This window comes from Elgaria multicarinata, chromosome 20 (assembly GCF_023053635.1).
Source record: "Elgaria multicarinata webbii isolate HBS135686 ecotype San Diego chromosome 20, rElgMul1.1.pri, whole genome shotgun sequence".
Classification (NCBI taxonomy): Eukaryota; Metazoa; Chordata; class Lepidosauria; order Squamata; family Anguidae; genus Elgaria; species Elgaria multicarinata.
Window position 1 is genome coordinate 19,312,100 of NC_086190.1, and position 241,225 is coordinate 19,553,324.

Genomic DNA, 241,225 nt, shown 5'->3' on the forward strand with positions numbered 1-241,225 from the left:
AGTCCCGTCATTCCCAGTCAACAAGATGGGAGTTGTGGTCCAACGCTTCTGCAGGATGCAAAAGACTGTCCTAAACACTCTCTCTCTCTCTCTCTCTCTCTGGCTTGTACGTGTTTGGTGAATTACCTCAACACCCTGAGAAATAAAAACTTGGGTTTTAACAAAACAAAACAAAATGTATCCAGAAGTTCAAAGGCTTTTTATTCAGGATTATATTTGCTGAATCACATTCTCCAAGGAGCAGTCTGTGTCTCTCTCCTCCTGTGGTGACGATAGTGAAGTGGGGGGTGGCGGGTGAAGACACTGGAAAGCTTTTAAAAGTTATCTGCACTGAGGCTCCCAAGGAGAGGAATTTTTCCTCCTCATTTTTGAGCTTTGGAATTGAGGTTGTTTTTGAATGGGCGCCTGTCTCCCAAGAGCAGAGGAGGGGTCATAGAATCATAGAATAGCGGAGTTGGAAGGGGCCTACAAGGCCATCAAGTCCAACCCCCTGCTCAGTGCAGGAATCCACCCTAAAGCATCCCTGACAGATGGTTGTCCAGCTGCCTCTGGAAGGCCTCTAGTGTGGGAGAGCCCACCACCTCCCTAGATAACTGGTTCCATTGTCGTACTGCTCTAACAGTCAGGACATTTTTCCTGATGTCCAGCCGGAATCTGGCTTCCTGTCACTTGAGCCCGTTCTTCCATGTCCTGCACTCTGGGAGGATCAAGAAGAGATCCTGGCCCTCCTCTGGCTAGGCTGGGGCAGGTCACTGAACTTGGCAGAAGCCTCATCTGAAACCACATTCTTGTGAGTCAAGTGAAGGTCCCAGGACTGCTGCTCCCATGTGACGGCTAACGATTTGGATGGCTTTAAAAGGGGGGTTGGATCAATTCCTGGAGGAGGAGGAGGAGAAGGCCATCACTGGCTACTAGCCCTGATGGCTGCGTGCTACCTCCGGTACTCCAGCAGTAAGCCTGGGTGCACCAGTTGCTGGGGAACATGGTTGTCCTGCTTGTGGGTTGACAGCGGGTTGTCCACTGTGGGAACCGAGTGTTGGACTAGAGGACCCTTGGCTTGATCCAGCCTCAGGGCTCTTCTCATGCGATCCGTGACCCTTCCTCGCCACGGCTCCGTTTCCCCCCCTTCCACCTCCTCTTCCTTTGGAGCAAGGGGACCTTGCTTGACTGTGGGTTTCCGTCCTTCTTGATTAAACTCTGGTGTTTACTCTGGGGCCGGAGGGGAAGATTGATGGTGCCGGGAGCCGTCCATTTCCTCGCCTTCCTTTGTGGGGCCTGAGTCAGTGTCGGAGAAGGAAGCACATTGTTGTCACTCGGGAACCTTGAGTGGTTGTCTGCGATGTTTGCTGGAAGTGGAGGGGAGGTCAAGCACCGAGGGGCAAGTCTGTCTCTCTCCTCTGAGAAGCAGGAAGCCGGCAAATGAGTTGACGGGACCCGGGAAGCACCGGGCAAAATGTGGAGCCAAACTGGAAACGCGGAAAGAACGTTCTTGTTCCGCCTGGGAACATCTCAGACACCTTGTGCTGCTTTATGGGTCCTTTATGAAGCCGGAATCGAAAGCTAAGGAGGGGTGGGGGGCAGGCAGGAAGAGAGTTTGAGTTATACGGGACCTCTGAGGCTCTCGTCCGTGTTTAGGAGGGATGCCTCTTTGCTGTGCGTTGCCAGTTCAGCCGCTTCCGCAGGACAATTTCAGGAAACGAGTCAAGGCCGCAAGGACCCGGGCCCTCCGGCCTTTAAATAGCCACGCTGCTTGCTGTGGGCTTTGCTGCCATTGTTCTGGTGGGAGGGCAGACTTTGGGGCAGGGGGGGTGGGGGTGGGAAACCCACTTTTCCAGGTGGCGATGGGATCCTTGCGGCAGGGCCTTGCAAAACTGTGTGGTGGGGAAGCTCACAGGCAGCTCAGTTCTGTGTCTCTAGTCGCGCCTTAGATCCTAGACAGCAAATGAATAAATCAAATGAGGGAAATACATTTATTTACTTAAGTATTTTTTTTTATCCCGCTCCACCGCCAAGAAAGGCCTGCAGAGCAACTGAACATGCGATCAGTAAAATAAGACTTACAATCTGAAAAGTCACGACACGCAAGGAAAGAAGAATAGGGAGGGAAGAGGAAGAAAATGTCTTCCAGCAGAGCTGTTGGAATGACCCTGCTTCCTCCTCTCATCTCCCTCTGAACAGCCCGCTGGAATAGCTGCTGGGTGGGGGGCAGCTGAAATGTTATCTGTGTGCAGTTTTTTTTTTTTAAATTTGCAAAACTTGAATCTCCATGGAAGAGATTTTGCTTGCGATGGCCACCAATTTGGATGGCTTTAAAAGGGGGTTGGATAAATTCCTGGAGGAGACGGCTATCCATGGCTACTAGCCCTGATGGTTGTGTGCTATCTCCGGTATTCGAGGCAGTAAGCTTGTGTGCACCAGTTGCTGGGGAACATGGGCAGGAGGGTGCTGTGGCACCATGTCCTGCCTTGTTCATCCCTGGCCGATGGCTGGTGGGCCACTGTGTGAACAGAGATCTGGACTAGATGGACCCTGGGTCTGACCCAGCATCAGGGCATTTCTGATGTTCTCATTATGTTTAACCCCATCTTCTTGGGCTGCCATCTCTTCTTTGTTACCAACCCACTGAATGCAATCCTATACACACTTACCTGGGAGTAAGTGAACTTAGTGAGGTGTATTTATATATTTATTTATTTATTACATTTCTATACTGTCCAATTGCTGATGTTCTCTGAGTCGACGTGAATACAGTTGCATTGCATAGCAATTAATCCGTCAGATGAATCCGTTTTGTTAAAAAAAACCTTTCGATCGAGAAGAAAGATGGCCGTTTTTTTAAAGAAAAGAATATGGGATGTCCGCTAAGAGGATGTCTTCGATCACATACTTTTGCATTGTGTTTCGTTTTTGGTTTTACTTGTCGTTTTATTTTTATTTGGGTTGGTTTATTAGGATTTGTATCGTGCCCTTAAAAACGTTTTCCCAGTGTGGGGCTGACAACATCATAAAAGGAGTAATGTTATTATTTTTAAAAAGAACACAGATGAAAAACAACCTGCAGAACCAAGGTTGGGATCATAACAGTCAGTGAAAACCCCTAAAATGCCATCAGAGATCAAAACCGCAATTTGAACTGCTTCGGAAACGAAAAACGAAAACTCTTCCCCTGGCACCGAAGGCTTTTTTTTGCTTGGGAAGAATTGTTTCCCTCTGCTTTTGATCGAATTTAATTGCTTTGATCAATCAGCCAGAATTCATACTGTTACCGAAATTTCAGTCGATTAATCCAGCGGCGGCAATGTTTGAGCGTAGGTGAAGTTTTTAGGGAGGCTGAGATGCCGCCCCAGTGCCAAGAACTGCAAAGATTTAAAACCGAGTGAACACTTCCTTTTAAACCAGCCACCTTCCCCAACCTGGGGCCCTCCAGATGTGTTGGCCGTGGACCACGCTGTCTGGGGGGGCGGATGGAGCTGTAGCCGAACACATCTGGAGAGCATCAAGTTGGAGAAGTCTGGTTTTCAACGATGCGCCCGCCTTCTCCGTTTTCGGGGGCCCAGGTGGCAAAGTTCTTGTTTGGAGGTACCGGTTCTTTTGCCGCCGCCGCTGCTGCTGCAGCTACCCAGATTCCTAAAAGGAGCTCCGGGTCAGCTTTCTGCAGTGAATCCTTTCCCCAGATGTGTTGCATGTTAAACACAGACCAGGATTCGGCAGTGAAGTAAATGTTTCCTGGCTGCAGGGAAGGAGCGAGTGGAGACGTTGCTTCCCAGAGGAAGAGAGAGAGAGAGAGAGAGAGAGAGAGAGAGAGAGAGAGAGAGAGAGAGAGAGAGAGAGAGAGAGGAGTGCATGTCTGTGCTCCTGCCCTTGACTTCCACCCTGTCTACTACGTGAGGAGCCGCCCCGTCGCCCATACCTAGGTCCCTCCACCCTGCCAGCCCCCATCTCCGCCACGGGCAGCTGCCGCCTTTGCCCGCTCCTTCCTTTGTAGCCAGTGCCAAGGAAGCCTTCCTGCGTTTCGGCATCCTTTTCTCCGTGCCGCAGGGCAGGGATTTCAACATTGACTCGGGGACTTACCTGCCTGCTTAGCCGGTCAGACTTGCACGTGGGTTTTCCCCACAGTCTCTCTCCGTCTCTTCCAGATTATTCACAGCTTGAACTTTGCATGTTACAGTGCACATTCACAGGTTAGGGTGGGGGAACCCGCCGCCATCCAAACGCTGTTGGACTCCGACTCCCAGCATCCACGACCATTGGCCGAATTCCATTTCGGAGACGCTCCCGGGGAGATGTGCGCGAAGGAGGCCCAAATTACGGGGGGGAAATCCTAGCATGCTGTCGCTTAAAGCATCCCCTGCCTGTAAAGGAGCCTTGCTGTTGAACCTTGTAATTTGGGGGGGGGGGGAGGACAAGGAAAGGCTTAGAAACCCCCCCAAGTGGCCAGGGGGGGGAATGTGTTGTGGCCGCCTATGGCCCCCCCAGGAAGGCTGGCTTTGGCCCTCTCGCCTTCAGCTGGAGCGGGATGGGTGTGTGTGGGTGTGTGCCCACGCGGGAGAAAGCCCACCTTGGGCTCACGGCACCAAGACTTGACGCCCCCTCCCTGGGTCCGCGGGAAAGCCTGCCGGTAAGGAAGGCCCCAGCTGCTGCCTCCGTGCCGCGAAGGGCTATTTTTTCCTGTCGTCGTTTGGCGGCATGAGCTCATGCTTTGTCTCAAATAGACCCCTGTTTCCCCCTCCATCCCTTTCTGGGGCGACAGGTGCAAAGGGTCTGGGCTAGGGGAAGGGGGGCACGGATCCTCTTTCCTTGCTTCCCACGGCCAGCTTGGGGGGGGGGGATCTGGTTTTTCAGAAGGAGGCCCCTGTAGGGTGTGCAGGACACAGAAGTCGGGATCTCGCTTCTTCCCCAAGATCCGAGAACCGGCAGCCATCCTGGGCTCCTCTCTCCTGCCCGGGCCTCCTCCGCTCGCAGGGACGGCTGCGTCACCCTCCCTGCCCTCTCTGTGTGCCGCCCAGGAAGTCAGCAATGGTTCTCATAACTAGTCCAGCAACTATGACATGAGAATGTGCAACAGCTGAAATTCTCACTTCAATACAGCTGTTTAAGCACAGAGGGGGCCGTGTCTGAGGCGGAATCGGGGTGGGGGGGGGGAGACCACAGCGCAGCCAAAGGTGATGAACTGGCAGAGAGGGAGTCAGGTGGGAGGGGCGCTTCCCCCCATGTGGCCCGGAAAAGTCGACGCTCTTGGCACAAGCCCTAATTTAATGTGGGCTGAGCAACCCCCCTACTTTGGATTAGCCAGTCTGCACTGAAGCCTTCGGCTACTTACTACACACGGGCTTATATCAAGTCAGACCCTTGGTCCAGCTAGCCCTGTATCGTGGACACGGACTGGCAGCAGCCGCTCTCCTGCGTTACCGGCAGGAGTTTTTCCAGCCCTACCTGGAGATGCCGGGGATCGAACCTGAGACCTTGTACATGCGAAGCAGGAGCTCCACCACTGAGCTACAGGCTCTCTCCCGCAAAAGCATAGCCAATCAGTTCAGGCATAACCTATCAGTGATCCTGCATGCAAATCCTTCTCCATGCAAAGCAGGGACTCTGTCCCTGAGCTACAGCCTCTTCCCCGAAAGCATAGCCAATCAGTGAAGGCATAACCTATCAGTGATCCTGCATCTTGCTACCTGGAGATGCTGAGCATCCTTTCGGCTGGCTACGATGAAGGTTCCTTTTCCCAGCTCCAGTCCTGTCCCTATCCACCATCCCTGCCCTTGGCCTTCCCCAACCCTTCTCAGTCGTCCCTCTGCCGGTGCAGTCTCGCTTGCACTTGCACCACAGCGGGTGGCACCTCTTGCGCCAGGAGCCCTCCAGCTGGTGCCGAGGCCGCTTGGAAGGAGCCTCTGGCCGGCACAGGCCACTGCAAGCCAGCGCAGGGGAACCGGTGCTCTCCGGCGTAGCCCTGGAGGCTGGCATGGTGCCCTGCTGGCATTTGCAGGCGGCATGGTTCGCTGGGCCTTGTTTCCCCTCTTCCTTTTCACGCCCTTTCAGGCGGTCCGGCACGATTAAACCCCCTTTTATCTCTCTGGCCCTCTCCTTTGTCCAGGGCCCGATCAGCCTTTAATAATGTAGCCAGAAGTGTTTGCACAGGAAAATGCTGCCGTGACGAATTCCTGCTGCGGTCTGTTGCCCCGGATAGCTCCACTGCCAAAGGCCCATGGGGGGGGGGGGGAGGCCAGTTTTTCCCACCTGAGCAGCGAGGGCACCGCTGGGGCTCAGGGCTGGCCAGAGGAGGCGGATGGAGAAGCCCATGGAGAACGGGGGGGGGCTAAGGGAGGAGGGGGCCGGTGCGCTGAGCGCTCTGCAGCGCTGAACTCGGATGACCTCCTGGGGCACAGAAACTGCTCCTAGGGGTGCAGCCATGCGGTTAGATGCGCATAGTCAAACTATGGAACTCTCTACCACAAGATGTGGTGATGGCCACTGACTTGGATGGCTTTTAAAAGGGGGGTGGACAAATACCTGGAGAAGGAGAAGGCGATCCAGGGCTACTAGCCCTGATGGCTGTGTGCTACCTCCAGTATTTGAGGCAGTGAGCCTGGGTGCACCAGTTGCTGGGGAACAGGGGTGGGAGGGTGCTGTTGCACCATGTCCTGCTTTGTGGTCCTTGGTTGACAGCTGGTTGGCCCCTGTGTGAACAGAGTGCGGGATTAGATGGACCCTGGGTCTGATCCGGCCTCTGGGCTCTTGTGATGTGCTTAACCACGGCCACCTCTCCCACCACCCAGGTGGACCTTAATTTGTTGGGCTCTGGGTCTCCCTAGAAATCTCTGCCTCTGGCTCGATTACTGCAACAACAGCCTTCGGCCTATGCTCAGAGGCACCCTCTCCACACTTCTTTTTTTTATCCACGTGTCCTGGCTCAAATGCATGTCCTCTGGAGCTTGGCAAGGCTGCCTCCCCTGGGCCTCCTTCCCTGGCCCGGGGAATTTAGCAGGATGAAGTCCCGACGAGGGGACCGGTGGTGGCGATCGGCTGCGAAACCCTGGCCCCAGAGGCCGGGACTGAGGCCGGCCGGCCTTGCTCCCTTCCTGGCCTGGAGGTTCGCAAGAGCCTTCCCGCCGCAGGGCGGCTTGGGACCTGGGCCGTGGGAGGCCAGTTGGAGAGATGAGCTCACTGTCTCCCCCTCCTCAGCGCTGGGGCGCGGAGATGACTCCGGCTCTCAGTAATGTCTGTGAGGGGCCTGCCAGGAGGCTGCTGCAGCTGCAAGGCAGGAGGAGGGGGCGGCCGGCCGGCCGGCCAGAGGTGAGGGCTCTCCTGTGTGCAGTGGACGGCCGCCAGTTGGCCACGTCGCCCGCCAGCAGAGGTGGCTGCGGGAACGCTCCTTGGCGTGCGTGCATGCGCTCGGCCTGAACTCGCTCACGTCCCTGAGCTGCTGTGCAGATGCGCAGCAAACCCTTGCGTAACCGCCAAGCACTCGCACACATGCACGCAGGCACAACCTCAGCGGGCTGGGAGCTTTGCCCTTTGGGCCCCGGAAACCAAACAGGGCCACTGCTGAGACGTGGAGCGAGGGCCTTACGTGGCCCTTCCGTCAGCGCCACCCTCAGCAAGAGAGTTGCTTTTTCGCAATGCCACACGTGCAAACGGCGCGTATTTCCATGGCATCAATTGGCATCCGTGGTCCTGCCTCCAGGAATCGACTCTGAGCTTGACAGAGCTACACCAGAGCCCCTCGGCCTCACTCTGGCTCTGCTTCTGGGGCGCCTGAGGTTTCACCAGTAAATGCTCAGATTCCCTTCAAAACGAGCACAGCCGTAAGAACTAGAGATTTCCCTTTGTTTTTAAAAAGGGAATCTCCGTTTGTGGGTTGTTGGCTTTTCCCTGTGGCGTCTTTCTACCTGATTCTGTCTAGTTCAGCTTACGGGGGGGAAATACACAACTTCCGGTTCCAAGAATGTACATTTGTAATCCCACGACGGGTGCCCTTCCAGGCTCCTTTTGCGTTCTGAAAATTTTGCCTGTGCTCGTGAGATGCTCCCCTCCTTAGAACAATCATCTTCTCTGCCCATCACAGCGGCTCACACCATTAAAGAACAGGTAACGACCGGAAGAATCTTGCAGCAACAGAAAGGCAAAGAGATTTGTTACGGCAGAAGTTTTGTGTGTGTGTGTGTGCATGCGTGATGGGCTATCCTCGGCCGGCCGAGATCTATCTATCTATAGAAAGAAAAATAAATGGTAAACAATGACCCGGAAGCCCAGGAAATGGAAAAAGGCTCAGCCTGTGACGCTTCCATACAAAGCTCAAATGTATACAAAATAAGTGCAGTAACCATGTACAACAGCCGTCATTGGCGATAACGTAATCTTCCTTGCTTTGTTGTGCCACATTTAGCACCTGTAGTGGGAGAGAGAAAGCCCTGGTCTTGGTTGAGCCCTAAGCAAGTAGAGTCAAACTGATAAATTCTAATTCTGCAATCTGACGCTGGAGTCTCTTTTTGACGCTGTTTTGCTGAGGCATGGTGATTTTATGGGGTGCAACAGAGTGTTCTGAGAGACTGAGGTGTTCTCTCTCTGGTTTCAGCATGTCACCATTTTTGATGTTAGGTTAGTGTCTGCTTAAGCTTTTGCACAGAGCGTTGGTCAGTGACCTCTTTGTCCTAGGCAGGCAGCAAAAGGTCACCGATGGCATGTTTTGTGACTGAATTAGGCCCTTTTTGCCCTTACAGAGATTCTTGTTAAGAGATGATCTTTTGCTGTCATGGTATCGTTGTCCAAAACGCCTACAAGGAGAGGGGAAATTATGTGTTGGGTTTCTTATCACGGCCTCCTAGCTGGCCCCAATTTCTTGTTACACATATGGGTATCTGTAGCCAGTGTGCTAACGTCTTAGGTCCTTGGGAATTGAGATGGTTAAATTTATGCTGTGTCTGAGGGGTGGGGAATGAGTGGCTCTTCTAGATGGACAGCTCCTACTCAAAGGCCTTGTGTAGCTCTTCCCTCCTCGCTGGGTATTTTCCAGGAACGGGAAAAGTCGGAGGAAGCACTGGGAAATCACGGGAGGTTCATGAGTTGGGGACGGGGACGCTTGTGGATCCCTGTAACATTCCATGAACGAGGCAGAGCGATGGCAGGAGAACAACCTTGCCTGGAAGCGTAAGAACGCAAGAAGTGCCCTACTGGATCAGACCGAGGGTCCATCTAGTCCAGCGCCCAGGCTAGTTGGGACAAGTGAGAAACGTCCCCTCTCTCGGTCCTGGGCTTTGTGGTTGTTAAACAGGAGGAGGGGGCAGAGGCCGGGCTCTCTGGAGGTCTCTGGAACGCTGCAGCGCTGCAGTTTCTCCATTGGGCCGTGGCTGAAGTGAACTTTCTGTGTTGCAGGAGACCCAACAGGCTAGCTGCAGGTCCGTTCCTTGGGGTGAACCCCTATTCCTCCTCCTCCTCCTCCTCCCCCCAACACTAAGCACAACCACTTTGTAGGTGTAATGTAGCTCAGTGGCAGAGCCCCTGTTTTGCAGGCAGAAAGTCCCAGGTTCGATCCCCGGCATCTCCAGGTTGTGAGATGCAGGATCCCTGATAGGCTATGCCTTCACTGATAGGCTATGCTTTGGGGGCAGAGGCTGTAGCTCAGTGGTGGAGCCCCTGCTTTGCAGGCAGAAAGTCCCAGGTTCGATCCCCGGCATCTCCAGGTTGTGAGATGCAGGATCCCTGATAGGCTATGCCTTCACTGATAGGCTATGCTTTGGGGGCAGAGGCTGTAGCTCAGTGGTGGAGCCCCTGCTTTGCATGGAGAAGGTCCCAGGTTCGATCCCCAGCATCTCCAGGTAGCGAGATGCAGGATCCCTGATAGTCTGTCCCTGAACTGATTGGCTATGCTTTTGGGGGAGAGGCTGTAGCTCAGCGGTAGAACTCCTGCTTTGAATGCAGAAGGTCCCAGGTTCGATCCCCGGCATCTCCACCTAGGGCTGGGAAAACTCCTGCCTGAGACCCTGGAGAGCCACAGCTGCCAGTCAGTGCATGCAATACTGGGCTAGATGGACCCAGACTCGGTCTAAGGCAGCTTCCGATGTTCCTACACTGTTCAGAACTGTGAGGTATCTTTAGGGCGATGGAGCATGTGCTTCGCTTGCAAACATCTCCATGTTTGATCACCAACTTCTCCTGTATAAGGCAGTTTCCTGTGTGCCTGTCACCGTCCTTTGTTCCTTTCCCCCCAGTGACTTGATCTTAAGCCCCTTATCGAAACCACTCGCAGCCAACTCAGCCTGCCAAGAGCCCTTCAGCTTGGCCACTTGACTTCGAGTGGTCCCTGTGCGGCAGGCTGGGTGGCTCGCTGAATCCCGGCTTCACGTGGCCGTTGCTGAACTTGCTCCTAGGCTGTGACCTCCCGGACCCAGGAGGCCTTTTTCTCAAGTGCCGCGGACGGTTTCCGACTCCCGCTCGTCTCCCTGTGGCCTGAGCTGGCGCTGGGGCGTCCTGCCCAGCAGCGGGGGTGGGGACGGGACTTTAAACGCCGCTCGTTCTTTCTCTGCACCTCTCCGGAGTAGGAGGAGGAACGTTCTGGGTGTCTTCGCACATCAGTGCTGGAGGAATTGGTGGAAGGGGGAAGAGAAGGAATGCAAAGGGGAGCTCCGTGCCCCAGGAGGAGAAGCAATATTGGCACGGGATGGTCCTGGGGGTGAGAAACGTGCCCGCCGGGAGATGGGAGCTGTCCTCCCCGCCAACCTCCGCTCCGCTTTCCGTCGCAGGTGACGCAGGCCTCCAAACAGCAGGATGGAGACACAGAAGACACGGAATCGGAGGCGGTGCGCCGGCGCTGGAGGAGCTACGTGGACCTTTCCGACGATGAGGATCTGCTAGCGGATGAGGCGTCCGGAGGTGAGGGGGTGGCGCTGGGGCCGGAGGGAAAGCTTCCTCCTGCAGAGGGTGGGCTTTCCCATGATGCATCGCTCCGCAGCTCCGTGGTGCTGGCAAAACAGCTCTTTGGGGAGCAGGGGAAAAACCCCTTGCGTTTGAGCCTCTGGGAGGGGGCTTCCAGGCCAGGGGGAGCGTCGGAGGGCTCCGTGCCTACTGCTGCGGAGGGTTCGCTTGCAGACCTTCCCTTCGGGGAGCTGCGGCCCCGGGCCTCCGCCTTCGCAGGCCGGAAGCCACCGCTGGCTCCTCGTCACTCTTTGGGTGGATGCTCACAGCGCCTCTTGCTTTTCCTCGCAGACGGCTACGGCAGCGGGGAGAATGGCAGCGGGACGACCTCTATGGTCAAACCTCCGATCGCTGGAACGCCCCTCCCTGCCACAGGTAAGAGGAAGGGATGTCACTCAGCCTGGCATGGACTCGATGGACCCTTGGTCTGACCCAGCATGGCCCTGCTGATGTGCTGATGTGCTGATGGCATGCAGAAGGCCTTTGGGGGGGAGGGTTTCCCAGCACACCCCCAGCTTGAACGCATCTTGGATAACAGGTCTTCGAAATAACTCTGCCCCCACCCCCTCCCAATCTATCTCCTGTCAGACGGGTCCCCGGCCTTTTGGGGTCGGCGAACATAGTTGCAATTCTGAGCCAGTGTCACGGGCACTCTCACAAAATGGCCGCCGTGGTGGGGCGGGGCTTGCCCATTCATGAAACGGCTGCCTTGGTGGGCACGGCCGGTCGTAAAAAAACCACACATCACTCCTTTCCCAGAAGGCAAAGCGGCGAGGCTAAAAGAAAAAGCTAACTTTCCCGAGAATCTCTGTCACAAAGACGTCGGGCGCCTGAGCTCTCAATGGCAAAACCCACCGCTCCTTGGAACCCAAGTCGAGATGGTGCTGGCCGGTGGCACATCCCTTTGCCAGCAAACCCAATTCATCATCTTCTACTGTTAAAAAATAAATTAAAGGCCGTGAGGGGTGGAGGGCCTCGTGGGTGGCGAGGGAGGTGTCCGCGGGCAGAGCTCTGCCCGTCGTCACGCAGCAGAGACTCCGCCAGGGTTCATTACTGGCTGGGTAGACCAGTGTGCAGAGAAACTGTTCCCCACCCGGAATGAGGCGGGGCCTGGATGGGTCCCTTGCGGCTCCAGTTAGAAGAGTTTAGAAAGACCCTCCCCGGCTCAGGGCCTGGAGAGCCGCCACTGCCCGGCAGGGTCCACGCTACTGAGCCAGATGGACCCAGGGTTTGACTCACTAACAGGCCGCTTCTCAGGTTCCTGTTTGAATGAGCCCTTTATAGAGAGCCATGAGGACTAGCAACTTAGGGAAAGGCTAAGGGAAAGGCTTTGCACGCAGGTTCCATTCCCGGCGTCTCTGGGGAAGCTCCTGCCAGAAGTCCTGGAGGACCGGGGCTGCCGGTCAGGACTGACCATCCTGGGCCAGAGGGACCCAGGGGAAGGCCGCGTCCTGCGTCTTCTTCCCATCAGGCCTTGCTCCGTCGGGGCATCTGGTTTGTGCTGGCAAGCGGCGGAGCATGTGTGCCGGATCGTGCCTCTGAGCTGCGGACAGCCAAGTCCTGGAGGAGCGTTCCGGAACCTCTGGCCAGATGTGTCTCCGCCAGCTCCGGCCAGACCCCGGGTAGGGTGTGGGGGCGTTTCTGGAACACACAGAGGCCTGTCTGCCTGGAGCACACCCACATCAGAGGGGGCCTGTGAGAAGGACGGTCCCACCACACTGGGGAGAGAAGCCAGGAGCGGATGTGTCTCTGGCTTATTCCAGGCCTAGCTGTCAGCTTCCGAGACGGGGAGAGAAGCAGCAGAGCCCCTATCCTGACCAGCTGCTTGGTCTTTGTAAAGCCAACTGAACAGGAGGAGCTTCATAGGGCCACCGTTCGCCTTCCGGCTTAGGTAAGGAGCAGGGCCTTCTGCCCTTGCACAGCGCAGCCCGTCCGCTCGGGAGCAAAACTGCCGAGGTGACGGCGATGATCCCTCCTGCCGAAAGGAGGCTGGGGTTTGCAGCCCCTTAGGGGATGAGCCGTGGGGCAGACGAAAAGCCCCAGTATCCGGCACCGCCTCTTTAAAAAGATAGGGTGACCCTATGGAAAGGAGGACAACGGCTCCTGTATCTTTATCAGTTGTGTAGAAAAGGGAATTTCAGCAGGTGTCGTTTGCATGCACGCAGCACCTACTGAAGTTCCCTCTTCATCATAACTGTTAAAGCTGCAGGAGCCCAGCCCTCTTTTGTATCTGGTCACTCTAGTACAGCTCCTGCAGCTTGAACTGTTGTGATGAAGAGGGAAATTCACCAGGTGCTGCAGGTGTACAAATGACACCTGCTGAAATTCCCTTTTCTAGGCAACTGTTAAAGATACAGGAGTCCTGTCCTCCTTTCCGTAGGGCCACCCTAAAGAAATCAGGTAGCAAAGGATGGGGAAGACACACCCACACCCACACGCACACACAGACACGCACACTTCTCATCCTGAGACCTAGGAGGTCCGCCAGGGCTGATGCCCCATCCTCTGAGAATCCCAGCCCCCTCGCAGGAAACAGCAGCGGCCATCAAAGAGAGCTGAAGCTGGCTTTAAAAGGAGCGCAGGCGGCCCTGATCCTGGGGACATCGGGAGACGGAAGCCCCCCACCCCCCCCATTGCAACCCTGCACGCTTCAGGGGCGACCCCTGCAATGGGAACGTGTCGCGGAAGGAGGCGGAGTAGGGCGGGGCTCCTGGTCTGCTTTCGGAAGCAACGGGAGAGCCGTAAAACGCCCCTCCCCACACATGCCCCTTCGCCCTCCTTGCACGCCCCCTGCTCTGTGGCTTGCACCCTTCCTCGCCCCGCGACCGCTACCCCATTCGTTGCCTCCTCCTCCTCCTCCTCCTCCTCCTCACGCTGTGCCTAAGCAGATCCATTCCTTTCCTTTCCTTTCCGCTCTTCCTCCCTGCTGCTCAGCCTAAAAAGGGCTCCTGGGGGCGGCTCACACGCAAACCCGCAAAGGCGAGGCGGCCCCTGCTCACGGGCTGGCAGCCCATAAAGACCCGACATGCAAGCAAAGCGAGAGGGGGGTGAGGGGGGGGGAACGCAGTGGCCTTTCAGCAGGGCTGGATGAATGGCCCGGGTTCCTCTTTCGTTTCCCTCCGCACAGCCACAAAAAGAGGAAAAGGTTAGGGGACGTTCTTCATTGCCCAGGACTTGGAAAGGCGCTGGCACGAGAGGCGGCCTCTTGGCTCACCTCCGCTGCGGCAGCCCGGCGCTAGGCAATGCGTCCCTCCACGCCCAGCGCCAGGGCCCCTTGGATTCGTGGGGCGTCTCTGTCCTCCAGGTTTGGGGAGGGGGGGTTGTGCAGGGGGAGGCAGGGAGGGAAGGAGCCCGAGTGCCGTGTTCACTGACAGCGGCCCACCCACCGACTCTCCCCGGACCGCTGGGGAACAGATGCCTGCGTTGTGCAGGCGCTTTATTTTAAGAAATCCCTTCATTTTGACATTTGGGTTGGGAAACCCCAGACCGGCTCCACTCCCACGAGGCATTCCAGGGAGAGGCGGGGGCTGCGCGGGAGAGGCTCCGGCTGGAGGCGCCTCCTGGCTTTCTCCTTATCTGTGGGGCAGGGAAGCTCCCCCAGCTGGGGGTGGAAATCGACGGGGGGACGGGACGGGGGGGACTCCAGTTCCCCTCCCTGTGGGACTTCCTCTGGACTACCTAACCCTTGACAGCAGTGTTCCCTTGGACGCACCATGGGCCTGGGTCCCCTCCCCACCGCTGCTGGACACCCCCCCGCACACATAGCCGGCCCGCCCGCCGGCCCCCAAATAAGCTGGGTTTTGAGTGGGGAAGGCCACGTTTATTCCTAGTGGGAAAGTATAGCTCAGTTTGCCTTTCCCGCTGGCCGGGGAGCTGCAGCTGTTTGTGGCAGGGCAGGAGGGTGGGTGGGTGTGTCTTTGTGGGGGGGACACCTTTTGCTCTGGTAAGCAAGGGGGGGGAACTTCAAGGGAAACCACGCCACAGTCGGAGCTGTGCTTAGCTCCCTCGGAGCTCCCAACGGAGCAGGAGAGGCACCACACGTGGGTGGGCGGGTGTGTTGGGGCTGGGAGACGCACTTCTAGGGCCCACGTGAGGGAGAGGAAGATCCCGGGGGCCCGGGGGGGGGGCGCCAGAGCAGTCAGCATGCCCAGAATCTCGGGGTGCTTCCGCACGGAGGGCTCCTAGCACCACCCATCAGAAGAGGGCGTGGGGGACGGTTCCGTCTTTTCCTCCTGAATGGGGTGTTCAGAAGATAGGCAGGAGGAAGCAGTGGGAAGAGCAGGGGAGGGTTCCGAGTGGGGGTCCTGGACATCCCCCCCTCCATGTAAAATTCTGTGGAATTCTTCATCTCCCTTTGCTCCGGCCCCACATCTGTGGTTGGGCACCGCACCTGCGCCAATAACGAAACCTTTCCTTCCTTCCTTCCTTCTTCGCTCTTCTCTCTCCTTTTTCTCTGCATCTTCTCTGTTTTCTCTTATTTGTTCTCTTTTCTCCTTATCTTTTCTCCCTTCTCTTCTCTTTTCTCTTCTTCTCTTTTCTCTTCTTCTCTTCTCTTTCTTGCCTTCTCTTCTCTGTCTTCTCTTTTCTCTTCTTCTCTTTCTTGCTTCTCTTTTCTCTTCTTCTCTTCTTTCTTGCCTTTTCTTTTCTCTCTCGCCTCCTCTTCTCTCTCTTCTCTTTCCTCTTTTCTTTCTTCTGCAGACCTTCCGCCTCCTCTTCCTCCTCCTCCTTCTCCTCCTCTGGGGGTCCCTGCCCCTGCAAGCATGACCGACTCCAAGACAGAGGATGACTCCCAGCTCAGTAAGTGACCAGCTGACCCCACCCCGTGTGTGAGTTCCCCACCTCACACGCACCCCCCAACCTCCACCGTCAAGAGCGAGTGTTGTGGGCAGAAGCGAGAGCCCTCCTTGAAAGCCGCCTTGGGAACGAATAAATAGATCTGTGTTCGAAAGGCTGCCGAAGCAATGGCGCCGGCCACCTATGAAATGGGCAGTGGGGCCATGACCTAATTGTGAACGCCGGGCTTGTTGGTCTTCCAGCAGTGAGGTGGTGGTGGGCTTCCTTTGGTGGCGAGGTGTGTGTGACTGCCCTTCCTTCACCTGCCTTGCTGCATTTGTCTGCCCACCGGCTGCCCCTTCTGCCGACCTCTTCGCCAAAGTCCCACCCCTCACGGTACCACTGGTCACGGAACAGGGGGCCTTCCAGACCGCCCACGAGCCTGGGCTGGCAGCGCTTCGGAAATGGGTCTCATCGAGGGCAACTTGTAGGCCCTACAACAGGGGTGTTGAAACTCAGGCCCGGGGGGCCAAATCCGGCCCGCGGGGGTTTCCCAAACGGCCACACGCCTTTCCACCAGCCATGGATAATTGGGGGCTTCCCAGCGTTTGCATGTTTTGCCCCCGATTCTGACAGCTTGGAAAGGGTTAGTTGCTGGCGTTAAGAGCTTTAGCTGCAATCCTACACACGTTTAGATGGGGGGCGGGGAGGCCTACAACTCCCAGAATTCCCCGGCTGAGGAATTCTGGGAGTTGTAGGCCTTCCCCCCTCCCACCTAAATACGCACAGGATGGCTCCCTTAAGCTAAAGTATGCTGGTATTTTGGCCCCACCTCTTTCCCCTTCAACCCCGCCCCTTTTGCTCTTGGCCACAGCCACCACTAGAACGTGGCCCTCCGAAGTGGAATTCGGCTGTTGGGATGAAGGAGCTCCGACTCGCCCTGGCCAAGAGCAAAGGAAGGCGCAGTAGGTTTATCAGTCACAGTCCCAAGCCGGCTATCTCCAGTATTCGAGGCAGTAAGCCTGTGTGCCCCAGTTGCTGGGGAACATGGGCGGGAGGGTGCTGTTGCACCATGTCTTGCTTGTTCATCCCTGGCTGACGGCTGCCTGGCCACTGTGCGAACAGAGTCCTGGACTAGATGGACCCTGGGTCTGATCCAGCATCAGGGCACTTCTGATGTTCTTGCCCCTCGGACGTGGCTAGCAGCTGCTCTTCTGCCGGCAACACAGTGTGGCCATTGCATGACTTGGCCGCCCCCCTCTGCTGGGTTTGGGGTGTTTGGGGCCTACGAGAGGGAGGCTAGGACGGCCTTGGCGTTTTTCACACACACCCCCCCCAGAGCATCCTTGGGTTGAAGCCCAGGGGTCGCTGGAGCAGAGCTGCCGTGGCTCGGCGTGAGCTGCGCCCCTTGAATCCTGCTTTCGGACGCACGTGCGCAACCACGCCGCTGCGCCCTTGGCTGCCCCTGGGTCCTGGGGGCCGGAGCGGCTGACTCAGCCAACACCGGAAGGGGAACGTGGGCCTTTTGCTCATTGTTCTTCACAGCTCAAAGCGATTTTCCAGCTCGCCCCTCCCGGGCCATGGCGAGCCAAAGACGGAGAGCGAGGGCTCCTTAAAAGGAGGCAAAGCCGGAGCGCTGGTTTTTAACGGCTGGAGCGATTGCTTCAGAGGCCGGGCCAGCGATCGGCAGAGGGACCCACGGGGAGGGGGGGAGGGGGGCGGCCTGGGGCCCGGCAGCCTCTCTCTGCAGGGCGCAGGCAAAGGAATCTCTTGCCCTGCCCGCCTCTTCCCTCGCTGCCGTGGCCTCCCTCCTCCGCGGCCTTGGAGGGGCTCGCCTCGCTCGATGCCTCTTGCTACCCCCTCGGGGCTCCCTGCGCTGCCGCCGGGCTCCGCGTTTTTGCAGTGTGGCGGCCTCCTTCCAGGCCTCGCGGCTGAGGCCGTCTCTCCTCCCGAGTCCACATCTGGTGCCCCAGATGCACGCCGGGGCCTCTCTCCTGGCACCAGGCGAGCCGAGCTGTGGCGAAATCAGGCTTGACAGAACCCAGGGAGGCGGCGAAGCGAGGGACCCCTGTCTGTCCATCCGTCTGCCTGCCCCCAATCTGCCTCCTCACCACTAGACCTGCCTGGAGGGGCTCAGCTCGCTCCCCCCCAACCCTGCAGAGACTCTCCCCAGCGTTCCAGCCACGTCTCAGCGGGGAGGGAATGGCGCTCTGTACGTGAACAGAGGAAACACTGTTTTGATGGTTAACACGCACGTTCCAGCGTTGAGCCTTCTGGCACTGAACACGACCAACTTCAGGGGCAAAATCAATCCCAGGGGGTCGGCACTAGGCACAGGAGGCCGCCCTGACGCCTCCCCAAATGCAAACGAACGGTGACACAGCCCGTCGCGAAGGTTCGCGTGTAGAGTTGGCCTTTTCCTTCCCTCCTTGCAGTAGACGTTCTGTGTAGGGGTGGGGCAGGAGACACAGGCTTTGGGACATAAGAGAGAGAGAGAGAGATTGAGATTCTCCATCGCCAACGCCTGCCCCCCAAGTGGCTCAGGCATTAGAAAGGACGGTTTGATCCCAAGGGCGCGGCACATTCTTTGGGGGTGACTGCGGGCGGGTGGGGCCCTAGGGCAGCTCTGCTGAGTTGCAGGACGCCATGGGGCCTCTGAATGGCTCCTTTGTGTGGGTCAGGACAACAACGGCCCCGTTTGAAACGCCTGCGTTGGAGAAGGAGAAGGCCGGGCTTCCTGGCAGCTCTTCCTTGGGTTGGCGTCCCAGAATGTAGGGAGCGGAGGGGGGGGGGAGAAGAGCCTGGAGAAGGATTCGCCCCTGTGAGGGGGTGTTGGAGGGCAAATATTCTGGCAGCGGAAGTGTTTGCACCCACGTCTCCAAGACCGTGGCTTGGCAGGGCGCCATGGATCTGGCCCAGACATCTCCCCTGGATCTGTGGGTCTGTTTGAGGGGCGCAGAGTGAGGCCAGGGCACTGGCATCTCAAGAGGTTGGCCCAGGTAGCCTTCATAGGTCCAAAGGCTTTGCTTGAGAGTCCCGGACCCAAACCCAGGTTTCCCTCTTTGCCAAAGACTTGGCTTTCTGACCTCGGTCAAGCCACCTGCGCTCACCTGCTCTCAGTTCTCCGCCCATAAAATGGGTGTATAACTGGCCTACCTCGCAGGGTTGCACAGGACGGGCAGGAGATCCTCTGAGTGAAGCAGGCGCCTCTTCCCCGGCACCTGGGAGAGCGCAGACATGGACACCCTCTCCCCTCGACGTGGTCTGCATGTTGACCAGCGTTGCAGCTGCGCCTGGAAGCTGCCGTTGGCCAGGAACCCTGGCACACGGCCCATGTGAAACCTGGGGGTGTGGAAGCGAAAAACACACACAATAACCCGGTGCCTTTTGCTTTGACTTCTGCCTGCTCCCACCCCCCATCCTGGGAGGAGACGGCCTCAGACCACGGCCTGGGAGCTGCGTTCCTCTCCAAGGGAAGGGGGGGTCGGTCCGGTCTCCTTGTGGGGGGCCCTCTCCCCATCTAGGAAGGGCTGGGTTTGTGAGTGCCTGTGTGGGGGGGACCGGGGGGAAAGAATGTCCCATTATTGCTCAGCACTGTCCGTTTCGGGGGACGGGTGAGCTGAGCGGCATATTTGGGTCCACGCACACAGACAGGCCAAGATCTCTTCATCCCACAGCCAGCTCCCGTGCCGGCGTTTTGCATTGCATGCGTGGGGGGACGAGCAAAGACGCTTGCACAAGCGAGCACTGGGTCTGCTGGAGCTCTGCCTCATTGGGGTGACCCCGTCCCACCCTCTCAATGCACCCTTAGGTGGGGGTTCTCACCTCCGTCTGTGGAAATAAAGAAGGCCCTTATTTATTTATTTATTTATTTATTTATTTATTTATTTAATATAGCGCTCCATAGCCAAAGCTCTCTGGACGGTTTACAAAAGTTAAAAAGTATACAAAATATAAAAACAACAATATAAAACAACAGTATCCATTTAAACAACAACAGTTCTGGGGTCCGTTAAAAACAAACTTAGCATATGTTGTTAAACGCTGTTAAATGCCTGGGAGAAGAGAAAAGTCTTGACCTGGCGCTGAAAAGATAACAATGTTGGTGTCAGGTGAGCCTCATCGGGGAGATCGTTCCATAACTGGGGGGCCACCACTGAAAAGGCCCTCTCCCTTGTTGCCATCCTCTGAGCTTCCTTTGGAGTAGGCACTCGGAGGAGGACCTTAGACATTGAGCGCAGTGTACAGGTAGTTTATCTGTACGCCGCCCTGAGATCTTATTGATATAGGGCAGGATATAAATGTTTTAAATAAATAGCAAATAAATAAATGTCGGGAGAGGCGTTCCATCAGGTATGGTGGGCCCAAGCCGTGTAAGGCTTTATAGGCGTAAGACTTTCAGCCGTGCAGGTGATCGATGCTAACGTCAAAGTGAAGACACCCCGCGTAAGTTATCGTAGCGCTTCCCCCACGTGTGGAAGATCACGGTTCATGGGGCATCCCACTGCTGCAAACACCAAAGAGGGGAACCCACCCCCACGCACCCATAAGCTGTTCCACCGTTCACATCCAATTCCACCATCAATCTATAGAGTTATTTAGTATCGCCGTTTTCCTATAGCAGCTGGTCATTAGGAGCAGGACAAACAGACCAGAGGTCTAAGTATATGAAATGTTGAATAGAATCATAGAATAGCATAGTTGGAAGGGTCCCCTAAGGCCATCGAGTCTAACCCCCTGCTCAATGCAGGAATCCACCCTAAAGCATCCCCGATAGATGCTTGTCCAGCTGCCTCTTGAAGGCCTCTAGTGTGGGAGAGCCCACAACCTCCCTAGGTCATGGGTTCTATTGTTGTACCACTCTAACAGTCAGGAAGTTTTTCCTGATTGTCCATCTGGCTTCCTTTAACTTGAGCCCGTTATTCCGTGTCCTGCACACATTGCGTGTGTGTGCTTACATGCACACCAGCTGCCTCAGCCCTCACCCTTCTTCATCGTCTTCTTTTCAGTCTATTTCCGGGCCCTGGTGAATTTCACAAAATCCATCGACTACAGCCCGCGCCTGGACGATGTCAACTCCGAGGAGTTCCGGGACGTCTCCGAAGCGGTGGTGGACACGGTGAGTCCTGTTTTGCTCAGGCAGCGACCAGGGACAGGATGCCTGTGGTTTCCCCCTTTGACTTTCCAAGCCCTACTGTGGTCTCTGGGCATCAAAGATTACAGGGAACACCTTCTCTCATCTGACTTCCTTCCCCCAGCATTTTAAAATCTGCCGCTCCAAGCTCCAACCCATGAGGAGGTGAGAACCTCCATTATTAGGAGCAGGGCCTTTTCTGTGGTGGTCCCAGAGTGATGTGCATGCGCTCCCCAGAAAAACCTGCCTCTGTTCTTCCCGGATCTCTCTTCATAGGTCAGCCTTCCTCAACCTGGGGCGCTCCAGATGTGTTGGACTACAACTCCCAGAATGCCCCAGCCAGCTGGCTGGGGCATTCTGGGAGATGCAGTCCAACACATCTGGAGCGCCCCAGGTTGAGGAAGGCTGTCATAGATGGTTTGAAAATGCATTGATCCTTTTGGTTGTTTGGGAAACACGTGGCGATTTCTCCCTGCTTTCTATAGTTTCAGATGTACTATTTGGGCACTGTTTTAAATGAATCTGTTTTAGAATTAAAGAAACGACCAATTAGTTTCATAAAGCGCCTTGTCTGTTTTTTTTAAAAAAAAATCTTTGCAGGAAGGTGATTTAGAGATATTGTAGATTGAGAATTAAATAGGGAAATAATGAACCGCGGCTGCTGTCCATCACAATGAGGTAATAGGAATCTCTCGCTTAGGAACTGCAAGAAAATCTCTCTTTGCTCCCAGGAAAGTCTGACTCTGGAATTAGGTGGACGTTGATAGCCAGGAAGCTGCTGGAGCGAGCCTTTTTTTTCCTAGCCCGGTGGCAACGGAGGGTTGCCAGAGGACTCGGTCTGATACGTTTTTCTCTCCCCAGCTGGAGTCTGAATACTACAAAATCCCTGGCGACCAGGTGGTCAGTGTGGTCTTCATCAAGTGAGTTTGGGTGTTGAGAGCTTTGGCTATTTGGCTATAAATAAATAATTTTTCCTATCAGGATTCTGGGGCTGGGAATTTGAACCCGTTCTTCTTTTAGGGACTTTTGTTGCAGACAGAAAGTCAGGCTGGGGGTGGGATGAGGGGAAGTTTGATATTCTTGGGGGCAAGCAGGGTACGTGGAGACAGGCAAGACCCCCCCTCCCCATCCAGTCCTTACAAGAGAGGTTCAGATCCTGAGACTCACAGGCCCAAACGGACTCTCTGGGCTTCCCCAGATCGCTAGCCCGTTTCCCCGGGCCCAGGGCCCTTTCCCGCGCCCACCGACGGTTCACTGGCTTCCCGGCTTCTGCGTCGTTTTCCTCCCATTCTAGGCAGTTGAAAGGTCTCTCCTAACATTTCGTCACCAGCAGGAATTGGTTTCAGCTAAAATATGCAGGTGATTTGACTCCGCCCCTTTTGCCATTGCCCAGGCCTTGAAGGCGGCCTTTGAGACCTCCCCAGAAATGGAATTCAGCCTCCGAGCTGAAAGAGTTCCCGCATCCTGGTTTAGAAGGACTGCATTTTCACATGGAGTCAATGAGGGCTAGAAACTTGCTTTATTTAAAAAAAAAAAAAGGAGGAGGGAAAAAGCTCAGGTTCTAGGATTCAGACAGTATCTGAGTATTCTTTCTCCATGCAGGGATTTTCTCTCCTTCGGTAGAGGAGATAAGTGAGGGGTTCTGTCTGAATGAGCTGTGTCATTCACCCCCATTTCTGCCCCCCCCCCTCCGCCACTTTGCAGGGAGATTGACGGCTACATCTTTGTGGAGCTGGACGTGGGCTCCGAGGGGAACGTGGACGAAGGGCAGATCCGCGAGGTGCTCTTCTCGGTCATCGAGAGCGGCTCCATCGCCTCCTACGTCACCTCCACGTGGGGCTTCCAGTTCCGGCGATTGGGAGCAGGTGAGCCAACGGAGCTGGACTGGAGCGAACCCGTGTGCTTTTGCGTGTGTGTGTTGGAGGGGCGGTTCGTTGTGGGGTGTAGGGTCTGCCCCCAGGTCGGCTGCTAACTCTCTATTTGCTTCCAGCCCAAAGCCCGCCACCCCCCATTTCAGTGGCTTCTCCAGGTGAGTACAGAGTCAGAGCAGTGCACAGGGACCTGGAGGCTGGCTGTGTGGACAGAGAGAGAGAGAACAGAACTCTTTCCAAACACCTCATCTTCCAGGCCAAAGAGAAAGGCCGTAGCTCAGCGTGAGAGGCCGTGCCTTGCACGCAGGCGGCCCCAGGTTCAATCCCCGGCATCTCCAGATAGCAAGATGCAGGATCACTGATAGGTTATGCCTTCACTGATTGGCTATGCTCTTAGGGGAGAGGCGGTAGCTCGGTAGAGCTCCTGCTTTGCATGCAGAAGGCCCCAGGTTCAATCCCCGGCATCTCCAGGTAGCAAGATGCAGGATCACTGATAGGTTATGCCTTCACTGATTGGCTATGCTCTTAGGGGAGAGGCTGTAGCTCAGTGGCAGCATGCACCTTTTACATGAAAAAGCTTTGATCCTGGGAAAGAGCTCTGGCTGAAACCTTTAATGCCACTCAGTGTAGGCCAGGGGTAGGCCCTGTTTTGGGCTGCAGTTCCCATCATCCCCAGCTAGTATGGCCAATGTTGAGGGATTTATGAGAGCTCTAGTCGAAATAATCTATTCTACGCTGAGCTAGAGGAGCCCACAGTGGTACTGTTGCTTTTTTTTAGAACCGTGAGAACTGGGATCTTACTATACTTTAAGGGAACGGCCCGTAACTCAGCGGCAGAAAACCCGCCTTGCATGCAGAACGTCCCGGGTTCAGTAGGGCTGGAAAGAATCCTGCCGGAGACCTCGGGGAGCGAGGTCCCGATCCGTGTGGCCAGTGGGCTAGATTGACCAGGGGTCTGTCTCAGCGCAAGGCCGCTTTTCGACACTGTGGTGAATCTTGACTGTCAGGGCATCCTCCCTCCCCGCTGCCGCCACACACACACACACACACACACACACATACAAGCACACACACACGCACGCATGCAACACCAGGTGCCTCTTTGGCTCCGTTCCCTGGGCAGCTCCCTGGAATCCAGGCCGGAAGAAACAAGAGTCCTAGCCGGGCTCATTCTTGCTCCAGGGCTCAGGTTTCACCATCTGCAGGCTCCGGACGGCCTGATGTTACAGATTTACAACAAGGAGGCTTCGGAGTGACCCTCCGCGGTTCAGGCAGGCCGCAGCGTTCCCCGCCCTCCCCTCGCCCAGTTCAGGACGTCAGGAGAGCCCACGGCGGGGTCCGTCTAGCCCAGCGGCAGCCTCCTTCCCCTGGTGGGCAGCCAGGTTCCTCTCGGACGAGGGGGAGGCTCTGCGGGGTCCCCCACCCGTCCCTCCAGCGTCCCCCAAATGCCCACTCCCCTGACCGCCAGTGGTTCATTGGTTCCCCGCCTTTTGCGCGGTGTTCCTCCCCTTCCGAAAGGTTGGAATCCTCCTTCTCTTCGGGCTTAGGGACTGGCGGGAGGTTAAAATGCGCGGCATTTTTGCACCTGCCCGCTTTGGCCTCTGGACTCACCCGCCGAGCGCTTCTCCAGAAAGAGATCCGGGGTCCAGAGGCAACGGGTCTCTCCTTCCCCGTTGCTGGACCCCGGCCTCTGACCTTCGCAGGTAGGGTGCCTTTCCACGGGGAGGCTTTATGCCTCGCCATCACGGCTAATAGGTGATTCAGAAGAGCAGCGCTGGAGCGGCTGTCACACAGTTAGCTAATCCAGCCTCCCTCTCCCCGCGTTCGCTAGATAGGAGGTCCACAAGCAGGACAGGCCTTCAATGGCCCTCTCCCTCTGTTCCTCCCAGCAACGGGTAAGTTATCAGAGCTACACTGCCCCTGGAGGTGGAAGTTCCATTGAGTGATTAGGGTTAGCAGCCGCTGGCAGGTCTCCTCCATTAGGAATCCGTAAAGCCATCTAAGCCCGTGGCTCTCTCTCCACATCCTGCAGCAGGGAGTTCCACAGATCAGCCCTGCTGTGCGTGAAGAACCACTTCCTTCCGCTTTGCCCGTATCTCCTGCCAAGCTGTTCTTGGTGGACGGCTCCTCCCGAGTCCCAGCCAGAGAGGGGGGGAAACCGTCTCCAGGCCCCCAGCCCCTTTCCACACTTACGCACGAGGCCGGTCCCAGGACCCCCGTCCTTCTGACGTGCACACAGCCCCTCCAGGTCTCCTTGCACCACTCTGCTTGTGCTGTGCGTGTGAGCCGTGTTCTCCGACGCATGCCGCTCCGGGTCGTCCTCTGAGGCTTTCGGCCAGGGTGCGCGTCTCTCGCCATAGCCGGGCACGCCGGAGCCCGCGGTTGCCGTGTGCCGCTGCCTCCGTGTGGAGTGTCGCACACTTTTCCCGCTCCCACAGACTGGGGGAGCTCGGGCTGAGCTGAGCGTCTTTCGGCCGGGCAGCTGGAGAACATTGGCAGGAGATTTCCTCTGTGGCCAAAGTCCAGGGTGTCCCCCGCACTGGCCTCTTTTGAACGGACGTGTGGGCTTGGCTCAGACCCAGCGGAGACAGCGTCCTGGGCCATCTGGACGCGGAGACGCTATGGGGAGAACTTTGCTGAGGGCAGGCAGGTCCAGGGGACGTCCCTGGCGTCCCCCCTCCTGCCCCTCGCCAGAGAGCTGGGGGGAAGGGGGTCCGCTTGGGGTCCTTCCCAACGCCTGGAGGGACCAGGAACTTTGCCTGCTGACCCCTTGCTTTCTCCAGGAAGCAAAGCCCCTCCCGTTCTGCACTTAGTTTGTTCGCTTAGACATTTAATTAATGCTGCCTTTCAGACCTAATAACGCCCATAAGGCGACTTCCAGTTAAAGACTTCCGACCGTTCAAAAGCCTTACAACCATTAAAAACAATTTCAAAAGCAATTCGAAAACTTTAAAAGCGATTTCGAAAACTTTAAAGGCAGCACCCGCGGCTGAAATTGAGAGCGCGGAGCTAAGAGCGTCAGGACTTTGGGCACAGAGCTAAGAGCTTCCAAATAAAACCGCCTGCCAAAACCCGGAGAAAGAAGGGGGAAGCCTAACTTCCTGTGGGAGAAGAGCTCCACAGCCAGGGTGCTGCCACAGTGAAGACCCTGCACTGTTTTCTCTGGGGACACATACTGTGGTTTTGCCCTGATCTCACCGTGCTGAGCCAGAGCTGAAAGAGAACCTGTTGCGTTTTGTTGCAAGGACTTGAGCATTAAAAAGAAACAGAAAGGGAGCCGCCTCTGGGGAGGTTAGGGGGTGGGGGTGGAGTGTGGGGCAGGATTTGCCTGCTGCTGTGCTTGGCTTGGGCTTGTAGCCCCTAACTGTGTGCTGTGGGGTTTTGGAGCGTGCCCGGCCCCTAACAAAGCCTACCAAACCTCTTTCCTGTCTGAGTGGCCTTCCGCCTAGCTCATGCCCTCCAAATGTCTTCAACGACAACTCCCAGACTCCCCCAGCCAGTGTGCCGTGGGTTTTCAGAACGTGTGGGTCCGTAACGGCTGGCTGGCTGTTTCTGACGCTCACCGCCCGACACATCCGGTTGCAGGACGCTGAGCTAAGAGTCTGGTTTGGTATAAAGTCAGGTCTGATGTTGTGAACTATTTGAAGGAAGAGACGGAACGGCAAACCCTGCTGGCCAGTAGGTCACCTGTAGGTTGCAAACCGTGGCCCGGCGCACTTTCTGAGCGTGCTTCCAGAAGGTTTGGGGTCGTCTGTCGCCCTCGATAGCGGGGAGCGTGTCCGGGTGCGGAGGGAGGCTGTCCCTGCGCGCATGCGCATCCAGGCTTGCACCGCAGCGTCCCTGATCCTGAGCTCTGCTTTTTAGTGCCCCCAGAGATACGCGCTTGCACGGCTGACGAGTTCTCTTGCACGAGCGGGGAGTGTGTGCCCAGGGAGTTTGTCTGCGACCGCCGGCCAGACTGCAGGGATATGTCGGATGAGCTGGAGTGCGGTGAGTGTTGGGGGGTGAACGGGGGGCGGGATGGTGCCGGCGGGGAGCAGAGGATTCCTGGCCAGTGAGCATCTTCCTTGAACACTCGCCCCCTCGCCCCACACTTTGGAGTTCAACCTCGTTTCTTTCCTACCCCGCTGAAGATCCGACCCCCCACCCTCACGAGTGTGCCGACAAAGAGTTTTCCTGCGACAGCGGGCAGTGCGTGCACCTGGTCTACCGCTGCGATGGGCACCCCGACTGCGAGGACGCCTCCGACGAGGACGGCTGCGGTGAGGAACTACGGGAGGAGGGCGGCCGGCGTAGTCAGGGTGGGGAACCTCTGTCAGTCTGAGGGACGCGTTCTGTTCCGGAGAAAGCTCTCGGGGGCCGCGTTCCGGGGTGGGCGGGGCAAAGGGAGTGGAGCCAAAGATGCCAACCTGTTTTCACTCGAAGTTCATTCTGCCAGGAACGCAGCCGTAGGAGAGGCGTTTCAAGACCTTTTAGGATAGGGTGGAGAATCACCCAAGACAGGAGCCAGTGTGGCGTAGTGGCTAAAGTGTCGGACTGGGAGTCGGGAGATCCGGGTTCGAGTCCCCACTTGGCACGGAAACCCACTGGGTGACTTTGGGCCAGTCACAGGCTCTCAGCCTAACCCACCTCACAGGGTTGTTGTTGTGAGGATGACATGGAGAGGAGGGTTATGTACACTGCCTTGGATCATTGGAGGAAAAAAGGCGGGATAGAAATGCAATAATAAATAAACATTCTGTGGTGGTATTGGGAATGCGTTGGGCCCAGAGGTCGGGGGCGCGGCCTTCTGGGGAAGCCAGAGGCATCCGGATTGGGACCCCAGACCTGAGGTTCTGTTCCTTTGCTAAATAGAAGCTGTTGCCGCCCCCTTTAACTTTTCCATCCCTCCTGGGTGCAAAGTACCTGATCACCCCTTTAAGCCTCACAACAGCCCTGTGAGGTAGGCTAGGCTGAGAGAAAAAGAGAGAGAGAGAGTGAGTGACTGGCCCAAGGTCACCGAGGGGGCTTTGTAATTGAGTGGGGCTCCGGACCCCCGTCTCCAGTGCTGACCTCTGTCCACATCACAGCCCTTTTTCTGGCCCTGAGCTGCCTCTCGCCTGGGCGCTCCGGCTGCAAACAAGGAACGGAAAGGGGGCGGAGAGAAGGGGCATCCGAAAAGGCGCTGGGGTCGAGATCCGAGGCAGCACTCTGGGAATGAGAGGAGAGGCGGGGCGGCAGGAGCAGCTCAGCGCTGGCCCGGCTCCGAACTGCTCAGGCTGCTGCGGGAACCCTGACGCTGGGCTTTAATAGTGACTGGTGGGCCAGGATGGGCCCTTGGGGGTCAGCTGGCGGGATGTTTGGGCTGACCAGGGCCACACCCCAGGTGGCGCCTTTTAGGGCCTCGGGACTCCACCTGCCTGGTGTCTGACCGCCCACCTGCCTCTAACCTCCTCTGCTCCTTCTTTGCTCTCAGAACCCACCGTGATCCCTCCGAGGGTGCCCGGCGCCCCCCACCGGCCCGTCACCACCCGGATCCCTGCCACCACGTCCCTGCTGACCACCCGCCGGACACCGGTCACTTCGGCTTCTCGGCTCGTCACCCCGAAGCCCTCGCTGTCGCCGGAGCTGCGCCCCTGCCGGAAGGACGAGGCCGTCTGCTCCAACAAGCAATGCATCCCCCGGGACTACCTGTGCGATGGCGAGAGGGACTGCCGGGACGGCAGCGACGAGCTGAATTGCGGTGAGTCTTCCGTGCGGCCGCAGCGCAGCTGCGCAGCAGCGCCGGCCGGGAAGACGGCCGGAAACTGGCCATGTTCCTCTTCTTGGCTGGAATTGCCCTTCCTTGAGCCCCTGAGGAAGGAGCCCGGGGGTGAACTCTCTTCCGCTCTCCCGGACAGGCACCCCTTTCCCCTGCGAACCCAACGAGTTCAAGTGCCGGAACGGGCACTGCGCCCTCAAGCTCTGGCGATGCGACGGGGACAACGATTGTACGGACGGCTCCGACGAGTTCAATTGCCGTAAGCGTTCGGAGCGCCGGAAGGGCAGGAGGAAGGGACGGCAGGCAGGAAGGCCGGGCAGCTGGCTTGTCAGCCCGCCTGCTTGCCTTGGCGTTCTTGGCCCCGCCCCTTTGGCCCCGCCCACCCCCTGGGATGCGGCCCCCGAGAGCTTCTCCGGAATGGAGCGCGGCCCTCGGGCTGGAAGGACTTTTGAGCCCGGTGACGAGGGAGAAATGGCAGAGGGGAGGACACCGCTCCGTAGGCCGAGTGAGGGGCGTCGGTTGCCTCAGGCCCTCTGTGGCTCATGGCCCTCCTCTCCCTGCAGCCACGAAAGGCCCCGGGGACACCTGTGGCCCGGACCAGTTCGTCTGCCTCTCCACCCGCACCTGCATCCCGGCCAGCTACCAGTGCGATGAGGAGACCGACTGCGCGGATCGCTCGGACGAGATCGGATGCCGTGAGTGAGGCGGGCGTGGGGGGTCTGTGGCCGTGGAAAGCCAGTGTGGGGAGCAGGGGGCAGAAGTCGAGGTGGGCGAGAGCCGTCTCTTCCCGCCTCGAGAAATCCCCAGTTCATCCGTCCTGTTTCCACATCCGTTTGCACCAGCCGGCACGAACGTTTAGACACGTTTTGGTACACGTTTCTCGCGGATGGACAAGTGTCCGTGGCTGGGTGGTGGAAGCCCCTGTTTTGCATGCAGAAGGTCCCCGGTTCGCCCCCCGGCAGCATCTCCAGGTAGGCCTGGGGGGGAAACAATCCTGCCTGAAACCCTGGAAAGCCGCTGCTGCCGGTCCGTGTTGACAATACTGGGCTAGATGGAGGAAGGCCAGTGTGACTCGGTAGGTGGTACCTTCCCACATTCCTAAAATCCATGCAAGGACGCAGCCACTCGCAGAAAAGTGTACAAAGGTTCTTAGACTCGTTTCATCTAACGTAAGCTGTTTTGTGCGCACTTTTTGAGCCGAGAACCAGATTTGGGGAAGTGTGAAAAAACCCGAAGGGTATTTGCGTTCCAGTTTGCATCTTAATTTGGGAAGTGCAATTTAGGTTGATTTGTATTCAGATGCAAAGCCCATGAACCCCCCCCCCCTTCACCTCTAGGACAGAACGAAGCCTCCCAAAAAACGCAGCTGCGCTGTGCGCTCTTGTCGAAGCACAGGCGGACGCGGCGTCACGCGGCAACAATTTCCCGTAGTCTTACGGTGCGCTGAGTGGGAAGGAGTTGTTCCCTCCAGCCTGCTGCAGTTCAGTTTTGCCTTCTGCACTTGGTCTGTGCGTCAGGCAGGGAGGAAGTGACCATCTGTGCCCCCCTTTCCCCCCTTCCCTCTGCCCCAGTCCCCCCCCAGGTGATCACCCCTCCGGAGGAGTCCATCCACGTCGCCCCCGGAACCACCGTGCGTTTCACCTGCGTGGCCGTCGGCGTTCCCACACCCATGATCACCTGGAGGCTCAATTGGGGGCACATACCCAGCAGCCCCAGGTAAGCCGCCGGTCCAGGTGGGCCATGCCTCTCCCCCCCAGCTGCCCTGGGGATTTGGGACGCTGACCCTCCCCCTCTGCCCCACAGGGTGTCCATCACCAGCGAGAAGGGCCGGGGGACGCTGATCATCAAGGACGTGAAGGAGGCTGACCAGGGGGCCTACACCTGCGAGGCCATCAATGCCCGGGGGATGGTTTTCGGCATCCCCGACGGTGTCTTGAGCCTCACACCTGGCCGAGGTGAGATGGAGGAAGGGGCGGGTCGTGCGTTTATGTTCAGGGACTCCGTGGCTCATCAGTCAGTCCCTCTGCTGGCATCCTGGGTGGGTTGGTCTGTATCCGCCTTCCCAAAGAGGGTCGCCTCCCCTTGACCTCCGACCCCCTCCCCTCTCCTCCGCGCAGGGCCCTGCTCCGAAGGACAGTTCCACCTGGAGGCCACCGCCCGGTGCCTGCCCTGCTTCTGCTTCGGCATCACCAAAACCTGCCGCGAAACCAGCCGCCACCGGCACCAGATCCGCCTGCGTTTCAACGCGCCCGACGACTTCAAAGGTAACGGGGCGGGATGGGGAGGGGGGAGGGTTCAGTGACCAAAGCCTGGGGCAAGTCAGAATTTGGGGCGGGAGGCAGCTCAGGGCAGCCACGGAGAGCTTTTGAGCCAAGAAACGTCTGTAGGTACACGGGGACACGTGGGGCTGAGTCCATCCCGTGGCCCCTCTCATCCAGAAAGGAGATTTCCCCCCCTGCCCGGCTGTTCTGGAGTCTGACTCCCAGCGTCCCTGAGCCCCAGCCCTGCTGGCAAGGACTTCTGGGAGCTGAAGTCCCAAAACCCCTGGGGATGGGCTTGCTGCCCATACCCTGACCCTTCCCCAACCTGGTGGGCCCTCCAGCTACGCTGCCTGGGGATGGTGGGAATTGCAGTCCAACGCATCGAGAGGGGACCAGGTTGGGGAAGGCTTGTCTGTGATGAGCAGCAGAAGCATCTTCGAGGTCTCCGGCAGAGAGTCGCCTCTCCTGGGCTGCCTGATCCCGGGATCCGGGCCCTCCACGCCATCGGAGGTCCAGGCTGGGGGGGGGGGGCAGCGTGAAGCGGCCAGAAGGAGCCTCTCGGCGTGGTCCAAGCACCTCCCTGGCTGATCCGTGGCAAACCTCCCCCCCCGGCCTGTATAATAATAGACACCATTATTATTGCTCCCCCTTCCCCCCGTTCCCCCTTCCCCCCGCTCCCCCTTCCCTGCACAGGTGTCAACGTGACGGCGCCCTCCCAGCCCGGGACGCCCCCGCTCTCCTCCACGCAGCTCCAGATCGAGCCCGGCCTGCAGGAGTTCCAGCTGGTGGACCTCTCCCGCCGCTTCCTGGCCCACGACTCGTTCTGGACGCTCCCTGCGCAGTTCCTGGGGAACAAGGTGAGGAGCGGCGTTGCCGGAACCGACAGGGAGCTGGGAACAGGATCGGGTCCTGGTCTCCCCCTGGGCCCTTTTCCCCCAGGCTGCCTTCCAAGAAGCGAAACAAGAGAGGAGCCCTCACAGAGAGACTGACAAGAAAGGGGGAAGACCCAGCTCCTGAAGTTGAAGACCCACGCTCCTGAAGTGGAGCGCCCAAAATAGACCACGAGCATAGACCACGAGCCTCAACGCAATTCATCCTAGCCAACAGTCCTATAATGGACGTTTAGCAAACGTCTAAGAAACGTATCGCAAAGTTACTGGTGATTAACATGGACAAAAACATGTCATAAACCTGAAAGAATACAAACATGTTTTTATATCTATCCGGCCCTTTGAAAATGGGGGACGGGGGAAGAGTACCATTCCCAGCCCGGCTTCAACCCGGATGACGAAGCGGACGCCTCCCTCCTCCCCGTTTGCCGACCTCCAAACGGCGCAAACCGTAGGTGAGCGGGCAGATCTGACCCGTGCTTTGCTTGCAGGTGGATTCCTACGGCGGCTACCTCCGCTTCAAGGTGCGCTACGGCCTGGGCCGGGGCCAGTCAGAGCCCGTGCAGAAGCCCAACGTCGTCCTTGTGGGCAACGGGCAGAAACTCCTCTACCGGGCCCAGGTGCCCACACAGCCGTCGGTGGTGAACCAGCGCCAGGTCCATTTCAGCGAGGTGAGTGCAGCCAGATGGCTGGAGAGGCAGGGTGTGTGTGTGTGTGTTTGCGTGTGCGTCTTCTTCCAGGGGCTGCTTATGCTGAAGCCTCTTCCATGGGGGTGGGGGACGGGAGCCCTGGAGAACCGGCTGTGTCATGCGGGCCTCAGGCAAACAGGCCTGTTCCTCTCTGCGACGGACCCTGAGTCTTAAGCAGGGATGCAGAATCTCAGACCCAGAGGCCAAATCCAGACCCCTGAGTTTGGCCTTCTGGGGAACTCCAGGTGAGCCCTTCCCCTGAGCACAATCATTGGATGGTTTCCCAGGTTTGGGGCCTGTCATTCTCCAACAGTTGAAATGCCTCCCCTAAGGCAGATTGAGCTTTAAGATGAAGTAGGCCTGGTATTTTTATTCCATCCTCTGTTGCCTTCGGTCCCACCCACCGGTGGAATGAAGCCCCCGATGGCTTTTCCCAAATTGAGTTGGGCTAGAAGAACTAGCCTCATCCGTGCTGCAGCCAATACACCATACAGGCTCTCAGAAGAGCTTACAGGCAACTCAGATGAGTGAGCCAAGCTGCGTATCACATAAGGAAGCCAAACATGCACACACACAAACACACACATCCATCTGGGATGATCAAGACAGACGGTCCTTTCTGATTTTCCGATAAGATGACCCGTTAGTACTTCGGAGGGGACGTGAGGCCCAGGCACTGACCTTCCCTAAGAAAAATGTAACTGGGGGCATGTATGGGGACGGTTCCCACCAAGCAGCTAGTCCCTGGTGGTTCAAATCGTATGGATAGGGGGGAAAGGTCCCTGGCCTGCTGTGGGCCACGGCTAAGGAACCGGGATAGGGCACAGCTCAGGGTGTCTGTCCACGCCTTGCTCTGGCGCTTCCTAGAGTCCGGGGGTGGGGGGTCTTTGGCGCCTCCCCCCCCCGGTGTGTCTATGCCCACTCTCCATCCATGCTGCGCCTGCAGGAGAACTGGGAGAAGGAGTCCGGGGCTCCCGTGAGCCGCGAGGAGTTGCTGTTTGCCCTGCAGAACCTGGAAGCTGTCATGATCCAGACGGTCTACGACAACCGGATGGCCAGCGTGGGGCTGAGCGACGTGGTCATGGACACCACCACCACGGAGGTCACCGAGCTGGGTCCGGCACGTGGCGTGGAAGAATGCAGGTGCCGGTGCAGGGGGGTCATGGTGGGGGGTGGATGTGCCAATCCCGGCGATCAGAGCCACACTTTCCTAAGCGGGTGTCCCCCAGGTGTATGAGATTGCAAGGCCCATCATTCCCAGCTTGGGGAAGATCGATCTAAGCCCATGCTCCTGCTGTCAGTCGGTCCAACGCCTTCTTCCCCCTTCTCACCTCCATCCGAGCCCCGAGCAGAAGAGAAACCTCCGAGAGACTCGGCCTGAGTTTGCCCGGCTGCGTCACGAACCGTTCGTCGGCCATTCTTGAAAACAAAACACTAGGCTTAATTGAGCAGCACTGAAGCGGAGTGAAGTGTGTGGGCGGCAGCAGTCCCTTCTTTAGCGCCTCCTGCCCGAACCCCCTCAGGGGCAGAGATAAGCAGCGTTATTCCGGGATCTCACTCCACCGGTCCCAGCCCTTTGCAGCTCCGCCCTGTCCCTCCTCCGCAGGTGCCCCGTCGGTTACTCCGGCCTGTCGTGCGAACGGTGCGACGCTCATTTCAAGCGCCTGCCCGGCGGCCCCTACCTGGGCTCGTGCTCCGGCTGCAACTGCAACGGACACTCCAGCTCCTGTGACCCGTTCTCCGGCCACTGCCTGGTAAGGCGTGCGAGCCAGGGTGGGCGGCGGAGGGGGGCTACCGTGTGGGGCCTGGGGACTTGGGGGTCCGGGGGTTCTGCCGCCTCTCCCTTGGAGGCTCTTTCGGGGAAACAACCAGCCCTCCCTCGCCCGTCCTTTGGGCACCTCTCCTTCCCCCTAGAACTGCCAGCACGACACGGAAGGGCCGCAGTGCGACAAATGCAAACCCGGGTTCTTCGGGGACGCCACCAAGGGCACCCCCACCGCCTGCCGCCCCTGCCCCTGCCCGTACACGGAAGCCCCCCGGAGGTGAGCGAGCAGCAGGGCTTCACGGGGGGGGCAGCTGGACATGCGCGTGGGGCATGGATCGAGCCACGTGGCCGCTTCGCGGGAGGGAGGGACGGCGCGTCACCCCACGGCCCTGCACACTAAGGCTGCAAGCCAGCAAGGGAGCCGAGTGAGGCTGGATTCGTCAAAGGGCGGCTCCCACGGCACCAGCGCCACTCCGCACGCTACTGGGGAGCTGCCACGCACCCACGTGCCACCTGGATTTCAGCCACATTGGGGGAAACCCAGGGCTTTGTGTGCCCTGCCCTGCCCTGCCTGCCGCGTTTTGCCGAGGACGGCGGAGTCACGGCCCTTCTCTCCCGCCTGCAGGTTCTCCTTTTCCTGCTTCCTGGACACGGACGGACACGCCACATGCGACGCCTGCGAACCGGGCTATACAGGACGCCGCTGCGAAAGGCGAGTGGGGCGCTGTTCGCTTCTTCGTTATTTTCGATTCGCTTCCCTTCCCTTTTTATTAACGGTGTTGTGAAGAGTTATTCAGCGCAGATGTCATTTGTGTGTGTGCGTTACGTTGTTCTTCGATGACGTTACTTATGTTCGATTCCCCCCCCTTATTTATTTATTTTGCCCCGGTTATAATTGCATGTATTTGCCCTGGTAGATTTGCAAATATCCCTCTAGGGAGGCTTCTTGGGGAAGGGAAATCTCAAGGCCAGATGTGGAAAGAGGATCAGATGGTTGGTCTCTCCAGCCCAGATCTCTGGGGTTTCCCGGCTGCCGGCTGATAGCTTTGACCATTTTTCTCCGTCCCAAACAGGTCCTGCCCACATAATTCCCATTGCCCGGACCAGACGGTAACGCTGGCAGGCCAGGAGGCTAGGAAACTGGTCCCCAAATATACGCCCCACCCCCCATAAATCCACCCATCACCAGGGGGCATATTCCTTAAAGGCTGGAGTTCCCACCCCAGGAGTTGTGTTAAAGGGGTCTTCATTGCTTTAACCGCCCCCTTGGCAGAGAGAAACCTCTTAACTGGGGATCTTGTCCAATGTGTCGTTCCAGATGTGCGGCAGGCTACGAAGGCAACCCCATCCAACCAGGCGGGAAGTGTGTAAAACTTACGGACGAAAAGCCTTCCGGTGAGTAAAGCCTTTGAACACTCCCCACCCACCCCAAAAAGGTGTATAAAACCTTCTGGTGAGTAAAACCTTCAACTGCCTCGGAAAACCCCGTGAGACCACATACTCCAGGGTCTCCCAGAACAGGGAGCTTACACAAACGACGACACGCCCTGTTGAGCGCAGAGGGACTTACTCCTGGGTAAACATGCATAGAACTACGGATAGGGAGAAAGAGACTGCTCTCAAAGAGAGGGGCAGGATCCTGTGCCTTGCACAGGTGTTCCTTGTGTGCCGTTACGCATGGTTGTGCTGTCCCTCGGCGTTGTAGTCATAGGGTTGAACAAGCCCCGTGCAAGATTTCTGTGCACGCGTTGTTTTGCGTGCTCGATGGAAGATGATGGGCCCCTGTCCTGCTCTTGGGCGTCTCGCGTGCGCAGCAGACGGACGGGAATGTTCCGGGACGTGCCGCCATCTTGGAGCAATCCTGTGCCCCCAGGGATCCCAGCCCCAACTTGCCTGAGGTTTCTCTTCCTGAGTCCCTGCCCACTTTTGCCCATCAAGCCCACCGAAGTGGCTAGGTCCGCCTTCCTCCAGACGTTTTGGACAATAACTCCCATGCTCCCCGACTATTATGATTGCTGGCCAGGTCAGATGGGAGTTGAAGTCCAAAACACCTGAAGTCTGGGCAGGGAACAATTGCCCTCCTCCGTAGCTTTGCCTCCATGCCCACCTTCCTCTTTCCTCCACGTCCAGCGCAAGGGATCGACTCCTGTGACCTTCGAGGGAGCCGCAGGGCCTCAGACGGCGCTTGCCAGTGCAAGGTGAGCCCCACGGAGGCACGGCGGGACGGTGGCCCGGACTCCTCTATCCGGCTAGGGGCAACCCTTCTCAGGCGGAGCAGAGAGCAATCTTCGACCCTCCGTCCAGCCCCTGGTGCTCAGCGGACGCCCCTGAGATGATGGCTTTACTGGCCTGTTTCCACTCCAGTAACTGAGCCTTAAGGGGAGGCCTTTTGGAACGGGGAAATTGCAGCAGGGCGGCATATTTTGAGGGGGAAAGAATTGAAGCCCCAGGCGGGGGCCGCCAGGAGGAACCACGGAAGCCTGGAGGAGGAGGACACCAAGAGGGCTGGATGGGACCCAGGGCCAGAGGTTTCGCTCCCCGGCTTTTGCCTCTTCGGCGTGCGCAGACCGGGGAGTTTTTGTGCAGCCTCCCCGAGAAATCAAGCGGAGGTTTTCTGTCTCCCCTCTTCCGCCGTGGATGACCCTGAGCCAAAGCTGCGTCCAGCTTTCTTCCTCAGCCCTGGCCGTCAGCGTGGGCCGCCCAAGTGGGGGGGGGGGGCGTGCCGTTTTGTGGCCTGGACTCTGTTTACCTGCTGCAGCTCTCTCTCTCTCTCTCTCTCTCTCTCTCTCTCTCTCTCTCTCTCCACCAGCCGAACGTCGACGGACGGCTCTGCAACGAATGCGCCACGGGCTCCTTCCACCTGAGCCACCGGAACCCGGACGGCTGCCTCCGCTGCTTCTGCATGGGGGTCTCCCGCCAGTGCACCAGCTCCTCCTGGAGCCGGGACCAGGTACTGCGCTCGGTGGCTGTGCGCCCACGCCCACGGGCCTCCTCCACGGGATCTCCGGCAAAGCCTCCACCCTCGGATCGCGCTGCGTTTGCCTGCCCGGCTTCCCTTTTAAAATTACTTATTTATTATCACATTTCTCTCCTGCCCTTTTTTCCCCACAACTTGCAAAGGGCCCAAAGCGGCCTACCTGAGCCTCCTCCTCCTCTTCTCCCCAATTATCCTCACAACAACCCTGTGGGGTAGGCTAGGCTGAGAGGCAGTGACTGGCCCAAAGTCCACCCAGTGAGCTTCGTGACTGAGTGGGGACTCGATCCCGGATCTCCGCACTCCCATCGCAGGACTCGAACCGCCACCCCCCGCCGGCTCTGCTTCCCCTGCTGACAGCCCCCGTTCTCTGGTTCCAGGTGCGGCTGGACGCCGAGAGGGAGCAATTCAGCCTCTCCAACGCCGCCAGCAGCCGGACCGTCGCCGAGGGGATCCGCCTCACGGAGGGCTCCGAGCTGACCTTCTCCTCCTTCCACACACTGCCCCGCGACGTCTACTATTGGGTGCTGCCGGAGCGCTTCAAAGGAGACAAGGTCTGTGTTTTTGTCCATAGCAACACTGCTTTAATCTCCTAAAGTGCAAGGACTGTTTTAACTTACGGCCGGGATCAACCTCTGCCTGCAAAGCCTGAGCTAATGGCCCTGCCCGCACGAATGTCTCTCTGTCTGTCTCCAGGTGACCTCGTACGGCGGAGACCTGCGCTACACCGTCACCCACCACACTTACCCTGGCTTCCCACTGCTGCGAGGCCAGCCCGACGTCCTGCTCCAGGGGAACGGCATTTTCTTGGAGCACGTGGCCGAAACGAGCCCCGCGCCCGGGGTGCCCACGACCTTCACGGTGCCCTTCCGGGAGGTAAGGCAATGCTTCAGGTCCAGCTAGCCCAGTAGTGTCGATACTGATTGGCAGCAACAGCTCTCCTGGGGCCGTCTGCGTGCACAGCAGGGGCTCTACCGCTGAGCTACAGCCTCTCCCCCAAAAGCATAGCCAATCAGTGAAGGCATAACCTATCAGGGATCCTGTGTCTTGTTACCTAGAGATACTGGGAATCGAACCCAGGGCCTTCTGCATTAAAAGCAGGAGCTACCGCTGAGCTACAGCCTCTCCCCCAAAAGCATAGCCAGTCAGTGAAGGCATAACCTATCAGGGATCCTGCGTCTTGTTACCTAGAGATGCTGGGAATCGAACCCAGGGCCTTCTGCATTCAAAGCAGGAGTTCTACCACTGAGCTACAGCCTCTCCCCCGAAAGCATAGCCAGTCAGTGAAGGCATAACCTATCAGGGATCCTGCGTCTTGTTACCTAGAGATGCTGGGAATCGAACCCAGGACCTTCTACATTCAAAGCAGGAGTTCTACCGCTGAGCTACGAATGAGCCTCTCCCCCAAAAGCGTAGCCAATCAGTTCAGGCACAACCTATCAGTGATCCTGCGTCTTGTTAGCTGGAGATGCTGAGGGATGAACCATGCAAAGCAGGGGTTCTACCACAAAGCATAGCCAAGCAGTTCAGGCATAACTGCATCTTGCTACCTGGAGATGCCAGGAATTGAACCTGGGGCCTTCTGCGTCCAGAGCAGGGTCTAGCGCTGAGCTAGGGCTGCCTTGAGAAATGCGACCTCTTGGCTCCAAAGTGACCCTGATGGGTCTTGGTGGAAGGTTGCTCCTTAGTACGCTGATGGCAGGACAGTTCTGGAAGCTTCTGCTGGCCTCCTTTCCTAGCCTATCAGGGGCGTCCCCTTTTCCCCCCGCGTTCCGCCACCTTCCTGTCTTGGGGGACTTAAATGATGAGCCGGGACGGGAGACTCACCCTCCCGCTCCGGTCCCTTTCCAGCAAGCGTGGCGTCGTGCCGACGGACAGAACGCCACCCGCGAGCACCTCTTGATGGCGCTGGCTGACATCGACGTTTTCATGATTCGGGCCTCCTACTCTGAGCAGCCGTCAGAGAGCAGGTAAAGTGCCGGAGGGTGGGAGTGGCCTCTGCCTGCAGGGCCAGCGAGGGCGGTACCGGGGGCTTCCTCGGAGGACTCCCTCTCGCTGCCAGTTGAACGGGGGCACACCTGGGCTGACAAGGCTCCAGCGAGGTGGCGTCCTTTCTCCGGGCAGAATAAGCTTGCTCACTGTGGCCTCTCCACCCCCCGCCCCTCCTCGCAGGATCTCTGGCATCCACATGGACGTGGCCGTGCCACATCCCACCGGCCTGGACCCAGCCTTGGAGGTTGAGGACTGCACCTGCCCGCAAGGATACCGCGGCCCTTCCTGCCAGGTGAGCAGAACCCACCAGAAACTCAAGGCTTGCCCCTTCCCACCATCAAAATGTCTTGTTAATGACAAGTCTCCAGAGTGAAATCGCGGCATGCGAGTAAATCAGGAAGTTTGATGGAATTGATTTTGGTCTCAATTGGGACCAGGGTTTTTCCTCTCTGTGCAAAAAAACCACAGCAGGTATTAAATTTGGGAGGTAGTTTATTGCCAGCTCTTATGCTGTGTATGTCCACTGTGTTTCTCTGGGATACGTTTGCACAGGAATATCGCAGAGTGGGCATCTCCTGCTTTTAGCTCCACTGAAGAGAATTCTTTGCTCTGACCTTTCTGAGTTTATCTCTATCTATCTGCCACCTTAGGCTAAAACACTACGCGTCCAGAGAAGGAGGTTCTTCTGCCCCCCAAAATCTCTGAATCCAGGGGTTGGCAACCTTCAGATCTTTTGGACTGCAACTCCCATCAGTACCAGCTAGTATGGCTAATGGTCAGGGATGATGGGTGTTGTAGTCATCCAAAGGGCACCCGGTTAGCTCCCCCTTCATTAGTCTTTAAGGTGCCCCAAGATATATATCTTTCTTATTACTGTCTTAGGGGTCTTTGCATTTTTTATTTATTTATTTAAAGTGTTTTTAATGAGTCGAAAGGCCTCCCGGACTGCCTGACATGCAATCAGAAAAACCAGACAGGCTCTGCCCGCAGGCTTATCAGCCAAAAAGAGACGGCACGGAAGGAAAGGGGGATGGGGAGGGAAGAGGAAAAAGACAAGCAGGTGGTCTTTTGGCCGGGCTGGCGGAACGGCTCACCTTCCCCCCTTGGGCAGCGCTGCGTTCACGGTGGTGGTGGTGGTGGGTTTGATCAGGAAGCCCCTTCACGGAAACGGGAGGGCAGCTGACCCCCCTCCCCCTCTAGTGGCTGAGCTCAGCAACGTCTCTCTTCCTCAGGACTGTGACGTCGGCTACACGCGCACCACCAGCGGCCTCTACCTGGGCACCTGCGAGCCCTGTGACTGCAGCGGGCACGCGGCCGAGTGCGACGCCGAGACGGGAGACTGCCAGGTGAGAGAGAGGCCCCCGGGGTGGAGGGAGAGAGGCGGGGGAGGCGGATCGCTACTGTGGGGCCGGCCCACCACGGGTGGGTCTCCTGGGATGACAGCGTGTGTGTGCGTGGGGAGGGGAGCCTCCCGGGGAAAGCCATCGCCTAGCCTTCCCAACCCAGGACTCTCCCGATGTGTTGGACTACAACTCCCAGCATCCCCTGTGCTGGGAGATAGAGTCCACCACACTGGGAGGGCCTTGCCTTGGGGGAGGCTGCAGCCCCTCCTGCTCCATGTGTGGGGTAGCGTGAACTTCGCGGGTGGGGGGGTTGGGGCCTTTTGAGTCTTTCAGCCCGGTGGCCGAGCAAGGCCCCTTCCGCCCTTCTCTCCTCCCCAGGACTGCCGGGACAACACGGAAGGCCCCCGGTGCGAGCGCTGCCAGCCGGGCTTCTTCGGCGATGCCAGGCACGGAGTCTGCCGCCCGTGCCCCTGCCGCGGACCGCCCTCGGCCAGCCAGTAGGTGCCCCCGGCCAACCCTCCCCGGTCCCCCCCCCCCCCGGGCCCTTGGAGAGGCGGCTCCGGCACGCCGCTCACCCGCACCTCTTCCCCTCTCCCAGGGCCGCCCAGACCTGCTTCGTGGACGCGGACGGGCAGCCCACCTGCGACTCCTGCGCCCCGGGCTACATCGGGCGCCAGTGCGAAAGGTAGGCCGGCTAAGGTGCGGAGCCGCCAGCAGGCCCTGGGCCTCACCCTTGGGTTTTGCGGCAAGACGGGTCTATCCAGCCTCTCCCCCTAAGGTTGGTCGATATCAGTCAGTGTGAGCAACCCGCGGGCCGCAGGCAGCCCTCGGGCGACTCCAACGGAGCCCGCAGGCCTCTTCCCCACTCCCCAGGGGGTCTCCTCAGCCGTTTCCAGCGCTGATCAGCTGGGCAATGATGGGCCTTCAGTCCGCGAGAGGGGGGTCCCCGTCTCCCCGTCCCACGGTGCTGACGGCCCGGACGGACTTTGCTTTAAATCTGTAGCTGGCAGCTGCAGCATTTTTTGTTTTCGTTTTTACTCTAGAGTAAATACGGAGATGAATTGGCCCCATAGTGTGTGGGGGGTGCGTGGGGGTGGGTGGGGTAGTATTAAACCTCCCCAAACCTCACATCTGATCATCCGATCTGATCATTTGTTGGTTTGGGTCCTGATAGATGTGTGTGAGAGTGCGTGAAAGAGGGAGGCTTGGTGCATAAACCCCCATCGTAAGAGAGTTTGGGTGAGGATGGGGAGACCTGGATTTCAATCTCACTCAGCTATCAAGTTCTCTTTGAAAGCCCTCGGCGCTCTCTTTCTCTCTCTCTCTGTCTAACCTCCTTCGCAGGGCTGTTGTGAGTATGAAATGGGGGAGGGGAGTCGCCCTGAGTTCCTCGGAGCAAAAGTTATTTATTTTATCGATTACATCTCCATAGTTGCCCAATAGTCAAAGCTCTCTGGGCGGTTCGTAGAATTTAAAACCCTGAAATACGACGATGATAAAAACCTTCTAAAAGTAGGGTCAAAATGGCGCCGGTTGGGCCAGCCGTCGCCCAGCATGGGCTGCCGTGCCCCCATCCCCTTGACTCAGCCCTCTTCTCCTGGGACAGGTGCGCTCCAGGCTACGTGGGCGATCCCAGCCGGGGACAACCCTGCACAGGTGAGCTCCGTTTTGGGACGGGGCAGGTAGAAGGGGGCCAACAGCCGGTGGGTGGGTGGGATTGGGACCATTTCTGGAGTCTAATGGGAAACCTCCTGGACGGATTTTGGGTGGCCGCGCTTGGAGGGTGAGGATAGAAAGCTACCTCTGAGCTCCACGTGCAGCAGGAGGCACCGCGCTTTAGCCCCAGGACTTATTTTGACAGCCGATGGAGTAATGTTGACAAAGAGTGCCCCTGAGCTTGTCCAGAGTGCCTTTCTCCCCCCCTCCCCCATCGTGGGACTAGGATGGTTCACAGAGACGGCTTTTGGCGCTGGGGAGGAGCAGGTGGGTGGGTAGCAAACGTGACCAGGGGGCCGAGGCAGAAATTCCACAGCCGGGAGCTGAGCGCCGCCCCCCCCTCAGCGCTCTTTCCCCCCCCCTCCCTCCAGATTCAGGCATCGGGTGCCACTGTGACCCCCACGGCAGCATCAGCAACCGGTGTGACAACGGTGGCCAGTGCCGGTGTAAGGTGAGAACGGCTGCAGAGGCGCGTTGGGGAAAGACGTGAGGAGGATGGCACCAATCCGCAGTGCTCTCTTGCTCTCCGAGCGCTCAGGCCAGGCCTCCTCCTCCACCACCACCACCACCACCGCCAACAACAACAACGGAGTTTCCTTCCTAACAATCCCCCCATACACACACACACACGCACGCTTTCACCACTCACAGCCGGAGAGGGCTTTCCCTTTCCCCGTGCCCAGATTAAGGATCAGGCCCAGCACCCTCCTCCCCCAGGGGCGAACCGGAGGCCCCAGCGGGGAGGCCGTGAGCGGCACGATTATAGGGGCACCCTGGAGGTCACTGAGTCCCTTTGGACTACTTGCCCCCAGTAGCCTCTTCCTCCAGGCATTTCTCTAATCCAGAGTTGGCCCGCCAAAGGGAGTTGGATTGCAAGTCCCATCAGCCTCGCCAAGGAGTGGCAATCCAACATCCCCTGGAAGACCACGCCCTAATCTCCTTTTAAAGCCGCCCACGTTGGCAGCCATCCTTGCGCCTTGCAGCAGCGAGTTCCGCAGTTCCTGTGCAGTATGAAGAGGCCCGTCCTTCTGTCCGTTCGGAGTACCCCACCGTTCATTTTCACGGGATGAACCTTTTGGGGGTTCTAGCGTCACGAGAGCGGGAGAAGAACGGCCTCTCCTCCGCCTGCTCCCCGCCGGGCGCCGGGCTTGCTGCGCCGCCCTCCTTTCGCTCCAGCCGGCCTGCACCCCAGCTCAGGACTAGCCTCCCTCCGGGGCCCCTCTTCTCTGTCCCCCGACAGGCCAACGCGGAGGGCCGGGCCTGCAGCGCCTGCCGCCCGCATCACTTCCACCTGAGCGCGGAGAACGCGGAAGGCTGCCTGGCCTGCTTCTGCATGGGCGTCACGCAGCAGTGCACCAGTTCCAGCTATCATCGGGACGTGGTAAGGGGTCGGCGGTCCCCCACCCCGGATTCCCCCTGCCTCGTTCCGGAAGCCCTTCCTGAGCCGCCCTTTGCTCTCCTCCTCCGTAGGTCACCAGCGCCTTCCTCCCCGGGAACTTCCAGGGCTTTGCTCTGGTCAACCGCCAGCGCAGCACTCGGATCCAGACCGGCTTCACGGTGGAGATGTCCCCCGAGGGGCCTCAGCTCTCCTACGGCCGTTTCGGCGAACTGGGGCAGCAAACCTACTACTGGCAGCTGCCGGAGACCTACCTGGGCGACAAGGTGCGTTGGGGCCGAAGGGGCGGCTGCCAGCTTTTGAGAACTCCAGATCTCTTCATCAGGCAAGGGGCTATCAAAAAGCAGGCAGGTCTCGGGATTGTAACTTAGGGACTTCTCTTTGTGTGTGTGTTTTGCTTCCTCTAGGCCACGGGTGCAGGAGCCTTCCCTTACAGAGAAGCTCTCACGGGGGGGGGGGCATCCCAGTAGTGGGCGGGTCTGAAGGCAAACAAGGTGCGCCCCAAATACCAGACATACCAGCGTATTTTTGCACAAAGCTCTTGCTCCCAGTAACTCAGACTTCCGTCCTCTTAAAAGGGGGGGGGTGAGGGCACTCCGCCAAGCAGCCTGTCTTTGGGGGGAAGGCATGGGCCCAGGGCAATGGGGCGCTGCTGTCTGAGGAACCCCAGGGGGTCGCTTTGGGAATCCAGGTGGGCCTGCGGTCCTGAGATGCGACACCCGTGCCCGGTAGGACGATTAACTTTTGCCCCCCGGAAGGCCGTTTGCAGCTGTAAGGGATTCTTGAGAACTGGAGGAAGTACAAGGAAAGATGGGTGGAAGGAGGAAAGACCTCTCCTCACTCCAGGATCCACAACCCCGCAATTCCCAGGAATTCTCTGGGGGAAACCAGGGCAGTTCAACTCCTTTCCCACCGCCTTAAATCACTCCGGCTGTTCCCAAACAGTCCATGTGCAAAGAAGCCAAGAGAAGGTGGCACATCTCCCGGGAGGCTGGGTTGGTCCTGGATGCCACCCAGGGAGTTTTCCGCCAGGCCCCAAGCGTCTCTCTGGCTCTGGGGAAAGGCCTGCCGGAGGGTGGCGAAGGTGCGGGGGGGGGGGGTGCTGGCAGGAAGGGCGGCTCTTTTGGAAGCCTTTCTCTGCTGTCTCGGAAGATGGTGAAGATGGCCAGGAAGGCAGAGCCCCCAAAGCAGAGAGAACTCAAGAGAGACGCCATTGCGGTGTTCAGATGTCTGAAAGTCCCTCGTGCAGAAGATGGGGCAGGCGTGTTCTCTGTTGCTGCAGACGGCAGGGCTAGATCCGACGGGGGGGAAGTTTCAGGGAAGCAGAGAAACCTAACGGCGACTATCGCAGAGAAACCTAACGGCGACTATCCTGCGGCAGGGAGTTCCGTTGGTTTGTGCGCTTGATCCATAAAGACATCTTTCTTTCACGACGGCCTGGAGAGGGCGGTTCTGTGGGCATTGGGAGGGTTTCGGGAAATGTCACGTTCGTTGCGGATTGCACAGGCGCCCCTGCATGTATTGGGGCCAGCTCTAAAATCACCCGAGAGCCTCTGCCCAGCTCCATTCAGAGGTGGCTGGAGCGTGGCGGGCAGGCAGGGCGGGGAAGGGACGGTGCTGTCAAGGGTGCTGAGGTGGACCAAGGATCTGACCTGGTCTGTTATTTATTTATTTATTTATTTAAACATTGGTGTCCCGGAGCCTTGCATCACTGGGATCTCAGGGCACCGTACAGGTAAAATCAGAACAACGTCCGCACAGACACAGCTAAAAAAAAGCATTAAATCGTTAACAAATTAAAACTACTAGTGTTGTTTTTTTTAAGAGCAATAAAAACGGTCCAAACTGTGTGTGACCGTGGGGAATGTAGCCCTCAAAGGCGGCTTGCCTGCGTTCCGAGGCATCGCAGAGCCTGCGTTGAGCAGGGGGTGGTTTAGATGACCCCCGGAGGTCCCTTGCAACTCCGTGCTTCTGTTCGGTGGGGCTGAATGCCTTTGTGGAAAGCGTGTGCCGGCCGCTCACCCCCTTTTTACCTTACTTCTCCCTTCTCTCTCTCTCTCTTTCTCTCTCGTTCTTTCGTCTCTTCTGCCTGGACCGTCGGGCAGGAAGAGACCTACTTTGCTCGGATGCGTCGCGCCCACAAGGTAGGCGGGCAGGTGCCCGTAATGGAGCACGGCATGAAGGGTTCACGTGCTGTTGTGGTGTGGCTCTAAACCCGGGCTCTGGGGAAGGAGGGTTGGTGCCATTCAGGGTGGGCCATCTCCCCCCCACAGCCCACCGGCCGGACTTCAGCGCCTCTGTTTGGACCCAGCCTTCCACCGCAGTTCTCCTCTGGCGTAGGGGGGGCGAGGCGCTGAGTTGGGGAGGGGGACGCTGAAGACGAGACCCCCGGGAGAGGGCAGCGGCCCATCGTCTGCACATTGCGGAGGAGCTGTGATGATTTGGCCAGTTGAGCAGCAGACGCCCCGGAGGACGCTCAGTGCCTGTGGCTCAAGGCAGGCTGACAGCGCTGCTTAGTGGTTAGCGTGGCATGAGTGCTGTTTGCTCCCTCCACCTGCAAATTGCCTCCTTCTCCCGTGGAATCCGTGGCCTGCTTCGTTTCCCCTTTGCGTCCCCTTCGTGGCACCTTGCAGTTTGCCTCCCTGAGTCGTGGCTTTTCCGTTCCGTGGCTTTTCTATCTCTGCCCCCTTCGCCACCTGGCTTGTGATGGGAGCAGGGGACCGTTTCCAGAGCAGACTGCTCCGGAAGGGAGGCAGAGGGAGGGGCTGGGAGGGGCTGGCCGGCTCTCATGCTTCACCCCCCTCCCTCCCCTCCCCTGTCCCATCCTAGCTGAACTCCACGTCCCTGACGGAGGAGCAGTTTCGGAAGGATGTGGCTGCGGGCTGGATCCCCAGCTCCGTGGCCGCCGGTAGCAGGGCCAGGAGATCCGCCCAGGTAATGGGTGCGAAGGGCGGCTTGGTGTGCATCTGGAAGAGGGGCTGGCCGCGTTGCCCGGGAGGGAGAGAGGGAGGGAGGGGAGGGCTGCACAGGACGGCCTCGACATCCTGGCCGGCTTGAGTCCGGTTTTCTGAGGATGCTCAGCAATCGTAAGGCAGGAGGGGCTATCGGAGGCGGATTGCGGAATGGACCAGGAGAGCAGTTCATGGAGGGAGGGCTGCTGGTTTGGTGGCCGTGGGGCTGACCCCCATCTGCCCCCTATGGTGTCTCCCTGTCCTTGGCCTGAGAAGGCCTCTCTGTCTGTCTACTTCCTCTCCTCTCCTCTCTCTTCCTTTCTCTCTCTTTCTCTCTCTGCTCATCCTTCAGGCACGGGAAGCCCAGATGAGACGTGATGCCGAGATCTGGGAGATGCTGTCCCGTTTCTCCTCCGGGCGGGCGGCCTCTCGTCCCAAGGAGCTGGGCGCCCCCAAGCCCCCTCCAGCAGGGCGGTGGAGCCCCTCTGCCGCCCGCCCTGCCCCTCCGCACGGCCCTCCTCGCTCCCTCGCCTCCTCGGCCAGGGTCCCTGCGCTCCCCCCTTCTCTGGCTGCTGCTCCCGGCTCACGCACCCAGGTACAGCTCCGCCCTCCGTGGGCGCTGCATGCGTGTTCTCCTTGCTGCCGCCACAAAGCCCCTCGCTCACTAGGGCAGGGACTGAGTGGCAGCCCTCCAGCTCCCCCACAGGCCCGATGACACCGGGCGTGGACATCACCGCCCTCCGCCCATTTTGCTTTGCTCCGTGCTGAGAGTGGCGAGGAGTTCCACGCGCATCTCTCGGCCCAGAGAAAGGAATTTGGCTGGTGCCGGAAAGAGCGGCCGGTTTTCCCATCAGCCGGCTGAGTCCCCTGCCCCTCAATCCCTCCTAGAGGAATCCCCGATCTCAGTTTGGGGATTCCCCCAAGGACTCAAGGCTTGGAGGAACCCAAGGAGGCTCCGTGGGCCACTGTGTAATCTCCGCAGGCCATTTTCGGCCCACGGGCCGGAAGTTCCACACCGTGGCATTATTGCGTTAGGAAGGCATATCTGAGGGAAGAGTTCAAAGTATAGATTTTGCTTGCTTCCTTCCCTCTCTCCTCTCTTCCTTCCTTTTCGGCTCTTGGGTTCCCTGTGACCTCACACACACACCTTCTCCCGCTTTCCTGCCTCTCTTGCTGAGCTCTCCTGCGCCTTCTCTTGGCCTCACGTCCCCCCAGGGAGAAGGAATCCCCCAAAGACCACCCCAGGACCCCTCCAGCAACCTGCTCTCCACTTCTCAACATCGCCTCAGGGTGTCTGAGGCCCAAAAGGTACCCACAGGTGTGTGCGGAGGGGGGGTGCTTACGCCCGGCCTCACGATCGGCCTGCAGCGCTGTACCTGTGTGAGGGTGGGCGAGGCCAAAAAGTCCCCCTCCGGGGTTTGGATTCTGCCACAGGGTCAGAAAACCCACCTCTGTCAGGGGCAGAAACATCCAGACCTCCCGAAGGCATAAAGAAAACGGGGGGGGGGGGGGGGAAATCAGGCTGAAACGTGTGCAATGTTTCTATAAAGCCATCTGTACCTTTCGGCTGGGAAGTGATACCTAGAATCGCTTTGCTCCAGCTTCTTTCGTCCCACGAAATAAAAAGTGAGCTTCTGTTTGCAGGGGGTGGGGGAGCGTTTGGACAAGGCCTCTCTCTTGACCTCTTTGTCGTGGGACACGCTCCGTGTGCTTGCTTGGAGCCATGCCTTTCCCTCTGGGTGACACCCACCCACACACCCCGCTTGCTTTCGTGCCTGCCCGGTGTGCGGTGTGTGTGTGTTGCAGCTTCGCCCTTCCGCCAACTGGAATCCTTCTCCTCTCCTTCTTCTATCTCAGCACTGGCTTCACTTCAAGGGTTTCTCTCTGCTTCCTGAGGTCACTTACTACTGGTTGCTGCCAAAACCCTTCCTGGGAGACAAGGTAACCTTCCCACACAGCGAGGGTGTTGAAGCTGAGGGCCGTGGTCCGAATCCGGCTCACGGAGGCTCCCCAAATGGCCCCGCCCCCTTTTCTCCGCTCACCGATCGTTGGGTGTTTTCATGCCTCTTCTCCAGCGGCGTTACTGGCAAGAAGGGCTTCAAAGCTACCCTAGGCGGGTATTTTTGGCCCTGTTTACCTTTGGCTCCACCCACCACTGCAGTGCGGCCCCCGAGAGCTTCTCCAAAGTGGAAGCCACCCCTCAGGATGAAACGGTTCGACCCCTCTGCTATACAGGGCTCTGTGGGGCAGCTGTTGAGGTCCTAGTAAGAGCCGTTTCTGGGCTAGGAATGCACGGCTGGCCCTTCCTTAAGGCTGAGCGAAGCAGTTAACCTCAGGCGGCAGATACTGGGAGGCGGCAGATACTGGGAGGCGGCAGCCAGGTGTCGGAGGAGGGAGCTGTGTCCCATGCAGCCTGCTCCGTGCCCCCTAAGCTGACCCGCTGCCTGAGGTGCGGCGGAGGGCACTGCCTCCTCATCATGACGGAAGGGAGGTTGAACAGCCAGGCTTGCAGAGGTGACGGGGGGGGTAATTTTGCAATTCCTGGGCCGACTCAGGGTGGGTGGGTTGGTGCTGGGGTGATTGCTTCATCCAGAAGAAAGGACGCTCCATGTTTGGAAAGGAGGGGGGCATTTGCTGTGAGCCCCCTACAACCCACGTTCTGCACGAAGAAGCTCCAGATTGTGGGATTTAGGCTGCCACCCGGTTCCCATTGGGAGTAAGCTCCATTGAATCCATTGTGTCTTACTTCTGAGCATGCATGCGTTGGATCGCACTGTTAGCGATTGGCAGAGAGAGAGAGAGAAGCGTATTCCTTCGGATTTTGGAAGAATTTTGGCCGGAGGCGTCTTAGCAAAGGCGAGAGGCCAGAGAGGGAGGTGCTACCGTCGGGCGCATATGGCTGCCTCCAGAAGGCTATTCGTAGCCTTCCTGGGGTGGGGTGGAGGAAGCACGTGGTGGAATCCCTTCAAAATAATCTTCCTTATTGTGCCGCGTCGCCAGAAAGTCCTCTGCTTTGAATAAACCAGAGCCGATGAAAGAATTCTCCGTCGTATGAGTTTTAGTCGAGTAATCTTTCTACAACCTTGTAGGAGAAAGCGATAGTCCTAAAAGAGGGGAGTTATATTTTCCTTGGGTTCAGAAGAACCCAAAACATCAGGTTGGGGGACGCTGGGTTAGAGAGCGTCCAACAGGAACTGGGGGACCCGGGTTTCATTCCCCGCTTGGTCTGTGAAGGGGGGACCTCTGGGCTGCTTACTATCTCTCCGCCTGGCCTACCTGGCGGGGCTGTTGTGACGCTAAAACGGTGGTGGGTAGGAGAAGACGCGCGCTGAACTTCTCCAAGAAGGGACGCGGCGTCCGATCAATAAGTCTCCTGAAGCGACACATCACGCTTCGAGTCCTGGATCTTGGAAGCGGTTCTTCTTGCGTCTGTGCGGACGTTGTCACAGCCGCCAAAGGTGGGACGACGACTAGACACCTCTCCTCTCGCCCTTGCAGGTGGGCTCATACGGGGGGCGACTCCGCTACACCCTGTCGTACAACGCCGGAGCGAGAGGCACCCCGCTGCCCGACGCAGACGTGCAGCTCACCGTAAGGAGGGGGGTGCAGGGCATGTGGGGGGGGGGAGAGAGACCCTGGGACTTGCTTACCTGTTGCGATTGGTGCTGGGGATCGTGGCCCTGCTCAGCAGAAGGTCCTCTTGCCTAGAGTAAGATGGCAGCCTTTTGTGCCTGCCCCTCTCCCTCCAACATCAGAGGCACTATGCCTAGAGACACCAGTTGCTGGGGAACATGGGCAGGAGAGTGCTGTTGCACCCATGTCCTGCTTGTGGGTCAACAGCTGCCTGGCCACCGTGTGAACAGAGCGCTGGACTAGCCGGACCCCTGGTCTGATCCAGCCTCAGGGCTCTTCGGAGGGTCTTATGCTGGACTCTCAGTGTCCCTAAACACCTCTGGCGTTGATACTGGATAATCCAGAGATGGGAGGATGGAGGAGGGTGTCACTGGCAGAGACGAGAGGCAGCCTTTGCTCCGAAGTACAGGAAGAGTTGGAATTAGATTTGGCTCAGTGACAGATGAGCTTCGTCACTTGCTCAGCCTCAGTTTCCCCCGTCTGTAAAGTGGGCGCTACAGTGAGCTAGTAGAAGAAGCAAGGTTAAAAGTTAATGTGGAAGGGTGGGGAGGCGTCGGGTGAAGTCGTGGCCTGTGGCGGCCTGGAGGGGGGTGACAGGAGACGGACGGACGCGCACACACCTCTCTCTCTCTCTTGCTGTCTCTCTAGGGTAACGACATCACCCTGGTGGCCTACCTGCCGGAGCTTCGGCCCCGTGAACGCAAAAGCTTCGAGGTTCTCTTCCGGGAGGTAAGCGCCAGCGTGTCGCTCCCATCCTGGGACGCACATGCATTTACAAAGGACAGGGGCTTCTTTGTGGTGACACCTTCCCAGGGTCTTGGAATTATCCCCCAGGGGAAGTCACGAACGGCGGCTCCAGCTTCGTTTCCTTTCCAGCGCCCAAGTAAAATGTCCCTTTTCGCTCAGGAATTTACCGTTTAAACTTTAGATTTATACTCCGACTGAACGGACCGTTGGGAGTTTTGCTGGGCTTTCTGCTTGAGAGTCGTCGTCCTCGTTTGCCTTTGAAGGCGTGAGGGCGGGGTTTTGATGATAGGTTCGCTCGTTTCATTTCGACGTCGCGTAACGACACCCTGGGATCCCTCATTTAGGGTGCAACCCTAAGCAGGGCAGGAAAAAAAAGCCCTGCAGCTCCCGCTTACTAGAAAGTAAATGCTAAAAGAAAACTCACCCTCCGAAGGACCGAAGTACAAGGCAGAGGTGAAGAGCTGAGCTCCCAAATGCGAAACCTCTCTTTTGAACCAAAATAAAGATGCCACTGGAGGAGGGACCTTCACTTGGCAACATGCAGCCCTCCCTGCTATATATATAAATGTTAACAAATAAAATAAAAATCAGGAGTAGGTAGCCCAGAGGGGGGAAAGAGAGGTGCCCATGGGCGCCACGTTGGAGACCTCGGGCCCTCTTATCGGGGTCAACTCCCCCCCCCTTTTCTCTGCAGCAATTCTGGAAGCGGCCGGACGGGCAGCCCGCCACCCGGGAGCACTTGATGATGGCGCTGGCGGACCTGGACGAGATCCTCATCCGGGCCACTTTCTCCACGGACATGCTGTCGGCCAGCATCACCGGCGTCAGCATGGAGACCGCCGTGCCCACCTACACCAGCCTGGCGCGGGCCCTGGAGGTGGAGGAGTGCCGCTGCCCGCCAGGATACCAGGGTCTCTCCTGCCAGGTGCGCCAACCTGCGGGAGCCGGCGGGACCCATCGGCCCGTGGGCAGCTGTGGGTGACCCTGACCCGACCCTCCCTCTCCCTCTCTCTCTCTCTCCCTCTCTCTCGCAGGACTGTGCAGCCGGCTACACCCGCACAGGGGGCGGCCTCTACCTGGGCCACTGCACGCTCTGCGAGTGCAACGGGCACTCGGACGCCTGCCACCCGGAGACCGGGGCCTGCTCGGTGAGGCCCTTTTCCTAACTCTTGGTTCTTCATTTGCAATTCTTAACGGCATCAACCAGAACTCGCAAAACACCGCATCAGTTCGCAATAACGTTCACAGAACCTCAGGACGTGCGCCTGGCGTATGTGCACTCGTACAAACAGCCCGCATGTCTGAATAGTTATCCAGGCGTGGATGACGACTGCAAGATAGACGTCCCTGTTGACCAGGGGCCCCCAAGCAGGACACGGGCGCAAGAGCACCCTTCCGCCCATGTTCCCCAGCGTATACAGGCTTACTTCCTCTGGTACTGATTTGGGTCCTTCTCGCCCCAGAACTGCCTGCACCAGGCGGCCGGGGAGTTCTGTGAGCAGTGCAGCCCCGGGTTCTACGGAGACGCCACCGCCGGCACCCCCGAGGATTGCCAGCCGTGCGCCTGCCCACTGCCGGAGCCTGAGAACCAGTACGTCCTCGCCGCTTGTCTTTGGGGAGAGGGCGGTGGGCGGTGGTGAGGGCGGGGCGGGGCACCGTCTTGCCCAATGACCCCCTGCTTCTTTCCGTCAGGTTCTCGCGGACGTGTGAGAGCCTGGGCGGCGGAGGCTACCGCTGCACGGCCTGCGAGCCGGGCTACACCGGGCAGTACTGTGAACAGTGAGTGCAGCTCCCCTGGGAAAGGCAGGGCTCTGGGGAGTGGGGGGAGCACTGTTGGAATTGTGCGGCTGTCTGTAAAACATTTGGAGGTCTACTAGCATCCGTCCCTTTCGCTCCAACCTCCTGCGGCCCCCTCCCTGACCCCGGAAAGCCTCTGGGGATGCTTCCCCCATCCTATTTTCCCTGTTCCTATGGGCATCGTCAGACCGAGCTCCACAGGGCACGGGCCCTGAATCTGTTTCTCAAGAGCCCTGGATCTATTTTGCGGAATCTTGACTGCCCGTCACTGCCAATGGAAGTTTGTTTTTTATTTCCTGACATTAATTGCCACTCCGGGGGGGGGGGGGATTTTCAAGGGGGATTGCAGCTGGGGAGAGAAGGGTTAACTCCCCCCATCTCTACATGCTGCACAGCACCACCACCCAAATCTTCCTGCGTGTGGCGATTAAAGCTCAGTTTGGGATGAGCTGGGATGTGGTTCAAATTAATTGAAGTGTTAACGTGATTTGGAGTATTTATTTATTTATTTAAAACATTTGTATCCCGCCCTATATAAAACAATAAATATACACAGCTAAAAACAAATTAAACCATGAACCAAGTTAAAACAATATATAATTTAAAAGCAGTAAAAACAATTAAAGCGGTTAAAGCAATGTGCCATCTTAGTGAATTTAACCATTAAAGGCTTTGTTAAAAAGCCGTGTTTTCACTTGGCGCCGGAATAAAATCCGCGTTGGCGCCAGTCGGACCTCCACACGGCGCCTGCCTGGCCCCTCCATGCATGCTGCTAAGATCTTCCACGGGGGAACTTAACTCGTGAGGACTCCCCTGTCAAATCCATCCGTTCAACAGGTTGCTGTAATAGCCACGGGGCAGTCTGCTTCCCAGCCACGTGGCCCACACCTGTGTCTTTTCCTCCTTTCCTAGGTGTGCTGCAGGTTACACTGGGAACCCCAACATCCGTGGACAGAAGTGTGTACCCCTGGGTGAGTGAGAACCGCAGCAGGCCTCCGCACCCACCAGGGAAGGGTGACGGTATCAGAAGAGCAGCTTCTGCCGGGTCTCCAGACCAAAGACCTTTCTAGTCCAGCGCTCTGTTCCCACAGGGGCCAACCAGGGGCCCCAATGTCCTTCCCACAAGCTGGACAGGAGAGCAACGGCACCCTCCCACCCATGTTCCCTAGCAGCTGGTGCCCACAGGCTTACTGCCTCTGATCCTTGAGACAGCACCCTAGCCATCAGGAGTAGTAGCCGTAGATAGCCGATGCCTCCAGGAACTTCTCCAACCCCCTTTTCAAGCCACCCAGATTGGGGGCCATCACTACGTCCTGTGGCAGTGAGTTCCAGAGTTTAACTCTGCCCTGCCTTCAGAAGTCCTTCCTTTTATTTGTCCGGAACCCTCCCACCCATCAGCTTCGTCAAATGATTCTGGTATGATCAGCAAAGGAGAAAAACGTCTCCCTCTCTCCTTTCTCCACATTCCGCCTAGTTTTATAGACCTCAGCCATGTGACGTAGATGGGTTGCATGGGGAGTTTCTGTTATTTATAAATGTATGAGTCCCCCCTCCTCCTCTTCCTCCTCCTCCTCCTCCGCAGGCCTCCCAGAGCCACCACCCTTCATCGTGCAAGTCCACCCGCCACGGTCCGCCGTGTCGCAAGGCAGCGAGGTGACCCTGCGCTGCCACGTCAGCGGGGCACCGCCCCATTATTTCTACTGGTCCCGGGAAGACGGGCGCCCCGTGCCCGGCACCGCTCAGCGCAGGCGGCAAGGTGAGCGTCTGCCGTTTGACAGCTGGATCGACTCCCCCAGCTGGGCCTCCGGCCCGTGGAGTGTCGGTTCCCGTAGGGCGACCCGTCGCCCAGCACAGAAGAGCAGCCCAGGGGCGGGTGCTTCCGGGGGGGGGGGGCAAACCGATGAGGAGAGGGGCGCTTTCAGCATAGAAGCGGAACGGGTGCCTCCATGAAGTTATTCCTGTTTGGGTTGAGACGCCTTGTTGTGGTCCCAGAGGACGTCCCTCTTGGTTCGCACCTCCATGAAGGCCTCGGACTCCAAGGTTGAGTCTGCGGGCCGGTGGGACTCCCTGCCTCAGCCCCACAGAGCTCCTCCGTGGTGGCCGGGGCTCCCCCCGGGGCTGCTGACGTGTTCCTCACCCCTCTTCCCAGGAGAGGAGCTCTTCTTCGCCAGCATCCAGCCCTCCGAAGCCGGGGTCTACGTTTGCACCTGCCGCAACGCCCAGCACAGCAACGCCGGCCGCGCGGAAGTCATCGTCACAGGTGAGAACGCCCCCCACCCACCCCCGTGGCTCTGAACGGTCGTACCCCTGTGCGGGTGGGAGCGGAAAGGGGGCAGGGCAGGAGACAGGTGGTGATATGTGGGGGGGGGAGGCCCACAAGCGAGCCCGTTCCGTAAGAAGAGCCAGCATGGGTGGGCCTCGATTAGGATACAGAAGGGGCGGGCGCAGGCGCCACAGGGGAACATGAAATCTAGCAAAGGAAGCAGGGGGGGTGCGTCTCCTTTCCCCTGCCCTCCCCTCTCCCACTAACCCCAGCTGGATGAGGATTTGGGTCATAGAATCATAGGATAGTAGAGTTGGAAGGGGCCTACAAGGCCATCCAGTCCAACCCCCTGCTCAAGGCAGGAATCCAGCCTACAGCATCCCTGACTGAGGACTGCCCAGCTCCCTCTCATTCCCTCTCTCTCTTTGTTGGCCCAGAAGCCCCCAGCAAACCCATCACAGTGACCGTGGAGGAGCAGAAGGTGCAGAACGTGAAGCCAGGGGTGGACGTGACCTTCGTGTGCACCGCCAAGAGCAAGGTGGGCCTGTGTCTGTGTGTGTCTCTTCCTTTCTGTGTGTGTGTGTGTGTGTGTGTGTGTGTGTGAACACCAAGAACAGCCACGGCTGATGAACTCCGGCTCCCCACGTGCTGTTGGGGACTACAACACCCACTGCCCTGGCCGTTGACTGGGCTGGCTGGGGCTGGTGGGAGCCAGAGTCCAAGGATGTCTGGAGGGTCACCCGTTCCTCAGCCCCGTCCTACATCGAAGCCGTACTTGGCCTCGGCTGTGTGTGTGTGTGTTGACCTGGCCTCGCCTGAGAGTAAACCTCCAGACGCAGCCCAGCAAGTGAGCGGAGAACCGGCGTTTGAAGGGGCCCCTTGTCTGGCCCAGGGAAAGAAAAACCCGACTCCCTGATGCTGAGCTCAGGGGCTCAGCAGCAGCAGCAGCAGCAGCTTGGCAGCGCCATCTGCTGCCTGGCCGGGATCGTCACCCGTCTTCCTGCTGACTCCTTTCCCCGCCTTATGCCATCACCAAGCGTCTCCTGGACTGGAGGCCGGGTGGACTACCTAGCGGCATTGAGGATCAGCCATCCCAAAAGGGGGGAACAGCAGTGACAATAATAACCTTACACGGCCACCTTCCTCAACGGGGTGCTCTCCAGATGTGTCAGACAGCAACTCCCATCATTCCCAGAATCTGGGGAGGATTGGAGTTGCGCTACAGCACACCTGGAGAGCGCTACGTTTGGAAAAGTGGCTTGATACTGATAGCGGGCCTCAATATTCCGCAAACTCAAGAGCTGCAAATGCTTCCGCCTTTTCTCGGGGTGGCGGGTTTAGACTCCCAACGCCGCTCTCTTGCTCTCCCCCCGCCCTGCAGTCTCCCGCTTACACGCTGGTGTGGACGCGGCAGAACAACGGCAAGCTGTCCAGCCGGGCCATGGACTTCAACGGCATCTTGACCATCCGTAACGTCCAGCCGGAGGACGCCGGCGTCTACATCTGTACCGGCTCCAACATGTTCGACATGGACGAGGGCGTGGCCACCCTCTACGTGCAAGGTAAGGGGGGGCTCTGCCCATCGTGAGGGGCTTGGCGGGGGCGGGATCGTGGCTTGATAAGCACTGCCCCCCACCCATAGCTCTGGGCTGCCCGTGGGACACCGGACGACACGCTTCTCTGCAGATACGCCGGGGAAGGCAAGGGGATTTGAAAGGGGAGGAAGGAAATGCAGGCCACCCTGAAACATGGGACAGGATCCTTTCCAGTCCGCCTTCCACCCAAGCTGGTGGCCCCTCCCACTATCTCCCTCACCCCACCGCCAGTCGAACACAACTGGAGGGCGCCACCTTGGGGAAGGTTGTTTTACCTTTTGCTCCGGGAGCTTCCTAGAGCCGGATCGGATTGAAACCTTGCGCCCGTTGATTTTAAAGGAACGGTCGGTCCAATTAGAAGTTACGCTGCGGTTTCCTGACTCATAAATACCATGGGGTTCAGAGAGGCGCTAGGCTGCGTTCAGCAGGAGAGCCTCCTGGGTTGTGGGCAGAACGGCCCCCATTCAGGCCCCGTTAGAAAGTCTTCCGTTAGAAAGATGAAAAAGGGGTGAAAAAGGCCCTTCTCTGTCCGGGATCCCAGAGAGCTGGTCCAGTCAAGACAGGCAGAGCTTGCAGGGACGTCACGCCAGGGCTTTTTCACGAGCAGAGAGGCTGATGTCATCTGCTGCCCCTTTCAGAATCCCCTCTCCCCTCTGAGCTCAGCTTCGGTCCCTTTGAGTCTAGCTATGACTTTGGGGGGTGGGTGCTCCTGAATGGGCAGTTCAGACCCACCCTCTTGACGAAGGTCCTGTTCCCGGGGGAGAAGGAAGCAGCTGGAACGGGCTGGTGGAGACGGATCCCCACGGCCGCCTGCCTTTGCGGACTCTCGTTTGGGTGGGGTGTCGCTGCGGGGATTGCCATGATGAGCGCCCGCAGGTCCCAATGGACCGCTCCACTGCTGCCCACGAAGGCCCCCCGCCTCGCCCTCACCTCTCTCTCCCTCTGCCCCTGTTCCTTGTCTCCAGCGCCGTCTAAGACCCAGATGTTCTATGGACCCGTAGAAGTGGTGGAAGGCCACAGGCCCTGTAAGTCGGTTTGGCCCGCCTGCTGCATGCCCCCGGGCGCAGCGCCGCAGGCTCTCATTCCACCCCGGGGATCGGTGCCCCTTTCTCCTTCCTCCTCCTCCTCCTCCTCCTCTGGTATTCCTCGTGGTGTTTGCTGGCATGACGGACTGCTGATGCCTTCCTGATTCACACACACCAGCATGCTCCCGCATCATCTGGGGAGGTGGGGAAGCAGGCAGTGGGCCGGATGATGCCCCCTCTGAATTGCTTTCTACACCCCGGCCTTCCATGTGGGGCAGAACCAGCGCTTCCTTCACGCATGTTTCGGTATTGCAGCCCGGCGGGCCTCGATTTGCACGCGCATGGCATGGTTTCATTTCCCGGATCTGTGGTCTTGGGCCACAGCAGGGGTGCAGCTTCCTGAGGCACGCTTTCTGAAATGACCACGGGCCACTGGGCCAGTTCCCGGGTTGCCCTGACCTCTCTTACCCTGCCTCTTTCTGCCCTGCGGTAGCTACGCCCTCTGTCCATCCCATGGCCACCGTCGAGCCTTCGCAGCTGAGTGTCCAGCCAGGCCAGCCGGCCGAGTTCCGTTGCATTGCTACAGGAAGCCCTGAGCCCACAGTGGAGTGGATAGGTAAGTGCTGCCTCAGCTGAAGCCCACGGGCCCGTCTCTATTACCTGAGCTAAAAGCCCCCTTCCAGAGCCGCAAGGCGTCGTCATATCACTTAGGAACGTGCATGCAGAGTGCATGTGAATTCTAGGGCAGGGGTGGTGAACGGAATTCGTGTGGAGGAGGGAATCTCCCTGTTATTTCCGACTCACAGTCGGAGATAACGGGTGTTCTTTCCCTATTGACAAGGCCCTGGTAGACTCTAGGGTTGGATGCAAGGGCTCTGTAGTTCAGATGGAGAACGTCCGCACGCTGGATTGGGTCCACGGGTGTGAGTTTTCCCTTTCTCTCCTGGGTGCCGATGGCTTTGAACACTTTGCTAAAAACGCTCAGAAAAGATGAGGGTTTTTTTATCCAGCCCAAACCGTCTTCCGGGAGAGAGAAAGAAACACAAAAAGTGATTTATAACAGCTCAGATTACCTAGAGATTCTTGTTATGGTGAAAACAATGTCTCACTACGTGTAATATATTCGATGAAATTAGCTAACGAAGGCTGCCGTCTCCTCTAAGAGCAAATCCAAAGAAAAATTCAAATCTTCTCCCAATAGCACAGATTCCCGCATCTCATCGTCCTCAAAACTGCCTTTTTTATTATTATTTCATCGACAGTATTGTGAGTGACGTTTTGTAACGATTTGTTTCAAGTGTCATTTAGGGCGTTCGGGTAATTGGGAGTTACCCAGTTAAAGGATTCCTTCGCTGATTTAATGTCAGAGCGTTTGGCTGCAATCCTATCTCTGTTTATGCAGGAGAAAGCCTCACTTCACTCAATGGGACTTACTTCCAAGGAAATAGGATTTAGCTCCCAGGATGTCCTTGTTTAGCAGTAAGCCACATTGAGCTCAACGGGACTTAATGTCTGAGTAGTTAATGCCCGTCAGTTAATGGCCCTGAGTTGTGCCTGTTCCATCAGGCTGCCTGAGCTGTTTCCTTCCCAGCTAGTCCTTAGCAGATCTGTCCATGGGCCTGAGCTTGTGTTTTTCCTCATCCCTCCCCACCCTGTTTTCCTTACGTGTGTGTGTCTTTTAGACTTTAAGTTTGAGGGCAGAGATTGTCTCATACCAATATATTTGTAAGTGGCTCTGAGAACCTTTTGGGGCAAAAGAGGGGCGTCAAAACGCTTTCAAAACAACCATAATAACAGTTGAACTCCCCCGTCTCTCTCTTCTAGGTGGACCAGGGGGCGTGATCTCCCCGCAGGCCATCATCCAGGGCGGAATCCTGCGCTTCCCATCCGTTAAGCCCTCCGACGAGTCCCAGTACCTGTGCCGTGTGCGGAGCAGCGCCGGCCAGCATATGGCCCGGGCCTTCTTGCAAGTACACAGTACGTCAGGCCGCTGGGAAGGGGCACCGACTCTCATCCGAGGACCAGGACGGAGGGCGCGGGTGAAAGCGAGGGATGCTGCGTGCCCCTGCTATCACACACGCACACGCACACGCACAGCTAGCTCTCTGTGTGTCCCCCAAGCGGGGATTACGTACTATTCGTTGGTTACATGAATACCCTGGTCTTTCTATCCGCGGCCTTCGAGGTGGGAGGAGAAGAGGGAGCAAGACCCCCGGGACTGCCCCTCTTTTCCACCCTTGCAGCCTGCTTGTACCCCCTGCCCTTTCCCCCAGGCAGTGGGGGGGGGGAGGAGGAGGGGGAGGAGGAGGAGGAGATGTCGCTGCTGACCTCCTCACGGGCACAAAAGTATTAGCGCTGATGAGATAGAATTACGAGGAGCAGGATAACGGGGAGGCTTTTGTCCCTTCTGGTTCCGGGTCGTTCTGACGGGGATTGCGGGGCGGGGAGTCAGCCCAGGAGGAAGCCGTACGAGCCCCTCTGCTCCTTGCCAGGTGCCAGCGTCCCGCAAGTCCAGGTGAGCCCGGAGCGGACGGAAGTGCACGAAGGCAGCACCGTCAGGCTGTATTGCCGGGCTGCCGGCTCCCCTGCCGCCACCATCACCTGGGAGAAGCAGGGGGGGAGCCTCCCCCCACAGGTAAGACGAGGACGGCCCTCTCTGCGTTGGGGAGAGCCCCCTCCCCAGGTGTTTCGCGTCGGGCGGGATTCAAGGAGGGAGGGGGTCTTGCGGGGGGCACAGCTTCACTCAGGAGCCGTTCCGAGACACGTGCCCCCCTGCGCATGCTTCCTATTCCTTCGCGTGTTCTGGGCCTGAGCTTAGAACGGGTTGGGTTCGCAGCAGGGCATGGAAGTTAAGTAGGGGAGGGACAATCCCAGTATACATCCAGGCCGTTGGGAGAATTTGCTGCTAGATCTTTAGCTTCTCGTGCAGGACTGGGCGGGGGGGCGGGGGGGTGTCTTCTCAGCAACCAGGCCCCAGCAAGCCCGTGGTGGGGGTTTCCCTCTCGTCTCTCCAAGAACAACCAGAACAGTGCAGCTCTTTGAGGCCCCCCCTTCCTCCCAAGACCTGAGTGCCCCCGCTAGAAACAAAGCCCTTCAACAAGCCAAGTCCTATCCCCGGAGTGGGCAAGAGGGGGGAGGGCAAGTCCTGGGCCAGATCCGGGCAAGGGCCGGCATGCTCCCAACTCGGGAGACAGTCCACGAGACCCTCTCTTCCTTCACTCTCCGTCTGCCTCTCTGTCTCCTCCTCTTGCTTCTGGGCCTGCCCTCCTCTGCCTGCCTGCCTGCCTCCCTCCTCGGCCAGGCTCTCTCCGTCTTTGACTTCTTCCACTTCCAAGGTGAAAGTTTGGACGTCCTCCGGCAGCGGATTGAGCAGCTCCGGCAGGTAGCACCTTCTTGCAGGGGCCTCTCCGCGTGCCCCTCCTGGTCTGTCTCTGTCGTCTTCCTCCTTCCCTTCCTCTTCCTCTCCCCGATCCTCCGGTAGGGAGAAGGGAGCTGTTCTCTCACCCGGCCGCCTGCCCTGGTCTCTCCCACATCCCACACCCTTCAGACATCACCAGCCACAGGCTTCCAGAGGAAGGGGGTGCTTGTATCTCTTTCAGCTCAAGGGCCAAATTCCATTTCGGAGAAGTGGGTGGGATTGAAGGCAGAAGGGGAGAGGGGCAGAAATATCATCAACACCGGCACACTTTCGCTTAAAGTCCTTCCTGCTGGCGACGACGCCTTCAACCTTGAGAAAAGGAGGAGAGACTGTACCAGTTGTTTGGGGGGGGGGGAAGAGGGTGCCCCCATCAGGGGAACCCAAAGGACAGAATTTGGTCCCTGAGTTTCTGCACCAGGGAAGGGGGTTCGCCTCCCTCTTCACCGTGGCCGGGGGACCTCGGTCTTCTCTGCAGTGCGTCCGCCACCCTCCATGTCATTATTATAGCAGACTAAATGTCCAGGGAGAGCCTTTGCCTTCTCCTCGAGTGTAACCCTAACTCTACATGTGTGTTGACTATTTCTGAAGAGGTTCATTTCCCGCTTTCACCCTCCAACATGTCAGATGCCCAAAGCAGCTAACAAAGCAACGTGTTCTTTAAAAAACAAACAACACCCCCAGCATTAAACCAAGGGTGCTTCCAGATGGGGGGGGCGGGGGCGGGGGCTCCACGTGCCGCCAGTCAGGAGGTGCTGAGTGGCAGTTCTGGCTCTTTCCCCTGTAAGGAGAAAGACAGAAGCAGCGGTGGGAAACCGCGGGCGAGTTATGAGCGAAAGGCAACGCGGTCGTCTGGACCCTCCATGACATCCTGGGAACTAGGCAGGGCGGTGGGGAGGGGGGCAAAAGCCTGGTCTGGAAGCACCCGAGAAATAACCCCCAAGGAAAATGAATAAGAAGAAGGTGTCCTTGGGGATGGATTCCTGCACAACCTCCATCAGAGGCCGTTCCCTGCCTGGCCTGTTGCTTGCGTCCTTGCTGGGATTTAAGCGTCCTGTTGTCCCCGTTGCCAGTGGATGGTGGCCTGTTGTTGGGGGCACCTTCTGCATGGGGTGGGACTGTGCCCCCTTCTTTCCCTCCCCCTCCCCGGCATGGTGTGTGGGGCAGTGCTGAATTCTCTCCGATGGTTCTCCTCCACGCTTGCAGTCCCACGCGGAGCGGACGGACATCGCCACCTTGGTGATCCCTTCGATCAAGGCTGCCGACGGAGGGGTGTACCTGTGCGTGGGGCGCAGCGCTGCTGGCGTGGGCCAGGCCCAGATCGAGGTGGTCGTCGTGCGAGGCAAGGAAAACCTTTTCGTCTTGCTAAGGCTTGTGACGGCACAGTTGGGGGGTGACGTGACCAAGCGACGGACTCGCTAGGCCTGTGGTGAACTGCTGAGGGGTTTTATTATGTTTAGCAGTGCGTAAGTGCCACAAATAAGTAAATAAAGGCTCTTACACACACACACACACAGAGACATAGAGACAGATAAACACACAGACACACCGATAGAGACACACACAGACAGACACAGACAAATAGTTGCACACACACACACACACACACACACACACACACACACACACACCCCAAATTATCCAAACAAAACCTTCTGTCTTTTTGAGCATCTTTAAGCCACCTGAGGAGGTCTACACAGTGCTTAGCTAACGTTTAATACTTCCTGCTCTAAAGTCTGATGACTGCCACTAGTTCAGGTTTCCCCCCCCCCCCCCGGAAATCCATGGAAGAAGAGGAAAATCAATCTAGCAATAGCCTCCATGTTCAGAGGCTATTTATTGATTGATTTGATTTATACCCAGCCTTTTTACCCAAAAGTGGCACTCAAGGCGACCGTTTGCTCAGAATGATGGTTGATTGGGGAGGGGAGGTGGCTGCTGACTCCCTGCCCTGCTTGCGGACTCACTGGGAGGCATCCATTTAACCATTGGGTTCATTGGATACCCCTAGTTTGGGCTTATCCAAAGAATTCATTGCCTGAGTTTTGCTTTTTCCTCCTCCCTCCCAATCCCCTTTCCTTTCGTGTTGTGTCTCTTTAGATTGCAAGCCTGCGGGCAAGGGACCACGTTTATTTCTTAACTTTGTAAGCCACTCTGGGGAGCCTCGCTGTCTGAAGGGTGGGGTAAAAAGAGAGCCGTAAATAAATAATACATCAAATCCAAACTGTGACCCGTTCTCTCTGCTTATCCTCGCAGCTTCAGGGGTTTCGCCGACAGTCAAGATCGAATCGTCATCCTCTTTGGTCACAGAAGGGCAGACCTTGGATCTGAACTGCGTTGTGGCCGGCCACTCAACGGCTTCAGTCAAATGGTACCGACGAGGAGGCGCCCTGCCAGCCAATCACAAGGTGCGGACCCTCCCCAATCCAGGAGGCTACCTTCACCTTTGGCCCTGGGTGCAGAGCGGTCCCTCCAGGAGGGGGTGGGCAGAGGTCAGGCTTGTGGGATCTACTTGGTTTTTCACTAGATCCCGAGATCCACCAACTGGTGCAAATGACAGACACTGAGAATTAAGTCATTCTGAGCCCTGGATCTGCCTCTCTATCGGCATCCCGTATTTGTCCGCCTGTCTCTCTATTACAGGGGTCGGCAACTTGAAGCCTTCCAGGTGTTCTGCCCTACAACTCCCATGCTTTTGGCTAGGACTGATGGGAGTTGTAGTCCAAGCAATGTAGAAGGCTGCAAGTTGCCCACCCTGTGTCTCTCGTCTCTGTCTGTCGTCAGCCTTTCTGCATCCTGCCTTTTCCTCTCTGTGGTGTCTGTCTCCTGCCGTTTCTCCAAGTTTCTCCAGGTGATGACCTTAGCTGCTCTTTTCCCATTTAATCCTTACGACAGCCCTGTGAGGTAGGTTAATCTGAGAGAGAGAGAGAGAGGCTGGTGAGTGTCTTGGATGAGCCGTGGATTGTAAGCGTGTTTAAATATGGAAGATAATCAGTCACTCAGGGCAAAGCACAGCGGTTGAACTGGTAAGAGGATAGGAAGGAGATCTCATTTCCCTGTGACTCGTCCCAACGGGCACAAGACCTGGCCGTCTCCTCCCCAGGTCTACGGGCCGCTGCTGCGCATCCTGCAAGTTTCTGCCGCCGACTCGGGTGAATATGTCTGCCGGGTCAGCAACGGAGGCGGCCCCAGAGAAGCGTCCATCGTCGTGACCGTCCAGAAGGGCCACGCTCCGTCACCCGGTAAGGCTGGAGCGGAGCTTCAGGCCCTGTTCCCGTAGGAAGAGCCGGGAGGGGCCGAGGCGGACACAATTCCTCCCCTGCGCGGCTGGATGGCCTCTGTGGTAGGGCCTTTCAAAGAGGAGGAGGCAGGGACTTGGCCGCGGTTGCCGGGAGAGGAGGAGTGTAAGAGAAACGCTGGGAATCTAACCCAATCCCAAGCATCAAAGCAGGGGTGCAGAACCTTTGGTCCGGGGGCCAGACACAGCTCTCTGGCCCCCAGAGAGCCCCCAGATGGCCACTCCCCTTCCCTGGGTCCCACCCCCTTTTGCTTCTGGCCCCGCCCACTGCAGGAAGGCAACTCTGGGGGGCTCGGGGCTCCGTTCCTTACCTCGGAGCAATCTCTCCTGCCCCACCAGAGGACTAGACGCCGTGGGGCAAACAACTTCAGGCCCTGCTGACGAGTTTCTCAGATGTATCTGGCTGTCCCTGGTTGGAAACGACACTGGGCTAGGCAGATCCTTTGTCGCCTGATCTAAAGGGTCTCTGCTTTATCTCCTCAGAGACCCCTCCAGTCACGATCGAATCTCCGTCGCCTTCCATCACTGAGGGGCAGGCTTTGGACCTGAACTGCCGCATCGCCGGCCAGGCGCGGCCCAGGGTCACGTGGTACAAGCGAGGGGGCCCGCTCCCTGCTAATCACAAGGTATGGAGCTAGGGCTCTGCCTCCTGCCGCATGTGGGCCCCTGGGCAAAGGGCCTCCCTGTTCCTCGTCCCTTAGCGCCATTTTGCTTATTGTAGGTCTGAGTGGCTTTTCGGTCCCTTTCAGATTTCTGGCTTCCACCTGAGGATTCTTGAGGCCACGGTGGCGGACTCTGGTGAATACGTGTGCCGCGTGGCCGAGGGCGACAGCGGAGTGGTCCAAGAGGCCTCCATCGTGGTCACCGTTTACAGCACCTCCCAAAGTGAGCCCAGCAGCTCTTTGTTCTGGAAATCGCCCGAGAGGGAGGCGTGAACGTGCAACGTCCCGGGGCAGGGCGGGGTGGGGTGGGGGACGTAAGGAAGAGGCGCCAGGAGGCAGGCACAAGAGTGAAATGTGGACGGCTGCCTGCCGTGCAACGGAACGGCACAAAGCGAGAGATGGCGGAAGAAGCACGGGTGCGCCCAGGGGTTGCAAACGCTGGAGCAACTCAGGCGCTCAAATGCACGGTCAGGCTGCAGCGTGTAAGAGCGCAAACGGGACGCTGTGGGCCAGAAAGAAAACCCGGCAAAATAATAAGCGATGAGGTCTCTTAAAAGCAATATAACTCTGTAAGGGGAATACGGGTGGGTGTAAGAAACGTGTAGGGAAACAGTGAGAGAAAATAGGAACGATGAAATCACACGGTGTCAGGAGGAGGAGGAGGAGGAGGAGGGGGCGGAAGGCACCCCTTTATCCCCCACGCCCCGTCTTCCCTTTCCAGCCTCAGGGATCACACCTCCGCTGAGAATCGAGTCTTCCTCGCCCAACGTTGTTCAAGGACAGACCCTGGACCTGAATTGTGTCACGGCGGGCCAGACCAGGGCCACGGTCACGTGGTACAAGCGAGGCGGCTCCCTGCCGGCCAGTCACCAGGTACGGGAGGCGTCCAGCTCAGGCAAGCCAAAGGGGTCAGGCCGCTGGGCTCGGGGATTTGTTCCCCGGCTGGCCCCCGTGGGCTCCTCTCTGGCTTTTCCGAGATGTCTCGTTTAGGGTCGGGGCCGGGCAGGATTTGGCGATCGCTCTGCAAACCTGGGCCCTTCCCTGCCAGATTGCTGCCAGTTGTTTCCGCAGTGGTTTTCTGCAGCTAGGTTGCCGTGCGCTTTCCCTCCATGGTCGTCCTGGGCTGCTATGAGGTAGTCAAGCGGGCACACGGCAAGCAGAATGGGCACCCACACACGCACACAGACCCCGCCTTGGAAGCCAGTGCAAGAGAGGGACTGTGACTCCGGGGTAGAGGACCTCCTGTGCCGGGGGAGGGTTGCGGGTTCAATCCCTGGCCTCTCCAGTTAATCCACCTCAGGTTTCAGTCGCTGAGGATACCCCTCTGTCTCTGCATGAGTCCCTGAACAGCCACCACCAGGCAGAGGAGGCCGTCTCGGGCCTGATGGACGAATGGCCCGGCCTGCTAGCGGGCGGCTTGGCTCACTGAGCGGGCCTCCCTGTTCCTCAACCGCAGGTGTCCGGCTCCCACCTCCGCATCCCGCAGGCCTCCACCGCAGACTCGGGCGAATACGTCTGCCACCTCAGCCTGGACTCCGTCATCCGAGAAGCCTCCGTCATCGTCTCCAGCGCCGGCTCCTCTTCCCGTAAGCCCTTGGCTCCCGCAGGGGGGCCGGGACCGTGCCCTGGGTGGGCCTCCGCCGGCCCGGGCCCTCACTCTTTTCTCTCCCTCCAGCCTTACGCATCACTCCCTCCATGAGGATCGAGGCCTCCTCTCCTCACGTGGCCGAAGGGCAGACCCTGGAGCTGGACTGCGTCTTGGCCCGCCAGGACCAGGCCACGGTCACGTGGTACAAGCGTGGAGGCGCCCTGCCGGCCAGCCACCAGGTACAAGAGCCACACCCAGGGTCCCTTTGGCGGACCCGAGCGCTGCCACTGGCCGGTGGCTGGGGGGGTCTTCTGGGAGCTCCGGTGGGCGTTCTCGAGAGGAGTCGAACCCTGCATTTGTCCAGCCTTAAGCAGCAGAGCACCTGCTGGTCTCCTCCCATCTCAGACGTTCACAGCTAAACAATGATCTGGGGAAGGAGCGCTTTGGCATGAGGCAGCCAAGAGTCGCAGCGAGATAATACCACGCTCGATGGCTCCAAGGACTGGCCCCTGAGGAGACCCCTTTCAGAGCTTCTCCAAATTCACCTGGCAAGGTCCTGGCGCCTGGCCACAGCCAGCCCTGTAACCAGAGCGAGGTTCTCTTTCTAGGTCTTCGGGTCCCGCTTGCGGCTGGTGAAAGTCTCCCCGGCGGATTCCGGCGAGTACGTTTGCCGCGTCAGCTACTACGCCGCAGCCGCCCAAGAGTCGTCCGTCTTCATCACAGTCCAGCAGGGCGGCATCAACTCCTTCCGTAAGTCGGGGCGGCCGCCGGAACGGATGGCCGTGGGGGAAACGGGTGGGAGGGTTTGAATCCGCAGCCCTGGTGCTTCTCAGGGCAGCCGGAGCCGGAGGCCTAGTGGAGCGCGTTGCCAAGTAGGGGCGCAGGACCTCCAAACCGGGGTCCCAATCCAACCCTCTGGAGTTCCCCGGAGGGCTCCGTCCCCTTTCTCCTGACCACCAGTCGGTAGCTTTTCAGCTTTGGTGCAGTTCTCCCCCTGCCGCCTTTTAAAACGTTGAAATGTCCCCTCGCCTTTTGACTTCGGCCACATCCATCCCTGGGACCTGGCCCCGGAGAGCGTCTCCGAAATGAATTTGGGCTTCAAGCTAAAAGAGGCTTATAGTTCAGGCTGTTAGTCTCTGGTCCTTTGACTGTGTCCAACGTCAGCTGGGTGAGGCAGGAAGGCGGGAGAGAGACGGGAGGGGGGTGCCCACGCCAGCCCCCTGGCCCCCCACGGTCTGCGGCGCAGCGGACACTTGGATGTTTTAAAGAGGTTTTAATCATGTATGGTATGTTTCTAATCAGTTTTTAATGTGTATTTTATATCATGTTTTTATGCTGTTTGTTTTATACTTTGAATGGTTTTAGTTTTTGTGAACCGCCCAGGGAGCTTCGGCTGTTGGGCGGTATAGAAGTGCAATAAATAAATGAATGCCAAATAAATAAACCTTCCCTCCTTTGTGGCTGACGCAGCCGCCGGCGTGACTCCTCCGGTGCGCATTGAGTCTTCGTCCCCCTCCCCCTCCGAGGGCCACACGCTGGACTTGACGTGCATCATGGCGGGTCCCACTTCGCAGGCCAGGGTCACGTGGTACAAGCAAGGCGGCGCGCTCCCCGCCGGTCACCAGGTATGGCTCGTGCAGGCGCCCAGACCGGACACCCTCGCCCAGGCGACCGACGCCCTGACGCCGTTCCCGGCCCCTGCTCACGCCTCGTCTTGTCTCCTTCCTCCCCCCTCCCCAGGTCTCCGGCTTCCTCTTGCGCATCCCTCAGGCCTCGGCGGCAGACTCCGGGGAGTACGTCTGCCGCGTCACCAACGGCACGGCCGTCCACGAGGCCTCCCTCATCGTCACCATCCAGGGCGGCACGGGCTCCTCCTACTGTAAGTCTCTGTGCTCGCTCGGGGACCCTGCCCCCTGGAAAGGGGTCTGCTGGGAGGGGGGAGGACACCCGTGGGCCGTTGAAGAAGCGCGTGCGCCCCCCGCCCGACACACCCCTTTTGCTTCTGGCTTCCCCAGCCGTGGGCGTCACCCCCCCAATACGGATCGAGACCGCGTCGGCGTCCGTCGTGGAGGGACAGACCGTGGACCTGAACTGCTTGGTGGCGGGTCAGTCCCAGCCCAGGGTCAAGTGGTACAAGCGAGGAGGCGCCCTGCCCGTCAATGCCCAGGTAAGGAAAGGGGGACCGGGGGACCGAGGTCTTCTGCCCCAGGGCATGAGGGGGGGCAGCGGAGAACGGGGCCGCAGACGGCATGGGGGGGGTTGTCGAGGGCAGCCATCAACCCACCCACCCCCAAAAGGATCTGGACTCAAGGGCAGCCATCAGAGGATGGAGAGAGCTTGCGAAGGGAAAATGGCCCTCTCACCGCCCGTCTTTTCCTTCCTGTGAGTAGATCTTCGGTTCCCACCTCCGGATCCTGCAGGCCTCGGCGTCTGACTCAGGACAGTACGTCTGCTACGTGAACGGCGGAGACAGGCCCTTGGAGGCCTCCGTGATTGTCTCCATCCCCAGTGGCTCGGGTTCCACTCACCGTACGTGCTTCCTGCGGGGGGTGGGGGTACCCCGTAGGGCTGGCCGATGGAGGGCAGGGGAAAGCCTGGGAGCCCTCTCCTGGGGGGCGGGGGGGGAGAACAGGGATCTCTCTTCTCTTGCCTGAGGGAGCCATTGAGGCAGGGTTGAGGGTGATCAGGAGCTCCGGGCGAGGCGCCCTGCCAGGTGAAGGAAAGGAGGGTGCACGCCGCACATGCTCAAGCCACCCTCTGCATTTTTCGTTCGTGCTTCACACACGGACTTGGTTGGGTCACCCGTGGCGGAAACCGGTGCTGGGGCTTAGTCCGGCGTAGCAAGGAATGGAACGGATCCGGCCGCAGCTTGCAGGGTTGTGGGTGACGGAGAGAGAAGCCCGCCTGCTGACAGAGACCCGGCCGTTCCCCCCACAGACTCCGGCGTGGTCCCGCCGGTGAGGATCGAGTCTTCGTCCACCTCCCTCGCAGAGGGACAAACCTTGCAGCTCAACTGCCTGGTCGCCGGCCAGTCGCAGCCCGAAGTCACGTGGTTCAAGCGAGGGGGACCCCTCCCCGCCAACCACCAGGTACGGAGGGCAGGCTGCCCGCCCCCGGGGCAGGCCTGGGGGCGTGGGGAGCCAGGGGCACGGAGAGCCTTGCGGGGAGGTGTTCCTCGGCGCCCGGGAAGCCGGGGTGGAGGCGTGCGGGGCGCGGGGCTTGCGGTTTTGTGCCTGGGGCTGCCAAGTTCCTCCTGCCACCGCTGCACCTGGCTCCTCATCCGGGGGAAGAGGGGCCACGAGGGTCGGCGTGAGGTGCGGGCTCTGAGGCCCAGGGGAAGGAATCGCACACCAGCAGGGCGGAGGGGCGAAAGGGTCGGGCTGGGAGTCGGGAGATCCGGGTTCGAGTCCCCACTCGGCCAGGGAAGCCCACTGGGGTGACTTTGGGCCGGTCACAGACTCTCGGCCCAACCCACCTCGCAGGGTTGTTGTGAGGATAGAAGTGGAGAGGAGGAGGATTAGGTACGTCACTTTGGGTTCCTTGGAGGGAAAAGGGCAGGACATAAAATGCATGAAATGAATAAATAAACACGCACAAGCGCAGACAAAAAGAAAGACAGACTAACGCAGAGAGACTAATTGACAAGAGCAGAGAGAAAGAGAAACAGACAAGGGGCAAAACACACGAGGGCAAATCCGTCGCGCTTCCCTCTTGAACAGGTCTCCGGCACTCAGCTGCGCGTCCCACAGGTCTCCTCAGCCCATTCCGGAGAGTACGTCTGCCGCGTTAGCGGCACGGCGGTCACCCAGGAGGCCGCGTTGGTGGTCACCATCCAAGACGGCGAGAGCCCCACCCATCGTGAGTCCTGGGAAGGAAGCAGGGCCGCAGCTTGGGTGGCCCCCGTTCTGGTTTCTCCGCTTCTGGGTAGCCAGAGGACAGGGTGGAGGTTGGCCCTGAGACTACCGCAGTTCTCCCCCCCTGCAGCTCCCCCTCTGCGGATCGAGTCTTCCTCCCCCTCCGTCGTGGAAGGACACAACCTGGATCTGACTTGCGTTGCCCCGGGACAGCCACGCGCTACGTTCACGTGGTACCGCCGGGAGGGGCCCCTGCCTGCCGGCCACCGGGTAAGACGGCCACCTAGAAGCGCCCCTGTTAGGAGCAGGGTCGGGGTCGGAGGACGGATGGCCATTGCGGGAACAGACAGCGCTGCTCGCTCTGGGGCAGAAGGGGGGGGGGAGATCAGGAGAGAAAAGGCCCCCTCCAGCCCCCGTCTTCTGTGCACGCAGGTCTCCAATGGCCACCTGCGGCTGGTGCAGCTCACCCCCGCCGACTCCGGGGAGTACGTGTGCCGCACGACCGGTGGAGCCGCCCCGCAAGAAGCCTCCTTGGTGGTCTCCGTCCTGGCCAGCGCCACCACCAACCCCAGTGCCGCTTCCCGTACGTCTGAGGGTCCCGAAGGGGGCAGGAGCGGGGGGGTGGCTGCGCACGCGCTGGGCCGCAGCGGCCTCACGGCGGTGCTGTCTCTGCCCGCAGGTCTACAGAGTCCCATCATCTCCATCGACCCGCACAGCACCGCGGTGCGCAGGGGGGCAGACGTGGCCTTCAGGTGCCGGATCCACGATGGCGCTCAGCCCATCGAGGTCTCCTGGAAGCTGCCCAACAACCAGCTGCAAGGTAGGCGGCCGCCCCGCCCTGCCCGGAGGCCGGGCAGCTGAACCAGCTGGGCTGGATGCTTGGGAGAGGCGGCGCGTCGGTCAGCTCCCTGGAGACCCTTCCCCTCAATCCCAGGAGGAGTGGGGGCGTGATTGCAGCTCCCCTCCGAGGAGGAGGAGGAAGAGGAGGGGGACCCACCCAGAGCTTCGGTATCAGTTATTGACGAGGCGTCTTAAGCGGGCACTTTTCACAGTCCGAGTGGATGTGGTCATTCCCCTCGAATCCGTGGGTCCCACGTGGATCAGGCCCCAGGTTTAAGACCTATTATCCCCAGGCTGCACCAACTCAAGGGGAAGCAGCGGTCTGACCCCCGAAACCTTCTGCCCTGCTCCCTACAGATAACGTGAGGATCAGCCCCAACGGGTCCGTGGTCACCATCTCCAACGCGCGGCCCCAGAACCAGGGGGCCTACCGGTGCGTGGCCTCCAACCGCTTTGGGATCGCCAACAGCCTGGTCAACCTGATGGTGCAAGGTAAGGGGGGGCGCTGCTGCTGAGGCCCCCTGGGAGTCCCCGCGAGGACTCTTGAGGCAGGACAGGGGTGCAGAACCCGTTTCCCCCGGGGGCCGCATCCTAGCAGTGGGAGGGTTCAAAAATACCGACCTGTTTGAGCCAAAAGCTCTTCCTGCTGCTCACGAAGGCTGAGCAGAGAGGCGTTTGGGCCTTTTAGAATAAGGGGGGGGGCGATCCATCTGTCAACCCTCTGACAGCCCTCTGTCAGGGCTGCTTTAGGGTGGATTCCTGCCTTGAGCAGGGGGTTGGACGCGATGGCCTTGGAGGCCCCTTCCAGCTCTGCTATTCTGTGATTCTACGATTCTATGATCCGCCGGCGCTTGGAACGATCAGTGGTTGAGGGGAAGAGGGCGCGGGCGCTCTGACGGAACGGCGCATCTCAGGCTCTGCACCCTTGAGGTGGGAAGATGCTTCTTGTGCGGCGCGCATGCGGCAGGGGCCCACCCGGAGCCCTCCAAATACGGGTGCTTGGCCAGGCGTGGATGGCGCCGGGCCGCTCCGCTCCGGCTCTGGCTGGCTCTGTGGCCGCCACGGCCTGATCCCTCCCTCCCCCCTTCCCCAGGGCCTCCCACAGTCTCGGTGGTGCCCCAGGGCCCCGTGCGAGTGAAGGTGGGCAAATCCATCAGCCTGGACTGCCTGGGGGCAGGCGAGCCCCGGGCGCTGGTGCGCTGGAGCAAGCTGGGCGCCCGTCAGAAGGTGGAGCACCAGACGCTGATGCCGCTGGACAGCCGCGCCGTGCTGCAGGTGGGTCGGAGGCTCAGCCGCTGTGGGGCGGGGCGAGAGGGGCCACGGTGGCCAAAGAAGCTTGCCCCCGGTGGAACCTCCAGGGTCCAGGAGCAGCATACCTGAGGATGCCCTTTGCTCGTCGGGGAGGGATCTTGGCCTCTCGGCCTGCCTGTAGGCTTTCGAGAACACAGGAGGGCCTTCTTGGTGGCTGCTCCCAGGGTCTGGAACTCTGTGCCGAGGGAGGCTCCTTCTCTGTTGTCCTTCTGCCAGCAGGCAAAGGGGTTTTTTAACCAGGCAGGGCTTCGGTACGGAAGCTGGTCTGTCGTCGAAGCGTTTTTTTAATCTTTTGGGTGCTGGTTTTATTTCTTTTGTAGTGGGTCTTTATTTGTTTTTTTATCGTTTCAACTAAGTTTCATTTTAACCTTGGTTAACACTTTGGGCAACACTTTTGGGGCGGAAAGGCAGGGAATAAATCAAATAAATGAATAAAATAAACCTCTCGCGCCCCCCCCCCTGGTGGGAAGATGGTTGCCAGACTAATGAGGGCTTTTGGCTCACCTTACACCCCCCAATTCCCTCCCCCCCCCAACCGCTGTTTCCACCCTCCCAGATCTCATCCGCGAAACTCGAAGACGCCGGCAGCTACGTGTGCATGGCCCAGAACACCCTTGGCACGGCGGAGGCCCAGGTGGACGTGAGCGTGGAGTCCGTGCACGGGAAACTCGGGGCGCCGGAAATCCGCGTGAACCCGACGCAGACGGTGGTAGCAGGACAGACCGCCCAGCTGCGTTGCTCTGCCACAGGTGTGTGTGTGTGTGTGTCTGTGGGGAAGCCTTCCCTGACTCGTTGCTCTCCAGACGTGTTGGAGTGCAATTCCCATCACCCCCAGCAAGCATGGCCAGTGAACAAGGCAGCTAGGAATGGTGGGAGTTGCCATGGAGCACGTCTAGAGGGCAGCCGGTTGAGGAAGGCTGGTGTGGTGTAGGCCAGAGGCGTTAAATCCCTTTCCGACCGAGGTCCAGCGTCCATTTGGGAGAAGCTCCTGGAGGTTCACATTCTCAGGGGGGTGGGGGGTGAAGGCTAAAGGGAGCAGAGGCCAAATACCCCCAAATGCCAGCACAGTGTAGCTTAAAGCTCTCGTTGCCAGTAGCTGAGCCTAGCAGCGGCATCTCAGGCTTTTAGAATGGGGAGGAAATTGCAGACAAACCGGGAGCGGCACCCCGTGATCCGTGCTCGGGGTTTCATCCCCAGCGAGTGGGATTGGGACCCCAGGTGGGCTGGGGAGGTCTTGGACAGGAGCAGGGCCTTTCTGCGCTGATGGAACCAACGCTCGCCTTACGGTTGAGCGGAGACGCAGTGCGTGACCCCAAAGGGGCCAGTCACAGGACCCGGAAACATCTCCCCAGGTCACAGCGCCCCTTCCTGACGGAGCTCTCTCCCAGGGGCTCTGCGGGGGAGCAGCGTCCGGGTGCATTCTACGCTCTCCCACCCACTTCTAGGGACGAAGGGTGCTTGACGTCGACAGCTCCCGTTCTTACATGGCAGCCTGGGCCCCTGTGGGCTCCGTCATGCGGTGTTGATGTAGCGTGATCGAGAGTGGTGCCTCTCCTGCCTTTTTTTAGATTTATTCCGCCATGATTTGACTCCCCGAAAAAGCAGTACTAAATGGGATGGCGGAATTTGGTTGTAACGTGACAGCGCCACCTGCTGGCTGACTAGATGGAACATGTGGGACTTCCCCACAATGGAAACTGAGCAAAGAGGGGGAGGCACGTGTATTGCGGACCACTGTAATCCCGGAGAGCGTCCGCAGGAAGAGAAGCCCCGTAAGGGTGCGAGATGTTTGCTTTAACGCAGAGAAGACCCGTGTCTCACTGCTGCTCCTTTCCCCGCCAGGCGACCCCACGCCGACCATCCACTGGTCCAAGCTGAGGGCTCCCTTGCCCTGGCAACACCGCCTCGACAACGACACCCTGGTCATTCCCCGAGCGGCCCAGCAAGACTCCGGCCAGTACATCTGCAACGCCACCAACTCTGCCGGCTTCACAGAGGCCTTCATCATGCTGGACGTGGAGAGTAAGTGGGGGGCAGCGCGAAACGGGGGGGGCAAGCTGCAGTTGGATTCCAGCTGAGCCTTCACCTGGCCTTCCTCCCCTCTCGCCCCTCCGTCCTCTGGGGGCGAAGAGGTGCAGAGGCGCCAACGGGCCTGGCCCAAGGCCTTGACCTCTCCTCCCCTCCCTCCCCAGCGCCTCCCTACGCCACCGTCCTCCCGGACGCAGCCTCGCTACGGGCCGGCGAGGTGGTGCAGCTGCAGTGCCTGGCCCACGGCACGCCGCCCCTGCGCTACGAGTGGACCAAGGTCAACGGCAGCCTCCCCGTGCACACCACGGTGCGCGACGGCGTCCTCCACATCAGCCCCACCACGGCCCACGACTCAGGGACGTACCGCTGCCACGTCAGCAACAGGGTGGGCTCCGCCGAGGCCCTGGCCAGGGTCCGGGTGCAAGGTGAGTGGGGGGCTGAGGCCGCAGGAGAAGCAATGGCCAGCAGCGGCAAGAGGACAGCGGCTTCGGGGAGGGGGGGGCATTTTCGGGGCTCCGAACAAGGTCACGAGGAGACGGTGCAACATCAGGACTGTAAGGTTTTATTCAGGTATTTATTTGTTAAGCTGATATTCTGCCTTTTCCTCCAAGGAGCCCAAAGTTCAATGGCCCTCCTCTTCCCTTTTATCTCCACCACAACCCTGTGAGGTTAGTTAGACGGAGAGTCTGTGGCTGGGCCCCAAGTCACCCAGGGAGCTCCCTGGCTAAGAGCGGACCCAAACCCGGATCCCGTCCAACACTCCTAACCGCTATGGCACCCCGGCCACCTGCAAGGGAGGTCCGGCTGCTTCCACCCCTCTCGGAAGTGTGCGCTTCCACCAGGACGTTGTTTAACTGGATTTTATGCAATTGTGCCTCACCTTGATGTACCTGGTGGGCAGGAAAGCAATGAATAAACACTCTGAATAACTAATAAATGATACAAAATAATAATGAGTGGCAAATGCTCTCTTAAACCCAGAGGGAAGCCGTGTCCTCAAAAGCGAACACCCGAATAAACTTGTTAGTCTTTAAGTTGCCACAATACGTCTCCCTCTGTTATCTCTCTTCTAAGATAAAGTCTGCTAAAATCTGGCCATCATCTGGATTTAGAAATAGCGTTCCCCCCCCCCATGTGCAAATGCAATGGATGGAATTATATTTGAGGGTAGAACCGGGTGTTAGGTTTGTACTCTTTGTCCGGAGAAGGGAGCCATCACAAAAAAGGCCCCGTTCCAGTCTGGACTGGACTCCTCTTTGCCTGGAGAAGAAGACGTGCAGAGCGAGGACGTTCTGGCAGGCTGTAAAGAGCATTTCCCATACAGGGGACTTTTTCTCCTTTCCCCCCACATTCACAGGCCCCGTTGGAGGACCACCGTCTGTCCGGGTCATCCCGCAGAGCGACACGAAAGCGGTGGGCGGCACAGCGGAATTCGTGTGCTCCGTTGCCGGAGACCCCCAGGCACGGATCGAGTGGGTCAAAGAGGGAGGGGAGCTGCCCCCCAGCCACACCATTGAAAACGGAGTGCTCCGGTAAGGGGGGGCTCCGTGGGGAGCCCTGGTCCCTCGTCTGAGAGTGTGATGGAGGGGGGATTGGGGGGGAGCTGAGAACGGTGGATTTGGATAGAATGGAGGCCTCTGTGATGGGGGAACGGGTAGGAGAAGGTGCTGGGGTGGGGATGGGGCCGTGCAGAATTGGGAAAAAAACCCTCCAGAGGTGAAACTACCTCTAGCTGTTAGTCAGGGGTGGGGAACAACAGGCAGACAGCCACAGGCCAGTGTGGGCCGCCACGCTTGAAGTCTTCCTAGTGCAGCACTCAAAGGCAGACCGGCTCTGTCTGGCTCATAATTATTGCTTATCCCTGCAGGATTGAGAAATTGGACCGTGAGTGCCAGGGGGTGTACGTCTGCCGCGTCAGCAGCCCCTCCGGCCAGGCCCAGGAGAGGGTCAGTCTGACCATCCAGGGTAAGTGGCTGTGGGCAGCTGGAGGGAAGCCACGCTCCTGGGCTCCCCAACCCCCGTGGTCAAAAGGCTTACCTCCAGGGGGGGCAGCCGGAGGAAGCCAACGCCTCTCCCTGCTCCAGCGTCCCGTCCCTTCTCCCCTCCATCTCCCCAGCGCTGCCCAAAGTGATGATCAACATCCGGACGTCGGTGCAGACGGTGCTGGTGGGCAGCGCCGTGGAGTTCGAATGCCTGGCCTTTGGGGACCCCAAGCCCCGCGTCACCTGGAGCAAAGTGGGCGGGCAGCTGCGCCCGGGGGTGCTGGCCAGCGGCGGCATGGTGAAGATCGAGCGGGTGGAGCAGGCGGACGCTGGGCAGTACCGCTGCACGGCCACCAACAACGTGGGCGCCGTCCAGTCCCACGTCATCCTGCACGTCCAATGTGAGTGCCGGCTGGCTGGCCGGGCAGTCCCTCGAGGGACGTGTCTTTATTCATGTCCTGAAAGCACTTTTATACTGCTCCTCAGCCAAAAAAAGGCTACCGGAGCAGCTGACAGTCAGTCAGTAAAACAAGACAGTCCCTGGCTGACTGTTTAAAAAGACATGGCACGCAAGGAAAAGAGAATGGGGAGGGAAGAGGAAAAAGAAAGAAGCCTTTCAGCGGGGCAGGAGGAAAGGCTCCATTTACCCTTCTCATCTCTCACCCCCCCCCAACCCACGACTCACAGACCTGCCTCCCCTTTGTCCCACAGCCGTCCCCCAGATAACGGCCCAGCCGGAAGTGAAAGAGGTCTCCGCGGGGTCCATGGTGGTCTTCCCATGCTTGGCTTCCGGGTTCCCCGTGCCAGACATCACCTGGACCAAGGTAGCTCTCGCAAGGGGTGCTTAGTCCTCTGATGGGGCCTGCCCTCCGGACAGGCAGGCGGGGAGAAGGCAGGGGCCTGCCGGGCTTGTTGTGGGGTGGGGAGGGGGGGAGCAGCACAGGCCCCTGGGGGCAGGAGAAGGGGACAAGCAGTGGAGCTGTGCACGCAGCTGAAGGGAGACCGGGGGGGGGGGCGGTGCTGGGCTGGGTTAGGGTGAAGGAGAGAGCTACCCAGGCCTCCGGGGCCCCTCCGCCTTCTTCCAGTTGGAAGGGGACCTCCCCCAGAGCGTCCGCTTGGAGGGCAACGTCCTGACCATCCCGGCCGCCCGGCCGGAGGACACCGGCATCTACGTCTGCACGGCGTCCAACCGGCAAGGGAAGGTGACGGCTTTCTCCATGCTCAAAGTGCGAGGTGAGCGCGCCACCCCGCCGCCCCTCGGCCCCTGCCTCAGCTCTTCTGCCGCGGCGTCCGGAAGGGGAGGAGGGAAGCGTCCAGAGGGGCTGGCTGAAGGCCCCGGAGAGGAACGCAGCTGGAGAGGTTTCCTCAAAGTGGACCGCAGCTCCCTGCGTTCCTGTCCCACAGTCCAGCACTTCCGGAGCGGGACCATGTTGGGCATTTTGGGGGAAATCTGTGAATGCCACACAGATGGAGTGGCAGTCGTGAGGGGGGTTCACTTAGGCTTCCTGCTCTCTGGCCTGGCAGTCGCTGGTTTGAATCCCGACGGGGTCTCTGCAGGGGAGAAGGAGAAAGGGCTCAGCCCCCAGCGTCCCCCCCCTCCGCCCCCCTTGAAAGGATCTCGGGAAACAGGCCTGGGAAAGACCCGCCTCTGCTGGAGACTTTGGCATGTGCTGCTGCCAGCCAGAAGAGGCCATACTGGCCAAGAGGGACCAAGGACCCAGCTTGGTCTAAAGCCGCTGCGTAGGGTGGGCGTAAGCCACATCCGTTCACCCCTGGTTGAGTCTCGTTCAGAGAAACGTATCGTCGGAAGGGGCCCTTGGAGGTCATCCAGTCCAACCCCCTGCTCAAGGCAGGCTACAGCAACCCCGTCAGGAGGCCGTCCAGCCTCTGCTGAAACACCGCCAGCAACGAAGGGGCTGCCGCCGCCCAAGGCTGCCCGTTCGGGGGTCCCGTATACTTCCTGAGACTAGAACTGTGCAAGTGCGGCTGCTTCCTAGAGGCAAATGCGTCTCCAGGCCTAGGAGGGGGAGAGAGCAGAAGACCCTCAGCCCCCCTGCCTTTCCTTTGCCTGCAGAGCGAGTGGTGCCCTATTTTACCCAGAATCCTCAGTCCTACCTGGCGCTGCCGACCATGAAAGACGCCTACAAGACGTTCGCGATTGAGATCACCTTCCGGCCCGACACGCCCGACGGTAAGAGGAGGGGGCTTGGCCAGTGGGCGGGGGGGGCAGCCAGGGGGGTGCTCCCGGTCCCCCAGACGTACGTGTGCCATGTTCCTTCTGGGGTTGAGCCCACTTTTCTCGTTGCTGTCCGAGGCCCCGAGGCCTCTCTCTTTGTCGCCTCCTCTCACTCAACGCTCTGTTCTCGCCTTCCTCTCCATCTCTTCCTCTCCTCCCCCTCCTCTTGTCCTCTCTCCCCCTTCCCCCTTTCCAGCTCTCATGCTTTACTCAGGTAAGTTGCGTCTGTGCTGGGCTGCCGCTTCTTTTCCAGACAGTCCTAGGCGCCTCTCTTAACCCTTTCAGCATCGGAACTGTGTGTGTGTGTTGTGAGGAGTGTCCGCCCCAACGTCCAGCCGGCAGCCGGTTGCAAACTAACCAGTATATCTGGGAGCTGCTATGATAGCTCAAAAGCTCCCTCCCTCCACCTGCGTAATCCCGTGTTGCTGTATCCCAGCTACAAGAGAACCAGTTGGATCCTGGGATCTCTTATCCAACTGCGGCATTGGCAAGTGCGGTGTGGCCATGAAATGCACTCCGGCTCTTTAAGAGCCACCGGCCGGCCGTGCCATGCGCCGGTTCCATGGCTTGACTGCAGACAAGCCGCTTGCTTGGGTGAGAAGGGCAAGCTGAGCAATGCTTTGCTCTTGGCTCAGCCCCTGCATGGATCTGGGAGCTCAGCCGGGTCGTCTTCAGTTGCTTGGTTGAACATTTCTCTCAGCAAGTGCCACGGGACCCACTGACCCTCTGCTGTGCTTTCGACAGGGATGCTGGTGTACAACGGGCAGAAGAAGAACACAGGCACCGATTTCGTGTCCTTTGGGCTGGTGGGAGGCCGCCCGGAGCTCAGGTGAGGCACTGCGAGGTGCTGAAAAGTGGGGAGGTTGGTCGGTCCTGCGGGCGGACGGACGGACAGGTGCCAGCCTTGGGACAAGGGCCTCCCTTCCTGTCCAGGGTCTTTGCATCATGTTCCCAGCAGCACAGAGCTGGTCTCAAAGGCTTTGGATGGCTGGAGCCCAAAAGGACAGTCCCCCGCCGCTCCCATTTTCACTTCTCTTTCCGTTAGACCATGGGTTGCCCTCCAGGTGCAACTCCCATGACGCCCAGCTAGCGTGGCTGCCGGGGGTTGCAGCCCCACGCCAAGTGGGGAAGGCTGCCTTCGGGGGCGGGGTGGTGCGTTTTGCCCTTCCGAGCTGTCTGGAATTGCAGGTTCGACGCTGGGTCCGGCATGGCCACCATCCGCCACCCTTCGATCATCAAGCTGGGAGAGTTCCACACCATCCGGCTCTACCGCAACCTCACCCAGGGCTCCCTCGTGTTAGACAACCACCCCCCTGTGAACGGGACGTCCCAGGTGAGCATCAGGCCTAAGGAAAAGGGCGGGGGGGTGTCTGTTCCTCTAGTTCTTCCTGGGGAGGACATGGGGGGACCGTGCTTGCTGATACCGCTGGGCTCACACTCCCCCTTCTGCGTCTCCCCAGGGCAAATTCCAGGGTCTGGACCTCAACGAGGGGCTTTACCTGGGCGGATACCCGAACTACGCCGCCGTCACAAAGACAGGCCTCAGCAGCGGCTTCATCGGTGAGAGTTCTGCGGCCGCCATGACACTCCCATGGCTGGCTGTGGGTGGGCGGGGGTTGGGGATTTGGGTGTGCCGGGACGGATGCTACCACGTTTGCCCCAAAGAAAGCAACTCACCCACCCCAGCACCTTTGGGAGAGGTTGGCCTCCTCTTAACCCAGAGGAGACGTGTGTGTTTCCCCCCAAAACGTATTACCCTAAACAACAAGTAGGGGTGATTCCTATCAAGGGTACCCTCCAGCCTTCCCCAAACCAGAGTTCTCCAGATATGTTGGACTACAAGGCCCATAATCCTGGCTGGGAGATGATAGGAGTTGTAGCCCGATACATCTGGCATTTGGAGAAGGCTGCAGGTAGGGCTCCTTATTTCTTAACTTTTTTATCGCACCTCTTCCTCAAAAGAGTTTATGGTCCTGTCAACCCCACCCGTTTCATGCCCACCACAACCCTCTGGGGTAGGCTGAGTGAGAGGCTGGCCCAGAGTCACACCCAGTGAACATCCTGACCGAGGAGAGGTATAAATCCGGGTCTCTGCAGTGGCCGTCCGACCCCACAACCCGCCTCAGCCTGCTCTCCCATCCCGTCTCTCATTTGCAAACCGAAGGCCTGCGTTTCTTCGGTTTGTGCACTTTTCGGTCCAGTTTTGCCAGGCGTGGAGTCCCTGCCAACTGGCATCTCTCTCCTCTTCACCTGCTTTCTCCCCCACGGCTCCAGCCTCACTGATTCTTTCCCCCTCTCTTAGGATGTGTGCGGCAGCTGATCATCCAAGGCAAAGAGGTGATCTTCAAGGATTTTGACCTGCATGCCCACGGCGTCTCGAATTGCCCCACGTGCCAGGACCGGCCATGCCAGGTAGGATTTATGATTGTCTTCATTTAAAGTGTTTTTTAGCCCATTCTGCAGCCAAAAAGGCTCCCGGAGCAGATTAAGAGCTATCGGTAAAACAAGACAATCCCAGCTAGCAGGCTTACAATCTTTTTTTTTTTTTTTAAATGACACATGAGGAAGAAGGGATGGAGAGGGAAGAGGAAAAAGGTAGATGTGGCACCTCGCCACTTTCCCTTAGCTTGCGGCAATCCTGACCCAGTGGCTGTACTTGCTTGCCTTCCCTTCTCTCCCCTGGCCAGAACGGAGGTGTCTGCAGGGACTCGGAGAGCAGCAGCTACGTGTGCGAGTGCCGGCAGGGCTTCGCCGGCAGCAACTGCGAACACCCCCAGGCCCTGCGCTGCCACCCAGGTAAGGCGCGAGCCTCCCCGGTGCAGGTGCAGGATTCTCCCCATCACCTCAGGCGCAGCGCTTCGCAGGGCAGGGCAGGGCTCAGAGAGTGTGTGGCTTGTCGCAAACTCAAGCGGGACAGCTGTGGCACGGCACTGGGCCTCCTTGAGTGGCCGGAGAAGGGAGCAGCTGGATCGCAGTGGCGTGAACGGCCGCTCTGCCAAGCAAGCAGTCGTTCCCAGTGCCAGGCAGCCGACTTCGGCTTAGCGGGGACGGGGGTGGGCTGATTCGAAGCGCAAGTGGGCAAGCTTACTTCAATCCCTTCCGCTCCTCATTGTGAGCTAAGGCTCCACCTCTGCTGTGCACTTGTAGGCCCCCCAGTTTGTCTTCTGGGAAATGACCTCTTTTTGTAAATGGCCATGCCCACCGTGGCAGCCATTTTGCCAGGGCGCCCACACAATATCCTCTCCCAACAACGAAGGTGCCCGCTGACCCCAAGTATCTGGGGATTCCTGGTCTAGGGGCGCAGCCTGGATTGGTGCTGACCGCTCCCCCTCCTTTGCGCAGTGCTTAGCTAACAGGGAAAGGCGCCCTGCGTGCCCTCATGGCTTAGCCCTGTGCCACGCGCAGCCTTTGACCAGCTAACTCTCGCTCTCCTCACAGAGGCCTGCGGTCCGGACGCCACGTGCATTAACGACGCCACCGGGCAAGGCTACTCCTGCCGCTGCCTCCTAGGCAAATACGGGGAGAAGTGCATGGCGGGTGAGTGGCGGCGGCGTGACGGGGCAGTGGGAGCGAGAGGGCCGTGCGGAGCACTAGCTCACCCTGCCCGCCTCTTCCGCCTCCTCTTTGCCACAGGGGCCACGGTGACCACGCCTCACTTCCACGGGGGCGACGCCTTCGTCTCCTACCCGCCCCTCACCAACATCCACTACGAGCTGCGCGTGGACATTGAGATCAAGCCGCTGTCCCCCAACGGCCTGGTGCTCTTCAGCGGCGGGGACGGAGCCCCGGTGGCCGACTTCGTCTCGCTCAACATGGTCAACGGGCACTTGGAGTTCCGCTACGAGCTGGGAGCAGGTGAGGGCGGTCTTCCCCGTGCGAGAGTGCCTCCCCTCCCCTCCAAGCTGCACTCTCTCCTTCCCTAGAGGAATACTTCAGCCCAAGGCCTGGGCAGCTTTTTCTGCAAACTAGGGGAAGGCTTCCAATCACCCGAGTCGTGCAGCCTTTCCCCCGCCTCACGAGCAAACGCCGGTAACCAGCTGCCCTCCCTCCCGCCCTTTCTCCGCTCCTGTTTCCAGGCATGGCCATCCTCCGGAGCGCACAGCCCCTGGAGCTGGGGCAGTGGCACAGGATCACGGCGGAACGCCTCAACAAGGATGGCACCCTGCAAGTGGACGATGAGCGGCCCGTCAAGAGGTCCTCGCCAGGGAAGAGCCAGGGCCTCAACCTCCGCACGGCCATGTACCTGGGAGGCGTGGACGACACCGTCACGCTGCCGCCGCCGGCCAACATCTCCAGCCACTTTGACGGCTGCGTTGGGGAGGTGGGTCGCTCTGCATCGGAGGAGGGCTGTGGGCAGAGGAAATGGGGTGCCTCTCCCTGGGCTCCCCCACTCCTCGGCACATTCCCTACGGCAGGAAGAAGGGAAGGGGCTCCCACGTCCTCCTTCTCAGCCGGGCCTTGCGACCGGAATCTGAGGCCGCTGGCGTTCTCCCCCTCCAGGTCTCCATCAACGGGAAGAAGCTGGACATCTCTTACAGCTTCCTGGAGAGCCGCGGCATCTCGCAGTGCGTCGACAGCTCTCCGTGTGACCGCCGGCCCTGCCAGCACGGCGGCAAGTGCCTGCTCACCGGCGAGTACGAATTCCAGTGCCTGTGCCTGGACGGCTACAAGGGTGAGAGAGCCGTGGCGATGTGGAAGCCGCCTGTCCCCGTCCCTGTGGCTTTTCTTGCCCCAGGGCTAGAATTCCCACACACACACACACCGCATGCTTGCCCGTTCTGGGGTCAATGTGGCCAGAACTCTCACCCTGCAGAGGCCTTCCTCCGCTCCGCGCCTCTTGACGGCAGGGTCTTTGTGCCTCTCCACAGGGGAGCGCTGCGAGGCGCGTGAAGCTCAGTGCCGGCTCCAACATCCCTGCCTCAACGGCGGCACCTGTACAGACGTGAGCTGCATCTGCCCCCCGGGCTTCTTGGGTTCGTACTGTGAACACGGTAAGGTCAAGGGCTGTTTATTAGTTCTATTGATTGCCTTCTAAGATTGAGATGCCACCCTTCATCCGGAGGGATCCCAGGGCTGGGTCGACCGCATGGAAAACAAGCCAGACTTAATCTGAAAAGAACGCGGCGACAAAATTACACAACGAATCAAAAACGACAACTCTTCGACCAGCGAGCTGAACGAAAACACGACACTCCGGTTTAAAAACCGAATCAAATCGCACATTGTAAAATTCTAACGTATTAAGACGTTAAAGGCGGCCTGGGCAAAAAGGAATGTTTTTATTTGGTGCCAAAAAGTCGGCGATGATGGCAGAGCAGGCAGGAGCAGCCTTGTGGGGCAGGCGTTGTTCTCCCCCACAACTGGGCAAAGCAGGAGAGTGACCCTCTTTCAGCCGGAGGGACACGTTTGGCTTTGAGGAAGCTCTTGGGGGTGAGATTGTGAGAGTGGGCAGGGTGGGGCGGGGCCAAGATGCCTCCAAAATACAAGCCTTTTGTAGCTGAAAGCTCTCACTGCCGGCAACGAAGGCTTAGATCAGCCATCTAGAATGCCCGGGAGCAGGGAGAAGATTGGCTGGGGTGTGTGTGTCTGGGGGAACACAGAGGGCTAGACTGGGATTCCGTCCGTCCATCCCCCGATGTAAAAGTCTGTGCCTGTTTCTTTGCCCCGCAGAAGAATCGTCGCACCGATTGAATGGCGAGTGGACTCCTGAGGGCAGCGGGGGGAACGGTATGTGGGGCTCCCTCTGGGCTCCATCCACATCTTGTTCTGGGGTGGGTGGGGGGAGCCAAAATTCTGTCCCCAAACTTGTGGCAGGGCAGGTGTGAAGACATCTCTGTGGGTGGGGCCCACGCAGACCGGCACATTGTCCAGCATCTATGTCAGAGCCACTAATGGCTCGTGGTGTAAGCAGTTTGCTACACACACACACACACCGGCTTCAGCTCGGCTCCCCCACCCACCCAAACTACCCCCTTCTCTCCCCTCGGGCTCCTGCAGCCACCACAGTGGGTGCTGGGATCATTTTGTAGACCCCAACTCAAGCCCACCTCTTTTTTTCAATCTTCCAGATGCTCCAGGGCAATACGGCGCCTATTTCCACGACGGCGGCTACGTGGCCCTCCCACGGCATGCTTTCCCCAGGAGGTGAGAGTCGCCACTGGCACCGTGACCGTGGGCACCCTCCACACGCCGTGACTGTCCTGAGTGGCATGGGCAAAAGTGCCAGTCACACTGGGAGGAGCCAGAGAGCTCAGGGGAGGGCGGACCGCCCGGCTGTCAGAGCTACTGGGAGACAAGTGGGACCTCTTTAGCTGTGGGGCTCCGGACAGGCTGGGTGTGCGGTGATTCTGCCATCAGAGTCCCATGCTGGAGGGGCCTGGTTTCACCTGCCCCTTCCTCGTGCAGGGAAGGGTCCCCACCGCCATTTCTCTCTCTGTTACAGCCTCCCTGACGCACCGGAGACGATTGAGCTGGAAGTGCGCACCAACTCTCCCAGCGGGCTCCTCCTCTGGCAAGGCGTGGTGAGTGGATGAGAGGGCGTGAAGTCAATGGAGCTGGGCTGTGGTGGAGCGACGTGGTGCGGACGGGGACTGAAGACGTGGGGCATGAGAAAGTGGATCCACGCCGTGGGGGAGTCTAGGTTGTGCCATGACATCTTGGCCCCTTTGGCAGGGCTAGAGAGACCCTCAGAGAAGTTCTGGGCCAGCTGCTCCCCATTCTGCTGGGCGGCAGAGGGGGGATTCGGTTTGCACTGAAGAGTCCGGCTGTTGTGCCATTGCATGTGGGTTGCTGCAAGACGCTGTGGGCTCGCAAAGGATGCTGCCTGCGCATGCATTTGCATCATGAGCTTGTGGGGTGCTTCTGCCTAGCATCAGGAGGCTGTGCACGCCCCACGGACCCCGATTGCACCGCTGTTGCTAAGGCACACCTCCGCTGCTTGCCCATCTCCGGGCGGGTTGCGGCCTCACTATCAGGCATGCGGCTTTGCTGTTGCGCCTCTGACGGGCATGGCTTTTGCTCCCTCTGTCTCTTTCCAGGCAACCAGGGAGGCGGGTGTTGAGCAGTATGTTGCTAACAAGGTATTTATTTGTGGCAGAGTGAAGAGAATCCTAAAATGCATGATGGGGTTGGAAGGGGTGGCTGGGGGAATGGAGCATGGGACTTGCTAACCCAAGCATGGCAAACGTCCTAAGAGCTCGCTGTGGTGGTGTTGAACGGGCCTCCAGAAGCTCTCAGGAAGGCTCCAGGGTTCTGAGTGGGCCGGTGAGTTATGGGGCTGAGGTCACCGGGAGAGCACCCATTTGTTCCAAGGCCTTCAGACTCCCCACTGACCTTGCTGGTTGAGCTGCGGTACCATCTCCTAAGGTGCAGAACGGCCAAAACGGTCACACAATGCTCTGATCTCTGTCGCAGGAGGAAGGGCAAAGCGGCAAAGCAAAGGATTTCATCAGCCTTGGACTGAAGGACGGGCACCTGGTGTTCAGGTAAGTGAAGTAGACCCAACCGTCCCCTTACATTGCGCCAGACGATGGAACGGCCTGTTCTCTGACGCTGGCCGTGTGTCTTCTGCAGTTACCAACTAGGGAGCGGGGAAGCGAACATCCTCTCTGAAGACCCTGTGGATGACGGCGAGTGGCACAGAGTGACGGCTATCCGGTGAGGGGAGCAGTGGGGAGATGTGTGGGAAATGTGCTTTGGCCCTGCCTAGTAGAGCGACCCCACAGCTTATGGGGTGGAGAAAGGCACAGGCCCTACCAAGAATGGGCAATCCCAGCACAGTGAAGAAACCAGACCAGAACAAAGAGCAATTTGTGTGCTGCAAGTAAAGATTCCCCTATGGAAGCTCTGGGGTGTCCTCTAGCTAGACCTGCAATTCGGTTCCTGCGGGCAGTACATATAGTCACATGCGCACCTCTTTCTCCACACTCGTTTACCCCACCTCAGTCAAAGCCATTTCAGGTTTTTCTGACACACTGTCCTGTTTCTTTTTCAGGGAAGGAAGAAAAGGCTTCCTTCAGGTAGACGGTGAAGAGATGATAACCGGGGAATCTTCCGGCAAGAATGTCATGGTGAACACCAAAGGTCGAGTGTATCTAGGTAAGTGATTTTTTCCCCCCAAGCAAGCTGGACCCGCCTAAAGGGCCACAATCCTGCTGGTGGTTTGTGGATGTCATGTCCAAGACAATGGGAGCTTGGATGTGTGGAGGTTAGGAATGTGGACTTGTGGGGGTGGGTGGGGGGTGGAATTGTATCATTTTTAATTTCCTTTCTAGCAGTCCCATTCATTGGCCTGATTCACATGTAACGACAATCCAGTTTATGAGTTTTTGTTCAATCATGGCTTGTTGTTATGTGCGAACTCTGCAATATGGTTTACTATGAACAACCCAGGAAGAGAATCCATGGCTTGTTGTTGGGTTGTGAACTCTGATTTGTTCATGGTTATCAACCCATAGTTAAACCATAGAGCACGTTTCACATGTAACGACAACCCACGATTCAACAATAACCCACACTCAACCCCTACCCTTGGTTGTCATTACGTGTGTACCAGATCATGGCCCACAGCAAGGGAGGCCGCGCTGGTGATGAAGGCAAAAAGCAACGTCTTGGTACAGAGCAAAGGGTAGAAAGCCTCTTCCAGCCCGACACCTGGATCTTTGGGTGTCCTTCTGGTGAGAGGGAGCAGCTGGACTGACGGCTCCATCGTTTCCTCTGCACAGGGGGAGCCCCCGACATCCAGACTCTGACGGCAGGAAAGTACGTCTCAGGAATCACGGGGTGCATTAAGAACGTGGTGCTGGTCAACGACAGGCCGGGCCAGCAGCCTCAGCAGCCGGTGGACCTGCAGCATCACTCGGAGGCCGCCCTGAACATCCAGGAGTGCCCTTCATAGGCCAGGCTCGCCTCGCCCACGCTCCTCGCTGTCGTTTGTCGTCATCAGGCCAATTGAGAGACATCTGTTATTATTATTATTTTATTATTATTATAATTATTATTATGAATTTTTTTTAAAAGAAAGGAACACAGGAAAAAATGGTGCTTTGCTGCTACCAAAAAGTGGAGGGGGGGGGAGGGAGTTGGTTTGTGTTTTTGTGTAAGTGACAGACCGGTGGGGCCACGCGTGGCCTGCCCCCCCCTTCCCCAGCCCCCACGAGGAAGGACAGAGACGGCACAGTGGACACGAAGGACTGGAGAGCTGCTCCCGCGCGAAGGGGCCTTGGACAGCGCTGTGTCGGATGAGGACTTCCAGGAATGGCCGGAGGAGCGTGTGCAGAGTGCCTTGGATGCTGGAGGTGGGGGCAGGAGAGAGGGTGTGCTATCTCGCCTCTTGCTCATAAGAGTGAAGACACGCCTGAGGCCACGGGGTGGGCGAGGTGACCACGTGGCTCCTCTGCTTCAGCTGCTAGGCTGGGCCAGGCAAGCCATGACCAAAGATATAAGGGCTCTATGAGGAGGGATTTTTTTGCCGGGGGGAGGGGGAGTGAAGCGAGGAGCCGCTGCCCCCATCCCTCAGCAGCCTGCTGCCCGCATGCCGGGCCGGCGGAGGGGAAGGGAAGTCTCTTTCTACCGCTCCCCGCAGCATGAGTGGCGCTTCTCAGTGAGGAGTTGAGAGCTTTCTGTGTTTGTAGTGATGTCCCATCTCGACAGCTGGATTTTTGACCCCTTGGGCTCTCCGGACTTGGAGATCAGGGCTCCACCCCTGGCCCGCCTGATTCTCAGCGCTGCCTGCTGCAGGTGAAAAGCCAGAACTCTGCGTACGGCTGGGACAGGGCGCGTCCCGTGGCAAGAGCACCTGCGTCCACAGGCCGCAAGGCAGAGATGGGCCGGGCCGCTGCTGCTGCCCCACTCCACACTTCGCCACAACTCTAAAGCTCCTTCAGTGCCTTATTCAGTGTGGAGCCCTCCAGGGTGCTCTGTGGCGGCCCACGGTCCCGTGCTGCAGCCCCTCACCCCTGGCCCCAGGTGCTGCCAGGGCGAGAGAAGGAGCGGCTGCCGGGGCCACCCGAGTGAGACCCTGCTGCGGCCGGATCTCCCCCTGCCCCGCCTGGCAAGCGTCTTTGCGTCTCTCATCAACCTTTCAGAAAATTGGACTGTTCCTTTCCCTGGGCAGGGCGGGAACAGGTGCCGTGCTGTCTGCTTAGCAGGGGAGCTGCCCCCTTCCTTCCTTCCTTTCTTCCTTCCTCCCCTCCCTGCCCACAGCTCCTCCCTGCCCTCTGTGCCGTGAGCTGGACGGCAGGAGTTCCCGTCCGGCAGTTCAACGAGGGGAGTTCTCTACCAGGAGACAAAGAGGCGCAAGGAACCTTCCGCAACGGGGGAAAGGGGTCTCTGCCCCTCCCTCCAGTCAGCCCCGAGACACCGAGGAGGAGCAGAGCTTGGTCTTTGGCCAACACGACCCCCTCCTTCCCTCATCAGACTGCCTGGGGCGTTGTTCCCGCACACGGTGCCAGCGCCAAGCAGGACACTGGGGCTTCATCCGCCACGTCTTGGGCTCGGAAGGTGGCACGCCAGCCAGGCTTCCCCGTTTTGTGGCTATAGCTTTGGCTGGGCCCCCGGTGAGCCTTCGTGACCAGCATCCGTTGCTCCGCCTCACCCACTTCCTTCCAGGGTCAGAATTATACTCCTGTCCGGGAGACGCCACACAGCGCTCAAGGGGCTCTGGAACCCATTTTTGTCTTTGCTTCCTTCGCTGCCCCCCATTTGTTCTTCTTTTTTTCTTAAATAAATGGTGCTGAACCCCATGTTCTCGGGCTCCCTTCCTTAACCACGCTCGACGGAGGCAGCGTTGCAATCACTTGGGATGAGGGGAGAACAAGACGAGGAGCAGGGCTGGGTGGAAGGGAAAAGGGGGAAGAGAAATGCAGTACTGGGCTTTGGTCTGTCTTCGGACCTACCAGGGCCGGTGACTCAGCTGCACAACCAGAAGAACCCCACGGCCCCGGCTGGATTGATTTTATTTTCCACTCGTGTTCTGTCTTCAGTGATCAATGTTCCAATTAGGGGGAAGAAAGGTTTTCGCATTAGGCCTTTTCCATGTTATGGTCAAGCAGGCTCCTCTGGTGGTCCTTGGCTGAAGAAGGATGGTCCCCGGTGATCTAAAATACTCACGTTTGGAAGCTTAACATTCCCCGTTGGTTGTCTGGAACCGCATCCAGACAAGGGGCCTAACTTGGTACCTACCACACTCTTTGTTCGTTTAAGAGGGAAGGGCTCTTTAGAGAGGTCGGGGCAGGCCCAGAGCAGGGGAGAGGCCCTCTGTGCTGCTGGAGCACTCGGGTCATTTACAACCAACGCTATTGCCGAGAGGAGCTGATTTTCCTGCCATCTTCTGTCTCTGGGAGATCAGCGGTTATGCAGCTCCAGCAGGTGTCTTGTCTGCTTAGCTCCACCGTGTCTCCGCTACCTACGTCTTTCTATCCCATGCTCTGAAACGGAGCCCCATGGCCCTGTTCCCCCTTCCCGTACGACGGGCACGTCACACGGGTGGTTCGGCGCTGGCATGCGGGGTCACCTTGGCTGGCTCTCGGCGGGCGCAGCTGCGGGTGCAGAGGTGGCAGGCGGCGCAGACGGAATTGCAGCCAGGCAGGTACCTGCAGGCACCGACTCTCCAAACGAACCAGCCTGGGTTCCAGCAGCACCAGCACAGCAAGGCCGCGCCTAAGATGGCGGCCAGCGAGATGAAGACAGGCTTCTGTTTGTCTGCTGAAGAAGAGAAGCAATGAGGGGCAGGCGATGCCACCCCGCCTTGCGCCCCCACATCCAGCCCCTTGAGGTTGCCCGGGAGAGAGTACCTGCTTTGTCCCAGGTGGCCATGCCCGGGGGCAGGAGCTGGCTGTCTTGGAGTCCTGCGCAGGTCACCTGACTTGGGAGGACACTAGCTGCAGAAGAAGCCTCGGGATGCAGGGGTGGCAAAGGGGTGGCTGAGCCTGGGAAAAGAGGGACACGAGTCAATAGCACGTTAGGAGTCGCCCCTGTGCTTCCTGGCTGCGGAGAACACCCAAGCAGGACGTTCGCCCACCTCTCTTTCCCAAGGACCTTAAGAGGCCACTGCCTCGGGTACGTGTGACAGACACAAGGCTGCCCCTGCACACTGCCCTGTGCTGCCTCCAGCCTGCTCCGTCCTCGGCAGCAGAGATTGTGAGATCCGTTCCTCAGCCAGCAAGTCCCCTTTTCCCACCCGTGCTTCCCTTTGAAGGCGGTGAGCAAGAAGGGGCCGCTCCGTCACACGCCCACACCCTTCCACAGCCACACTGACCTTTGCACCAGGCGGGAGGCTGGACGTTCTGGTCTGTCCCATCCCCGCAGTTGTCCACGTTGCTTCCATCGCACACGAGGCCGGACGGGATGCACTTGCCGTTGCGGCAGGGGAAGTACGACTCCGCACTGCAAGCCGACGCGTTCAGCCCTGCAAGGGCAAAAGAGCGAATGCAGCAGGGCAGAGCGGCGTGCCTTGCTCCGCCCGAGGCCCCCCCCCCCCCCGCTGAGGCTGCTCCTGCCTTACCAGTTCGGAGGGAGGTGAAGTCGCCAACAAAGTCCACGCGAGGCTGTTGGCCGCGGGTCACGAGCCGCAGCGTCAGGAAGCTGCCGGTGGACAGGATGGGCCTAGGGATGCTCTTCCCGCACAGCGGGGTCCCCAGCGGCTTGGCGGTGTGGTCCTTGCCGTCATAGAACTGCAGATAGGAGCCTGAGGTGCAAGGGGCGGGGGTGTCCTGCTGCCTGTGGGGCTGGGGGGAGCTTGCAGGGGGGTGGCCCTCACTGGCTCCCGGAGGCGTGCTGGAAGGCAAGCGCAGCATGCTGTACACCAGGAAGAAGCGGAACTGGAACTGGACCTTGTCTCTGGGGGACGCAGCCTGCAGGGCGAGCTGGCAGTCTGTGCCAGGGACCACAAAGTAGTAGCGCCGGGAGTCTCGGTGGGACGTTAACACCATCCCATCCCCTCGGAGGGTCTGGCCACAGAAATCGACCAAACTCACTGTGGTGAGGGGAGAGAGAGAACAAGCATGTCAGATGCTGAGCCGTCTACTCGGTGCGAGGAGTCAGATCTGTGGGGCACCCTCTCTCCGAACACCCTGCCATTGCTCGGAGATATCTAGCAGGCTCCTTGTAAGATGCAGAACTCCACAGAGCTGGCCTGGCACCCCGCAGGCCAAGTAAACATCTCAGTGAAGGCTCAGCTAGCATTTGTGACACTTCCTTGTGATAAGAAAACAAGAAGCCAGGGCCCTGCTGGGGCGGACCAAGGTGAGTCTATCTTGCCTCAGCTGCGGCTTTCGGTTTATCCCCAGCCATCTGATACTCCGAGACTGACGGACACTCGAAACAGAGCTTTGCTTTAGCTCTCACGGCTAATAGCTCTAGTTAGAACTTCCCTCCACGAAGACTTCTTGATAGCTGTATGCTGCTTGCAGCTGTAGGGTGGAAACGTTCAACCGGTGCTGCCTCCAGGTTGCATGGGCGCTCTCCCACCCTGCATGGGCGCTCTCCCTCAGGGAGCCCACCTCCTCACCACCATGGTCACCAACTCCTAGTGCTGCTGCTCCTCTCTCTGATCATCATGGCTCCCATTTGCTTGCTTGGCAGGCGGAGAGCCAACAGTCAGGCAGGCCGCGACATCCGCTGCACCTCCTTCTCCTCCTCACCATCTCCCTGGCCTGGGCCAAAGCCAGAGGCAGGTGAATGAGCAGGTTGCATGGGGAAGAGGAGGAGGAGGAGCAGCAACTCCAGGGGACTCTTGCCAGCAGGCCCTGGCTGGGATGGGGGCCCAACCTATCCTTGATGCTGGTCCTGGTTTTTTTTTAATGATTTTGTGGAGATTTCTTGGGCAAGGCAGCTAGTACAGCTTAGTGTTTCTCTCCCTTTGCTTGTTCCGGTTAACTTGCGCTCAACTCCATTCAAACTCGTCACCCAAGCACTTATCAGCAGTAGAGAGAAGGGATCCTTACACTAAAGTAAACAAAATGGTGGTGAGGATCAGCTGCACGCTACGTATTTAACCTTAGAGCATGTAGTTTAGGCCTTAGATGCTCAGAGATTTCATTGTGGCAGAAGCTTCCGCGAACGTTTATGCCACAATAAATCTCTCGGTCTTTAACAACCTGAAAGAGCGTCAATTACGAGGCACTCCTTTATTTAATAGTCCTTTTGAACATTACCCAGAAACGACGATAAAAGGCAGCACACCGGATCCAGGAATTCTGGCCATCCAGTTCCCGCTGCTGTTTATCACCATATAATTCACACGCGCGAGTGAAAACAATGAGAAACTAGTTCAAGGACGGGGGTGTTTCTCCATGCTTCTGGGAAAGTTGATGCAGGCACTTTCTGGCACTTGCTCATTTTGGCTTCTTTGTCTGCGAGTGAACCATGCCAAACCACAGTGCTCCTTAGCAGTCCCTCGGAATAGCAAGGCCAAGCCAAACGGTTATCTGAAAACTGAAAAATCTGGAGAGCTTTCTCAGGAGACGAGTGCTTATCAGGCTCAAAGTTATAGCATTCAAAGTAGCTTTTGTGGGGTGGATGAATAAGAGACCTTGCGGTTTAGTGAGCAGAAAGGTTATAGAGTTCATCCATATCAGATGCCTGCATCCTTTCCAGACCTGGATTTGAACCTGCCATGTGGGATCCATGCTAACTTTTTAACTGCAGGCGGGTGAATCTTTCTCCTTTTCCTTTCTCTTCACTCTCTCCTTTAAAACGATCTCCCTGAGTTGTCTCTCTCTCTCCCCCCCCCCCCAACTTCTCTACAAAACAAAGAGACCAAAGGAGAAAGCAGCGTGCATACCTTCGATCAGGGCACAACCCACATCTTACAGGACACTTGGCAGGGAAGCGAAGAAAAACAAGCTACAAAATGCATGTGGTGGCACCATAGTTCGCCACACCCGCCCTTGGCTTCCTGCTGTGTCTTTCGTGTCTTGAAAAGCTAAAGGTTTTCTCATTAAGCTGCTTCCTACTGTGACTATTTGATACCCGCTGCAAAAGCATTCACCCTTGTTCTCTCTTCCCACCACCTCACCTCCAAATAATAGCATCTATAGCTGCTAAACACAAATCCGCATTTCTTTCCGTATGTTTTGCATTCAAAAGATAATTGCAGGACGGGACGTGCAGCTGTTGCCGCAAGGTGGAAACCCTGCCTTCTCCTTCTCCTGAGGAATCCAGCTTCACGCCCACCAGCTGGATACCTTCAGCACCTACAATCCCCATTTCTGTTAACAGGGCTGTGTCATTACTCTGCAATGCCAGCAACGTGGACGTAGAGGCAGGCAGGGGGTTGCTGGGATGCCCAAGTAACGGCACCTGGGCTTTCCCACAAGCATTTTAACTCCAGTTCCCATCACCAGCTCCACCTCCATCACAGAGATTTGACTTTGGGGGCCAGTGCCATTCTAAACCCAGGCCGCAGATTGGTGCCCTAGCAGGCAGGGAAACTGAGGAAGCCCTCTGCAAACTGAGTCCTACCTGTCTGCATGGCCGAGACCGCAAAGACCACGGTGTCCAGCAGAAGCAGCCTCGCTGCCCACACCAGCAAACCGCCTCCTCCCTGGCTTTCTTTGCTCATCCTTGCCATTGAGCCTCTGTTCGGAGGTCGCCCTGCACCAGCTAGGGTGGGGGAAGAGGCGGACCCGCTCCAAACGGTAACAGCTGTGAGAAGCAGGACTGAACTGAACCCCTAATGAGCAAATCTAACGGGAGATTGCTTTTGCACTGCCTGGCAGAGGAACAAAAGCAGAGGTTTGCAAGCTTATTGCCCAAGGTCTCATCCTGGGGGGGGGGGGGTGTATTATTTTTTATTTAAAAAAAGCAAACTTGGGGCACAATGGCTCCAGCAGCTTGACTTTTGTCCTGCTTCACCTCCGCTTTTGCCACCGCTGTGTGCACGGCTCAGTTGCCATGGGGATGATGGGAGTTTGATGGAGCAACGCAAAGCACCCTGTCATGCCATTAAACCTAAAGCCGTGCCGGAATCTCGAGCCAGCTGGCGTCGCGACGGGGGCAAGCCGCTCACATCTGCTTTCTGGGCAAAGCCGTGCCGCAGGGTGGCGATATAGAAATAAATCCATCCTAGTCCATTTAAATCAAAGCCAGCCAACTAGGAACCGAGAGAGCGAGGGGCTCCGCGGCTGCGGCAGCGTTTGGGGAGGGCGGACGCCCCACCTCGGCACTCATTTCAATAAGTCCTGCAGACTCAAGGGTGGCGTCAAGGGTCGGCTCGGTGGGGCACCTGCCAAGGGCCCACACGCCAGCAGGGGCCCTCTGACAACACTCCCCTGCCTCTCCGCCTTGCAACCTGCTTGTTCAGCTGCCCTCTGCTCCGGCCCAGACAACGGTGGTGGTGAGACGGATGAGCAGGGGACGCCCACCACGGCCTCCTTGCTCCCTGGTTCTCCACCTGTCAAGCAAGCGATGGCCACGTTGGGAAGAAGGAGGAGGTGGAATAGCAGCTGGTGACCATGGCAGTGAGGCTCAGGGAGGGTGTCTTGCCTTTGAGCTCCCCAAAACCTGGAGCTGGCGCTGTTTGCAGCAATCCTGGAGTCTTGGCAAACCTGCAAACAAACAAAAAAGCAAAATTAAGAATAGCAAGAAATTCCAATATGGGTTTGGACAAATGCATCCATCCAAAGTGCTTCCTCTGACGTCACACAGGCAGCAACAAACTCTGCGGAAAGAATTGCATCTGATGAAGTGGACGGCATCCGCTGGAGCTTTTATGCCTCAAATAAGGGTGCAAAACTATGCATGTTTAGACAGGGAGGGGAAAGACCTATAACTTCCAGCCAGGACAAGCTGGGATTTGTAGGACTTTTTCCTGCCTAGAGTGACCCTATGAAAAGGAGGACAGGGCTCCTGTTTCTTTAACAGTTGTCTAGAAAAGGGAATTTCAGCAGGTGTCATTTGTATGCATGCTGCACCTGGTGAGATGCCCTTTTCATCAACAGTTAAAGCTGCAGGAGCCCTGCCTAGCAAGGCCAGATACAAAAGAGGGCAGGGCTTTAACTGTTATAATGAAGAGGGAATTTCACCAGGTTCTCCATATATACAAATGACACCTGCTGAAATCCCCTTTTCAGTGCAACTGTTAAAGACACGGGAGCCCTGTCCTCCTTTTCATACGATCACCCTACCTAACCATGCATAGGATCGTGCCCTAAATGTGTTTGTCTTTTAAAGTGCTACGAAATGATTTGTTGTTTTTGCTGCAACAGACAAACAATATGCCGGAATCGCAGGAAGCGTGCATTTTTCTTCTCCCCTAAGCGGAGGCGTATTTTAACGAACCTTCTCATTAGTCCCAATAGTCTTGCTCTGCTTTAATAACTTTCTCTTTGTGCTTCCATGTGCTTTTGAAATTGATTGCATTAGAAACAATGCACTCGAGGCCGAATAACGCTGAAACAGGGCTCAAAATATCGCCCAACGTTTCTGATTTCAACTCTACGGCACTGACGTTCCCCCTCCTCCACCACTTTTACTGTTTTTCTTTCCTTTTTCTTATCTTGTTATTCTCCTGCAGCCTCCTTTTCCTGTTCTCATTCTTTCCCCCTCATATTTTCCCCTTTCAGTCATTTCCTTGCCTGACTGAAACAAGGACTGTAATAATTTTCCATCTGCCTCTTCTGTGGCCTGTGACTTTCCCCTTTTTCCAGTTCTCTCTTCTCCCTTTTCTCCTTCATTTCCCCCATTCAGACAAAATGCAATTTATCCCTCCTATTCTTCGTTTTCAGCCTCTTTTCCTCTTCCCAAGGTTTCTCCATTCTCTTTTACCTCAGGATAATGTGCCAATATCCTGAGGTAAAAGAGAGGGAATTCTCTTTTACCTCAGGATATTGAGGTAAGTAGGGAATTCGCAGCAGTTATTGGACTACAGCTGCCCAACATGGCCAATCGAGTTTTTAATTTATTTATTGTAGCTTTGCTTTGTTTCCCTTCCACATTACTAGATGTGTTATTAGCTTTTTAAAAATACACACACACTGGTGTTATTGTTTTGATTGTAGTTTTGCAAGCTGCATTGTAAATTCTGAATTAAGGCAGGATACAGGTGTTTGTAAATAAACAAAAACGAATAAATAAATCTACGGTTCCTGTACATTTGTTGTAATAAATTCATGTATTTATTAAAGCAAATGAAACCGTATAGTAATTCAGTGGTTGTACATCCCTGAGGAGAAACAGACGGCCAAGCTGCAGCCATCTTAGAGGGAGAAAAGTGTTCCCTTTCCCTCACAAAGGCTTTATTTATAAATACATTTTCTCTCAATTCTAACAAGAGAAAGGGGGAAAAAGTGGGGTTTCTTTGTTTTAAACGAGCGACATTTCTGAGGTAAAAACCAGCAACAGCAAGCAGCTGAGGGCGGAGGCGCAATGCATTGTGGGCAACGGCTAGAGCAATCTCGCCTCAGGACAACGTTTTGGACAGGAGGGGGAGGAGGAACCGCGCACGCGCGAGAAATTAACGGTTCCCCTCCCCCTTTCTCTTCGCTCCCTCTCCGCCTCGTTGCCTGGGTGCAGCGAAGGGGAGGAGATTTCGGCAAGGGGCGGAGCCTAGAAGAGGGGAGGGGTGTTAGAAGAGAGGCAAAGGAGGCGGCGTTTGGGAAAGCCAATCCGCGCGAGCCACGCCCCGTGGCCGTCTTCCCGCCCTTTCGCGCCGTGACGCCGTCGCGTGTCGTCACACGCCGGCGCCCCCGAAAGCGCCTGTCAGAGCCGGCGAGGAGAAGGAAGAAAAGAGGCGGCGGCGGCGGCGGCGCTTTCCGCCACTTCACTTCCGGCGCCGTCCGGTCCACTTCCGCTTCCGGGTCGCCCCTTCAGTGGCTGGCCTTCCCCTGCTCTCACCGGGCCCGGGATGGCGCCGCGGCTGCAGCTGGAGAAGGCGGCCTGGCGCTGGGCCGAGACGGTGCCGCCCGAGGCCGTGACGCAGGCGCACATCGAGGCCGCCTACCGCGTCGGCCTGGAGCCCTGTCAGCGCGGGGCCTGCAGGTGAGGCAGGAGGAGGAGCCCAGCAGGGCCTCGCCGGCCGCGGCCCCCCGCTCCGCATCCCGTCCCCTCCCCCCCCGCGCAGAGCCCGGAAAGGCTGCCCTGGCGGGGCCCATTGGTGCAGCTGCGGGGAGAGTATCAGGGAAACAGAACAGTTGGGGAGGGTGGGGGGAGAGGGGGAGGGTGGTGGAGTGGTTAGAGCGCGCAAAAACAAGGGAACGTCACTCCTGGAATCGGTATTGTCAATGTTAGTGATGATAAATTGCTATTCAGTTGTGTGTGTGTGTGTAGGTCTGTAGTAGTGCATAAGTGTGTGTTGGAAGGGGGAGGAGAGGGGGGAGTGTTGTGGAATGGTTAGAGCGCGCAAAAACAAGGAAACGTCACTCCTGGAATCGGTATTGTCAATGTTAGTGATGATAAATTGCTATTCAGTTGTGTGTGTGTGTGTGTGTGTGTGTAGGTCTGTAGTAGTGCATAAGTGTTTGTTGGAAGGGGGAGGAGAGGGGGAGTGTGGTGGAGTAGTTAGAGCGCACAAAAACAAGTAAACCGCCCAGAGAGCTTCGGCTATTGGGTGGTATAGAAGAAATGCAATAAATAAATAAATCTCTCTCGTGAAATCAGCTCTGTGAATGTTAATAATGATAAATTGCTATTCATTTGTGTGTGGGTGTGGGTGTATAGAGTAGAGTATAAGTGTGTGTTGGAGGGGGGAGAAGAGGGGAGTGTGGTGGAGTGGTCAAAGTGCACAAAACAAATAAGCTCCATAAGTAAAATTGACTATGTAGGTGTGAATCGTAAGTAAATATACAATACTCTGTGTGTGTTTTTGTATAGTAGTGCTGGGGAGAGAGGGCAGGTGAGGTGTAGTGGTTAAAGTGCACAAAGCGAATAAGCGTCGTAAGTCAAATCAGCTGTGTAAATGTTAATGGTAACTGTCCAATAATGTGTATGTTCCTATGTGTGAGTTTTTATGTGTGTGTGAGAGAGAAAGAGAGGTGGTGTGTAGTGGTGGTAGTGCACAAAATAAACTTCATAAGTAAAATAAATTATGTAAAGGTTGATATTACCAAATTCTTATACAGTGTTATCTGTCTATGTTGTAGCGTATACGTTTCTCTGTGTGTGTGTGTATGAGACCGGGGAGATCCAGGTTCTAGTCTTGACAAGGCCATGAAGCTCGCTGGGTGACTTTGGGCCAATCGCTGACTGTCAGCTTAACCGACCTCACAGGGTTGTTGTGAGGATGAACTCGTGGCCATTGTCCTCACTTAGTTTAGTTCACTTGCATCCTTTCCACACCATGTGCCCAAAGCGGCTCACAAAGCTAGAATATCAGAAGAGCCCTGAGGCTGCATCAGACCGAGGGTCCTTCTAGTCCAGCACTTTGTTCACACAGTGACCAAACCAGCTGATGACCAGGGACCCACAAAGCAGAACACCGTGCAGCAGCACCCACCCACCCATGTTCCCCAGCAACTGGCTCACACAGGCTTACAGCAATATGAAAGCAGACATGCATGTCAATACATCAGGTGCAATAATTCATCATTGTTATAATAAGAGCCCACACAGTTCATTAAAATGGCCCACTTTGGGCTCCTTGGATGAAAATGGTGGGGTGAAAATGGAACAAATACAATAACTATTTAATTGAGAAATGAAATTAATAAATACGCTGTGTGTGCATCATATATTTCTTATAATGTCATTGGCAAAACAGGAATGATAGTATATTAATTGGTGGCCTACTTTAGAAAATAGGTGGTCTTGCCTGGCGTTGGACAGCGGTGGGCAGCTTGTGAATCTGTTAAGTATCGTACTGGAAATGGTGAAGGATGATGGGAGCTGTAGTCCAGCAACACTTGGGAGGCTCTCAAGTTGCCCACCCCCTTTATGGAGACTGTGCCTGGACAGGAGTGGGGAGAAGGCAGCCTGTTTCAGAGTATTGAATCCACCCTGTCACATTTTCAGGAGAAACTGCCGAGGGAACCCAAATTGCCTGGTGGGGATTGGTGAGCACATCTGGCTGGGAGAAATCGACGAAAACACCTTTCACAACATCGACGATCCCAACTTTGAGAGGAGGAAAAAGGTCTCTTGGCGTGTTCTTCTTGCGTAGCTTGAGCAAGGGGGGTTCTTGTCCTGAGATGCTTCCTCAACTTGGTTTTGGTGTTCATGCTTGAGGCCCTATATGGGGAGGCCGGAATTGCTTTGGCTCCCCAAAGATCTGGAGTCCTGGCTGTTGAGTGTCCAAACTGGGAAAGGTTGCCGAGAGAGAGCTGGGAAATTGCTTTGCTGTTACAAAATTGTAAAGAGCATCACTGGGTCAGGCCCATGTCTCGTCTGCCTCTTCCTTATCCTTCTAAGGACATCAAAAGTGCCCTGATGCTGGATCACACCAAGGGTCCATCTAGTCCAGCACTCTGTTCGCACAGTGGCCAACCAGCCATCAGCCAGGGATGAACCAGCAGGACATGGTGCAACATGAGCACCCTCCCACCCATGTTCCCCAGCAACTGGTGCATACAGGCTTACTGCCTCGAATACTGGAAATACCATACAACCATCAGGGCTAGTAGCCATGGATAGCCTTCACCTCCTCCAGGAATTTATCTCAACCCCCTTTTAAAGCTATCCAGATTGGTGGCCATCACTACATCCTGTGGTAGTGAGTTCCATAATTTAACTATGCGCTGTGTGAAGAAGTCCATCCTTTTATTTGTCCTGGATCTCCCACCAATGAGCTTCATGGGATGACCCCATTGGCTTCTACTATTTTGAGAGAGGGAGAAAAATGCCTCCCTCTCCACACCATGCATGGTTTTGTCCGCCTCTATCCTGTCTCCCCTCAGCCTCCTTTTTTCCAAGCTAAACAATCCCAGTTGATGTAACCTTCCCTCATGGGACACATCCCATCTGCTGTGGGGTGTGTCCTCATCTTCAAGGATGTGGAACTGTAAGCTCTCATACATGTTTTGCAGGAAACTTTTAATAATATTTTTAATGTGTGTTTGACTGACCCTGTGGTTTTCCATATATGTATATTTTTCTGTGCGTTTAGATTTTTATGAGTCATTTTTATGACGTTTATTGGTTTTAAATGTTGTTACCTGCCCTGGGCACTTTATGGAAAAGCAGGAGAAAAAGGTGTTTAAAATGCATTAAATAGGAACATCGAAGCTTCCTGCAGACTGTCGGTGGACTTGTTACAAACTCTGCCTCCCAACCAAGACTATTTGAACTGTCATTAAGGGTGGTAAATGTATTCTAGAGCAGCCTTCGCCCTGCCTAGTGCCCTGCAGGTGTGTTGGAAAACAACTCCCATAATCCCCCTGCCAGCCATGAGTTGTAGCTCAACACATCTGGAAGGCCTATTATTTGGAGAAGGCCTCTCTGCAGACGCAATTGTCCTCTGAATATAATTACCCTTTCTCAAGTGCTTGATGGCATTTCCCCTTCTCCCACCAGAATGCCTTTGTGGGTCTGACAAACTTGGGAGCTACCTGCTACGTCAACACTTTCCTACAGATGTGGTTCCTGAATTTGGAGCTTCGCCAGGCGCTCTATTTGTGCCCAATTGCCCGCCCGGAATACGTGACGGCAGAGGGCTCTCCAGCAAACAAAGGTCAGTCGGCGGGGGTGGCTGGGTGGGCTTGTATGCCAGCCATTGTTTTTGATGGCTCGGAGAGAACTTTGTGTAGCTTGAAGCCACAACAGTTAGCCACACTTCAGCGCCGTGAGAGCACACTTCAAATACTTGAAAGGTTGTCACACAGAGGAGGGCCAGGATCTCTTCTCGATCCTCCCAGAGTGCAGGACACGGAAGAACGGGCTGAAGTTACAGGAAGCCAGATTCCAGATGGACATCAGGAAAAACTTCCTGACTGTTAGAGCAGTACGACAATGGAACCAGTGACCTAGGGAGGTGGTGGGCTCTCCCACACTAGAGACCTTCAATAGGCAGCTGGACAACCATCTGTCAGGGATGCTTTAGGGTGGATTCCTGCACTGAGCTGGGGGTTGGACTCGATGACCTTGTAGGCCCCTTCCAACTCTACTATTCTATGATTAAATACAATATAATACATACAGCTGGTTAAGAGAGCATACAAAACCAATACAGTATTAAAATAACAATCACAGCATTTTAAAATCATTAGTTGTTGAATGCATCTGGAGGGCACCAGGTTCGGGGAAGGCTCTGCTAGACATCCCGCTTTTAAGCAAAGCCCTTTTGCCTTCCAACAGATTATGAGCCTCAAACCATTTGCGAACACCTCCAGTACTTGTTCGCCTTGCTGCAGAACAGCCGGCGGCGTTACATCGATCCGTCGGGGTTTGTTAAAGCCCTGGGTTTGGACACAGGTCAGCAACAGGTAACGTTTGGGGGCGTGCGGGGTTCTGGCCTCTTTAATTCGGGAAGCGCCTTCGTCAAACACATGGGCCGCGTACAATATTAAAGCCGCAGTTCTCGAGCTGAGTTGAACCAGGGATGCTTTACCTGCTTTGGGCTCCATCCTAGGCCTGTTTAGACTGAAAAGGAAAAAAGCCCTACAACTTCCAGCCTGCCCCACAGCCAGCCGAATTGTCCGACTATAAGGCAGTGGCCTAATCCGGAAAGATAGAAGTGGTACAATGGAGTGAGTGTGTATGTGTAAGAATCAACTTGTGCTCCTCTCCTCTAGGATGCACAAGAGTTTTCCAAGCTCTTCATGTCTCTATTGGAGGACACCCTGTCCTCACAGAAGAACCCGGACGTGCGGGACATTGTTCAGAAGCAGTTCTGTGGAGAGTACGCCTACGTCACGGTGTAAGCCATTTCGCTGTTCAGCTCTGAGCGTTTCCGATCTTGGCTCTTGCCCTGCGCCGTCGTCCTCCTCCTGGCGTTCATGTGTGGCTTCTCTTTCAGGTGCAACCAGTGTGGTAGAGAATCCAAGCTCATGTCCAAATTCTATGAGCTTGAGTTGAACATCCAGGGCCACAAACAGCTGTCAGACTGCATCACAGAGTTCCTGAAGGTATAAGCTCTTCCCGGTGGGTTCTGTTGTTTCTGCTGTGCCAGGAATGGCACAGACCACGGAGATAGTTCGTGAATCAGATGACCTACAGAGGCAGCACTTGGGGGACATGAAAGCTTTTTTGTATGCGCTTCACCCAAGGTCTGTCTGGAGCAGGCCTGTAACCGATACCTCTGCCTTGAGGTCATGGCTACACCCCCATGATAGATGGCTGTCTTGTGGGGGAAATTGCCCTAAGGCAGCGGAAATGTATTATTTGTGACATTTGTATGCTGCTTAATATAATGAAATCTTTCAGCGCTTCACAATAAACATTAAAACGCCACATTAAAACACTTCCAACTGCATTAAAAACCAAGGAGCAGTAAAATAGAGCCGCACGTTTAATTACTTATAGCCCAGGGAAAGTCTGGGTGAACAAATGTGTTTTCAGGAGGCATTTAAAAGATGTCACCTTTTTTTTATTGCCTCCCAAACTGCACGACGGAGGGTTTTCCAGGTGGTGGGTGCCGCTACAGAAAAGGCCCCACCATCTGGGTACTTCTTGGCAACGTTCTGTTCAAATTGCTTTCCCCCCGAAAACGTGAGGCATGAGTAATGCCGTGAAGCTGCACTCTTCTCCTGCCCTCCATCCGGCTCTTTTCAGAGATGGACAGTTTATTCCCAGCTTGTAGAGACCATCCAGGGCTTGAAGATAGTGCCTTGTTTCATCGCCTGAATGGGATTTGCTGCCAAGGGCTGGTTCCCACGCTGACCTTGCTTTTCATCTTCCCTGGCCAGGAAGAAAAACTGGAAGGGGACAACCGCTACTTCTGTGAAACCTGCCAGAGCAAGCAGAACGCCACCAGAAGGATCCGTCTCTTGAGTCTTCCTTGTACCCTCAACCTGCAGCTCATGCGCTTTGTGTTCGATAGGTGAGTTCGTTTGTCCTCCCGCGTTTGCATCCCGCTTTTCAGTCTGTTATTGTCTCCTGCGACGACGCCCCCTCACACGCAAGGCTTTGACGCGCACGCCTCCCTCAGGCTAAGCACCACCGCTTAAATACCTGAGGAAGGGGTAAAAAGAAAAAGCATAACCTTTCCCTTATAGCAGAGGGGAAAGGTAAGGAGCTTTGGAAAAGGCTTCTCTGGGAATATAGCAGGCTGAAGGTTTAGTGTAATGGGTTTATTTACGAACGAATAGAGCAGGAGACACAGCCAAACTGACACGTGGTTTCATGGTAGCAAAATAAAGGAAATGTTTATTGTAGTTTACAGCTCTTAGTTCTTTTGAATTATATCCTATCCTTAATCATTCTGGTAGTAACCAATCTAATAATAACAATTCTCAGTCCCTATGATCTTATTTTCACTCGCTCCTCACACAACTCCTGACAAGAAATCACTCCGCTAAACACATCCACCCTCCAAACCCAGCCACCAACCGAACCCCCCAAACCACTCAGCTCCCCCTATATAGACTCCTCCCCCTTTCCACAGCATCACCAGCCCCACCCACTCAGTCCAACTTTCCACTCTCCCTAGACATACTCACGCAGACATACCTAAGGGGATAGAAATGTGGGTAACGCCACATCTCCCAAAACAGCTCACATCCATAAAAAGAGAGAGGCAGGCCCTCCCATCTTGCTTACAAACTGAAATGTTAAAGGAAGGCGAGAGGAAGAGGGAGGTGATCGGTTTTTCAAGGCCAGAACTAGGTGGCGAGTTGCCCAAGTGAATCCTGTTTTCCTCTTCCTTCCTTGCTTAATCTTGTTTCCGTCTTTAGGCAAACAGGCCACAAGAAGAAGCTAAACACTTATTTCGAGTTCTCCGAAGTGCTGGACATGGAACCGTTCTTGGAAGACAAAGGTGGGCTGTACGTGAGGCGCCTCCTTCTCTCTACCGAAGAGATAATCAGTTCACTTCTTAATAATAATAATAATAATAATTTATTTCTTACCCGCCTCATAGAATCATAGAATAGCAGAGTTGGAAGGCCATCGAGTCCAATCCCCTGCTCAATGCAGGAATCCACCTTAAAACATCCCTGAGAGGTGGTTGTCCAGCTGCCTCTTGAAGGCCTCTAGTGTGGGAGAGCCCACCACCTCCCTAGGTCATGGATTCCATTGTCATACCGCTCTAACAGTCAGGAAGTTTTTCCTGATGTCCAGCTGGAATCTGGCTTCCTTTAACTTGAGCCCGTTATTCCGTGTCCTGCACTCTGGGAGGATTGACAAGAGATCCTGGCCCTCCTCTGTGTGACAACCTTTTAAGTATTTGAAGAGCGCTATCCTGTCTCCCCTCAGTCTTCTCTTCTCCAGGCTAAACAGGCCCAGTTCTTTCAGTCTCTCTTCATAGGCCTTTGTTTCCTCTTCGATTGGATCGAAGTGGGGAACAACAGCAAACATAAAATACTGATTAAAAACGTAGTTTACACTGTTAAAAACATCCTAAGCATACTAAAAGTATCCAAAAATTCTACTGGATACTTTTCTCTTGGAATAAGTTGTGCCCCCAGGCTTTTCAAAATTTTGATTTATTTCCAAAATTATACCTGGGTTGCTTTTCACGCCCAGCAAGGAGAGACGTACAGCTTCTAAAACACAGCAGAATAAAGAGCAAGAGAAAGTTGCTTTTAGATGCAGAGCGTGGAGGAGTTGATACATTTAGGGCACGATCCTATGGAGGTTTAGAGAGAGAAAAGTTGTAGCAGTCTCAGCGTTCCCACGGGACAGTTGCGTTTTAACAGCCCGCCTAAAATTGGACCGAGAAGAGGCCTACCTGCCTAACTTCCTTCGGGGGAGAGTTTCACGACGGGTGCGTCACCGCAAAGACGCCCCTGTCCCATGCTAGCCTCTCTTGACGATGACTCATACGAAAGGACATCCAAATAGATCTTAACAGTAGGGGCAGCTTTCTGTGGGAGGAGGTGGTCTTTCAGATACCCTGCAATATGTGTTCCTGCCCCTCCGGATTTGGGATGAGGACATCGGTACGCCAAGAGCAGCAGCTTTTCATGGTCGATCTTGCAAGGGGCAAACCGAGTCAGCCGATCTCTGCTTTTGCGATGGCGGGGAAATGCTGCTGGTGGGGGCTTCAGCCGACTCTCTCTTCCGCGTTCCAGCCAGCGTCTTCGTCTACGAGCTCAGTGCAGTTCTGATCCACCGTGGCGTGAGCGCCTACTCGGGCCACTACATCGCCCACGTGAAAGACCCGCAGACGGGAGAGTGGTACAGGTTCAACGATGAAGAGATCGAGAAGATGGAAGGCAAGAAGCTTCAGCTGGGGGCGGAGGAAGACTTAGGTAAAACATCCCCGTTGCGAGTTGGTTCTCTTTCACCCTCACTCTTCCTGTGACCGCTTACCTGGGAGTAAGGCCCATGGAATTCCACGGGGCTTACTTCCAGGCAGACATTTATTTATTTATTTATTTATTTTATTTAAGGATTTTTATGCCGCCATTCAGCCAAAAGGCTCTCACGGCGGCTTACAAAAGTATTTCTTGACAGTCCCTGCCCACAGGCTTACAATCTAAAAGACATGACACAAAAGGAAAGGGGATTGGGAGGGAGGAGGAGAAGGGGGAAAAGGAAAGCAAATTCAGACACTACAATCTTAGTTGCAAAGTTCAGCAGTTACAGTTGACAGCAGGAGGGAGGGGGCTCTCAGCTGGAGGTGGAGCCAGGCACGGTGGAGAGGGGCCTGGCTGCTGCTTCCTCCCTCACTGGTGGCCTCTCCAGAGACAGTTGGTAGCAGGAGGGAGGGGGCTTTCAGCTGGAGCTGGACCCAGGCACGGTGGAGAGGTGCCTGGCTGCTGCTTCCTCCCTCACTGGTGGCCTCTGCATGCCTAGGATGGCACTGTTAACCTCCCGCCTCTGTGCGTCCGGTCATAGTTGGGAGCCAAGCCGTTCCAGCTGACGGCTCTCTTTCTTAACATTCCCCATCTAAATGGGCCCTGTGGAGAGCTCACATGTCCTTCTGTCCCAGGGTGAGCAACTTGTGGCCCTCCAAATGTTGTCCAGCTGCCATCAGCCCTAGCCAACGGTGAGAGATGCCACGCTGGAAATTGTAGGACTTTCCCCCCCTGTCTAAACATGCCCAGGATTGTGCCCTTAATCTACCCTCTTGCAAAGTAGCTCCTGTTTTAATTTGACGTGGCAGGCCGTTCTGTGGCTGCTGCTTTGTTCAGGGCGTGCAGAGCTGTTTTGGGGGGGAGGCGCTGGGTGAAGACGGAACATGAAACGCAAGAGAGCCGTTGGGAATCCTAGAAGCTGCCTGCTGCTGCTTCTGGACCACTAAGGTTGTCATGGGTGTTCTCAGGTGGGCCTGAGTGTTTAGAATGGGGAGGGGGTAGTGGTGGCTGGCACTTCCTGGAAATCCCCCCCCCCCCCACATGCTGGCAGTCTCCACGCGAAAGTCTGCGAGGGGGATTTGGCAGGCGGGTGGGGTGAAACACAGGAAGGGGGCGACCTGCTTCCGGGCGCTCACTGCCTTCCTCAAGGAGATCAGGGTTCCCAGTGGTGGCTTGCTTTGGCTTCTCTTCTCCGCTAGAGCCTTCTAAATCCCAGACGCGGAGGCCCAAGTGCGGGAAGGGCACGTACCGCTCCCGGAACGCCTACATGTTGGTGTACAGGCTGCAGACGCGGGAGAAATCGCTCACTGTTGAAATCCCAGGTAAGGGTGATTGTGAGCGCATCCGTGCATGAGAGAGGGGCGAGGGCAGCCGCTGGCCCCCTTTAGATGCTCCTCCCGCTCTGGGTGGGTTTGTCTCCCCTTCGTCCGTGCATGGGGAGCGCATGCGCTGGCCTTGGGGCGGAGCTGTCTCCTTGCAGCCAGATCTTCCTCTTTCTCCGTGCCCCAAATTCAGTTGCTGCTCTGGCTGCCGGCGCCAAAAGGCGGAATCCAGGATGCCGGTGGGGAAGGAGTGTGTTTTGTGCCGGGAAGCAATCGTGGATTCATTGATTGAAAAGCTCTGCATGAGCTGAATCCTTTAGGGGAAATCTGCCTCTGATCTATCAGCACACGCGCATAGCTGCTAATGATTTTTAAGTACCAAATGCAGACTGCAATTAACGTGTCTTCAGAGTAGGTTGTTTTTTAAAAAAGCCGGCATCAATGAGGCCATAGGTGTTTCCCTGGGGAGGGAGTTTGAAGCGTCTGGGGCCTCCACCGAGAAAGCCCCGTCCCTAGTAGAAGGCGATCCTTCAGATAACTTAGAGTGAGGAAGGCGTGTGGCGTTGCCTTCTCCCTGGGCCCTTCAGGGGAGGCTTTCCCAACCAGGTGATCGCCAGATTGCAACTCCCATGTTCGCTAGGAGAATGTAGGAGTTGTAGTCCCGTGCATCTGGAGGGCGCTAGGGTGGAGAACGGTTGTTTTAGGGTAAAGGACCTCCCTCTCTTGCGTCCCCCTCTTCTCTAACCCATCCCGCCTCCCTCCGCCCAGCTTTTCTACGAGAACTCGTAGAGCGGGATAACAGCAAGTTTGAGGAGTGGTGCGACGAAATGTCCGACATGCGCAAGCAGAGCGTGGCCCGGGGCAAGATCAAGCACGAGGAGGTGAAGGAGCTCTACCAGGAGTTGCCCGCCAAAGCTGGTCTGTAAGATCTTCCGTTCATAAAACCTCTTGCTGTAGTGCGCCGGGTTTAGCCGCGGGGGCTGTCCGAGGCGAGAGCCGCAGGGCGTGGGTGTGCCTCTGCTCTGCGTAAGCCTCTCTCAGGCGTGGCCCACTCAGGCGGTCAGACTGCAGGCAGGGGAGGCCGGTTGTGAATGCTCCCCGACGTACGAACATCCCTGCAAGCAGAGCGCTAGCTTGCATGATCTGGCCCACCCCCTTGTTCTGCTAGCTTTTTGCCTGCAGGGAACTGTCTTGGGTTCAGGAAAGCAAGCCACCAGCCTCCTTTGCCTCCGTCTCAGCTGACGCAAGGGGGAGTCGGGGGCCAAGGCGGGCGCAGAAGGAGCCTTTGCGTTGCTGTTGGGACGACTGGTAGCGGGGAGGGAGGTGGAGGCCTTCTGCTGATGCGCCAATGGAGGGGGAAGAGGTTCCCGGACACGCGTGGGAGCCTCCCGGCAGAGCTCAGCCTTTCCGGACACGTGTGGGAGCCTCCCGGCAGAGCTCAGCCTTCCCGGACCGGGTCCCCTCCAGGTGGATTGGACTATGTTTGACCCTTAACCGGCAGGGCCGATGGCTGTGCTAGATGGGAATTGTGATCCAGCCCATTTGGAGGGGGACGCTGCTCCAGGTGTGCAAGGCAGCTTTCTGTTCCGCCCCAAATAGCTGGAGGGTCTTGATTTAAACCAGGGCTCCTTCTGAGCGCCAAAGAGCCCTTGCTTGGGGGGTGGGCAGGAGAGGGCTCACTTCCTGAAGGCAGACTTGTTGGCCTGTGAAATGCTCCTTGCTCTTTTATGGTGAGGAAGAGGGTGTTCTGCCGGAGGAAGGGGCTTAAACCCCTTGAACTTGTGGGAGGGGAATGTGCAGATCTGGAATTCCACAGGACAGGGGGAGATGTCTTAGACCGTGCAGGCCAGGGTTGGGTTTTGGCGCGTGAAACGGAGCCGGGGGGCGCTGGCCTGCGGCGCTGATGGCTCCCCCCCCTCCCCCGGCTCTCCCCTCCCAGGCTGCCCCTATGACTTCGTGCCCTTGGAGTGGCTGCAGCAGTGGCTGGAGGAATCGACGCCCCCCAAGCCCATTGACAACTCAGCCTGCTTGTGTCCGCACGGCAGGCTGCACCCGGATAAAATCCCCACCGTCAAGCGGGTCTCCGAGTACGTCGCCGACTATTTCTACAAGCGATACGGAGGGGGGCCCCGGCTGACGGGTGAGTAGAAGAGCGCCTTCCGGAAAGGTCCCCTCCCCATGTCTCTTTACCGCTCCGTTCTCTTTGGGGGTGCCGGACCGCCTCTGGCCGTTGCAGACTCCTCTGCTTAGTGGGAAAGGGCCGACGAATGCCGTTTCCTAGGAAGGGACTGTGGGTGGGTGGGGCGACGTGGAAGCAGCTTTTTGTGTCTGCCCCTTGTCTCTAAGGGAGATGGTTCGGGGTGGAGGGGCAATAAACAGGGCGAGGCAGGGATGAACGTTTCGTGCTCAGGGTGTGGGAGAGCTGCAAAAGAAGAGCCAACTCGGCTCTGTCTCCAGATGCGTTGTACTGCAAGTCCCATATTTCCCAGCCAGCATGGGGGATGCTGGGAGTTGTAGTCCAACCCCTCTGGAAGGCAGCAGGTGGAGAAAGACAGGGCGTCGGGGTGTGAGGCTTGGCAAGGGAGGTGGCTTTCTCCAAGGAGGACCAGAGAGAGGGGGGGGCATTGCCGAAGACGGGTCTGCATCTCCCCTCCCTTCTCCTGCCCCAATTCTTCCTGTGTCGGGCGGAGGCCATTTTCCCAGTACCCCAGAAACGTTTCCTTCCCCAGCGGAGCACCAGAGAAGCCCGCCATTCCGGCGCTTGGGTGTTCGCTTGTGGAGGGGGGGGGGAAGCGTGTTGTTGACACGTGAGCCGGCTCCACGTCCCCTTTCGCGCCTGACGCAGAGGCGTCTGCCAGCCAGCGTTCTCGGAGGTGGCTCTTGCGACGCAAACTGTGAACCGGAGAGGTGCCGTTTTGCGAGTGCTGAGCCTGGAGCCCGGGACTCTCGTGAGGCTCTCTGTGTGTCTGTGAATGGTTTAGGGGAAGCCCTGCCTCGCTCCAGGTGGGAGCCGGCAGGAATGCCTCCTCCCTTAGGGGATGAGGCAGTGGGGAGGGGGACGTCGCTCCGTTTGGGGGCAGGAGAAGGGGCACCTTGTTCCTGCCAGGGGGTAGAACTGAAGAGTCCAATGGAAATTCCCTCCCAAGAGGAAGGGGTAAAAGGGGCGGGGGGGGGGGGCTGTAGGAAACGGGGCCACTGCCTGTAGCTGCCTCCAGTTTGCATCCTGCCCGAGGGCAGAACATGTCGCTGGCCTTGGGCCTCGGTAGCGGCGGCGGCAGCGCTGGTCTTGACGTGGTTCTCCTGTGCCGCTCCCTCCGGCCCAGTGAAGGCGCTCTGCAGGGACTGCGTGGTGGAGCGGTGCCGAGTCCTGCGGCTGAAGAACCAGCTCAATGAGGACTACAAGGCCGTCTCCAACTTGCTGAAAGTGGCCGTCAAGGGGTGAGCGGGGGTCTTCCGGAAGAGCGCAAGGGGCTGGGGCTGGGGGTGGGGGGCCCTCCTCTCGGAGAGAGTGGCTGAAGGGGGAGCCGAGTCAGAGCCTGGCGCTTGAGGGGCCTCGAATGCTCTCCCCCACCCCGCACAGGAACGACGGGTTTTGGGTCGGGAAGTCGTCCTTGAGGAGTTGGCGTCAGCTGGCCTTGGAGCAGCTGGATTACCCAGACGAGGACGGGGACCAAAGCAACGGCAACATGAACGGCGATGCCAAGAGCAAAGGTAGCCCCTCCCCCATCTCCTCCCTCCCTCCCCCCTCCCCCCCCCCATACGTCAACCCCCTTGGAGACTTTTCCCTTCGGATCGTCTCGTTCCGTTCCTGTCCAGCAGCAGCCTCTGCTGTGATAGTGGGGGTGGGAGTGGGGTTGGTTGCCCTGCGTTACCCCGAATCGCGAGGTGTGAGTTGTTTGCCGGACGGCCGTCTCACCTGGCCTCCTCCCTTTGCTCTCCAGATGAATCCGGCACGGAAAAGCGAGAGGAAGAGGAGCTGAAGTTCAACGAGGACATCGTTTGCCCCCACGGTGAGATTGGGGGGGACCAGGAGCGTGTCTCCCGTGAAATTGCTCTTCCATCTTTTGGGTTGCGTTTATATCCCGCCATTCCTCCTCGGGACGTATGTAGTTCTCTTCCTCCCTGCAGCTTTGTCCTCACAGCAACCCTGCGAGGTAGGTATGGCTGAGAGACGGTGGCTTGGGCCAAAGACCCGCCTAGGGTATCATCCCGGTTCCCACAGTGACCAAACAGACACCCCTGAGAAGCCCCCGTGCAGGACAGGCGCTCACTAGACACACACACACACACACACACACCCCGTGCTCTCCCTCCCAGCCCACTGCCTCTGACACGAGAGGCAATATCTAAGCTCATGGCCGAGTGAGGAGTTGAACGCACCGCTCGCCCAACGCTCGAAGCGCTGGCTCTCGTGTGCTCTTGTGGCGAGGGGCCGCCTGGCATCCCCACGTGATGCTCGCTCCGAAATCGTGCCCAGGAGGTGAGTTGGGGGAAGGCCCAGGAGAGATTAGGGCCGCTTGTTCCCAGGAAGCCAGAGAAAACCCTAGAGAAAACCTCTCGGACGGTTCCCCGCTGTGATTAGCCTGTTGCCGCAATAACAGCCAAGAGTCTGCTTACCTGAGGAAGCAGAGGTAGTTCATGGGAGAATAAATGTGTGGATCTTTAAACCGCCTCAAGGCTCTTTGTTGCTTTTGGTGGGTGTGATGCATCACGGCCATTTGTTGGGGGACCCACCTACCTGGGCAGGTCTGACCCAGGCAGCTCCGTCACAACAGAATTGCATTGCGAGGCGAGTCCGAGACGGTTCACTGGCCACGCTCAGTTCTGATGCGTCTCGTTCCACTCTGAAACTGGAAGTTTATTTGTCATGGTACGACCGTTGCGGGGAGAAATAGAATCCCCCGTCAGGCTTTGCAGGCTAACGAGGTGTGGACCGATCTCGTTTCAGCGGATGATTGGCGATCAGCGCAGACCCTGTCTGAATACGACAAGGCCTCATTCTGTCTGCTTTAAAGACTGGTTTCCTAGCTGTCAGGCTGAGAGGGAGAGATTGGGGGGAAATGTGGGCCGTTTCTTCTCCACATACAAAACCCCCAGAGAACAATAAGAAACATTTCCAGTTTTCCTCCCAGCCTTTCCCGAGAAAACCAGAATGTGGGGGCCTGGATTCAGTGCTGCAAACGCGCCCCCCCCCTTTTGTCGCATTGATGCTCCAGCATCCTGGGAAAATCATCACATTTGGCCTGGAGGCTCGGAGCTGTCAAAGAAGCCGACGAAGGCTTGTGTTTCCGTGGGGCTTTGAAATGACCCCTAGATGGCCAAGGTTGATCACGTTCCTCCTGATAGAAGAGAGGACGGCAGAGCAGTTGAGGCTGTTGTGCTGATGGGGAGAAAAGCCAGAAGATTCTCAAGTGGACGAGGACCTTGTCAGCCTATGAGAGCTGGTTGCTTTTCATAGGCAGAGACTCTGGCCGGATTGGGTCAGTTCTGGGTGTTTCGAAGTAAACGGAGTTTACCATTTCGGTTCTTGACTGGAGAGGTTTCATGCCTCTGTGTGTGCGTGCGTGTGCGCGTGTGTTCACGCACACATATTGCTATCACTACTAGCGAATGCGCCAAAGAAGCCGGAGCGTGTATTTCTCTGATCTCGAGCCGTTTCGCGTTCTGAAACCCGATTCCCCCCCCTCTCCCTTCTGTTGCTCCTTGCGCTGTCCCTGGAGCAAGAACACAAGCTAAAACACAGCACGTTCCCCTCCCGTTAATTGTCGCCTGCGTTTTGTAATTGGCCCGTAACCTTAGAGACCGTGCAGAAAGGAGCAGCGTTGAAGCAGCGGGCATCTCCAGATGTTTTGGCTCAGGCGGGCAGGTGACGGGTGGAGGGCGGCGGCTGCCTCAGCCCTGGCTGGCGTCCAGCACCTGCCTGCAAGGCCTTTCCTGAGCCTGAGAGGTGGCGTCGGTTGCTCGCTCACGAGAATGAGAAGGGGCGGGAAGGGATTTGAAGATGCTTTTTGGCAACTGCGCTGGCTGGGGGATGCTGGATGTTGTAGTCCGACACGTCGGGAGGCTGGTTCTAAAGCGTTGCAGGGGCAAGGACCGTCTGGACCGGCACGTGGGCTGCAGCTGTACTGGGCCGCCGGCAAAGATCTTCCCTCGCTCTGCGCCCTGAGGGAGGGAAGGGGGGGGGTCTTCCCACCGCCCCGAGACTTCTGGGCCCATCTCAAGGTGGGACTTTCTTTGATCTGTGCCCAATCTCCCACCATTCGGCTTCATAGGGCAGTGACCCCCTTGGGCTGTGGTATTACGACACAGGGAGAAGAATGTCTCCCTCTCCACCTGGTCCACACCTTGCATGGTTTTATACACCTCTGTCGTCTCTCCCCTCGCATACACTCGTGGAACCGCTGCGCTTCCGTTTTCCCTTGCAATCGGGCAGTCGTCCCACGTCCCTCCACGCGTAGCAGCCGTCGAAAGCGGATCGATTTTGCGGTCCCCTCTGGCCGCTGCTCCTTGTCAGACAGCCGAGACTCCGTGGCCGCTGCTGCCGTGGGGCAGAGTTTAGCCACGGTGGCCTCAAATAGAATCCACGGAAGAACTGATTGGAAGCATCTCTCCTCCTCCACCCCCCCCCCACATTTCAGCGTTCAGAGAAGATCGCGATGGATTCATATTAAAAAGGCGCTTCTCCGTTCAGCGTTGCTTTGCCCTTTCCGTTTGGCAGTTAACTCAGGAGCGTTTAAAAGGGTCAGAGGTGACTTCAGCAGCCCCCCGCTGCGCTCTGGCTGACAGCCCAGGCCTGACGAGGCCGTTGGCACCAGGCCGTTGCCTGTTGTGCCGAGTAGAGTTCCAGCTCTCTATTTTTGTTGCTGGGTGACCGTTTTTTGAGGGGAGCTTTTTTTGTTGTTTTTAACGCTGACGGCAGCCGGAACCCACCCTGCTTCTCTGCTGTTTCCCCCACGCAGGCAGCCTGTGCATCTCGGAGAACGAGCGGAGGGTCATTTCCAGAGAGGCCTGGGAGAAGCTGCAGTGTTACTTCCGCAGCGCCCCGGAGTTCCCAAACAGCCGAGACTCCTGTTCCCAGTGCAAGGTGCCTGGCTCACGATCGCCCGCGGCGGCCCGGGGTCTCTTGCCGCGCACGCCTGCCCCTGGATTCCAAACACGAGGCAGTTCTGCAGGCGGAAAGGGGGGGGAGCAGTGCTGATGTGGTCACGGGTCTGTTTGCAACGCTTGCGTGAGGGGTTTGCTACAGGAACCTTCTCCCAACGGGCAGGGCTTGGCTTCCGCCGCCCCTGCGCTCACCGTGAGGGAGAGGTAAACTTGGAAGCTCAGTCCCTGAGGAGAGTCTAAAAACGCAGGCGTTTGTGAAGATCTGTGTGTGTGTGTGTGTGCTTTAGCACATCCGTGTACGCACAAGCCCCGCTGCCCCCAAAGAGCAGGGGTGCCTCGCCCACCACCCAGTTTATTAGGGTCAGATCGTTGACCCTAATCAACTGGCAAAAGGGTCGTTAGCGTGTTCCACCGTAGCTGGCGATCACGGGAGACGGCGTGAAGAGAGGCAAGAGAGGGACGGGCGGCACGTCCGTAAGCAGCTCCAGGGTTTCCAGGGGGTTCTTTTCCCAGCACCAGGGAGGAACCGTTTCTCTCAGCGCCAACAACCCTGGAGCAGGAGGAGTCCTGATTGCCCAGGCAAGATGAAGCCGCCCTAAATTCCTTTGCCGGATGAGAAGGAGGCGTGTAGGATCCCTTGGAAGTTTCGTTGGCCTCCAGCGACCATGAGGGTCGCAGCTAAACTCGGAGCAGGGGAGTCTGAGGTGGGGGGGGCAATGATGTCAGCGACCCTCAGTTCTGCTAGGGGGAGGAATGGAGGGGGGCAATGAGAGGGAGGAGCTGGAGTTGACCGTCAGCTGCCTTGTGTAGTGGCCACCCCAGGGCGCCAGGAGGCGACTGGGTGTGTCCAGTGGGGAAGGCCTGGAGGGGTGGAGCAGGGAGCGGCTGGATCGGAGCGCTCGGGCACGGCTGGGGTCCTTCTCTAGCCCCGCCCCCACTTTGCGGTCCTTGAGGCCGGTGTTGCGCCCTTGGTTTCTTGCGTTCTGAGAATCGCAGTACGGCTGCCTAGCGGTTCCTCGCTTGACTTAAAAAGCCGGCCCGTCGGTCGGTTGGTTTTTCAAGCAACCAGTAGGGCGGGTGTGACGTGTGTGTGTGTGTGTGTGTGTGTACGCTTTTGTGCAGATTCTGGAACGGGAAGGAGAGGAGAACGAAGCCCTCCACAAGATGATGGCCGGCGAGCAGAAGGCGTCCCTTGCAAACCTCTTCCAGGACAAAAGCCGCCCGTGCCTCAGCGCCTGGCCAGAGGTAGGAAGACCAGGCCGTCTGGGAGGGGGGATCTTAACTAGGCCGCCCCACTCGGCCACCAGCGGAGGAGTTCATTCACCTCCGCTCTGCGCTGTCTCCGCCGTAGGGTGAAGGAGCACGTCTTGTGTGTGCCGAATGGATGCCAAAAGGCTGTAAGCCTGTCCCGACTTACCTGGGAGTAAACCCATTGAATTCAGTGGGTGGTGAGAGAGAGGGGGGGGGGCACCGACGGGCTGCCCTGTGCGCTTCTCTGCAGCCTCAAAAGTATCCAGAAAAGAAGCGAGAGACTCTTCGCGGGGCTCTAGAACAGCAGCAGGCCTGCAACTCCCATGATCCTTTGCCATAGGCTGTGCCGCCTAGGGCTGATGGGAGATGTAGGCCAAGCCACAAGCCTCCCACCCACCCTGATCTTCATGGATGCTGCTTGGCTAGTTCTGCAAATCCCCCTCCTTATTTATTTTATTTTATTTTATTTATTTATTACACTTTTATACCGCCCCCATAGCCAGGGCTCTCTGGGCGGTTTACAGAAATTCTAAAATTGAGGTAAAAACAAGTATACAAAATTTAAAATTCTAAAATGTAGAACATACATACCTAAAGCATTAAAAACCATTAAAAATAAACATGTGGGTGATTAAGATGTGCCACCATATGCCTGGGCAAAGAGGAGAGTCTTAACCTGGCGCCGGAAAGATAGCAGCGTTGGCGCCAGGCGAGCCTCGTCGGGGAGATCGTTCCATAGTCTGGGGGCCACCACCGAAAAGGCCCTGTCCCTCGCTGCCACACTCCGAGCCTCTCTCAGAGTAGGCACCCAGAGGAGGACCTTAGATGTTGAATGTAGTGAGCGTCCCTCCCTAGTAGGACAGCAGCATCAAGAAATGTGATGTTTAATTGCTTGGGAGCAGAAGTGGACCGACAAGACGGGGGAGACGAGCCAGGGTGAAGCCCTGCTCGTGTCCTGGGCCCTGGTTCTACTTTTCCCTGGTGTTCTTTAGCCCTGATTGCATTCAGGCTGTGGCTCTTCAGAAAGCGAGGGATTCCTCCTCTTCCTCCTCCTCCTCCTCTTCAGAGGAGGATGCAAAATCGAACTCTCTCGTTTCCAGGAGGTCGGGGAGCTGTACGTTGTCTCCAGGTTCTTTGTGGAAGAGTGGAGGAAGTTTGTGAGGTAAGCCGCCTTCCGTCCCGCGGCTCTTCCACGCCCCTTTCCCCTCTTTCCCCTCTCTGCCCCGCCCCTTTCCCCTTTCCCCGTCCCTTTCTGGAGATTGAACCCAGGGCCTTCTGCGTGCAACACGGGAGCTCCGCCACGGAGCTACAGCCCTGAGCTGAATTGGCAGACTTCCCTGTTTCTAATTAACGTTCTTTTTCCCTGTCCCAGTCACAATAAAATAAAAATCATCCACCCTGTCTCCAAAACAATGCCTGTCTTCTCTTCTGGACTTCCCTCCCCTAACTCCCCCCTCCCCTCCAGGAGGCCAACGCGGTGCAGCCCCGTCTCCTCGGTAGGGAACCGGGATCTCCTCTGTCCCCACGGCGGCTTGATGTTCACCTTCGCGTCCATGACCAAAGAAGACTCTAAACTGTGAGTTTGCGCTGTCCAGTTAGTGGACTGCCTTTGCCGGTTGTCCGTTTCGGTGGGCTTTTTGCTGCGTCTCCTCCCACTGAGCACGCAGCCTCCCAGGGTGGCATGGGCGGCCTCTGTTGTGGGAACTGGCTCGCTTCCCCTCCAAGGCTTTTGAAGCTCCTCTTCCCTGGAAGGTCCTTGCACCCGCCACCCGTGACGCTGGAGCAGGGCAGGGCAGGGCAGAGGCGAGGCTTCCCCCCCTTTCCACGTCAGGCAGCATGTTCTGCTTCTTTGCACAGTATAGCTCTCATATGGCCCAGCGAATGGGAGAAGATCCAAAAGCTCTTCGTGGTGGACCACGCCATCAGAGTCATCCGGAGGCGGTCCGCCGAGGCCGGCACCGAGAGCCTGCCCTACATCACTGAGCCCGGTGAGCGAGCGCGATCCTTGCCCCGTTCGTCCCTGGCCCTTCCCCTTCTCTCGGCACTGCCAGCTCACGTCTGCTCATTTTGAAAACGCCTGAATCCGTCCCAGCCGCTTGGGCTGCGTGCCAGGGTGGTGCGCAGACGATCGGCTGCGTGTGCAATTATTTTGGGCAGCTGCTGAGCTCCCGAGATGACGTCTGCAGGTCTTTGCGAGAGAATTTCCTCGGCGGGCTTGGAGGCGAAAGTCCTTGGAGGCTCAGCACCCGTTCAGGTCTGTCGTTTGACAAGTGGAATGTATGTCAAAACGTCCGCCGTGCCCTTGGTCAACCTGGGGCCTTCCTCCTCCTCCCATGATCCCCCAGTCAGCCTGCTCCTTTCCAGGATGCTTTTGCTCGTGAGCTAGCCAGCCGTGTCCTCCTCCAGTATACTTGCAAGAGCTCAAGGAAACCGCTTCGCGCTCTCTCCTTCCCCTGGCTTTTCTGCTCCAGCTGACCCTCCGTGGCTCCTGGAGTCCACTGAGCGTGCTTGTTCCACAACGCTCTGTGTGTTCAGGTTTTTAAGGGTTTGCTCCTTCTACAACTTCTTAAAAACACCAGCACGTCTTCCCATCTCGAGGGTCACATAAAAACGACGAGGCCTCTCCCTTTCTTTCTCAGTGCCCCCATTTTGCTGCCTGTTGGCTTGCAGCCACCCAAGATCGCATTCATTCATTTATTTATTTATTTATTGCGATTTTATACCGCCCAATAGCCAAAGCTCTCTGGGCGGTTCACAAAAATTAAAACCATGGAAAGCACAACAAAAACAACCAGTACAAAATACAATATGAAAAAGCACAACCAGGATAAAACCACACAGCAGAAATCGATATAGGTTAAAATACGGAATTAAAAGAGCAGAGTTTAAATTTAAGTTAAACTAGGTGTTAAAATACTGAGAAAATAAAAAGGTCTTCAGCTGGCGACCGAAGGAGTACAGTATAGGTGCCGGGCGGACCTCTCTGGGGAGATCGTTCCACAGCTGGGGTGCCACAGCAGAGAAGGCCCTGCTCCTAGTAGCCACCTGCCTCACTTCCTTTGGCAGGGGCTCACGGAGAAGGACCCCTGAGGATGATCTTAAGGTCCGGGCAGGCATGAGGCGTTCCTTCAAACGGGAATGGGGATTTTGGTACTTTTATAGCTCACTTTTCTATGATGATGCGTCCTCATGGTGGCATACAGATATTATATATCACATACATGTATACAGGTGTGTAAATATAAGCAAGACAGAAGGCCTAACAGAATACGTCCAAAAATATTTTCGGACGTATTCCGTCAGGCCTTCTGTCTTGCTTATATGTTTCCCCTTAAGACTAACTGCATGAAGAATAGAGCCAGAGCTGCCTCCTTGGTTTGCAATTGTGCCACTTTATACTTTTCTGTGTGTTTGTCTGCCTCACTATGTATATATACATATATACACACACACACACACACACTTTCTCTATCTCTCTTTTGTGTTCTGGCTCACACACACACACACACACACACACACACACCACTACACAAGTGGGCCTTGACATACAATAGCGTGGAGCCCTGCTTTTTAGGGTTCTAGTCAGTTATGCCCTCTTCTGGAATACTCCATTCCCTCCCCACAGTTTTCCATTCCTGCCGCCCCGCCTTTCCCTCCCTAAACGGCCAGCCTTCCTTGCTCGCTGAGTCCTCGTTCAGCTCTTTGGCGATTTATTTATATTTTTTTTGTACTTGTGCAAACCTTGGAGCTCCCTTTTCCTGCCCCCCCCCCTTTAAGCCATCTGATCCCCCCCCCCTCGCTGATTCAGCTAGATAAGGATGCAGGCTCGGAAAAGCGGGTGTTATTGGTATATAGAGTAAAATCAAATAGCAAGCTGAGCGGCAGGGCCCAGCAATAAAAGCGGTAGGAAAACAGCAATAAAAGGGCGCCATAAAATGTATCGGCAAACAGCAAATAAATGGCGTCGCCTGCAATGCTCTTAAAGGGGAAAGATTGTCCTCCGGCACAAGACAGGCGTGAGACTGTTTGAAAAGGAAGAAAACACAAACCAGGAGCCAAATGCATTTCCCTGGGCTCCGTAATTTAATGTCGCCGTGGACGCGTATAAGGCGCCGTTATCCTTTTGCACCGGGGATGTAGAAGCTAGGAGCTGAGGGCCAAGTCCGGCCCACCTGGCACCAGGACGCCGCCCTGTATTTCAGTGCAAGACTCCTCCTGCCGGCCTCTTAGCCGGCCATTCAACCTTTTAAGAATAGGGGGGGAACTGCACTAAAGCCACGAAATGGTTGGTGGTTGGGAGAAAGGGGGCAGGGCCACCTGAAGTAATACGGAGGGCTGGACTTGAACTCGGAGCTCAGGTTCCGCCTTGAAGTATCGTTTCAGTGGTTCTAGGGTTTTATTACTACGTTACAGTGTAACCCCCCCTTCCCCTACTTGGTGCCCTCCAGCTGCCCTGGACTACAAACCCCGTTACTCCCAGCCAGCATGGCCAAATGATGGAAGTTGTAGTCCAGCCCTTCCGGAGGGCACCAGGGGTGGGAAGCATGGTGTAAACCATCTTGTAGGTAATCTCTGAAAGATCTCCTGCAAAGTGTTGTTCACCAACGAAAGGCCGATGGCTTGCTCCTGGCTGCTGTTGTCCCATGCGCCGGGCCGCTGCAGAGGCGGACCCCGTTGCCGGAACACCTGCCTTCCTCCTCTTGCCAGAGCTGTGCTCGGACTGCAGGGAGGGCCTCCTGTGCCAGCAACAGAGGGACATGCGGGAGTACGCCCAGGCCACCATCTACGTCCGCAAAGTGGTGGACAACAAAAAGGTAGGCACACTTGCTCTCCTCTCGGGAATCCACGCTGGGCTCTTTACCTTCCCTCCGCCCGCTAGTGGATGCTGTGCTCTGTTGTGTGTGGGGGGAGATACGGCATCAGCCACTGCCTTGCGGTCTTCCAAAGTGGACAGGGAAACTTGGAGAAGGGGCCTTCTTCAGCCGCTGTGGGCTCAGGGCTTGGGGTGTGACATCTCCCATGGCCAACGACGGTGTACCTACGAATGTAGGAAGCGGCCTCCTTCTGCGTCAGGCCCTGGGTCCGTCTAGCCCAGTATTCTGGACTCGGACTGGTGGCAGCAATGGGAGAAATGTTTCCTGCTCTCTCTGGAAATGCCAGGCTCGAATCTGGGCCCATCGGCATGTAAAGCAGGGCCTCCTCTACTGAGCTGCGGCCCCCAAAGAGCAGAACTGGAGGTGGCAGCTATAAGCTGTTGGCTGTCACCCCCTTGTCAGGCTGGTGTGCTTCACAGGGCAGTGGGTTGGGCACTGGGGTGCTGGGCTGGGACCATCGGCACTTGCGTTTCTTATTCCATATCGCTTGCTGACACTGACTAGAAACAAAAGCTCTGACACTGAGCGGAGGCAGCAATGGCTCTCTGGGGTTTCAGGCAGGATTCTTTCTTAGCCCTACCTGGAGATGCCGGGGATCAAACCTGGGACCTTCTGCCTGCAAAGCAGGGGCTCTATCACAGAGCTACAGGCTCTCTCCCCCGAAAGCATAGCCAATCAGTGCAGGCATAACCTATCAGGGATCCTGCATCTCCCTACCTGGAGATGCCAGGGATCGAACCTGGGACCTTCTGCCTGCAAAGCAGGGGCTCTGTCACAGAGCTACAGGCTCTCTCCCCCGAAAGCATAGCCAATCAGTGCAGGCATAACCTATCAGGGATCCTGCATCTCCCTACCTGGAGATGCCAGGGATCGAACCTGAGACCTTCTGCCTGCAAAGCAGGGGCTCTGTCACAGAGCTATGGTCCTTCTCTCCCTGGCTGACATGCGCCTTTGATAGACACGGCAGTTTAATTTATAGGTACTCCTAGTCCATTATGCCGGTGAGGGCTGTGTCCCCTCCCTCTCCCTCTCGCAGCTAAAAGCCTTCCTGGTGCGGCTGCTTCTCCGCTTTTGTCCAAGCCGTGGCTTTTAGAAGATGCTTCTTGAGGGGAGAGTTCATTACGCGACGGCCCGGTTCCTTCTCTGATCTAGAAGCTGCTTCTTAACAGTAATTGTGTATAAAACCAAGAGCGGAGCCTTTGTTTGTTTATCCGAGATGCACTTGAACGGCCGCCTCTCTGGAAGATCACAGGGATGCAGGCAGCCCCGGTTCGTCCCCTGCCTTTGATTTCTGAAACGGTGGCTTTGCCGTGTGTTTGTTTGTTCTTTCCCGCTCCACTTGAAACGCTTGTCCTTGGGCCGGGGAGGGGAGTGGTCGGCGTACAGCAAGCTCAGAGGGTTCTGGGAACTCTGGTCTGCTAAAACAGCTCCGGGAAGGAGCGGCAGAGAAGGCTGCCAGCGGACGGGAGGAGAAAATTGAGGAGCACAGGGCCACTGCTCCTGAAATTGGTGTTTTCCAAAAAGAAAGAATTTTCTTCCCTTAGCCCATGGGTGTGTGTGTTTCCTTCCCACCCTCAGAGGCTTGGACTCTCCCTCCGTGTCACATCCCCTGGCCTGGAGACCAGGGTGGGGAGAGCCGTCCCTTTTCTTCCATCTGTGACCTTATTGTCCATCCCTCACACCACCCAAGAGTCGTTCCCGGCCGTGGTTTTCACAGTCCAGCACAGGCTGCTTTTCATAACCCCGCCGCCCAGCTCCTTACCCCAACCCGGGTTGTTAAGCAGCTGTCCTGTGTTTGAATCCTGACCCAGTCACGGCGAACTCACGCAGTCCTGGGGCTTGGCTGCCTTTTGAGGCCATGGCTCATGGGAGTTCATTTTTCTGTGTCCCGGCCGGCGAATCCAGGTCATGAAGGATGCCGCCCCAGAGCTCAACGTGAGCAGCTCAGAGGCGGAAGAAGAGAGGGAGGAGGCCCGGCTGGAAGGGGAGCAGGACCCGGATTTTAACCAGGTACGCTTGGCCGCCTTTTGGTCTCGAGAGAGGCTACGTCTCCTGGGGCCGAGACCGTGGCTTTTAACTTCGCCTTCTCATCCTGGGTCAATCTCCAAATGCGCCTGGTCGGCCGGACCGGGGGTGGGAAATCTGTGCCCCTGCTGATTATGTTGGGCTCTGAATCCCATCTGCCCCAGCTAGCTTGGCTGATGGCTTAAACAGGAAGTAACGTTCAGCAGCTCTTGGCTCGCTGCGGTTGATCCCCTGGCTACAACCGTTGCTGGTTAGGGGTTATCTGGCCGTGGTTGTTCACGTACTGGCAACTTCCCATCTAGACTACTGCAATGAGCTCTTTACGGGGTGGCCCTTGAAGGCAACACAAGCCTACAGCTAGTGCAGAACGCAGCGGCTCAGTCGCTCTCGAGAACCTATAGAAACCACATGACACCACTTTTTAAAGGGACTGCCCTGGCTGCCGATACGCCTCCGCTCTGACTTCAAGGCGTTAACGAGGGCGTTTAAAACCCCTGAAATGGCTGGGGACCTCAACATTTGAGCCTCTCCCTGTATAAACCCGAGACCTGCCAGGGGGGCTGTCCTCTGGAGCTGTACGTTGCCAGGAGGCGTGGGTGTAGGGCCTTCTCGTCTGTGGCACCCCGGTCACGGAGTTCCCTTCCCCAGCTGGCCCCGGCGTTGCTTACCCAGAGGCTGAGGGTTTATTGACTGGGGTTTAGTTCAGGTGGGCTGGTTTGTGCTAATCACAGTGATTTGATGCTTCGGATGCATCGTAGATAGTTTCATTGGTTGTCTCCCAGCCTGAGATCCTATCGATTATAAGGTGGGTTAGGATTTTTTTAATCGTAGATGAAATCAAGAATAATGGCTCTTAAAAAAGATTTTAAAAGGGGGAGGGAGGGCGCAGGGCTTCTTCTCGCTAGATTAAGAGCTGGTTCCCTGCTTGGGCCGACCTGACGGCACGTCCTTGTTGCTTGCAGGCCAACAGCAACGCGAAACGCCAAAAAGTGTCGCACCCGACCTACATGGTCTACCAAAAGCAGGGGATCCGGCGGAGCACCAGGCACCGGAAGGTCCGTGGGGAGAAGGCGCTCCTTGTCTCTGCCAACCAGACGCTGAAAGATCTGAAGATCCAGGTGAGGAGGCAGGAGTTTGTGCCAGTCGCCCTGCGGTGGCGCGCCTTGCCCCCACCCGTGTAGGGAGACCTCTTGCACCCAGCCCAAGAACGCCGCTAGCAATCCAGCTTGGGGTGGGTGGGGAAAGAACGGGAGGTCGTGTTGATGCCGAGGGAGAGCTGTGCCTCCGAGAGGCTCTTGCCCTGTGTCGTGTGAGGCCTGCTTCATCCGTTTCCCAGGATTCAAAGGGAAGAGTACTTTCAGGAGGAGCAGCCTTTCGACTGGTGGTGGGTCGGGACTGAAGGCAGCAGACGGGGTAGCGATTCAAGTGAGAGAGAACGACCCGGTTCGCACATGGCGACAACCCGTCCGTTAAAAAACCCCAACAGTGGGTTGCCGTGCAGCGCACCCGCCTCTTCTGCTTTTGCAGCACAGCCCCCGATCGTCTCCTCCGTAGGTTGGGCTCCGCGGTGTCTGAACTTGGGCTGCTGGGTGATCTAGGGGCTAAACAACCCGTGGTTTGTTGGGTGACCTGCCGAGCTGTTTGGCCCCTAAACAATGCAGCGCTCTGGGCACACTAATCACGCGGCAGAACCGGCAAAGGAGCCGGCCGTGGCCTGCGCGGTAAAAAGGGGAAGGGGGCTGTAGAGATGACCCCGTCCGTTTTTAAAGCGATGAGCTGTGAATGGGGCCCATTAGCAAACAGGGTTCTTCAGCCAGGGCAGCGCTGAGGAGAAGAAAAACTGAATTGTTGCTGAAATGCTTAGGGGGGGCGTTGAGGTTTTTTAAGCGGCTGCGTGTCTGTGTGTGGCCCTGCTTCTGCACACACACACACGCACACCCATCTCCCCCTGCGCCTTGTCTGGCACAGATCATGCACGCCTTCTCCGTTGCGCCGTTCGACCAGAACCTGTCGATCGACGGGACGATCCTCACCGACGATTCGGCCACCCTCGGCAGCCTCGGGGTCACTCCAGAATCCGTTGTCCTGCTAAAGGTAACTGGAGGGCTGCCGGCTGTCAGGCCGAGCGGCGGATCTGCCCCAAACATCGAAGCCCGTCCCTGCCCTCCCGTAAGCTGGTCTTCCTCAACTGGGCATCCTCCAGGGGCCTTGGACTACAACCCCCGTCAGCCCGGCTGGGGTTGATGGGGGTTGTAATCCAAGGCGCCTGGAGGATGCCCGGTTGAGGAAGGTTGCATTCATAGGAAGCGTGCCTCCGTGTTGGGCGCGGTGCTAGTTGGAAGCCTCTCGTGCGCTAATGAGCGTGGCTGGATGAAACGGCTGCCCCGGGATCTTTTGGGGCTTGGGTTCAAATCCCCCCACCCCCAATTGACGTGAACTGATTTGGCTATTGGGTGTTATAGAAGTATAATAAATAAACCACCTGCCCCCAAAGCGATGGCCGTGAACTCAAGTCCACCGCTTCCCCCCACCCCCTGGTCTGTAACTCAGTGGGACGCTTTGCCCATCTTTATCCCTGCCTGTCTTCCCCCCCCCCCCAAAAAAAAAGTCTCAAGGCAGGCAGCGATTAAACAGATCCTCAAAGCGCTGGAAAAAACGCTATTGAAACTCGGCCGGTCCTTAAAGGCCCACCCCGCCCTGATACCGCCGTCGGCCGTGAACTGCAAATGCCCAGCCGGATGAAGAGGACCTCGGTGTTCTCCGTCCAACACTTGATTTCCTGGGGAAAGCAGCCGTCCCGCCGTCCCCCACCTACGCTTGTCTGAACAGCCCTGGTGGTGCACGGTCTCTTGCCACCCATCCCGGATCTAAAGAATTTGGCCTGGAAGCATCTGGCCATGAAGCAGGCGCTGCCCTCCCTTTGAAGGCCCGCCTGATCAGCCCGCCAGCGGCTTCTCCCACTGTGCTAACGCCTGTCTCTCTTCCCCCACCCCTGCCCAAACAGGCCGACGAGCCCATTGTGGACTATGCAGCAATAGACGACGTGATGCAAGGTACAGCTGGGCACCCTTCTAAAATCTTCCGCGCGGCCCTTCTTCGCTCAGCCCTCTGGGGCAGCTGGAGCAGGGTGGGGTGGGGGGAAGTCATCCCTGCACCTGCCTCCTAAGAGGCCGCCAAGAAGCCGTTGACTCAGAGCAGCACCCCCAAAGTGTGTTTCCTGACCTCTTTGCCTTCCTTTCCAGTCTGTATGCCTGAAGAAGGATTTAAAGGTAGGCCCCCGTGACGCTCCCCCCTTTCTGTTTTCTGCTCCGTTCCCGACCTGTGAAGCTCCACGTTCCTTGGCTCACGGCTCCTCCCTTTCCCTCCAGGGACTGGTCTCCTCGGACACTAACCCTTTCGACAGCTCCTGCCTGCGTCAGAAGTAGCCCGGCTGGGGGGATGCGTTTGGGAACTGGCTGGGCGTTCCGGGGCAAGTGGACCTGAAGGCCAGCCGCTCGGCCCCTCCCGTCGGCGGGGCTCCGTTCTGAAGGACTGCCCCAGATGCCTTGCGTCAGAATGGACCGTGCTGCAGCTTCAGAGGGACTCCTGAGGAGGGCGGCTCTGGCTTTGGACCCCCCCCCCTTCACCACCAAGGTGGAGCGTTGTCTAGCAGTCAGGAACGGATGACACCTTGGGCCACCTTCTAGCGGAGGCGGACGAGGGACGGGGGCTGCTTCCACTGCTGTTCATTGCTTTTCACCCCTCAAGCCTTCTCTTTCGAAATGGCTGTCGTCGAGGCCTACACCCAGCAATTTAGCAGGGTCTGGGGGCTCTCACAGGGCTGTGCTTCCAGCATCTTCGGGCCTTGGTCGCTCGTGCAGTTCGAAACGTCCAGCTTTCCCCACGTTTCGTAGGCGCCCCCTTCCCCTCCTGGAGTGAAAGCCACGACACACCTGCAGAAAGAGCCCTTCCATCACCTGAGTGGCCGGGGGGGAAGAGGGTGGCAATTATTCGCAGCCTCTTCATCCGTTTGCACCTGCCCTCTTTGCTTCCAGTATCTTCAGGTGGTCTCTGATCATCACCCTGAACTTCCTCTGCAGGGCAACTTAGTTCTGTTCCTTTCAACAACTTCCTCCAGGAGAGAGGGGTGGGCGTAGGAATGGCGGGCCCACTGTGACGCTGTGCAGGGGCAGCCGAAGAGTTTCCGGTCTCGGGACTTTGTACCAGCTTCGCTCCCGTTGTCCTGTGCTGAAGTGAAAGCCAGGGGTGTGGCGCGAGGAGGCGGCGGTGGGCGTCCTTCACGCTGGGCTGCCTGCCTGCCTACCTCTCGGTTGCTTCGAGGGGGCACTGTGCACCAACAGCTTCCTTAGACCTTCAGGAACCGTCTCTAAAAGGGCTTTTTCTTGATCTCTGCTCAACCATGCGGGGAGGGGGGGGACTTTAGCATTTCAAAAGGCCAGTGGGGAATGGGGGGTGGGGGAAGCGGCTAGGATCATCTTTCTTTTCTTCTTCCTTTGTAACAAGGTGTAAATTTCTTGGTTATGCTATGATCTCCATTTGCTGTTCCTGAGGAGGAGGGCAAGAGGAAAACCCGCAAGGGATCAGAAATGGTTTTAAGAAGCGGGCGAGGGGACATTTGGCGCCGAGGTTACTTCCGTGTCTCTGACGTTTTTCGGGGTTTGGATCCAGAGAACTGCCTGGGTTGTGTGCATTTTTTTTTTAAAAGGTGAAAAGTGGAGCTTGACCAATTTTATTCTTTCCCAAGGTAAAGAGTACAGTAATAATTCAACCAACGCTTGTTATTGCTCCATGAAGCGGCCTGCCTTTCTCTCTCCTTCCCTACGAAAACCAGGCCCAGGAGGGTTTTTTAATTGTCCTAGCTGGAAGCAGCCATGCAAGGACATTTAGCCCCTGGAATTCTGGTATTTTATTTTCCCGTTTGCGTCCTACCCCGCCTGCTCTGGGTTTCATACAACTTCCTCTATGAAAATGCCTGTCTTCATTCACAGGGAAAGGCTGATTGACCCTTACATGTATGTGTGTGTGTGTGTGTGTATATATATATATATATAGAAATATATATAGAACGAGAGAAAGAGACACACAGAACACCGAAGTCGTACTAAACAGGCACTTCTGTAGGTTGCTACTGAACAGATGAAATGGCTGGCCACCTTTCTGTACTTGTGAAAACTCTTGGACTTAGCATTCAGAGCCTTATTAAAGTGTGTACATGTGGACAGTCATACCTGATTTGTACTGTATTGCATTGCATAAAGGGGTTTTTTTTCCACTCACCTGTTCAGGTATTGTCTGTACCTTTCCCAGCTCTCCTTATCAGCCAATCTAGACCCTTTTTTGCGTTAGGATTAAGACGTTCCCTTGCGCTAAGCTCTGCTTTGATCTGTGAACACAAGTCCGGTTAAGCACGATCAGGTATTTAGACGGCAGCCGAGAGGTTGTATTGGCTTTTGAAAGGTGTTTGAATATATTTTACATCCGTTTCACTGGAGAACTTTTGAGGTAGTTTGTAGAAGCAATTCTGCCCAGCAGAATGTATGGTTTAAAAAGGATTGCTTTCTTAACGTTTCCTTTTTTAAAAATTACCATCACTAATAGCAAGTTGTGAGTGAATTATTATTATTATTTATTATTATTCCCACCTCTCAGAGCACACTGCCCTCACAAGGTGGGTTACAATACTACAACAATCTGAGCATAACAATTGCAATTAAGTGCATACAGACATGTGCCAGTAGCAGCTGATTTTTTAAGCAAACTAGAGTTTAATGTGTCTTATGGGGGGTTTCTCAAGGTTTTTTCTCCCTGGGAGTTCTAAAACTGCAGGGCCATCACTGAGAAGGCCCTGTCGTTATTACCCGCCAGGCTAATGGTTCTTTACTGGTGGGCCAGATGCTAACCTTAACGCTTGTTAACGTGGTCTGCTTTCTGTTAGGAATTTCCAGATATTCCAAAAGCGTATGTTTGAAATACAGCAATAAAACAGTGCTATTTTGAAAGAAGCAACTTTGTGATAACTGGGAGAAGGCAGCCTATGTTAACTCCCTACTAGTAATGTGCCGCTCTTTTGTAGCTCTGGCGTGGGCTGGTCCATGAAGTCACGAAGAGTCGGAAGCGACTGAACGAATAAACAACGATGTTAACAGATCCAGTAGTTGCCAGTCAAACTAGAAATGCTTCTAAAAGCTATCATGGCCTCATTGGATAGAAAACCCATATGGACGAGTATCTGAGAGTGGAGGCAGAAAGGAAATGGTCGACAGCCGGTTTTAAGCCTGACCACAGAACTTGCAGGGATTTAAAAAGGTGGGGAGATCTTTTGAGAAGTCTTTTTAAAGAGGAAATTCAGGAAACGGGAGGGGTGGGGGTGGGGACACTGTCCAGGGAACAGCCAGAGAAGATGGACAAAGAAGAGGAAATGGCAGAAAGAGCTGGAGACTCATTGGAGTATAACGAGCAACTGAAAAAGGTGGATGAGGAAGCCTGAAGGGTCCTCCCAAGTGAGAAACTTATAATTAAACTGAGCACAGAGGAGATGCAAGAGGAAGCTAGTGAAAAGCATGGAGAGGGAGACCGTGGGAGCCGGCAGACCTGGGAGTCCAGCCGAGGCTATTCAAGCAGCGAAGAGAACATTACAGTGATCAACTGGTGATGAGTCTGTGAAATCGAGGAAAGGGAAGAATTGTGTTTCAGCTTCTCCAGCCCCACCGCCCGAAGGCCTCCTGCGCACCCGTTCTCCCTGGCGCCCTGTGTGATCCCAGCCTCCCTCTCTTCCTTCAAACCCCTCCTCAAAAACCACCTTCCCTTCCTCTCTGGGTTGGTTTATAGCATTTCTGCCCCTGTTGTTTAGGCAGAAAGACTCCCAGGATGGCTTGCAGCTAGATAAAAAGAAGACAGTTCCTGCCCTCAGGGTTGCAAGATAAAAAAGAAGACACATCATAAAAGGAAAAACAGGCGGGGAAGGAGAAGGAAAACTAGAAGGCTCGGGCACCAATTCTTAATGTTTCATGGTTCATTCCAGGGGCCAGATGTAACGTTTCTAACTCTTCACCTACTCTATCTTGCCAGAGAGGAGCCCTGTGTTTAAGAACGGCCCCATTCCATCCTCTTCTCCCAGTCCAGGCTGTTGTTTGCGCTCTGTTAAAGCAAGGTTTCGCTCCCTCCGCGACGGAGGAGGCTGCGTTCCCTGCGAGCCGGCTGGCGCCCATCGCAACAAGGCCGATGCCTGGCGTGAAAACCCTTCTCAGACGCAGCCGCTCCGCCCCACGTTCGTTGGCAGATGGCTGCAGGCGGAGCAGCTGGCTCGCCCGGGCACGATGCAGGGCTAAACGTTTGCCAGTTGAGTAAGTGAGACGAAACGGGGCAGCAGAAGCGAGGGCAGGTTTCTCATCCACTTGATTTGGGCCCCGTGGCCACGGCCCCTTCTGAGGACAGCTGGCTCCACACTTGAAAAGGTGGCGGGGAATCGCTTCCACCTCCGCAGCCCGCGGCATGTGGCGTTTGCCTGCTTTGGATTGAAAGTCGTGCGGCTCCCTGGGGACCGCTCAGGCCGGGAATCCGGCAGTCGCTTTGCGAGTGATTTACATGCCATGAATATGCAGGCACTGCTTCGCACGCCCCCGTCTCCCCCCCCCCCGAATCCTTTCCACTCCTCAGTCCTATGAGGGAGAGTTCCAGTGGTTTTGAAGTGAGAAGTTACGAACCTCCGCTCTGTGGCGTCTGGTGGCCCAGGCCTGCGTGGCAGAGTTTTAAGCGGGCTGCAAGCTGAACAGAGCTGGGTGTTCTAAGGCGAGACAGAAGCACGTCACCGCTTGCTCAAGAAAAGCTCTTTGCGCCAGTCTCACACTACGGGGATTTGATGGTGGGCCTTCATGAGGGCTAGGAACGCCTTGCTTTAAAACAGATCCGATCATCGCAGCAGCGAAGGGCAATCCCACCGGGCAGCCAAGGATGAAATTGTGCTTCAGTGCAGGAAAAGAACTCTACCACCACTGCCAAGGGCAGGCCCGTCTCTTCCAACTGTTTCTGGCTGTATCGATCAGCCTCCTTATTCTTGTCCTATTGATCTCCCTTCCTTGCCAGAGAGGTTGCGGGGAGGCGGAGGGACTTTCCGGAAGAGGCAGCAGCCCCTGGGAGGGAAAAAAACCTCTGTAAATGGCTCCCCTGCGAAGCTTTGATCGGGAAGCATCTCCTGGGGAGGTGGTACGGCTAGAACGTGTCCCCCCTCCTTCCGTTTCTCTGTAGCAGCGTTAGGAAGGCTGCCTGCCTTTGCTTTTTGACATGTACAAAGTTCCATTGCATGTCTTTTACCCCCCATTTTTAAGTCCGTGCTAAAGAGCCAGGGATGGTGGGACCCAGGCTGGAGCAGGGAAATTGGAGCGGATGAGCAAGAGAAAAGAGAAGGGCCCTGCTAAACCCTGCTCCAGGTTCAGGCCAGACGAAAGCAAGTACTTGGTCTTCATTCATGCATGATAATCGTACGGAGCTCGCCGGTGCGAGAGGTGGCTACAGACTTTAAAAAGCAGCAGTGACAAATTCATGGGTGCCTGACCGTGACTGAGTGGACGGAACCTCCTTGTTCGGGGGTAATCTATCTCTAACCATTGTTGAAGATCAGTTTTCCTTTGCGTCCCGCTTTCCGGCATCCCAGGCATCCATTTAGCTACTGCAGGAAGCAACGCTTCTCTCGTGTACGTAGTTCTGCCTCAGGTTCTATTAGCTGTAAGAGCGAAATGGATCTTCCGTGCTCTGGTATAGCTCGATATGCTAGCGTCTGTGAGGAAATTGCAGGGCTGTTGCCTAAAAACCCTGTCATTCCGCCTAAATGAGACTGACTCCATATTTACTTATTTTATTCCTATTTAAACCGGCCCTTTATTCAGAACCATGAGGACCGGGACCTTGCTTTATTTTTAGCAGAAGGGCCAAAGCGCAGCATCCGTTGCCGTTTTAACGGCCATCATCTCCGCGGAAGCCTCCTTTGACCCTCGTCTGAAACTCCGGAGCACCTCTGCCGATCAAGTGATGCTGAACCCGGCGCGTTAACAGGCTCTTGTTCCGCTGCTGGAAATGCCTCCGCCTCAACGAGATGGACCTTTGCTCTGATCCTGCTGCGCTGCTTTTATGTGGGCCTATTATGTGGGCAAAGTCTAGCGTGCCGCCTCCTCTCTGGAGCTATAAGCAGCCCGATGAAGCTTTTAAGTAGCGGCCTCCTGTTCCTTCGTTCCTTGCTCCTGGGGCGTTGATTCCTGTGCAGGGCCTGTTTCCACACTGCGCCCTCTGTATTGCTGGGGCGCTGCTGAATGTTGAACATGGGATCCTCTGCCCCTGCCCGAATCTCCTTAGGCAGCCAACAGTTGGGTCTGAGCAGCTGTGTCTACACTAAAATTTAAACCTGGGTTGAAACTGTTCTCTAGCACACATAAACCTCTTTCTCCTTACAGCGCTGAATCTCGGCGCCGTCCATTTGGGCAACGCTTCCCAGAGTCCAACCCTGCTGGATGCAACGTTCAAGTCGCTTTTAAAGCAGAAAGTGTCTAGCCCTCATGGAGGCCCACAGGCAAAGTTCCTATTGCTTGATAGGTGTCAGAGGGTCCAACTAGCCCGACATCCTTTTCACGGTGTCCGCAGGAAACCCAGAAGCCGGACAGGAGTGCAACAGCACCCTCCCGCCCATAAACACCAGCAACGGGTGTAAAACTGGTGTTTGGGAGAGAGTGAGACGGTGCGCTCATCTCTGTGCCCCCAAAATGAGGCACGGAGTGACCTTTCCAGGAGCAGAGGCTTGCTGTGCAATTGGAGTGCTTCGTGCCTGGTCCTCAGGAGGACTTCTCCTTCAGGGATCCCTGCTCTTCTTCTTTATTTATTTAAAACATTTATATCCCGCCCTATATCAATAAGATCTCAAGGCAGCATACAGATAGAAGCGTACAGTATAAAACAGTAAATATACACCGCTATAACCAAACCATAAACCAAGTTAAAACGATATATAATTTAAAAGCAGTTAAAACAATGTGCCTAGTGAATTCAACCATTAAAGGCTTTGTTAACAAGCCATGTTTTCACTTGGCGCTGGAATAAAATCGCATTGGCGCCAGTCGGGCCTCCAAGGGGAGGGCATTCCGGAGTCGGGGTGCCACCACAGAGAAGGCCCTCTCCCACGTCCCATCGTAGCGAATGTGTTGTGCTGGTGGGATGCGGTGGAGGGCTCCTCCAACAGATCTGAAGTCTCGGGCAGGCATATATAAGGAGAGGCGCTCCCTCAAGTTTCGAGGCCCCAAGCCATTTAGGGCTTTAAATGTCGTTACCAACACCTTGAATTCCAACCGGAAGCATACAGGCAGCCAGTGCAGCTCCTTTAAGGTCCTTTTGGCCATGCTGGCTGAGGCTTCTGGGTATTGCAATCTGAAGGGCGCCAGGCTGCCGATCTCTGAAGCTAGAGCAAAGGCCTCCGTAGCTCCTAGGATTGTGTGGGAGGTAGAAACCAGAACAGTTAAGCCTGTTTCTCGCCCATTTGCGTTGCTAATCAGGACTAGTATTGGCGTTAGCTCTTTAGGAGATAATGGAGCCATACATTCTTTATTAGGGCTAATGCATCACCCGCATGTCTCCGGTTGGGTTTGCATTGACCGCCTCGCTGAAGAGATTAAGCAAAGCCCTCTTGCATCACCAGGCAAAGGTTCGTGTCGTCCTGCCTCCTGCTTCCCACTCCTACAGCAAACAAAGGCCGTAAGGACGTTTCTAAAAGTCCGCATGGTGCTACTTGTTCGCAGTCTCTTTTATCCCACTCCCCAGCCAAAAGGACTCCCGCGAGTGGCTTGCCAATCATCAATAGAAGAAGAGAGTCTTTGCCTTCAGGTTCACAAGCTAAGAAGACGCGGGGGGGAAAACAGGAAAAAGGGGATGAGGAGGGAAGAGGAAAAAAATGTTGCTTTTCGGCGGGGTGGCTGGAATAGCCCGGTGTCCCCTTTTCATCTTCCTTGTTACAGCTACTGGAATGGCGACAGCTGAGGGCGGAGGAGTCTCCAGCAGGTGGTTTTTATTTGGCCAACTCAAAGACCATGAGAAATGTGCAAGCTTTGGGGAGCTGCAGATCTCTTCAGCAGCTTAGACGTTAGAAAAGGCAGGTATCGAGGGACTGGAAGGCGGAAGGCTTGATCACTATTGTTTCCCACCAGCTAAGGAATCTGTCTGGTTCTCCCAGGATGGAGGCGGTTATTAGATTGTAAGCCTATGCGGCAGGGTCTTGCTATTTACTGTGTTATCTGTACAGCACCATGTACATTGATGGTGCTATATAAATAAATAATAATAATAATAATAATGAACGGACAGTGGGTGTTAACATTTTCAAAAGTGGAAGGTCAACAGTTATTTGGTACTTCCTCCTTCCTTGGGGTCCTAGGAGCACTGAAGCCGTTGCCTACTTTTTGCTAGCTTTGTCTATGGGGCAGCATAGAAAGGTAATAAGCCTATATCAGAGATTAAAGCCCTTATATAAACATCCGTAAATAACAATTCATCACCCCTGTCTGAGCCCAGTTCGAATGTCTGTAAACTCTCCGGGTCCCTCCAGCTTCAGGACTATGCAGGCACCCTGCTACAACATTCAGTCAGCCCTCTTGCCTCGCCCTTAACCTGCTTTTTCTAGCCTCTTGCCTGATGAAGAGATCTGGAGCTCTCAAAAGCTTGCACATATTTTTTTTTTAAAAAAAGATATTTGAGTTGGCCTAATCAAGGCAAGTCATACTATAGCATAACTGTGTTAGCGTTCTGTTCACAAATTCAAGGGTTAAATGTAGCAGAAATATAGACTTCACTGTTTTAGTTCAGGTGTTTTAATAAGTTAGCATAACTGGAGCCTTTGACGCTGAAAAGACAAATTGCATCAGCAAGCGTTCCAATCTCTGAAAGCGACAGTGGCAAACCACAACATAGAAACCATAGTCGCTATTGAGTCCCTGATGAATGCAATCAAATTTCTTTATCGTCTCTTGCTCTGCAACCTCACGTTTGAAGCCACCCCTTGATTTCAATTTCATTAAAACTGTCACCCTGACGTCCTGGATGGTATGCCCAGGAGAGGGGGGGGTTCCCCCATGGATGTCTCTGAAAGCCTCCTCCGCTAAAGCCGTGGACGCCTTTGTCACGACATGTTGCAGCAAACCTGCTTGAATTGGCGTCATCCGTCATGAGGCTCTGCAGAGAAGCTCTCCTGACACACAGTCGCAAACACGGAGTGGGCATACAGCCTTCTCCCACCCAGGGGCCCTGCAGGTGACTCCAACCCCCAGTATCCCCCAACCATCATGGCCAATGCTCAGGGATGCTGGGAGCTGTAGTCCGACATCGTCTCAACCTGCTTTCCTTATGCAGGCGTTTTGGGCGACCGCTTCCCAGCATTCCTGACAATTGGCCACGCTGGCTGGGGCTGATGGGACTTGGAGTCCAAAACAGCTGTGGGGCACCCGCATGAGGGCCTTAGAGGGCCACGCGTAAGGCAGCATTTGTGAAGCCCCCAGCTCCCGGTCCTCTTCCCCGCCGCCTGCGTCTTCGTTCCTGATCCATTAGAAAGCGAAGAACAAAACTGTTTGCTAATCCTTCCTCTGAGCATGTGCAGGTTTGCACTTGAACCTCTTATCTAAGCAGACCCGCCACCGCTCCAGGAATGGTCGCCCGATTACCCGCGGCGATCTCGGGATTTTCTCCTGCCGGGAGGAGCCCCGCCCTCTCGGGATGGGGGAGGAGCCAGAGCGCCGGGGGCAGCCAATGGGAGCGGCGCAGGGGCCGGAGCGCCCCGTGACGCGCCCGCTCGCCTCGCCCGGGTCGCCAGTGCGGCGGCGGCGGCGGCGGCCGGAGGAGCGCAGCGGCTCCGGTAAGCGGCGCGGCGGCGGCGGCTCCGGGCCGGGCGGACTCGGACGCCTGGATCCTTTGCCCGGTGGGGAGGGCTCGGACGCCGGGGGTCCCGGGCGGCGGCGGCGGCGGGGCGCGCAAGCACCTGCCCGGGCGCACCTGGAGCGCGCGGCGACCTTGCGGCGGCGGCGAGCCCTCCGGCGCTTCCAGCGCTCTTTCTGGGCACGTGTCGGCGTCTCCCCCTCCCCTTGGTTTCCTGTTGCGGGGGTGGGTTACCGCGCCCCCCCCCCCGTCCAGCAATGGCGATGCGGGGGCTGGGAGGGGGCCCCGTCTCGCTCCGCGTAGCCCGCGTCACGTCGGAGCGCGCGCGCCTGCCTGCCTGCCTGCCTGCCTGGGTCCTTGCTGCGGCGTTGGAGCTGGCCGGGTGGGCAGGGGAAGCCTCCGGTCTCCCCCGGGCAGGAGGAGGAGGAGGCGTGGGGCGAGCTTCCCCGGGCAGGTGCCGGCGAGGCTGCCTCTGCGTTTCCAAGCGCGCCTTTGCGCCCCCGCGCCTGCCTCCCCGGGAGCGGTGCGCCCTCGCCTCCAGGCATCTGCCGTCGGTGTGGCTACGCGGTTCAGGAGAAGGGGCCTGTTGGGAGGGAAATGTCCCGTTCCTCCCCCCCCCATCCCACTCTCCCCCCCCCCCCTGCAAATTGTCCTCAGAGTCTGTCAAATCCCATTAAGGCGGAGAGGAGAGGCCTAGGAGAGGTGTCCGCCCGCCCTCTCCCAACGCTTTGCTGCTTCTGTGCTGCAGTCTCCTTGCTGGGGGGAAGGAGGAGATGAGCCGGAAGGTGGGGGGAGGAGGAGGGCCGGCAGAGCTTCTCCCCCCCCCCTCCAAGCGTCCTCCTTCCAGGCCCTTCTCCTGACCTTCATCCAGAGGACCAGCCACCGGGCGCTTTGGACCGCTCTCGTGGGCATCTCCCCAAGCCGCTGTGCAGCCAGACTGCGTCTCCATCCAGGTGGACGTGATCGCAGCCCCCCCCCCCCCCCGGTAGCTGGGGAACAACCAGTACCAGAGGCTGGGGGAGCGTCTTTCGCTTTGGGGTCTCCGCATGACCGTGTCTCTCCGTGGTAGGGGAAGCGAAAAGCAAGACCCCACCCCACCCCACTCTGCCGTGGCAGTTTCGGCACCTCTAGGTTGACCCTTCCCGCAAAGGTCCCTGTGGATGTGGGGACGGCCTTGGTGGCTCCTCTGAGCCACGTATGGCCTCCACGTGGACCGGGCTGCCCTTGGCGGACACCCCACGTCCGTTCCTTGGGAGTCCGTACAGGTCGAGTTGAGTGTCGTGGAGCGGAATCGGAACGCAAGAGCCGTGCCGGGTCAGAACGGAGGCCTCCTCTGCCCAGTCTTCTGTTCCCATCCAGCTGCCCCAGTGGGAAGCCCACGAGTAGGAAGCAAATATAACAGCATCCTCCCATGTTCCCCAGTATACTGCTTCTGATGCTGGAGGTGATATATAGCCATCCTGACCCGTAGCCGTTGATGCCAGCTTCGGAGCCGGTCCAATTCGTTGACCCTCCAGCCTAGATCTGACCAGTAGGGGCTTTCTGGGGTCTCCAGGAGAGAAAGGCCTCCCCCATCCTCTCCCCCGTGGTCCTTTGAACTGCAGATGCCTGGGACCTTCTGCACGCAAAGTAGGCGCTGAGCCAGGCACAAGTCAGCTGGAGATGCCGTCTTCCTTTTGTAGGGGGTCTTTCCAGCGCCAGGTTATGGGGGGCAAAGATGGCCCTTGGCTGCTTCTAAGGAAGGCCGTGTCTCCCTCTTGGTCACAGGCCTGCAGCCCCCCCCCTACAGCCTTTGCAGTGTGTGGAAGGGGCCCTGGCACGGCCTTCCAGCACACGTAGCTGTGGCGGCAGGATCATGGCGGTCCTTTAAGGCTGCCTCCCTGCTGTGGGTGACGGGCCTGGCGCTGAAGGGGTTACGCCTCCCGGAGCGTTCCCGGAGGAGGGTGGTGCGTGGGGGGAGAGCGAGCAAGCGAGCCAGCGTGCTTTCTTTCTTTAAAAGCAGCCCTGTTAACAGATTTCAAACCCAGGCGGAGGAGCCTTGGCAGAGAGCCATGTGCAGAGTGCAGAGGGATGCACGTCTGCAGGCGGGGGAGAAAGCTGGTGGGGTGTGTGCTGTCCCTCTTTGCGTCAATGGACTCCACCTCCCATCAGCCCCAGGTAGCATGCCTAAGGGTCAGGTGATGGGGATTGAGAGTCGAAGAACGTCTAGAGCGCCCTTTCCCCTGCCTGGTACCTTCCAGATCTTGTGGACTTCGACTCCCAGCGTGCCTGACTGGGGCTGATGGGAGGTGAAGGCCAAAACATCTGGAGGGCACCTTGTTGGGGAAGGCTGGGCCCTGAGGGTTTCCCCACCCACCCCATCTGGAGGCAAGTTATTCAGCGGGCGAGGCCATCTTCTTTTCCTTTTTTTATTTCCCCCCCCCCCCCCGGCTCCGCCTGCTTCCCTTGGCTTTAAGGCGTGTTCCGCTCCCAGTTCCCATTTTGCAGGCAGCGTACGGAGGCTGCCGTTCCTAGAGAGTCCTTGGCCTTGCCTGGGATTCGAACCCAGGTTTTGTTTGAAGTCTGTCTGCTGGACTGCTGAGCAGGAAAGCAGTCGGTGGTTGTGGATGTGCACGAAACAGCAGATCAGAGCTGCTTTCCACCCACCCCATCTGAGGCTGGACGTGGCTGTGGCACCACTTTGCACGTGGCCTGTTCCTCGCGGCCAAGAAAACCGACTTCGCGCACCCCGTTGTGTGTGGGTCTCGGTGGTGCCCGAATGCTCCCGTCCGTGCAGTGGGCCGTGACGCCACTGCCTTCTCTCCCGGGTGCATCTTCTCCCCTGGGCAATTCCAAAGGGGAGGCCTTTCTATATCGGGGAGGGGGGGCACAGGGAGCGCCACGTCTTCTGTTCACATGTGCCCGTGGCAGGTAGGGGCAGCAACGCGCGTGGCGATTCGTACGAGGGACACCAAGGCATGTACGGCCTAAATATAGCTGCATTGTTTGGCCTGGGAGTTGCAATGATCCCCGGTGACTCATGTCTGTGGAGTGGGTGGGCGGACGTGGGCGATGCAGGGTTTTCTTTGGGGGGGGGTTACTGTGATCGGAGCTGATGGTATCAGGCGTAGAGTATAGCAGCAGCGGGCTGCAGGTTGTACGTGCAAAAGGGACACGCTGTGTGTGTCTCCCACATGCTGTGACTGGCTTCGCTCTACTAGCGGAAGACCAAGCATTGTGCTGAGATCTTGAAATTTCAGTTAAGACGGGCCTCTCTCTTTTCTCTCTCCCTCCTTTCCTTGGCTTTCTGAGCAAGAGAAATGCCACAGGCCTCCTCGTCACGCTCCTCCCTGCAATCCTCTGGACGTGACAAGTATTATTTTCCCCTCTTTAAAGCGGACAGCAAGGCTGCCGTTATCACTCCAGGCCCTCCGGAAATGGCTGCCGTCGCCAGGCCTGCAGTTCGGGCTACGTCTGGCAGCAGCGCCGTGGGCTTGATGGCTCCCTGCCTGCGGGCTGGTTCCTTAGTCACAGTGCCATGCCGGCCACGCCCACCCTGGGCCTGCATTGTGGCTGCCTGCCTCTCCGCCCCACGGCCACCGGCTGTTTGTTTATTTCCCACCTGGTGCACATGGCTCGGAGATAGCCCGGATCACACACTGGAGCGGCCGTTGCGCTGACGAACGGCTCGGGCGCCGGCTTCCGTCTCTGCCAGGTCCCGGCATGTGGCGTTCTCCGTGGCAGCTTCTTCACACCTCCCACCGCCCGGGGCCTGGCCAAATTTTGTTGCCAAGATTCTCTTCGACAAAGCGGGGAGAAGCGCCAAGTGTCTTCACGCGTCCCAAATGAGTGGAGGCAGCGGAGTTGCCCAGCAGTTGAGCTCAGCGGTGCCACGGTCCAAATCTCACGCGGGCGAGAGGGGCTGAGGAGCTGCCCCTTCCCTCTGCCTCAGTTTTCCCATCTGTGGTGTGGGTGGAAGATCTCTCCGTGCTCGCCATTGTCGCCGTGTGGGAGGCACGCTGGAGTCTCCCAAGAGAGAGCATTCATGCTGACTGTCCTTCTTTCCTGGTGCTGGCTGCTTCCCAGGGATGCATCCAGGCTGGGGGAGGGAGGGAGGGAGGGAGGGAGGGAGGGAGGGAGGGGGTGGGTGGGTGGGTGGGTGGGTGTTGTAGCGGAGGCAACCTGCCCCTGTTGTGAGCTGGGTTTGAAGCACGCTGTTATTCAGTAATTGGCTGCCACCCCCCCAAAAAATATACTGAATAGGAGGGAGTCTGAGCAGGCAGCAGTAAGGAGCATGAATAGTGTCCAAAGAGGGTTGGTGAAGCAGTGGGCCCCCTCTACGAATGAGGGTTCCCCGGCGGCTGCCCCAGCGCCCCGACCCTCTCTTTCCATCTGGCAAAGCTGCCGTGAGATTCGAGGCATTCTCAGCCTTGCGAGCGGAGCGTCCTTTAATCTGGAGGTCGCCAGATAGAAGGTGCGTGGGGGTCACGCGGCCTGCCACAGAGTGGTGGTCATCTCACACACGCGTCTGCCTTCCACCACGTCGGAGCCTCGGCCGGCCTGGCCTGATCTGTTGTGACTGGCAGCAGCCGTCTCACGCGGAGAGGTCGAAGACTCTGAGACCCTTCTAGCAGGGCCTAGGCCCCTCGGGAGATCCTCCCCAGCAATAAAGCGTGCCTGGCCAGGGTTCTAGGGAACGCGCAAGCCAAGGCCCTGCAAAGCGGCCAGAGTCGCTGTCCAGGGTGCTGCTGGCTCCAAGTGCCCCTCCACACTCTCGCCTGGCCCCTTGCCGTGACTGGAGCCCAACGCCGTCCAGTAGGGGGCGCTTTCTGACCGTGGGCCGGCCGTGCCTCCCAGCCCACAAGCGTGGCCAGCATGGCTAGTTCGGGGAAGAGGCCTCATAAAAGCGGGGAGTGCGGCCAGCTTTGAAGGGACCCCAGCCTTCCTCGGCCCAGGGGGGCCGGATTGACTTGGCCTGTGTGCAGCTGGTGAGGGGTGAGTATTTGAGTGCCGGCTCTGCCGTTGGGCAAAGCAATGCAGACGCCTCGGGCCACTGGTTTTGGGTGTCGTGAAAGGGCAGGAAATGGTTGAGTTATTTTCGTTTGTGAGTGCTGAATTTTTATTGCTAGGGGAGAGGCGCTCGCTGGCTTTTCTGCCTCGGGTGTCAAAATAAACTTGGTGGCCTTGGTTACTTGGGGGGGAGGGGGAGGTATTTCTGCTCCGCTTGAAGCAGCGAAATGTGTCGCGCCATCCCTGATGTGCGGGTTGAGGCCGGGCCAGGAATCGTACTTCACCCTGCTTGGCTGAGCCCTCTGGGCATGAACTGGGCAGGCTTGGATGATTTGGGTGTAGGTGCTGCAGCGGGTGTGGTGGTAGTCATTAACGTTCTGCGACAAGAGGTGCTGGGGCTGTAGGCCGCCCCCGAAGGTGTGCGCTGTCTTGTCCATTGTAGTCAGATGCCTTCACCTGTCCTTCCCCAAACTGGCGACCTTCTGATGTGTTGGACTCCAGTTCCCATCATCCTGACCAAGTATGGAAGCCATGCTAGAGAGGTGAGGTAATGGGAATTGTAGTCCAACACATAAGGAAGCCAGTGGGCCATGCTGGGAGTGGGATGATGGGAGTGGTAGTCCAACACATTGGCTGGGTAAGGCTGTGTGCCCCACAGCGTGCCCCACGGCGACTCAGGCTGAGGTGTGTTGCAGGAGCCCTTCCTTCCTTCCTAGACTGCTGCTTTTCCTTTGGGAAATGTGTCCTGCTTTCTTTTTCCTGTTTGCAGCTGCTCTCAGGCGAGGCGTCTGCTTGTGCTTTGCTCCTGCCCGTGGGCTTCGAGGGCGGGGTCCCCAGGCGCCCAGTGGGTGCGCCCCGTTTTCCTTCTCGCTGCCCCCTGCCCTCCCCCAGAATGAGAGCTGGGCCCCTTTTCGTCTTGTAGATCCGTCCCGTCTCCCGTTCGTGGCTCTGACACCCGTCCCCCCTCCTCTCTCTCCCTGGGGCTTTGGACAGGACCGCCTACTGCCACGATAAGCGTGGCAAATCCTCACAATGCCCTTAGTAACGCTTTCCATCCCGCCTTTGCACCCCAAACGGGCCCTTAAGGCAGCGAACGGGGAGGCTCCGCGTCTCTTCCCAGGGGCAGGGGGCCTTTTTTGGCCTCAGCACCCTCTGACGGGATCCTGGCACCAGCTCCAGACGCCTGGTCCAGGCTCCCGGGGAGCCTGAAGGCTGCTGAGGCAGGTGAGCTGGTGTGTGTGGAGGGAATGTCCTTAGCTGCGGGGCAGCAGGATAAATGCTGGCGCAGGCTGAGTGCCGACCGGCGCGTGCTGGCTGGGTTTGGGCTGGAGGCGGTGGGAGTGCCCGGCCGGAGGGGGCGTGGGGCCCCTCCCTCCCTCCCCCTCCTCCTCCCTCCCTCCCTCCTTCCCCTCTCTGTCCCAGGCAGCGCTGTGGAGATATCTGCCTGCAAGCGCGGCACGCAGCCTCCAGCCCTGACCCAGCCGCAATGGGCTCCAGGAAGAGGAGTTTCACCTTCGGGGCCTATGGAGGGTGAGCGGCTGGGGCCAGGGGCACTTGGGGAGGCCCGGGAATCATCAGGGCAGAGCAGGGGAGCGGCTCCTTCCAGCCTGACGCCATCCAGACGGATGAGCTTCCCAGAGTATTTCCATCCCAGTCCAGCGAAGAGAGGAGGGCCGTTCCCCATGCTCAGGCTTAGGAGCGGAAAGGCCCAGCACGTGAGGAAAGAGGCACAGGGAGGGGCTATGACTCCCATTGCTCTGTCCATGCTGGCTGGGGAAGATGGGAGCTGTAGTCCAACACAGCTGGAAGGCGCCAGGTTGCAGAAAGCTGCTGCTGGAGCAAAACGCCCTGGGTGCTCCCCAAAGGCCCTGGGATGGAGAGGCCCTGCGCGGTCGTAGAGATGTTGGCCCCCAGGGCCATAGAGGGGCAGACTTGTGTCTTGGGAGCCCTGAGTTCAAATCCCACCTCTGCTCTGGTCTCTTTATGTGCTCTCGAATGGCTTGTACTCTGTGCCTCAGTGTCTCTGCCTTTAAAATGGACGCAGGTCACGGGGGCAGGGAGTTTTTCTTTCGTTTTGTTGTCTGTGCTTCTTTCTAAGGCAGTCAATAAACTAGGTTTCCCCAACTTGGCGCTCTCCAAGGGCCTTGGACTACAACACCCAGCATTTCCAGCCAGCTGGGTGTGGTAGTCAAAGGCCTCCAGAGGGGGCCAGGTTGGGGAAAGTTGCAATGAATCTTTTAAAACACGGGTGCTGATGTTGAACTAGAACTCCCATTATCCCTGACGGTTGGCCATGGTGGCTGGGGCTGATGGGGGTTGGAGTTGGACAGCCCCTGCACATCTTTCCCACCGCCGTTTGAAAACGCCCCCCTGAGAAACAAGCAGGAGGGCGCTTGGACAGCTCAGCATTACAAGACAGGGCGGCTCTGTGTTCCGCTTCATTCCGGCTCGCCCACCTCGGCCCGGCTCACATGGAGAAACGCTTCCCCATGGGAATGTGTCCCCCCTCCCACCCACCGGAGCCGCCACAAGGCCGCTGCTGTTCCCCGGCCTCTGTGCGGCCGGCCGGGCATTTCCCCCGTGGGAGGAGGTGGCGACCTCCCTGCGGTTGCTGCGCTGGGAACCAGGGCCCAGGCGGAGTCGCCGCTTCCCGGGACCACAGTGCCTTGGCCAGGGGGCGTGTGGAGCATTCCGGAAGCGGCTTTGCCAGCAGGCCTTGGGCCTCATCCTGCGCCTTCGGCCGAGGAGCGACCAGCTGACTGTCGCTCTGAGGGTTGGGTTGACGGACCCACAATAGCAGCAGCGATGTCATTTTGGACCCTGGACTTCATATTCTGGCACAGGGTGTAGATCAGGGGAGCAGAAGTGCACCTTTAAATCTTGGGTTCCCCAGAAGGCTCCACCCCCTTCCCCTGGCTCCGCCCCTCCCCATCACCTATTGTTTGGGCTTTGCACAGCTTTTCCCCTGTTCTAAAGGTGTGAAGCAAACAATGGCTTTCCGCTCCCCTCTCTCTCTTCCCCACTTCCAGCGTTCCTGATATTAAGAAAAAGGCATCCTCTGTGCGTGTGCAGTTCTGTGCTTTAAACTCGCTTAACCCCCCCCCCCCACTTGCATGGTCAGACAGAAAACAAGCCCTGCACATGCACACACACACACATGCATGCACACACCCTTGAAATGTTTTTAAAAATAAGAAAGCAGGCTGTGGGGACCCGGGTGGGCGTGTGCCATCCCACTAGGCCTGCTTGCCACTCTCCTTTTCACTGCCACTCTCTGCCCCCCCCCCCGGACCTCTGCTCTGAGGCCCACCCCTAACGACGCCCCCGGCAGCCTTCCCTTTGTGCTGCGGAGCTTCGAGTTCGATCCCCCGCCCTGATCCAGCCTCTTTTACTCCTCCTCCACCTGCGCTCTGCCTGCCTGCTTGCCTTTTGCAGACCCTTGCAAAACAGGACCGAAAACGCCACCTGAGTTCCACAAGATGGATAACCGAGCGAGCACCCGTGCGTGCGGGCACGTCGCCTCGTGTTATGTTCCTGCGAGCTGTTGAGGGACCCCTGAACCACTGGGGGGGGGGGTTTGCCCACTTGCCCCTTTCCCTCGTATCTCTCAGACTTCTCTCCCTGCTCACCGCAGGTCTCCAATCTGTCTCAGCCTCCATGAGGCCTAGAAACTTAGCTTTTTAAAAACTGAGGGACTGTTGCTGGTGTTGAGGTTTCCAGGGAACCCTTTGCACGAAAGCCACACAGGGAGTGGCTCCGTGGTGCTGCTGCCCTCCAGAAGGATGCCACCCGCCCCACTGCTGTTTTTGTGGGCTGCCCGCTTCTAGCTGGCTGGGGGAGAAACGCAGACGCCTCCTGGGCTCGGCCGCCCCTCCATCTCTGCTCGGCCGAGGCTGTTTGTTTAGAATAATCCGATTAGGCGTTGGGCAGAGATGCGCCTGGCACCAGATTCGGCGCCCGTGCAGCCTTCCTGCTTCGCGGTGAAGCCTCTTCGGCGTGGCCATCTGGGCTGCTTGCTTCTCCATTGTCCCTGCCGCCTTCTCCTCTTTTGCCTCCCTCTGCTTCGCACGAGCGGAGCGCCGTGGGAGCGCCCAAGGCCCCTCCACTTTGGGGACCCGGGAGCCTCCGGTTGTCTGCGCTGGTCGGGTCTCTGGCTACCCGGGCAGCGGTGAGCCAGAGGGGCGAGGAGGAAGAAGGCGGCCACCTTTCCCTCTGCTTCCCCACCCCCAGCCCACTTCGTCCCAAATGGGCCTTTTCAAGTAGGAAGCGGCAGGTCTGGATGTTGAGTGGTGGATCGTAGGTCAGACCAAGGAGGATCTGCTTAGCCTAGTATCCTGTTTCCAACAGTGGGCAGCCGGATGCTTCTGGAAGGCCATTGTGCGTCCCGTCCTGTCCCGTCCCCAGCATCTGGCATTCAGGTTCCCTGGCTCTCTACCGTGCCTAATGAGGATGCCTCTGTTGGAGCAGTCCGAGGTTATGTCGAGCTGAACATCCAGTTCTGCGCAGCGTCTAACCAGATAACCTCCAGGAAGCCCAAACCCATTGAAGGAAAACGACATTCCTCTCCTGGTCTAGGGCTGTCTGAGTGTAAGATAGATTGCACCTGTCCACAGGAGGTTCCATCTCCTTAAAAATAAGAACGAAAGAAGAGTCCTGCTAGACAGGGGCAAAGATGGTCCTTTCAGCCCAGTATCCTGCTTCCGCTGGGGCCCGCTGCACCCCAGAAGCAGCCGTGGGGGGCGGGTGGAGGAGGGTGCCCCGGTCGCCATGGAGATCCGAGCAGCGCTGCAGGCGATGCGGGCTTTTTCCCTTGCTAGCCGGACGAGGGTCAGCTCTTGCAGTGCGGGAGGGATTTGCTTCGTTTCAACCCCAAACACGGCGACCGGTTCCCGGGCCGGACGAACGGGTTTTCGGCTGTGCGGGAGAAGGCCAAAACAAGGCTTGTTTGTCACAGGTGCTGCTCTTTGGCCCGCATTTTAGCCGTGGCTGGGGTGTGTGTGTGTGTGTGTGTGTGTGGTGGTGGTGGTGGTGGTGGGAACTGTAAGGGCCACGGCCTGCGGGAAAGAGCGCCGGCCCAATCCAGATCGCCGGAGGAGGATGTGGGGGGGACACTTTTGTTTGGGATGGGGGGAGACATCGCTCTTCATAACACCCCTTCTCTCTCTTATTTGGGGCTCGACGCTCTAGTTTGGCCCCCTGATTATTAACCCCCCCCCTCTCCCTGCTTTCTTCTGTTCTTCTTTTCCCCGCAGGGTGGACAAGACAGCCGTCTATCACTGGCTGCCCCGGTGAGTACAACCCCCAGTCTTCTCATGGGATGTGCTGGTTAGGAGGCCAGCGGAGGCTGTGAACTGGGGGGGGGGGTTCAGGCTGGGGGGGGGGCTGTGCCCCGTTCAAGGAGACAGCAGGAAAGAGAGGAACTTCCTTAGCAGAGATAGATTGATAGATTCTCCATTATGATGAACGTGATCAAAGTTCTCAGCAAATAGGGAACGGCAAAGCGCTCTGCGCTGTTTCCTGCGCCCCACCACGTCTCCGAGTGAGGGTTTCGGGTTCTCCTAGGTATGAGATTGCCGGGGCCTCGTTGGCGTTTTGTAATATGTGTGTTTTATTTACAAATGTCCGGGTTGAGTGTAGCTGGAGGCAGTGCTAAAGCCAGCCTTCCTCAGCACAGTCGAGGTGTGTTGGACTACAATTCCCACAATCCCCCAGCTAGCATGGCCATCCTTCCCCAACCAACCTGGCACCCTCTGGATGCATTGTACTACAACATCCATCATCCCCCAGCCAGTGTGGTAGTCTCTTTACTTTTTATTATTACTTTTATATCCCTCCTTTTCTCCTCTTGCAAGGAGTGCAAGATGAGTCACATGTTCCTGTTCCTCCTCCTCCTCCATTTTATCTTCACAGCAACCCTGTGAGGTAGGTTCGGCTGAGAGTCGGTGGCTGGCCCAACGTCACTCACTGAGCTTCATACCCAAGTGGAGGTGGGGGGACTAGAACCCGGGTCTCCCCAATCCAACCCTCCCACTGCTACACCACTTTGGCTGGGGTTGATAGGAGTTGTAGTCCCAACACATCTGGAGGTCTGGTTTAAACATTCCAGCAGGCAACCGAAGTTCATGGCTTACCCCTTCGGGTCTCTTGGGGAAGCTACCGGAACCCAAACACTGCTCTCTGTGCCTCTCTCAGGCTTGCAGTTTCTCCTTGTGAGTGTGTGTGTGTGTGTGTGTGTCTGTTTTCACCAGCGGCTCCTCTCTTCTCTCCTGTCTCTTTTATTCTGTGATTACTGCTCCTGATGCTCTGGGTTGCTACTGTGGTCTGTGTGCGTGTGTGGTGGGGGCGGGGGTCATAGACTTCTCTGTCCCTAAGCTTATCCCCAGAGCTGATTGTGTGGACTCTCCCTCCCTCCTTCGGTAGCGCATGACTCTCGGGCCTCCTGGCGCTGGGGCGGCCATCCCCCCACGGAGGCAGAGGACTGGCCCAGAGGGGACAATAGCAGCTACTCAGGATCTGTCCTGGCACCGTTCCCACGGCGAGTGGTTTGGGTGGTGCTGGGCTGAAAGAAGCGTTTGTTATGGTGCAGAATCGCCATGCTGGGAGGGGCCCAGGATGCTCTTCCTTCACCCCCCGAGAGCCATCCCGCCCTGGATTAACGCACACCTGCACAATACCAGCCGCTGCGTGTGGGAGGTCTGTGCCAAGCCAAACAGGCTTCAGGCGACTCGAGCGAGCGAGCCCAGCTGCGTGCGGAAGGGAAGTGGGGAGCGTCTGGGATCGCTAGCCCTGTCTAACTTGAATCCAGGGTGGGGTGGAGACAAGGCTCTTCCTGACCCCGGCAGCCCCTGCGGGCGAGAGAAACGGAGGGCCACCCCGGTCTAAAGAAATGCTTCCGGGGGTGGGGTGGGGGAGCGCTAGCATGCAGCGCTGCAAGGCGTCTGTTGGAATGGATTTGCATTGTGGACTCACAAAGATGACAGTGTCTCTGTCCATGTGGAAAACGCATTTGAATTGTCCATGTGCAAAACGCATCATTATTTTTATCATCATCATCATCATCAATATTATTTATTATTATAGTTTTTAATTTGCTGCCTTACACGATGCAAACCCTGCCAAGGCGGCTTACAAGCAACATCAAAACGGGCGCCCCGCGCTGCTGCGGAGTCCTGCCTCCGCCCTGACTCTGAGTGCGTGACGTCGCAGCAGGGGCCTCCTTCCTCTTTAGAGACCCAGGGGCTGCCACTGCCTTGGGCTGAACGCAGAACCCCCAAACCCACTGGGGCTCTCCTGGCTGCCTTTCTCCCCGGGACGTGAGCAAAGCCCTGAGGCTGGAGAGGCACCAGAAATAAAAGAGGAAGGGGACCCCAGGTGCACGGCCCCAGGCTGGCCGCGGCAGGACAAAAGGGCCCTTCTCTGGGGAGGCCAATCTGGCAGGCGCCCCGGGGCTGGTGCGTTGTGCCCCGGGGCTCCTGGGGGGACGCCCAGGCCTCTCCCGGTGTGCCTGGATGGCCTTTGTGGTGGGGAGGAGGGGGAGGAGGGGCATCTCATGGCCCGTAAGGAGCACCTGCAATGGCCCCTGCCGCGCCCCCATCACAAAGCCAAGCCCACCCCTTTGGGCCAGAGGGAGGGCTTGTCTCCTGCGGTCAACTCCTGCGCTTTGGGCCAAGTGGGATGCACACCTACGAGGGAGAGAAGCTGCCCAACGTGGTGCCCCCTGGAAAGGCCGGCTCCAGTTCCAGGTACGAGCTGTCGCCCATTATCCCTGGAGGAGGCCAGGCTGTGGGAAACCAATCTAACCCCCAAGTACAAAAGCCGCTCCAGCCAAGCGCAGCTCTTCCCAGGTCCTTGGATCTGAAGAACCCTGGGAATTGGACCCGGAGGCCTCCATACACTGGATTCGCCATCGCTGCCCGCCTGGATCAGCTGTTACAGCCTGGACAGTCCGTATTTGGTCCTGGGAATCTCCACTCTGGGACGGAACAGCTGCCTTCTCCATCCTGGTGCCTGCCCTGCATGCTGCGGACTACAACCTCCATCATGCCCAACCTTTCAACGTGAAAGAAAGGAGCAGGATGAACCCGGCGCCTCGTGTGTTTGGCCTGTTCCCCGCCGAGGAGAGGAGGAAGGCGCCCTTTCAAGGGCCAGGGCCAGGGGGTCCTTCCTCGGAGCTGCCCTCTCCCCGCCTCTTCGCGCCTTCGATGCCAGAGCACGCTTTCTGGCGCACGCCCCTCGCTGGATGCACCCGCACCCACCCGCGAGTGAGCGAGCAGCAAGCTTCCGCTGTTGCTGGGCTCCAGGGAGTTGGGGAGCTTGTCTGCTCTCGGGTCGGGGCTCTGGCCACGTTGGAGGGAGGCAAAGGGCCCTGGAAATGCCCCTCGTCTGGAGCGGAGTGGCTCTGCGTGGCTCGCGCAAATGAGCCCAGCTGCATGTGGTGGAGACCTGGGAAAGAGAAAGAGAGACAACCGCCTGCCTTCCTCTCTCTCGTCAGACTGGATCTCAGGGTCAGCTGGTGAAATGGGGAGGGGGGGCGTCCTTCACCCAATGCAGAAATAATTTTGGGGACTTAACGGCACCAGTTGTAGCGAGAGGCCCTGGGCTTCGAAGGGGATCAGCGCCATTCCTGGCAGGAGAGGAGAGGTCTGTCGAATGCTCTTAGGCCGCTTGGCTGAATGGAACTTCCATGGCCAGGGGAAGTCTATCTCCGAGAGGCACATGTAAGAAACAGCCGGAAAGGTCTCTTGTCTTCACTCCCCAGACGTAGCGGGTTGGCCACGGTGAGTTGACCTTGGGCCCGATCCCGCAGGGCTACACGTATGGGAGTTGAGGACCACAGTCTGAGGGCATCTCCACAATGTCGTGGGACCTCCCAATGTGGGACAGCCACTTCCTGGGAGTCTGAGCCACCCGCTGCGTTGCCCTGAGGTAAATGTCCCAGCTCCACCGTACGTCTCCTGGAGGCTGTGCCAAACCCTTGGCCCAACGAGCCCAGGCGTGTTGACTGCAGAGAAGAGGGGGTGCAGGCCCACTTGCCTCCCCACTCTTCCTTTTGTGTCACGTCTTTTTAAATTGTAGGCCTGCAGGGGCGGAGACTGTCTGGTTTTACTGACTGCATATAAGCTGCCTCTGGGAGACCTTTTGGCTTAGGAGCAGGCTAAGAGGAGTTTAAACAAAATAAAATTCAGCAGCCTTCCCCAACGCAGACCTCCAGCTGTGTCGCACTACAACTCTCATCATCCCCATGCTGGCTGGGGACGGTGGGAGTTGCGGTCCACACAGAGGTTGGAGATGGCTGGTGCAGTGACGGTTTCAGTACCATGGAGAGCTCCCTCAAGCATTTCTCTGCCGCTGAAGTATTCAGTGTCCTTTGGGTGCGTGGCTTCAGCAGTCTTTACAACAACCCTGGAATGTAGGCCAGGGGCCGTTGTCTGCATATTTCCCGGGGCGGGAGTGCTTGTGACGTCTTCTCAAGACCGCAGTTGAGGCGAGGCTTGGATCGGGGCTTCGCCGGCTGGCCAGTGGCGGCCCCATAAGTGGATCGCTCGTTGTGCACGGGAGGAAGAATCGCCTGGTTTTCGGATTGGCCTGATGGGGTTTGGGGCAGCGGCTTGTCTTGTGACACTTCCCACTTACACGGGCAGTTGGCCGTCCAAGGCTCGTTGCGGCAGGAGCGGTCAGCCCCACTCGGCCACGGCCCGGCCCACTCATGCGCAGAGGCGCTCGTGTGTGCCAAGTGAGCTGGCTTGCCAACACAGGGGCCCTCGGCTGGCAGCGTCTCCGTGCTGTCGTCGCTCCGGATCCATGTGTGTGGGGGGAAACGGATCCGTCCAACGTCTCTCTGCTTCCGGCCTCGCTCCGAGGGGGCTCATGGCGCGGGCCTTTGGCTCGGCAGGGCAGCCTCCACGCCACCGAGTGGAAAATCGGCGGCGGCTTTAAGAACCCAGCCATCGGGATGAATTATTCAAGGCAAGCATGAATAATGCACTGCCAACATGAGTCACTCCGCTTGTTTAATTCCGAAACTCGGTGCCACGCGTTTGCCGGTTCCTCGCCAGCTCCGAGGGGCTGCTGGCCTGGCTCCTTGGCAGTCAAGGGGGGCAGCGACGAGAACCCCCCCTGCTCAGAGGTGTGGGACTGGGGAACATCATGGGCCCCCAGCTGGTTGGGGACTCACAGGCTCCGTCCCCGGTATCCCCAAGTGGTGCTCTGCCCGTGAGCGCAGACGCCAGTCCTGCCCAGGACCCTCCCGGCCTGGCCCCCACGGACAGAGGCCTGGGCCTTCTGCGTGCCTAGAGGCAGCTCCGCAGGAGGATGTGACTCTCCGGCCGCGCTTCGAGGCGTTCCGCCCCAAACACGGGAGGGAGAGGCACGTCTGAGGGCGCGTGACCCTCTGGGGCAGTGCTAAGCTGAGCGTGTCCCACTGCCAGTCACTCTCTGGCATCCGGGGGAACGGGGTGGTGGTTTGTGCCCTCCGAACCGTCGCGGCTCTTGTGTTCCGGCTGCTAGCGCCGCTCCTGAGAGAGAGAGTCGCCGTTTCATAGAATCATAGAATCATAGCGTTGGGAGGGGTCTGTAAAGCCACCGAGTCCAATAAAAAAGCAAAGTGCCCATGTGCCCGTGGCACTAAAATGCTGCTGGGAGGCTCCGTTTTGGTGGAAGGAGGCGGCAATCGACGCTTTAAAGCCAGGGGCAGCGATGTCGAAACCTTCCACCCGCTGGCTGCTTTGCCTGTCCCAGCCGGTCGTGCACTCGAAACGGGGTCTCGGCCGGCCTTCTGTCCATCCTCCTGCCCCCCAGATATTTGGGCCTGAAACTCTCCCCGTTTATGGCCATTGGCGAAGCCGACTGGGGTGAATCAGAACTGGAGTTGGGTGCATGTGTGAACCGCAGCTGGAGAAAGAGGTCAGACGAGAGAGAGAGAGAGAGAGAGAGAGAGAGAGAGAGAGAGAGAGAGAGAGAGAGAGACCCACTTCCTTTTTGTCTTCCCGGCTGGCCAAGCCTGCGGAGTCCATCATCCAAGCACTTCGCGTGACCCAGGTTGCTCAGCCCCCCGGCCCCCGCTTCTGCATTGGGGGGGTGCTCTTCTGCTTAATGAGAATCCAGGCAGGAGGAAAATGAATGAATGGCAGGTTCTGTCATGCAAACGGAGCATGGAATGAAAACCTCCAGCTAATTAGCACCGCCGTAGGGAGCAGCAGAGGGCCGGAGGGTGACGGGTTGCGCCTTGCTGGCACTTTCATATGACCTTTTTCCTTGCTCTGCGAGTTGCCTCCACCAGTCCTGCCTTTACACCGTCCCTGCCGGATAAGGCCGGCGTCGTTTCCCGATCCCTCCCTTCACAGCGAGACGCTGCTGCCAGTCCGTGTCAACAATACTGGGCTACATGCACCCAGGGTCTGACTCAGCGTAAGCCCGCTGAGAACCATGAGGACTTGGGTCTTGCTTGGTTTTAGGGGCAGGGCCAAAGCTCGGTGGTACAGCCTCTGCTTCCCATGTGGGCTTGCCCAAGAAGGGCGGGGGGAAAACTCCTGCCTGAAAGCCTGGGGGAGCCATTCCAGTCGAATCCATGGGTCTCCTGCACTTTTCTTTTCCACCCCCCCCCCCCCAATCTGCCTCCGTGAGAGGAGCAGACTTTACCCTCATTACTGGGCAACATTTGCCCAGAAGCGAGCATTTTTCATGGCCAAATGAAGACGGTGATGATAAAAAATGAGTCGCTCTCTTCCAGCGTAGATCTCCCGGAGCCACTGCGAAGAGCAAAAGAGGACTCAAAACCAGGGTGAAATCGAAAACGTCCTGCTCTTTCCGTATCGTTGAATTCGGCAGATCTTGGGTTTATTCTTGCTGACAACGTGCCGGGTTTGTTCTCCTCTTCATCTCGTAGGACATGGGGTTCATTTCCCCCTTCTATTGGTATTCCCTATCTGAGAATTCCTTGGTGGAGGGGGGGGGGAACGCATCCCAGTGGTGGTGGGGAGCCAAAGGCAGAAAAACCAAGTATCAGAAAGTGCCGATACTTGGTTTTCTTTTCATTTGGCATGAAGGAGGCAGAGGTCTTCGTAGGCAAGGCACCAAATGCGAGCACCAGGCCTGTGAGGTGGGGGGGTTGGCCTGCAGCCACCGCCCGAGATCCCAGGTCTTGCTTTCGGGTGAATATTTGCTGCCAGAAGTTGTACATGGTGCTGTTCGGACGTGAACAGTCCGGATGATCTCTTGCAATGGGGGTTCCCCTCCGTCCGGGGTGGAGGGGGCGCCCCCTAGTGGCATCCCTTGGAAAAGGCCAGTTGTGGTGGGCAGGAAGGAGCCCTCCGGAGGTTTTTGGACTCCAACTCCCAGCACTCCTGACCCTTGGCCATGCTCGCAAGGGCTTCTGGGAGCTGAAGTCCAAAAAGTCCAGAGGGCTCCTTGCACTTACACACCAGGCTTTCGGCCACCTACTCTTTAAAATAAAATGTCAAGGAATATCAGACCCTCTTGCGCGTGAAAGTCTTAGGACGCAGCCCTCTGCGTGTTTAGGCAGCAAGAGATCCTCTGCCTCCCAGGCTGAATCTTTGGTGGGCTTCTTGCAGACGTCACCGGATGCACAAACGTGGTTCTCGTGGTCCTGCAGAAATATACATATATGCATGGGGGCAGGGGAAAGGGTCCCACCTGGCCGTTCCCAACCGGAGGGGGTACGAGCCATGCAGCTTCCCTTGCGGCACAGAGGCCCGGATCCCAACGCCGTAAGTGCAAGGGGCAGCGTCCTCTGTACCCCTTGGCGGAATTTCCTCCTACTCTGAACCGAGGCTGCGTGGCCAGCGGAGCCCCCCTTTGCCTCAGCGGTTGTTTCCTGCGAGGGCCTTCCCTGTAAAACGCTCGCCTTGGGCGTGGGGAACGGCCTTCTGCCGAGTCAGACCATCCACGCTAGTGGCACCTCCTGTGGCTGGCAGCAGCTGTCCACGAAGGGTCTCTCCCCTCCCCTGCTCCTGGAGGCACTTTTTTCCCAACTGGGGATGCTGGGAATTGAACCCAGGACTGCCTGCATGGAAAGGAGGTGATGCATCGGGAGCTGTGGTCCCTCCCGTTGCAGCTCCAGAGATTGTGCGCACCTCTAGCTGGAACGTAAAGAGCAGGACACACAGACACACAGAGAGAGACACTGACATTCAGACCGGAGACAGACGCAGAAACGCACACGGAGCGAAACAACCACAGATACTCAGACACACACAGAGAGACAAACACTGACCCACACACGAGCACAGCCACTCAGAGAGAGACAAATAGACACGGAGAGGCACATGAACAAAGATACCCAGAAATTAAAGAATCATAGAGTAGTAGAGTTGGAAGGGGCCTACAAGGCCATCAAGTCCAACCCCCTGCTCAGTGCAGGAATCCATCCTAAAGCATCCCTGACAGATGCTTGTCCAGCTGCCTCTTGAAGGCCTCTAGTGTAGGATAGCCCACAATCTCCCTAGGCAACCGGTTCCATCGTCATCCTGCTCTAACAGTCAGGAAGTTTTTCCTGATGTCTAGCCGGAATCTGGCTTCCTGTCACTTGAGCCCGTTATTCCGTGTCCTGCACTCCGGGAGGATTGAGAAGAGATCCTGGCCCTCCTTTGTGTGACAACCTTTTAAGTATCTGAAGAGTGCTCTCATGCCTCCCCTCAATCTTCTCTTCTCCAGGCTAAACAGGCCCAGTTCTTTCAGTCTCTCTTCATAGGGCTTTGTTTCCAGACCCCTGATCATCCTCGTTGACCTCCTCTATTAATGCAGCCCAAAATAGCATTTGCCTTTCTTGCAGCCATATCGCACTGTTGACTCATATTCCGCTTGTGATCTACAACAATTCCAAGATCCTTCTCGTTTGTAGTATTGCTGAGCCAAGTATCCCCCATCTTCATTTGCACCTTGATTCAATTGTCCCAAATCAATGGGGGAGGTGAGGTTTCTCTCTCTCTCAGTTTAGTTCCTATACAGGGGAAGACTTTGGGGGTCAGGTATTGCAGCATGTGGGAAAGAGAGAGTTGCCCCCTGCATCTTAATTGAGATGGGGGGGGCATCAATAGACACTATGGAATAGATCTGGGGAAAAGATTCAGGGCCCAGGCCATATGGGCCCACGCCTAACGCCGCCCCTTGAAATCCATGACCTCTTCCTCTACAGAATCTTAATCAGTGGGTCAAACTCCTCGCCCAATCCCAGATTTGTGGAGTGGCCAACAGCAGTTGCACAACCGCACACAAAAGGCACTCCGCACATGCTCAGGAGCACTCTGCTACCACCTACATCACCCGTAGAAATAGCAGAGCCAGGGATTTGCCAATTTTTATACCTGGCTTGGTAAACTTTCTTTGCTGGAGTGGATTTTGTTTTAAACTGTTGTTTGAATGCATCTTGGCCTCTGCGTTTTGATTGCGAAGCTACTAAAAAGACTTAATGGGGCTATTTAAATCTGTGCAAATAAAATCCATGCGGCAGCTCCGAGCAAGAGCAAATTTCATGCAAATAGGGCGCTCGTTCTCTCAAGGCTCCCGAACAAGCCCTGGCTGGAAATGCCCACCCAGGCACAGAAACAGACCACGGGACGGGCACTTGGGCGAGGGCACCATAAAATGCCCAAGGAGGCTGCGGGAGGAGGGACATTGTGTGGTCCAGGGGAGCGGTTTATTTAGTTTTTACTGCTGGTGACAGAGGCAGAAGAAAAACATCAACGGATGTGTCAGTGTGTGCATCTATGCATGACTCAGGGTCTCAGGGTGCGCGTCTGTCTCTCTCCCTGTGTGTCTGTGCGTGTCCCTGAGTCTCTCTCTCTGTGTGTATGTCTGTTTGAATGTCTGTGTTCGTGTGTGTGTGTCTCAGCGTCTGTATCTCTGCATGCATGTCTCTGTGCATGTGTTTCTGTGTCTATCTCTGAGTGACTGTCTCTCTGTCTCTGAGTATCTGTGCTCATGTGTAGTCAGTCTCTCTCTGTGTGTGTCTGTCTCTTTCTATTGCTATTTTGGGCTGCATTAGAATCATAGAATAGCAGAGTTGGAAGGGGCCTACAAGGCCATCGAGTCCAACCCCCTGCTCAATGCAGGAATCCACGCTAAAGCATCCCTAAAAGCATTAATAGAAAGTATAGAAGTATTAATAGTATCGTATAGTATAGTATAGTATAGTACAGTACAGTACAGTACAGTACAGTATAGTATAGATGCATTAATAGAAGTATAGCTTCCAAATTGCGTGAGGTACTGGTTCCTCTCTATTCAGCCCTGGTTAGGCCTCATCTAGAGTATTGCGTCCTGTTCTGGGCTCCACAATTCAAGAAGGATGCAGAAAAGCTGGAGCGTGTTCAGAGGAGGGCAACCAGGATGATCAGGGGTCTGGAAACAAAGCCCTACGAAGAGAGACTGAAAGAACTGGGCATGTTTAGCCTGGAGAAGAGAAGATGGAGAGGAGACATGATAGCACTCTTCAAATACTTGAAAGGTTGTCACACAGAGAAGAGCCAGGATCTCTTCTCGATCCTCCCAGAGTGCAGGATATGGAATAACGGGCTCAAGTTACAGGAAGTCAGACATCAGGAAAAACTTCCTGACTGTTAGAGCAGTACGACAATGGAACCAGTTCCCTAGGGAGGTGGTGGGCTCTCCCACACTAGAGGCCTTCAAGAGGCAGCTGGACAACCCTCTGTCAGGGATGTTTTAGGGTGGGTTCCTGCAATGAGCAGGGGGTTGGACTCAATGGCCTTAGAGGCCCCTTCCAACTCCACTATTCTATGATTCTATGAATGGAAGAATTTATTTTATTGGAGATGATTCAGATGAGGAATTGGTGAGCTTTGCCGCCCGTGAAATCTTAAATGAACCCTGGTGATTGTTTGCATGGACACATGTAAATGAGCACATGCAGCTGTGTGTCCTGTATGCCTGAGCCCCCGAACCCTTTGACGTGCCTAGCAACACCTCTGGGAGGCAGGCCCGGCCTTTGGGGCTCAGCTGTCATTTTGCACCCTGACGGCGAAAACAAACCTGCACAGACCCTGCCTCCGTCGGTCTGCGGCTTTTGCATATGCAGATCGGACAGCCCTCATCCCCTGTTTTGGAAAGGAAGAGGTGTGATGTTGGGGGAAATCAGCAGAGGCTGCGAGGAAAAAATACATACGAGATGGGGGAAAGAGCCTCAGAGACTTCTCCTGGTTTTCGCTGGGCCGGGTAGGCTGTTCAGTGCCGCAACAAATAAATGACATTACCTGAAATGATTTTGCAAAACATCCAGTAGAACGCAGCTGGGAATAACGAAGAAAAACAGGGAGCAAATTTGCGCTGTCGAAATGCCAAGCTGTCTTCTGAGAGAGGAAGACGCCCTTCCCTGCTCCCTAGTTCATGAACTATTTCAAATCTGTAGATTTGGGTATGGCGTCAACAGCGGTGGAGCCAGTGGGTGGGTGGGTGGGGATTAGGGGCCCATTGCAGACAGCTGGGGTGGATATCGGGACCCTGTTTTATGGAACATGCTTCCCAGGGTGGGGGTGGGGTGCAGGGATGTACTGGCAGACTGCTAGGAGACGTCCGGAAGAAGAATTGTGGCGCGTGAGGGCCCAACACCAAGGAGCCCCCATGACTTTAGCCCATGGGTGCAGAGCTTCAAATAAAAATCAATAAAACCAGGAATTGCTGATAAAACCTGCATCCCGGAATATCACGGGAAAGGCCAGTGAAAACAGATGCGTCTTTAGCGCAAAGAAGGGACCTGTCACACCCCGATGGAAGCTGATTCCGATGGAAGTGTGGGGCCGCCACCGAGGAGGCCAATGGGCACCCGGGAAGGGCTCACAATATGACTGGGGAGGGGGGGGAGGATTCATGCATGACGTTGGAGGAAAGCCTTGGCAGCCCAAATGACCTCCCAAGGCCAATCTTTTCTGCGTTGGATAGGTGGGGGGTCAGGACGGGGAATTTGCAAGTAAAGGCCTGATAAGTGGAAAGTGGCTGGTGGACGAGGACCTGCCTGTGAGCAGGGACTGAGCTGCGCTTGGCAGGGGGAGGATCGGGGCCTGCCCGCCCGCCCGCCCACGCACGCACCTGAGCGTGCTTTCCACAGCCTTCCCCTGTGCAGGCGGCTGGGGTTCAGGGCGCCATTTGTCACCGTAATTATGTGATTACCCGATGGTAATTGCCAATCAATTACTTGAGCCGTGGCCTCCGCACATACGGCCATTCTGCTCCCTGGTATCCCGTTGCCATAGGAACTGTTTAGGCAGCCCCGTGATTTTTGTTTGGCTGCCCCCCCCGCGCTCTGCCACGTAGGCCACGGCTGTCGACAGTGCCCACGGGAGGTTGGCACAAACAGCTGCCTTGCTTGAACCCCAGGCCAACCCTGCCCAGCTCTGGCTTTTAATCCTGTGGTGCCTGGAGCGTGTGGACTAATAACAATAGGAGAGAGAGCTCCTGAGCATGGGCAGATTGCTCTCCTCAAATGTGGCTCCTGCAGCCAGCTCCCCACAGGCCTGAGGCTTCCAGGTGTTGCCGGCTGTCCGTTTTCACAGCGCCCCTCTGGGTTCTGGCCTCTTCGAGGGTCCAGAGCCGAGGATGCCGCCGGAGCTTGCAGGATTCATCCTGTTGCTGTGGCAACCCGGTCCAGGGAGAGAGTGCCGTACACACTCCCGGCTGGGGAAGGGGCTGCCGGGGGGGGGCGGGTTCTCTCTCTTTGGGGAGGCCCGTAATGAGGGGCAGCTGCAGGAGGCCAGAAGGAAGCAGGGCTGTAGTTCAGTGACGGAAAACCTGCTTTGCATGCAGAAGGTCCCAGGTTCAATCCCTGGCATCTCCAGGTAGCAAGATGCAGGATCGCTGATAGGCTATGCCTGAACTGATTGGCTATGCTCTTGGGGAAGAGTCTATAGCTCAGTGGTGGAGCCCCTGCTTTGCATGTAGAAAGTCCCGGGTTCGATACCCGGCATCTCCAGGTAGCAAGATGCAGGATTCCTGATAGGTTATGCCTGAACTGATTGGCTATGCTTTTGGGGAAGAGTCTATAGCTCAGTGGTGGAGCCCCTGCTTTGCATGTAGAAAGTCCCGGGTTCAATCCCTGGCATCTCCAGGTAGGGCTAGGAAAGAATCCTGCCTGAAACTGTGGTCAGCACTGCTGCCAGTCAGTGTTACTACTCTGACTGGCAGCTACTCGGGATAAGGAACTATGCATGTTCTTATTTAGATCAGCTCGTTATTCAGAATCATGAGGACTGTAAACTTAGAGAAGGGCTGTAGCTCAGTAGCAAAACACGTCCATCACTCAGCAGCCATCCTGGCCTGGTGTGTGTGTGTGTGTGTGTGTGTGTGTGTGTGTGTGTGTGTATGTATGTATGTATATAAACCTGGAGCCCCTCCAGTCCCTTGTGTTTGCCAAACTGTGATGCAAACACAGGAACGCTTCGTCCGCCTGCTCCGCCTGAACCCTGAGCAAACACAGGAGGCCGCCGTTGGTCGTAGTTCAATATTGGTCGAGTGGCTGGCTGGAGAACGCTGGGATTTGTAGTCCATCCCCTCTGGGGAGGAGGAGCCTCGTCGCCTGTGACGCAATCGCCTCCCCATTATCCGAGCGGTGGGAGCTCAAAGGGGGCAGGTGCTGCCCGGGGTTTCGGTTTCCTTGGAACACAGAAACTGGGAACTTGCTGGTCATGTTGGGTTTATTTGCAAAGATACCGGTCGAGGGGAGGCGGAGATGCCGGCACAAACCACGCCAGCGGGCGCTGCTCTGCTCTGCCGTTGGATTCCCAGAGAACCGCCAGCACTGTGGAATTCTCGCAGAGAGCGACTCGGGGGTCTCTGAGGACTTTTGACCTCATCCCCCTCCCCAATGCCCATTGAATCCCTGCTTACCCTCAGCCCTGGCGCTTCCCACAGGCCAAGGGAGGTGGTGCGGCCTCTTCCAGGAGGATCCAGAGCCGCCTCCTTGTCAAGGACGAGGCTATCGGGAGAGAGGCGTTCACAGGAATCTTGGTCAAGCATTGCCGAGTTGGGACGGGGTCCCATGAGGGCATCCAGACCAACCCAGCGAACCAAACATTGGTTTGTTATGTTAGCCAGCCTTCCCCGACCTGCAGCCCTCTGGATGTGCTGGGCGACAACTCCCATTATCCCCAGCCAGTGTGGCTAATGGAGAAGGACGCGAAAGGTGTCCTGGTGGAAAACCAACGCCATTCTCCCCCTGCGGAATGGCTGTGCCCTCTCGTCTCAAAGCAGCCCCGGAAGGAGTGATGTGGCACTTGGCCAGATGCACGGGAGGCCTCATGCTTCTTGTGGTGCAAGCGGTTTGAGCCACGGATCTGAGATAGGGGCTCTCCGGCGGCGCTTGCTAGGAATGGACACCGGCAGGGTGCAAAGACAGCCCTCTCCGGTTTGGATCTCAAGCACGGGAGCGAACTTGCGTCTGAGTGAGAGTGAAGAGGGCCAGGAAGGACCCTGACCCTGATCCAAAAATCCAGGCCACACGATGGCTTCCTAAGGGCAGGAACTGAAGCCCGTCAGGCTGTTTCTTTCCCCTTGGGGAAGGGGGGCTGCCCTGTTCCTCTCCTGCTGCTCCTTTAATTCGGACTGTCAGATTCCCTCCCCGTCTCCACGGAGGCAGCCATTCCGCCGTGGTGGCCTGCTCCTTCCCAGCAATCCTTTGACCCAGCCGCAGGAAACCTTCAACGCAGGCAGGTTGGCGGCAGCTGCAAAGGCTTCTGGGATCAGAGGTCAGCGGCCCCATAGACCTGCTGAGGCCGGGCTCGCCGGGTGGTCCCTTCGTTTGATTTCTGAAGCCCGAACCCTGATTGGCTAGCCCGCAGGGGGGCTCTGGAAGCCACTTACCGCGGGGGACAAAAGAAGCGTAGAGACGTAATTAAGCCTCGCGGTAAAGCAGTCAGCAAGAGCCGCTCCGGGTCTCGCTAGTTGCAGGGGGAGCGGAGAAGTTTTGGCTCTTTTCATTGCCGCCTCCCTGACTGGTAACGAGGGTCCACCTGGCAGCCCTTGTGCCCATTGCAGGCCGCGCAGGTCTGCTCCGGAGTCACCTGTCTCCCTGGGAGGCCGGCCAGCTACCACCAACACCTTGGCAACTCCCTTGACCTTCCTCTTCCGGCGTTTGCTTCACCGCGCGCTTAACACGGCCGCTGGGCCCGGCCAGCTGGGACGCTCCGGGGGACGCAGAGAACCAGAGCCCACCGGTTGCATTCGCAGCAGCAGGACTCAGGCTGCGCGTGTTGCATCATGCGCAGCGAGGCGGCGGCGGCGACGACTCCTCTTTCAACGCGCAGCAGGTTTTTGGAAGCTGCTGTTCCTGGGGAGGCTCCCTTCGCTGTTCAGGTGTGGTTGCAAAGGGGCATAAAAGGTTTGGCTTCTTCCCTTGCGCTGTCCTCAGCTCACCTGTACCAGCCTGGCGGGTTTAATTTGCTCGGATCTTTTCTTTATGGTTCTTCCTAGCAGCAAATTACGCTTTGTCTGTTTTTCCGTAATCAGAGGGAAGGCTTCGACAGGGATCTTTGTTTATACAAATCATGCCACGTTGTATAAAAATCTGATATTTTGACTTCCCCTTGAGCCCGTTTTCATGCCCCTTGTCCATTTTCCTGCTGTCTCCCCTTGCCACGGATCAGGACTTTGGCATTCGAAGCCCCTTCCACGTTTCCAGCTGCCATCAGCATGAACGTGTTTTCATAGCTCTTCTGCGTTTTGTTCCTCCCGTATTCTGAGCACAGCCAATGAAGGGGCAGCGGGGCAGAGCTGGAACTGAGCCACGGGTGGGGCTTAACGATCTCTTGAGGACCCTTCCAACTTTGTGATTCTGGGGAGAGGCCGACCCTGCTCAGAGGCATTGCACCTTTGGGGGCCTGTGGGTTGATGATCTCGTCTCGCTAACGTGGCTTTCCTTTTGTCTTTCCCCAGAAAGAGCGATGGGGCGGCCCAGTCTTCCTTCAGTGCTCCCATAGAGGTGCCATCCGTGAGCTCAGCCGCATCTCACGCTGCTCTCCGCCGCCCCAAGGTAAGAGTCTCCGGAGCTCGCTCCTTCGCACAGACAAAGCGGCCGGCCAAACGGAGGGTAGATCTGGGGCCGTTGACATTGCAGGGTGGAAGACGGGAGACCCTCACCACCCAGACGCCGTTGCCTGTCCTGCGCAACTGCTGCTCTCAGCCACGGAACGGGGCCCTTAGTAGCCAGCAAAGCTGGTGGCAGCGTGTGTGTTGTGCATGCAAAGCGATCCGGGTTCAACCCTCAGGATTACCACTTAAAAAGATCTTGGTGGTAGTTGGTGATGGGCTGTCCGGGGTTCTCTGACGGAGTCGCCTAGCATCAGGCCTCTTCTCCGGCCCGCCTCGGCCTTCCTCCCATGCAGGCGCGTCCTTGAACGTAGCGAGGGCCACCCACTTGGACAGCAGGTGCGCGGTGGTGCGGTGCTTCCTCTCCCGAAATAAAAGCCACGGGGTGGAGGGCGGCGGACACCCTCTTGCCGCCCTTTGCACCCCGGCCAGGCCTCCTCCTCGCCTCCTGGCACGATGCCGCTGCCACTGCTGTTTCTGAGCTCCGCCACCCCAGAGGTGGGAGGGCCTCTTGCCAGCCGGGTGGGCGGACCGCTTCAAGCCTAGCCAGCCCCCCTTTGTGTTCCGCGGTCCTCCCCAGGGCCGCTGCCACGACGAATCGCTTGTATTTGTGGGTGGGTCTCCATGGCGACGCGAGCCGTTATCTGGGGCGGGGGCTTGATGCGTTTGGATCCCTGCGGCGTCGCTCTTTGACACCTGCGCCCCCCCCCCGTGCCTCTGGGCCTGGCCTGGGACAAGGCCTCGGTCCCTCTGGCAGGGCAGGGCCCCCTCCACCCGCCTGGCCTTCCGGCTTCCCAATGCCGATACGCCGTCGTCCTTCCCGGCTGTTTCTCTTTCACGGCTGCGCTCAAGCGTTTGTCCTGCCCCGATGGTTTCTGAGAGGGCGGCAAGGCAAAAGGTGCCATGCTGGGCATTTCGAATGCCAGCTCCACAGAACGAAACGCTCTGGGGCGACGAAGAGCCCTAAGCTGTAGTGCGTGAAGACGCGTGTGTGCATGTGTGCAAAGCCCTCGTCTGCACGGTTTGAACCGGCGCCGCAAGCCGGCTGCTTCTCCCTCCGGTCGTGGCCAGCGCTCCCCTGCCACGGGTGTCCTCCTCCGTGGAACGGGGAGAGGGCGCATCCGTCCGGGGGTCCTTGATGGGGGGGGCAGCTGATGCTGCTCCACCCTCCCAGAGGAAGCAAAGCCCCCCCCCCAGGCCTCCCTCCCCTCGCTGCCAGGCCCGGCGCCTGGCGGGCCGAGGGAGGAGGTGAAAGGGTTCCTTGTTTTGGGCTCTCGGCTGCCTGTCACTGAGCGGCTGCCAATATCAACGGAGCGGAGCCCTTTCGCGCAGGAAGCGTGCGTCCCGTCGCCCCTCCGTCGGTGCGGGCTGCCACGCTGCAGGGAGAAAGAGGGGGCCGTGGACGGCGGAAGTGCCCGGGTCTAAGGGACGTTTGTAGTCAGGGGCAGCAGCGGGGAGCGGTTCTTCACCTGGGGCTTGTACGAGGCACCGGCCTGCAGGACCCGAACCCGGGTTCACAGGTGCAGCAGAGTGGAAGGGGGCGAGAGAGGCCGGGCCCTCTGCAGGAGAGGGTCCCTGTCTTGTCCCAAATCCCAAAGGTCCCGGGAGCAAGTCAAGCCTCTGCTGGAGCGTTGAGCCCCTGGGGTGGTCCTGGGGGTGTGGGGGTGTGACCCTGTGCTACCTAGACTGTGGGCGCACATGCATGTGTGAATGCCAAGCACTCCACAATCCGGCTGGCCCAAGGCACCCACCCACCCCTGCAGCTCAGGGTGCAGAGGGAGGCTGCGGTGTCGGCTCCGCAGAGGGGAAACTGAGGCACAGCCAAGGAAGGGCACAGCGCAGATCCGAAGCGGAGCTTTTGCATCGGACAAGCGGGGATCCTAGTCACCGGTTCAGGGCGGGTGCAGAGTTCTAGCTCCCCGGAGGCCTTTCTCCCAAGCCAGCACCCTTGCAATATGACTTCAACTCCCATCATTCCCAGTTAGCGGGCCGACCCATCCCAGAGGGATCCTAGCACATCCACTAACCCGTCCTGGAGGGGGCGCTGTTTAGCCCAGCAAGCCCAGAGGGTTTGTTTTGTGGTGAGAGCTAAGGAAGCCATCGGCACGTGCTCAGAGGTACGGTTGCCACTGGCTGGTTCTCTGGTTTGAAACCTCAGAGATTCCAGGAGAAACACCGGTCAAAGAAACAGAGGAACGTTTGCGGCTGGTGCAGGAATTTGCTGCTCCGCAAAGGGGATCCGTGTGAGCCTCTTGCGCCGCCGTAGGGAGACCCTTCCTCCTCCTCCTCCTCCTCTGCCCACCCACCCCTCGCCTAGGCCTGGGATCGCCCAGGGCTCTCGGCTGTGCTCCCTTTCCCATATCAATTAAAGGATCAATTAACTGGTTAAAGGAGCACACTTGATTCTCTTTAATTAACTGGCTGATGGCCTTAATTACAAAGGCGGGCGGCAGAGGGGGGGCGCGGAGGAAGATGTGGTGTGTGGTTGGCTTCTTTTACGATCTCCCGGCGCTATCTGGGAGATCCCCACGGCTTAAACTCCTCTAAATTTAAACTCCTATCTCCAACCGGCCTCTCTTCCTCGTGGTTCTCCTCCTCCATCGCTTTACACTGTAAGCTCCGTGAGGGCAGAGACCTGCCTGCGTTCCCTGCACCATCACGGCTGCAGGGTTTCCGCATCCACAGACGATTTTGTATAAAATCCAGGGCTAAGCAACTTGCCGCTGTCCGGATGTTTCGGACTATAACGCCCATGCGCCCCAGCCACCGTGGCCGGGGATGATGGGCATTGCACTCCAAATCGACAACAACAGCCACAAAATATATATGGCATTTTTCAGCTTTTGTAAACCGCCCAGTGCGCTTTGGCTATTGGGCCACATAGAGCCGTAATAAAGGGGGGATAGAAAACGGTAAATAAGTAAATACGATGTTTTTATTCTCTCGCCTTTGTGGTTTGTCATTTCTGTGAACCGCCCGGAGAGCTTTGGCTACGGAGCGGTTATAGAAATGAAATTCAATCAGCGATAATAATATCATCATCACATCACAACAACAAATCAATAAGTTCTCCAGACTGAGCTGAAGAATACTTTGTTCTGTACCCTTTAACTTTTTAAAATCTTGTTTTGCTCCTTCCGCGTTCCCGGGCGGCTGGAGCGGAGGGCTGCCTGCTCTCCCGCTTGGCTTCTGCTCTCCATCCTCCCATCCATTCATCCCGCTCAAGTGTAGGCCAGTTGCCATGGCGACCCCCGTGGTCCAGGGCCCCAGCCTCTTCTCCCCCCCTCCTCTCCGTCTTCCCATGTAGGCGCGGAAGGCCGCTGCGCTCACCCTCCGCGCTCAGTCCGGGGAAGGGCTGTGGCCAAGCCCGGCCTCCCTCCTCTTGGCAAGGCTTCCCCCCCCCCAGCACCTGGCTCCACGCCCAAAGAGTACACACACAGCAGCAGCAGATCCCCGTAGCCGGGGGAGAGGACAGGGGAGCCTCAGCGGGCCGGAGAACCGGCTTCTCCCTCTCCGCCTCTCCCTCTCTGCGTGGTCCTGGGCGATCAGAGAGAGAAAGAGGGGGAAAGAGGCAGGGAGCCTCTCCGGCGCAACCTGGCCGTCCCGCACAAGCCCCGAGCTGCCAGCGCTCCTGGCCGTGGGGGGGCAGGATGTGACCCGGAGATCGACGGAGGAGGAGGAGGAAGGCGGATGGCGGAGCGCCCCCCTCTCCCGGCCCCGCCGGAGCTGCCGCCCCGGAGGGGCTCGACAGAGGATGGCTGGAGCGTGAGTCCCCCTCCCCTGCATTTGGGCTAAGCTTCAGGTGGACCCGGTGGCCGCTGACAACGCTCCAGGCCGGCATCCCTGCGGGGTGGCCCAAGGCGGCTTCTGCCTCCTGCCGCTGACCCAGTGGGCTTGGTTCGAAGGAGGGAGCGAGGAGGGGGAGGAAGGCAGGCAGGCAGGGGGAGGATGGGGCGCCGGTAGAACTCACGGCCACAGAATGTGGCAGAACGGTCAGAGCGTGGGCTGAAGGGGGCGGCGGCTGGAGGCGGCCTCGGACGGGGCAAAAGTCCACCCCTGCCTGACACCCCGAGGCCCAGCGGTGCCTGCTTCTTCTTCCCAGGCTGCCTCCCTGTTCCGTGTTGTGATCCGGAGCCCCCTCCTCCTCCCTCCCCTTCCTCCTCCTCCCTCCCCAGCCCCCTTTCCTCGTGTGTCGTGTCATTTTAGATGCAGGGGGGCAGGGGACTGGCTCATTTCGTTGATTCTGTGTAAGCCGCTCTGGGAGACCTTTGGGCTGAGGAGTGGCATAAAAATCTCTCAAATGAACAAACATTATTATTATTAATAATAATAATACTATTACTGCTAATAATAATCCTAGCCAGGAAACCCAGCAGAGCGGTGCAGCGCAGCTGTCCTCTGTGTGTGTGTGTGTGTCCCTGTGTGTGTCCCTCTTAAGGAAGGAGAACGAAGACAGCGAGCCAAACTGTGCTCGTACTCCAGCATGGCGGGGGGGAAGCGGGGGATACGACAAGCTAACCGTCAACTGTGCGCGCACTGCTTGCATGCTGACCCTGCCAGTGCGCAGTGCCTTTTGCGCAGGGGAGGGCCGGAGCGATCCCGGAGCGATCCACACACTTAGGGGACCCTGCTGTGCACCCAGCCTGTGTTTAGCCGCGTGTTTTTGCACACGCTGAAACAGGAGGGCCTCGTCCCTTGCTGGGGCACTGTGAATTTGACAGCCACTTGTGGGACTCTTCAGCTGGAGACGCCTCTGCCCGTTTCCTGGCTCAGCCTCAGTGCCCTGCCTGTGAAATGGGCGGGATGTGGCCTACCTTCGGGGTTGCACGAAGGAATCCGAAGCGTCTTCCTTCCCAGGGACCCATCAACTCCAGGCCGTTTGTCGTGTGCTTCGGCCTCCATCAGGGGAGCAGCAGTTTTGGGGTGGGGGTGGGGCAGTGGGGCTTAATCCCCCCCCCATGCAGCTAGCCTGACCTGCTCCCTTTCTCTTGCCTCCTTGCAGAACACCGACTTGTTTGAAATGATTGAAAAGATGCAGGTGAGTCAACCGCCCCGTGGGCCGGCCGGCCTGCCTGAGCTTGCACCCGTGTCTGGAGGAGCCGGGGGAGAGAGCGGGTGACCCAGACGCCAGGGGACATCTGGGGGGAATGTGGGAGAACCAGGGATTCTCCTTCCTGCCCTGAAATGGCACTTCTAGGGTGGGGGAATTTGGGAGGCGGCGGGGTAGGAGATAGCCAACCGTCTAGGAAACTTTTGTTGAATGACTCACAGGACATGGGGGACTGGATGGGGCGTGGGGACTTCAGCCTTTGTTTCACTCAAAAAGGAGCTACGGATCCGAGTGCGAATTGTGGACACTTCCCCTCTTCCCCCTTGCACTATAATCTGGAGAAAGGGGGTTTCTGGAAGTGTGGGGCAGGCAGGAAAGAGGATTTCTGCCGGGCTTGGAATTACGCGCCGCAACCCCAAATCCCACCCCCAAAACTTGGCTGCACCCTCTCAGCAGTGGGAAATGTACTCTGCATGTGCTCAGAGGTGTGCCTTCCTTTTAGCGAGGCTCCAAGAGATTGGGAGGAGGGGAAGATGAGCCTAGACATTTATTCTGGGGTGGGGCAGTGCAGCTGTGAGACTCGGAGGTGTGCCACATCCGGAAAGTGTGGCCGGGCGGGCGGGTATCAATCCACGGGACTCCTTGTAAAACCTCTCCAGCCCTTTCCCTCCCCCCGCGCACCATGCACGCATCCCAGGGCCTTTGCCCGCCCTGTGCCAAGCAGGAAGTGTCCTCCCCCCGCCCCTCCATCCCCAAAGCAAAGGTGCTCTTGGCAGGCAGCCCAAGGCGGCCCGTGCCAGGTGTTGACTCAAGCTGGTCTGTGTCTCTTTTCAGGGGAGCAGGATGGACGAACAGCGGTGCTCCTTCCCTCCTCCTCTGAAGGTACGTGGCCTGGATCCAGGAGCCCCCGCTGCCCGGACTCTAGGGCGCCTGCCTGACCCGGCCGTCCCCTTCGCTGCTGCATTTCTCGGGGCGACCGGTGGGCGGAACACACAGACATTTGTGGGGGAAGCAAGGCAGGAGGCCACCCTGGGGTCCAACCTTCAGGGCTTTGGGTGCCTGCAGGCCTTAAGGGGTGGGGTGGGGGTGGACACCTGCATCCTTTCCTAGACCCTCGGGAGGGACGTCCGCTTGGCTCAGGTTTCCCTGCCTCGGCCCGTGCCCAGCGCCCCCCCTTTTGCTCCCCCGGAGCTCCGCAAAAGCATCCCCCGCCTCCCTTCTCTCCCCCACGTCACCTGGAGACGGTCATCTCAGAACGGTCGGGTTTCGTGGCTGGCACGGATCCAGGCTGGGCCTTCTTGGGCTGTCCAGAAAGGGTGGGGGAGGCCTTCCCTGTGCCGTCCCGTCCCAGGCGGACGCTGGTTCGAACTTGCCCGGAAGACCCCCCCAGAGGCGTGGGAGATGGGGAGCTTCTGGCGTTTCAACGTCGTCCGCAAGGCTGCGACCTTGAACCGGACGCAATTTGCCCGGTCCCCGGGGAGGACCGATGGACTTTGCCACTCTTGGGCTTCGTCGAGGCCACCCCGCAGCCGCGCACCCACGCAGCCAGCCTGCCGTAACCTTTCCTCTAGCTGGAACTCGGCCGTCTTCTCTTCCTGCTCGGCTTCCCCTCCCGATCCTTTGAGGCATCTCGCGTGGGCACCCGGAAAGGAGCTCCGCCCCCATACAAGCTGCACCTGTTTCCCCAGATGGGCGGCACAAGAGCCTTTCCCAGAATCGGGCAGGGGACGTGGGTGGGCACACACACAAGGCCACGCGGGTGCAAGCCCACAGCGACACAAGCACACGTGGGCAGAGATACGGGTGCAGGCACACGTGGACGAGAAGTGCAGGCACGCACAGCTGCAAGCAGACCCGGACACGCTGCAGACCTCCTTTTCCGCAAGAACTCTTGACATTCCGGCACGTTCTTTTTTTTGCAGACGGAAGACGATTACATCCCCTATCCCAGCGTCCACGAGGTAAGGGACACCCTGCCACGGCCGCGTCACCACGGAGGATCTTTTCTGTGGGCTGCTAGCATCCAGCTGCTGGGGACAAACCGTGAGGGAGGGCTGTTTCCCTCGGGCTCTGCGGAGGCGGGGACCTGCAAACTCTCAAAAATTGACCACTTAGGAACATTTTTGTTTATTTTATTTATTTGCAGCATTTTTTGCTCTGCTCTACAGCCCAGATAAGGCTCCCGGAGCGACTTACAAAAATGAATAATGAGACAGTCTCTGCCTGCGGGGTTACAATCAAAGACACGACATAAAAGGAAAAGGCGTAGGGAGGGAGGAGGAAAAAAGCAGGCACTGGTTCTCAGTCTCAAAGTTCTTATAAGTGTAATACTTCGTTTTGCAAGCAAAGCTCAAACAGGGCAGAGTTTGCTTCAGAAGCGCCTTTTCCAAGCCTCGCTTATGAAATGTGCTTCGTGCAACTCTTCCCATGGTCTGCGTGAGAATAAGTGTCGCCCACAGGGGGACAACCTCACTGAGGTCCGGCTGCTGGGGTTTAGAGCTTCTTTGCCTCCTCCCCTTTTGTCCAGGTTTTGGGGCGAGAGGGCCCCTTTCCCCTCATCTTGTTGCCCCAGTTTGGGGGATACTGGATCGAAGGCACCAACCACGAGCTGACCGCCCTCCCTGAGATGGAGCTGCTCCAGTCTCCGACCTCCAAGGTGAAGCTCGAATGCAACCACATGGCCAGGATCTACAGGAAGCACTTTCTGGGCAAGGTAAGAGCCTCAGGAGGTGTCCACGGTCCAGCCCTGCGGAGGGGGACTGCGCAGCCGCGCAGTTGAGCAGCTGCGCCTCCGAGATGTCTCCTTCCCTGGTTCCTTCCGCTGGCAAAAATGTGAGACTGCCTTTACACAGGGTTGATTGGCCAGTCTCCATTTAGTTGAAGCACTGATTGGGCAAGTTTTCAAAGTTCTAGTTGGTCCGCCTTCCTGCCTGCCTTCCTTCTTTCCTTCCTTCTTTCCTTCCTTCCTTCTTTCTTTCTTTCCTTCCTTCCTTCCTTCCTTCCTTCCTTCCTCCTTTCTTTGCCTTTCCTTTCCTTTCTTCCCAGCTCGCCCAGAGCAATTAGTGCAGCAGCGTAAAAGACCAGCACTCCCGATAAAAGCAACATTGAAAGGTGGCGATAACAAAAAATGCTTGGATAACCTGTCGACAAACAAACCCTTGACAAACCGTGTGAAAACAAGTCCGTCGATAAACGCTGAGGCAGGGAGTTCACAAGCACCGGATCAACACGTTCTGCAATTCGTTAATGTGGCGATAAAGATCAAGGGGTCAACCGGGCAAGAGAGGAAGGGGGCCAGGGAGTCCCAGCGGGGGTCACGCTAAGTGGCCTTTGGGGGTCTCCAACTAAAGCTGCCTTCTCCAAGGTTGTGCTTTTCAGACGAGAGCCAGCGTGGCGTAGCGGTGAGAGTGTTGGGCTGGGACTTGGGAGATCTGGGTTCAAGTCCCCGCTCGGCCTGAAGCCCATTGGGTGGCTTTGGGCCAGTCACTGACTTTCAGCCTCGCCTACCTCGCAGGGTTGTTGTTGTGAGGATAAAATGGAGAGGAGGAGGAGGAGGCCCATGTAAGCTGCCTTGGGGTTCTTGCAAGAAGGAAAAAGCCACGTTATAAATGTAATAATAACAACAACAAGACCAACAGGAATCGCCTACGCCCGCCGGCTGGCCAGCTAGGACCTTATTCGCAGGGCTAGTTCATGTTGTGTGTCTGACCAGTCAAATATCAGCAAGGAGTTTGGGAAGGCAGCGTCTTTTTGAATAAATAAATGGTTTGGACCCTGCCTCCCATCAGCCCTGGCTAGCGGTGATGGGGATGATGGGAGCTGTAGTCCAAGACACCTAGAGTGTTGAGCTTTTTGCTCCCGACGAGCAGGGCCCAGTACGACCCTCAGCCCAACTGAAACCACAGCGAGGGGCAGAAAAAGGGTGCTTGTCTTCTCGCTCCAGGGGTGGCCTGGGCTTGGCGTTGCCCCCGTGCCCGGCCTCTCCCCCGCTCCCTCTCCTGCTGCCCTCGCCAGAGTCCTCCAGACGCCTCTTCCTCCCTGCACAGCTCGCTGCCTTTCGACCTATTGTATGTGTGTGTGTGTGTGTGTGGTTTTGCCCCAGCCTTGCCAAGAGGGAACTGTGCTGTGTGCCAAGGGCGGGGCGCTTGGCGGTGCCAGGGGCGCCTTGGGATCTGTGCCGGAGGGGGGGGGAGTCTGTAATGCCCCAAATTAGGGAAGTTGGGGAAAGGCCTCCTCCGAAGGACTAATGGGCAGGGTGGGAGGGCTGTGTTGGTTACCTGTCCCACTCAGGATAGATTGGGGGGCGGGGGGAGGCAGGAAGTCAACAGTAAAGACGGAAGGTATTGGGGGGGTTCTTGAGCACCTCCAAAAGCTCTCCCCGTCCCCCCACTCACGCCCAATAAGATCTATGCAACGTCTCCCCAGAGCGCCCCTTTATCTGCTTTTGGACACATCTGCGGTGCAGCCACCCTTGCGATACTGTAGACAGATCTGCCCCCCACACACACACACACATGAAAAGGATATTGTAGATATTTTAGAAAAGGAAAAGTGAAATTCTCCGGGGTCTGGAGCAGCTCCCAGAGGAGGAGGAGGAGGAAAAGGTTCCACGTCTGGGACTGTTCAGCTTAGAGAGAAGGCGAGTGAGGAGAGACAGGACAGCGGCACACAAAATGCTGCCTGGCGTGGAGAAAGTGGACGGCGAGGACACTTCTCTTCCTCTCTCGCAATATTTGATCCCGGTGGGGTCTTCCCATGGGGCTGATTGGTGGGCGATTGCAGGCCTGCGGGGGCAGGGACCACTCCTTCTGCTGAGTGATGGCAAGCCGCTCCAGGGAGCATTTGTGTGGGCGGGGGGGCTTGGAGCAGCATGAAAATACTTCAGACAAACAACTAAGATGAGTAACGAAGAGCTAAGATGAATTGGGCCTGACCCTGCAGGGGCGTTGTTTTGCTCACCTGCTTTTCCTCCTCTGCCCACCCCAGGAGCACTTCAACTACTACTCGGTCGACGTGGCGCTGGGCCACCTCGTTTTCTCCCTCAAGTACGACGTCATTGGGGGCCAGGAGCATTTGAGGCTCCTCCTGCGGTGAGCGGAGGGGGGACGGGCACCCGGATCGGAAGTGTGGCGGCAAGCGGGTGGGGGAGACCCCTTCCCCTCTCCCTCTCCCTCTCTCTCTCTCTCTTTCCATGGCGCCCCTTCTCATTCTGGTTCAGGGCGGGGATCCGGCGCTCTGCTTGCACCCTTGCAACCCCCCCTGCCCTCTCCCCGCAGGACAAAGTGCCGGACGTACCACGACGTCATCCCCATCTCCTGCCTGACTGAGTTCCCCAACGTCATCCAGATGGCGAAGGCAAGTCTGGGATATTGCGGGGGTGGGTGGGTGGGGGGAGAGACATCAAGACCCCCCCCCTTTCCACACCAGTGTTGAGTGGAGGCAAAGGCCCCTGCCGATGGTGTCCGTATCTGGCCCCCAGAGCTGCCGATGGATTCGGCCGGGGTGTCAGTGTCAACATCCGGGCCCTTCTCGTTACAGTCCCCACGTTGACGCATCTCAACAAAGCAGCAGCGGGGTCTTTGGGCCCTTCATTGCCCAGTTTAGTGATTGATTTATTGCATTTGTATACTGCCCCACAGCCGAAGCTCTCAGTTGAGACCAAGAGACGCCCCAATACTTGGCATGGCAGCAGGAGTAGCCTGCAGCCATGTCTGTTGCTCCTGGGTCATTCATGCCCCCGCCCCTGCCCAGGTAGTGGTGAGGGCTGCAGCTAAGCTCAGGGGAAGCAGGGGAAACGGACCGGGGCGGCAGATGACGTCCGTGTCCCTGCTAAGCGAAAAGGGCCGTGGCTTTGCCCCTGGGAGCCCTGACTGCCCCACGCCACTGGACGTGGCCAAACAGAAGCGGCGCTTCCCAGCAATGTGGATGTGGAGGTCGCTCTTCGCCCGCGCACACACATACACACACACCGGTTACTGCAGCACCACGATGGGAGAATTGCTGCCCAGGAACAATCTGTCCGTCCCATAAGCAAAATGAACTGCCCAGAGAGCTTCGGCTATTGGGCGGTATAAAAATGTAATAAATAAATAAATAAATAAATACATACATAAAATAAAAGAGGCCTGCTGAAATGCGCCAGGTGTGGGGCAGGACGGGGGTGCTTTAGGGCCCAAACCCCAAGCGTTTGGGCACATCCTGACCGAAACCTCGTTCGGTGAGTTCCGCGTCCTCTCACGCACGCGGCCCTTCGCGGCCGGGTCTTGTGCAAACGCGGATCTGTACAGCAAGAGCGGTCGTGTGCATGCGCCGGGGAGCGCAAGCGTGCCCATGTGTCAGACAGAAAGCTCCCCGGGTGCCTGGGATGGAGTTCTCGTCCCCTGGCCGAAAGGTCTGTGCGAAGAGAGGCAGGCCCCGTGCTGATGCATCTGCTGCCTTTTCTCTCTCTCTCTGCTGCAGCTGGTGTGTGAGGACGTGAACGTGGATCGCTTTTACCCCGTCCTGTACCCAAAGGTAGGAATCCCGCTATATTAGCGAATCGGAGAGAGAGGCTGCGGGTTCTTTTCCTTGGGGCTGGTTGACACACACGCCCGCTGCCCTGCGGGAATGCAGAACGACGGAGGGAGGCAGGAGCAGGCCAAAGGAACGTTTGGGCCTGCTCCAGTTCCGCTGACACGTCACCCGCACCCCTGGAGCTGAGAGGGCAAGCAGGGCCATCCCACCAACTCTGCCGAAAGTCTGCTTTGTTTTTCCTCTTCCCTCCCCGCCCCTTATTCCTTGCGTGTCGTGACTTTTTTAGATTGTTTTATTGATTGCACGTCAGCTGCTACGGGAGCCGTTTTTGACTGAGAAGCAGGATAAAAAGAAAACCACTTTAAATAATAAACAATAAACAATAACCTCAAATTGGCAGAGGAATAGCTGTGCTAAGCCCGTTTCGGCGAAAACAACAGAGCCCTTTGTGGCACAGCCCTGGGGCTGATGGGGTTGAAGTCCAAGCGCAGCTGCAAGGCCCTGGGTGCCCCACCCCTTTGGCAAGAGAGTTTTGGGGACCTCTGGCTGTAGTTCCCAGAGTCCCTCTTTTTGGGGGTGATTTTGCACTGCTGGGGGGGGAGGCACCGTCTGCTCCTTTAACCAGCCTTTCTCTCTCCCCCACCGCCTCCAGGCTTCTCGCCTCATCGTGACCTTTGACGAACACGTCATCAGCAATAACTTCAAGTTTGGCGTCGTCTACCAGAAACTGGGCCAGGTGGGTGTGCGTCGTGGGCCCGGGAGCGGGCGAGATTGCGGGAAATGTCGGACGCAGGCGGGCCCGAGTTCAAATCCTGCCTGAGCCAGGAATCTCCCTGCGGGGAGCAGGAGGGCTCCCTCTTAGCAGCAAGGAGTGCGCTCCCCCTCCACACCTGATCCAGCGCCTAAGCCTAGCGTCCTTCGGTTTCCACGGGGCCAGATTATGCACCCTGCCCCATGTTGACACTGCTTCTGCAGATATCGGCACCATCCCACAGCGTCTTTTCCCTTGATACGGGGGGTGGGGGGACACGACACGACCCTTTTTATCTCCTGTGCCACCAAATTTCAGCAGCACGTCCATCCGGGGTGGGTGGGGCGCAAGACAGCTATGGGTCAGTACACTGCCCACCTCTGTGTTAAAGGCCCAGAATTCCCTCACTCCGAGCAAGCGTTGCCTCTCTCTGCCGCCTCCTCCTCGTCCCACCCCAGATGTGAAATGTCTTTCCTCCCTACCCGCACCCCGGTCTGTCACACCTGAGCCATGAGCACTGACAGGCCCTGGGGAGCAGCACGGCACCGCTGCCGCCTCCTCCTCCTCCTCCTCCTCCTCTTTCAGGGGCCTTTTGAAGCCGTGCGGAATTGTCTTCTCCGCGTCCCGTCCCCCCTCTTTGACACACGCGCCGCTTTCATGTGGAGGAAGGCACGACAGCGCGTCTCCGCGGATCATTCACGGAGGCATAAAAGGCTCCAGCGTTGACAAGCAATTCTCCGGGGGCGAAGGGGGAGGGAAAAGACGCCGTGATCTCGCTTTCAGAAAACCGCCCACCCTCTCCTCTCTCCCTCCCTCCCTCCCTCTCTCGCTCCCTCCCTCATTAAAAACGCCTCAGCTGTACTTCTGCTAGGGAGCGCCGGCGTGCGGTGAAGGCCGCCATCGTTAGCAGCAGCCGTTTCAGCACTCTCGTTTAAAAGAGCCGTCCCCAACCCGGTTCCCCTCCAGGTGTGTTGGACTGCAATTCCCATCATTCAAAGCCAGGCGGCTGGGAAGGATGGGAGTCGCAGTCCGATGCATCTGGAGGGGAACCGGGTTGAGGAAGTGCATTTGAAAATATGTATATTTATGTCACCTCTCCGTTGAAATGTGTGCTTTATTTATACGCTGATGCTTCCCTAGGCAAAACTAACCTCCCCCGTCCGTCCGTCCGTCCCCACTCTGTCTTTGCAGACCTCGGAAGAGGAGATCTTCAGCACCACGGAGGAGAGTCCGGCTTTCGTGGAGTTCCTTGAATTCCTGGGCCAGAAAGTCAAGCTGCAGGATTTCAAGGGGTGCGTGAGCAAGGCCCAGCCGGACTCGGCTGCGTGGCCGGAAGCAGCGGTGGGGGGGGGGGGGCTGCGTTTGGAGCCTGCGGAGCAGCGCAGCAGCGTTTTTATCTCTCGGCCGCGCCAGGATAGGAGACCGGGTCTGAGGCTGGTCTCTCTCTCTCTCTCTCTCTGGGTGCAGGTTTCGGGGCGGCTTGGATGTGACCCACGGGCAGACGGGGTCTGAATCAGTCTATTGCAACTTCCGGAACAAGGAGATCATGTTCCACGTTTCCACCAAGTTGCCCTACACGGAAGGGGACGCTCAGCAGGTAAGATGTTGGCCACGCAGGCAGAGTGGCGACGCTGGAAGCCAGGGTGGCAGAATGGAAATGCAGTCGGCCTGGTTGACAGAGTGGAAGTGTGGGCAGCCAGGGTGGCAGCGGGGAAGTGTGAAAGGCCAGACAGGGTGGCAGAGGGGAAGTGTGGGAAGCCAGGGTGGCAGAGGGGAAGTGTGGGAAGCCAGGGTGGCAGAGGGGAAGTGTGAAAGGCCAGACAGGGTGGCAGAGGGGAAGTGTGGGCAGCCAGAGTGGCAGCGGGGAAGTGTGAAAGGCCAGACAGGGTGGCAGAGGGGAAGTGTGGGAAGCCAGGGTGGCAGAGGGGAAGTGTGGGAAGCCAGGGTGGCAGAGGGGGGAGTGTGGGCAGCCAGGGTGATGGAGTGGAAGTATGAAAAGCCAGACAGGGTGGCAGAGGGGAAGTGTGGGCAGACAGGGTGGCAAAGCTCAAGCTTGCATGGATCTGTTTCTTTCCCCTGCCCCCTCCTCACTCTGGTGTGTGGCAAGACGGGTGGGCCGTGGTAGTGACCCTCCTCTCTCCCGCTCTTAGCTGCAGAGGAAACGGCACATCGGCAACGACATTGTGGCCATCGTCTTCCAAGACGAGAGCACGCCCTTCGTCCCCGACATGATCGCCTCCAACTTCTTGCACGCCTACGTGGTGGTGCAAGCCGAGAGCCCCTGCTCCGACCACACGCTCTACAAGGTGACTGCGGCGCTCTTTGCGCCATTCTGGGGCTCTGGAGGGAGTCCTCTGGGGCTCGGCGTAGCTGCGCTGCCCGGATTCTTGGCCCAGTTCTTGAAAAGGAGTGTCGCCTAGGAGTTAGAGCAGATGAAGGCTTGAAGGCCGAGGCCTTGTCTCCTGACTGGCGAGGTGGGCTCCCTCCCTCCCTCCCTCCCTCCCGCCAGCCCCTTTGATGTGGAACATGGGACGCGGAGGCTAGGAGCAGCAAGCTCCGGGAGGCCTCGTGGCCTTTCTAGCTGCCTCTCTCTCCCTTGCAGGTCTCCGTCACCGCCCGGGACGACGTGCCCTTCTTCGGGCCCCCCTTGCCGAGCCCGGCTGTTTTCCGAAAGGCGAGTCTTTCGTATGCGTCTTCCCCAAGCCGGTGCCCTCCAGATGTGTCGGGCTACCACCCCCAGCAAGGGGTGGGGCCTCTCCCCAAAGCCCCTCCTCCTCCTCCTCGCATGACATCATTGGGCATCACAGCGCCCCCCCCCCCCGTTTTCCTCCCTCCATGGATCCGGGCGAATCCGATTTGCCAAGGTCCCGGTAAACAAAGGGGCGCTTGATACCTGGGAGGCCACGCCGGGACGAACCCTCCCTCTACGCTTTCTCTCTCCCCGCGTTTCCTCGCTCAGGGGCCGGACTTCCAGGAGTTCCTCTTGACGAAGCTGATCAACGCGGAGTACGCCTGCTACAAGGCGGAGAAGTTTGCCAAGCTGGAGGCAAGAGTCCGCCTGTCCCCCTCCCCTCCCTCTCTCTCCCTCTCTGCGCCCTGAAACCTGGGGCCTTGCTTTGGCCTGCCGGTCCAACGGCCCAGGGGTCTCCGGACTCAGGCTGGCGGGCTGGATGCAGCCTGCCTGGGTTGCCGATCCGGCCCTTCCCCTCCCTCTGGCCCCGCCCCCTTCCTCCTAGCCACCGATCATGTGCTGGCTTTCCATTATTGCTCTGCAGCTTTTCCCCGCCTCTCCCAAAAGCTAAGCTATGCTAGTATTGGGGGGCTTTCGTCCCCTGGAATACGGCCCCCGAGGGCTCCTCAGGAATTGAACTCAGTCCTCGGGGCTGGGAAGGCAGTCTGACTCCCAACAGGAGACACACACCCCCCCATGGCCTCTTGCCCTCCTCCCCCTCCTCCCCCATCTCCCGCTGATCGCCCCCCCCCGGTCTCCCCCGCCAGGAGCGCACGCGGGCGGCCCTGCTGGAGACGCTCTATGAGGAGCTGCACCTGAACAGCCAGTCCATGATGGGGCTGGGCGGAGACGAGGACAAGATGGAGAACGGCGGCGGAGGCGGAGGCGGCTTCTTCGAGTCCTTCAAGGTGGGCGCCTCCCTGGCCCCAGAGCCTCCCCTTGCTCTGGGGTGCCGGCCAGCCGGCCGGCCGTTCCTCCTTGGCGGGGGCGGTGGGGGCGGAGGAAGGACTCGACGCTTCTGGCACCTTACAGGCCTGCTCCACGAACGGGGGGGGGGCTCCCTTCCCGTCCCGGCCTGCTGTTGCCTTGGGGGTCCGTCCAGCCGGTTGGACCTCTCCAAACAGACCCTCGGAAGCTGTTCCTCCCTCTCCCCACTTCCATCGCCTCCTCCCTGCCGGCTTCCTTCCCTTGCAAAGCGTGCGGCTTGGGCTGTGATACCGGGTGCCGGGAGGGAGGGAGGGTGATCCCTCTGCCTGGGTCTGCAGAGCATCCAGCGATGGCATCGAGGGTCGGCAGGGCCGGGCGTTCACCAAGGGCCCTCACCCCAGCAGGGGCCCCCTGACAAGACCCCCCTGGACTTGCTGCTGCTCTCCCCGTTGCAGCCCTGCTTCTTCACCTGCCTCTCGCTCTGGCCCAGGCAAGGGGGGGTGTGAGGAGGAGGAGGTGCAGGTGCCCCCGGCCCACGGGCAGAGAGCCAGTGAGCAAATAGGAGCAATGAGGAGGAGGACCTGGAGGGGGCCTCCCTGAGGGACGGGGCCGTGCCTAAGGCCACTGGAGCTCCACCCCATTGCCGGAGGGCTGGGAGGGGGGCCGGTGACGCCACGTGGACCTGCCTTGCAGAGGGTGATCCGCAGCCGGAGCCAGTCGATGGACGCCGTGGGGCTGAGCGGCAAGCGCCAGAACACCGTCTCCACCAGCCACAGCGGCAGTTTCGGACACAACAACCCGGACATCGCCAAAGCCGCGGGCATAGTGAGTGCCCCCTCCCTCCGCCCCCTCTCTTTGTGGGCTGCTGAACTGCTCCCTCCCCCCCTCCCCACGCCTCTCGCCTCGCCATTCCAGTGCCTTATCTCCTGCCTCCTGCCCCTGTTTCCTGGGTCGGGCTTCCACTCCCTGCTTCCGAGAAACTGCACCTAGTCTGTGTCCCCCCCCCCCCCCCGGGGAAACGACTGGGTAACATCATGTGAAGGAGGTTTCCCAGTAAGGCTCCGACGTTTCCTCTTTCTGCAACGCACCCTCATTCCCACTTTCTCCCCCCACAGAAAAAGTCCCAAACACACACACAAGCATAAAATGAAATTGACTGGAACAGATCACCAGTTGTTTCTGGTCTAGTCAATTTCACTTCCAGGTTGGAGAGGGAAACCTGCTTGTGATCTGGTCTAGTCAATTTCACTTCCGGGTTGGAGAGGGAAACCTGCTTGTGCTCTGGTCTAGTCAATTTCACTCTCTCTCACACACACACACACACACACACACACCCCGATTCAGCTAGCCCTTCCACAACCTGGGACGCTTCAGATGTTTTGGTCTGCAACTCCCAGCTTTCCTGACCATTGGGCTATGCTGTCTATGGCTGATGGGAGTTGAAGTCTGAAACATCTGGAGGGCAGCAGGCCTGGGGAGACTGGATTAGACTCTTAAGGGGCTGCCGTAAAGATGGTGGGGGCGGGAAGGAGCCCGGTGGGGTCTTCCCGCAACCCCTCCGCTATCCCCGCAGAGAAACTCCTCCGGATTCCTCCGTCAAAGTTACGCTTTGGTGCGAAGCCTCAGGGTGGCCACACGATGGCGCCTGTGCACCAGAAGTGGAACATCTGGCTGAAATAGAAACCGTTGGGCAGAGGCGGACGGGCACCACCGGATGCGTCCGTGGGCCCCCCAGATAATTAGTACGAAACGGGGGGGGGGGGGAGAGAGCTGGCCCGTTGGATGACCGGCTTCCTTCCATGCAGGAGCAGGCGAGCTGATTTTCTACGGCCTCAGGCCCATGATTTGCCCATTCCTTTCCTCTGCGTGGATCCCCCACCCCCCCGAAAGAGCTCAGCTGCCCCTGCTTTGGGCAATGGTGTCCTCCAAACAGCTCCTCCTCCTCTGCTCCATTTTATCCTTAAGACAGCCCTGCGAGGTAGCCTAGGCGGAGAGGCCGGGATTGGCCCCACAGCCACCCAGTGAGCTTCGTGGCTGAGTGGGGACTTGAACCCGGACCTTCCCAGTCCAGCCCTCTGACCGCTGTGCACCCTCCCTCTCGACTTTCAGGGGGCCCCCCCCACGCTGTTGAGGGGTTCGATTCTCTTAACCGGTACAGAAGTATTAGTAATACATAAATAATACATCAGCCCCCGTCCGCATGGCTGGGAAAGGCGCCAGAGGGATTACGAGGGGGGGGAGGCCACGGTTCTCCGTCGCACACGTGGAACCACCTGGGGAGGGGTCACCCAGGAGCGGGTCTGGTGGTGCCCCCCCCCCAGGCAGAAGAGAGCTGAGCTCCAGGGAGTGTTTTCTTGCTTCAAGATACTGGCGGGGTGGGTGGGTGGGGGTGTCCAAGTTTGGCCGCACCCCAAGTCCCACGATGGGACAAGGGAGGAGCCGGTCGGAGGAAGGGCCCACAATCCTCAGCGCCTGGTGCTGGTGCGGAGCACAGCCGGCCCCCAAACAAACACAGGCCTCGACCCCCATTTGCTATGACCGTGGCCCCCCTCCAGCCCCACGATGCCACCGGCCTCTCTCCTCCTTCGCATCCACGCCGCCTCCGCGCCCGCCCAGCTCCCCGCGAGGACATGGCAGCCGCCTTTAGTTTTAGCCGTTGATTTGATGACCCGGCGCCATTTCGTTTGCATGACTTCTTTTTCTTTCTTTCTCTCTCTCTCTCTCTCTCTCTCTCTCTCGTTCCTTTGTTCCCCCTCCTCCCTCTCCTCCTGGTCTGTCTCTTCTTCTGTTTCCATCCCTCTTTTTGCGTGCTTCTCTGCCCGCTTTGCCAGTCATTGCTTGTCCCCGGAAAAACGCCAAGTAGGTACGGACGTCGAGGAAGCGCCATAGGCATAGGAACCATAGAAGAGGTTGCTGGTCTCTTTCTCTCTCTCTCTCTCTCTCTCTCTCTCTCTCTCTCTCTCTCTGTGTCTCTGCCTCTGCCTCTTATTTCATGGCTGCCCCCTCTCGCCCCTCCCCCTGCATGCTGGGGGTGGGGGGCACGTGGCCAGCCCCTTCCCTCCTCCCGGGCCACGAGGGTAGAGGTCCGGGCAAACGGCTGCCTCTTCTGCAATGTGCAAATAACCGCTTGACTGGGAACAGGATGGGTGGAACTCCTTCCTGCAGGATTCTGGGAAGGCCTGTCAGGGAATGTTCTGGAGAAAAAGAAAAACTTCAGCAAGGTGGGGGCGTGGTCCCAAGTTTTTCTTTTTGTATCCAAAATCTTGATATTCGTTGACGGGGAAACGAATCTCACGCTCCCATCTTCCAAAATATGGGATTTTCGGGAGGGGGGGGAGTGCCATCTCCCATAATCTCCTCTACAGATTCTGGTATTTCATTCTGTTTTCTTTCCATCCCTCTCCGTAGACAAACTAGGATTGTAACAAACTTAGTTTTCCTTCCTGGCCTGCCTGGAAGGTAGTTAGGATGTAGGGTTCTGCTCCTCCTCCTTCGTAAGCGGGAGGTGTTTGCCTAGGACACTACGTGGGGTTTCGGCACGTTGGGGTTTCTTCTGGGGCTAAAGGGAGGGCGAAATCCCCCTGAAAGGGGACGCTGGATTTGGGAGGCCGGAATGAACTCTGTGCGTGTGTCAGGGTGCCCTGCACCTCTTCCTACACCCTCGTTCCTTGCAAGGCAAGCTGGGTTCCTTCGGCCCTCTCATCGGGTTGTCTTAAAAAATGCTGCCGCCCCGCCAGTGTCTGGTGGCCAGTCTCTGTACCCATATTTCCCCACATCTATAGACGCAATTAAACCACAAAGCGCTTCCAACAACAATCTTTTCTCAGGGCCGACAGAAAAAAAAAGTGGCGGGCAAGCTTTTGAGTTCAGCAGAGTGCTTCTTCTTCACCATGGATGTGAATCACCAGCCTCCAAAAAATCAGTGATTTGGAAAAAGACAGGTTTTTTGGTTCTTATTCCAGGGCAATATTATTATTTTTCCCCTCTCTCCTCCCCTGCCCCCAAATTTAATTTGGTTTTGCTTAACATTCAGAAGCAGCGCTTGGTTGAATGCAAAAACTCGCGCGCTCCTCAGCGGCTTTTCTTTGGTCCTAGCGAAGTTGTGTGGCTTCTGTTGTTCTTTCATTTTTGGGGTCTTTTTTGAACCTGCTTTGGAGAAAACAGCTACAGGGATTTCTCCCCCTGGGGTGACGTTGTTATGATTAGGTTTCCTGGACATCTCGGAATATACCCAATGTCTTTGGCTTTTCTTTAAAACAAAACAGACAAAAAGGGGCTGCATGAGCCCGTGGGTGGGATGGGGTGAGGCCCCCAAACCCACCTTGTCAGGCTCCCCATTTACCTAGCTCGCCACCGCCCCCCACCCTGCCTGCTTCTCATCCCCCCCCCGGTGCCCACAGCCACAGAGAGAGGTGGTCCGTCACCCCGTGGACGTGAAACATCAGCTCCTTTCGCGTGGCTCCTGAGTCCCCCACCTCAGGGGGTGGGTAAGCTGCACACCACGACTTTTGCTGCCTGTGTAAACCCTTCGCCGTATACTCCGTGCCCCCGTGGGGATGGAGGCACCACCGGTGGCCAAGGACGTCGGTGGCTGGGGTCACGCAGACGCATCCACCCTCCGGCCTTAAGCTGACCCAGAGCTGCCCTGAGTTCCCGTGGCCTCCCACCACTCCAGGGTGCCGTTTGGGGAGAGCCCCGTTCCACTTCTTCTGTCTCCCCGCAAAAGGAATGCTGTCTCCAGACGCCCCTACTGGGAAAGACGGCGGTACTTAGGCCTGCTGACATCCTGGACTCCAACTCCCATCAGCCAGCAGGGACCGTGGTTATGAATGATGGGAGGTGGAGTCCAATAAAGGCCGCAAGTTCCCCGCCTTGGGTTTCTAGCATAAGAATTCCTGCAGAGGCCCGGGGTAGTGGCCGCCCTTTGCCCACGGGCTCCTCTGCCACACACCTGCTTGTGGCGTGGATGCCGAAGCGTGGCTTCACGATGCCACCTCAACCCGCGTGGCTTCCCCGTTTCCCCTTCTCCCCGGGTGCCCTTCTTTCCCGCTTCCCCTATTCCCCAATCTCGGTCTTTGTGTCTGATGGGCGTGCATCTCTTCCAGTCCCTGATCGTGCCCGGGAAGAGTCCGACGCGGAAGAAATCGGGGCCCTTCAGTTCCCGGCGGAGCAGCGCCATCGGCATCGAGAACATCCAGGAGGTGCAGGAGAAAAGGTGGGGGCGCGGGATAGGAGCCCCCCCCTTCCCATTCTCACACCTTGTAGCTCAACAAACCAGTGGCCAGTTCTTCTGCTCAGCTACGCGGCCGCGCAGCGACACATTCCACGCTTTCTCCGCTCGTAGCCGCGCAGGCGATTCTGTCCCCATTTAGACAAACGTGTTCACTTCAGGACTGGGGTGGGCTTGGGGCGGTGCCTGTGCCCTCACCTTGTGGGTCTGTGTGTTTGTATGCGAGTTTTCTTTATTTATATCTTCCCGAAGCCTGATGTGTTAACTGTTATGAATACAAAGGCAAGACAAAAGCAACTGTTAGCCGATCAACTGCGCAATGCAAGCCACTGAGCCCCGAAATCCGCAACCCTCTACCCCGGGGACAGCAGACTCGGTGACCTCCAGCTGTTTTGGATAAAAATGCCCATTAGCCCCAGCTAACATGGCCAACAGTCAGGGATTGCAGTAGTCCAAAACAGCTGGAGGGCAACAGGTTTCCTGCCCCTGCTATAAGTGCTCACCGGCGAGGATGCCCCATGGAACTCAGTGGGACTTGCTTCTGAGTAGACCCGCATGAGTGGGTCTACAGAGCGGCTGATGCCTCCCAGTCACAAAGCTCTTGACCTGACCGGCCGACCCGGTTGTGTGTGCCGTGCAGGGAGAGCCCAACCGGAACCCAGAAGACCCTGGACAGCGGCCACGTATCCCAGGAGCCCAAGTCTGAGGATTCGTCCAATCAGAGCTCGCCAGAGATGCCCACCACCAAGAACAGGTCCGCACCAGGCACCCCCACCCCCGCCAGCCTCTCAAGGCAGGGCCGGTCCACTCAAGGCCAGACCCCACCAGGCGTCTCCGCTTGCCCGGGGCGTCTCCTCCTGGGTCGACGGAGACGAGGCCTGACTGGGGCGCCTGGCAGGTGTCCCTCTTAGCCTCCCCCCGCGCCTCCTCTCCCCCTGCAGGCCGGATCCTGCTGCCCCCAAACCGGAGGCCCTGCGGGACGTCTCCCGGTCATCGTCCAGCGCCAGCAGCTTCGGCAGCGTGGTGGAGGAACACGAAGGGGGCCACGAGGACGACACCGGCCTGGTACGTGGCTCCGAGGGGCGGCTGGGAGGAGATGGAGGCCCTGCTGACTGGGGATGATGGGTGTTGCAGTCCAGTGCTCCTGGGAGGCGCCTGGTGTGGGAACAGGGAGGTGGGCTTGGGAGCGGGGTGGAGAGGAAGTTTACTCTCCTGCTGGGGTGGGGGTGGGGGTGGGGGCATCCTCTCCGCTGCACAGCCGCCGCCCCCTTCCCACACGGTGCCTTTCCTCCTGCGCGACCCAGGAGAGCCAGTCCTCCTCCGGGACCCCGCAGAAGCGAGACTCCTTCATCTACAGCACCTGGCTGGACGACAGCCTCAGCACCGCCAGTGGGGGCAGCAGCTCTCCAGGTACAGCGCCCTCCCCTTCCCCCTCACTTCCCCCTCGCTTTGCACGGGCCGGGAAACGGAGGCTCAAGCCAGGGCTGGCCTGGGGGACAAGGCGACAGGTGGGCTCCCCGCGTGTTGCCCATCAGGCTCCGGTGTCCGTCCACCCGGCCGTTCATAGGGGCGTGCTGCTTTATACCCTTCCTAGCGCGCACGTGTGGGTCGGGGCTGGGGAACTACAGCTCAGGAACCAAATCGCCAGGTGGCCACGCCCCCATCCCACCATCCACCAATCGTGGCGGTTTCCCGGTTGTTCCGCCCTTTCCTCCCTGTTCTCATAGGTTGAAATGCCTCTCCTGAGACGGAGTCCCTGGCAGGGAGAGGTTTATGCTAAAACAGGCTGGCAGGTTTTATATTTTGGCCCCTCCCCCTTTCCCCATTGGCTCCGCCCACTGCTGGCATGCCACGCCCCCATGAGAGCTTCTCACAAATTGGATTCGGTCCTCCGGCTGCAAAAGGTTCAACATCCCCAGTAGGGAGAAAGTGGACGTTTTAGTTGGTGGTAATGACTCCGCCGGCGATCGATTAACTACGTCTCACGTCGAGAGAGCCCACTTGCGCCTGATGTCAGACGCTGCAGGGAAGAGGGGCTGCTTTGTGGTGGCTTCCCTGGCTCTCTTCTTACCGGCCCGTAAGGCACCACGGAGGCACCGTCTTGAGGACAAGGTGTGACCTTCCCTCCCTGGGCTGCTCTTGACTTTGATCGCTTTCCCTCCGTGCCTCCTTCTCCTGCCTCCTCCCTCTTTCCAGGCCCTTCTCATTCTCCCCAGCCGGACCCCCGGACTGCCACGGACCCCTCCTGTCCGGAAATCAAAATCCAGTTGGAGCAGGCCGAACGGCAGCCCCCCCACCTGGTGAGTGGGCCGGCAAGGGGTCGCGCCAGCCGTTCGGTCGTGAGTGCAGGTTCCCGGGGGAGCGGGGGAGGTCTGCCCCACCCCGGAGCTCAGGGCCACCGTCTGGACCGCTGGCAGAGACGGTGCCTCCGCAGGGCACGCGGGGCTCTGGGGGTCATTTTGCCAATGGGTCCAATTTGAAGAAGGCAGAGTGGGGAGAGAAGGGTGCTTTTTCCATGGGTTTCCGTGCAGCCTGGGGCGACCGGAGCGCTTGAGCTACAGAACTGAGTCCATCCCATGAGTCTAGGAGGGAGGTGTCTCACAGGCAGCCCCACTGCCCTCCCCCCTCCGACACACCTCAAAATGAAAAATTAAAATTAAAAACAAAACGGCACTCCGTAGCGGCTATGAAACAATAAAACGGACGAATTTGGCTCCTCTGCAATCGAAATGTGTCCGTTTTACCGCTGTGGAGTTGGTGCAGCAAACAGGTGATTTTAACAAATATCTTTTTCCCACCTGCCAATGCAACGCATGGAGAGGAGGTGGCCCCGCCCCTCTCTGCATGGCCACGCCTCTTTCTTTGCATGACCCGCCCACCCACCGCCCCAAAAGCCATCTCTTGGTTACTCTGGAACGTGACGGAACGTGGGTCACGAAATGGTTTATTTATGCCCAAATGCAAGCGGAACGGAACGGAATTTCATCTTCAGGACTATCTTGGAACACATGAAAAACGCACATAAACATTGACTTAAAATATAAACATTTTAAAACATTTTTTTCTTAATCTGGAGAACCAATTTCTCACAGGAACAACCCAACGAAAAATGATATTTCCACAAGGGTATGTTTGCACTAACATCTTATTTTACTAAGAGCATTTCTCAGGTACAAATAAGGCAGCGCTCTCATCAGAGACAAACACATTCTGATAAAAGGTGAACTAAACTCCACATTCTTAGAAATGGTCGATTCAGTTCCCAGCAGAGAAGGAAACATTGACTTGACACATTCTCCGGATTGTGTTCGGAATCTGTACTTTTCTGTTGATTGTTCTTTTAAGAAATTTTCTCATTAGATTTTTTTTTTTTTTGAAATATCGGGTTTTGTGGGGTGGTAGAGATTTCATTTTTAAGGTTTACACGTATTTTTATGTGCTGCCAAATTGCGCCTGCAGTAAGGGGGCCCTTTCTTCCGAAATGCGTTTAGGCAAAATTAAAATCAGTCGCTTCGTCGCTTCCGGAACAATCTATCTCCCCCACTTATCCTCGCACTCAGAGCCTCTCCCGCATTCCGCTTTCATGGGAGCTCTGGTGACTTCCTTTCACAGATAATGATGGCGCCTGCCCTGTCCGCAGCGCTGTACGGCACAAGCAAAAAAATAAAATAGCAACATAAGAGCGTACGGAGTGTGAAATCCGAGAGTAGGAAGAGAACGGGAGGAGAAGGTTAAAGGCGTGAGGGTTGGAAGGAGAACCCTGCAACGGCTCTCGTCGCTAGCCGTGATGCCCGGTGTTTCCTTGCATGAAATGACCCATTCTGTGACCACCCCCTGACGTCACTGCTGCATGTGGCCGTGGTTTTAATGTTTTGTCCTCCTTTCTGTGTGTCTGCCCGCGCAGAGCTGCTAGCCTTTCCTGCCCAGTCTCCGTGGACGTGCCTCCCCACAAGGTCAGACCCTCTCTCGCTTAAAGACATGACACTAAAGGAAAGGGGGTGGGGAGGGAGGAGGAAGAAAGCAAGTCGAGGTAGTTAGATTCTCAGTTGCAAAGCGCAGCAGGGCTCGGGCACAGAGGAAGGGCTTCCTTTCCCTCTGGTGATCTCATACAGAGCTAGGCATGACGGAGGCGCTCTTGCAGCCCCGACTCAAATGGGGTGTCTTGTGGCGGCCAGCTCCCGTCTCCCCCTCGGGCATCACAGCGTCCTGATTGCTCTCTGCACGGGAGATAATTCCCCACCAGGGCCAGCCCTACCATTAGGCAGTGAGCCAGTCTCTTCGGGTGGCGGAAGTCGGGTGGCATGGAAGGGGCCACAGTGGCAGCCCCCTGGCCGTTCCCCTCCATTGGGGGGCAGAGCTCCGTGGCCAGCCTTGCACCCCCTAAACTAGCCTGCGGGGGGTGGAGGTTGCTGTCCCGTCTCCAGGGTGGAAGAAAGGCTGATCTCTCCATCTCAGGTCAGTTTCTTTAAGCAGAATAGGAGGGGGGCGGTGTCTCCATCTTGTCCTTCACCTCAGGCAGTGCAGTCTCCTGACGGCCCCCCTCCGTGGCTCGAAGGCTTTTGTAACCCGCTCCAGGACTTGCTCATTGAGAAGCAGGACGTAAATATTAATAACGATGGAGATAATAAGGGAGAGGCCCGAATCCTGCTTGACCCTCCCGCAATGTAAAATGCTTCCTCTTCCAATACCCCATAAACAAGCTGCCGTGAAACCCAATCTCTGTGGGACCGTAGCCTGGTCGCTCCCTTTGGGGGGGCCTTGCTTTCACCCTGCCCGTTTGTGGACTCCCACCCAAACTTGGCTCCAGAAGTGGGATTTAAAAGAGAGGGTGAAGCGAGAGCAAACTCCCAGAGGGCCCGAGAAGTTCTTGAAGTCTGGGGGCGGGGGGGTGGACGGGGAGGCCTCTCCTGCTCTCCCCCTGGTGGGCCACCGCCCCGTCTTTCAGCCCTGCCCTCAAGGGCTCGGGGTGTCCTTCAGGGGGTTGGGTCTGACTCCTCTCCTCCCTGGCATGCTCCTGCAGCACACAGCAAAGAAGAAGCACAAGCTGAGGGGATGGCGGGAGGCCACGGCCTTTGTCCCGGCGCACGGCGACTGTCCAGCCAGCAGAACGCGCTCGTCCAAGCCTCCGTCTTAAGCAGCTGCCTCGCCGCCGCCCCCTTCCAGTTGCTTCCACGAAGACCCCCTGGAATGGAGCTGCCCCAGAACCCTAGACCCTGGGGGGACCAGCCTGTAGCAGAGGCTCCCGGAGACCCCAGTCCATCCTCCCACCTTCCACGAGCGATGCTCAAGAACCCCCTGTCCTCCGGGGCCCACTGAGAGGTCTCCGATGGCTGACTGGAACCCTGGCGGAGGACGAGGCGTCCTTTGAAACGCAACGTAGACAATCATATACGCGCACTGTGCCCAGAGTGTTTGGCGGACGTCAGAGAAGGGGAGCGCAGTATCGGGAGTTTGGGGTCACCACCACGCATGGGGCAGCCCCTTGTTCATGGCGGAGCACCTGGGATGTTGACTCTCTTAGCCGACGAGAGAGGACGGCGAGAGGCCATTTCCACGAGCCCTCTTCTGGAAGCCTTGGGACGGTGGCTTCTGAGCTGGGTTGCAGGCCACCGACATCCCGCCTTGCTTCTCCGGCTGGCGAGTGACCCACCATATTCACCGTTTCATCCTTCTCTGCCCCAGGCCCACCACCAGCCGGTTGGAGTCAGAACCAGCCGCCTCCAAAAGGGACCCAGCCAACCCCTCCACGTCCAGCCACACCGCTGTATCCACCCGTTCACATTTGGAATCGCTCTTTTACACCGGGCCATTGCTCTGGAGGCGGGAACGGTTGAGAGCAGTTGCTCAGACGCGGGGTGGCTTCGTATCGTGGTTCCCGAACGTACCCCGACCCAGATCGGACTGCACGGCGCAGCGAAACCCCACTTCGGAAAACACGACTTTCTTCCTTGACGTTTATCCCAAAGAATCCCTGGCAATCGGAGACGTCTTCTCTTCCCTCCCGCCCGCCCCGCTCTTGGCTGACGCTCTAAGCGGACCGCCATTGTCTGATTTGACGTGTGTGTTGGAGTGGATACAGAGGGTGGCCCACGTGAACACCCTTTGCACGCCAGATCCGAGTCGTCGAGAAAACTGGGTCAAGCCCACGAGAAGGGAGCTAGAAGTCAACTGGGAAGGAAAGGTTTCCACTGCTGCGCGTTGCAAGGATCTTTTAGCGGGAGTCTTCATTCACAGCTTACGGCGGAACGCTGTTGGCTCATTCTCCATGCAGTGTTGACTCGTTCTCCATGCAATGGCCTGTTGACCTCCATGCTGTACAGATTTTTTTGGGGGTAGGGGATCAACCCTTTATTTGCCCCACAGCTTGGTGTCCTCCTCATCCAACGAGTGGGGCTCGGGGAAAGCGTGCCCAACGCCCCAGAGTATCCATATTTAATTTTTATCTGCCGCCTTCTAGGTGTGAATAGATCAATGCCGTGAATGTCTGGGTCTCTTTTCCGTCCGTGTTGTGTGTAGCCCATATCTTCTTTCCCTTCTGTTTTTGTTACTTTATTTTGATTTTTTTTTAAAAAAAAAGATGCACAAAATCCATGAACTTTTAAATTAATGTTCAGACACTAAGGGTTTTCTTCTTCTTTTTAAAGTTTAAATTACCAAGATTGTGTCGGTGTTTCCAGTGACATATGTATAAAATAAAACAAATCTATTTATCGCTATTGTAAGAAGATTCTATTTGTAAAATGCTTTTTAAAATATAAAGGCTGGAAAATAAAATGAAAAATCCGTGCGGCCTCTTTTAGTCATTGACTGAGTGTGTTGTTCCTTATTGATAGGGGCCCAGGGATTTTTATTTTTATTTATTACACTTCTGGACTGGGCGATGTACAAGAAAATGAAAACCATAAAATACAATTCCAAGATCCATACTTGGGTTGTACTTTCATTGGTACCAACTGAAATTCCACAAAAATGTGCCAGTGTTTGATTCCTCCAGAACTCTTCCTCACGCTAGATGGTACAAAACACAGGTGGTTCAGGAAGAAACAGAGTCCAAATATTTAGCCAGATGTTGTGGTCCTGAGGTCTACGATTCAAACGGACCCTGACTCAAAATGGATTCAAACTACAAAGCAGTAGAGAGTGATAAAACAGCACGTAATAAGTCCAAGATAAAACCAGCCACAAAGAATAAAAAGCAGTCAGGCACAAAAATCTGAAGTTAAAAAACTAGCAGCAGATTAAAAGGGATAAATTCCAAAATTGGGGCAGGAAATTTGGTGCCCTCCAGATGTTTTGGACTACAATTCCCATAAGCTCCAGCCAGCATGGGCAATAGTCAAGGATGATGGGAGTTGTCGTCCAAACTATCGCAGGCGAATATCTATTGGGAACATGGGCGGGAGGGTGCTGTTGCACCCGTGTCCTGCTTTGGGGGTCCCTGGTTGTGAACAGAGCGCTGGACTAGATGGGCTCTCGGTCAGATCCAGCATCAGGGCTCTTCTCATGTTCTTACCCATGACCTAAAAGTGCTAAAAGCAAAAGTCTTTACCTCCGATTAATGAGACGCATTTACGCAGAGGCTGGTGGCGAGGGCTGCCAGAATGTTGTTCCTCACAGAAACGGATGCCCTCCTCCATGTGTGGACGCTCTGAATTCTCTTCAGATGGAGAGACCCTCAGGTTTGGTATTAGAAGGGGTGCAGCAAGCTGGGCCTTGTGTTTGGGGGCTTTGGTCCCCAGGGTCGTAATTTGGTGCCCTTCATCTTTAGGTATTTGTTCTTAGGATCTGTGACATCCACAGGTAGTCGCACAACTGCTATGGATTATTCACAAATCTTAGCATAAAGTCGGAAGACGGGGATTTTTCATTTTCCGGAAGGCGACACCCTTTATGCTGGCGGTGGAGACTTTCGTGAGAAAAAATTGGCAACCTTTTCTCAGTAGTCTCTCTCTCTCTCTCTCTCTCTCTCTCTCTCTCTCTCTCTCTCTCTCTCTCTCTCTCTTTCTGTGGGGAGGGTGTTGTAGGGAAAGTGCTGAGGAGTGAGAACTTTTCTCCCCATTTCTCCTGAGCGGAGAGATAAGGAATCGATGGGAGAGGGAGAGGTGAAAGGGGCCGGAGGAGACGCGAAGGTTTCTTTCTTTTCCTTCTTATGTGAAAAAGCAAACAGAGGAGCTGTGATATAAAGCCAAGTCAATCTTTTATGGTTCTTATCGAACAAAGCAGAAGACGAGGATAAGGGACGGAGTGGAAAATAAGAAAGAGCTTCCTGTATTGTCTTTGGCAAACAGTTGGGGAGCAACACTCCGAGTACAAAGCGGAGGGATGCAGGACACTTGTCCCTCGTGCGTCTAGGTTGTGCGGGTGCAAATTGGCCCCGGACAGGCCCTGTCCGCAGTTCGTTGCTGTTGTGACGAGGCATTTCGCATTCAGAGCAAAGTTGCAAAAGACAGTTGGCTCCCCGCCAACTCAAAGGTGGGTGGGTGTGTTTTATGAATCACCTGCTTTTTAGCCAACACATCCGACGGATCAAGTAATTAAATTTAGATAAATGTACACTTTGCCTGCAATACGTGAGACTTGTTATTGTTTGTTTACAGCGTGAGAACTTGCCATTGAAGAAAAGCTACTGTTGGTTGCTAGGAGGGTATCTTTGGATCCCTTATGAGTTGTCTCCCGTGTTAAAGCTTCATCCCCCATTCCTGCTTCCTTTGGATTATCCCCAAAGCGCTACGCTTTCGCGGTTGTTGTTTTTGCTACCGGGCGACAGCGATCCTTTGCATACCAGGAAGTGAGTTTAAGGGGGGGGAAATGTAAAAAATCATTAAAAAATCAACGGATGACCCAATTCAATTCAAATTTGGTATGCTTAAAGCACTCCCTAATATCTATTACTGTGCCAATTTTGGTGTCTTTATCTTTAAAGCTTATGCAGATGTAAGCATTTCTTTAAAATCCTGCTCCTGGGCCCCAGTGGCAGCTCGGAAGATACGCTCAAAAAGTAGGGGCTAAATACGGCGAATCTTTTTGCTTTATTGCACAATTAAGGCAGGATGCTTGCCTGGGAGTACTTCACAATCAAAGCAGATTATAAGGTGGAAAACTTCGGAGTCCTTTGCATGCAATTCGCAGTGATTGCACAGTATAACGCTGGTGTGATAAAGCTATCTGTCTAACAAGGCCTGTTCATCCTTATGGGTATACTCTAAGTAGGGCTAACTTTAAATGCAACTGGGTGGATTGGATCCAGACTGAAGTGGAGTCAAGTGCTCTGGCGAAAGTAGGGCTTTGATGCTCACCTGCTCCTCACGGCTGACCCTCCCCCGGAAATGCCACATAGAAAGCGAGGAACTTTGCGGAATGGGGTGTGTGAGGAGGGGATGACACCCCCCAAAAAAATCAGGCGGAGGGCCGCTTCCTCTCCCGGAAGGCAGGGATCCAACCTTATATATATGACATGTAAGCGTGTGTGTCGCTAAAGTGTCGCCTCTCTTAATGCATCAAAGCTGAGACAGCCTTAAACTATAAACAGCGATTCAAGTTTGTAGCCCCGTCCGTCACACGTAAGGACTTCAGAGCTGGCCGGATCTTATCAGGGCCCAATCCTACGCATGTTTCAGGAGCAAAACGTCCTACCGCTCCCAGCATTCCCCGGGCAGCTTCCTGGCCAGCATCAAGCAACAGCTGCGAGCGAGCGTTAGAAAACAGCGGCTTGTCCTTGCCCAAGGCCACGTTTCTGGTGGCCCCCTGACTTCTTTCAGGCAAGCTACTGCTGCTGCTTTGGGGGCGTTCCTTCCAGCGATGTAACCCAAAACGAGGAAGGCTGGGAAGCCATCTTTCCGGGCATATGGGCTGGGGGGAAATGTGGAAATAACATTTTCCTCTGAACCGCAGCTGCTTATCCCCTGGAGCAAAAAATTCCAGAGGAGTCCAGCTGCAGCCATCCTTTCTTCCTGACTCTTTGTGCTCCGGAATTGCAGGTTTTGCTTTCTTAGCACTTCGGTTATTTCTCTCCGGTTCTGCTAAGCCCCACCAGGCCCAGGGAATGGAAGACTCTCTCCCTCCATCAAATCTTCAAAGCTCGCTCAAATCTCTTTGGCTGAGGCTACAGCTGAGCCGCTAGAGGCCTGGGATTTTAGGAGCCTAAAATAATGAACAATTTAAAAAGCATGTCAGTTTTTCCAGGACGTCAATCGCTGCAGAGCTTCTCTTTTGTTCTACAAAATTAATACCGTCCCGCTCCAAAATGTGTGTGTCTTTGCTGAAGAACTGGCAGGCGCTAGACGCTGGTTACAGAATTATTGACTAAATTTTCCTATCAAAAAGAGAGAGAGAGAGATTATGGGTCCTGGTGAGAAAAAATTGAAAAAGTGCTCTTCGGGCTCAAAAGACCAGGGTTTTACATCAGCTTCCTCTGGGATTGTGGCTTTGAAATTCTATTTATTTTCTCATCCTACTTCGGAATGTGTAAGTTCTCAGCAAATGGCATTTCATCACTGGGTGGTATTGGGAATCCATGGACGTCACAGTGAAATGAGATGTTGGATAAACCCACAACACCTTCAAATGCGTTTGCATTCCTCTGAAGCAAGCTTGCAGCGGTCCAGCTTTTTCTGAGATGTGCATATTTGCAGACTATTTATTTTTTTACTTTGGGGGTGTCTCAACCAAGTGCCCTCCAAAACCTGGGATGAAACAAGGAACAGATTGTGGATTGTGGCAGATTTTTGCACCTGCTGGCTTTAAAAAAATTGAGCGCTCAGCTGGCCCTACCATTAGGCAAAGAAAGATTAGACCGGGGCCCGCAAGTGATGCAGGGGACGCTGTCCTTCCACCTGTAGTGTGCATGGAAAAGGATTGAATCTGGTCCTTCTCTTTGCAGCAGCAAAACGTCTTGGGCCAGGTCTGGCTTTTATGTTGCTGTTTATAGCTTTATGACAACCCTGGGGCCTTTAATCCCACTCCAAAACTAATTCAGCCCTGCGGTTTGGGTACAGTTACTTCTTTTACAGAGAAATCAATTTCCTCTTTTCAGTCATCCATATTTTTTTTTGGGGGGGGGGGACCGTATTTCCCCAATGGGATAAGCTTTAATCGTGACGGTATCGACGTTTTAATTTCAGTACAAACAAAAAGTCCCCTTTCTTGAGTCCAAGCGCTGCTGCGCAGTGCGAAAACCGTACTGGAATTGGGTCGAAAAGCTTCTCCAAACAGATCTTGTAAAGAAATATGAAATGGAAACCAGCTGGAATTTGGCCTTCTCACTCCGGGTGAGATCACAGGTCGGCTTAGGACACGCCGTGGTTTGTGGCCTTGCGCCATTGTGGCCGCTCTGTGGGTTTGCGAGCACACAGCGAACCCCGCTCCCGGGCTTTGAAGGGCAGGACTCAACCTTGCCTATTATTTGTGCCCATTTTGTGTGTGCAGAGGGATAAAATAGATGTGGGAGCGTTGGAAGCCCCTTCTGAAAACCACAGCTCAGCCTCGGAGCCAGCGTCAAGAGTAGGCCCAGCCGGGCACGTGCCCAGGGGACACACCCCAGCCGGGGCCCACTGAAAGGACAGCTGTTTCTTTGCCCATCTCCATCATGTGGCTCCTTGGGGAACCGCGCTCCCTTGGTTGCTAGAACCCTACAGGTGTTTTCAGGGAGTCACGGAGCAACAGAAACGGATAGGATTGCTTCGGTGCAGAGAGAGCAGGCGCTTTCCTGCGCAAGACGTTTATCCTGCGCTCGTCATGCCCCACTCGTGGTTGTTTATGGGGCCTTTGGATCACGTTGTGACACCCCCGTTTCGCTTCCATGTCTAGTTAGCAATATATTTTAGATGGCGAAAGAAAGCAGAATTCCCTCTGTTGTATTTGCGCTATTCCGCTCTGTCGCAGTGCCACCTAGAGGTTATGTAGTGGGAAAGCAGGCAAGGGAACGCTTCTCGTGTTGTGTCCGGCTCTCAGTTCTGTGACAAAACCAAACCTAGAGTGGTTTCGCAGCCGACTCACAGCCTCGTGTAGAAACGATCTAGGTCTTAGTCACACAGCATGGCCGGGGCCAGCCCGGTCCAGACTCAGCCCGTCAGCGGAGACGTAGAAAACAGAGCTACCCCACTTCCTTTCCAGGTGGTTCAAGAGCTAAAGAAATATGAGATAACCCTGGCTGGCATTACAGGTTGGCAGGGTCGGGGACTCCCCAAGGGCCCACATTCCAGTAGGGGCCACAGCCAAGACCCACCTGGAGCTGCTGCTGCTCCTCCTCCTCTTCCCCATGGCAACCTGCTTGTTCACCTGTCCTTCACTCTGGCCCAGACACTGGTGGGGGTAAGAAGGAGGAGACGGAGACGCCCACGGCCCACTTGCCTCCTGGCTCTCTGCTGTCCAGCAAGCCAGTGGGAGCCATGAGGAGGAAGAGGAGGAGGAATAAGCAGCCGGTGGTGAGAAAGGTGACTCCCTGAGGCCCGTTGAGGGCGCTTTGCCCGTGGGACTTCCCAGACCTGGAGCCAGGAGTGACCTCTACGACATGGTGAGCTGGGTGACCGGTGCCTTTGGCAGCCCCCAGGAAATCCACGTTGGCCAACGCTTTGGAAGCCAAATGGGAAGGAACTTGTTAAGCAGCAGGACCTGAATGGCCGTGTCTTGGCGGAGGACCAGGTGATAGCCGTGGTTCATCGAGAGCCAAAGGAGGTGAGAGCCGCTGCTTCAGCGGTCGGATAAGAGAGCTTCTGTGATCCGTCTGTTTCCCTACAGCCGGGAGACACCAGACGGGATTTGCAGGCTCATAAAATGCAGGCACTTTCCCTTGATCTGCATAATTTATTCCAGGTGGCAGAAGGAAGGGTGTTGCGATCCGGAATTTGGATGCCTGGGGTGTGTGTGTGTGTTTGCTTTTCAGAATCGGGCTCCGTTGAGCCACGTAGACACGAGGCCGCGATGCTCCTCGTATTGCTATCTAGCCAGCGCAGAGGAGCAGGCAGCTCCTTGCCTCCCATTCCAACACGGCCTGTATAGAGAGGGTTTTGTCTGGAAGACCTCTGAGCGGCGTGTCCACAGGAAGGATCGCTGGGGTGGACGTCCTCCCCTGAGCCGTGGAGCTGAGAACAGCCCTGTGTGCTAAGAATAGCCACGTTGGGACAGGAGACAGGAAAGATGTTTAAAAACACTCAGGTTCTTCCTGGACTTTGCTGAGCCAAACGCAAGGCCTGTTTTTAATTCCCGCTCGGGTGTGTGGAGCACACCTCAGACCCCAGCTGGCTTTTCGGTTCTGCTTTCACCCAGGGCAACACAGCAAGAAGCACTGACCTGCCTTGGGGGGTGAGATCACGTGGTTCAGTGGTGCAATTTTTTTAAAAAAAACACCCAAACATTCAGCAACAGAGTTCGATTTCTTTCTTCCCATAATAACCATGTAAACAGCTAAAGGCTCCCCCAGGTCATGTTCCAACGACGAAAGAAAAGCTCTCCTTTAGCGCGACGGAGAATGAGTTGGGTGGAAGGTTTTAAGGAGTTAACAGAGATCATCCATATATTTCGTTGGGGGATCCCACGTGGAATTCCGGCACCTCCTTGGATTGGTGCTGTCTCTTTCCGTCTTCTTGGGAATGAGTCACAAAGCTGGAGTTGAGTAGCAGACATTTCCCAGAAACGCCATTCTTCTAAAAGAAAACAAACCAGAAATGGGATTGTATTAAAACCAGAATTTCCAACCAGACTGGCATTTTAGAAAGGGGGTTGCAGATCAAGCCTTCCGAAGGCGTGGGACGCATACCTTCTTCCAAACATCCAAGCCCAGATGGCTTCTTTGCCAGCGGAGAACTTCTATACATCCGAAGAAAGATACAATGAGTTGGATAACCAAAGACACATGCTCACGATGGCCCAACGAAGTGGAATGCGTGGCCTTTTTACTCACCACACCTCTGAAACCACTTTCCCAAGAGTTAGGAGAAAATAATATTTTAAAATGTCTGTGTGGTCGTTTTGCAGCCCAATCTCATGGTCCAAACCACTGAAGTAAAAAAAGAAGTTAGGGAGATTTTCCTGCTGCAACACTGGAAAAACCCATTTACGGCACAATTCTCTGCATTTTTAGACAGAAAAAAAAGGTCCTGCAAATGCCGCCCATGCCGGCTGGGAAACGTGAGAATTTGAGCACCATTTTCTGTCCAAATATCCATTGGATTCTACCCTTGGTTTATTTAGCAATGTTGGACTGAAGATGCTCTCACAATTCAGCTTCTTTACTTCTTGATCTATGGAATTTTCTCATCCCAGATGTGGGGATTACCTCTGACTTACCGTATTTCTTCGATTCTAAGAAGCACTTTTCCCCCCATATAAACATCTCTAAAAACAGCGTGCATCTTAGAATCGTGGGTGCATTTATTATTTCTTAGAATCAAAGCTTTTTTTCTGTTGGTGGTACTGAAATTAGTGTGCGTCTTACAATTGATGGCGTCTTAGAATCAAAGAAATACGGTAGATGCCTTGAAAAAGCAGGTGAGATCAAATTAAACCCTGATGTAGTTATTTCTAAAAAAAACCCACACACATGATTTGCAGCTCTGCGTATAACCTCCTAGGGCAGCGTACATAATGTTAAATCAAACCAATCCAATACAATTTCCCATTTAAAGACAAATTTAAACACCAACGCTTCAACAACCAATATGCCGAGCAAAAGCGCAGCCATCAATTCAGTTTTTAAAAATAAGATATATGTATTTTTAAAGCTCTCAGATTCTAAAACGTTAGAATGCTCGGTGTTTTAATTGGATGCCGGAAAGAAAACAAAGGCAGCGTCAAATGTATCTCCGTTGGGTATTCGGAGTAGTCGAAGAGGACCGTCTGTGAAGATCTCAGTGGTGAGGCGGGATGGTAAGGGAGCAGGGGACGTTCTCCAGTGGCGGGCAGTTGTGATGGCCGTAGGCTGCCTCCAGGATCAGCGACATCGTGCCTGTCAAGGTCATATCCTGGAGACCATGAACAGACACGGAATCACGGGCTCAAGTGACAGGAAGCCAGTTTCCGGCTGGACACCAGGAAAAACTTCCTGACTGTTAGAGCAGTACGACAATGGAACCAGTGACCTAGGGAGGTGGTGGGCTCTCCCACACTAGAGGCAGCTGGACAGCCATCTGTCAGGGATGCTTTAAGGTGGATTCCTGCATTGAGCGGGGGGTTGGACTCGATGGCCTTAGAGGCCCCTTCCAACTCAATGGTTCTGTAAGGGTGCAGTCCTGCTTTTGGGCTTCCAAGAGGCATCCAGTTGACTCCTGCAGGTGCGGGCACCTTCCCACCACCATGGTCACCAGCTGCTCTTCTTCCTCCACCTCTTCCTTCTCCTGGCTTCCACTTGCTTGCTTGACAGGCAGAGAGTCAGGGGGCGAGGAGGCCGTGGGCGTCTCCTGCTCCTCCTCGTGATGACCACCACCATTGCCTGGGCCAGAGCGAGAGGCAGGTGAGGTGGCAGGTTGCCATGGGGAAGAGGAGGAGCAAATCCAGGAGGGCCTTGCTAGGTGTGGCCCCTGGGCCAGTACCCAACCATGCTGACCCTTCGCACCAGTCCTGTCTGTGAGAAACCAGACTAGCCAAGCCTTTGCTTTGATCCGGCAGGGCTCCTCCTTCCGTTCATGCTTCTTTCTTCAGTCTTCATGCCAATGCCGGGGCTTGTGCGAACTCAGCAAAATGAAACCTTCTGGTTTCCTGGGCGTTTCTGGGGGGCCCGTGCATTACCACAACCACCCCAAATAAATAAGTATTCGCTCACAAACATGCCAACGAAGTGTTGCAGCCCAAACAGACTCGGACCGGGCCGGGGTGATGATATTATGGGATGCCCGTCCTTGGATTAGAAGGTCTGAAAATGCTGGCGCTGCGTGGGTGGCGGCTGGCTGGGGGAGGAGGACCGAGGGTGGTCTCTCACGGTGGTGGCCCTGGTGTTGCCAACCACAAATGGTCATAAATAAAACCCTCGTCAGCAAAATGAGGGAGATGATAATGACGACGAGAGGAATCAAGAAGAATCTCTTGAAGGCCCAGAGAGGTCTCGCTCTTCTGTGGGTAAGGAAACGGCAACACGCCATCGCTTCCCACCAGACGGATTTTCTCATAGCGGCTTAGAAATACGGTGTTTATGGTGCGTGCATCTTCCCCGGCCTGGGATTAATTTCCACTCGCTTTGGAAAGATCTGGTTTGTGACTAATGGGTATATGGTCTGGAGATGATTGCAGCACGTGGACATATATAATTTAGCAGGAGACGTTGCAGCCACCGCTGCAAAAACGGCTTTTGTTCCCTCTCCCCTCTAACATCCTTTCTTCCGCTTGCCTTTATCTTATAATAACAGCCCTGGGATGGGAAAGGAGGGATGGGTAACATCCACATTGTAAGCAGAAGGGACGTGTTTATTCCCAACCCTGTCAACCACGTGTCTCAGGTCTTCTTTGGCAAAAAGGATGACTCCGGAGAGGACCAGCACCCAGGTGGGCAGGGTTGGGCACCTACCGAGAGCCCAGGTCCCACTGACCAGACCCCCCAGGAGCAGCTCCCCCTCTCCCCCCCCTTGCAACCTTCTTGTCCACCTGCCTCTCGCTCTGGCCCAGAAGATGGTGGAGGTGAGAAGGCGGAGCAGAAGACCTCCATGGCCAGCTTGGCCGCTCTGCAGACCCACGGCCAGCCTAAAAGTTCTGACGTGGGGGGCGGAGGCGTTCCCAAAACAGGGGGGGCAGTTTATCTGGCCTGCAAGCCTTTTTAGGACAAAATTGTAAGCTGTTTCCATTTAACCCTTTCCTTTTGCAGCCACACTGCACTTGATGCACATTTACTAAGCAACGGCAGCCCTTGTTACGGTTCCGGCCACCCATCAACAGAAAAGGTAGGCGATTGGGAACAACCTCCTTGAAGAAAATCAAGAATAAGGTACAACGGGAATATTCTTATCCTAGACTCCTGGAGTCGGAAGGGGCCATGGACTTCGCCCACCTCCTCCGCTCAGTCCAGGAACCCAGTTTAAAGTATTGCTAATAGGCGTCCGTCTGGTCTCTGCTTGAATACTTCCAGGGACGGAGAGCCCACCACCTCCCTAGGCGGTTGGTTCCATTGTGAGACCGCTCGGGCCATTAGCACATTTTTCCTGATGTTCACCCGAACTCTGCCTTCCTGAAACTGAAGCTGTTATTTCGTGTCCTGTGGTCTTGGACGACAGAGGACAGGATGAGGCCCTCTTCTGTGGGACAGGTACTTGGCAAGTGCTATCACGTCCCTCCCCTCTGTCTTCTCTTTTCAAGGTTAAGCATTCCCAGTTCCTTCGATATTTCCTCGCAGGGCTATGTTTCTAGTCCCCATCTGCCTTATATGAAGCCACATCACGCAGCCGTCTCATATTCGGCTGGTGATCGACTCCATCTGCAGGATCTTTATCTCACATCCAATTGCCAACCCAGGTATCCCCCATCTTATACCTGTGTGTTTTCTTTCTTTTTCCTAAAGGAAGAACGCTGCACTTATCCCTGTGAAATTCCATTCTGTTGTTTTCTGCCCAGTATTCTAACCTCTGAAGATTATTTTGAATTTTGCTTCTCTCTTCTAAGGTACTAGCTATCCCACCCAATTTTGTGTCATCTGCAAATCTGTTCAACTTTCCCCTCTTGAAGTCATCTGCCACAGAATCCTATTTAACAGTCCTCTGAATTTATTAAAATCAACTTTCCTAAAATCCAAAGGAGTTCATGAAGAACTTTTGATGCTGCTTCATTGCCAGCAGGCTCACATACTTTCTTGACTGGTCCAAATGTGTTCCTGAAAACAGTATCATTCTGCATTTCTTGCAATGGCCTCCCAACATGGTCAATACAGAATCATAGAATAGTAGAGTTGGAAGGGACGTATAAGGCCATCGAGTTCAACCCCTTGTTCAATGCAGGAATCCCCCATAAAGCATCCCTGACAGGTGGCTGTCCAACTGCCTCTTGAATGTCTCTAGCGTGGGAGAGCCCACAACCTCCCTAGGTCACTGGTTCCATTGTCATACTGCTCTAACAGTCAGGACGTTTTTCCTGATGTCCAGAATCCAGATTCTTCTGCTGCTCCAACAGTGATGTTTTACGAAATCCTAGTCTTTCTAGCACAATTTCGGTTAGAAAGGAAAAAAAGAATAACTAGTGATCTGACAGAACAATTCCATTTTTAGTTGACAAAAGAATACTTTCAGTGTGGAAAGTTTCAGAAGGGGATGATTAATTTCAGTGTGGAAAGAACGAATACTTCATCTGTATGTATAACTGTAACTGAATCTTAGTTTCCGGTACATCACTGGACCATCAGGCATGATAAAAAACAGCCTTTATAAAGCTGAGCAAAAAAACCTTCTGGGAAAAAAATGTATGGCTGTTCACATGAGTCAACATATCCCTTCATCTCAGGTGTACCCTCAATTGCATAGAGTGACCACATGAAAAGGAGGACAGGGCTCCTGTATCTTTAACAGTTGCATAGAAAAGGAAATTTCAGCAGGTGTCATTTGTATATAAAGAGAACCTGGTGAAATTCCCTCTTCATCACAACAGTTAAAGCTACAGGAGCTATACTAGAGTGACCAGATTTAAAAGAGGGCAGGGCTCCTGCAACTTTAACTGGTGTGATAAAGAGAGAATTTCACCAGGTGCTGCATGCATACAAATGACACCTGCTGAAATTCCCTTTTCAATACAACTGTTAAAGATACAGGAGCCCGGTCCTCCTTTTCATAGGGTCACCCTACAATTGCATGGATTACTATGAACATGAGGGCAGATGTCAACCCAAAATAATAGCCTTTAAGAAGAAGAAAATAAAGGCTTTCCTATTGGTTTCCTAAATCTTCTGTAATGAGTTTAATCATTTGTAAAAATTTAGGGTGGGGGGCAGAGAAAATTTAGCAGGTCCATGGCCCATCTTAGCTCCCCCACCCCTCTGGCTACGGGCCGGGTTCTCTGCCTGCCAAGCAGGCAAGTGGGTGGCCATGAAGAGGAGGAGGAGGAGGAGGAGGAAGAACAGCTGGTGACAACGGTGGTGAGAAGGTAGATTCATTGAGGGAGGGGTCTTCATTGGGGGCTGCCTTCAAAATAGAGGGCCGTCCTCTGGCAAACTTTCCAGCAGAGCGCTGTGCTCAGTAAAAGAAGAGTGTTAGATCAAATCCAACACCAGTCCTACTTAGAGTAGACCCATGGAAATGAATGGGACTTATGGGTCTACTCTAAGTAGGACTGGCGTTGGATTTTACCCACGGCCACTCTAAGCCGGGCGTTTCCCGTTCCATAAGTGAAGGGAAGCTACAGGTAGGCAGAGGAGCGTAGAAGGTTTTTTAAAAGCAGGACAAGCGAGAGGCTCTTCAGGAGCCAGGTCTAAAGCAGCCTTGGGCCAAGGACTCCGCCAACGGCTTCGTCTGCCAGGTTTTCCCCTTAAAACTAATAAACAAGGCATTATCTCTCCCCCGCTTCCTTTTCAGCCACGGTGCTGCAACGAAGGTGATGTCACACCTGGAGGAAGACCTACGGGCGTGCTTTCCAGGCCAAGGCGTTCACAGCCAACCTTGGCTGGCAAGCGGGAGAGTTGTTGAATCTGGACCCGACGGCCCCGCGGGAGGAGCACAGCTGGTTCTTCTCTGCTCGCGAGGGGCTTTGCCAAAACCGGTGTCGCCCGCCTTGAGCCAACCCCGACGAGTCGCGGCCAGCAAATAAAACGTCCGTAGCGAATCCCACCGTAGACGGTCCCCATTAGAACCTGAGGACAAGTAAACAGGAGCTCTCTCCGGTCTGGAGTGTGTCGGGTTTTGTTGGTTTTGGGGGCGGCGAACCCGTCAACGGCTCTTTAGACTTGGAAGAGGCCGCCTGGGTTATTGTCCAACCATTTGCCAGTAATACAAAACCGACCTCGGCATTTTTGTTTCAAGAAAAGCATCTTGATTCAGGCACCCTAAAAGCCTGCGAATGCTAGATGGACCCAGGGCCTGACTTGTTATAAAGCAGATTCCTGCATTGCCACGCCCTCCGACGAAGACTCAGAAGTCTCTTTAAGGTATCAGTCACCCATGACTCCTTCTGCTACAGGGGTGTGTGTGTGTGTGTGTGTGTGTGTGTTGTGGTCCTCACAATGTTGTTGGACGACAAAACTCATCATCCACAGGCCCAAACCACACTCCTGGTTTAAACTATTCCAATCGAACGTTTGGCCAACCATCTCTTAAAGAGCTCCATGGTGTGTCCAGGATGTCTGTGCCGGTGACACAGTCTTGCTGAGTAAAATCACTTGGCAACACTTTTTTTAGTACATCCCGTGTGCCCAAACAAATGACCTCTGCAGGATGGATAATTTAAAATCTAGATCTCCAAGGCTGACCTCCAATAAGTGTTTGGATAATCATGGAGAGAATGTCACTGTAATGGTTGACTCCATGGGTCTATCCCAAGGACATCCTATTAGCATGCAAGGCAAAGTACTAAGAGCGTCTCTACATTAAGGGAAATCACGTTGTTTACCCGGGGCTTTTGTACTTCCTGGTTCTTTGGCACAATTGTTATGGGCTGCATTACAAGGGAGGAGAGGGGCGACAAGGGGTTTGAATTGAATACTTCTCCGTTTAGTTCCACTGAGATAGCACCACCTAGTGGTAGAAGATCCTATTGCTTCCTAGCTATTACCAGAGGATTCCGCAGGAGACATCCTGGTTGTTGACGTCATGTGATCGACCAGAAAACTTCCGTGAGTGGCTAGTCACAAGCGTGCAATAAACCGTTCATTTAGAGGAGTCTTAAGTCATTGGCTATCGTACCTTAAGAAAACATGTATGTACCTTAGATTTAGGAAAGAACTCACCACCCGTATCTATTATTTCGTTACCGTTCAATGTATATACCGCTTTCCACAAAGGTATCAAAGTGGTGAACATAACATAAGAGAGCATAAAGACAATGATGAAGATAGCAATGACAACCACACGATACAACTTAACAGCAATAAAACCGCACCCTCTACCTTGTGCTGCGAGCCGTGGCTGGCTGGGTTGCACGTCAGGCTGGAGAGATGAGCCCGGCAAAGTACGCCCGAGAAGCCGCGCTCCAACATGCTCCGTATTACTCACCTCACTGGGCTCGTCCTGGACTTTTCCTGGCATCAGCTGAGGTCTTCCAGATGTTAATATGTAGTTCGTGCCATTAGCGCTGGTGTTCGTTTACATCCATTGCTGAGTCATTGCTTTTACACCATCAGTTGGAAGTGCAAAGAAAAAGGCAAGGCCTACTCCGTGGGCCGCCACCTCCAGGGACTCTACTTTCTCACCGCCATGGTCACTAGCTCCTCCTCCTCCTCCTCCTCCTCCTCCTCCTCCTCTTCCTCCTCCTCCTCCTCCTCATTTGCTGGATGGGATTTAAGGAATAGCAGGCTTCATATACAGCAAGGGTGTTGAACCCTTTGGACCTCGAGGGCCGAATTCCGAGAAGCCCTCGGGGGCCGCGTTCCGGTGGTGGGAGGTGCCAGAACACCAAAAATACCAGCATACGCAGGCTTAGGAGCATTCCAAGCGGTTAGAAGGGGGGAAATGAAAGGAAACGAAAAGGCGGGGGTACCACCAAGTGTTTTCGAAGTCAAGGGAAAAGTTTGGGGGCCCAGAAGAAGGAGGTTCCATCCGTAGGGGCGGATTGGGGCCTCCGGTATACAGCGCTGCCACTGTCATGATCGTATAGAATGATAGGATGGTGGAGTTGGAAGGCACCCCAAGGATCATCTAGTCTAACCCTCTGCAATGTGCAGGAAAGCTAGTTAAACCCTCCGCGGGAGCATGGATGTGCAGAGACGGGGAGAAGGAAAGAGAAGGAAGCCAGAAAGGGGCACCAGACGCTGTGGGTCCGTGTGTGCTTCACGCCCCTTAGAACCCCGAAAGCATCCCGATAATTCCCTGACTGCTACCTGGTCACAGAAAGTTATGGTACAGGCCACGATGTGGACACTACCGTGGCTTCCAGGCAAGGATTTTATCACGCCCCGACCCCTGGGCTTGTACCGGCCGGCCTTTGTTTCCCTGCCGTTCCTTTGGTGTTTTCATTTATTCTCCCAGCAGGAAGTCCGTGCCATCGCTGCACAGGGGCCTTCCCACTGTTTGTGCTAGGACCCCCCGCCTGGAAGTACCCTACATCTGGAGATTGCTTTCCTCTGCTGCCCCCCAACCCCCTGAAAGGAATTTGGAGGCCCCCCTCCCCGTTGGGTCCTCGGCTGGGCTTCCCGACCACACACAAACACGTCTTGGAAAGTAGCCAAAGCTCAAGGCAATTCACAGCGGCCCCAGAAGTGTCGGCCGGGCTGGCGTCCCGGAGGGGAACGTGTGAGCGAGAGAGCGCCGCTTTTCACCGGCCCGGCAGGCTCTCGCCGATGAATGCCGCTCGGCCAAGCGCGGCTCATCTCCCCGGGCAACCGACCCCTCCCGACGCCATCTGGAAAGTTCACCCTCCTGACCCGGACCCCAAAGACGAGGCTTTTTGCACGGGTGAAGAAACCTCCAAAGCAGCCGAGGCAGGGAGCCGCTCCGAGGCGGCCGAGGCCGAGGGACGGATGTTTGCCGAAAAGCTATTTCAAGCGGGGTCGTCTCTGCGGAGCGAGATATTTTTAAAAAACCGGGATGGCGTAAATAAAGGGGCTGAATCGAGCTCGCTGGCCGCCAGCCCCCACTGGCTCCCTCGGCGCTTGGCTTCTCCCTCTGCGGCTTCCCTGTTGACTCTTGGCGCATTCCAGGATGGGTGCCCGCCCCCGCCCCGTGCGCTCCCCCGTGACAGAAGGCTGCTTCACGCTTGGAGAAGCCACACGGCCGCAAGGCGTTCCGACCGACGGGCTCTCTGGCCAAGAGCGCTGCGCCGCTGGGAAGTCCCGGCGTCCGGGTGGCCTCATGCTCACGGCGTGGGGGAAGGGGCGCAGGGCAAGCGAGCCGGGGCTGGCTCCGGAGAGCGCCTGCTCCACGGCCCCGAGGGGCCTCCGCACGCCGGGCAGCTGCGAGGGCGGCCTCAGTAGGCCGGTGGGAGTGATTCCAGAGACAGAGGGATTAAGGGCCTTCACAGCTTGGCCTCACTTGCCCCCTGATGCCCCCTGACTTTGCACCACCGAAAGCAGGAAAGGAGAGCCGCAGAAGAGCCCTGAGGCTGGGTCAGACCCAAAATCCGGCGTTCCGTTCCCACAACGGCCAACCAGCCGGCCAAAGGTGGAAGCCTGCGAGCAGGACACGAGGGACACGGCACCCTCCTGCCCATGTTCCCCAGCAACTGGTGCACGGAGGTGTCCTGCCTCTGATACGTCATGGGTCCGATATAAGAACACCAGAAGAGCCCTGATGCTGGATCACACCGAGGGTCCCTCGAGTCCAGCGCTCTGTTCACAGAGTGGCCAACCAGGGACCCATAAAGCAGGACATGGTGCAACAGCACTCTCCCGCCCATGTTCCCCAGCAGGTGGTACACACAGGCTTACTGCCTCGGATACTGGAGATGGCACACAACCATCAGGGCTAGTAGCCATGGATAGCCTTCTCCTCCAGGAATTTATCCAGCCCCCTTTTGAAGCCATCCAGATTGGTGGCCATCACGACATCATGTGGTAGTGGGTTCCACAGTTTGACTATGTGCTGTGTGAAGAAGTCCTTCCTTTCATTTGTCCTGGATCTCCCACCACCCATCAGCTTCAAGGGATGACCCCCTTGGGTTCTAGTATTTTGAGAGAGGGAGAAAAATGTCTCCCTCTCCACGTAGAGAAGACGTTCTTAGCCTGCCTTCCCTGAGGCCCTTTTCATGGGAGAGGGAACGTGGGAACGTGGCCGTGCAAAGCCCACGCTGAGCCAGCAACGGCCCTCCCCCGCCTGATCCCAAACCCAGCTCCCTCATTACCCCTCTGCCTACCGGACGCTCTCCACCAAAACTCCGGCCCTTGAAGCGGGAGGCTTTTCTGCTTCGCTTTGGGTTTTGCGCTCTCACTGAGCTCTACTCCCGCACATTGTAGCCCTTTGTTCCAAACTCCCCGTCTGTTTTGAGTTTAACCATTTCTCAAGCAGAGAGTTGCTTGGTGCCGCCGCCGCCGCCTTGATGTGGGTCCCGGGTGGGCAGACCGCAGCCTTGCGGGATGTATGTTTATTTGTGTTCGTTTCCCCCTTGAGCACCGAGATCCATTAATTGGCACCGGGTGCAAAAGACACCAACTTAAGACTAAACAGATTCTGGACCAGGGATTTCTTTCACCCACCAGCTCTGAAAGGAGCTCACAGCCTCCGCTGCCCCAAAATCCCGATCCCCCCCTTTTATTTCGGCATGTTGATGTTTTTGTTATCGCTTCTGTGAAGCCGTTGAGCGCCAGGAATCTTTCAGTCCATCCACATCTACCTTCTCCCCATCTCTGCTGTCAATGGCATTCAATTAATTCATTGATGGATTTGCTGTGTTTGGTTTGTACCCCACTCTTGGTACCCGGAAAAATGGCACTCGAGGCAGTCTTCCCCCACCCCCGCCGCCGTTTCGCAGACAAATGGTTGCAGCGACTGTTTAAAAAAGGACCAGGCTCGTGCATCTGCAGGGTCTGAGATCTCGCGGTTCATGTGTCCTTTTCCCTTGGCCTCGGGCCAGAAGACAAGACGCGCGAGGGAAGGAGAGCGGGGGGGGGGGGGAGAGGAAGGAAAAGGGAAGAGCCCAGTTTTCCAAGGCCAGAGAAAAGGGGTGAAGAAGAGGTGGGCGTTTAAAGTGCATTTACAGCAGTTAAACTCTGGACTTCGCTACCGCAACACGCGGTGAGGGCCACTAACGTGGGTGGCTTTAAAGGGGAATTGGACAAATCCGTAGAGGAGAAGGCCATCGGTGGCTACAAACCCTGTTGGCGATGTGCCGCCTCCAGTATTAGAGGCAGTAAGCCTGTGTTCCCCAGTTGCTGGGGAACATGGGCGGGAGGGTGCTGTTGCCGGCTCCAGGTTTTGGAGAAGACGCCTTCCATGGGCCTCCTCCTTTCATGAATCGCCCTTCTCCCCCCCCCCCCCACATGGCCATGGGCTGCTCTTCCCCCTCCTCCTCTGTTTCACCCTGGCCGCCGCTTGCTGGCTGGCTGGCAGAGAGCCTGGGAGCTTCTCACAGCCACCGCCGTTGCCATGGCTGGAGCAAGAGGCAGGTGGACAAGCAGGGTGCAGCGGGGTAGAAGAGGAGGAGCCTCTCCCGTGGGACCCTGCCGGAGGGGCTGCAGGGTTGGGGGTCCTCTGCAGCTGCCCCACCACGCTGACCCTCGGCGCGGCCCCAGACTGCCTGGAAGCCCGCTCAAAGGCGTACGCCAAGGGCCCGACAAGTATTCCTTTGTTTCAATCTGCTTGTTTCCAGTCCGTTGACTGGCTGCAAGCGGCAGCGCTTCGGCCTCCGTTAGCGGGAGGTTTATTATATCTGGGTTCCTCTCGAGCGTGATCTTTGCCTGAGGAGCAACCGGGGTTGTGTGTGGTCGGTCACAGCACGGATCTCTTCAGTGGGGTTTTCTTCCCAAGACGGTTCCCACTCAGGCTGCTGTGTGGAGAGGCAGGCTGCTGAGTCAGCACGGCCCGTGTTCCTGAGCCGCTCTGCTTCCCACCCGAGGCGGCCAGCCAGCGACGGCTGCCCAGATCTGCCCCGTGGCCAGAAGCCTAAGCAAACCCAGGCGCAAGGGAAGAGGATGTGAACCCCGCCGGGAGGGAGGTGTCCCCATTTTGCCTGCCTAATACCCATCCCATTGTTCCAACGGAGCCTGAGCTGGAAGGAGAAGGCACTCTGCCCTAGCCGTCACCTTGCGTCGCCACTCCAGAAAAGGGGAGCACAACTTTCGGGAGCAGGTGACGCCTCGCCCTCGCGACAAGAACGGCCTGCGTTTGCAGCGGACATCTGCCCACGGAGTAGCCGGCGCGTTAGTAGGCCTTTGATGTTAGCTGTCATGTCTAACCCTACTGCCCCGGTCTTGGGAGAAGATGTTTCAGGTAATCAATCAGAATCAGATTCAGAACTAGAAGACGCAGCGCCAGACACCAGCCAGCCTGTACCAGTGGGGGAGGAAGCTCTCACAGGTGATTCCCCAGCTGGGAGTCAGCCCTCTCCAGAGCTTACCTCCTCAAGGCCAAATCCTATACACTTGGTGGGAAGTGAGCCTTCTTCCAGAGGTGAGCATCCTGACAAGCTAGCTGATGCTAGGGTCTGCCGGAAGCTCAAACGCACGGGGTAGAAGGAAGGTGTGAGAAAGTCAGTTCGATTATGCCAGAACCTGCCTCCGCACCAGGCACTCTGAAGCGGTTTCCTATTCTTCTTGAGCAGACAATTGGCTCGCTTAGTTTGCATAGTTTTGCCTAGGGGTACATTTCCAAGAGGTAGAAGAGACGTTTGTTGTTTAGTAAAAGCTTTGTGGATTACTTCGCAAGCCTTGTCATTTGCCTCCCAATGAAAGCAGGAGTGTTCTGAGAAACACAACAGTAACGTTCCTCTCTGTACGTGATGAAGACGTGTATAGACCTAGCTGGGCACCTGCTGTGGGCCCACAGCTCCCTGTTCCTCCTCTGCCCCATTGCAACCCGCTTGCCCACCTCAGGGTGCACTGCTGCAGGACTCCCCTGCTGCTGTGGCTGCACATGGAGCCAACCGTCTGAGCTCTGCAAAGGCCTCGTCCCAACCAATGAGACCTTCTCCAGCCCACGAGGAAATAGATTCGAACAGCAGACCCTGGGATCTTCTGACCGGCCCGACCACCGTTCCCGGAAGACTTCAGCTCACGGGCTGCCAGTTTGATCTGAATCGACTCGCCCGGTGAGCAGGCAGAGTGTCCCAAGCCAGGCATCTCGGAGAGGGGCGGCGGAAAAAGGCACACGGGGACTTCGGAATACCCGTCGGAGATTGGCCGGTACATTCCTCCCCCTGCTCCTAATTAAAAAACTGAAGCGCTCTCGGGCCGGGGGATGAGTTCCAGGCCAAGGTCAGTAACTGGACGAAGTGACCTAGAACAGAGGCATCCTCTTCCAAAAGAATCCACTTTGTATATTCTGGGTGCCAGTTTTCAGCATGATTTCGGTCTTTTCGCACCAAAAGCATCACGGCGGGGCCCTCTCCATCACGTCTCTTTTCAGCACGGCCATTGTCAGAGTCCAGCCTGTGGTTCTCGAACCCGGCACACCTTAGCATGTGCCTGTTTGCTTCAAAACAGTCTGTTCTCCAGCTGTTCCAAAATAATGTTATTTTTAAACTACCCCCCCTTTTTTTCAGTTTAATTTTTTTTTATGGAAACAGACAAGGACAATCAATCATTGTAGGGACTTTTTTTAGGGAGTGTGTGTGTGGGGGGGCAAACAACAACAAATCTCTTTCAGCAACAGTGTTTGATGCCAGCCTCTTTGCAAATCAATCGGCGCATTCTTTGCTTGGCGAGGAAGCCTTAATCCCCAAGCACATGAAGACAGAGCGTGGGTTTTTCTACTTCTGTCTGTAGGCAAAAGCAGGCAGAAAGATTGTGAGGGTGGAGACGCACGGGCGACGTACACACTCTAAAAGGTCTGCCCCATGCAGAAGTGGCGACTTCAGACATAAGAGGGGGCTGTCCCCTACTCTATGGCGAGGGTACGCAGACTCTTCTTGCCTTCTGCTAGAGGAAGGAAGGTCCTTCCGCCGGATTTGGGGGGATTTCCCCCCACCCACCCACCCACAACACAGCTCATCGCATTCAGCACGGCCTCCTTTTTCTCAGTGTATTATTTTCAGTTCGCAGGAGTTGCAGCTGTTGGAAAGAGCAGGCCTGGAAGTCCACTTCCGCCAGCCCAGTTGATCCAGCATGAATTTAGATCCCTCTTGCCACCTTTTTTTCTTTTTGGTGATACAGGGCTCCACTAATGGAGCGATTTATTGCATGCTCATGATTGGCCGTTCATGAAAGCTTGCGGGTCTTTTACAGGACGTCGCCAACTACCAGGACGTCTCCCGCGGTTTCCCTTGGAAATTCCTCCATGAAAAGAACCACATTGAAAGCGGTAGCATCCTGGAAAATGCGGGATCTTCTGCCACTAGATGGCGCTGTCTCAATGGAACCGAACAGAGGGGAAGTATTGAGTTGAAACCACATTGTCACCCCCTCCGCCCATGTAATGCAGCCCATCACTATCTCCCCCTGACCGCCCCTGGCTCGACGTTGGAACGTGGTCACATGGCGGCAGAACCGTGGTGACTTCATTCCAAAGAGAAAAGTCAGGGTAAGCCCCTGACATTTTACACTGCCTCTTCGATGATTTGCCCTGTGCTGGCTGTGGGTTGTGGTATCACCAGCGCCACGCCGCCGTGGGGCAAATAACCCGTATAGACAGCCTCCCCGTTGTGTGGCATTTGACGTCGGCATCACCACACCACTGGATCGGAATCGAAGGTGCAATGAGTCCCGCGTTCTGCAACTTGTAGCGCAAAGCCCCTTCCTGCCGGCTGCAGCCTTTGCAGAGGCATGTCTACCTTTCCGAACGGAGAGAAAACGGCGCAAAAGCCACCCATGGACTGGCCGTCAGAGGGGAAATGGTCCATGGCCATCTGGCAAACCCCCTGTTGGTACCACAGGCGGTCCAGATTCACCCTGCAGGCCCACGGTTCAACACCCTGAAAGAAAGGCATGACGACAATTTTGATTTTCCGCTTCCTTGTTTAATGATCCCCCAGCGAGGAAATTGCCCTTTTCACAGCAGCCGCACACCAGGGGCGACATTTCGGTTTGAGTTTTACTCTTCCTCTCTCTTGTGGAGTGAGACCAGCTGCCCACCCCCACCTCACTTTTGCCACACATTCGAGAGATGCCCGCCCCACCTTGACCCCTCTCCCTTCCAGCAGAGCGCCTGCCTTTCCGTTTCATCCTTCAACATTCACGTCTTCAAACGTACAAACAGAAGTTCAATGGTTGACCTTTGGAGTTATTGGGTGTTTTTTCTTTCTTCTTCCTAAAGCATAAAAATGTCAAATGCTGCAGAAATGCTTTCTAAGGAGGGAGTGGGTGTTATGATGCGACAGCCAACCATTTCTCAAAAAACTGGTTTTATGTGAGTTCAACCTTGCAGAGGGCTACGTACACATGGCAAGAATGTAGCGAGGACACTTCCAACATGTAGCATGCCTTCCTTTTAGGCATATCCGTATACACCCTTGGGACTGGTTCTATCCTGCATGACAACCTCCTGATGGGAGCATCTTTTAAAAACACCAGCCCAAGGAGGCAAACCTTAAGCTCATAAGAAGATCAGACCAAGGGTCCATCTAGCCCAGCATTTTGTTCCCCCAATGGCCAACCAGCTGCCCCAATGGGAAACCCACAAGGACAACATGAATGAAACAGCACTCTCCCACCCATGTTCCCCAGCAACTGTTGTACATAAGCATACCGCCTCTGATCCTGGGGACAGCACCGAGCCTTCAGGACTAGTAGCCCTGGATGGCCTTCTTCCTCCAGGAATTGATCCAACCCCCTTTTAAAGCCATCCAAATGGGTGGCCATCACGACATCTTGTGGCGGTGAGTTCCAGAGTTTAACAATGCGCTGTGTGCAGAAGTCCTTCCTTTTATTTGTCCTGCATCTCCCACCCATCAGCTTCATGGGAGAATGAGCCCGGTGGGTTTTAGTATGGTGGGAGAGGTGTGTTGGACATTCTTCCACCGCAGGTTTGTGGCGGTGGGTGCGTGGGTCTGATATTTGCTGTATAAATCAGTGAAAAAGAACCAGGGGAGGAAAAGTGGACGGGCAGACAAGCAAGCGAGCAGCCAACGCATTTTCTCTTTCGAATCGCCCAATTGCCTACGTCAGGGTCAAGCCTTTCAGACAATGAGCAGAAGCATTCAGCTGAGATAAGATAAACTTCAGCAGGGGAGAGCAGAACGCCAAGGCGGCGCTTCCCTCCTCTCTAGCGGATCCCACAAGAACGCTCTTATCTCCACCCAGGAGAAAACGGCCCCAGCGTCTCCAGCTGTGCAGTTTGGCTTGGATCCTGGGACGTCCCAAACAGGCCTTCCAGAGACCTGCCGTCCGTGACTCAGCCGCCTCGGCCTTCCGGCCTACAACAGGAATCCTCAGCTGCGTCTTGGTTGCCCCTTCAGGGAGCAAATAGGTGCCGTGGGGTACCGGGCAAAGCCCCCCGGCGTTGGCCAATGTCCCTGAAGCTGGAAATCCCCAGAGGCAAGTTGGATGCAGGACGCCTCAGCGTGGGGACGAAACCTCAGTTTGTACAGTCAGGGCACGTGGTACAAGAGCAAACGGGCCGGGAGGGTGGGAGGGCCGGTCCTTTAGAACAGGAGTCCGAGCAGGAGCAAGGAGAAGAGCGCGGAGATGGCGGTCAGGGGCCCCGCCAGGCTGCGAGGGGCGCTGGAGCCGCAATGGTTCTGGTTTTCGCCGATGCAGGCGGCGTAGGCCATGACGTGTGGGATGTAGCTCTGCTCGTGGACGCCATGGAGGAGGTGAGCCATCGGCCCCTTGGCAAAGACGGCCACGTCCTCGCCGCCGTGGGTCTCCATGCGCAGCGGGACGGCGGATTGGGCCTGGTAGTTGGTGTCGGCTGCAGAGAGAGAGAAGGAGGGGCAGAGTGAATGGAAGGCGCTCTCGGGTGCTGCATTGCAGCGCCAAGTTGGAACACGGGAAGCTCACTCAGATGGAGTCAGGCACATGACAGCGCTCTTCAAATACCGTATTTCTTCGATTCTAAGACACCATCGATTGTAAGACGCACACGAATTTCAGTACCACCAACAGAAAAAAAGCTTCGATTCTAAGAAATAATAAATGCACCTGTGATTCTGAGACGCACCCCGTTTTTAGAGATGTTTATATGGTAAAAAGTGTGTCTTAGAATTGAAGAAATATGGTACTTGGAAGGTTGTCACTTACAGGAGGACCAGGATCTCTTTTTGATCATCCCAGAATGCAGGACACGGAATAATGGAAGCCAGATTCCGGCTGGACAGCAGGAAAAACTTCCTGATGGTTAGAGCAGTACGACAATGGAACCCATGACCTAGGGAGGTGGTGGGCTCTCCCACACTAGAGGCCTTCAAGAGGCAGCTGGACAACCATCAGCCAGGGATGCTTTAAGGTGGATTCCTGCATTGAGCGGGGGGTTGGACTCGATGGCCTTAGAGGCCCCTTCCAACTTTATGATTCTAGGATTCCATGAAAAGTGGCCCACTGTGTTAGTGTCTTTGGTAATCTCTCTTGCCAAATAGCAGCTTCTAAGGAGTGATTTTTACCAGAGCAACAGCAAGGGAGGCAAAGGTAAATCTCCATCGGCCCACCTGCTGCAAGCCGGATAACACACACATACACACATACACACACACACACACACACTTACTTATATCTGCACAAGCGCATTTAATGTCACGTCTAATGTGGCTCTAAAAATGGCCACAAGGGAGAAAACAGAGGAGGAGAAAGAAAAAGGAGGCAGGAGTGAAAACCTAAGTTTGTCGCCCGCCTGGCACCCAAGCTGACATCTTTTCGGCGGCCGGTCAAGTCTTTCCTCTATTCCTAGTCATTTGATGGCACACGACGAAGCTCTGAACGCCTGTGTTTTATCAAGCCCTAGGATGCCATTGTGACTGGGTTGTGAGTTGCGGTTGGTTTTTAGCTTTTTAACTGCTTAAAAATCTGCGTATGTTACAGATGTTCTATCATGTATCTTGTGCCGTCGTTTTGGTGAATCGCCCAGAAGGCTTTGGCTACAGAGCAGGACAGAAATGAAACACATGACATGAAGCGAACAGGAGCTTTGAGCCAGGGACTCACTGAAATTCACAGCGGACACGTTTTCTCTCTCGCCAGCCGGTGTCACTCTGTACCCAGGTCCGTTTCCGTAGAGGATGGACGTAAACGGTTTCTTATCCACGTCGCTCTGCATCGGGGCCAGCCCTGGGCCAAGGAAAGAGGACGCGTGAACGGCAAGATCTCAGAGCCCACAGACGCACAAACGCTGTACTGTTTTAACAGCAGCTGCAACATCTAAGGCCATAAGAGCCCTGAGGCTGGATCAGAACAAGGGTCCATCGAGTCCAAAACTCTGTTCACACAGCGGCCAACCAGCTGTTGACTAGGGACCCACAAGTAGGCCATGAGTGCAACAGCACCCTCCCACCCATGTTCCCCAGCAACTGGTGCACCCAGGCTTACTGTATAAAGGCAGTACGAGGCTGGCAGTTTTATTCTCAATTCCTTTTCTTATAATGCCTAACATGGAGTTTGCCTTCTTTACAGCAGCCGCACACTGGGTGGGCGTTTTCATCCATCTGTCCGCCACAATCCCAAGACCTCTTTCTTGTTCGGTCACCGCCAACTCAGATCCCATTAGGTTATACTTGAAGTCGGGTTTTTCTGCCCCAACGTGCATCACCTTACACTTGCTTACATTGAACCGCACCTGCCAGTTGGATACCTGCTCTCCCAGCTTGGAGAGATCCCTTTGGAGCTCTTCACAATCCCTTTGTGTTTTAACAACCTTAAAACATTGGGTGTCGTCAGCAAACTTGGCCACTTCACTGCTCATTCCTAATTCCAGATCAGTTACTGCATGTTGAAAAGCACTGGTCCCAATACCGATCCCTGTGGGACCCCACTATTTACTTCCCTCCATCGGGAGAACTGACCACTTATTCCTACGCTCTGCTTTCTGTTCTTTAACCAGTTACTGATCCATTAATGGACTTCTTCTCTTATTAAACGTCTACTAAGGCCTTAGCTAGACCTAAGGTTTATCCCGGGATGGTCCCGGGGTTATCCCTGTTCATGTAAGTGACACACAGGGGATCCCGGGAGCAGGCAGGGTCAATTCTGGGATAAACCTTAGGTCTAGCTAAGGCCTAAGTTTGCTTAGGAATCTTTGTTGAGTGACTTTCCGCTCTTACATAATTAACTGTTATCTGTAGTGACAAAAGCAGTGCTCCGGACCAGGACAGAGGAAGGAAGCTGAAGTTACGGAAAGATAATAATAATAATAGTAATGTAGCCTGAGGATTGAAAGTCCGTAACTCTGCTCTGGGAAGAATTCCAAGACGCCAGAAAGGTTAGCCACAAACATTACTTTGAGAACGAGCAGGAGGATGCGACGGAGAACCCACACAAACATCGCTACAATTCTCTTGACACAGAATGGGCATGTGCACAAATCCACAGGTAACCCACCTGCCCGCCCTCAGGGCATGACGTGCAAGAAGGTCAAAGTGGACAGAGCTAGTGAAATGGGACGAGGTTTGACAAGCACAAGACAGTTAGCAGCTTATCCTCATAGATCTGTTGATCAACCTCAACGTATTTCTATGCTGTCTTTAAGGGTAGATCTCTCTGGTTCAAGATGGCAGCTGGAGAGACACTGAACGGTGGACTAGAAAGGACTTGGGCCTGATCCAGCACTGACTGGCAGCAGCTGATCTCCAGGGTTTCAGGGAGAATTTTTCCAAGCCTCACCTGGAGACGGCTGGGATTGAACCTGGGACGTTCTGCCTGGGCTGTACCTGAGCCACACGACCTTTCCCTTGTCTGAGGAAGATCCCACACACACACACAAGTCTTAATGCCAGCTGGGGATCTGTTGACCACAGCGTCTAACCTTGCTGCTGGGGTGGACTTCTGTGGGTTTGGACATACCAAAAATGGAATTGCCGCGGCGCGTGTAGCCTCCAAAAGTGAAGACGTGGGAGTGGTCAGCGGTGACCACGGTCAGGGTGTCCTTCGAAGAGGTCATGCGGCCAGCCAGGCCGATGGCTTGGTCCATCTCTACCGCCTCGTGCAACGCCTGCTTTGCTTTCCCCTCGTGGTGTCCGTGATCAATCCTGCCTCCTGTAACCAGAAGAATGGAACTCACTTCACAGGCTAAAGGCCGGGGAATGTGATTATTGGGGGGGGGGGTGTCATTGTCGTTGTTGTTATTATTATTATTTAGATTTCTTAAACACCTTTCTCCAAAAGGACTCAAGGCATATGCCAACAAAATGAAACCTACAAAATGCTGAGAACAATTACCTGCTAAAATTCCACCACCCCATAAAGACAACTAGAACGTCAGTGACGACCACAAACAACTCAGCTGATGCATGCCATGCCATCAGATGCCTGGGAGTAGAGGAAAGTCTTCGCCTGGTGTCAAAAGGGCGACAACATTGGTGCCAGGTGGACCCTCCTGGGAAGCACGATCCATAATCAGGAGGGAGGGGGCACCACCGAGAAGGCCCTCTCCCCTGTTGCCATCTTGCAAACCTCCCTTCGAGGAGGATCTCAGAGGTCGATTATAGGGTACGGAAAAGGCGTGTGGTCAGGAATGGCTGCCCTGAGCCACGTAAGGCTTTATAGGCCAAAACCAGCACTCTGAATTGAGCCACCAGTGCAGGGGGACTCATCCCACCGCCTCTTTCTGCAATTCTGGGTTGGGCCAGATCCAGCACTTGTCACAACTCTGCCTGGCTGTTGCATCCCTTCAACATCTGCCTTAGCTGTTGCATCCCTTCAACATGTCTGTCAAGAGCCAGCCACCGCTGGGATCAGAACCTACCCTTCCATCTTTTCTTGTACACACCCTCCTCCTCCTCCTCCTCCGTCTCTTACCTTCTACGAGTAGGAAGAACCCAAGGGGGTTCCTCTGGAGGATTTTGAGGGCCACCAGCACCATTTCCGTGAGGGAAGGATCCGTCTTGTTGTTTCGGTTCAGTTCGTACATCATATCGATGGGCTCAAAGAGGCCTACGGAGGGAAAGCGGAAAGCAGAGCGATATCTGAGCGCGCGTCCATGCCCCGTGCAAATCCCGAATCCCCCCCCCCCGAGGATTTTTACGTTTGTGCCTTGCTCGGTACTACCGGACATCCCTGCGTCCATCCTAGCAAGGCTCGGGGGGACCAGAGCATACAGTGCTTAGCTCTCTGCGCTCATTTTAAAATGTTCTAATAATAAACAATGTTGGTTTTCGTCTCTCTTTTCTTTAATATTCCTTCTCAGTGTTGGTTCCAGGTCTTGAGCAACGCACCCTCAATGGGGCCCGATTCTTCAGGGAGTCCGCCTTCTCACCTCCATGGTCCCCAGCGGCTCCTCCTCCTCCTCCTCCTCCCGGCTCCCACTTGCTTGCTGGACAAGCAGAGAGAGCCAGGGAGCCAGGAGGCCGTGGGTGTCTCCTGCGCCTCCTTCTCAGCGTAACCTTTGTCTGGGCTGGAGCAAGAGGCAGGTGAGCCGGCAGCTTGCAAGGCAGAAGAGCAGCAGCAGGCCCACGGACCCCCTGCTGGAGTGTGGGCCTGGGCAGCTGCCCCACCGTGCCATCTCTTGGCACCGGCACTGTTCACCCACCTGAAATGCCACCGCTTCACAGCTGGCTGTGCTTCCTGTGAAATTTAAATCTATCAACGCAATTGTTTCCAGATTGGCAGATACTGATATATAATGAGCAGCCTATGCTGACTGGTGTGCCATGGGCCTGGCCCCTGAATCTTTTAAATGCTTATTAACACCCCTGCTTCTGCCCTCGTCTTCCCGTGGAGCAGTTCATTAACGAGATTTTAATTCCTGGGCTGACATACATCCCTACACAAAGACGAGTTCGAAAAGGGCCCAGTTTGGCGGGCAGTTTGAGGGAGAATCTGCAAGGGGATTTAAGGTATCTCAGTGCTTTGCTCGCCCTGGAAACACACAGGGTGGTGTACGAATTCCCAGAGCTCTTGGGACTCACCCAACAAATAGTCCACTTTGTTGAGGTCCAGCTTCGTCAGTTCCGTCTGGTTCCACACATAATAGGCGTTCTGGGGGGGAAAGGAGGGAACACCTCACCATGTGGGAGTCGCTTTGGTGCGGGGCCTTCTCAGTACTGGCACACCCACACACACATGCAATTCAAGAGGCAGACAGTGTGGCCAGCTTTAAACACCTCCAGAAAACGTGCCTGTTTAATTCTGTTTATTTATTAAATTTATTAAACACCTCATTTAATAAACGTCTCTAGGAATTTTAAAATAATGATTAAAAAATACAAGTAAAACCGTGGTAAAATCAACAGGACGAAACTACTAGCAGCGTAAAACGTAATATCACCTCGCAGGGACTATGATAATAAAAGAAACAGGTAGGGATGGAAATAGTAAAACACTAAAATAGTAAAATATTTTTAAAAATAATTCATTTTTTACCTTTTTAAAAACGTGTCACAAATATTTTTTTAAAACTGCACACAATATATGACAACAATACAAATTAAAATTTCTATGGTTTGTAAAGGTGCTGCTCTGTTTGGCTGTGTTTCTGTCGTGGTTTTTAACAGTAACATTTATTTTGATTTGATTTAATGATTTGATTTATTGCATTTATATACCACCCCGTAGCCGAAGCTCTCTGGGCGGTTTACAAAAGCTAAAAACAGTAAACGTTAAAAAAGTATACAAAATTTAAAACCATCAAAAACATAAACAGTATAAAACCAACGGTGTCCATTTAAAAAACAGCAGTTCTGGGGTGCGTTAAAAAACAAACATGGCGTTGTTAAATGCTGTTAAATGCCTGGGAGAAGAGAAAAGTCTTGACCTGGCGCTGAAAAGATAACAATGTTGGCCCAGGCGAGCCTCATCGGGGAGATCGTTCCACAGTCGGGGGGCCACCACTGAAAAGGCCCGCTCCCTGGTTGTGCCTGTAGTTGCTTGATTAAGCAGCGTAAAACAACCAAAGCCACAAAATGAAAACCGAATTGGTACTAAAAACAGCAAAAACACCAACAGCATCAAACAGCCCAAGGCAGCAACACCCAGCCTAAAACAAAATCCTGCAACTGAAGACTAAGAACTGCAATTAGCGAAGCTCCTTGTGCCTTTTGTGATTTTGTTACAACCCCCCCCCCTCTCTCTCTCTCTCTCTCTCTCTTTCTCGTGTTCCGGCCTCCGGGCGTGGGACAGCCTTACCTTATCTCCCGGCTTCTGCTTCTTCCACTCCTCGATGAGGTTCCTGCCGTCCAGCCGTGTCCCTCGGTATTTCTCCTCGTTTGGGTATTCCACATCGCTGGTGTTTTGGGGAAACATGTACTTCCGGCCTCCACCCATAATCACCTGAGTGGGGATACAGAGGGAAAAGAAGCCAGGATTACCTGGGCAGCGGGGACGGCGCAGCGCACAGCCGGCGCTCGCTTCGCCGCTGGTGCGTTTCGGTAAAGCGCAGGTCGGCAGCCTGAGGGAAAGCCATGGGCAGAATAGTTGGGAAGGCGGCCTACGGTAGACCCTCTCCCCGTACACAGCTGAAGCCGCTCCGTGCTCAATAAACTGCTGCTAGAAGGAAAGAGACATTCTGGAAGGGGAAATCACCAGGGATTGTTAGGACACGCAAAGACGGCTCAGAGATGTGCAGAGAATCAGAGCCGGTGTCAACGGGTCGGCATGGTGGGGCACTTGCCGAAGGCCCACCCCCCGGCAGGAGCCCACTGAGGAGAGCTCCCCGGATTTCTCTTGCTCTGGCCCAGACAACGGTGTTGGTAGGAAGGAGCAGCAGCACAGCCTCCTTGTCCCCTGTCTCCGTGGCGGCCAAGCAAGCACGTGGCAGCAAGGACGAGAAAGAGGAGCAGGAGTGACAGCAGCTAACGACCATGGCAGAGAGAAGGCGGACTCGCCCAGGGAGGGGTTCTTGCCCAAAGGCCCCCCGAAACCTGGAGCCGGCACCGCGGATAATACTTCGAAGGCGGCGTTGGGGGAGCGGTGCTTCTCCCGTGGGTGCACAGAGAGCCCGTTTTCCTCCCCCTCCCCTCAAATAGCGGAGGAGCAGGTCATGGATATTAAGTAATTAAATGCAAATGATCCTGGTTGGCATAATTTAGGCAAGTTACAGACGTCAGTAAAGGCCCTGTCAGCTCTCGGAGACAAGCAATTAGAGTTATTATTTTTAGCGCAAATTTGATACAGCCCTAATTATAACTCCTCCTGAAATATATATAAATATAATCAATCAGTGGTGGGTTTTTTTTATCCTAACCTTTTCTCTCTCTCCTACACTCCCTCTCACTCTCCACACACATATTTTCACCTCACAACAACCCTGCAAAATACCTTCGGCTGAGGCTGAAAGTTCTGTTATTCGTTTTCGGATAAGTTCTGTTATTCGTCTCCGTTTCCGTTACCGTACTTTTGCACCCCACTTCTCAGTCAAAAGAGATTTCCAGACTGGCTGTTTCAGGGTGCAATTTGAAGGGGAGGTCTGGAGGGGTGCTGAGGTGGAGCGAGGTTGTTGTGTTTTTAATCCTTCCCCTTTGCAAATATTCGCGCACGCACACAAACGCACGCATGCACGCACCACAAGATACAAGTCTCCAAAAAGATACGGAGACTGGTGACTGGGCCAGGGTCACCCCGTTTGCTTCACGGCCAAGTCTGTCCAGAGGAAAGAGACGTGGGAGAGGCGTACAAAATTACGCATCGTATGGAGGAAGTGGATCGACATGCATTTTTCTCCTTCTCTCATCGTTCTAGAACCCAGTGGGGTCATTGGCCCATGAAACTGAATGGTGGGAGATTCAGGACAGATAGAAAGAAGTCCTTTTTCCTCACAGTGCGGAGTTAAGCATTGCTGGTTGGCCCCTGTGTGAACAGAGTGCTGGACTGGATGGACCCTTGGTCTGATCCAGTACGGCTGTTCTTATGTTCGAGGCGTGCTAGGCGTTTGGTGAGTTTTTTCTGTCTAAACATGCATAGGATTGGGCCCAAAATGGACCAGACGTCCAGGAGGAACTGCAAGACTCTATTCATGCATAGGGTTACACCCTTAGAGAGAGATGTTTTTCAATAAATAGGGTACGTGTCACTTGAATCTGTTAAATAAAAAATAAAAACATGCCACACTGGCTCTGATAAGACAGGAAATAACTAGAACGGACTGTTCTAATGTGAACCAAACCTCCCTCCTCCCTGGGAAGGAACAGTAACCCTTCCATCTTTTTGTACACCAGCATATGAATACCCCCCACTGGCCCTAAAAGCAGGAGTTACTCCAGTACATTGAACCAACTGGTGTGGGATACGAAGAAGATGGCAACACCAGATAAACTGTCACCGAGGTCAGGTTTCATGAGACGTGATACCGGAAAACCCTCTCTCCTTCTGCTCAATTTCCTCTTTCCTCCAAGGCAGAGAGATTAAAAAGAACATCTTTGAACATCACAGTTGGCCTGGGAGAGTACATGGCTAGGGGAGCCCGGCCAGATTTCCACGAGCAGCTTGTCTTTCATCATTCCTGCTATTTCTGATGTTCGGGCGGCGAGTGCCGTTCCCAAATGGCTCCACGCTCACACCAAAGGCAGGCTCGGGCGAATACCAAGGTTTGTAGGAGACAGATATAGGAAATAAAATTAGGAAGGCTTCTCTGTGGCTACAGAAGGGGAGGAAGAACAGAAAACCACGGCTGGTGGTGGAACAAAGTGGCTGGAATCCTGAAGCGCAGCAATCCACGCTGCAACAATTCGTTGCAGGTGATGAGAGCACCAACGGGGTCCTGGTGCTGGATCAGGCCAAACGCCTCTTTAGTCCAGCATTTGGCCCCAAACCGAGGGCAATTCTAGCAGCCTCCGGTTCGTGTGTCCTCATCAGCGGGTCATCAGAGGTCAGGGTTTATAAACGTCCATGAATCAGGGTGGGGATATAGGGTCCCTCCGTGCAGAAGCCCCTTCCCCCGGGAAAGAGGAACTCAGGACTCCGTTGGTCGAGGCGCCCTGTAATTGAAAGCGTATTTATTTGACCGCAATTACTTTTCTGCTGGCGCTCCATCTGCAGCCTCCTCGCCGGATTTAAGGTCTTAGAAGGTGAATCATAAAGCAGCCTGAGCAGCGAAAAACTTAAAATCACCCCTCCTCCTCCTCCTAATTATACATGGGCCGATCTCTGTTAAACAGAATTGGCTCTCCTAACGTGTAATTATTTCCAGCCCAGGAATAAAGTTAGAATTATATATTTTAAAAAATGGGGCTTATTAAGCAGCTTAAATAACGGATTCAGCCGGGTTGGTTTTGCTTCAGCTGCTTCTGTGGGTTTTCTTTCCAAACAGAGAGGCGCACCCTGTTTATTTACCGCAGGGAAAACGCGGTGCCCGGTGCCATGGGCTGATGCTCGCCGTGAAAGGAGCACGGAGGCTTGACCTCCTCCGTCCCCCAAAGCCCGGCGTGGCTGGGGGCCACGGGGGCAGCTGTGTGAACCGTCAACGTCTCCCTTGCGTCGTCGGGAAATGCCGTGCCAGGCGCTGCTTGGAAGACGCCCCGTCGGCCCCTGGAGTCTGAGGTCATGCACGGCTTAGCCAGACCTCTGTGGCGTAAGGGGCGCATTCTGTGGGATCCGTGGCCGGCTGCTTCTGGCAACGGGCCCCTTTATTTTCAGCGCCGTCTCTGGCCTGTTTCTCCTCCACCTCCATTTGTGGAGTTGCACGTTCACTCATAACTCCTTGCTCTTTTCCTCCTGCCCTCCATCACCGGCCTCCCCAGAAGGCTACAGAAATGCTCCCGCATTCCCTGCCGTTCTCTGCTAGTAGCCGTTTATTGATTTGATGGCGTGACTTAATTGGTACCCCCGCCTTTCTGGCCCCCAAAACGACACTCAGGACGGTGGCTGAGGCGTCAGCAGGGGGAACCCTCTCCCCCTGAATCACGGCTAGACACAACGGCCATTGACCTGTGTTTTTGGGAGGCGGGAGCCAGCTGGCATCCGTCGCCCTGGGCTGACGACGTCACTAATGTGTTCCGTTACAATAGCCCAGATAAAAGATTAACACCCATCGCTCTGAATTTGTCATGCTGCTCTGCACCCTGAACCCGGGTCGTGCTTTGCCACGAACGCAGGAGTGCTGGCAGAGCGGCTTCTGGGAGCCTTTTCGGCCCAATTCCCTGCATTTCTAGGAAGCAGGCCGTGGAGAGCGTGCCCTGCCGTCACTCCTCGGGGACTGGACCTGAATAGCAACGCGTATCAAGTGCGCCAGATGTGCGTGGGAGGGTTTACTGGAAGAGGCGGCCACGCTCTGGCTCCGTCCCCATCTGGCCTTGAGACCGGTGGGGGGGGGGGCAAAAGAGTGGCCGTGGCAGAGCTCGAGAGCACATGCGGACATGATTCAGGAGCGGAAAAGCGTAGCAGCGCTTTATGTGCAACCTCCCAGCCTAGAGCACGGGAAGGCTGCAGCTCCAGGGTGCTGAGGAATTCAACAGCTTTTGCACCCCCTCCTCTTCCTCCTCCTTGATCCCACTTGCTTGACAGGCAGAGAGCCGGGGAGGAAGGAGGCCGTGGGTGTCTCCTCCTCCTCCTCCTCCTCCTCCTCCTCCTCCAACTCCTCCTCCTCCTCCCCACTGTTGTCTGGGCCAGAGCGAAGGACAGGTGAATGAGCAGGTTGCCATGGAGAAGAGGAGGAGGAGAGCTTTTCTGGGTGGGCCCCTGCTGGGGTCTGGGCCCTCAGCAGGTGCCCGGTGAGGCCAACCCTTGACCACGCCCATGGCCGTCTTCACCACCACTTCTTGCCATCCAAACTGTGAGAAGGAAGCAACGCAAGTCAAAACCAGTGACCATTAAGGGCATTTTCCAGCTGGCATGAAGTGACAGGCCGTGAGACGTCGTCGTGATTTCTTGAGCCACACCAGGCAAAATAAATAACCGAGTCGCTTCCTCATAGCTCGGGTGAAGTCAAAGCAAAGCTGCTTTTGTTGTGAAGGACGGTTCTTCTCGGTAAACAAATGTTGTGGTTGAGGTGCAGGTTGGACCGGACCTCTAAATGTCCTGGATGGGTGACCACCTGAAAGATAATAGGCTCCTCTGGACTCCTCAGAGGAAGAGTGAACAGGTGATGATTGAAAGAAAATAAATAAGCTAAAGCTGAAGTCTTGGGCTTAGGTAGGGGGAAACCCTGAGTTCGAATCTCTTCCCGACAAGTCACATACCTCAACAAAACCTGCCTAATAGGTTCACATGGGTGGGAGAAAGACAGGCCAGGATATTAAAAATGCAGGAAATACATTTGGATCTTTATGCCTCACTTACTCACACATGCATGGACACACCGCTCTCCAAAATAAATTTATGCATTAATGTTGGCGAACTCTTCCTGGTATCAGAAGGAGGCCGTCACGTCACTCAGCACAACCTGCTTTACATAAACTCTATAATTAGCTCCGTGGAAGAGCACGTTTTCCGCAGGCAGGATTTCTCGGGTTCAGATCCAAGTAGAAGGCCGCTCCCGGCCTTCCCTCCGAGAGTCACAGAAATCACCCTCTTCCCAACGTGACTATGAGGCGCAAAGAAATATGTTTGCTGGCACCAAAAGGAGCTTTCCTTCCTAAGCCTCATAACCACAGGTGGGCAGAACTTCTTTCACGATCAGGGCCGAGGAGGCATGGATCAAACTTACCATGTGCTGCAGTCCCTGTGAAAATCAGGGTGCCCTGCACTTAGGATGAGCTGTTTAAAAATCAGAGCTGGCGCTGCATGCCGGGGGTGTGGACCCTCTTTAATCCCGAGGGCCAAATTCTAAAGGCCAGAGGCAAAAGTTCCCAAAGACCAGCCGATTTTAGCCTCAACCTCTTCCTACCACGATGAGTGGCTGTGGGAAAGGGGCGTGGCCAATTGGGGCATTCCAGGCAGCTGGATTGAGACCCCAGGTGGGCAGAATTTGACCCACAACCCGAGCTCAACGCCCCTGCTGAATGTCACGCATTTAATGTAACGTACCGTTGGCCCCTCGTGAGATTTGGCCACGCTGATGAACCCAGCACCTGATCCGGACTATCCCACCCTGCTTCGTGCTGACCCCCAACATCTGAGTGCCTCGTTGAATCCTTGTGTTCCTCTGGACCTGCCGCCTGGCCCTGCCTCGGTCGGGGCCCCTTCCTCCCGCCCAACGGCCGTCTGTGGCTCCCGTCCCATCTTACCTCGATGTCCGGGATGTTTTCAAACAGCTGGTGGGCGATGTCTTTGCAGCCCTGCTGGACGGCCTCGGGCGGCATCTCGCCATCCGAGTACCAGTCGCGGTCGGCGGAGTGGGCGTAGGCGGCGCTTGGGGTGGCGTGGTTCACACGGGTGGTGGTGACGATGCCCACGGATTTGCCTGGGAGTGGAGAAGGGAAGGGAAGCGGAGGTCACCAGGAGAGAGAGTCCACCGGGGGGGGGGGGAGGGAGGCAGGCGGGGCTCAGAATGGCTGATGGGGCCCCGGGCTGCCAGACGGAGGGCTCGGAGCGCCAGCGCCAGGCAAGACGCCCTCCGTGGGCGCCTCCTCTGGGTGAGTCCACCTTCTCACCCCCATGGCCATGCTCTGCTCCTCCTCCTCCTCTGTCTCATCCTGGATACCGCTAGCTTGCTGGGCAGGGAGAGGGCCAGGGAGCGAGGAGGCCGTGGTGGGCCTCTCCTGCGCCTCCTTCTCGCAGCCACCACCACTGCCTGGGCCACAGAGAGAGGCAGGTGGCAAAGGGGAAGAGGAGGAGCAAGCCCAGGGCGGGCGGCCGGCGGGCGGCCATGCTGACCCTTGACGCCAGCTCTGCCTGGCACTGACCGCTCGAAGGCCTTATGGGGAAAATGTGGACGAAGCCGGGAGAAAACAGGGGAGGGGTGGAGGACGGAAGGCGCCATGGTCTGGACCCCGGCTCACCCGGTAACGTTCTGGAGCCTGGCTCGGACGCCCCCATTGTCACAGGACAAGCCGGGAGGGCTTAGAGCCAAACGCAACACTCCTGCCCACGGCAAAAAAAACCCATCGTCCTCCCTCTGCCTCCTAAGCTCAACGCCCTTTCTCACGTGGCGGACCTGCGGCGGGGTCGAGCGGCGGGGCTGCCAGCCCAGCCCAACCTAGCCTTCTGCCTCTCCAATCTGTTATCAACCTGGTCGAGTTAAACTTTGCCCCGGTCGATCACGTTCGGCATTCCGTGAGCGGCCCCCGGCCGTCGTGCCCTCTCTGCCCAGCCCCGGAGAACAGCTCCGCTCTGTCCCTGTGCTGCCCTCGCTGCCTTTCCTTCCTGCTCCCCCGTCTGTCTGCAGAATCCCAGTGGGGGCCGCAGGCCAAAAGCACAAGTCCCCTTTGTCCCGGGAGTCGGGGGCAAGCTCCTTCAAGGGGAAACCCAGAGGTTTATTTTTACTCCTGGTTTGACTGACCCACAGAAAGAGCCACTGTCTTTGGCATGGCTCCCCCCGGGTTTTTTTTCTAAAGGTGGGCAGCGATGTTCCCAGCGTGGGCACCTAGAAATGTCAGGCTTTGATCCGATCCTACCCGGCCCCCAGAAAAAGCACAGGATGACCACAGATGCCAACCGAAGCCCGCTGGCCTGTGAAAGTGCGATTTCAAAAAAAGGCTCCGATTGGGGCGTTTTAACGAGGGCCATCTACGCTTCGCCTCCCGTCTGCCTCTCCCCGAGGTTGATGGGTTTTTAGCATCAACAGAATGCTTTTTAAAATGCAGTGTTTGCTTTGAAGGGGGGGAAATGCAACGTTGGCCTTTTCCAGCTGTTTATTAGTTTTAAAAAAACAAACAAACGAGAGAAATCCTGCAACCGTCTCAGCAAAGGGTGATTGAAGAGAGGAGCGCCTCAATCCATCTCATTTATTTATTTATTTATTTATTTATTACATTTTTATACCGCCCAATAGCCGAAGCTCTCTGGGCGGTTCACAAAAATTAAAACTTTTTTAAAAATTAAAAATCTTTTCATTTTACAAGATCTGCGTGGATCTCCCTCCCTCCCTCCCTCTCTCTCTGTCTCTCTTCCCAGATCATTGGTTCATTTATTCAATTTCACGACACCATCAAGAGCGAGGCTCAGAATAACGCAGGATTACAGAATCCCTTGAAACCACGCGGAAACGTCCTTATAGTGAGCGAGTCGGACCCTGGGTCCATCCATCCCAGTATTGTCGGCCCGGGCCGGCAGCAGGGTTTCAGGCTGTTTTCCAGCCCTACCTGGAGGTGTTGCCCGGGGAATTGTTTCTTTATTATCAGTGCTTATTACCTGCTCAAAAGCCGTCAAGGCTACTTAAAAACCTTGCAATGATAAAGACGAATTTTAAATACGGTAAAACATTTGAAGATTAAAGGTGCATAGTTTAAAAGTCAAGATGTGTGTTCAAACCCTCTCTAAAGGTCAAGTGTGTGTGTGTGAATGTAGTTCTTGAGAGCACACATTCCACAGATTAGGAACGACACTGGAAAAAGCCCTTTCATACGTCCCAAACAGGCCTCTATGGGAAAAAGGTGTCCTCAAAAAGGATTCTCCTGCAAGTCTTAATACATGGGCAGGTTCAGAATGAGACCGGCGGTCGCTTAAATAACTATGTCCTAAGTCATTTAGGGATTTATTTGTTTATTTATTTATTTATGACATTTCTATACTGCCCAATAGGCGAAGCTCTCTGGGCGGTTCACAAAAATAAAACCTTAATAAAACAACCAACATGTTAAAAGCACAATTTAAACCCAACACTTTCAACTGAGCCCAGAAAGCAACAGGCAACCTGTGTAGGTTTTTCAGCACAGGTGTAACACGGTCCCAATACCACCCACCAGCTAGCAACCTAACTTCCCCCATTTTGCACCACTTGAAGATTCCAGACACTCTTCAAGGGTAGCCCCACATAGAGTGCACTGCAGTAGTCTAAACCTGATGCTACCAAGGCATGGAAAACTGTTGCCAGGTCAGACTGATGCAGGAAGGGTGGCAGGGATCAACAGATTCACACCCTTGGAGCGTGCAGGTTCTGTGTCCGATGCGTCCGGCACCGTCCGGTCCCAAGTCCATCTCTATCCTGGCCCCAGCTGAGGAGGCAGGTTAGCCTGGTTAAAGTTTTCCGAACTCCCCGTGCGCAAGCTGAGGGTGTCCGTGGTCAGTTACTAAGTGACGTTTTAAGGTTGAAAACCGCAGCAAAGGTGTAGGGGGACGTGGTTCTTGGCTGCCCTCAGCACCACTACTCCTTGCCCTCTCTCCTGCCCTCCAATCATCTGACTAGCCAGGTATAGTTGGGTGTCAGAATCCTGCCCGTTTGCGCACACCACTACGAGAGGAAAACCACCATCCAGAGCTTCTATGGCTACCCTCTAGCCAGCCTAAATGCATGGCGTTTGGAGGTTCACAGCACACCCCGACTCCAGCCCATTCACTCACCTGCTGCTTTGGCCCACTTGAGGATGGAGGTGACCTCGTTGCCCGCCGTGGTGTTGCACTGGGACCGCGTCACCGCGGCGCTGACGCCCAGGGTGCCTTCGTTAGCCTTCACCCCACACAGGTAGGCCGTGGCGGTGCCCGCGCTATCGGGGACCTGCGCGTTGGTGTTGTATGTCTGTGGGGAGGAAACGCCAAAGACACGGGAGAGCTCAGCCTGCGTTGCACAGCCGGGCCGGGCTGCTTCTGAAACACATCGTCCAAAACCATGCTGCCCCCCAAAATACTTTGCATAACAACGGGAGAGCAATATATCCTATCCCCAGATGCCATGAAGAATATTTATGTATCAAAATCGAACGAGTCAAGGATCATCAATACCTTGGCACAGTGATTAAACCAAACTGAGACAATAGTCACGAAATCAGAAAAGGGTAAAGGGTTAGGAAAGGCGTCGATGAGTGATCTGGGGAAAGTCCTTAAAAGTAAAGGTATAACACTGGAAACCAAAGTCGGGATTTATTCAGACCACGGCATTTCTGATCTCTGTGCACGGATGCGAAAGTTGGACGATGAAAAGAGCGGATCGGAGGAAGATCGACTCATTTGAAAGGTGGCGTTGGAGGAGAGTTTTGCGGAAGAGACGAATAAGTGGGTTCTAGAAGGAATTAAGCCAGAACTCGCTCGAGAAGCGAAAATGTTGAAATTGAGGCTCTCGTATATGTCCGAAGTATCATATACGTAAGGAGAAGGAATGTCTCCTTAGAAAAGGCAACAATGCTGCAGAAAGCAGAAGGTAGAAGGATAAGAAAGAAGACCCAGCAAGGGGTGGGTGGGACTCCGAAAAGGAAGACCACGGATCTGACGTTGCCAGATCGGAGTAGGAGGTCGCTGAGTCACAGGGTGGCCCTAAGCTGAAGCCGACTTGAAGGCACATAAACCACTATGAAGATGGCAGTTAAGCTCAGAGGCTACCAAGAAATTGGTGGTTGAGGGAGCAGATGGTGACAATGTCCCTGCTAATAATAATAAAAAAGTGTCGGCCCTCAAGCTTGGTCAGCAGCCACATTTGGAATACTGAGAGAGAATGTGCTGGGCACTCTCACAAAATGGCTGCCCCAAGGGCAGGGCTTGCCCAGTCATGCCAATGCCGGTCACAAAACACTCATTTTCCCGGAAGGCCAACTGGCGAGACAAGAGGGCCGAGAATGAGACGGAACCACAAAAAGGCAAAACCTTTAGAACCCGGATGAAGATGGCGCTGGAGGGCAGAGCTTTGCTTTGCAGCACGGCAACCTCCCGGTGGATTTCAAAACATCTTAGAAGGGCCACGTGGGGAGATGAAAGCAGGCTCCGGGGGGGTCCCCTCCATGAGCCCTGGCTGCTCTCCCAAACTCGGCCGAAAGTGGGTTTTGAAAGGGGCAGTCGCTGCAGGGCATTGCCCTCCCAGCCGCGCAGGATGAGTCCTCGTGCCCGAGGCTGCAGGTCCCCGGTGCTCGCTGAGGCCAGCGCCTGGCACCTGACTGACCACCGGCAGCCAGACGGGCCGCACCCTGCCGGGCAACGGAGCCCCGCGACCCTCCCTGCCGGAGCTTATGTCAATAGCCGGCACGACCACAGCCCCACAGGTCTCGGGGCCTGGGCCAAGTCGTGAGGAGAAAGGCGGCCGGGGCGGCCGAGGACGGTGAAAAGGGCAGCACAGGGAGGGACCCAATGGCTGCGGCTTTCATCGGGGCCGGGCCGGTTAAAAATGTCCCAGTGCAAACGGAAGCGAGAGAGAGAGAGAGAGAGAGAGAATACCCAGGCGGTGGTGTTGCCCAGAGATGGCTGGCCTGCTGTGCCCCCGGCCTTAATCTGCCCACCTCGGAGGAGGAGGAGGCACCGGGGGCAACCGAATCAGCAGCGTAAAGGTGTGCAGGGGGGGTGTTCCTGTGGTGGAGTGCGCGGATGTGTCTGTCTGTCCGCCGCGTTGGACTGCACAGGGCCACTGCCTGGTTCTGTGTGGAGTGTTGTTGTTGTTGTTGTTGTTGTTGTGTTCTCTGGTGACGTGCTTGCCGGTTTCTCTTCCCGCTGGTTCTTCTGTACCAGCTTTGCTTCCTTGCAGTGCAGCCATTCCAGGGATGCCGCTCCCTGGGGCTGGAAACCCTGGCATCCAGATTTGGGGAGAGAAGGCGCTGTCCGCCCGTTCTCCGTGTTGCACGATTGCTCAACGAGGGCCCGGCCCTACGCTGACGGAGCAGAGCTGGGTGCGGGTTTTGCCCAGCACGGCTCTTGGGCTGGGACTTTTGTTTACAATACACAGAGTACTTTTCTTGGCAGTGACATGGGTGTGTGTCCAAAGGATTATCTTCTCCCACATAAATCTGCTGGTGGTTTGGATCAGCCTCCTTCAAGCTGGTTTCCTACAGATGGGCTGGACTACAATCCCATCGTCCTCAGCAGCTTGGAATGATGGGAGATGCAATCCGACCCACCTGGGTGAAACCCCCTTGGTGAAGGCTCCTAAATCTCACCTTTTGTAGCCCTTTCTCTGGGTTCCCCTTCGGAGGGGTGGGTGGGAAGGGACCCCCTTTCCCCACAACCCAGCAAAGCAAGCCTGCCTGCCTGCCTGGCACCCCCCACCCCCTTCACGCCTTCCCGGGGCCTCTTCCAGGCCCCACTTCAAATTCTTGACATCACTTCACTCCAGCTCTTCGCCCTGCTACTGGAATGTTTCCTTAGGTAGCCGCTCTGCCATTTTCAGGTTTTGTTTGCATGCTTTTAATGACGTATTTTTAATATTTGGGGGCGACAGCCATAAAGCGCACTTCCTTGGGAGTGGATCCCGTTGGCCATGTTGGGGCTTTCTAATGTGCCAGTGGCTGTTTCGACTCTTCGTCTCTGCTCCAGGAAGAAAAGTGGACGGTTCCGCGGCCGGGGAAAGCGTCCTTACCTTGGACAGAGCCACGTATGGAAAGCGGTCCATTTCCAGCACCGTTTCCTCTCCGTTCTTGTTCTGCAGCTGCCCCTTGAGGATCCGAGCCGCTGTCACCGTCGAGATCCCCATGCCTGTAGCCAAGAGGATCCCCCTGTCAGCATTTTGCCACAGCCAGGCCAGGATGCCACCCATCTGTGCAGCACAGGCCCAGAGCGCGGTGGTGGCTGGTGCCCCTGGGGACTGGTGGGGCGGAGGGCAGGGCACCGTGTGGCAGGCAGAGCCGAGGGGTCCCCCTTACCCACACCAGAAAAGGGAAACTGAGGCCAATTAGATTTGGGGTCGTGCCTGCAAAGCAACGTTTTGGGAGGGGGAGACCCACACGGCGACACTGAAGGTCTCTTCTGGACCCTCAGCAGAAGAATGTACAGAGGAAAGATAAATTAAGGGCACAACCCTATGCATGTTTAGGCAGGAAAAGGGGCTGCAAGTCCCAGCGTGCGCCAGCCAGCGATGTTTCATGCCAGAAAGCTCGCAAAGGAGCTCCCCCGCATTGCAAAGGGCTCTGCTTCGATCGAGCCACCTCAGCTCCTCTGATCAAGCAAGCTCAGCTTAGCCGTTGTGATATTCCCAGCATGGACGTCAAAGGCTGTTGTTATTCAGCCATGCTCGGACTGACGTTTTGGACTACAATCCCCATCGTCCCCAGCTAGCATGGCCAGTGAGGGGAGTTGAAGCCCAGTAAATCTGGGGAGCTCCACGTGAGGGGTGGCTGCCCCTGACCCCCCCCCCCCGACACTCACCGTCCCCCAGGAAGAGGATGACGTTCTTGGCCACGTTGGTGTTGAGCTCCTGCAAGCTCAGCGCCTTCTTCAGCGTCTCCTGGGCCTGATGCCTCCAGTACTCGGGGTTCTTCTCCTTCTCTACAATGGGAAGGACAGAAGTACACAGACACGTAAAAATTCACAGCAGCTCCATCACTTCGTTTCAAGAGCTCCGTGCAATTTCTCAGCATCCTACTGTTGACACCGACCGGCCCACTCGCCATTGAGAGCTGGCTTGTGAACATTCCATGACATCCCTCATTGCACAGCCAATGCGTGGGGTTGTGGGTGGGCGTGTCCTGCTTGTGGGTCCCCTGGTCGACAGCTGCTTGGCCACTGCGTGAACAGAGTGCTGGACTGGATAGACCCTGGGTGTGATCCAGCCGCAGGACTCTGATGTCCTTAGAGCCAACAGGCCAGCAGAATGCACTTTTCAGCTGCTGTTGACCCCCCAAACCACTTAGAGAAACGCGCAGTTGACTCTGCTAATGGGAAGAGGGTTGCGCTGTGCCATTTCCTCATGGATCCATGCCCTTTAGGCCTTCGCAGTTTCAGTTTTCAGGGCTGGCCGGTTCAGCGGCTGGCTCCAGGCCAAAGTCTCTTACCTGGAACCAGGGAGGAGAGGCACGCTTCGACGAGGAGCACAAACAGCAACGCTTTCATCGCGATGTCTTCAGGGGACGGTTTTCTCAGCTCCGAGATCGGGCCCGGCAGACCTTGGGCACGGAAGGCTTACACCGGAGGAAGCTCTTGGTGCTGCGGAAGAGCAAGAGAGGTGGCCATCGGTGCTGCAGGAGGAATGCATTTGTTTACCACTCCACATCAATAAAATATCCGAGCGGTGAATAATATAACAACAACAACATACAGAATTAAAACCTTTACAATTCGACATACAGGTAAGGGATGTCGGACAAATCCACAACAAAATCAAATGTTTGGATTTCTGTGAATCCATCCAGCAGATTCCACAACAGAAGAGCTTTTTCCAATTCGCACAGATTCTGCGGACTTGCGGAACAGTTTGTTTATTTGTTTTTACTTTCCGGAATTTTACGCAAATGTAGTCATGGAAATTTTTTAAAAAACACACGTGCCTTTGCCCCATAAGCTAAAGTATAAAAACGCACATTTGGGGGCAGGGATTGTGCATTTTGTGAGGGGATTTGCACATTCGCGCAAGGGGAGAATTTCCACGAATTTGCGAAATTGGAAAGAATCCGATTCTGCCCATGAGCAGACAATGGAGCGAAAGACGCCTGGCAACGTGTGAAATGTGGACGGAATGGGTTTTTAGAAATCAGTAAGTCCTTACGTCCAAGCGCTCTGGTAACCGTCCGCACAGTAACGGCCCCAGAGAGAGTCTCAAAGGCAGATGGCCGCATCGCTCCATATCAACAAACCAATTCTAATCGTTTCCAGCTCTACCAGGATCAGGCCCCTTGTGAAGCGAATGGGTCTTGAAGCTTGAATTGCTCACTCACAGGGGGAAATGTCCTGTTAGTGGTGAAATCCTTTTGCAACTATGCTCAGAGGGACCAGAGAAGTCATAGGGTAGGGCGGCCCGATGACGTCAGAACCCCTGCTAATGAAAAAGTCAATAATAATAATGAGAATCTCGTCCCTGTGATGGCTGTTGCTGCTACACCACGGCTGCTCAGGGCAGAGCTGTTTGTGTGTTCATAAGGAGGTGTATTAAAAATATTACTCCGCTCGGATACGTTGCCAGTCTGTTGAAAGTGCTTTCAAACCAGTTTGACCTAGTGGCCCCAGTGAAGGGGAGGCCTGGTCCCCTCAGCAAGCCATCTTGGCTTTGATAGAGAGATGAGCCGTGCTCCCAGCGGACCCCAGAGAATAGTCAGTAAGTGAGGCGTGGGCAGCTGGGCTCACTTCCCCAGCTCTGCGATTCCGTCTCGCTGTGCAGCCTATATGGCACGGGCCGGTGGACTGGTGGGCATTGCAGCAGCCGGGATAAAGATTGATTGATTGATTGATTGATTGATTGATTGGTCAGCTACCTCCAGTAATACTAAGGAGCACAAGTGGGTGGGCGCTATAACTGTGCACGTGCTCCCCATTGGGGCCTCTGTAGGAACAGAACGCAGGACTCTTGGTCTGATCCAGCACGGTTCTTTACGCCCTTACATTTATACCCTGCCTTTCCTCCAAGGAAGCCCAAGGCAGTGTGCAGGATCCTGCTCCTCCTCCCTTCCATTTTTTTTATCCACACAACAGCCCTGCGAGGTAGGCTAGGGTGAGAATCAGTGGCTGGCCCAAAGATCCCCAGTGAGCTTCAGGGCTGAGTGGGGACTAGAACCTGGGTCTCCCCAGTGCCAACACAACACACCAACCACTACGCCGCACTGGTTCTCCAAGGATTAGGATCCTCCCACCTGGGGAGTGATAGGACGCCCTCCCCCCCGCCCCGCCCCGCCGCCTCCGGAGCTCGAGGGCAGCCTCCCAAATGAGCCTCCTCTTCATTAGCTTGGAGAATAAACTCCCCTCTGTGTGTTGCTAATTCCCTGAGCTTATTCCCACTGAGCGCCAGCGATGCCATCCAGTGTTCTTGAGGGGCACCCGGCACCTTGGCAGGGGCCCAGCTATCCAGGAGACCGGCCAAATCCCTCTGGCAGCCGGTGAAGGAAAGAAAGAGCCGGGGGGGGGGAGGGAGGATTTCCGAGGCCAGCCCGGTGCACTCCGGCTCAGAGAGCCCGTCGCCACCAGATGCACCCACACCCACACCCCACACAGGGAAGCACCTGCTGACATTCACTAATAGCCTTGGGGGGGGGGTGTGAATCGCCAAGCTGCACAGCAGAAGAGCGAGAAATTCAAGGACAATACAAAACGATGCAGAGCGGCTCTGTTTGCACCACATGTACAAAGCGATGCAGAGCGTGGCGAGTGTGGGCAGGGAGGCCTTTTGCTCCTTTTCTCCTAATACTAGAACCCAATGTGTGTGGTGGGGGGTGTCATTATCCCATGAAGATGATGGGTGGGAGAGTCAGGACAGATCAAAGGAAGGACCTTCTTCACACAGCGCAGAGTTGAACTCTGGAACTCACTGCCACAAGGTGTAGCAATGGCCACCAATTTGTACGTCTTGAAAAGGGGGTTGGATAAATTCCTGGAGGAGAAGGCCATCCATGGCTACCAGCCCTGATGGTTGTGTGCTGTCTCCAGTATTCGAGGCAGTAAGCTTGTGTGCCCCAGTTGCTGGGGAACATGGGCGGGAGGGTGCTGTTGCACCATGTCCTGCTTGTGGGTTCCTGGTCAACAGCCAGATGGCCACTGTGGGAACAGAGCGGTGGAGTAGATGGACCCTGGGTCTCATCCAGCCTCAGGGCTCTTGAGGGAAAAGCAGGCGTAAAAACAAAATAAGCCCCCTATACGAGGGAGAAGGCGCCACTCTCAGGTAACGTTCGTGCGTTACGTCGTCCGCCCCATCACCTGCTTCTCCTTTGACAACATCTCAAAGAGGCTGCGAAGTAAAATACCAACAGGCGAAATCTCACAGGCGGGAATGAAATCTGGAGGTGCTTTAGGAGATGTTTCAGTATTTCGTGCAAAGGAGCGTTGGTGGCCGGGAGACAAGGCAACACGGGGGGCCAGGGACACCGCCTCCCCCATCGCTGGGCCACGAAGGTTCAGCTCTTGCTTGCCGGCCCTCTTTGCCCCACCCTTGCAAGGTTGTCTCTCCCGTGCCCAGAACACGTTTTAGGAGTTTCTGTGCCCATCATTGTTCTCGGGCAGGAAAGAAACGCGGTGCTCAAGTGTTGAGCAATTTAGGGGGGGGGAACCAGAGAGAGGACTTCTTTCCCCATCACGGAGCGTTTTTCGTTTGTTTGCTTTCAGTCTTGCCACTCTAACTCCGTGACACAAAGGGCAGGTGGAATCTGAAAGAGGGGACCTGCCTCGGATTGGATCGACTAAAACACAAGATGCAAGCTTTTGAGACGCACAGGTCTCCTCCTTTGGGCCTCTCCGAAACTGGGTGGCCTGCCATATCAGATATGATTGAGAAGGGAAGTGGCCGTCCCATACAGCTGGATTGGGGCCAGCTGGCCTCAAGGGATTTCGGCTGCTTTTCAGTTGGCACGTTTGCCAAATTCGGACCAACTACAAAACGTCTTGTGGGGGCTTGAAGATGGAGCAGGTTTATTGTGGCAAGGAGAGAGTGAAAGAGAGGGGAAGACGAGCTTTTGCAATGTGGCTACTGGCTAACGAGTCCAACGTTCCCGTACGTTTCTGGTCTTCCTGCGGCGAGGCGGTGCGCCAGCGGGTGCGAATTTCACGAGGACCCAAAGAAGGCGAGGGCTGTCGAAGGGCCCCCATCCGGTGCAGCGCCTGCGCTCCCTCCCCTCTGCCGCATCCTGCTTCACCTCTTCCCTTGCCACCGGGTGAGCCAGGAGGAAATCGCCAGGCCCTGGTCTTGCACTTTGGTGTGAAGATGACCCATAATGAGCCGGCAATTACAAGCCAGCTTCCTTCAAGGGCTTTCCTCAAAGCCTGGGCCGGAAACCCTTCCTTAACAAACAAACCAAACCCCTCGTGCAGAGCAGGCGATTTGGGGTTGCAATTACATGATTCGGGAGCAACGGAGCCTCGTTTTGTGGAGGGCCACGTTCTCCCTCGGGCACCTTGCCCAGGTCCGCCCCACTGCCGCTCAGTCCAGGCTTGACCAAGGCGTTAAAGGCGTTTTCAATGGCTTGAGTAGCAGCTGGAAAAGAGGCAGAGGGGCCTCCAGGAGGACCCGAGAGAAGCCCTGAGGCTGGGTCAGACCAAGGCTCCATCTCGTCTGGCATTCTGGGTATGAACTGGCCTTCATACGGAGTCGGAACCTGGATCCCTCCAGCCCAGTATTGTCAACGCTGACTGGCAGCAGCGGCTCTCCAGGGATGATGATGATGATGATTGCATGTATATATCCCGCCTTTTCTCCTCCAAGGAACCCAAGGCAGTGTACATCCTCCTCCTCCTCTCCATTTTATGCTCACAACAACAACCCTGCGAGGTAGGTTGGGCTGAGAGTCTGTGACTGGCCCAAAGCCACAAGGGGCGTGGCCAAGACACACCGAAAACCAGCCTATAGCCTTTACTGCCAGTCACCAGAGAGGCTAAAAATGGGGACGAGCTGGCGTTCAACAGGCGGGGGGGATTTGAACTCAGCTCTGCCCAGTCCTAGCCTATCTATCCCTCAAGTTCCTGGCTCGTTTTGTCTCCTGGAGGACAGGAAAGAAGATCTCTTGTTTGACAAGGAGGTGTTGAACCAGAGACAGAGGAAACAGAGAGGACCGAACTCTCCCAGCGTGGCTGTGAGGCGGAAAGGGCTTCCCAGCGTGAATAAGGAATTGGGTTTCATCTGCCTCCGGTTCCTTCACTGTTTTAGCAATGGTGATACAGTTTCATTGTACATTAATGTCTATTGCAAAATATTATTATAACTTTTCATTCTCTTCTCAACTACTTTTTTTTAAAAAGGAAACCGGTAGAAAAAATATATTAAATCAAATCAATAAAATAAAGTCACTTGTTAAAAGGGCAGTGCACAAAAAAATAAAATAAATCCCCAGTGCTTTTGGCCAGGGGTAACATGTCAACGTCCGTTTCTTAGCCAGGCGGCCTGTTTAGTTCTGTGTCAAAGAAGAGGGCCCCCGCCTCCCCCTGTGTCCTCTAGATTACAACTCCTATCAGCCCCAGTCATGGTTAGACCTGATGAATACCCCGCCATGGAAGTTCACTCTGGAGGTGTGGGGATGTTACCAAGAAGTCCCTGCTCACCAGCCTAATCAGCGACCTTGATAAGGAGCAGGAAAGCACAAGGGGTGGGTGTGTGTTTGGCTTCACTTAACAACTTTCCTGCCGCCCCCCCCTCGGGAATGTGGGACCACAGCCCCCCTTTCAGCCCATCCCAGGTCAGAGGAAGTCGCCCATGAGACCCAAGCGTGCAAAACCTAATCCTAGGAAGGGACTTGTGTAGGCAGGCAGGCGTCCGTCATGGTTAGAGAGATGAAGAAGCCGCGTCTGGAGCAAGCCGGGGTCATTCTGCACCCTACCCTGGCTTGTACTTTTAATTAGGTGGCATTGATCGAATGGCCCTAATGCGCACACACACACACACACACACACACACATCATTATGTCCCTGCAGCTAAATCAATCCATTTGCCCCCAAAGGGACGCAGAGCGCTGGGATCCAAAAATGGGTCAGGCGTCATCCCTAGACAGAGCCAGTGGGGGCTGGGGGCTCCGGTGTCAGCGGGGTGATGAATCCGCTCCGGGTTTCAGTCAGGACCCTAAAGGAGCTGTCCAAGAGCTCCCAGAGGGAATCACAGAGTCTACTCAGAAGTAAGCCTCCGCCTGGTTAAATGCAGGCTTCGTTTCTGCACGGGGCTCTGCCTTGGCCACCTTCCACCCGAGATGCAAGTGGAGAGTGGCTGGAAGGAGCCCTCTGCCCATGCACAGAGGCACACTTCCCTTTTAGCCAAACCTAATTTACCCTTCTAAATATTTAACCATCCTGTCACTGCTTCTATGGCGTCCTTCTCCTGCCATCGCCTCGCAGCAAGAGCTGGGTTCGAGTCCCACTGCCTGTCTGCAGAGGGTGAGTCCAGCGAAGGAACCCGTGTTCAAAAACTAGTGGGGGCCCCCCCTAAAATGCCCATAACTGATGGGAGGCAGCATCTTTGTAAAAGTGTGGTAATAGTTAGTCCTTTGCACATGTTCAGAGGCACACTTCCCTTGGCTCTTGCCTTTTTTCTTCTTTTTTTTTTTTACAGCCAAATGGCAGTAATATAAACATTTTGATCAATCAGTCAATGGTTTGTGCATCACATCACAGTTGCAGGGGGAGTCCCTGAGAAGGGTGCACGAGGAAGGGGCTGCAAACCCCCTCCCTGACTAGAGGTTTTTTTAAAAAAAGAATAGTCGTGGGGGGGGGGGCTTTAACCCTGTGGTGAAGAATCTCCCCTGAGGACCGCTTTCTCCAACAAAGTTAGAGCGTGTGCCTGGGCTTCATGCTCCTGTCCTGTCCCGTCCCGTCCCCGTCCCCCCGCACTCCGAGAGAGGTGCTGAGGCTTGGTGTGGGCATCCCACCTGGAGAGAAACTGAGCAGGCACAGGGAATGCGAGGCTCGGGCTGCTCACGCAAAGCTGCTCTGCTTTTGGCTTTGCAGCCAGGGGCTTTGTGGGTGACAGGGAACGCAAGGAGGGCCAGTTCGGGGGCTACCTCCGGGGGCAGCAAAAGAGAGAGGGTGGGGGAGAGAGAAAGGAAAGAAGGAAGAAAGCAGGCATTGATTTAGGCTGCGATCCTACACGCCGCCGCCCCCCGCCCCGCCACCTCCGCACTGCATACAGGCATAAGATTCCCCTGCAAGAAAGAAAGAATTGAAGAGATGAATAGAAGAAGACATTAAGAAAGAAAGAGGAAAAGAGAGAAAGAGGGAACGGAAGGAAGGAAGGAAGGAAGGAGAGAGGGAGGGAGGGAGGAAAAAGAAAGAAATTAAGAAAGAAAGAGAAGGAAGAAAGAAAGAAAAGGTGAATAGAAAGAAAGAAGAGGGGGAGAGGGGGGAGGGCTCGCGCCAAGAAGTCCAGAGAGTGATATGTGGGAGGGGGGTGCAAAAGATGGGGAGGGGAGGGGAGGGGAGGGGGACGCCCCCCCCCCCGGGAATAGCGGCACCCCCACCCCATGGCAGCTGCCAAAGTGAAAAGGGAGCCTCCGCCGGGGAGGAGGAGGAGGAGGAGGAGGAGGAGGGGGTCCTGGGGGGGGGGGGGTCGCCTGCGGCGGCTGCGCAGGAGCCTCACCTTCGCTTCTGCCCCCGGACTGCTGCCCCGCGGCCGCTGCGCTCCTGCTCGCCTGGCGCTGGGCTCTCCTGCGCCGCGTCGGTCTGCAGCGGGCATGGCCCAGGGGCGCGCGGGGCTTTTTAAAGGAGGCGGAGGCGGAGGGCGGGCAGGAGGCGGCCGAGCTCCTCCACCCACCCACCCCCCTCGCCCCACTCCGCGCCCGGCTGGGGAAGAGGCGGCGCGCCCGCGGGCGCCCCTCGGCATCCCCGAGCCCGGCGCGGGCGCCGCCCGCTGCTGCCCTCTGCCGGCCAACACCGGAAGGGCCTCGCGGGGCTACCTGGACCCACCTGGGTCCCATCCAGCAGGGCTTTTGGGTTCTTGTCGCCCGCGGCGGCCACGGATGGAACTTCCGGGTACGAAAGGCAAGGTGCCTGCAACGCCTGTCCTCGCACGGAGACAGAGAACTGGGGAGCCGGGCCGTGGCAGTCCCCTGTTTCTTCACCCCTTCGGTGCTGGTAGGGTTGGGACAACGGAGCTCAGGAGACGCTACGTTGTCCAGGTAGGCTTCATTCAAACTCAGTTGGATGCGGGAGCATTTCTTCAAACGATTTTAAAGGGCACCATTTTAATGGAAGAAGAAGAAGAAGTAATAATCCCCCAATTATTTCATAACGTCCGACGCTTGAGATAAAACCGTACTTGTGAGGTGCATTTATTCATCGGGATCTATGGCTTTAGGCCTTCTTCTCGGACCCCTCTATTGATGAATCATGAATGATCCTTTTCCTCCTCAAAGATTATTCTTCAGATCTGACTTTGAGCGACAGGGAGCCTCAGCCGGCAGCCCGAAGGGCAGATCCGGAGAAGAAGCACCCCATGGCAGGATGCCGTGTCCCTCTGCCTT

At 56.4% G+C, this 241,225-nt stretch overlaps 5 protein-coding genes and 1 non-coding gene across 9 annotated transcripts; 3 read left to right on the forward strand and 3 right to left on the reverse strand.

The window, feature by feature from the left end:
- The first annotated feature begins 10,749 nt into the window (after positions 1-10,749).
- Positions 10,750-87,690, forward strand: HSPG2 (heparan sulfate proteoglycan 2). The gene is made up of 100 exons (XM_063145351.1): positions 10,750-10,869; positions 11,203-11,286; positions 20,694-20,803; positions 21,680-21,738; positions 22,523-22,683; positions 26,554-26,679; positions 26,823-26,951; positions 28,145-28,411; positions 28,569-28,688; positions 28,993-29,124; positions 30,001-30,145; positions 30,233-30,384; positions 30,547-30,693; positions 31,384-31,547; positions 32,072-32,251; positions 33,216-33,412; positions 33,876-34,023; positions 34,184-34,311; positions 34,660-34,746; positions 35,353-35,429; positions 36,165-36,232; positions 36,844-36,984; positions 37,389-37,562; positions 37,705-37,884; positions 38,860-38,978; positions 39,181-39,292; positions 40,233-40,346; positions 40,722-40,840; positions 40,942-41,028; positions 41,950-41,999; positions 42,431-42,510; positions 43,300-43,440; positions 43,530-43,721; positions 45,561-45,599; positions 46,285-46,389; positions 47,622-47,714; positions 48,264-48,347; positions 49,905-49,997; positions 50,688-50,768; positions 51,481-51,711; positions 51,821-51,934; positions 52,250-52,377; positions 52,479-52,565; positions 53,496-53,554; positions 54,166-54,339; positions 54,733-54,843; positions 55,284-55,384; positions 56,228-56,408; positions 57,407-57,466; positions 57,960-58,082; positions 59,291-59,443; positions 59,959-60,101; positions 62,088-62,223; positions 63,138-63,289; positions 63,985-64,123; positions 64,663-64,805; positions 64,929-65,064; positions 65,563-65,714; positions 66,298-66,427; positions 66,517-66,668; positions 67,038-67,179; positions 67,900-68,054; positions 68,170-68,308; positions 68,445-68,596; positions 68,820-68,958; positions 69,367-69,518; positions 70,149-70,287; positions 70,414-70,553; positions 70,716-70,866; positions 70,963-71,103; positions 71,481-71,615; positions 72,217-72,398; positions 72,991-73,183; positions 74,277-74,456; positions 74,627-74,887; positions 75,820-75,994; positions 76,330-76,427; positions 76,579-76,845; positions 77,156-77,268; positions 77,530-77,677; positions 78,519-78,635; positions 78,877-78,894; positions 79,425-79,509; positions 79,869-80,013; positions 80,141-80,240; positions 80,983-81,092; positions 81,368-81,476; positions 82,119-82,217; positions 82,314-82,535; positions 82,757-83,001; positions 83,181-83,352; positions 83,549-83,671; positions 84,351-84,407; positions 84,749-84,824; positions 85,123-85,201; positions 85,718-85,759; positions 86,094-86,164; positions 86,253-86,336; positions 86,674-86,777; positions 87,404-87,690. The coding sequence occupies exons 2-100, from the start codon at positions 11,244-11,246 to the stop codon at positions 87,574-87,576; spliced, it is 12,882 nt and encodes a 4,293-aa protein (XP_063001421.1). The 5' UTR covers positions 10,750-10,869; positions 11,203-11,243; the 3' UTR covers positions 87,577-87,690.
- On the reverse strand, positions 38,197-38,269 carry TRNAS-UGA (transfer RNA serine (anticodon UGA)). Its single transcript has one exon. It is a non-coding gene; the product is annotated as a tRNA-Ser (tRNA).
- Positions 87,691-89,996: 2,306 nt separating the features above from the next.
- On the reverse strand, positions 89,997-94,242 carry LDLRAD2 (low density lipoprotein receptor class A domain containing 2). The gene is made up of 5 exons (XM_063145471.1): positions 94,143-94,242; positions 91,183-91,653; positions 90,937-91,086; positions 90,473-90,607; positions 89,997-90,380 (listed from the first exon to the last, which is right to left on the reverse strand). Exons 1-5 carry the CDS (start codon positions 94,240-94,242, stop codon positions 90,157-90,159), a joined length of 1,080 nt encoding a protein of 359 aa, XP_063001541.1. The 3' UTR covers positions 89,997-90,156.
- Positions 94,243-97,503: 3,261 nt separating this feature from the next.
- USP48 (ubiquitin specific peptidase 48) lies at positions 97,504-126,982 on the forward strand. Of its 3 annotated transcripts, XM_063145171.1 has the most exons (27): positions 97,504-97,658; positions 99,627-99,747; positions 101,124-101,280; positions 101,904-102,031; positions 102,341-102,465; positions 102,565-102,673; positions 103,454-103,587; positions 104,441-104,523; positions 105,779-105,958; positions 107,206-107,328; positions 108,097-108,246; positions 109,268-109,468; positions 110,652-110,766; positions 110,909-111,039; positions 111,270-111,338; positions 114,288-114,412; positions 115,555-115,677; positions 116,784-116,845; positions 117,149-117,259; positions 117,541-117,671; positions 120,391-120,497; positions 122,463-122,567; positions 123,545-123,700; positions 124,551-124,676; positions 125,587-125,635; positions 125,825-125,851; positions 125,951-126,982. In XM_063145171.1, the coding sequence occupies exons 1-27, from the start codon at positions 97,525-97,527 to the stop codon at positions 125,971-125,973; spliced, it is 3,105 nt and encodes a 1,034-aa protein (XP_063001241.1). In that variant the 5' UTR covers positions 97,504-97,524; the 3' UTR covers positions 125,974-126,982. The 3 variants fall into 3 exon arrangements, with proteins under 3 accessions (XP_063001241.1, XP_063001243.1, XP_063001242.1); XM_063145172.1 differs by lacking the exons at positions 97,504-97,658; positions 99,627-99,747 and having other exon boundaries at positions 101,192-101,280; positions 101,904-102,020; XM_063145173.1 differs by lacking the exons at positions 122,463-122,567; positions 123,545-123,700; positions 124,551-124,676; ... (1 more) ...; positions 125,825-125,851; positions 125,951-126,982 and having other exon boundaries at positions 117,546-117,671; positions 120,391-120,480.
- Positions 126,983-161,369: 34,387 nt separating this feature from the next.
- On the forward strand, positions 161,370-187,930 carry RAP1GAP (RAP1 GTPase activating protein). The gene is made up of 23 exons (XM_063145554.1): positions 161,370-161,460; positions 166,519-166,554; positions 167,401-167,448; positions 168,489-168,527; positions 169,094-169,279; positions 171,553-171,656; positions 171,843-171,921; positions 173,026-173,079; positions 173,732-173,815; positions 175,022-175,122; positions 175,298-175,427; positions 175,981-176,136; positions 176,433-176,504; positions 176,790-176,876; positions 177,329-177,469; positions 178,182-178,313; positions 180,320-180,397; positions 182,594-182,703; positions 183,359-183,472; positions 183,660-183,783; positions 184,023-184,128; positions 184,915-185,018; positions 187,739-187,930. Exons 2-23 carry the CDS (start codon positions 166,537-166,539, stop codon positions 187,850-187,852), a joined length of 2,181 nt encoding a protein of 726 aa, XP_063001624.1. The 5' UTR covers positions 161,370-161,460; positions 166,519-166,536; the 3' UTR covers positions 187,853-187,930.
- Positions 187,931-211,366: 23,436 nt separating this feature from the next.
- On the reverse strand, positions 211,367-240,424 carry ALPL (alkaline phosphatase, biomineralization associated). Of its 2 annotated transcripts, none has more exons than XM_063145079.1 (12): positions 240,343-240,424; positions 233,146-233,328; positions 232,520-232,639; positions 231,735-231,850; positions 228,806-228,980; positions 225,592-225,767; positions 219,620-219,763; positions 218,404-218,473; positions 217,295-217,429; positions 216,341-216,532; positions 214,490-214,612; positions 211,367-213,263 (listed from the first exon to the last, which is right to left on the reverse strand). In XM_063145079.1, the coding sequence occupies exons 2-12, from the start codon at positions 233,201-233,203 to the stop codon at positions 212,995-212,997; spliced, it is 1,578 nt and encodes a 525-aa protein (XP_063001149.1). In that variant the 5' UTR covers positions 233,204-233,328; positions 240,343-240,424; the 3' UTR covers positions 211,367-212,994. The 2 variants fall into 2 exon arrangements, with proteins under 2 accessions (XP_063001149.1, XP_063001150.1); XM_063145080.1 differs by having other exon boundaries at positions 233,146-233,296; positions 240,343-240,416.
- Between the last annotated feature and the right edge of the window lie 801 nt (positions 240,425-241,225).

What these genes read in the sequence shown, in the direction of transcription:
- USP48 (XM_063145171.1), top strand. Translation starts at nt 97,525, where the DNA reads ATGGCGCCGCGGCTGCAGCTGGAGAAGGCGGCCTGGCGCTGGGCCGAG. An exon ending in GGAGTTGCCCGCCAAAGCTG is followed by an intron (nt 108,247 to 109,267) that starts GTCTGTAAGATC and finishes CTCCCCTCCCAG; the next exon opens with GCTGCCCCTATGACTTCGTG. An exon ending in GAGTGGAGGAAGTTTGTGAG is followed by an intron (nt 116,846 to 117,148) that starts GTAAGCCGCCTT and finishes CCTCCCCTCCAG; the next exon opens with GAGGCCAACGCGGTGCAGCC.
- LDLRAD2 (XM_063145471.1), bottom strand. Translation starts at nt 94,242, where the DNA reads ATGAGCAAAGAAAGCCAGGGAGGAGGCGGTTTGCTGGTGTGGGCAGCG. An exon ending in GGTCTCGGCCATGCAGACAG is followed by an intron (nt 91,654 to 94,142) that starts GTAGGACTCAGT and finishes CCCTCACCACAG; the next exon opens with TGAGTTTGGTCGATTTCTGT. An exon ending in GCCTCCCGCCTGGTGCAAAG is followed by an intron (nt 90,608 to 90,936) that starts GTCAGTGTGGCT and finishes CTCTTTTCCCAG; the next exon opens with GCTCAGCCACCCCTTTGCCA.
- RAP1GAP (XM_063145554.1), top strand. An exon ending in CCTATCCCAGCGTCCACGAG is followed by an intron (nt 168,528 to 169,093) that starts GTAAGGGACACC and finishes CCTTTTGTCCAG; the next exon opens with GTTTTGGGGCGAGAGGGCCC. An exon ending in ACGAGGACGACACCGGCCTG is followed by an intron (nt 183,784 to 184,022) that starts GTACGTGGCTCC and finishes TGCGCGACCCAG; the next exon opens with GAGAGCCAGTCCTCCTCCGG.
- ALPL (XM_063145079.1), bottom strand. Translation starts at nt 233,203, where the DNA reads ATGAAAGCGTTGCTGTTTGTGCTCCTCGTCGAAGCGTGCCTCTCCTCC. An exon ending in CAAAGTGGACTATTTGTTGG is followed by an intron (nt 217,430 to 218,403) that starts GTGAGTCCCAAG and finishes TTCCCTCCGTAG; the next exon opens with GCCTCTTTGAGCCCATCGAT. An exon ending in GTTCTTCCTACTCGTAGAAG is followed by an intron (nt 216,533 to 217,294) that starts GTAAGAGACGGA and finishes TTCTGGTTACAG; the next exon opens with GAGGCAGGATTGATCACGGA.
- HSPG2 (XM_063145351.1), top strand. Translation starts at nt 11,244, where the DNA reads ATGGTCAAACCTCCGATCGCTGGAACGCCCCTCCCTGCCACAG. An exon ending in AACCCTTCCTGGGAGACAAG is followed by an intron (nt 48,348 to 49,904) that starts GTAACCTTCCCA and finishes TCGCCCTTGCAG; the next exon opens with GTGGGCTCATACGGGGGGCG. An exon ending in CGGCACGGGCTCCTCCTACT is followed by an intron (nt 68,309 to 68,444) that starts GTAAGTCTCTGT and finishes TGGCTTCCCCAG; the next exon opens with CCGTGGGCGTCACCCCCCCA.